This window comes from Diceros bicornis, chromosome 24, assembly GCF_020826845.1.
Source record: "Diceros bicornis minor isolate mBicDic1 chromosome 24, mDicBic1.mat.cur, whole genome shotgun sequence".
Taxonomy (NCBI): Eukaryota; Metazoa; Chordata; class Mammalia; order Perissodactyla; family Rhinocerotidae; genus Diceros; species Diceros bicornis.
The window spans coordinates 3385650-3674007 of record NC_080763.1 but is presented as its reverse complement, the minus strand read 5'-3'; the positions used below and the strand labels follow the sequence as shown (position 1 = coordinate 3674007).

Below are 288358 nucleotides of genomic sequence, written 5' to 3'. Positions count from 1 at the left end.
GAAAGATGTAGGTTCTTCTCATTAAAAAGAATCTTGAGAAGAAAAAGTATTGCTGAGTAAAATCATGAATATTCCTACCCTGAAAAACATTTTAAGAACAGGGCTGTGTTTCTAATGGCTTTCTGGGACATTTTAGGTATGGCTCACCATAACAGCACAAAGATGTGGTTATGTTTTTAAAGGCTCCTTTCCGCTGCCCGCTCTGCTAGTGGAGGGCGCCTCCTCGACTGGGGCATGCGCATTTCCCCGCGGCCCTCTCCCCGCCGCGCTGGCCCCCGGGCACTGGCAGGCCGGGCAGGGGGTGCATGGCAGGCTGAGAGCATCTCCTCCCTCGTCTCTGAACAGCACCCCCAGTTTGAAAGTCCTGGCGCTTAGCAAGCTTCCTGCTGAGGTGTAAAGTCATTCCAGACCAATCCTGGTGTTTACAGAGATTCCGGAGCAGCGGGGAACATCTCAGAACTCGGGCTGGACTGAAAATGCGTGCATCTGCGCTAAGCCGCTCTGCACACCTGCCCTGCCCTCAGCTCCCTTCCTTCCACACCCCTCCTCCGCTTTGTTCTCTGCATCTGCTGCGGCTTCCTTCACACCGAGTCATTCTGGGGTGTTCATAGTAAAGTCCTTTAAAAATCAAGTTAAGCGAGAGGGAATGACGTGGAGCTATTATTGGAGGAATAATTGAAATAGAGGGGGCAAAGAAGACAAAGAGCAAGTGGGAAAAAGAAAAGAAGTTTGGGTAGGAACTCCGGCCTAGATCCTTCTCTTGGTGTCTTAAGAAGACAGAGTCAGAAATGACCTATTACAATAAACTGGCAGTTCCAGAGACCGTGTAGGCAGTCAGGCGGGTTACCTGGTCTTGATCCACCTATACCCTTAACTTGAACTCACACATTTTTTAACCAGACATAGAGGATTGAATTTAGAGCCAAGAGACAGGTCAGGGACCTGACTTCACTGCTTTCCACCCACTTAACTTCTCTGGACTCCAGTTTTCCAAATCCTTAAAGTGGGAATAGTAGCACCTGCTCTATATAATTCCAGGGCTGATATGAGGATAAAATGAGGTAGTGTATGTGAAAATGCCTTTTAGCTTATCCAAACATAAGGCATTTTTGTTGAATTCAGTAAACAGCAAGTGTTTCTTATTCGTTGTTCTTTCTGGTTTCCAACTCCTGGAAAATCTTTCGCAAAAACACTGCCTTCCAGGCAGCATAACTGGGTTACTTTTAAAACTCATACAAAAGCTCTAAAATGGAAAAGAAAAGCTGAAAAGTGCCATTGGGTAGGGTTTCCAAGACAGCCTTCAGCAATCCAAAGTCACTTTCAGAGCTTTGTGCAGATGTATCGGCATTAGCCTATCTCTTTAGAGTCGGGGCATGTGTAATTCAAAAGTGGCAGCCAGCCTTGCTAATACTTTCTAATACTTCTTGTTTAGAGAGATCAGGAGAAAACTCCACCACACTTACTGTTACCCATATCTCAGCCAGTTCTCCTTAGTCACAACTTTTCCTCCCTAGATTCTAATGTAAGTGTGTAAACTGTTCTTAATGAACTTTAAACAACATGTTCAGTGAATTCTTACATAACCAGGTAAACCCAGGATGAGGCTCGACTCCCAGGTTCCAGAAACGTCATGGGACGAAGCTGAGAAGCAGCTGCTGGGACTGTCGGCATCCCACACGTGGTGTTAGTTAAGACCAGACAGCCTGGACTTCGGGGAACGCATTATGTCAAACTATTATATGTCAGACCACGCCCCTGTGGATGGGGTGGAGCGTCCCCTAAAGGGAGTGGATGTTCCCGCTGTCAGTCATCCTGGAGAAGGGTCAATACTGGGTCAGGAGATGAGGGCTTTGACAAGCAGTCCTAAGAATAAAGTCAGGGAAAAACTTACTTCTCTCTGTGCATCCAGCAGTTGGTTTGATCAGGATTCTGGGTCAGGGAGCTGCCCGGTGCTGTTCCAGTGACAGGCACTGAGCCATTCCAGGCCATGGCAAAGGGAGACCAAGAGAGGGGCCGTAAGGTTCGATGATATTCTAACATCCCCAAATCAACAGTTAGGTTTTGATGAAGGTCACCATTTGGACTCTACCGAGCTCCGTTCCACCGGTGGAATGACTTGGGTTAGGGAGAGGTGTGGCAAGATCCCAGATTTTCATCCGGACGGTGATGCAGCAGTCCCCATCAGGAGTCAGCTGTGGTGCCTGGAGCAGAGATCCCTGGAGCTAATGGTGGCAGTAACAACACCAGCTTGAACCACCTTCCAGATCAACCAGCATCTAGGCCTGGATGTGACATAAGATTCACCTGGGGATCTTATTAAATAACAGGTTCTGAGTAGGTCTTAGGGTAGCATCCAAGATTCTGCATTCTTAGGAAACTCCCAGAGGATGCCAATGCTGCTAGTCCTCACACCACACCTGTAAGTAACACAGGTCTAGCCTTTGCACTTTGAGATGCAACTCTGAGAACCTGCTCCATCAGCAAGCAGAAAAGACAGCCAGAGCTGAAGGTAAGATCCCAGTAAGCACACCTAGAGCTCTTATTCATGTCCAGGGAGGAGGGCCCCTGGAGAAGATAGCTAGGGTCCTTATTGATTAGAGAAATATTAACTCTAACTTGCTGTACTTTGAAGAATAAACATAAGGTGAGGTGTTTGCAACCCCAAGCTGGTGAACAATGGGCATAGCTACACTTGCAAATATCTAACCATCTCAAAAGCAGAGAAGAGGGTGAAAATGATCATCTTTTAAGGCTTAATTGCTAGATTGTGGCAAGGCTTGCCTAGGAAAAACTCACTGTTTACTCTCACAGTACTACCACACTCACAACGCTTCTCACAACAGATGTGAGGGTTTTCCACACTAAGTAATCCTGACACTAACTGCCTGGAGTTAGTGCAGACCCCTTGGGTTAAGGACTCAGTCCCACAAGAATGGACCTTTAAATGCATTCCAGGCAAAGGATGCAGCAAGTATAAAAGTCCTGAGGAAGGGGAGACTCGGATGTATTTGAGGAAGAGAGGCAAGGGTGGTTGAAGAAGGAGGCAGAAGCCAGATCATTCATGGCCTGGAAGCTTTTGAGTTGTGCGTGGAAGAGATGATAATGGGTTAGACCAGGGGTCGGCAAACATTTTCTGTAAAGGACCAAGAGGCAAAATCGAGGATATTATGTAGGTACTTACATAACAAAAGAGGGAAAAGTTTCAGAAATTTTTTATTGATGAAAGTCTAAATATAATAATAATTGAGAATAATTTTTGTAATACAGGTCTAATGAGAGGAATAGAATTATTTGAAGGAGGATAAAATTTTGCTTAATTGGGTTCAGAATTTGTGTTCCTTATCAAAATCAGTTGTAATGTTCATGTTAATGCTGATCTGTAATAAGATCTTATGTATTTCATCTTTGAGAATGTCTTTCACAAAGATAGATACTGACAAATACTGATATCCATCCATGAACATATGATTTTTATTGAACATATCATCACTTGGAAGGCATTTATGGAATTCTATTAGATTTTTCTCTTGATCTTTCCTTCGGGCGAGTCATTGCATTGCAGATTAATTACTTTCAATTGAAGGTTAGTGGAGGATCCTCAACTGCACAGTTAAATGGATTTCAGAGTATGGAAACTTCCTTCACACTTACACTGAGGTCTAAAAAGTGCTGTTAGAACTGCAGTTTGAGTTCTGAAAATGTATCTGCTACAAATTTGTGTGGGAATGGAGATGTTGCTTCTTGTCTTAGCTTCTGACAGCACAGAAGGTATATTTGAGCTTGACATTACTTTCTATTCAAAGTCAGTTGTCATCAAAATGACTTTCTGAGTATAAGTTTCATGTACACAGTGCTTTGTATTGTAATTTTAGGTTGAATTAACTAAGAAACATTGTGTCTGCAACAAAATTTTCAAAGCCATTCAATGTTCAGTAATAGTGGTTGAAGATGGTTCTTCTTATTCAGAAAAATTTCTATTGCAATTTGAAAAATCACAATGAAATGAAACTATGCCACTGCTAAGCCATCGAACTGCTGTGTGGTAGTGCAAGTCAGGATATTCAGCTTCTATTTCTAACAGAAATTCACAGAACCAACATCCAGGGTGGTACCCCAACGCACCCCAACATTTAGTCATCAGGTTGAGCAGGAGAAGCCAGCAAAAGAGACTTAGGGCAGCAGTCAGTGGTAGGAGGAAAACTAGAAGAGAGAAGACTGTTAAAGAAAGTTAAAAGTTGATGAAACATCAGGTGAGCTGACAAAAAGTATCTGCTGGTTTCAATGTCATTGGTAATGACATTGCAAGTGCAATTTGCATCTTGTGGTAGGAGAGAAACCAGATTAAAGTGAGTGAAACAGTGAGTGCAGAATAAGGAGGGCAGAAATCTCAGCGGAGATGTTTTTCTGTGAAGGGGGCAGAGAAATGGAGCCACAGGTAGAGAAGGTCATGCTGGCAAGGAAGAAGTTTCTTGTGTGTTTTTGTTTTTGTTTTTTTAAATCTCCATCCTTTAACAAGAAATCATAAAGCCTCATCACATATCAGACCACTTAAAATGTGAAAGCAACCACAACTAGGCTCAGTGACCAGGCATCCTTGAAGTGTGACGTATTCCACACACGTGGCTCTGCCAGACAACTAATTTATCCTATTAAGCATCAAATCTTTTTTTTAATTTTTATGCATTTTTGTGTAAATCTTACTAAAATATACTAACCGATTCTCTACCTGCTGAACCATATTATGGACAGCAATTACATTCTGGACTACACAGTCTAATGTCCTCTCAAGGACTATGGTAGTGAGTATGAATATTTGCTGCTACACAAGATGATCCCAAATGACTGGAGATTTTGAATTTGCTTCTCCCTCACCTTAAGGTTATCAGATGTTCCTCACAGTCATAAATGTGAGAGGACGCCTGGCCCCATGGATCTCAACATGACCGTATAAAAGAATTAACTGCAGGGGGAGGGGGGAGGCCAAGGAGCTTTTAAAAATACCAGTGCCAACACACCAGAGATTCCAATGCAATCAGTGTGGGGTGGGGCCTGGGCGTTACAGATTGTTAAGTTCTGCAGGTGATGCTAATGTGCAACCATGCTTGAAAACCTTTGACATGGCCCAAACTCTTCCTTTTAAGATGAGGAAACAGATATCCACAAGAGATTGGATGAACTAAGATCACTTAATTTCCAGTAGTCAGTGTACTGTGCCTCTTTAAAAGATCCCCGTCCCCAACTTTTGTACAGTCTGGGAAATTACTTCACTCACTAGAACACTTGTTGAGTTCTTGACATGTGCTAGAATCTGGTCAAGGCAACTCAGAGACAAAGGTAAATGAGACACAATGTTTAGTGGTGGGTAGTTCAGAATCTATCGGGTTAAAACTGCAAAAATAAAATCACAGGTCAATATATGAAAATAATCATTTATACAGTGGAGTACAGACTAGCAAGTGACTAAAGAATGTCTGAAAGAAAAGAAAATCAGTTCAAATTCAGGTGAGAGCCCGAATAAAGAGGATGAGCTTTAGTGGGAACACACAGTTCCTAGAGAAACCACAACGTAAGAGGCAGTCAGCCGCCTGTTCCGTGGCATACTCACCAATCCTGAAGTAGAATTCCTAAATCAACAGATCCTTTCTCCTTGTGAAATGTGGAGAGTTGAGCTTTTTCTAAACCCTGCCTTAGCCTTGTTCAAGGAGACAGCCTTCACAGGAGATATTCTGCCTGGTACATACCAGCAAATCCTCAGTGCTTTAAATGGTTGTCTCCGAGTTATTCTTTGACCCATTTATTTTATGTGCTTATGTGTTTCTCATTTCAAGGTCTTCACTTGTGTCCTATGCACTTACCGTCACTACATAAGTAACTTCTGGATAAGACGGCTACAGCTTTGGAAAGAACACTTAACTTGAAATTTATAGTGCACTGGATGTGCACCAGAAATGTTGTAAGTGCTTTGCATGTACTAATTCATTTATTTCTTAAGCAACTCTGGGAGGTAGGTACTATTAATATCATCCCCATTTTACAGAAAATAAAACTGAGGCAATCAACGCTAAGCAACTTTCCCAAAGTTTCATAGCTGGTAAGAGGAGCCAAGCTTCAAACCCAGGCATTTGACTTCAGAGCCCACATGCTTTACCATCTACTGTGCTACCTCTGTACTGAACACTTGGCAAGAAACGTGCAGATCCTCTAGGAAGGCAATACCGGAGCTTGATTGAGGGACATAAAAGGAGACTGATGACATTGAAAACCATACTATGTTCCTGGAAGGGAGTACTCAATACCCAATGCCAACTTTTCTTCCTTCCCATCTCTACCAAATTAATTTGTAAATTGAATGAAATTCCAATTAAGATGTCAGAGAGTTACCTAGAACTAAGCAAAAATTATTCTTTTTCAAGCTTCACTCAATGTTTAATTATATAAATTGACTGCCTGATAGATTTTTTTCTTTTGGAGTTTAACATTTGAAAATTGGCAGCTAAGTTTTTATGCTTATCTTAAAGATAATCATCATATAGATCCATATTATTGAATGCAATGATTTATTATAACATCATCAAATAAGTGGTATATTTAGTGTATGATCAACTTACATTTCTTGAAAAGTATAACTTTCAAAAATTGAGGTGTTCAGGGCCGGCCCCGTGGCTTAGCGGTTAAGTGCGTGCGCTCCGATGCAGGCTGCCTGGGTTCGGATCCCGGGCGCGCACAGACGCACTGCTTCTCCGGCCATGCTGAGGCCGCGTCCCACATACAGCAACTAGAAGAATGTGCAACTATGACATACAACTATCGCCTGGGGCTTTAGGGGAAAAATAAATAATAAAAAAAAAAAAAAATTAAAAAAAAAAAATTGAGGTGTTCAATTACACTAAAAATTTGAGTCTTTTTATATCTGTTAAACACAAAACTTAATGGTATTTATTTAAACTTAAAATACTTGTGGTTCTCATTTCTGTTTTTCTTTTGAACTTGATCTCATTTTTTTTTTCAATTATTGAGATCGTCATGGTTTATAACATTGTGTAATTTCAGGTGTACATTATTATTTATCAATTTCTGTATAGACTGCATCATGCTCACCACTGGTAGTCTAATTATTATCCGTCACCACACATATGTGCCCTTTTACCCCTTTCACTCAGCCCCCTTCCCCTCTGGTAACCACTAATCTGTTCTCTTATCCATGTGTTTATCTTCCACCTATGAGTGAAATCATGCAGTGTTTGTCTTTCTCTGTCTGGCTTATTTCACTTAACATAATACCCTCAAGGTCCATCCATGGTGTTGCAAATGGGACGATTTTGTCTTGTCTTGTGGCTGAGTAGTATTCCATTGTATATATATACCACATCTTCTTTATCCGTTCATCCGTAGAAGGGCACTTGGGTTGCTTCCCTGTCTTGGCTATTGTGAATAATGCTGCAATGAACATGGGGGTGCATAAGTCTCTTTGAATTGTTGATTTCAAGTTCTTTGGTTAAATACCCAGTAGTGGAATAGCTGGATCATATGGTATTTGTATGTTTAATTTTTTGAGAAATCTCCATACTGGTTTCCATAGTGGCTGCACCAGTTTGCATTCCCACCAGCAGTGTATGAAGGCTCCCTTTTCTCCACATCCTCTCCAACATTTCTTATTTTTTGTCTTAGTAATTATAGCCATTCTGACAGGTGTAAGGTGATATCTCATTGTAGTTTTTATTTGCGTTTCTCTAATAATTAGTGATTTTGAACATCTTTTCATGTGTCTGGTGGCCATTTGTATATCTTCTTTGGAAAAACATCTCTTCATATTCTCTGCCCATTTTTTGACCGGGTTGTTTGTTTTTTTGTTGTTGAGTTGTATGAGTTCTTCGTATATTTTGGAAATTAACCCCTTGTAGGATATATGATTTGCAAATATATTCTCCCAGTTGGTGGGTTGTCTTTTCTTTTTGTTCATGGTTTCATTTGCCTTGCAGAAGCATTGTGGTGTAGTCCCATTTGTTCACTTTTTCTTTGTTTCACTTGCCTGAGTAGACATGGTATTCGAAAAGATGCTGCTAAGACCAATGTCAAGGAGTGTACTACCTATATTTTCTCCTAGGAGTTTTATGGTTTCAGGTCTTACATTCAAGTCTTTAATCCATTTCGAGTTAATTTTTGTGTATGGAGCAAGATACTTTCATTCTTTTGCATGTGGCTGTCCAGTTTTTCCAGCACCATTTATTAAAGAGACTTTGCTGTCTCCATTGTTTGTTCTTAGTTCCTTTGTCAAAGATTAACTGTCCATAGATGTGTGGTTTTATTTCTGGGCTTTCAATTCTGTTCCATTGAAGTGCGTGTGTTTTTTACCAGTACCATGCTGTTTTGATTACTATCGCTTTGTGGTATATTTTGAAGTCCTGGATTGTGATGCCTCCAGCTTTGCTCTTTTTTCTCAGGATTGCTTTGGCTATTCGAGGTCTTTTGTTGTTCCATACAAATTTTAGGATTCTTTGTTCTATTTCCATGAAGAATGTCATTGGGATTCTGATTAGGATTGCATTCAATCTGCAGATTGCTTTAGGTAGTATGGACTTTTTAACTATGTTTATTCTTCCAGTCCATGAGCATGGAATATCTTTCCATTTCCTTATATCTTCTCCAATTTCTTTCAAGGAGTCTTTTAGTTTTCAGTGTATAGGTCTTTCACAACTCTTTGGTTAAATTTATTCCTAAATATTTTATTCTTTTCTTTGTGATTGTAAAAGAGACTGTATTCTTGAGTTCTCCTTCTTCTAGTTCATTATCAGTATATAGAAATGCAACTGATTTTTGTAAATTGATTTTGTACCTTGCAACTTTGCTATCATTATTGATTATAATAGTTTTCTGAGGGACTTTTTAGAGTTTTCTATATATAGAATCATGTCATCTGCAAACAGCGAGAGTTTCATTTTTTGCTTTCCAATTTGGATTCCTTTTATTTCTTTTTCTTGCCTAATTGCTCTGGCCAAAACCTCCAGTACTGCATTGAATAGGAGTGGTGAGAGTGGGCACCCTTGTCTTGTTCCCATTTTCAGAGGGATAGCTTTTAGCTCTTTACCCTTAAGCATGATGTTGCCTGTGGGTTTGTCATATATGGTCTTTATTATGTTGAGGTACTTTCCTTCTATACCCATTTTGTTCAGAGTTTTTATCATAAATGGATGTTGGATCTTGTCAAATGCTTTCTCTGCATCTATTGAGATGATCATGTGGTTTTTATTCCTTATTTTGTTAATGTGGTGTATCACATTGATTGATTTGCAGATGTTGAACCATCCCTGTATCCCTGGTATAAATCCTACTTGATCATGGTGTATGATCCTTTTAATGCATTGTTGTATTCGGTTTGCCAATATTTTGTTGAGCATTTTTGCATCTATGTTCATCAGCAATAATGGCCTGTAATTTTCCTTCTCTGTGCTGTCCTTACCTAGTTTTGGTATCAGGGTGATGTTGGCCTCATAGAATGAGTTAGGAAGCATTCCATCTTCTTCAGTTTTTTGGAATAGTTTGAGAAGGATAGGTATTAAATCTTCTTTGAATGTTTGGTAGATTCTCCAGAGAAGCTATCTGGTCCTAGATTTTTGTGTTTTGGGAGGTTTTTGATTACTGTTTCAATCTCTTTACTTGACTAGAGACCAATGTCTATTCAGATTCTCTATTTCTTCTTGATTCAGTTTTGGAAGCTTGTATAAGTCTAAGAATTTATCTATTTCTTCTAGATTATCCAATTTATGGGCATTAGGTTTTCATAGTGTTCTCTTATAATCCTTTGTATTTCTGCAGTACCCATTGTAATTCTCCTATTTCATTTCTAATTTTATTTATTTGAGCCTTCTCCTTTTTTCTTAGTGAGTCTGGCTAAGGGTTTGTCAATTTTATTTATCTTCTCCAAGAACCAGCTTTTAGTTTCATTCATCCTTTCTACAGTTTTTTTAGTTTCTATTTAGTTCTGCTCTAATTTTTATTATTTCCCTCCTTCTGCTGACTTTGGGCTTTGTTTGTTCTTCTTTTTCTAGTTCTGTTAGGTTTAGTTTAAATTACTTATAGGAGATTTTTCCTGTTTGTTGAAGTGGACCTGCATTGCTATGAATTTCCCTCTTATAACTACTTTTGCTGCATCCCATAAGAGTTGGTATGTTGTATTTTCATTTTCATTTGTCTCTAGGTGTTTTTCAATTTCTCCTTTGATTTCTTCATTGATCCAGTGGTTGTTCAGTAGCATGTTGTTTAGTCTCCACATATTTGTCACTTTCCCAGGTTTTTTCTTGTAGTTGATTTCTAGTTTCATAGCATTGTGGTCAGAAAAGATGATTGATATGATTTCAGTCTTCTTAAATTTGTTGAGGTTTGCCTTGTTTAGTAACATATGGTCTATCTTTGAGAATGTTCCGTGTGCACTTGATAAGAATGGGTATTCTGCTGTTTTTGGATGGAATGCTCTCTATCTATTAAGTCCATCTGATCAAGTGTTTCATTTGAATCCACTATTTCCTTGTTGACTTTCTGTCTGGATGATCTATTCATTGATGTAAGTGGAGTGTTGAGGTCCCCTACTATTATGGTGTTGCTGTTAATTTCTCCCTTTAGGTCTGTTAATAGTTGCTTTATATACTTTGGTACTCCTGTTTTAGGTGCATATATATTCATAAGTCTTATATCCTCTTGGTGGAAAGTCCTCTTATCATTATATACTGTCCCTCTTCGTGTCTAATTGTCTTTTTTATCTTGATGTCTGCTTTGTCTGATTAAGTATGGCAACACCTGCTTTCTTTTGTTTACCATTTTCTTGGAGTATCATCTTCCATCTCTTCACTCTGAGTCTATGTTTGTCTTTAGAGCTGAGATGTGTTTCCTGGAGGCAGCATGTTGTTGGGTCTTGTTTTTTAATCCATCCAGCCACTCTATTTCTTTTGATTGGAGAGTTCAATCCCTTTACATTTTGAATGATTATTTATATATGAGGGCTTAATACTTCCATTTTATCTCTTGTTTTCTAGTTGCTCTATATTTCCATTGTTTCTCTTCCATTGTATTTCTTAAATAATTTTATTTATTTTTTCCCCCAAAGCCCCAGTAGATAGTTGTATGTCACAGTTGCACATCCTTCTAGTTGCTGTATGTGGGACGTGGCCTCAGCATGGCCAGAGAAGCAGTGCGTCGGTGCGTGCCCGGGATCCGAACCCGGGCCGCCAGCAGCGGAGCGCATGCACTTAACCGCTAAGCCACGGGGCCGGCCCTCTTCCATTGTATTTCTAACTGCCTTTTCATTTTGGTGGTTTTCTCAGTTTTGTCTTTTTTATGAATTGTCACTCTGCTCTGATTTTTTGTTTAGTGGTTACCATGAGGTTTGTATAAAAGATGTCATTGATGAGATAGTCCATTTTCTGATAGCCTCTTATCTCCATTAGCCTAAGCAGATTCCATCCCTTTCCTCTTTTTCTTCTGAGTTGTTATTGTCACAAATTATTCTGTTTTATGTTGTGAGTTTTTGACTAAGTTGAAGTGTTTATAGTTACTTTTGATGTTTCCCTTCTCTTTATCTTTTGAGTTATAATTGAATATTTGCTTCCCTGTTCTGAAAGAGAGCTGTGGTTTTCTGATTTTGTCTGTCTATTTATCTCCTTGCTCAAAGCTTTGTAGACCTTTGCCTTTTTGTTTCAGATATGAGGGCATCCTTGACCGTTTCTTGTAGGGGAGGTCTAGTGGTGATGAACTCCCTTAACTCTTATTTATCTGAGAACGCTTTTGTTTCTCCATCATATCTGAAGGATAGTTTCACTGGATAGAGTATTCTTGGCTGAAAGTTTTTGTCTTTCAGTATTTTGAATATATCATTCCATTCGCTCCTAGCCTGTAAGGTTTCTCCTGAGAAATCTGCTGAAAGCCTGAAGGAGGTTCCTTTGTAGGTTGTTTTCTTCTGCCTTACTGCCCTTAATATTTTTTCTTTGTCATTGACTTTTGCCAGTTTTACTATTATATGCTTTGGAGGTCTTTTAGCATTGATGTAATTAGAAGTTCTATTGAATTCATGTATTTGTAGGTCCAGTTCCTTCCCCGGGTTTGGGAGGTTCTCAGCTATTATTTCTGTGAACAAGCTCTCAGCTCCTTTCTGCCTCTCTTCTTTTGGAATACCTATAATCCTTATGTTGCTTTTCCTAATTGAGTCAGATATTTCTTGAAGTATTCCTTCATTTTTTAAAAATTCTTAGTTCTCTCTCCTCCTCCGCCTGAAGCATTTCTATCCTTTAAATCACTAAGTCTTTCCTCCATAATGTCAGCTCTATTTTTTAAGGATTCCAGATTATTTTTTATCTCATTAATTGTGTTCTTCATATCCAGAATTTCTGCTTGGTTTTTTTAATAGTTTCAATCTCTTTAGTGAACTATTCCTTCTTCTCATTAATTTTATTCCTGAGCTCATTGAACTGTCTGTCTGAGTTTTCTTGTAACTCATTGAGTTTCTTTATGACAGCTATTTTGAATTCTCTATCATTTAGATTGTAAATTTCTGTGACTTCAGGGTTGGTTTCTGGAAATTTGTCATTTTCCTTCTGCTCTGAATTGTCACTGTCATTTTTCATGGTGTGTGATGAATTAATCCTTTGCTGGCACATCTGTGGTAGTATCAGGTTGCAGATTCTACCACTTGCTATCACTAGGGGGAAACAGGAGCTGTGTTTTTTATCTCACCCCGCCCACTGGAAGTTGTGGGTATGATGGGCACTCCCACTGGCTGGGAAAGCACTCACACGTGGGCTCAGGGCTGCCACTACCTCTTCTTACAGTCGCACCAAGGCGCATTCCCAATTATGGGGTTGCAGTGGCACTATGGGCACTCCTGCTAACCAGGAAAGTGTTCAGATGTGCAAACCAATCTGCTACCTCCTCTTACAGTTGCACCAGCTGCTGTGTTTGGTGGGCAGGGCTTCTTTGCAGGGTCTGAGCTGGAGCAACTTGTTGGGACTGCAGTGGCACGGTGGGCACTCCCACCGGCCAGGGAAGTGTTCACACACACACATAGGGCTGCCAGGGAAGGCTAGGGGAGTGCTCACTTATCTCCACTACTTCCTGGAGGTCTAGTCCATCCACCTTCAGATGTACAGCTCTGTGGGTCTCTCAGGTGTCCTGTTGTGCTATGTGGGTATCCTCCATTGGTCAATGAATGTCCATTTAGTTGTAATTCAAATGGGGAGAGATAAAGGGAACAGCTCACTCCACCATGTTGCTGATGTCACTCTCCCAAAATTATTCTTTTAAGTGTAAAAGTCAACATATGAAAAAATATTCAAAGAGAAGAGTAATGAGACAATCTGCTCTACCAGACAATGAACTGTGCTATATATAAAAGTATCACAGTTAGGAAGGAATGACAGCAGGAGAAGAATAGCAGCTTATCGAGGGAATAAAACACCAAGGAATAGACCCAGGTAGGTATGTGGTACATAATATAGGCTGTATTTCAAACCTGTGGCAAGATAGACATATTATTTAACAAACATTGCTAATATAATTGGTAAATTATTTGGGATAAGAACTTAGATGGATCCTTACCTTACACCTAATAAAAAAAAATTCTAGGTAGTCTTTTAAATGTGAAAAAACGAAACCATAACAAAGCTAGAAAAGAATATAAGTGAGTTTTGGGAGGTTGGTTTGCCTGCTTGCTTGTTTATTTTTGGAATCATGAGCTGGAAAAGGTCTTTCAAATCATGATACAAAAAGAGATGTTTGGTGGATTTGGATCTGTACATGTGGATAAACAGGTTTCCTCAAATAAAATGTTACCAGATGTCTAATTATAAAACAGATAAAAACAGACATATTTTGATTGACAACAAATAGACCCTGGAGCCCTCTCTGACTGCAGTGCCTGAAGCATCTCCATGGAACCCCTGTGGCAGAACAGAATCATAGTGGACACCTGAGTAAAAAACAGATTCCTGGACCCCATCTCGTACCTATTGAAGGAGAATCACTGGAGCCAGGACACTGAACTCTGCATTTAACAGGCCCCCAATTAATATTCATGCACACTGAAGTCGGAAGGTTACAATACTGCCCTGAGCTCTGGGGAGCACTGTTTGGAAAGGAGAACAGCAATCTAGAATCAGAGAACCATAGCTTCACGAGAAAGGGGGTCCTTACACTCCTTCCAAGTCCTCTCAGGACCATCTCCAGGGAGAGGAAAACCCAGAGCCTGGGAAGTGGAGGGCTTAGATGGAGATGGTCAGCACTAACTTGAGAGCACTTCTGTGGAGAATGAGTAGCCAAGGAGCCATGTATGGTATTTAACAGCTATATTCTAGAAACTGAGGGTAAACTGAAACAGAAAAGCTGATAATAAGCAATAAGAATTGCATGAGATAGCTGAAATACTGGAAACAGCAAACCAAGTGCTCAATGAGCTGACTTGAACTTGTCAGTAAAGAAAGAACACCCTATTTGTGCTTAATCACATTGTATACTTTACAAAATTTGCTTCAAATAGATTGTTTTGCATTTTTTATTTACTTTTTGATATTTATTTTTATAATTTCAAAAATAGTATCTTTTCATTGTAAAGACTCAATCATACTCAACTATTTTAATACAAAGTAGAAGTATGCCATAATGCCAGAGGGTATTATCAGGGTATATCAGAGAAAACCACCATGAAGTTTGTGTACTTTTCTTTTTTTATTTTTCTTAAATTTTTTGTTTGTTTATTGCAGTAACAGTGGTTTATAACATTGTATAAATTTCCGGTGTACATCATTATACTTCTGTTTCTGCATGGATTACATCATGTTCTCATGTTCACCACCCAAATACTAATTAGAGTCCATCACCACTGTGTACTGTTCTGATTGTTTTTCTACGTGCAAATAATATATTACACTTATTACAATTCCATAAAAATGGGAACATACTATAAAACTGTTCTGTAATTCACTTTTTAACTTAATACTTCATGACGTCTTTCCATGTCAATACATAGAAGTCACACCTTGAAGGGAATCAGAATATGCCATCCCAAAATATGCTACTTTGGAACAAGGATTATTTTTAGCTGAAGGCAATTAAGAAATAGCAGGGCCCTCTCTCTGGCTAAAAGCAGGGCATAAATTTCCCTTTGTGAAGGTGACATACATTTCCTTGTGAAGGTGTCCCCTTCTCCCATACCAAAAGGACAGAGATGGCACCAAGATGAGTCTGCATAAACAAACCTTACTAAATAATCCTTATCTACCATTAGTTTCCCCCATATATTTACCTTCACACAGTTTACTGCCCTTAGGAGCCCAAACCCCTTTTCCTTTGTCTAGTCACTTCTTCACGATGTATTACCCTTTGTTAAAATCGTACATAAATCTCCAGGTCTAACCGCCTCTTTGGGTTTTTATTTCTTTTCTGTGGAGATCCTGTGCATGTAAAATTAAAAATAATCTTTGTATACCTTTTCTCCTGTTAATCTGTCTTTTGTCAGTTTAATTTGCAGGCCTCCATTATTAAACCTAAGAGGGTAGAGGAAAAGATTTTTTTCCTCCCCTACAACTTCATTCCTTTAAATGGCCACATGATATCATGCATTTTACAATTTCAAAGTAGAAGATGAGGTTGATTTACACCCACTCAAGTTTTTGGATAAAACATGTAAGTGTGTTTATCCCCAGTTATATTCAAGTTTGCACATACTGGGCCGGCCAGGTGGCGCAGGCGGTTAATTGCGCATGCTCTGCTGCGGGAGCCCGGGGTTCACGGGTTCGGATCCCGGGTGTGCACCGACGCACTGCTTGGCAAGCCATGCTGTGGCGGCGTCCCATATAAAGTGGAGGAAGATGGGCACGGATGTTAGCCCAGGGCCAGTCTTCCTCAGCAAAAAAAGAGGTGTATTGGCAGATGTTAGCACAGGGCTGATCTCACAAAAAAAAAAAAGTTTGCACGTACTATCTATGCTTAAAATAATTTAATGAGGTATCACTAATCATCCAGTGGAAGCCTCTAGCAGTAAAGGCAAAGCGCCTAAGGGCAACTTAAAAGTTTTTGGAATACTTAGCCTTCCTTTGGATATTGGATTTGGATTTTGGATATTTATGTCTCAATGATAAGAGAAATTGTACTTTTTCATGGCGGAAATTGACCTGGTAAAACAGAAAGACTAAAGCACTCAAAGATAAATGTTTTCAAAATTTAAAGACTTTTGATCCCACAAGGAATAATAACCACCACCATGTATTAAATGCTAGGTGCATTACATGGGCTACCTCATTTAATCACCATGATAACCCTATGGACTACTCTTATTATCCCTAAAATGTGGAATTTCTTAACTTTGATACTTTTCCTGTTCAACATTCCACATTCTTAAAATACTAAAAGGTTGATCCACCCTGCTTTCCCTCATAGGATTTCTGCATACACAACAGAGGTCCGGAATTTATATGTAAATTCCCTCTGAAATCAACAAAGACCATCTTCAACTAAATTAAAGAACAACTTTTACAGACCTCTTACAGAAGTACATATAACTTTCAAGGCAGACTATTTTTTTATTTTTATTTTTTTTAAATCTAGATTTTTTTTTTTTTTTAAGGAAGAGTGGCCCTGAGATAACATCTGTTGCCAATCTTCCCCTTCTTCTTTTTTCTCCCCAGAGCCCCAGTAGAGAGTTACACATCCTAGTTGTAGGTCCTTCTAATTCTTCTATGCAGGATGCTGCCCCAGCCTGGCTTGATGAGTGGTGAGTAGGTCCACGCCCAGGATCCGAGCTGGTGAACGCTGGGCCGCTGAAGCAGAACGCGCGAACTTAATTGCTACTCCATCGGGCCGACTGCATAAAGCAGACTCTTTAATAAATAGTTTTCTCCATGGCACAATGGAATTTGATTTCCAAAAAATAAGAATGTCTTTCTATGGGAACTGCCCAACTTCCTCTTCTAAGCTCATACTGCCCTTCCTTTGGCCCGTGCTCTGGAAAAGGACAGGATGAGGGTAGGAGGGATCCTTGGCCAGGTGGTCACTGACCCACAGGTATTAACCCACGGGGGAGTTGGGGAATTTCCCCTGACTTAGCCTCGCACACAAAGATGAGCCAATTTCCCTCTTTCAAGATTTTGAACTTATTCAAATACTGCAAGATTTGGGTTGTTAGCAAGAGGAGACGAAGCTAGATATTCACGAGTAACAGAGAGCCCAGAGGATCAAGTAGGGTCATGAAAAGCCTAAGAAAGTAGCAGGATGAAGTTAAGAAGAGGGCTTTAGCACAAAGGACAAACCAAAGTCTTAAATGTAGCGTGAGACCTGGGCTCCCATGCATCGCCTGTCCCTGGGCTGTGAAGGAGATCAGAATATTCCACGCCAAAATGTACCATTTTGGCGTGGGGATTATTTTGAGCTGAGGGCAGCTGAGAAACAGCAGACACACACACAAACACAAAAAGCTCTCAGCCCTCCCCTTGTTTGCCTAAAAGCAGGGCATAAATTTCCCTCTGTGAAGGGGCTCCCCTCCCCTCTCTCGGATCAGGAAGAGCAGAGCTCCTAATCCCCGGAGACAGAGACTCGCATGAGCCCAGAGACAGCACTGCGAGGACTCTGCGTAACAGCCCTCCCTAAACAACCCTTATCACCATTAGTTTCCCCCGTGTATTTACTTTCCCATAGTGTGCCACTCCAGAGAGCCTAAACCCCTTTTCCTTTGTCTTATCACTTCTCTACAATTTTATTGCTGTTTGTTAAAATAGTATTTTAGCCCCTGGGTCTAACCACCCCTTTGAATTACTCCTCACTGAGTTTCTCCTGCATGTATACATACTGCATATGTAAATAAACTATGTTTTCTTCTCTCCTGTTAGTCTGTCCTTTGTCAATTTAACTTACACGGTTAACAATTTAACTTACAGTTAACTTCAGTAACCCAGTCACTGAACCTAAGAGGGAAGAGGAAAAAGGTTTTTTTCCACCCCTGCAGCTGAGTCGGAGGCATTCTGGGCCTTAGCACAGTGAAAGAGTAGTAGAGGCCTAACACTGAATTCTGAGAGGCACCAACAGCAGAGACAGCGGGGCAAATGAGCACTAGAGCAAACCTCTTGCTTTCATTAGCTTCATCCCACCCCCAACCAATTCTTTGAGCTCAAGAAGAGGTATAAATAGAGCTCTGTGTAATAGGAGGATGCTTATTACTTCCTAGTCTGGGTTTACGTGGCTATTTGAAATATCAGACACAACTATTTAACCAATGTGCACCGACCCCTCTACTCTAAGTTAGAGTCAATTACAAAATTATAGGCTACGAAAGCTTTAGCCAATTATCACCCACCAATAAATATTTTACATAAGTACCCAATGAATCTTTGACCAAAATGATACATTTTGACTGTACATTACAAAATCATACAATACATACATTACAAAATGGTCCATTAGGGCTACCTAATGTACCTACAACGTCTGCCTACAATATCACCTCCCTGTCTTAATACAGCTGAGTCTCTCAGAGTAATTTTAGGCTTCAAATACCCTTTTAAAATATATCTATTGAAAGCAAGTGGTGGAGATGTACCCAGCTGAGCTCTTACTTTTTCTTTACCTCTTGGACATGCACCAATGTGCTGAGCTTTATATCTCCACGGCCTGGGATATGTGGCCGACCTTCTGAGTTCTTAGGAGGAGCTGTTCACTTCGCAATTTTAAAAAAAAAGTTCCATAGCATCTAGTATACCTCCAACGCAGAAATTTCATTTAATCCTTCAAAAGGCGTTTACTGAGTTCCTGCTCCGTGCTTCCTGTATAGGGCAAGGTGCCATCAGTCTCATGCCCTATCCTAAGTTTTCGAAACACCTATCCAAAACAGATTCCATCCCAATGGATATTACAGTATCTGTAGAAGAGAGACCCAAGTGTGGGTTTTTGAAACAATTCTCTAGGGGATTCTAATATACTTACCCTCACTCTGAACCCCACTCTCTATTGCTGGTTTGAACTACTATGTAGACAATAGGGATTCAATCATAAAATTATGTGATTGATCTTGAGAGTGGAAATCAAAAATGTGATTAATGAAACTCATCACCAAAAATAATGTATCTTTTTATGGCCTTTATTATCATCATTTTATTACGCTAAAGATGTACACAGTTTAAGTACTGGTTTGGCTGATAAAACAGAGTTCCAAAACATAGTAATTTAAACAAGAAAAAAGTTTCTTTCCCACATAAAAGTCCTGAAAAGTGGCCCAGAGGTTGTATGGTGGCACCATAATCATCAGGAACCCAAGTTCCTTCTGTTTTGCTGCTTTGACATCCCCAGGGTGAGGCTTTCATGATGACTGCTCCAGCCTCCATCATATCTGCAGTCCAGCCGGGGGGAAGGGAAAAGAAAAGGGGAGAAAGTGATCTTTTTCCGTAAGGGCCCAACCCAGAGGTTGCACACATCAGAACCACTTGCCTCCCACTGGTCAGAACATGGTCACGTTATCAAGCCTAAGTAGCATGTAGGCAGCATATGTCCCATCAAAATTTTTATTATTATGTAAAAATGGGAGAAGAGACTTTGGATTCAACTAGCAATTTCTGTCACGTATCACTAATCGAAGTTGATAAGAGAAATGAAATCTGCCTCGATTGTGACAAGAAGCAAGAGGGTATGGCCTTCAGTCTGCCTCTGAGAATGGCTTTGTTACCCACTGTCTTAGTGTGAGCACCCTGGGAAACAGACTCTTTCTGTGCACAGGGCATTTGCTGGGAAGTGTTTCTCAGGAACAGCGCCTGTGGTGTGTCTCCATGCATTTGGACTGCTGTGACGGTGCCACAGACTGCAGCTTATGAACAAGAGAAACTTACTTCTCACAGCTTTGAGGCTGAGAAGCCCAAGATCAAGGCACTGGGTTCAGTGTCTGGTGAGAGCCCGCTTCCTGTTTCATAGAGGGCTGTCTTTTTGCTGTGTCCTCAGACAGCAAAATGGATTAAGGAGCTCTGGGACATTTCCTTTATAAGGGCATAATCCCATTCACAGGGGCTCCACCCTCATGACCTAAGCACCTCCCACAGGCCCCACCTCCTAATACCAGCACATTGGGCTCTAGGTTTCAGCATGTGAATCTGGGGTCGGGACACCAATATTCAGTCTATAGCATGAGGGAACGAGCAGGACTGAGCAGAGGGAGATGTTGAACTGTGATACAGTCAGCAGAGACCTCAGCCAATCCCATAGAGAGCTCTGGAACTGGGATGGCCTTTTCGTGTTGGCCCTAAATTGAAGCAAGAGGCCAGACCTTTGTACCCTGCCATAAACCTGTTATAGGACGCAGGCTGCCTCTGGGGAGGGGGTTTAATCTTTGGTGGCTCCCTTAAGGCAGTATTTCTCAACCTGAGCACTATTGACATTCTGGGCTAGGTGATTCTTTACTGTAGGAGGCTGTCCTGTGCATTGCAGGGTGTTTAGCAGCATCCCTAGCCTCTACCTACTTACTAGATTCCAGTAGCTGCCCACCCCTCAGTTGTGACAACCAAAAGTGTCTCCAGACATTGCCAAAATTTCTGGGGGGCAAAATCGCCCCCATCAAGAACCACTGCCGTAGGCCAAGGGCAATTCTGACAGATGGATTCAGCTATCAGCCATTAGCAGCCGATCCTTCCGGCAGTTGGGGGAATGGGGCCTCAGTCCTGAGGGTGATCTGAGTGATATACCACAGCTTCCACTACAGTGACCACAAGATCACACAGCTGAGGACGATGCCAGAGCTCCTGCCTCCCAGTCCAAAGCTCTCTCCTCTGGAATATTATTTATGATTTATACACTTGAAAAGCAAGAATAACTGATCTAGTCAGATCCTGATAATGAGCTTAGGAAGGAGCCAGAGGAAAGGCTCAGAGATTTTGAACTGCTATTAAAACGCATCAGCCAAGAGGAAGTTCAAAGAAAGCACAAGGACTTGCATATGCAGAAATAAATGCAGGAAAGGAATGGGGAGGAATAAGAGAAACCTGTCAGAATTCGGCTCCATTCCTGCAGAGAAAAGCCCCAGCACTGCCTCTGTACCGCCTTATCCTTACGCTCACCAGTCCCTTTCTGGAAGGAGCACTCTCTAGGCCCAAGAGGAGCCGAACGTTTCAGCCACCTCCCAGACAAAGCCCTGTGGCCCTATCACTCCCTTCCCTCCACCCTGCTTCTCACACCAGCCTTCTCAGCCTTGTCTGACCTACTGAGCCTGCCTTCAGCTTCTCAGGCCCCTTGAGCACCTCGTTTCCTGGAGGCTCTGATGGCTGGGAGACACATTCCTCTGGGGCAGTCACAGGATGAGACCACATAACTGGGAGGAGAGGGAAGTGGACACAGAGGCTTGTTCCCTCCTCCCTTTGCCTGGAGAAGCAGCTGGTTTCACATGATATTGAATATTGGATAGACTAGATATTGAATGGACGAGCCTGACACCCAAAAATCCCTGTGGTGAAATCAGAATGACCACAGTGGGATTTTTTTTTTAATTCTGAGCAGAAAAACATGAGAGTGAGAAGAAAGAAGAAAAGCAGGTTGGCGTGAAGCATTTCCCAAGAGCCACTGTCGGCTTTTTCCAAGGATGAGGGAAGAGTGGTCATAAGGACACTTTTAATGAGCTGTCCCATCCAAGGATCCCTCTGCTTCCCAGGAACTCTGAAGCCAAATTCTGCATCTTAGACTTGGACCCATTTCTTCAAAACCTTATTGCTGACTAGTTTCTTCAAACCACTGTTGCTAGGTCAAATTCAGTGTTAGCAGGCACTGGTGAAAACATGACTAGACAATACACAACAAACAAGAAGATTATGTTGCTCTTCTTTACTTAGACACTTCGTCCTTCAGACATTTTCTTCAATAACTATAGTAAATTCTACCAAGCACTTAGTATGAATCATTCCAAAGGCTACGCCCTTGACATGCATTACCTTGTCAATTCACATAAAGCAAAACCCTTATCCCCCATTACAATTGACTGAATGTTTGTGTCCCCCCAAAATTCATATGTTGAAATCCTGACCCCCAATGTGATGGTATTGGGAGGCAGGACCTTGAGGAGGTGATTAGGTCCTGAGAGTGGAGTCCACGTGACGGAATTAGTGCCCTTATAAAAGGGGCTCCTGAGAGCTCTCTTGCCCTCTTTCCGCCTTGTGACACAATGAGAAGATGGCAGTCTGCAACCTGGAAGAGGATCCTCACCAGCACCTGGCCGTGCGGGCACCCTGACCTTGCACTTGCAGCCTCCAGAACCGTGAGAGAGAAATTTCTGTTGTGTATAAGCTACCCAGTCTAAGGTACTTTGTTATAGCATCCCAAACTAAGACATCCATTTTACAGATGAGGAAACTAAGGTGTAGGTCACTTACCAGAGTGTGATAGAAATGGGACTTGAACCAAGGAAGTGTGCTCCGGAGCCCTTCTAGCCATTGTGTGGTCCAGCCGCCTTGGCTCCTCTCCTCCTGGCTGCACTTCCTGTCACGCCAAGGAGAATAGAGGCACACAGGTGATGGTCCAATATAAAAACTGGCTTTAACCTCCCAGCAAGGGTCAGACATAGATGCTTTCTTGCCAGTCAAACCTTGCCAAATACCAAGCAATCTTGTGCATCAGACTCAGAAGGCATCCAGCCCAGTGAGATAATCTACAAACTTTGCTTTTAAAAGGACTGGAGCAGGAGCAGAAGGGGTTTGCTCTCCCTGAATGTTCCACAGAGTGATCTAGCACCATGGGAATTTTCCCAATTCCAATGGTTCTGTTTGAAATAGGAATGTAAAACTACCTTCAGTTTGCTTTTTTACCCGCCAAAACTGCTTCCTTTCTATAAACACTCTAAAAATATGGACTGTCTGCCCCATAACCAAGTGAGTGTTTGCTTTAATTTATGGTATTCCAAGTTGAAAGAGTCCTGAAGTCAGAGTCAGAAAATCTGACTTGGACAAATCCCGGCAGTTGGGAGCTGAGCTGCTCGTTTCAACGGCGAGACGTTAGCAGCTCCGTCCACCAGCCATCACGATGCCAAAAGGCCACGTGTGTGGCGGCACCGGGTGAGGCTGCAGTTTGTCTCAGCTCTGGTTCCTGACTTTACTACTTACTAGGCTGTGACATTTAACTTGTTCTTTAACATCCCTAGGTCTCAGTTTTCTCATTTTTAAAATAGAGATAATTATAGTGACAATCTCTGGGGTGTTGTTGTCATAATTAATAAGATGTAGCTCTTAACACAGAGCCTGGAACACAGCACTCAAACACTTTCACTGTTATTTTTTATAAACATCGTTATTGCCATGTGACTCTCCAGAATTATTGTGAGAATTACATAAATTGAGGAACAGAAAAATGCTCTCAAATTATAAAGCACTAGGGAAATGAAAGTTATTATTTTTCTGTCCATCGGTTTTCACTCTCCAGATCTGCCAGTTGATACTACACTGCTTTTCTTTGAAATGATTAAATATTTAAATACTAGTTTTCCAAGAAAAAAGAAATGAAGGTTACTCTTGTTTTTCTTTGCTGTGATTTCTAAATTTTGCCTTATATTCATTTAAAAAAAAAGAACTCTTCCTAACTTGCCTCTTTCACAACAGAATTTTATGTTGTTTAGGAAACTAAAATAAACCATGGTAATTTCAACGGTGCAAGGTAGTCTTTCTAATTAGCATAACCTCCGCTGCTGTAAGAGGAAACCCAGAAATTTCAGTGGCTTAATACATTTTGTTTATTTATGTGAGTTTATTTCACGTGTAAAACAAAACATGTGCTTCTGTTCAGTGTGCAAGCATTCTGTATGGAGTGGGAGGGGTGGGCAGGGGGCTCCCTGCTCTACACAGTTTTTCAGGAACTTGGGCTGCAGAAGTTCTGCCATGTTCAACATGGGGCTCCAAAGTCACCCTGGGCATAAGATCCAGCTGACAGACAGGGACAGAGAGTGTAGAGAAAATATGTATGCTCTTTAACCTCATCAATCCAAAAGTGGCGCACGACTTCCACTCATGTTCCGTTGACACAGGGCCCAGCAGAGGCGCAGGGGTCTAGGAGATGCAGCTGCAGCCTAGCTGAGCAGCAGCTCCTCACAACTGTGCACAGCCAGCCATCTTGGCCCCGCCCGCCCAGGAGCCGTTGTGGTCATATATTCAGACGTTTCATTTCTTTGCCCTCTGTCAGATGACTGTACCACACAAATACGTAGTAAGCCCTAGAGTTCAAGTCTCTTAGGAAATAAAGTTGATAAACCTCAGACCTGAACAATTCAAGACGTGAAGTTTAATCTCATTGCTCACCCCATTTTCTTCATGTCCTAACCAGTGGAGAAGGGACACAATATGAATTCAAAGTTTGTCATCAATTACTGCTCAACATGTCCACATCGTAACAGCCTAATATCTTATTTGAGAAAAATGTGTAAAACACTCAGAACAGTGTCAGTTAGATGATAAACATTCAACAAGTAGTTATAACTTTTCTCCTAGTCCCCAGTGACAATAAGAGGTAGAAGAGGCTACGGGAGAGTGAAGAGGAGAAATTGCCGCCAGAATCCTCTGAGGGCACACTGTTTCAAACCCCAACTCTCCTGTAGATGAAGCTACCTCCTTCCAACTGCTGTGGGTTAGAGCACACCTGCCACTCCTCACAGACCTGGACACTGAGACACGGAAGTCCTTGCTTGTCTTTCCTTGATACCACACTGCTGTAGATTTCATGGTATGTAGTAAAATTCAGAATTTTTTCATACTTTCTGTATTTTTCCATTGAGCTATATAACAGATTCTGACCTTACTCCCTCTGCCTTTTAAGCTTTTCCAAGGGAAAACTGGCTGATTTTTTTTTTTAATTTTATGGTTTAATACACGACTACATGGGACAGCCTTTGTGGTACAAATCATTATTTGTCTTATTGCCATGGTGTTTATCATCCCTTCATAAAAACTCTGAATAACAGTGTCTGTTCCAAGGAAACGAAGTTTTTTCTCCTCCCTCTTAAAGCCTTCATCATCTTTTTTAATCCAATATTTCCTTTGTCTTCTTCAAGATGATTTCAACTATTAAAATTAAAACCTCTAAGGAAAATATCAAAAAGGAAAAATGGGCTTATATTCAGTGAAACTGGGTTGGTAAGAGGGCTTGTACTTGCCAAGAAACAGACATGACAGGAAGTTAACAAACCTATTTACCACTTTTTTTTTTTATTCTCACAAGTACAATTGAAGTTTCAGGTAATTCATCTACTAAGACCTCTTCCAATACCAGTGCCTACTTTATTAAGAGATTAAACCTACAGTATTTTAGCAGTTAATTCAAAAACAAATTCCTAAGAAGCACTTCCATTGTAGGTCCAGGAGAGAAAGGTCCCATGGTGATTTCCCCTTCAAATTTTCTACAGTTTCCATTTAGACTTAGGCAGCCAATTTGATGGGGCAGCAGAACTGAGTTTTCCTAAGTAGAGAGCAATATTCACCTCATTGCTATTGCTTATTGTTAGGCATTCCTAATGTGCTAGGGACTTTCTGCATCATGTTATTACAAAAGCCCTGCTCTCTGCAGTTTTTGGAATGATAAGGAAATGTCAGTAGAATTGACTTAGATACTCACAGTAAGGATAGCGTTCTTCCCAAACCACCACAAGATGTGGACACAGGCTTGAAGTACCACACCCAGAGGGATGGTTTCAGCTTTTGCTCATGGAAATTGCCATTGTAGGAGCAACTAGAAAGTTACCGAAACTTTCACGTACGTTAGGAAAAGTTCTCTGGTATGTAAAGCAGATTTACTTGTAATCCCAAGATGTCAAGTTCACCTTGAAAACTGTAAAGCAATATAGTACAAAGAACACACCAGCACCACAGGAATATGCGGCATGCTATTCGAATTCTATCCATTCTTTTGGATTCAAGAACCACACATCGTCATCACAGAGAACTGCAAGAAATTTTCTTAAATTGGAAAAAGATACAGAATCTTCATTACCACAGGTACCACAACAATCTGCAAATTGAGGGATGTGTTTGCCAGACATGCATTCCCTGCAAGAATCATCTCTTTGACAATGGATCATCCTCTCCTAAGTAATTTGCTGAATCAACAAAAGCCAGGCCAAAAGAATTCCAATTGGTGGGCTTCAGTGTGTGGTTCCAGCAGAGAACAACATGGTGTCCACACGGTGCTCACTACCCCAGGCAGGCGAGGGGGATGGGGCTGTCAGCAATGTGTTGGGGTCCAAATGTATACACTACAACTAAAGTGTATCTTCCTTTATTTTCCATCGCCAATCTCAAATTGCTCCTACAATTCCATTTCCTGATTCCTTGGAAATGGGGGCAGAATGGTGGCGGTGTTGAGGAAAGGAGATGGCAAAGAGTGAGATTTTTTATATTACCCGTTAAAGGTAACTTAATCTTTCATTTAAAAGACTATCTGATCAGCTCAATCCCTTTTGGCTCAAAAGCCTTTCCAAGCCTAAACCCCCTAACAGAGTGGTTCTCCCTGCCTTACGAGGATTTCCCTCACCCAGTCCCATCCACATCAAGATGATATCTTGGTGCAGGGCTAAGCTTCAATATCCTCATGGTGCTCGACAAAGAATTCCTGATGTACACACTGTCCTCTGCTCAAGGTGTCTTAGCCCAAATGTCTCTGGGCCTGCCTCTGTCTGCACTCTTGCTGCCATGCAGGTGGCCTTGGCTGGTGTGGTTTGGGGCTGGACTCTCATGGAGCACAGGCAGTAAGTGGAGAGTAATCATAGGTCCCCTCTCAGCTCTCCCTGGTGCCATGGCTTCCCTGAAGTGTGGCTACCACTCTCACTCAGTCCCCACCATGGGAAGGCTACCTGTTATCCTCACCTACAAAGTCCATTCTTCCTTTGCTTCAATCATCCAGTTGGCAGGGTTACCAGCAAGCACTTTCAGTTACTTCCCACGTGCCTCACAGAGGGGCAGGGGCACAATGGGAGAATATTAGAACATCTGTACCCCTCATGTGCCCACACATAAGCCAGAGAGAACAAGGGGCTCAGTCTCAAGTCTCCTTCTGCCCAAGCATGCCATACGACTATTACTGTCCTACTGCACTTGCCCGTGCAGATGCAGGGGGATCCCTAAAAAGCAGTCTCCTCTTAAAGTTACAAATGGGAAGCAGGGCACAGGTAACCTCTGCTACTGGCTAGTCCCTCAACTATCTGATGTTTCTGCTGCTATTCAACACCCCCACCCAGGCTGAGGCCTAAGGCAGCATCCTCCCCCCTTCCCCATCCTTTCGCAACTCCTCCCTCCCTATGGAGGAGGGCTTTCCACTTTCTCTCCCTGTTTGGTAGGAGCATCCGTTATACGACGTCAACTGTCTCCTCTACACTTTGACATAGTCCGCCAAGCTGAGCTCTTACTTTTTGAAGGGAGTATACGAAATTTAGAAAACACTGCTCTCTTGATAAAGCCAAGGTTTAAAGACTTGTTGTGTTGCTGTGGACTCAAAACCTCTTACGTTGAAAGTCAAAGGCTGCGTCTAGACTTGCTTTTCCTCTCTGTGTTCCTGTTTTAACAACCCGAGTTCTCGTGAAGGCAATGGATGCCTCTAGCTGAATATGGGTGATATCAAATGCAAGAAATGTGAAAAAGGAAAGAATTTTAAAATATTTCAAAATTAACATCTTTCCTTCCCTTCCCATCTTCTCTTCCCATTCCATCTTTCATTTCTTCTCCTTCTCTTCTGTGTGCAAAGATTTCAGCACCCAAGGAAGAGGCAGTAAGGAAAGCAGCGCCTTGCCCTGCAGCCAAGGAAGCAAGAAGTGAGGAGGAGAGGGCAACTGGAGGTAAATGGGATGTGTGAAGATTGGTTATATTAAGCAGATAAGTTAACTGATTGGGCAAATAAATATATTGAGGGTAATATGAGCCATATTTCTTACTGTCCAGGGAGGAATTTTAAAATATGAAAAAGAGGAAAGCTAAAATTGGAAGCGGAAGTATAGCTATGAACTAATAAATTTTGATAGAGAGAGAGATAGAATGATAGATTGGTAGATGGAGAAATTGTCATAGATGTATGTGTGTGATGATGTGTCAACTTGGCTAAGCTGAACTACAGTCCCAGAAGTCCCTTTCTGGTATGTTTCTGGTTAGGGTAGGCTACAAGGGGTAGTCTCTCATGAGAGTTGGAGGACAGAAGGGAAGCAGGGCCATTTTGTAGCCTGTACACATCTTTTCTAGTTCTTCATTCAAACACTAACATAAGTGCTGCTGTGAAGGAATTTTGTAAATGTGATTAAAGTCCGTAATCAGTTGACTCGAAGTTCATCAAAAAGGAGAATATCCTGGGAGGGCCTGACTTAATCACTTGGCAGTCTCTTAAAAGAGGGTTTAGGATATTACTAGGTAAAAGAAGCCAATCTGAAAAGGCTATACATACTATACATATACATACTATATGATTCCAACTGTATGACATTCTGGAAAAGGCAAAACTATGGAGATGGTAAAAGGATCAGTGATTGCCAGAGGTGAGGGTAGAGGGAGATGAAACGCAGAGCACAGAGGATTTTTAGGGCAGTGAAACTATTCTGTACAATATTACAATGGTAGACACATGTCATTATGCATTTGTCCAAATCCATAGAATCCTGCAACAGCAAGAGTGAAATCTAATGTAAACTGTGGACTCTGGATGATGATGACATGTGAATGTGGGTTCATTGATTGTTAACAAATGTACTGCTCTGGTGGGGGATGTTGATAGAGAGGGAGGTTGCGCATGTGTGGGGACAGGGGGTACAGGGGAACTCTGTACTTTCTGTTCAATTTAGCTGTGAACCTAAAAATGCTCTAAAAATTTAATTTTATTAATTAAAAGAAAAAAAGAGGGCTTAGGCCTGCCGTGATACAAACAGCATCTGGCCTGCGAGTGCTCTCCCTCTCCCCAGGCTCTTCCTTCCCGACTGCTGCCTGTGGACACAAAGCTGGTCCATGCCCCCCACTAGCCAGCCTGCTGTCATGTTCCCTTTCTGACGGGCTGCCCTTCAGACTTGCTTAGCCAGCTCCCAACAACTGCACACGGCAATTCCTTGTGTGTGTGTGTAGATATACACACAAGGAACATATGGAGATTGATATAGATATATACGGAAATATATTCCCAAATTATCTTTATAGTGAAGAATTAAATGAGAAGTGAAGACCTTTGGTGAGTTCTTTAGAGATAAACAAGATGTTATTCTCTTTTTAAAGAATATTTTCCTTTTTGTTATGTCACAAAGAGAGTATTGACAGTGAAATGACCCATAGCCCTATAAAAATAAAATGCTGATATTCCAGACTTAAAAAAGTATGCTGATAACAGAGTATATTAGCTTTCTATTGCTGCATAACAAATTACCACACACTTATTGGTGTAAAACAACACCCACTGATTATCTCCTGGTGTCCATGAGTCAGAAGTCTGGGCACAGCATCAGTGGCTCTCTGCTCAAGATTTCATAAGGCTGAATTCAAGGTGTGATGGGTCTCCATTCTCACCTGGAGCTCACAGTCCTCTTCCAGGCTCGTCCAGGTTCTTGGCAGGAAGTTCCCCACTTTCTTGCCAGCTATTGGCCAGAGGTCACTCTCAGCCACTAGAGGCTGCTCTCTGGGAGGTTCTCTAGGTCCTAACCAGGCGGCCCTCCATAGGTACTTCACAACCTGCTTCTTCCTCTCCATCAGGAGAAGCTCTCTGATGCTTTATTTTCTTTTAAGGGTGCACCTGGTTAGGTCAAACCCACACAGGATAATCTTCCTTTTGATTGACTCAAAGTAAACTGATTAGAAACCTAATCACAAGAGTGTATCTTATTCACAGGTCTCTCCTACACTCAAGGGGAGGGCATTATACAAAAGTGTGAGTCATGGGGCCAGCCCAGTGGTGTAGTGGTTAAGGCCACACACTCTGCTTCGGCAGCCCAGGGTTCGCAGGTTCTAATCCCCGGCATGGACCTATACACCACTCATCAAGCCATGTGTGGCGGCATCCCACATACAAAATAGAGGAAGACGGGCACAGATGTTAGCTCAGGGCTAATCTTCCTCAGCAAAAAGAGGAAGATTGGCAGCAGATGTTAGAGCCAATCTTCCTCACACACACAAAAAGTGTGAGTCATTAGGGGTCATCTTAGAATTCTGCCTTCCACACAGAATCAGCTACCTGCCAGGCTGTGAGTCTCATGCTGAGTCAATATGGCTTACCAGAGGGAAGAAATCAAAGCAGTACCATTTTGTTATTGTTGTTCAACCATGACACACGGCAGCATTTAAGTGTCTTGCACTTATGGTTAATTCCTGAATAGCCCCTGGTACTTTTTACCTTCTTCTTGGTCATGTAAATCAAGAGTTCGCAAATTATTTACTAAAAGAACTAAAAGGAGTTTTGTTCCTCGCCATCTCACTCACAGTCCATAAGTGAAAGCTGCATTAATAGTGACCTTGAGACAAGAAGATAAACGAGAGAAATGGGTTTAAAATGAGTTTTCTTCTACCAAGCACCTAAAATCGCTGGCCCCCAACTCCCAGCCCAGTTGAAGGTTCAGGTTCTGGTTGAGATTGTGGTGCAGGACTCGCAGCTCTGAAATAACACTTGCCTTCAGTTTGAATCAAATGATAGAACTGGCTTTTCTGACATTCATGCCTCAGTCTTGAGTCAGGGCCTCATAGGCCCACTTCCTGATTCTTTGATCTTCCAAGACCCTGACCACTGCTCTTGGGACACTCTGCCCCCTTCTCATTGACTAAGCTCAGACCCAGTTAGAGGGAGCCCATGTGCAGGATTCCCATACCATTGCTTTCCTCCAACCCAGCTCTATGACTTTGCCATTCAGACCAGCATCACACCAGCCCAAGGAGAGAACAAAAAGGCTGAGAAGATTTGCGGTAGATTGATGGGAAGATGAGGAACCAGTAACAATGGAGTCTGAAAACACTCCAGTCCTCCCAGCCATGCCACAATTCTTTGGCGTAGTTTCAGGTATTCCCTATCTTACCACTCACTCCCCACATCCTCGCCACCATTCCCCAAATGAAGGCTAGGGAACTCCACCCACTCCCACCTAGAGAACAATTTCAGTTTGTTATGCTACATAGATCAGACTACCCAAGAGGATAATTGGGCACTTGACTCGATGTAGTGGCCTCTACTTTTGGTGTTTTGGGGTTTTTTCTCAGAAAAGGATGAGGAGAGAACAGCTGTTACAAATAACAAGAGAGGAAAGAGCAATACTTACTTTGAATGGCTTGGTCTTCCCAGCCACTGAGTTTTCCTTGAAATAATCTGACCTGGCTAGATTCCAGATATGGAGTCTGCACACTCAACAGTTTTTAAAAGTTACTCAATTTTTGAGAGAACCTGAACTCTCAACAGAGTAGCAGAAAGACTTGCAGTGCCCCGGGATTAAACCAGGAAAGGAAGAGTACAAAAGTCAAAGTCCCCCTGCCATTAGTCACTAATGATGAATGTTCCAACACCCAAAGAAGTGGGCTTTCTCCTGCAGATGCCATGGCCTCTCCCACACTACCCTTTTCTGGAGTCTGTCTATAGTGACAGATTCACCAGAAAAATGTCCAATCAGCAGTTTTAGGACAAAATGTAAAGGAATTTCATGATGTGATGAGTAATTTAAAGTACACAGATCAGCTATAGTTTGTCTTTCAATCTGAGCCGCAACCCTTTTCTTTGTCATCCTGGTCACTGGTAAGGTAAGATTCTTCCTGGCTGGTTTCTCCAAGGCTTATTCTTGAGCTCAAACTTGACTAGGCTACTGCAATCCTGAACCACGATGATACTATTTGTGTTGTTCAGGTAACACACTATCTGTAATAGATAAACCCTGAAAGCTTTGTTCCACGCAATCATTCAGGAACCAGACTAACAAAGACTCTGCCGTCTTCACCTTATGGTTTCCAAGGTCATCCTGGCCACTGACATACAGCCAGCAAAGGGGGAAGGAGTGAGGGCAGATGACCCAGAAAGTGTTTATGGGCCAGGCCTGGAAGTGATGTACGTGACTTTACCTGGCATTCCATTGGCCAGAATTCAGTCACATGGTCCCACTTGAGTGCAAGAGTAGTGGAGAAATGTAGTCCCTGCTTGGACAGCCTCTTCCCAGAAACAGTTCTCTGTGGAAGGGGCACATGAATCATTTGTGGGCAGCAACTCAGCTCTGCTACAATGAAGATGATAGTGGTGGTGGTAGCAGCCACCATTTACTATGTACCAGGCCCCTGCTAAGTGCTTAACAAATAGTTTCTCATTGAATCCTCAGAATAATCCTATGAAATACATTTTATTCTCCTACTTTTAAGGATAAGAAAGCTGAGGCTCAGAAAAAATAAGTTACTTGCCCATAATCACATAACTAGCCAGGGAGAAACAAGGACTAAAATCCCAGAATATCTGAGCATAGAGTCCACGTTCTTAAGCACTGTCCCCAGACTGCTCTCTTCAGTTTGGCTATAGTTTTTGTAATTAGCACTTTCCTCTTTGAGTTTTTTATCTTATTGCCAGAGAAGTTCCTACTCACCACAGAACTTGGAACTCCTCATGAGTTAGGGAATTGTCTAGGCTCTATAAACTTCCTTTGTACTTTGAAGCTAATTCTTCCTCTCTATGTAACGATCCCTGGATCGACCACTCCCCACAATTTCCTTGACCTGGGCTATCCCACTTCTTGGATGCACAGCTGCAAGGAGCTGACCTGGGCCGTCCTCACACCCAAATCTTTCCTAATGAAGCTGCCTCAAGCCATTTGTTGCCCTTGGACATCTTCCAATAAGCTTCCTCCAAAAGTGTCCCATCACTTTTTGTACTCCTCTCCCCAGCTCTCAGATGTCACACTCTCTCCTCCTCACTGTTTCCCTGAAATTCTGTTTTTAGGCTTTGTTTTGTAACCTATTACTTTTGTTCCTCCCTTCAGAAATGACACCTTCAAAACCTAATACTTCATGTTTAAAGTGCTCTGGTCCAAGTTAGGGCCAGAGAGCTTCCATGTTGGAGAAGAGGCTAGGGTCAAATCAGGAGAAAAATTAACAACAGGGGCTGCGAATGCCTTCAGTTTGGCGGATTTGTTTTCTATTGTGGGGTAATTCAACCAGCCACTGTCAAGTATTTTCTGACATAAATTCAATGAAGGTTCCGTCTCACTTTTTGAAGTATTAAAAAAAAAAAAAAGACTAATTTCAGATCTTTGACTATTTATTATAATAACAAAAGTCTGATTCATTCTTTTCCTCTCAGAACTCTAACTCCCATTGCCAGAGAAGGTCTCAGATCCTCCCCTGGGAACTGGGAACTCTCCAGGTGACAGAGCTTGTGTTTTAAGCTTTTTCTCTGATTGAAAAATCCCACCTTACTTTGGTTCTCTGTTTTCCCCCTTCTTTTAATTGAGAATGACTTTTATTCTCTTCTATGGAAACATTTCATGTGCCATGTTACCCTCCTTTTTAGTGAGCTGACACTTGAATGGCAAGTGATCTTGACACTAGAAAGTCCCACCATACTGCTTTCTTCTTCAGGAATTTTCATGAACTTCCACAACTGCAAACACATAAGGGAGCATATGTGTCCTTTCTCCTCTTGACCACACGAGCCTCTTTCCCAGAGCCAGCCTGGTACGGTACATTCCCATAGTCATCGCACACGGGAATGTTCATGACCAGAATCAGAATCAGAGTTGGTCCCTGAATCAGCCCTACTCGGTTCCTGCCTTTTATGGAGGACCTCGGGCCAAAAACTATTATTTCTCTGTGCCCAAACCCAAAATCACCATTGTTATTCTAAGTAGTCCCAATAAAGCTTGTAGGAGACATTTGGTTAAATGTGGCAGATTCAACGTGTATATTTATCTCCACGGCCTGCCAAATGCCACAAACATGGTAGTAAAGAGGGAATAAAATATATAAACCCACAAGGAAGAGAACAATAAGACAGATTAGAGTAATTAAATTTTGGAAGCTGAAAAGTAAATGGACTAGTAACAACTGATTTAGCAGACCTGAGAAAAATAAAACCAGAGCTGGCAGTGCAGAAAGCCCGAAGCAAACTGCTTGGGACTACCGAACTGGAGACACTCGGCACCCCATAAAGAAGGAGTCTGCACAAGCATGAAAACAAGGATTTTATCAAAGTCTGTTAATGCAGTGTTTCTATTATCTATTGCTGCAATAACACCTGCCCCAAACTTAGTGGTTTAAAACGACCATTTTATTTTGCTCACAATTTTATGGGTCAGAAATTAAGGAAGGGCTCAGCTGGCCTGATCACCCCTGGTCCTCACAGCATCAGGCAGAGTGGCTGCAATAGGAGGATCCACTTCCAGACGGCTTCATCACTCACATTCTGGCACCTGAGTGATCCTTGGCCTCACTCTTCCTGTCTCTCTCACTCTTCTCTCTCTCTAATACTCTCTCTATTTCACCCTCACCCCACCCCACCCCACCCCCAGGGAGTGTCATGGTTTGGGCTTCTCACAGCAAGGTGGCCCCAGGACAGCTGTCCTTCTTACAGGGATAGTGGCTTCCAAGACACAGCAAGCAGAAGCTGCCAGACTAGTTCAAGACCAAGCCCAGAACTGGCACAGCATCACTTCCACTGCATTCTATTGGTCAAAGCAGCCCCGGGGTCCATCAGATGCGGTGGAGTGGAGAAATAGACTCGTCTCTTGATGAGAGAGGGCACAGTCACACTGGGAGAAGACCAGCCCAAGGTGAAAAACAGCCTACAGATACTGTCCTGAGAACCCCAATGGAGAAGCCCATTCCACTTACTCCACAGTGCAGGCTACCTTGCAATAATCCCTTCCCACATACACAGAGCTTGCAGTCAGCCTTTTTTTATTTCAATCAGCGTCACATGCTTTAATAGGAGCTAATAGCTGTAGAACACCACACGTTTGAGGAAACCTACTAATGTGAAAGGGCGAGATCCAAACGAACAAAAAGAAATTAGGACTTGGAGACCACAGACACAATCCATGGAGACAGAGCAAATTCTGCATCCATCAGAGGAAAAAAGGATGCTGTTTTTTTAAAAAGTTCATTTCCTTCAGTTATAAAGTTATAAGTTTAAAACCTAAAAGAATTGTACAAGACATTTAAAAATAACTCTTCAGAAGCAGACATTTTCAGCCCTTTTAGCTATTTTTTATGATAGTTGCCTCCACATTTCTAACTAATACGATTACAGTAATATTTCTTAGTATTTCAATTTTAGATCGCATGTGTTAACCTCCTTATGTAACAGAGAGGATTTAGCTCTCTCCCGTGGACAGGGCGTGCGCGTCGCGGGGAGCTGTGCTGCCGAGCGCTCGCGGTGCAGCCTGTTCCCTCCGTGCCGCGCGGCGCTGGGAAAACAGCGCGTGCTGATCCCGCTTAGAGGTGAAGGCGGCGGGGCAAGTTCAACCGGGCTGCGCCACCGGGGCTTCAGTGTGCGCCCAAGTATTTGGGTCAACATAGAGAGGCCTTTTGAAAGAGAAAAAAAAAAACACCACAGATTCCAATCCCTTCACTCTGAGATGTCATGTTGTTAAATGCTCTCTGGGGGATGAGGGTGGCCCCTTACTGAAGCTAGATGGCGGTAAAGGACACCAAGCTTCCTGAAAAAAATCCCTGTGGGAGGGGAGGTTACAGCAGCCTGAAGAAAGGCAGGCTCCCCTGCCCCCGGGGGTCTCCTCCCCGGCGGCCGGCGGCCGGGCGCTCGCCGTCTCCTGAGCCTCTCGGGACCCTGGAGCGCGGAGCCTCAGTAGAGCACACTGGGGGCAGCTGAGCGAGACGAGGGCAAGTTGACAGCAGTCCCAGATTTGGGGTAAGGGAGAAATATGAAAAAAAGGGGGGGGAGGGTAGGAGGAAAGTATCTCAGAGAAAGACTCCTGCTGCTTACCAGGGGCTCGGCATGCACAGCTGTGCTTTCCCAGAACTAGTTCTTTCTGTCCCAAACTCCAAGGGAGTGATAAAAGATAAACGGTCCCTCCAAGCATCCCGAGAGCAGAAAGGCGAGGAATCGTTGATGCCTTTGACCGTGAAACTCAAGGAGAGGGCAATGTGAGGAAAAGCCCAAGATCGGGATAAAGATCAGAGTTCTCTGTCTCTAACCAGCAGTAAGATTTTACCAGTCTTGAATGGAATGGGGCTTGGGATGGGTAATTAAATAAGAATATTCCTAACACTATAATTTGTTACAGTATACCTACGTATACTGTGCATGTCACTCATTGTAATTTGGTATCTTTTCAATAAGTTGAAACTTTTCACAATCCTTCTTAAAAGAATCCTTTCGAATGTTGCTAAAATGGAAACTCCTGTGGATAGGCAGGCTGACACGCCCATCTGAAACCATCTTCTTGTTGGTGAGTGGAGATAACTGCATGCCTCTTCAGTCTACCATTATCCAAATACCAAATGTGTAGGTGGCCTTGGGAACAGGCCTTGAATATTGCCACACGTATAAGCTGAAGACATTTTGTTACAAGCAACAGAAACCAAGTCTGGCTAACTTAAGACCAAAAGAGATTTGTGGGGAGGATGTGGCAGGAGCTCACAGAATCATAAGCACCTCTGAACAAGCAGACCTCAGGTAGAACAGGTGCCTGGGAGCTCCTGCAGGAGCTCATGGTCCCGTCTGAGGTACTTCCCACCAGTGACTGCTCCATTCACTCTCTGCCTGCAGGCAGACAGACGCAGGACTCCAGGGGGCACTGGGGGGCAGGAATCTGATCAGGCAGCTGAGCCACAGGGCCAAGGATAGGTGGTGCAGGGAGCAGGGTAGTGGGGATTGTGAGCAGAGAAGTGGGGAGAAGAGGTATTGGGCAGGAGGAAATGGGAGGCCTATCCCATGCAACCCAGGTCTCCTTCTTTCTCATATGCTGACTGGTTTGACTTTTAGGATTCTAGATTTAGTCTCCAAGCAGAGAGTAAACCAACATCAAATGGCTGACGTCTGAATTATATGATAGTTTTCTTGAAGAGAAGCAATAATGTAGCAGTTAGGAGCACGGGCTCTGGAGGTCGACGGCCCAGCCTCCAGTCCCAGTCTGCCCTCACCGGCCGTGTGACCGAGGGTGTGCTCTAAAGGATCAGCGTATCTAGCCATTCGCAACCCTTCTGAGCTTTAGTTTCTTCCTCGGTGAAATGGAGAGAATGTTTGTGTGTCAGTTAAGATGCCTTTGGTGATAAATCATAAAACCCAAATAAATGAGGAAATTTAACGTCTTCTATAACTGAAAAGTCCAGCGGTAGGGAAGGCTTCAGTGGCTCAACAATTTCATGAAATATCCAGCTTCTTTCCATTGTCAGCTCTGTTCTTTGGAGCATCCACATCATTCCAAGGCTGGCTGCACTGTGATAGCAAGATGGCCGTCAGAAGCTTCTGGAATTTCACGTTTTCTCATTTGTATTCAATAAACAGAGGTGTCTCTTGCCTAGGCAGCTAACAAAAGTCCTGGCTTTCCTCAAATTGAAGCATCTCTGTTCATATGTCACTATGGCAAGAGGGATAGCTCCAAGAGTCAGAGCAAAACATAATGGAAAAGGGGCAGAGTGGATTCTGAAGAAGCAACCACAGTCCCCAAATCCATCCTATTATTTCCTAAAGTTCATCTGAGGACTCAGTGTACATAAAGTGCTCAGTGGGTGCCAGGCAGGTAAGTGTCAAATAAATATGTGTGTGTGTGTGTGTAGCCAGAGATCTAGAGATAGACAGAACTCAAGACAGAGGTATAATCTCCAAATTAAGACCTATAGAAGCCCTAAAAACTAAAAAGTGACAGGACCACTACCTCCAATGTATACAATATTAACTCCTAAAATAAGTGTAAGGAAATCTAATAAAGCTGATTTTTCTCGGGATGATCATTTTGATCAGGTTTTTTCACATATCAAATTCTTTCTGAAACACTTTTGGTACCACTGCTCAAGAATGGCTTAATGTACCTACTTGATGACCCAACATGTGTGTATGTGTGGGTGGGTGGATGAATGGAAAGATAGATAAATGAAAGATAGATTCATAAATGGTAAAAGATATATTTTAACTGCTCACATAATATTTAAAAGTCTATTTAAATGTATATACAAGATTAATTTGTTAGGCTGTTATCTATGTGTTTTAAGTATCTCAAAAGTGACTCATCTTCCTCTGAAGGCAGATTATAGAATTTTCAACCTGGAAGAGACTCCCAAAATCTTTATGCCAACCGCTTTCCAGATGAGGGAATTTAACCTAAAGAGATCCCTTAGCCAGGACCAGGCAGTTGGTGAGTAGCAGAATAAAATCGGACCCCAAATGTCCTGACATCCAGCAAAGGACTTCTCCACAATACAACCCCACCTCTCTTGATAGTATTAAATTGCTTAGCAAACAAGATCTTCATCAACAGTGCAAAGACAAACTTCCTCTCGACCTGCCCCAAGCAAATAATCACACTTTTAGAGTTAGTAAACCACAGATAATGTAGGCATTGTCACCCCTTCAAGTTGTCCAGGGTAGGACAGTCAGCTTGGAAGAAAGTTTTGCTTAATGCAAGTTTCCCAGGTCTGAAAAACATGGTAGAAGTGGGATTTACTACTGTTGCGGTTGTTGTTTGTCAATAATAGTGAGAAATGGCATGTTAATTAGCAAGGGACAAATTACAGCTATCATTTCTTTTTTTCCCTAAAAGGTAAATAGTTAACATGTAAATCATGTCCACAAGAACTTAGTGTTTTTCCTGGTCCTACCCGTCAGTTTGCTCTCTAAGTGAGGACCCAGCTTTAAAATAGCCCTGGATGAAAGGTTACTCTAGGTATGAAATATTCCATGGAGCCACTTTTCTTTTTTTCTTTTGTATGAGGAAGATTAGCCCTGAGCTAACTTCTGTTACCAATCCTCTTTTTGCTGAGGAAGACTGGTCCTGGGCTAACATCCGTGCCCATCTTCCTCTACTTTATATGGGATGCCGCCACAGCATGGCTTGACAAGCAGTGCATTGGTGCGCGCTCAGGATCCGAACCCATGAACCCCGGGCCGCTGCAGCAGAGCATGTGCACTTAACCCCTGCCGGCCCCTCCCACTTTTCTTAGTGCTCTGTTATTCTCATGACAGGGATGGCCACAAATAGCTTTTTGAAACTGGACCAGGTACAGAACTAGTCAAAGAAAACAAGAGTAGAGGATAAAATTTGGAAAAGCCTGTCATAGATTTTAGCTTCCGAGAACACCACCAAAACTTGAACATTCAACAGGTTAAGCAGCCTTTTCAATGACTTAAGTTGACTTCAATGAATCCTGCTTCAGCTGACACATTGAAAAACAGTACACCAAGGGAGAGACCACAGAGAAGAGCCTCTCCTGTAGCCACACCCAACCAGCTTGGGTCTGAGGTCCTGGTACAACAAGCTAAGAAACAACAGAGAAGAGTTCATGTGCTCCTGGAGCCATCTTTCAGGGTGAGACGGTTCACTCCGACCCTAACAAAGTGGAGACTCCACGGAATGTTTCTTTTCCCTCCTTGTCATCAGCCTCTCCTTCTGTTACCGGACACATACTCAGGTGCTTTACCCACTACACAAGAGGGGTCAAATAAAACTGGAACACCAGGCTTATGGCAAGGAAAGGGTTTTTATTTCGGGTGACGTCAGCTGGGAGACGAGAGTGAGCCCTCAAATTCGTCCTGTCTCCCCGCAAGATGGGAGGCAAGGGGTTTTAAAGATTGTGAGAAATGCAGCTGCTTGTAGGGAGGGGGAGCCCGTGGCCTTGCTGGTCAGCGCTTTCCCATCAGCCTGCATTTGGCCTTGTGAGGCTGTTTGCAGGGAAGAAGAGGGCGAGATAAGGGAATCTACGGGTGGGTGTCCTTGGTTGCCTGCCTCCATGGTGGAGGGTAGATTCTGGCACCAGGAAGCCAAGGAGTTGATGTCTGGGAAGCTTTAGCTTCTTGATATTCTCTGGATATCAGTTTCCCTGTAATAAAACTTCAAAAGACCCATAACTAGCCAAAACTTCAGTGTGATCCCAGCATGAGGCCACCTGGGCTTTTAACAATTTGTAACTTCTATTTGCCTTGTGAAGTTCAGGGATACAAAGGTTTAAGAAAACCAATATTTACATATGAATGTAGCTTAGAGAAGCAGGGAAAGGGGATGAGTGCTTTTGGTTTTAACCCCATATATGTTGGGTTTAATGTAGGGGAACTGATATCAGGGCTGGCATCACTTTAACGGAACATTGAATGCCCTTTTTCTGCTATTAGACAGATAATGAATTGCCCCATTATACTCTCTGACCCTGCAGAGCCACGGTACAACATCAGAATGTCAAATTGGGTCTGAAAAGAGCTTTGTGTGGGATGAGACAAGACTCTAAAGATAGCAGAGCTGCTGAACCCCTTGGGGTATGATCACAAATTGTGCTGCACTCAGCTTGCTGGGTAAGCTGGTGCCAGAAGCCCCCAGTTAATCTATGAGCTAATTGTGGAGGGTGGGAGGGTGACCTTAGAAGGAAGTTGTACTTAACAAAAGATCAGAAGCCTAAGGGAAGAAACCCAAGTTGTAAACACTAATAAATAAAATTTAAAACTCACTGATTTAATAAAAGCATGCTATATGACAAAGTAGTTTTCCTTAGAAGCAGGTGCATTGCAATTTTTTAAAAAATATTAAATCTTCAATGAGTTACACGATAGATCGCAGCCTGGAAATACACTGATGTGTCCTGGCAGAATTTCAGACATAATGATTTTTTTCCATAAACCTCCATCAGTGGGAAGGCAATCCTGCCAACGCTGAGGAACCCGAGGTGGAGGCTGTGAGGCTTCACTACACAGAGGTGGCAATGTGCCCAGACTTCCAGGCCACATCGGACAACCACACTGAGTTCATTCAATCGACTGAATGATCAAAGGTGGGCAAGCCTACACAAAGGCAAAAATTAATCTGTTTAGTACTTGGCTGAATTCTCAACTGTTGAAGTAAATTTGAAACGAAATTCATCCAACTCCCCTCTTCCTGCGGAAAAATCCTTCGAGTTCCTCAGAGTGTCCAGGAGGTGGCAGAAGTGCTCTTTGCTTCAACTCCTGGGACACAGCTGCAGCTCCATGCATCCCAAAAGTTACTGTGAATAAGTGTACCTGGGTGTGACTATAAATAGAAATGTGAATATACGTTTCAGGATATCAGGAATTATATTCAAACATGGGTAGGCCAAGTCTCGCTTGACGATCACTATGTGAGGGAGAAAATGTCCCCAGGAAATGGTAAGAATCTTGGCCATCAATGAGAAGGCTGATGGGAGAACTACAGCCCAAGGACTCAGATTCTGTTTATGTACCTCTCGTGGCCTCCATGAGCCTCATTCTTCCACCACGCCAGCCCCCCCTTGCCCTTCCCTTCGTTACTCCTTCCAGACCTGTGCACACATTCCTGAGTTGTCAGTGACCCGTGGCCTCACCGCTAAGCTGAAGAGCTGGAAGCTGTACAGGGAAATTCCCTGCGGCCACCGCCCCCGACCTCCCTCAGCCTGCCCCCTCTGCGAGGTCAACCTCCACACCCAGAGGCTTATCCATGCCCCCAAGCGTGATGTGTAGTGATTCCTGTTGGACAAACTGAAGCTAGAATAGGATCTCAGAGTCCTCAATTTCCTGGGAGGACAACATGTAAAATATTCATACAGTCCATCATGAGAAACAAAACTCATTAAAAACTAGTAGAAATTCATGAAAACTCTTTCACTGTTTATTTCATGAAGTGAAAACATTTATTGCAACCAGATCAAGGGAGGGAAAAAAAAGTTTTCTACAGCTCCAGTTCTCACAGTCTAGTATGAAATGAATCCATAGTAGCTAGGAGGAGTGAAATCAAAGATTTCCTTTTCAACAGTAATAAATCCAGTCAAACTCTATTTGGTATGACACGACATGGCTTGTAAAATGTGAAGTTACTAAATCATGTGTTTCAATAGTAATCCCTTACAAAATTAATAGGAAGTGTTAAATTAGGACAAATGGTCTCCAATGGGATCCAGATGCTTAACCCTTGACTAGGTAGAACATGTGAAAACTTAAGACCTGAACTGATTTTTTCCATGAGTTTCATGAAGAAGCCAGAGTTCTTCAAGCACAGAATGTAAACACTTGGGAAGGTAGCCTAAGAGAAGCGTGTGTTATGTAGCAGTCTGAGTCCCAGCTGTGTTTATACTAGGATTCCCAAATATCTGGGACTGGAAGGAAACTGGTAGCGTGAAGAGGGATGGAGGAGCCTGTAGGGACACACTGATCCCAAGAGGAAGGAGAGAAGCTGCTCTAGGACAGGTGGGAGGTGTGGTTGTAGACAGAGCATGGTGCCTCTCACTCAGCTTCTCTTGTAGCCCCCTTCCCAGACTCACCTCTGACTCTCCGGGGATGGACAAAACTCTTGATGTGTGTCAACGTTATTGGTCCCCTTCATAGTGGTGGCTGTGTGGATGGTGGTGGCAACACCACTGCCCAAGGGCAGCAGTGGCCTTGGGCAGTGTCAGGGCTGACACCACCACCCTCAGTCTTGAGGATTGGCAGTACCTGCAGAGAAGCAGTGCCTTGGAGTGGGGAGGTGTCTGTGGCACCACTGCTGCTTTTGCCATCAACGGAAAAGTGAAGCCGTGTTACAGTGACCTGGTGTAGGAAGAAGAAAATACAGACCTCATATTGTGACCAAGAGAACCAGTTCTCCGAAAGCTGGTTGTGGCCGACCTAATAATGACCCCTAAAGATGCCCATGTCCTAATCCCTACTCACAGAATCTGCAAATACGTTACCTTGCACGGCAAAAGGGACTTTGCAGATGTGATTAAGGAGAGGATCTTGAGATGGGAAGATTATCCTGGATTATTTGGGCAGGCCAAGGTAATCAAAAAGATACTTACAAGAGGAAGGCCGGAGAGTCATTATCAGAGAAGGAAATGTGAGGACAGAAGCAGAGGTCACAGAGATTTGCAAGTGCTACACTGCTGCCTTTACAGGTAGAGAATGGGGCCCCCAAGCTGAGGGTTGCAAGTGGCCTTTAGAAGCTGTAAGGCAAGGACACAGGTTCTCCCCTAGAGCCTCTGGAGGGAGCATGGCTCTGTCAGCCCATTTTGGACTTCTGACCTCCAGGGCTGTAAGAAAATCAACGTTTGTGGTTTTAAGCCACTAAAAGTATGGTAATTTGTTACAGCAGCAGCAGGAGAATAACACACTAATGATCCACTCGTTTGAGAGCTTTCAGAATCATTTGTGAGGACGAGGAGGCTCATTTCCCACAGAACAGGGGCCGCAGAGCCAGAGGTTCAAGTCCTTATTCACAGTTTGTGAGAGGATGGCATACGGGTTAGAGTGGGGGAGACTAGATCCACAGGTCTGCTTTACACTCCAAGATTCCTTGGCAGAACACTTTATCTTAGATCTCACCTTGAATCTTCATTCAAATCATCAGCATCTGTTTTCTGCAACATTTTAAAATTCCAAACCAAAACATGTATCACTTAGCTCTCTCCCTTCCCTTCAAGAACCTCTGAGAGGCGAGTCGTGCCATGAGTGCCTCAGAGGGTACCACGTGTCTCCATGTGTGAGTTCCCAGGTCATCTGAGGCCTGAGACCAAAGCCCCTCTTTACCTTTTGGATACGAATAAGGTAGCATTTCTCAGTCACTTGCTCTAGATTTTGGTTCAGCCCTTAAAAGTACGCTGCTGATGAGACATTCTGGAAATGTCTTCAGAGATCTGCTGACTGACTAGAGAGGAAACCCAGCCCACCCACCAGGGGTGCGGACCCTCTTTCCAGCCAGGTCATCGTTACGGATGAAGGACTGGTTTTCAGGGCCCAGAAAAGCATTTGAATTGGCTGTAGTCATCCAGTACTTTTACCAAATGAATCAGTTGTTTCTTCCCAAAAATCAAATATGTCCTAGACCTGGAAACTATATACAGTCTTCCTATTAGTAGCCATTACAGTATTTTACTTATATCTAACTCTATTATCTCTGATAACAATAGAGAGCAGGGAACACACAAAAGATTGCAATTAACAAATTATTTCCAAACTTCATTTTATCTTTGATGTAATTTCTCTCAATCCTTATACAAGGGCTACCAACAAAAAGAAAAAAAAATGACAAGTTTGTTCAAATTCCTTTTATTATTTTCCCTGACTGCCTTTTGGCAAATTTGTCTGATAGTATAAAAATAAATAATGGTAGGGCAAAAACACAGTAAACACTTGAAAATGATACTCAAAGGCTGGCAACAACCTGCTCCAGGGTCCATTCCAATTGGACTTGTCCTCTGAACAAGTTAGACAACCTGAGACAAGTCACAACCTTTCCAGACTTCTGTCTCTTTAGCTCTTCTCCATAATACTTCCACATTTGTTTTAGTATTAAACATTTAATTTACCTGCCAGTTAAAACGTTTAACATTTCTTCTTCACATATTCAAGTTGAAATTGGCACTGGAGGAAATGCTTCCCAATTGTGCCGTGGGGTCAAGTATTCCCCCAGGGAGGTGAGTGCCCTAGTTTGAAAAGCACAGGCTTGTCTACTTGTTAACATCCCTGCTATCTGCAACACCACAGCACTCATATGCTGTGTATTCCCATCTTCATTGCTTTGATTCACTTTATTTTTTCATCTTCTATATCCTTCATTTAGAAGTGCCTTCCTCTTCCACCAATTTTCCCACCTTGGAAGGCCAATTTATGTCCTACCTTTTCCAAAGTGCCTTCATAGTTGTCCCAAACAAGCCCTCTCTCCTTCAAATTCATGACACTCATCTTATGTAGCACTCAATTGGAATAGAATTCTATCTTCCTTGTGATGCCTTTGACTGTCACTTAACTCATGTTATTTCTCTTGTTTTTCATGCCTCTGGTCTTCCAGCCATACCGTAAACTTCCTGAAGATCAGAGGCCGTGGAAGCTATTGTTTGGTGTTCCCCGTGGCACCTCAGCCTGTGCCCTGCGCATGAGAAGCACTCATTCATTTGTTATTTATCCATTCAACATTTGTTAATGCTGTGCCAATGCATAATTGTTGAGTGAAGGAGAAGCAAAGTGACTCATGTAATCTAAAAACTGAATAATTCAATTCTTACCTCAGAATCTCTCCCTGTCATTTCAGATTGACTCTTTGTTAACATTACAGAGTAATTTCCCCATTGGCAAATTTAAACTCCAAATATTCTAAACAGATTTCAAATATGGGATGGCTGTGCATGTTCTCGTAATTACAAGTGACACAAAGTGCTGTAGGTTAATTAAGTGCCGAGAAGAACAGATTTTGTAGGCTTATAAACTGCAGAAATTACCAAGACTGACAGAGCAAAAATAACACTCCCTACAAGTCTTAATTGGTAAACTGCATGTTCAATGGCAACCTATTTGTTTTTATTTAATCACACTTTCTCTTTACGGAACATAGGTGTGTATTTGTTCAATTCCTTCAGGGGCAATAAACTCGATGCCCTTGCTCCACTCTGTAACCCAGATTAATGGCTACCTGCCATTTCCACCACATAGCTCAAGTTTCAAGAATTACAACTAAGTACATGAAAATAACATTAAACTGAGTTACCATCAAAATTATTAAACCAGATGCTATTTTAACACATATCAAAGTGGATTACATTCATTAAATAGTGTGCCTATGGATAGAAGTCTCAAAATAGTCCAAAGGGTCATTCCCATATTTTTCCACATTAATTACATAAAATAGCCTCCATTTCAAAAATAAACGCATTTACTTCATTTTACAGACTGCTGCTTTTTGTTATTTCACCTACTTGGAACCTGGCAAATTGTCACCTTGCAATGGAACTGTGTGAGGGTTTCTGAGTGGTGAGTATAATTGCAGGACCTTGGTCAAGAGCCACCTGGTGGTCAAATAAATATTTTTCCTACCATAGAGTTTTGTTAAGAAGCTAGTCAAAGTATATTTTTGGTAATTACAAAAATAAATCATTATAATCAATGATACTTTATCAATTCTTAATCCTGTGGAATATTGAGCTACTGGAGGAAATATTCAAACCACATTGCTATTGATTCAAATCTCAGCTCCAGCTTTTTTTGTTACCAGTTTCTTTACCTTGGGCCAGTAATGTAAACTCTCTGGGCTCAGGATTCTCATCCACGACATAAAGTTGATTTAAGGATAAGTGAAACAAAGACACAAAGGGAATTAAATGATGCCTTGGATATAACAGGTATCAATAAGTGGTACTGAGAGTCACTATTCTTATTTTATCAGCAATACATGTGTGTGCATTGACTGCTTATTCTGTGCCGAAGCACACGTTCTCGACCTTCATTACCTCAGTTCTCACAAAAACCCCATCAAGTTGGCACTATGATCTATCAGTTAAAAAATTAGGAAGCTAACAACAAAGAAAGTTCAATGATTGTCTCGGGACCACACAGTCGGTACCAGCCAGGATTCAGACTCGACTGTGGGCGCCAAGTTCGTGGCCCTCATCACTATTCTTTTTTTTTTTTTCTTTAATTTTTTGTTTATTGCAGTAACATTGGTTTATAACATTGTAAAAATTTCACGTGTACATCATTATACTTCTATTTCTGCATAGATTACATCATGTTCACCACCAAAATACCAATTACAACCCATCACCACACACATGTACCGAATTATCCCTTTCACCCTCCTCCCTCCCCCCTTCCCCTCTGGTAACCACCAATCCAATCTCTGTCTCTATGTGTTTGTTTATTGTTGTTATTATCTACTACTTAATGAAGGAAATCATACGGTATTTGACCTTCTCCCTCTGACTTATTTCGCTTTGCATTATACCCTCAATGTCCATCCATGTTGTCACAAATGCCTGGATTTCATCATTTCTTATGGCCCTCATCACTATTCTTACCGCTGTTATTGTCACGATGATAGCGATGATGATGACAATAGTTCATGGGACTCCCCTAATAAAAACAGCTTTTCCTCTCACAAAGTTCATTTGAAATGTCGCGAGAACACTTCTCTGTCTTTTTTCCCCAGTGTACAAAAGGCACAGTGAAAAGTGACCCATTCCACCTTATATAGAGGATGCTAAGTCAATTTCTTTGCCAAACATTATTACCTTCCGATATTTCCTCCCACTGGGGATCTGAGATGCTTCATACACTTTTCTATAAGCGTTTTTTAAGAATAGAATTCATTTAGAGAAGCATCTGTTTTCAATCAGTCTGTTTCCAGGAACAACCCAGAGGGGCTCAGTGTTCTGCACTCTTGTTTGCCTCCTTGTAGTTAGAATAAAATATAAATATAATAAAAAAAAATTTAAAGATATTATATTTAACTTTTTATTACAAAATAACATGTCCATTGTTATACTTTTAGGAAACTATAAACAATCAGAAAGAAAAGGTAAACGTCAACATCATCATACCACGCAGGGGGCACTGCTGACGCTCCTGCCGTGTGTGCTTTAGTCCCTCTTTTCTCGGTGCAAATACATTGTTAAATGGGATCATGCTATACACCCTGTTTGAAACCTGACTTTTCATTTCATATCAACTGCTAAGGACTTGCTCTGCCATATTTGGTGCCAACCAGCCTCCTGTCTGTCAGTCTAGAAAACATTGTTATTCAGATGACTTAAAAGCCCCTCAAGCATTTTAAATTAGAAACTGAATAATTCTAAGTGAAGGCACAGACTGAAAACTTGTGAAATCCAACCTCAGCTTTGCTATAAACAACTTTCTTCCTTGTCTCTAACACATAACTTTGTTCCATCAAGTATTTATTCATTCAAATAAAACATAAATTAAACACCAATTATGCACAAGGTCACAAGGTCTTGTGCCAGGCACTTAGGGGGCACCAATAGGAATCAGATACATTGTTGCAGCATGTTTTGGGGAGCCAGGCCTATGCTAAGTACTTCACGACTGTCAGAGGCGTACTGTCTGGAGTGAGGCTGAGATGGAACTACGTTTCTGGTCTACAAAGGTTAATTCTCCTTCCCCATATCTACTGCATTCTCCAGTTTATATGGAGGCTAAGAGGCTTCCTTGGGGGAAAGTTGAAAACCATCAACTGATGGTTTCTGAAATACATAAATATGTGGGAACCAAGAAGTGGGGCAGGAAGATCCAACAGAATCAAATTGAAGAGTTCAATTTCAGGGCTTCTGAAAGAAAATCATCCCAAAGGATTCAGACTCCACCACAGGGCAAACATATGGAAGGGAGCGCTGGTTTCAAGATGCAGAAATGGCGTTGTAGTGTCTCTGGAACCTGCCCTCACAGCCCCATGGCTGAGTCAGGGGGTAGCTGGGGCTGTGAGACCACAGAGCTCTCATCAAACCATGCAGTGATCAGGGACCAGCCACCTTACTGCAAGACCTATTCAACAGCATGACACTGAAGGGAGAGAGAACGTGCACTGCAACAAAGTTAGAACCATCCCAGCACTGAGCAAATAGACAGCCCTAGTGGCCGGGGTCATTGGTAAAGATTTGCACCCCAGAGACCACCAGTAACAGCAGCTGTGGTGGCAGTACCTAGCTCAGAGTGGCAAAAACAAGGAGAGCCACAGTTTAGCAAATGTGAGATACAGTCCTGGGACTCAGGAAAACACAGGTGGACAGAGAACCTGCAGGCGTGCAGGTGGAGGCTGACAAGCCTGTTCAAGCATTCCCAACTTCAATGCCTATGGGCCAAACTAGTATCCTAAATGGTCAATGTGGACTGAGTGGTGCCAGAGGTGAGCCTGTGAGTGCATGCCCTGTCCAGCAAGGACCACTGCTCATCAGCCCCAGCTGATGGAGGCTGTGCTGTCCCATGGGGAACACTGGCCATATTGGCAACAGCATCCAGGTTGGAAGAACTTGGACAGCCTGAAATCAGAGAGGTGCTTACCTGGAAGCAATGTAGCCAGACCAGAAGACCACAATTACCACCATGATGAGCCAAAACCGTAGCCAAGGAAATGGGGTGAAGCACCAATTTTCAACAGAGACAAGAAACAGCAAATCAGCACAGCCACTTGGTGTGATGAGATATTCACCAATGTCTCTTCCACACCTCATTATTTTCTTGTGACCATTGCCCAGAGGAGTCACAGACCATGAGATCTCCAATGCGTTCCATGGGAAGTGGAGCTAAAGTGTAAAGATATCAACCTCCTGGTTTTTGAGTACAGAAGACAGAGCAAGTGGCAGATAGAGGGCAGGAGCAGGTGATCTGCACTGGAACAGTGACGAGCAGCGACTGAAGGCACACCCACCAGTGGAAAGGGGAGGTGGGCTTAAGGAAAAGCCTGGGCAACACATGACACTTCCCTTCACACGGTATAAAATGAGGGAACAACCAAACCCCACACTGCGACTGTGTCCCCGAGAAATCTGATACTGGGCCTGAAATTCCAAGCCTTCAACTCACTGATTAACATCTTAAATTGGGTATCTCTAAAACCGTAACTATGTAATGGGATATTGGCTTTAGTCCCCACCAAGAGCATAGTGGCACATGCTTTCTCTAATGAACCAGGAGTTGCCTATCAAGGTTCCGGGGCAAGGGGATAAGCGATGAGAGATGGGCAGGCCTCAGCCCAGACCACAACCACAGTACCCAGAGGGCAGCTCATTCTAGGGGGCTGTGTCTGGGTTCAAGGCCCGCCGGCTAAGCTAAAGAAGAGCAAGAGCAAAAATGACAGGAGTAGGTAAGACCCTCCAATGAAAGCCAGAGGAGGTCTGGGTAATTTGGCACATGAATTTATAGCTAATGGTGTTATAAGTTACCCAAACTCTCCTGGAAAGCAGCTGAGTAAATCATCAGTGCCTCCCTCGGTGCTCACGCGTGCTGCCCTCACGGGTTAGTGCAAGGGTCAGCAGCACAGGGTGGGCGCAGTGGGACAAAGATCACAAGAAGTCGTGTCGCTCCCCATTATCCATGCCTCTGTGTTCTGTTTTTCTGCCATTTAATCCAATTTTGTCCACTCAAGTTTTTTGAATCCTATCAAATGATTGTTTTCCAGAGGAATAAACAAACCTATGATTATTTCAAGAGTTAAAATGTACAGTGAACATTATAGCAGCTCAAGGAACATAAATCTCAGATGAATGTGGGGTCATGCACCAGACCTAGCCACATTGACCAATAGAACAAACATAGACAATGCCTAGAAGTTAAGACATTGGGCAAATCAACCTCTGATTAACATCAGTTGTAAGCAGTCACTTGCTACGTCAGGAGGATATCTCCATAGAGATCACACTGTGATGACCCCATACGGCTCGGAATAGTCAGCACTCCCATTTCTAAGTATGCATCAGATATTAAACAGTATCAGAAATCATAGAAATGATCGGCCCATTGGCCTAGTAATTTCCCCCCAAGGAATTTATCTTGAGAAAATAACCCATTTGAAAGAACAACAAATATGCATGAAAATGTTCTTTGAAAACAATAGAATGGGTAAATAAGTTATAACACATCTACTCAAATGATCATTAAGAAGATCTTATAGTATGGAAAATGCTTATGATATAATGCTAATCTTAAAAAAGAGAGACTAATTATATGTACACTAAAACTGCAACATGTAAAAGACAGCGGTAAGAACAAAGATGGGAATATGCGAAAATAATAAGAGATACATTACAGCATTTTTCCACCCTTTTAAGAATGTTTCCATATTAATAATTTTTTAAAAGGTGAGAGGAAAGATAACAAATGGATGAGCACACGTCCCGGGCCCAGGTCAGTGATTAAGAATTTCAGATTACAACATAGTGATTTCTATTGAAAACTCTCCTGACTTTTCTACAATGCTATGTAAATAATGTTCCCATAATAGACCTCTATCTCTTCTTCCTTTTGCAAATTAGAAAATGAAGGAATAAGCATGTAGTATTAATTATGAAGTAACAGAGAAACACGATATCATGCATTAAGTGGCTAAGAGCTTGGGAGCTGGGTTGTAACAGCCTGAGTTTGAATCCTGGCTAGTCACTCTGGGTAAGTATTTAATTTGTTTTAGGCTTTGGGTTCCTTAAGTGTACAGTGGAGATATTTATAGCACCTATCCCACAAGATTGTTATAAGAAATAAGTCAAATAATGCTTATAAAGTATGCTACACAGTGAAAATAGTAAGGGTTAGTTAATATTAGCTGCTATGATGTTGATGATTGATAATGATGAAGAGATCAGCATGTGTAGGAGGGGGACCAAGGGGGAAGAAAAGCAGTCATTCCTTCAAGATGCAGTTGCACAAAGAACTACAGTGGGAAACATATTTCCAAGTCTATAAGCGATGTCTTGCCCCAGATGATATTTAAATCTTACAACACTAGAGCAGGTCACAGTGGTCGTGGGTAGATGGATGTCCCACCACCATGAAGCCTCTTCCAGATGCTGATAATGTCTTTCAAATTAAATATACCATATCTTTAACACAGCAGCTCCCTTCCTAGGTATATACCCTAGTGAGAAACTCTTGCTCATTACATCAAAAAGACATGAACAAAAGTGTTTGCAGCAGCATTGTTTGTGATAACAAAAAATTATAAACAACCTGGATGTCTCAACAGGAGAATTTGTGGTGTATTTAAACAATGGAATACTACATAGCAGTGAAAATTAGTGAAGTAGAGCTACTTCTATCTGGATGGACAAATATCAGAAATATATATTTGAAGGGAAAAAAAGTTGCAGATAGATGTGAACATTACAATACCATTTACATTGTTTTTAAACATGCAAAAATAATACTATATTGTTTATGGATATGTACCAGCCATATTGTTTTGGGGTACACACATATGTATTAAAAGATGAAAAATATGCATAGAAATGGAGAAAATTAAGTTTAACATAGTGACTACCTCTGAGGAGAGAACAGAGGAAAGAGGAGTACACAAGGGCTTCCATTATTTCTGTAATGTTGTGTTTCCTCATAGTAAAAGCAATCTGAAGTAAATATGATAAAATGTTAAGATCTGACAAATCTAGGTGGTAGCAAGGCAGAGACTTGCTCATTATATTATCCTCTCTACTACTCTGTATCCCAATGGTGTGCCAAGGGTGAGGCCATGGTAGTGGTCTGTTGTGGGTACTGGCAAAAAGAGGGTGTATTTTCTGTAGAGAATTTTAAGACAATAATAAAACAAACTAGAAGTTGTTCTCCTTTATAATATCCCCTTGAGCTGGCAGTTTTAACAATATCAGTGATAAAAGGCTCATCCCAGCTAAGCAAACCACTTGCACCGCTCCCAGTCTCTGCCCTGCTAAACCACTTGCTATATCCTTGAACTATTTCCTAGTCTGTACAGATTCAGTTTGTTGATGTAAATATTTTTATCAATTGTAGTACATAATGATCATCTTAAAACATTTTAAGATCTCAAATTATCAAAGATAGTATCATTTTTGTTACAGTCTACTGAATAAATCAGGAGAAAAGATATATTTTAGGAAATTTTTCAACAATTATGGTTGACATTAAAAGCATGTTCAGTGCACTCCTCAGTTTAACTAGAAATATTTCAATGTACCAGAAAGCATTAAATCATGATGTTGCTATAATAATGATATAGCATGAGATCACAGATTAGATTAGGATTGGATTGCAAAGGCAACAGGGACGGCAAAAGTAATGAACCTTTGGAGAAAAACCTTGAAATTGCCCATAAAATGCCATAAGCATGGTTTCATGAATATCATCCTGTATTCATATTTATTCTTACGTTCACTCCAGTTTGAGACTCTGGAACAAGGGGAAAGGCTGGATGTCTGGGCCTGCAGACCAACTGGCCGTAAAGATCACCATCAAACTCTACTCGAGGTTGGGGGTGTGGACAGCACTGCAGACCCTAAATGTGAGCACACCTCAGGATCACCTGGAGAGCCCATCGGATCCCTGGGCCCACCGCCACAATCTGACGCCAGAGGCCAAGAGTTTGCGTTTCACGCGGCTCTTGCGTGACGCTGATGCTGCCTGTCTGCAGACCACATTTTGAGAACTGTTTTAAGGGATTGTTTTCCACCCCTTTTACTTTCGCCCTGCATGTTGCCTGTAGGATCTAATCCTGACATGACATTAGGTTCTAAAGCTGAAGCGTAAAGTGAGTGAGCAGGAGAGGCCAGGCCACAACAGGACCTTGTCATACGTTGGGGAATGAAATTAAATCATGTAATACATAACAACATAGAATCACATGTTATATTACCCTAAATATTTATATAGAAGTCCCTCTCTTTCAAAGAACTCAGGGTGCTTTCTGTGTCTTCTCTCTACTGGATATATGAGAACTATAAAAATTTATTTGATAAAGAAGGAATTTACAAACATAATTGATTTCCAATTCAATTGCTTGCGACTGCTTACACTACGAGGTTACCCGCCGTGCTTGTTATTAGCTGGTGCGCTGGAGTGGTTTCAGGGAAAAAGTTAACCGTGGCATTACATTTGATAGGATGCAAACACTTAAGGTTTACATTTGATAGGATATATGCACTTTATTATCAATTTATCAAAATAATTGCATCATGTTATTAAAATGAAAGAAAAAACTTACTTCAGGAAAGCAGAGTCATTTTGATCTTGAAACACAAAGACAGTGTTTGTCCACCATCTAGTGAAAGACAGCTATTGCTGTGGAATTTTATTGCCAAATCAGTGGCTTTTCTCCAAAAACAAGCACTGTAATTACACCATTAGAAATACACATTGTATATTCCATTAATTATGATGCTCAAGCTTGTGTGTGAGGAAGAAAATGTTATTTGGCCACAAGAGGCCACTCTGCAATTTTAGTTTAAAATGTAAGAGTCCAGGAAACTAATTCAGATACAATGTAAAGAAAACAGCGGAAGGAAACAACAAATTGCCTTAAAGGGAGGTTCCCATAACTGCAGTGTTTAACTTTTGATCTATTCTAAATTTAGGACACTCTCCCTAAGTGCAAGAACAGCCTTTCCCAAACTGTTTTCTGAAAATTCCACTTAAATATCTTGAATCTTTAAATCTTAAGGGTTTTCTATATTTATTTCATACAACTTAAATGTGTAAAAAAATTAGTAGATATTAAGGAATATAAATTCTGTTACATTGAATAAAAATTATAATCCATATTTTGTTTCATGTTGGATTTTTATACATCCAAGCAACATCACAAGGTAAATCTAATTTATAAACATTGAACTCTACTTACTGGCAGTTCAAATATTTTTCTGACCTTACATTAGTGGACAACTTTCATTGAATAAATATTTACTAGGTGTGTACTATATATAAGTGAACGATTATAAACATGTACACACACACACAGATGTAAACTCTCCCCTAAAGGAAAAAGCAAATTGCTTTAAAGGGAAGTTTTTGTAACTGTGGAGTTTAACATATGAACTACTCTTAATATAGGATAGTCTCCCTATGTGTAAAAGAGAGGGTCTAGTATAGTTTTCCGAAGTATTCTGAAAATTCCATGGCCAAATAAATTTTGGAAACACTGACTCTCCCTCACCAAGTCATAAGTAATTCTGATATACAAGAGGAAGTGCCAAGGGCCATAAAAACCAATTTACAGAATTGACTCCTTCATTTGCCTCACTCTTTACCACCCAGTCCATCACTCAATTTTACGGCTTCTACTTATAAGATATATCTCCAATCATGAAAAGATACCATGCAAAAATGACCAAAGGATTTACGCCATATAATAGATGTTCTCTCACTTCATTAAATTAAATTAGAACTGGGACCAACCCCATGGCTTAGCAGTTAAGTGCACACACTCCACTGCTGGCAGCCCAGGTTCAGATCCCAGGCACACACCAAACGCACCGCTTGTCCGGCCATGCTGAGGCAGCGTCCCACATACAGCAACTAGAAGGATGTGCAACTATGACATACAACTATCCACTGGGGCTTTGGGGAGAAAAAGGAGGAGGACTGACAATAGATATTAGCTCAGAGCCAGTCCTCCTCAGCAAAAACAGGAGGATTAGCATGGATGTTAGCTCAGGGCTGATCTTCCTCAAAAAAAAAAAAAAAAAGACCCTCTCCAAGGTATATGGTAGTAAAGCTGGCAAAAGTCAATGATAAAGAAAAAATGCTAAGGGCAGCAAGACAAAAAAAAAATAAAGTACAAAAGAATTCCTATCAGGCTCACAGCAGAAACCTCACAGGCTAGGAGAGAGTGGAATGATATATTCAAAAATAATACTCTATCCAGAGAAAATATCCTTCAGATATGATAGAGAAATAATAACTTCCTCAAATAAACAAAAGCTAAGGGAGTATGTTGCTGCAAGACCCCCACTACAAGAAATGCTCAAGGAGGCCCTCATGCTTGGAAAAAAAGCAGAGAAAGGGGATACAAAGCCTTGAGCAAGGAGAAAATAAGTAGACAAAATCAGAAAAATTGCAGCTCTCTATCAGAATAGGTTACCAAACACTTAAATATAACATCAAAGATAAAGGGAAGGAAAACACCAAAAATAAATATAACTTCATCACTTCAATCACAAACACAAGATGGAATAAGTTGTGACAATAATAAATTAGAAGGGGAAGCAGAAAGCAATGGAATCGACTTAGTCTAAGGAAATAAGAGACCACCATAAAAAGGACTATCTCATTGACATTTTTTATACAAACCTCATGGTAACCCCACTAAACAAATAATCAGAACAGAGAAATAAGTAAAGAGAAAACTAAGAAAACCATCATACAGAACTACTAAGCTGAACTGGTAGTCCAAAACACGCAGGACAAGAAACAAAGGAAACACAGAAGAACTGGAAAATGAGTGACAAAACAGCAACATTAAGCCCTCATTTATCAATAATCACTCTAAATGTAAATGGACTGAAATCTCCAAATAAAAGACACAGAGTGATGGGATGGATTAAAAAACAAGATCCAGGGGCAAGCCCGGTGGCGCAGTGGGTAAGTGCACGTGCTCCACTTCAGCTGCCCGGGGTTCACAGGTTCTGATCCCGGGTGCGCACTGACGCACCGCTTGTCAAGCCATGCCGTGGCAGCATCCCATATAAAGTAGAGGAAGATGGGCACAGATGTTAGCCCAGGATCAATCGTCCTTAGCAAAAAAAAGAGTAGGATTGGCATTGGATGTTAGCTTAGGGCTGATCTTCCTCACACACAAAAAAAACAAAACAAGATCCAACAATATGCTGCCTCCAAGAAACACATCTCAGCTCTAAAGACAAACACAGGCTCAGAGTGAAAGGATGGAAGACAATACTCCAAGCTAATGGCATACAAAAGAAAGCAAGTGTTGCCGTATTTAGACAAAGTTGACTTCAAGATAAAACAGGTAATGAGAGACAAAAAGGGGCAATATATAATGATAAAAAGGACACTCCACCGAGAAGACATATCCCTTTTAAATATATATGCACCCAACACAGGAGCACCAAGGTACATAAAGCAACTATTAACAAATCTAAAAGGAAATATTAACTACAACACACTAATAGTAGGAGATCTTTACACCCCACTTACATCAATGGATAGATCATCCAGACAGAAAGTCAATAAGGAAATAGTGGACTTAAACGAAAAACTAGACAAGATGGACTTAATAGATATATATAGAGCACCCCATCCAAACACGGCAGATTACACATTCTTCTCAAGCACAAATGGAACATTCTTAAGGATAGACCATATGTTGGGAAACAAGACAAGCTTCTATAAATTTAAGAAGATTGAAATCATAACAAGCATCTTTTCCAACCATAATGCTATGAAACTAGAAATCAACTACAAGAAAACAACTGGGAAGTGACAAAGCTGTGGAGCCTAAACAACATGCTACTGAACATCCAATGGGTCATTGAATAAAGTGAAGGAGAAATCAAAAAATATCTGGATACAAATGAAAATGAAAATATACCATACCAACTCATATGAGATGCAGCAAAAGCTGTTCTGAGAGGGAAACTCATAGCAATACAGGCCCACCCACCTTAACACCAAGAAAAATCCCAAATAAGCAATCTTAAACTACACCTAATAGAACTAGAAAAAGAGGGACAAACAAAGCCTAAAGTCAGCAGAAGGAAGGAAATAATAAAAATTAGAGCAGAAATAAATGAAATTGAAACAAAAAAAAAAACAGTAGAAAGGATCAATGAAACAAAGAGCTGGTTCTTGGAGAAGATAAACAAAATTGAAAACCCTTAGCCAGATTCACTAAGAAAAAAAGAGAGGAGGCCCAAATAAATAAAATTAAAAATGAAAGAGGAGAAATTACAACAGATACCACAGAAATACAAGGAACTATGAGAGAATAATATGAAAAACTATATGCCAACAACTTGGACAATCTAGAAGAAGTGGATAAATTCTTAGACTCATACAACTTCCCAAACTGAATCAAGAAGAAATAGAGAACCTGAATAGACCAATCACAAGTAAAGAGATTGAAACAGTAATCAAAAACCTCCCAAAAAATAAAAGTCCAGGACCAGATGGCTTCTCTGGAGAATCTTACCAAACATTCAAAGAATATTTAATACCTATCCTTCTCAAACTGTTCCAAAAAAAATGGAGGAAGATGGAACACTTCCCAACACATTCTACGAGGCCACATCACCCTGATACCAAAGCTAGACAAGGACAGTACAAAGAAGGAAAATTACAGGACAATATCACTGATGAACATAGATGCAAAAATCCTCAACAAAATATTGGCAAACCGAATACAGCAATACATTAAAAAAAGCATACACCATCATCAAGTGGGATTTAAACCAGGGACACAGGGATGGTTCAACATCCCCAAATCAATCAATGTGATGCACCACATTAAGAGAATGAGGACTAAAAACCACATGATCATCTCAATAGATGCAGAGAAAACATTTGACAAGGTCCAATATCTATTTATGATCAAAACTCTTAACAAAAATGTGTATAGAAGGAAAGTCCCTCAACATAATAAAGGCCATATATGAAAAACCCACAGCCAACATAATATTCAAAGGGGAAAAACTGAAAGCCATCCCTCTGAGAACAGGAACAAGACAAGTGTGCCCACTCTCGCCACTCTTGTTCAACATAGTACTGGAGGTTTTGGCCAGAGCAATTAGGCAAGAAAAAGGAATAAAAGGAATCCAAATAGGCAACAAAGAAGTTAAACTCTCACTGTTTGCAGACGACATAATTCTATACATAGAAAACTCTAAAGAATCCATCAGAAAACTATTATAAGTAATCAACAACTACAGCAAAGTTGCAGGGTACAAAATCAACTCGCAGAAATCAGTTTCATTTCTATACTGTAATAATGAACTAACAGAAAGAGAACTCAAGAATACAATCCCATTTACAATGGCAACAAAAGGAATAAAACATCTAGGAATAAATTTAACCAAGAAGGTGAAAGACCTATACAATGAAAACTGTAAGTCATTATTGAAAGAAATCCAGGATGACACAAAGAAATGGGAAGAAATGCACTTGGATTGTAAGGATAAACATAGTTAAAATGTCCATACCACCCAAAGCAATCTGCAGATTCAATGCAATCCCAATCAGAATCCCAATGACATTCTTCATGGAAATAGAACAAAGAATATTAAAATTCATATGCGGCAACAAAAGACCCCGAATAGCTAAAGCAATCCTGAGAAAAAGAACAAAGCTGGAGGCATCACAATCCATGACTTCAAAATATACTACAAAGCTATAATAATTAAAAGAGTATGGTACTGGTACAAAAAGAGACACAGAGATCAGTGGGACAGAATTGAAAGCCCAGAAATAAAACCACACATTTACAGATAGCTAATCTTCGACAAAGGAGCTAAGAACATACAATGGAGAAAAGAAAGTCTCTTCAATAAATGGTGCTGGGAAAACTGGACAGCTACATGCAAAGGAATGAAAGTAGACCATTTTCTTTCACCACACACAAAAATCAACTCAAAATGGATCAACGACTTGAAGGTGAGACCTGAAACTATAAAACTCTTGGAAGGAAACATAGGCAGTACACTATTTGACATCGGTCATAGAGGGATCTTTTTGAATTCCACGTCTACTCGGACAAGGGAAAGCAAAGAAAAAATAAACAAGTGGGACTTCATCAGACTAAAGAGCTTCTGTAAGGCAAATGAAACCAGGATCAAAATGAAAAGACAACCCACCAGCTGGGAGAAAATATTTGCAAATCATATATCTGACAAGGGATTAATCTCCATAATATATAAAGAACTCATGCAACTGAACAACAAAAAAGCAAACAACACGATCATAAAATGGGCAGAGGATATGAACAGTTTTCCAAGGAAGATATACAGATGGCCAATAGGGACATGAAAAGATGTTCAACATCACTAATCATCAGGGAAATGCAAATCAAAGGTATCGCCTTACACCTGTTAGAATGGCTATAATCACCAAGACAGAAAATAACAAATGTTGGAGAGGTTGTGAAGAAATGGGAACCCTCATTCACTGCTGGTGGGAATGCAAACTGGTGCAGCCATTATGGAAAACAGTATTTTATTTGACAGTATTTATATTTGAGATTCCTCAAATATTAAAAATAGAAATACCTTCTGTTCTAGCTATCCCACTACTTGGTATTTATCCAAAGAACCTGAAATCTACAATCCAAAGAGGTTTATGAACCCTTATGTTCATTGCAGCATTATTTACTATAGCCAAGCAGTGGTGGCAACCCAAGTGTCCCTCAAATGACGATTGGATAAAGAAGATGTGGTGTATATATATATACAATGGAATACTACTCAGTCATAAAAAAAGACAAAATCGTCCCATTTACAATAACATGAATGGACCTAGAGGCTATTATGTTAAGCAAAATAAGCCAGACAGAGAAAGGCAAACACCACATGATTTCACTCGTATGTGGAAGATAAACTAACACACGGACAGAGAGAACAGTTTGGTGGTTAGGGGGAAGGGATTAAGGGGTGGGCAAAAGGGTTGAAGGGACGCATTTATATGGTGACTGACAAACAATAATGCACAACTAAAATTTCATGTTATAAACTATGAGAACATCAATAAAAAAAAAAGACATCAAACTACAGATCAAGATGATCTGTAGAGAACCCCAGGGAGGACAAACACTAAGAAAAAAAAAAGCTTCTGGAAACCAAAAAGAAAGAGAAAATATTAAAGGTAACAAGAATAAAAAGACATATTATATACAAAGGCACAAAGACAGGCATTACAGCATACTTCTAGTCAGAAACTGTGCAAGCCAGAAGACAATGGAACAACATCTTTAGAGCACTGAAAGAAACTGTCATCTAGAATTCTACACTCAGCAAATAGTACTTTTTCAAAAATGAAGATGCAATAAAGACTTTTCAGTTAAACAAAAGCAGACTAAAATTCATTACTGAAACGTTAAGAAACATGTGCTACAAGAAATGCTAAAGGAAATTTCTCAGGTAGAAAGAACATAGTATCAGGGATTTGGATCTACACAAAGAAATGAAGAGTTCTAGAAATAGTTAAGATGAAGGTAATTGTAAGAGTTTCTGTATTATTTTTAATCATCTGAAAGATAACTACCTGTCTAAAGCAAAAATACACATGCAATGTGATTTATAATACAAGTAAAAAGTATGGCAATAGCACAAAAGATGGGAGGGAGAAATTTTCTCCTGCATTGGACTTGCCAAGGATACAAGGCAAAGTGTGAACACCACAGGAAAGAAAGACAGGATCACTAAGAAAGCCTTGCCTCTGAGGCTAGTCATTGGAGAAAAGGAAAAAATAATCTTATCAACAAATGATTCTGGAAGAAGTGTATATACATGTGGAAAAAAATAACTCAATCCATACTTCACACCATTTACAGAAACTAACTCCAAATGGGTCATAAACCTAAATCCAAAACCTGAAACAATAAAAAGTCTAATGGAAAAAATACAAGAAAATCTTTGTGACCTTAGATATTTAAATATGAGACAAGCCACAGATTGAGAGAAAGTATTTGTAAAAGACATATCTGATAAAGGACTTATATCTAGAAAATATAAACAACTCTCAATGTTCAACAAAAAGAAAACAAACCCAATTTTTTAAATGAGCAAAAGGTTCATATAGACACTTCGAACAAGATGTATAAATGTCAAATAAGCAAGTGAAAAAATACTCAATATCATTTGTCATTGGGGAAATGCAAATTAAAACATGAGATACCACTACAAACCTATTACAATGGCTAGACTTTTTTTAACTGACAATACCAAATGTTGATCAGGATGTGGAGCAACTGGAACTCATATATTGCTGATAGCAATGCAAAGTGGTAAAGCCACTTTAGAAAAAAGATTAGAAGTTTCTCATAAAGTTAAACATACACCTACCATATGACCCAGAAATACCACACCTCGGTATTTACCCAAGAGAAATAAAAACACATGTTCACATAAAAGCATGTACGTAAATGTTTATAGCAGTATTATTTACAACCACCAAAAACTGTAAATAACTCTTCTTCAACTCACGAATGGATAAGCAAATTGTGGTATAAGCAGGCAATGAAAAGGAACTAATTACTCATACACACAATGACAGCAATGAACTTCAAAATAATTATGCTGAGTGAAAGAAGCCAGCCTTGAAAGGCTACATACTGTATGCTTCAGTTCATAAGAATATTCTGGAAAATGCAAAATTATAGGGATAGAAAACAGATCAGTGCTTTCTAGGGGCAGAGGCTAGATGGAGGGTTGACGACAACGGCTAATGAACGAACCATTTCAGGTGATAGAAATGTTCTGTATCTTGATTGTGGTGGTGATGACATGACTGTATATGTTTGTCAAAACTTATAGAACTAGGAGTGACGTCAGCATCATGGCGGAGTGAGCTTTCCCGTGAATTCTTCCCCCACAAAATACAACAAAAGTAACAGCCACAGACAAACAACGGAATCCCAGACAGTCAAAAGCTGGAGCGGAGGGATCCACACTGCCGCACATCTGAGAGCGGAACGTGCTGGGCCCCCGGAGGAAGTGGGGAGAGGTAAGGAGAACTCCGCTCCCTCCCCATCAGATCAGCGATCCGGTCCGCGCGGCTCCCAGAGAGGGGGGAGGGGCGGCCCTCGGCGGGAAACTGCAGCTCTTCGGGCGCTCTCAACCAGTGGGAAACTCCCGCACAGAGGGCTCAGAGGAGCCACAGGGCTACCATCAACATCTGAGCAACCCAGAGAGCGGATAAAGAGGGGCAAACGAGAAGCCTCCCACGTCAGGGACCCAGAGGGCAAAAGAGAGAGCTCCCCCCTCCCCACAACCCGGAGTCTGCAGCTCGACCAGATCTAGCGGTCCGAGGCAGACCTGAATAAATTGGACTGGACCCGTGGATCGCAGTGGGGAAAAGAAACAAAACAAAACAAAACAAAACTGCGGATCGCAGCAGAAAAACTGGGGCAGAGCGCAGGGGGCTTAGACTACACAGCCCTTTACCACCACACAGTGGCGGCAGGTGGAAAGTGCAACCAGAGACTTCCAGGATGAGGAAAACCAAAACCAACACAGGAACCACAATGCAAAAATATATGAAATCACCAGACCAGAAACAAAATGACAAGCAACCAGAAATCAACCCCGAAGACACAGAAATCCATAAACTAAATGACAGAGATTTCAAAATAGCTATCATAAAAACACTCAACGAAATACGAGACAACACAGACAAACAATTCAATGAGATTAGGAGTTTCTTCACAAAAGAGATTGAAATCATAAAGAAAAACCTATCAGGGCTGATGGAGATGAAGAACACAATGGAGGAGATAAAGGAGAATCTGGAATCTTTAAAGAACAGAGCTGACAATATGGAGGAAAGAATTAGTACTTTAGAGGATAGGAATACAGATATACTCCAGATGGAAGAAGAGAGAGAACTAAGACTAAAAAGAAATGAAGAAAGACTCCGAGAAATATCGGACTCTATTAGAAAATGTAACATAAGAATTATAGGTATTCCTGAGGGAGAGGAGAGGGAAAGAGGAACAGAGAGCCTATTCAAGGAAATAATAGCTGAAAATTTCCCAAACCTGGGGAAGGAGCAGGAAATACCAGTAAGCGAAGCCAACAGGACTCCTATATATATTAACAGACAAAGGCCTTCACCACGACACCTAGTGGTAAGGCTAGCCAGGGTCAACGACAAAGAAACAATATTAAGGGCAGCTAGACAAAAACAAAAAATAACGTACAAAGGAACTCCCATCAGGCTCTCAGCGGATTTCTCAACAGAAACTTTTCAGGCTAGAAGAGACTGGAATGATATATTCAAAATACTAAAAGACAAAAACTTTCAGCCAAGAATACTCTATCCAGCAAAAATATCCTTCAAATATGATGGAGAAATAGTAACTCTCCCAGATAAACAAAAGCTAAGGGAGTTCATGGCCACGAGACCGCCACTACAAGAAATACTCAAGAAGGCCCTCAGGCCCGAAAACAAGAAGAGAAAGGGAACACAAAGCTTGGAGTAAGGAGAAAAGTAGGCAGACAAAATCAGAGAAATAGTAGATCTTTACCGGAATAGGTTAGCAACCACTTAAATACTAAACTCAAAGATCAAAGGAAGAAATTCACCAAAAATAAATTTAACCTCATCACTGTAAACACACAGCCACAACACAAGATAGAATAAGGTATAACAAGAGCAACTTAGAAGGGGAAGAGGAAAGTGACTGAATTGACTTAGTATAAGGAAATAGGAGGCTATCAGATAATGGACTATCTCATACAGAAGATTTTTTGCCCAAACCTCAAGGTAACCACTAAACAAATAATCAAATTAAAACCACATATGATAAACAAAGAGAAAACTAGAAGAATCATAAGACAGAACAACCAAACTGAATTGGCAGTCCAAAACAAATGGGACAAGAAACAAAGGAAATGCAAAAGAACCAGAAAATAAGTGACAAAACAGCAACATTCAACCCTCATATTTCAATAATTACCCTAAATGTAAATGGATTGAACTCTCCAATCAAAAGATACAGAGTGGCAGGATGGATTAAAAAGCAAGACCCAACAATATGCTGCCTTCAGGAAACACATCTTAGCACTAAAGACAAGCACAGGCTCAGAGTGAAAGGATGGAAGACAATACTCCAAGCTAATGGCAAACAAAAGAAAGCAGGTGTTGCCATACTCATATCAGACAAAGTAGACTTCAAGATAAAACAGGTTAAGAAAGACAAAGAAGGGAAATATATAATGATAAAAGGGACACTCCATCAAGAAGACATATCACTTATAAATATATATGCACCCAACATAGGAGCACCAATGTACATAAAACAACTATTAACAAACCTAAAAGGAGAAATCAACAACAACACAATAATAGTAGGGGATCTTAACACCCCACTTACAGCAATGGATAGATCATCCAGACAAAAAGTTAATAAAGAAATATTAGACTTAAATGAAAAACTGGACGAGATGGACCTAGTAGACATATACAGAGCACTCCACCCAAAAACAGCTGACTACACATTCTTCTCAAGCGCGCATGGAACATTCTCTAGGATAGACCATATGTTGGGAAACAAAGCAAGCCTCAATAAATTTAAGAGGATTGAAATCATAACAAGCATCTTTTCAGACCATAAGGCTATGAAACTGGAAATGAACCAGGAAAAAAAAACTGGGAAAGTGACAAAAATGTGGAGATTAAACAACATGCTACTGAACAACCAATGGATCATTGATGAAATTAAAGGAGAAATCAAAAACTATCTGGAAACAAACGAAAATGATAACATGCCATATCAAACCATATGGGATGCAGCAAAAGCGGTCCTGAGAGGGAAACTCATAGCGATACAAGCCCACCTTAACAAACAAGAAAAAGCCCTAATAGGCAACCTTAAATTACACCTAACAGAACTAGAAAAAGAAGAACAAACAAAGCCCAAAGCCAGCAGAAGGAGAGAAATAATAAAAATCAGAGCAGAAATAAATGATATTGAGACCAAAAAAACAGTAGAAAGGATTAATGAAACAAAGAGTTGGTTCTTCGAGAAGATAAACAAAATAGACAAACCCTTAGCCAGGCTAACTAAGAAAAAAAGAGAAAAGGCTCAAGTAAATAAAATTAGAAATGAAAGAGGAGAAATTACAACGGATACCATGGAAATACAGAGGATTATAAGAGAATACTATGAGAAATTATATGCCAACAAATCGGACAATCTAGAAGAAATGGATAAATTCTTAGACTTATACAACCTCCCAAAATTGAACCAAGAAGAAATGGAGAATCTGAATAGACCAATCACAAGTAAAGAGATTGAAATAGTAATCAAAAACCTCCCAAAAAATAAAAGTCCAGGACCAGATGGCTTCTCCAGTGAATTTTACCAAACATTCAAAGAAGATTTAATACCCATCCTCCTCAAACTATTCCAAAAAATAGAGGAAGATGGAACACTTCCTGAATCATTCTACGAGGCCAACATCACCCTGATACCGAAACCAGACAAAGACAATACAAAGAAAGAAAATTACAGGCCAATATCGCTGATGAACATTGATGCAAAAATCCTCAACAAAATATTGGCAAACCGAATACAACAATATATTAAAAAGATCATACACCATGATCAAGTGGGATTTATACCAGAGACGCAGGGATGGTTCAACATCCGCAAATCAATCAACGTGATACATCACATCAACAAAACAAAGAATAAAAACCACATGATCATCTCAATAGACGCAGAGAAGGCATTTGACAAGATACAACATCCATTTATGATAAAAACTCTCAATAAATTGGGAATAGAAGGAAAGTACCTCAACATAATAAAGGCCATATATGACAAACCCACAGCTAACATCATACTCAACGGGGAAAGACTGAAAGCCATTCCTCTGAGAACAGGAACGAGGCAGGGCTGCCCACTCTCACCACTCCTGTTCAACATAGTACTGGAGGTTTTGGCCAGAGCAATTAGGCAAGAAAAAGGAATAAAAGGAATCCAAATAGGTAACGAAGAAGTGAAACTCTCACTATTTGCAGATGACATGATTGTATATATAGAAAACCCTAAAGAATCTGTTGGAAAACTGTTAGAAACAATCAACAACTACAGCAAAGTTGCAGGGTACAAAATCAATCTACAAAAATCAGTTGCATTTCTATATGCTAATAATAAACTAACAGAAAGAGAGCTCAAAAAGATAATACCATTTACAATTGCATCAAAAAGAATAAAATACCTAGGAATAAATCTTACCAAGGAGGTGAAGGACCTATACAATGAGAACTACAAGACATTATTGAGGGAAATCAACGATGACATAAAGAAATGGAAAGATATCCCATGCACGTGGATTGGAAGAATAAACATAGTTAAAATGTCTATATTACCTAAAGCAATCTACAGATTCAATGCAATCCCAATCAGAATCCCAATGACATTCTTCACAGAAATAGAAAAAAGAATACTAAAATTTATATGGGGCAACAAAAGACCCCGAATAGCTAAAGAAATCCTAAAGAAAAAGAACAAAGCAGGAGGCATCACAATTCCTGACTTCAAAACATACTACAAAGCAATAGTAATCAAAACAGCATGGTACTGGTACAAAAACAGACACACAGATCAATGGAACAGAATTGAAAGCCCAGAAATAAAACCACACATATACGGACAGCTAATTTTCGACAAAGGTGCTAAGGACATGCAATGGAGAAAGGAAAGTCTCTTCAATAAATGGTGTTGGGAAAACTGGACATCCACATGCAAAAGAATGAAAGTGGACCATGTGCTATCGCCATACACAAAAATTAACTCAAAATGGATCAAAGACCTGAAGGTGAGACCTGAAACTATAAAACTCATAGAAGAAAATATAGGCAACACACTATTTGACATTGGGTTTAAAGGAATCTTTTCGGATGACATGCCTACCCAGACTAGGGAAACTAAAGAAAAAATAAACAAGTGGGACTTTATCAGACTAAAGAGCTTTTATAAGACAAATGAAATCAGAATCAAGATGAACAAACAACCAACCAGCTGGGAGAGAATATTTGCAAAACATACATCTGACAAGGGGTTGATCTCCATAATATATAAAGAACTCACACAATTGAACAACAAAAAAACAAACAACCCAATCAAAAAATGGGCAGAGGAAATGAACAGACACTTCTCCAAGGAAGATATACAGATGGCCAATAGGCACATGAAAAGATGCTCAACATCACTAATCATCAGGGAAATGCAAATCAAAACAACACTAAGATACCACCTCACGCCCGTTAGAATGGCTATAATCACCAAGACAAAAAACAACAAATGTTGGAGAGGATGTGGAGAAACAGGAACCCTCATACACAGCTGGTGGGAATGCAAATTGGTGCAGCCTCTATGGAAAACGGTATGGAGATTCCTCAAAGAATTAAAAATAGAGATGCCCTATGATCCAGCCATCCCACTACTGGGAATCTATCCAACGCACCTGAAATCAACAATCCAAAGAGGCTTATGCACCCCTATGTTCATTGCAGCATTATTCACCATAGCCAAGAAGTGGAAGCAACCTAAGTGTCCCTCGACTGACGATTGGATTAAGAAAATGTGGTATATATATACAATGGAATACTACTCAGCCATAAAAAAAGACAAAATCGTCCCATTTGCAACAACATGGATGGGCCTGGAGCGTATTATGTTAAGTGAAATAAGCCAGAAAGAGAAAGACAAACACTGTATGATCTCACTCATATGTGGAATATAAACCAACACATGGACAGAGAAAACTGGACTGTGGTTACCCGGGAAGTGGGGGTGGGGGGTGGGGGGTGGGCACAAGGGGTGAAGGGAGTCATATATGGGGTGAAGGACAAACAAAAATGTACAACCCAAAATCTCACAATGTTAGAAACCATTAAAATATCAATAAAAATGTAAAAAAAAAAAAAAAAAAAAAAAAAAAAAACTTATAGAACTATACACTAAAAAGGGCAAATTTTTCTGAATGCAAATTATTGCTCAGTAAGTCTGACTTTTAAAAATACCTTTTCAGGGAGTAGTTACAAGAAATCTGTTTGGAGGTGTTCAAAGGGAACTGAAGTTTGAGCTCTTGTTCAGATCCTACCTTCACAATTTTACCAGGATTATGCTGGTGACAAATAAGACATGAACCAGAAACACCTTCAGTAGTTTCCACGCTAACGTTGATCAAGTACAGTACCAAATTTATCCTTACTCTGCTGGGTAATTTCTCGTAAATTTTTGGAGGTCCCATTTGAGAACTTCTGGAGCTATTAAGAATCCAGAGTGCCAGAGACTATTCTCATGTGATTTGCATCCAGATTTCTCCCAGTTTCTTTTTCTGACTCTGAGGCCAATCACTTCCATTCTATAATAGCCTCTTTGAACCTCTGCAAAGATTTGGTCTCAGGATTTTGTGGGTGCTAGGATCTTAGAAGGGACTGCCTCTCAGATACAATGATCGTTTATTTTATCTTCCATGTTATCCCCCTTTGCATGAGCTCCTACCTTTATAGTAGCTACCTCCTTAGGAAGCATCAGAACACACAAAATTTCTTTAAGCTGCTGACCATTTTTAATAGAGTTTCCTAGGGTTAAAAACCTTTGTTGTATCCAAAGCATTCCAAAACCATGGACTTATCCAAAATCATATCTGCTATCAGTGTATATGTTAACTCTCTCATCACTAACTAATTGACAAGCTCTGATGAGTACAACAAGCTATGCCACTGGCACAGATTTTTGCCTCTGGCAAGGGGTCATATTTTGGAAGTGAAGTGAGATCTGTTACAGTGCATCCCACCTGATATTTTCCTGTTTTGATTTTAAGGTATGACCTGTCAACAAACAAGATTAAGTCTGAATTTTCTAAAGGGATTTTAATAAATCAGTTTGGGACACAATAGCTCACAAACAGAGGTTGAACAGAAATGAATTTCTCCTTCTTCAGATAGTGGAAGAATAGCACAATTTAAAGGACCATATGTTGAATGGGAGAACATAACTGAATTTCATAAGGGATAACTCTACTTGCTGAGAATGTTGCATATTTTCAGTGTGCAACAAAGATTATACAGTGTGAAGGACTATTAGGTTTAAAGGAGACCCTAAAACCAAGTCAGCAGAAGCCTCCATAGCTTAGCTGCTGCAGGGACTGCCCTTAGACAAGGACAGGAGGTTTGGCTACTGAGTCAAGAGAATGTAGTAAGCTATTGGTGTCTGATGAATTCCAAGAAGGTGGATCAGAACACCTCTCAAGTAAAAAAAGGTAGAAAGATTTATGATAATTAGGAAAGCCAGGCCTGTTAATGTTTAGGCTCACAGGGAACCGGTTTTGTCACCAACTCATTGAGGAACTCAGAGGGTTTTTGGAAGCATTTAACTGTTTCTCCAAATTGTTTTTTTTTTTCTTTTTTGTTATGTTAGGAGATGCAATCACCAACCACCCTGAACAAGACCAAGCCTCACCCAAGAGCAGCAACTGCACAGATGAGCCAAGAGATGACCTAAATTCATCCTTTACTTAACATGTGATGTATGTGAAAGCATGTTTTCCAACTGAGCCTGTGCAAGAAAATACCCACCTCTCACCTTTGAATATTCATTCCCCATCCAAAATAAAAGGCCCCTGCTGTCCTGTGCTTGGGGAGTGCCACAACTTTGGAAATGATTCCACATGGTTTCCTATTTGCTGTGAATAAACTCTACTTTGTGTGATAACTACTTCTGGTGGAGAGTCTGATTTTACCTCGCCAAGGAGGGAACCCAATTTGGTTTGGTAACCAAACTGGTTACGTATGACTTAGTTAAGTCATATGATGGCATGATAATATCAGTAGCCAGTGACATCCAGGAATCTCCTTAATTGTCTCTTATTACTACTCTGGGAAATTTTTTAATAGTCTGTAGTCTGTCAACAGTAAGGTATTTACCTCCAGACAAACCATGTCCTAGCTAATAACAGAATTGTAACTTCTCTTTGGAAATCTTACATCTTTCTGAGCTAAAACAGTAAATTGATGGAAGGGTTAGTCTTAGAGCTTACCTCATCTCTGGAACACAAAAAGGTCATCCATATATTGCATGAGAATAGAATTACAAGTCCTCATTGAGGACTTGTGAGACGTAGGAGGATACCGCAATAAACCCCCAGAACCTAACCATCAGGTGCATTATTGATTTTCCGCAGAGAAGCTAAACAAGTTCTGACTATTTTGATCTACAGGGACACTAGAGAAAAGAGAACACAGGTCTACAACTATAAAATATATAGCCTCAGAGTCACCAAAGACGAGCTAATATTTAGGTTTGCTACTATGGGTGTTATACAAAATTCAACTAGCCTTTGTATGCAGCTACATTGCCTAGTGATAACAATAGCCCACTAGTTCTGTCCCTGTGTAACCACACCCTACATGAGTGGGAGTGGACTGAAGGGGAGGCACTTGCTAGACTAATATTGCTGCTGATAATCTAGACTAGCACAGTGGCCTAACCTAACATCCCTTCCAAAGGTGGTAAAGTTCGGGCATAAATAGAGGGAAGGAAGATTCATAGCTGAGGGTAGAGGAATGAACAAATGGGTTACACAATGAGGGAAAGAAAATATTACTTCAGTATCAGTATTCGTATTATATTAGTATTAGTATCACTGATGAGTGCAAATACTATATTAACACTTCAAAAGAGGCTCAGACCAAGAGATGATATTGTCTCTTAGCTCAATCACACTAGATGCCCAAAGATGAAGCTGTTGGGAAAGAGGGAGAATCCCCCTCTGCCCTTTCCCTTAAGGTTTTTATGGCTGGCCAAATAATTAAAGGACAGGTTAGCAGGAGAAAAGAATACCAAGTTTAATAACATGTATACATTGGAGAAACCAGGAAACTGAGTTTCTCAAAAAATGGCCAAAGCCACCACCTTAAATACCATCTTCAGCTAAAGACAAAGGAGGATGTTGGGGGTGGGGGGAATCAGTTATGGGAGATTACCAGAAAAGCACAGTAAACAAGAGTAAGGTGATTATGCAGATTTAAGGCCTCACCTTCCACACTGATAAGTTTCTAGAGATGAGGTCATCCCCCCTCTTCCCAGTACAGAGAGGGAGATATCTTTACAAATGGAGATTTCCCTTATAAATGTAAATGTTTGTCTGGCAACTCTTTTCAGGGCCACCTAGAGAATGTGGCCTGGGAGAGACAGAATTTTGGATAAGAGGGGTTTGGTGCCTTTCCTATTATAATGTCTATTTTACATTAGATTACAGCCATCATATGATAGTGGCTCCTTCCTGGAACAAGTCTTCTATGTTAAATTCTTTAGGCAGTTTGGGAGAGGTCAAATGTCTGTCAGAGAAAATAATCAAGGTAAATAGATATATTTCAGGGTGGCTAATTTTGATCTCCCACAAAGCCATATACTGTTAAGACCACTCCTGCATTTGGAACCTCACAAGATCAAATGGAAGCCTGAAAACCTGAGTGCCCTCACCCTGGGAAACATTTTGGTCATATAATATGATGATGGACTGAGCTAATTATTAATGACTAAATGGGACTCTAGTCATGTGCCAATATCTTTTGACTTATTTTTCAGGTTACATCTACCATACTATACACTGACAATGCTGGTAAGATTATAATGCTAATTATAATACTGATATTGATACTCAAATTTATTAGGAGATTGAGTTAAAATTATCCTATCCCTACCTACTCCACACTGACTACTCCAAATGTTAGGCATATAAAAAGAATAATAGCCAAAGGCCACAAGGTGGCCTGTTGTATATATAATAAAGAATTTCACTGGCCTTAATCCCTGGTTCCTGTGAGGGAGATTCTAAATCCATGGAATTTCTGGAGTGATGGGAGTTTCTTTGTTATTTATGAGCCCCTTGAATCACACCTGTGTTTATGCTAAGGGTAAGATGGCTCAGGATGGGGGCTGGTCACCAGAAAGATCAGCCATGTGCTTCGGCAGTTGAGGATTTGAGCTAGCTTGACTTCTGGGGAGGGGAGGAGGACTAGAGATTGAGTTCAATCACATGGCCAATGATTAAATCAGTCATGCCTGTGTTATGAAACCCCAATAAAAGCTCTAGCTTCTTGGTTGGTGAACACATCACTGTGCCAGGAGGGTAAGGTACTCAAAATCCATAGGGAAAGGGCTTGGAAACTCTGCATTTGCAACCCTCCCAGACCTCGCCCTATGTGTCTTTTCATTTGGCTGTTCCCAGCGTGTATCTTTTATAATTGTCAACCAAGGAAAAGTCACTACAATTTAAATAGCAGATTTTTATTTGGACAATTAGAATTGCAATTCAGGAGACACAGATTCAGGTAGAAACCCAAAACATGTTTCGATTACAGGAGAGGGACTTTTTATGGGAAAAAGGGAGGATGTGGTAATTTGCATTAAAGGAGAGTTTATTGATGTTATATGAGGTAAGGCTAAGTTTGTGTTTCAGAGATTGGTTTGAGATTCAGTCATCAGGCAAAAGGCTAGATTTGTACTTCATTGATTGGTTAATGATTCAGTCATAAGCAAAGTCCAGCTTTACCAGTTCTTATAAACAAGATATTCTTGCCCTTACTAACTTCTTGGAATTGACACCAAACCTCTTATCTCAAATTCTTGTGCCTGATGTGCGATAAGCCAATCACTGAGACATCAAAAGGTGCTTGGAGATGGAGAAAGGTTTAACGAGTTGGCCAAAATGAGAAGGCTGGAGAACATGTTCTCTCAAATCCACCTTAACAAGGGAAGAAAGCAGGGGATTTTATAGAGCTAAGGAGATTGGGAGAAGAAGTTTCAGAGAAACAAAGGGGAAATCTGTTTCTTTCACTCCAGGTAAGCCCTAGGGCAATCAGACTTCTGGGCATCAACTGCAGCTGGGGGCTGGTTATCTGGTGATTGTAACTTCATTAAAGGCATTCCTTTTCTTTTGCCAAACAAGCTTATAAATCCTTGTGACCCTTGAGTCACCCCTGAGGTTAAACAATAAAACAGCAAATTAACAAGATTAACTTCTTTTCATCTGTGTCTGTGTTGGGAACAAGATTGAAGGGTTATCATGTTCTTACTGAATATTTACAGTAACCCTCAGGTGCTCAGCTTCACGATGTTGGTGGTTTGGTCCAGACTGGAAGATAAAGAAAACAAGATGTGCTAGGCAATTCCTCTGAAATGGCTACTCTGGCTATATTTTACTATGGCTCCACTTGTTATCTTTCACATAATAAAACTGTAATTGTAAGTATAACACTTTCCTGAAGTTCTGTGAGTCACCTTGGTGAATTATCAAAGCTGAGGGGGGTCATGGAAACCCTGTGGATTTATAGGCAGTTGGTCAGAAGTGCAGATGGTGTCTGAAGTGGGGCAGTTGCTGTGGACTGGGCCCTTAAATCTTGGGAGTTTGATGCAAATTCTGAGTGGTTAGTGTCAGAATTCAACTGTATTGCACTGTAGGGGAGCAGGATTTGCCACCTCATAATGTGTCTCTGCAGCTTGATTATTTTTAAGAACAAAAGACTCAGAAAGAAACTTTGACCTCCCTGCTTAACTGCCTAAAAGAATTTAAGATAGAAGGCCTGTTCCAGGAAAGAGCTATCACCATAGATAACTATAGTATAACGTGAACCAGATGTGGTAGACAGGGAGGAACCCAGCAAGGCCCATTTGATCAAAGTCCTCTCCATGTCCCAATGTCTTTGCAAGACAGGGCAAACATTTGTTTACCAAACATTTGCTTTTCCATCTCCATGAGAATTGCCTTCCTCCCCTTTGAAGTCCCAAACCACTACCCCCAACACGCTCTTTTGTCTTTAGTTGAAGATGGTATTTTAGGTTGTGGCTTTGGCCCTTTTGGTGAGTTACTCAGTTTTCCTGGGTTTCTCCTGTGTATACATGTTATTAAACTTTGTTTGATTTTCTCCTGTTAATCTGTCTCATGTTGATTTACTTCTTAGAGTAGCCAGAAGAACCTAGAGGGTAGAGGAAGATTTCTTCCTCCCCTACAGCAGCACAACAGTTGGTATCAAAATAACAGGATAGTGGGGAATGACTATCTTATTTATGGCCCTGAGGTCCTGAATGATTTTATATCCCTGCCCATTGAGTTTTCAAACTGAAAAGATAAGAGTATTACAAGGACAGGAACAAAGTATAATAACTCCTTTCTCTATTAGGCTCTCAGCTTTTGGTTTTAATCTTTATTTAGCTTCTGGTTTTAGAGGGCATTGTACAAGTTTTGGTAGAGGTTTAGATGAGTTAATCTGAACTTTGATGGGTTCAAAACCAACAAACCTGCCTATATTGTATAAATTTTTTTGCTGGCACTCTTTGATATCTTCAATTTTGGCTTGATTCAGGCTCAGGGATACCTGTAGGTCAATGGCCAAATTAGTTATGACTTCATTGTAAATAGGGGAGTCTCTAGAGATTTCAAGGTAGAGACCATGGGAGAACACGTAAAATGGCAATTTCATTTGCATAGTAAGTCTCTCTCTATTAAGTTAGTAGGTATAGTGTCACAAAGAAAGAAAGAATATTCTGCAGTTAAAGGTCCCATGGTCACAGTTAAGGTCTGGGCCGTGGAGAATATCTGAGAATTATTAGAGATACCCCAAACTGAGTAGTGTGCTGACCCCAGGGAAGTAGTAGTATAACAATGTAGAGTTTATGGGTGACATTGTAGGGCCTGTATTTAGAGTAATTTCTCCTTCTGAGCTTAAGGGTAAAACAAAAAATTGGGCCATTGATTCTCAGTCAGAGCACCTTCATTGACCACTTACTTTATTGTTTTCCCTTTTAGTTTCTTAGTTAACACAGACAACTGTTTTTCCAATGTCTTTTCTGTTTACAGAAACCACATGTGTCTTTATAAAGAGGCTCCTTCTTCCCGTGGTTAATGACTGGAGTGAGTGCATCTAGTTGTTTTACCTGTAAGGCTATCAATTTATTCTGAGTCTTATTCTGTTTTTATTTTAAGACTCTTTTCAGTATATTCAGCAAGGTGTTAGAGATCTGGCAATGGAGCTATTTCCCACACTGGTTCCCTCACCAAAGCCACTCAGCAAAGGTGGTCGATGGACCTTCCACACTTCCAACTGTGCACAGGAATGTGGTCCTCTTGAGCCTAGAACAACCTCCATAAAAACCAGCTCAGATAGACTCTGACTACCTTCCTCACCTCCTCCCGGTCACTGAATTCAGCTGTCTCCAGAAAGCGATCATCATCTTTCAGCTGCTTCCTGGGTAATGACCAGGATGAAAGGGGTATGGGTTTATATAAACCTATTCTGAAAATCTAGGATTCAACACTGACCTCTGGGCATACTTCTTTCTTTTCCTAACAGCAACCCCAGGCTGGCCTGGTTTGCACATCTTCCAGGTGGCAGCCTAGCCAAAAGGGAGCCCAGGGCACTCAAACTTATTCTAGTTCAGTCTCCTGGATTGTCTTGTTGGATCAACATATTCCTATATCATAAGGATAATAACCACTTTGTTGAATACACTGCTCATCAACTCCTTCTACAGTGGCCCAAGTGAGCCAAAGTAGGGGATATAGCGGGTATCTGTGATTTTTATAAAAATCCTGTGCCTGTCTTGTAACTGACAGGACAAAATCTTTCCAGACAAAATGTCTGGGTGCAGTAGGGGATGACTGGGGGGACAGGGGTGAAATTATAGCTACTGGAATGGATCACACTGATTTTGTGGTGGTGAAGGGACAGCAACACCTTGGCCCTTAGGAGGGACCACCTCAGATTCCAAAGATATGGAGGACGAGGGACATTAATGATCTTTGTCTTTTAGAATCAGCGTAATGCCTTCCTCACAAAGAAAAATGCCCTAATTACAAGCAGGAAAAAGTACCTGGTTAGAAATAATTACAAGCACTTTAAATTTAACTTACTGCTGGCTTTGTCTTCCCCCATTAGATGACTCTGACATGATTTGATTGCCATTTCCCTTAAGCTTATCCAGAGTCTATCAGAAAAAACAGAGGATAACCCCAGATTTTGCACCGCCCATGCAAAACCCCAGTCATTATCTCTGACGTCTTCCCCACTATGTTCTCCATCATTTTGTGAGGCAGAAAAATGTCACCTGGCTGATGGCATGGACAAACAGGACAGGTTGGACTGGGTACCTTCAGATAGTTACTCCAAAAACAAGGATTAGACTCAATTTTTGGAACTAAACTGGGAAGCCTAAGGCAGGCCAGCCGACAGGGACTCTACATGGAGCCACTGCCAACCTGTGCCCTCAGACTCATGTAAGTCCCACTTGGAGGAACCTAATAATCATAAACAACATTTTCCTTCCAGGGGCACCATGTGAGCCTCTGGGACTACACTTGTGTGGAAGCCAGGCATTAAATTCTCTCCCTCCCAAAATCAGGGTGACTTACACCTGAGGGGTGGTCACAAGAGACCTTCAAGTTTTTGAGGAAACACCACCAAGAGATCACGTAGCCTTCAGATGACTGTGAAGATCTGTCCAAAATGAGGCTGCCCTCGCTTACTGGGAGGCGTTCCCAGAGGGATAACTGATTCATTATTTATGTGCATCCTTGTAGGAATTATCCCTATGATGAGAGTCATCAAATTAGAAAAGGCGGTGTAAATTTTGTCCCTGACTTTAGTTGACATGATCAATGACAGGTCAGGGTTGAGGCTGAGCTACAGGTGGCAGGTGGAACCCTCTGTCCTGTGCTTTTTCCGTACAGGCTGGTGCTGCTGACCTTACTGGCATAAGGAGTCCAGAAGTTCTGTGCTAGGAGGTCTGACCTCCTTATGGCAGGTTCAGGATAAAGTCACAATAGGTAATACTTAAGAAGCAAGGTGCACACAGAAGGAGGGAGCTGGAAGTACAAGTCCATGAAGTTGGCCAACTAGTAATGGGTCCAGAAATCTTTCTTCCAGCTTGTAGCAAAGCCAAGCACAATGAATGTGTTGAAACCTTGCCCTCCGCCTGGCTGTCCTTCTACAGAGTGTGTTTATATGCTAAGGCTGAAGAGTTCTCCCAAGCATGCCTATAGGTATTTGCAAGCATGTAGCTCGTCAAGGTACTGGCCAGTGGCTGAATACTTGAGAGAAGAGGCTAGAAGAAAAGATTGCAATCCATAGTTTTAGTAAAAGGATTTGTTCTAGGTAAATGTGTAGAGAGAATCAAAGATGGGTACTGGGTGATTCAGTTGGCCAGGAAGTAAGGTCTAGTACAGAGGCACTCCTCGAGTATATGGTTAAACCCATTTTCTCTGGCCACTGGCTTGGGGGTAATTGTGGTAGAGTTGTGGATGTGTACTTGGAAAGCTTTGAAAGTGCTCTCCAAAACACAACTACAAATTAGAGATCCTGGTCTTAGATAATGGAGTTGGGGAAACCACTGAGTGGAGAGACCTTTCATAGGATCTAGCTGTGATGTCCAAGAGCTATAGGGATATCAAGCAACAAATGTGGCCATTTTGATTGAGTAGTCAACACAGACCAGGTTGGCATGGGGCCCTGACCTGCGTGAAGTGCACAGAGAATGTTCGTTCTCCTCTTCTCCTCCGGAAGTCTGTTGGAAGGTCCCCTCAGAGAACTCTCCCCACCAACAGAATCATCACAGTAGAAATTTGCAGTGGAAGAGCATATCCAGGCAGACAGAGGACCTAAGATAATACTCCCTGACAATCCTATCCTACTCCCTTGAGGGGAATGAAAGAAATCCTAAAGTTTATTATTTCCAAGTAGGGAACAGAAAGGAGCTGAAAGTGAGAGCTAGTAGGCCTGCCAAGGGCTATGTGATGCATGGTGAGGGGGCCCTATAGCCAAGGCTGCGAGAGGATGGACAAAACCCAAGACCAAGCTGGAGTATGACCTGGGCCAGGACTGCCAATTCAACAGGGGAAGGCTGCCAGGCTCGCCTCAAACAGTCTTGATGCATTGTCAAGGCTGAAGATACATCAGCAGTGGGTATCAGCAAAAGGAGCAGCCACAAACCAGACACACACACGCACACACGCATGCACGCACGCACACAGACACAGCCAGGATAAGCACCTGGAGCTTAAAGTAACCCCTGAAAAGTCAGGAAGAAGGGAGAGCGAGGGAGGCCTGAACATGCCTGGGTCCCGAGACTGAGTTTTAAACCAGAAATGACTGGATAAATTTAAATGGACACAGTCAGGTTTTAATCATCAGTGGAAGCAGGGATAGGAGAGTAAAAGCCAAAGTCTCAGTTGTTTCTTGAACCACCAGGCCCCCTCCTGCCCCAGAGCTTTGCCCAGGCTGTTATCTCTGCTCTTTCCCCAGATACGTGCGCAAGACTAACTCACTGACGTCCCTCAGTCTTTGCTCAATGAGGCCTACCTCATTGAGTGCCCACCCTAGTTAAAACCAAAGTCCTCCCATTCCCTGAACTCCTGCTACCTGTCAGCCTGCTCCAGTTTCTCCACAGCACATTGCACCTTCCAACATACCATGTCATCTACTTCTGTATTGTGATGATTCTCATTCTCAATCTGCTCACTCCCCAACAGCAGGACACTTTTCTATTTTTTCACCGCTGTGTCCAAAACACCAAGAAGAGGACCTGGCACATCACAGGTGCTTTAAAAATATCTTTTGAACAAATAAATCACTTTAAAAATTACCTGACCTGTCTTAGTCCATTCAGGCTGCTATGACAATACCAGAGACTGAATAGATTATACAGAACTCTCTCTCCCAGTTCTGGGTCTGAAAGTCTGAGAACAGGGTGCCAGCCTTGGTCAGGTGAGGGCCCTCTTATGGTGACAGACTTCTTGTTGTCTCCTCACATGGCAGAAGGGACAAGGGAGTTCTCTCAGGCCTTTTTCATAAGGGTACTAATCTCATTCATGAGGGCTTTGCCCTCATGACCTAATCACCTCCCAAAGGCCCCACCACTTTCAGGGTTAGGATTTCACCATATGAATTTTGGAGGGATGCAAACATTCAGACTATAACACGGCCCGTAGTCAGTGCTATGTAAGTGTTAATTCTCGAGGAGGAATATCTAGATCAAAAGGAAGAAGAAAGAATTTTTGAGTATAAAAATAAAATTCTCAGAGTTGTTAAATTAGCAAAGCTAAACCTCCCTTAATTCACTTTAACTTAGAAAAAGCCAGTTGGTAAAGTTACATTTGCACGATAATTTAAAAGAGTTTTGTTATTTATAATCATGAATAGCAATTCTTTTAACAGAATGTCCAGGCAGCATTTCCTTTGGGTCTACCTTAACGACATATTTTAATCAGGAGATATTGGCATATAAACAAGAACAGAGTCAAAGCGCTTAATACCACTCCTTTTTAGATACAGGTGAAAAGTTGGTACCTAAAAACATCCTCTCTATAGCAACACTAATTATATTAATCTGCTAGGGCTGCCGTAAGAAAGCACCACAGGCTGGGTGACCTGAACAACAGATGCTTCCTCTCTCACAGTTCTGGAGGCTGGAAGTCTGAGACGGAGGTGTCGGCAGGCCTGGTTTCTTCCGAGCCTCTCTCTCCTTGGCTTGCCGGTGGCTGTCCTTTCCCTGCATCCTCACGTGGTCTTTCCTCTGTACATGTCTTTGTCCAAATCTCTTCTTATGAGGATACCAGTCATATGGAATTAGGGCCCACCCTAATTTTAACTTAACCACCTCTTTAAGGATGCTATCTCTGAGTCACATTCTGAGGTACTGAGGGTTCGGATTTCAACATATGAATTCTGGGAGAACACAACTCAGCCCATAACATTAAGAAAATTAAAAGAGAAAGATATTTGTATTGACAACGGATAAAATTAAGCTAGATCTTTCCTTAGCTAAGCCTAATATGACAAGGTATATAAGGTACAACACAGGTCTCTTTTGAAATCTTTTCAAACTGGTTAACTTTAAAGTACACACTCAGAACAAATTTGAAATTCTTTTCGATATTTTTGGCCTATAATTGTACTTTGTACCTAGACAATGGTACTCTTTAGGAGTATTACTTGATCAGTTTCTGAAACTTTGAAGAAGGGACTGTTATTTGAGGAAAGGAGTGCTTTTTGTAAATGCCATCCATTTCGTTCTCTATTAAAAATAAAGAAAATGGATGGTTTTTAAATCTCAATGTCTTCCCTGAGTTTATACAGTTTCATAAGAAATCAGGCATTTTTAAATCACTTTTTGATCCAAGAAGCGTGTTGTCTTTTAAAAAATAACTATTAGTGAGTAACATATCTTTGGCCCTCTAAGCGTTAGAGAGCTATAATCGCTAGAGTAGTTGTGCATCCCTCCCTATAATGAAAGGAAATGACATCGTAACTATGTAATTGTAGTGATTCCCTATTTGACTTTCTGCTCCTCCCAGCCCCCTTTCTGGGAATCATCCTTTCCCTCACTTCACATGCTACACAGGGAGCCATTGCCAGTGTTTCCCCATCAGCAGAGAAGAGGAGCCCTGTGCAAATGAGTCAGTAAGAATCTGGCATCAGGATCAAAAGTCTATTCAGCCATCAAGAAATAAAAAGACAACCCCAAAATGGGAGAAAATATTTGCAAATCATATATCTGATGAGGGACTTGTCTCCAAAATATATAAAGAACTCTTACACTCAACAAATATCCCAATTTTTTAAATGGGAAAAGGATTTGAATAGATATTTCTCCAAAGAAGACATAAAAATGGACAATAAGTACATGAAAAGATATTAAACATCATTCTTCATCAAGGAAATGCAAGTCAATACCACAAAGAAATACCATTTCACACTACTAGAGCGGCTATAATCAAAAAGACAGCAAATGTTGGCAAAGATGTGGAGAAATTGGAACCCTTATACATTGCTGGTAAGATTGAAAAATGGTGCAGCCACTTTAGAAAACATGGATGAACCTTGAAAACATTTTGCTGAGGGAAAGAACAGAGACATAAAGGCCACATACTGTATGATTCTATTTCCATGATATGTCCAGAATAGGCAAATCCATAGAAACAGAAAATAAATTAGTGATTTCACGCAGCTTGGAGTAGAGGGGAAATGGAGAATGACTGCTGACAGGTATGGGATTTCTTTGGGGGACGATGGGGGGAATAAAAATCTTCTGGAATTAGATAGTAGTGATTGAGGCATAACTTTCTGAATATACAATCAATTGTCATTTTTCACGGTAATTGTGTTCTATAAAGTTGCCGCAACACTGAATTAATAAGCCCTGCACCGTTGCTTCTAAGGGAAATATAGGATTAGGTTCCCATAAGCTTTTGGTCATAACATTTTCATCTACCAATCAGTACGCGACCTTGTTTTATGTGTGTTCAGACACCTTGTTCAGTATATATTTTTTATGCAGTATTTCATTATACTAAAACACTGGACAAGAAGAGTTGAACATTTTCTTCACCGTGAGTAATGTGACAGCAAATTTCTTTGGCTTTCACCCTCACAGCAATGCTATCCACTATATGCTTTTTTAAAGTTGGTTATCATCTCTTGAATCTACAAATTTAGCTGCTTGTCCATCTTCTGCAGAGCTTCATCACATGCTATAGATGTTATTTTAGCACTTTCCAGAGTAGCCTCATGGACAGATTGCAAATTTCCTCTTCCTTTTTCTGGATATACTGCATTGTTGATTCATTAACATTGAACTCACAGCCAACAGCACTATACTCACGCCTGAATGAAGCTTTTCTAACACATCTATTTTCTCTGTGAGGCACATCACAGCCTTCTAGTGCTTAGGAACACTAACCAGCGCTTCAGCACTACACTTGGGGGCCACTTTAAATAGTAACATCACCAACAAAAAGCACAAAAATGCAAAAAACGTGGCAGTAAATAGAACACAAAAAGGGGATTTGTCTTTAGTATGAGTGTTGTTCAACCTCAGGTGAAAACGTGTGCATCCAGCAATTCAAATTTTTCACCACTCTGCACATGTCCATGAATGATTCACTATGAAAAACTACTGAGCTCTACACTTTATTTTTTTTTTTCCTGGTATATCTTCAAGTTTTTATTGATGTTAATATTCTATACATAACAACTCAGGAAGAAAAAGGGTTTGTTTTTTTTTTTCACATCATTATACTTCTATTTCTGCATAGATTACATCATGTTCACCACCCAAATACTAATTACAACCCATCACCACACACATGTGCCGAATTATCCCTTTCGCCCTCCTCCCTCCCCCCTTCCCCTCTGGTAACCACCAATCCAATCTCTGTCCCTATGTGTTTGTTTATTGTTGTTATTATCTACTACTTAATGAAGGAAATCATATGGTATTTGACCTTCTCCCTCTGACTTATTTCACTTTGCATAATACCCTCAATGTCCATCCATGTTGTCACAAATGGCTGGATTTCATCGTTTCTTATGGCTGAGGAGTATTCCATTGTGTATATATACCACATCTTCTTTATCCATTCGTCCCTTGACGGGCACTTAGGTTGCTTCCAAGCCTTGGCTATTGTGAATAATGCTGCAATGAACACAGGGGTGCATGTATCTTTATGCATTGGTGTTTTCAAGTTGTTTGGATACATACCCAGCAGTGGAATAGCTGGATCATATGGTAGTTCTATCCTTGATTTTTTAAGGAATCTCCATACTGTTTTCCATAGTGGCTGCACCAGTTTGCACTCCCACCAGCAGTGTATGAGAGTTCCCTTCTCTCCACATCCTCTCCAACACTTGTTGTTTCCTGTCTTGTTAATTATAGCCATTCTGATGGGCGTGAGGTGATATCTCATTGTAGTTTTGATTTGCATTTCCCTGATAGTTAATGATGTTGAACATCTTTTCATGTGTCTGTTGGCCATCTGTATATCTTCTTTGGAGAAATATCTGTTCAGGTCTTTTGCCCATTTTTTAATTGGGTTGTTAGTTTTTTTGTTGTTGAGATGCATGAGTTCTTTATATATTTTGGAGAGTAAGCCCTTATCAGATGTATGGTTTGCAAATACCTTCTCCCAATTGTTAGGTTGTCTTTTCGTTTTGTTGATGGTTTCCTTTGCTGTGCAGAAGCTTTTTAGTTTGATGTAGTCCCATTTGTTTATTTTTTCTATTGTTTCTCTTGCCCGGTCAGACATGGTGCTTGAAAATATGTTGCTAAGGCCGATGTCGAAGAGCGTACTGCCTATGTTTTCTTCTAGAAGTTTCATAGTTTCAGGTCTTACATTCAAGTCTTTAATCCATTTGGAGTTAATTTTTGTGTATGGTGTAAGGTAAGGGTCTACTTTCATTTTTTTGCATGTGGCTGTCCAGTTTTCCCAACACCATTTGTTGAAGAGACTTTCTTTTCCCCATTGTATGTTCTTGGCTCCTTTGTCAAAGATTAGCTGTCCATAGATGTGTGGGTTTATTTCTGGGCTTTCGATTCTATTCCATTGATCTGTGTGTCTGTTTTTGTGCCAGTACCATGCTGTTTTGGTTACTATAGCTTTGTAGTATATTTTGAAATCAGGGTGTGTGATACTTCCAGCTTTGTTCTTTTTTTCTCAGGATTCCTTTACCTATTCGGTGTCTTTTGTTGTTCCATATAAATTTTAGGATTCTTTGTTCTATTTCTGTGAAAAATGTTGTTGGAACTTTGATAGGGATTGCATTGAATCTATAGATGGCTTTAGGAAGTATGGACATCTTAACTATGTTAATTCTTCCAATCCAAGAGCATGGAATATCTTTCCATTTCTTTGTGTCTTCTTCAATTTCTTTCAGCAATGTTTTCTAGTTTTCCATGTACAGCTCTTTCACCTCTTTGGTTAAGTTTATTCCTAGGTATTTTATTCTTTTTGTTGCAATTGTAAATGGGATGGTATTCTTAACTTCTCTTTCTGCTACTTCATTGTTAGTGTATAGAAATGCAACTGATTTTTGTATGTTGATTTTGTATCCTGCAAGTTTACCATATTCGTTTATTACTTCCAAAAGTTTTCTGGTGGATTCTTTAGGGTTTTCTATATATAAAATCATGTCATCTGCAAATAGTAACAGTTACACTTCTTCCTTTCCAATTTGGATCCCTTTTATTTCTTTCACTTGCCTGATTGCTCTGGCTAGGACTTCCAGTACTATGTTACATAGGAGTGGTGACAGTGGGCATCCTTGTCTGGTTCCTGTTCTTAGAGGGATAGCTTTCAGTTTTTCACCATTGAGGATGATATTAGCTGTGGGTTTGTCATATATGGTCTTTATTATGTTGAGGTACTTTCCTTCTATATCCATTTTATTCAGAGTTTTTATCATAAATGGATGCTGTATCTTGTCAAATGCTGTCTCTGCATCTATTGAGATGATCATGTGATTTTTATTCTTCATTTTATTAATGTGGTGTATCACGTTGATTGAATTGCGAATGTTAAACCATCCCTGCATACCTGGAATAAATCCCACTTGATCATGGTGTATAATCTTTTTAACGTATTGTTGTATGCCATTTGTTAGTATTTTGTTGAGGATTTTTGCATCGATGTTCATCAGTGATATTGGCCTGTAATTTTCTTCTTTTCTGTTGTCCTTGTCTGGTTTTGGTATCAGGGTAATGTCGGCTTCGTAGAATGAGTTAGGGAGCTTCCCCCCCTCCTCAATTTTTTGGAAGAGTTTGAGAAGGCTAGGTATTAAGTCTTCTTTGAATGTTTGGTAGAATTCACCAGGAAGCCGTCTTGTCCTGGACTTTTATTTTTGGGGAGGTTTTTGATTACTGTTTCAATCTCCTTACTGGTGATTGGTCTATTCAAATTCTCTACTTCTTCTTGATCCAGTTTTGGAAGGTTGTATGATTCTAAGAATTTATCCATTTCTTCCAGATTGTCAAATTGGTTGGCATGTAGCTTTTCATAGCATTCTCTTATAATCTTTTGTATTTCTGAGGTGTCTGTTGTAATTTCTCCTCTTTCATTTCTGACTTTACTTATTTGTGCCTTCTCTTTTTTTTTTCTTGGTGAGTCTAGCTAAAGGTTTATCAATTTTGTTTATCTTTTCAAAGAACCAACTCTTGGTTTTATTAATTTTTTCTGTTGTTTTTTAGTCTCTATTTCATTTATTTCTGCTCTGATTTTTATTATTTCCCTTCTTCTACTGATTTTGGGCTTTGTTTGTTCTTCTTTTTCCAGTTCCTTTAGGTGCATTGTTACATTGTTTATTTGAGATTTTTCTTGTTTGTTGAGATAGCCCTGTATTGCTATAAACTTCCCTCTTAGAACCACTTTTGCTGTATCCCATAAATTCTGGCATGCCGTATTTTCATTTTCATTTGTCTCCAGGTATTTCTTGATTTCTTCTTTGATTTCTTCATTGACCCAGTCGTTGTTCAGTAGCATTTTGTTTAATCTCCACATATTTGTGGCTTTTCTGATTTTCGTCCTATAGTTGATTTCTAGTTTCATACTGTTGTGGTCAGAAAAGATGCTTGGTATTATTTCAATCTTCTTAAATTTATGAAGACTTGTTTTGTGGCCTAATATGTGATCAATCCTGGAGAATGTTCCATGTGCATTTGAAGAGAACGTGTATTCTTCGGTTTTTGGATGGAATGCTCTGTATATATCTACTAGATCCATCTGTTCTAGTGTATCATTTAAGGCCAATGTTTCCTTATTGATCTTCTGTTTAGATGATCTATCTGTTGGTGTAAGTGGAGTGTTAAAGTCCCCTACTATTATTGTGTTACTGTCTATTTCTGTTTTTATGTCTGTTAATAATTGCTTTATATATTTCAGTGCACCTACATTGGGTGCGTAGATATTTACAAGTGTTATATCCTCTTGTTGGATTGTTCCCTTAATCATTATGTAATGCCCTTCTTTGTCTGTTTTTGTTTTAAACTCTATTTTGTCTGATATGAGTACTGCTACCCCAGCTTTCTTTTCATTGCCATTTGCATGGAGTATCTTCTTCCATCCCTTCACTTTCAGTTTGTGAGTGTCTTTAGGTCTGAAGTGTGTCTCTTGTATGCAGCATATATATGGGTCTTGTTTTTTTATCCAATCAGCCACCCTATGCCTTTTAATTGGAGAATTTAGTCCATTGATGTTTAAAGTAGCTATTGATAAGTATGTACTTACTGCCGTTTTTTAACTTTTTTATTCCCTCAGTGTTTTAGTAGTCCTTCTCTATTCCTTTCTTCTTCTATATAGAATTCATGGTCTCTTTAGTTTGACCGCTGTCTGAAAGCTGTACTCTTTAACTCCCCTCCTCCCTCCTTTTATGTTTTTGATATCATATCTAACCTCTTTTTTGTGCATTTGTATCCATTACCCTCTTCTCATGGAAATAGATCATTTTTCCTATTTGTGGTCTTCTCTTTTCCCCTTAAATCAGTCCCTTTAACATTTCTTGTAGCACTGGTTTCTTGGTGACAAACTCCTTTAATTTTTGCTTGTCTGGGAAATTTTTAATCTCTCCTTCCATTTTGAATGATAACCTTACTGGATAGAGTATTCTTAGCTGTAAGTTTTTTCCTTTTAGCACTTTAAATATATCATGACATTCTCTTCTAGCCTGTAAGGTTTCTGCTGAGAAGTCAGCTGATAGCCTTATGAGGTTTCCTTTGTATGTGACTTGACTTTCTCTTGCGGCTTTTAGAATTCTCTCTTTATCTTTAATTCTGGACATTTTGATTATGATGTGTCTTGGTGTGGGCCTCTTTGGGTGTATCTTGTTTGGGGCTCTCTGTGCTTCCTGTACTTGGATGTCTGTTCCTCCCTTAGGTTAGGGAAGTTTTCATCTATTATTTCTTGAAATAGATTCTCTGCCCCTTTGTCTCGCTCTTCTCCTTCCGGGACACCTATATCATGGATGTTAGTGCACTTGATGTTGTCCCAGAGGTCCCTTAGACTGTCCTCACTCTTTTTAATTCTTTTCTCTTTTACCTGTTCAGCCTGGGTAATTTCTTCTAGTCTTTCGTCCAGCTCACATATCCGTTCTTCTGTATCCTCTACTCTGCTTTTGAGTCCTTCTAGTGAATTTTTCATTTCCAGCATTGTATTCTTCATTTCTGATTGGTTCTTTTTTATATCTTCCATTTCTTTGTTGACATTCTCACTGAGTTCATCTATTCTTCTCCCCAGACCAGTGAGCATCCTTAACACTCTTTGTTTGAACTATTTGTCAGATAGGTTGCTCATTTCTGTTTCACTTAGTTCCTTTTCTGGGATTTTGTCCTGTTCCCTTACTTGGAATGTATTCCTTTGCCTCCTCATTTTGCCTCTTTCCCTGTGCTTGTGTCTACGTATTAGGTAGGTCAGCTATGTCTCCTGCTCTTGGATAGGTGACCTTATGTAAGTGATGGCTTAGGAGACCTGCAGTGTGCTTCCCTCAGTTCTCAATGTTCCAGGGGTGACCCCTATGTGGGCTACGTGTGTCCTTATGTTGTGGCCTGTTTGCTCTCCCTATAGGCGCCCAGAGAGGCCGAGTTATGCTTCTGGCCAGCTGTTGTAATGCTCAGCTGCTTGTAATTGTTGTGGGCCCTTCAGTCTCTTTATCAGGTGTGGGGAGCCCCAGCACAGTTGGCTGTAAGTTCTAATACCACATTTGTGCTGCAGTATTTCTTTTAAGTCAGTAGGCCCCCAGCATGGCAGGTTGTTAGGCTCAGGGCCTTACAATTGCTATAAGCCTCCAGCCTTTAGGTCTCTTGTCAGCTCTCTGAGGATTGCAGCTGGGTGGGGCTGGCCTCAGGCACGGGAGCACCCAATTGTTTCAAGCTTTGGAAGGTGGGGCAAACCCCCTATGTGGGTCTTTGAGAAGCACAAGTCTTCTGCAGCTGACAAGCCCTGCCACCCACAGGTCCACACACACAGTCAACACAGTCCTGCCCCGTGTGCGTGCCCTGACCACCCGAAGTGGACTCAGTCTCTCCATGGCGGGAGCCCCACACTTTCCACCCGCTCCTTGTGCCCACCCTGACCCACTGAAGTCGGCTCAGTTGCCAGGCTGCAGAGAATCCAGTCACCAATCTATGCAGGCCCACAAGTTGCCTGAGGGCTTGTTGTTGGGTGGGGCCAGTCTCTAGGGTGGGCTGCCTGCCTTGGCTAAGCTGGATTAAATCTGTGCTCTAGCGGGTGGGGCAGACCCTGGGCTAGCAGGCCCCAGGGAGAACTCCAATGGCGTCTGTGTCAGCACGCCCACACCAGGCCACAACAATGGCCGCCGCCAATGTCCCAGTCCCTGGAGAGGTTCACCTCTCACCGAGATGCACACAGGGCCTATTAGGTGAGTCTCTTTTCACCAAAGCACTGTGCACCTTTCTTTCTGGTGATTTTAGGTTGCTTTCTGAAACGGGTGAGTTTGTGCATGGGCGCTTTAAGAGCCAGTTTTAATTTCTTTGTGAACCAGCTTTTCTGGGGGTGCTCCCCAATGTTTTAGTAGCAGGCAAAGTCAGATATTATGCCACTCGTCTCGATTGTGCTGGGTCCACAAAATGCCCACAGCAGGGGTGCTCCCCGGCTCAGGGCCCCGCACCTCCAGGGAGGCTGCTGTACCTGTGGGTTGCTCCTGGGCAGCCGTGAGGCACAGTGGCTCGTGAAGGCGGCGTTTTTCCTCTCCAGAAGGGAGTTTCTGCCTCTTCCACCTCAGTTAGGATTGTCCGTTGTTGCAGGAGTTCCTCTTATCCAGTTTTCAGTTCTGTCTCAGGGGTCATTTTTCCAAGAGTAGTTGTAAATTGGCGTGTCCATGGGAGGAGGTGAGTCCAGAGTCTGCCTACGCCGCCTTCTTGACTTCCTCTCGCTGAGCTGTACACTTTAAAAGTGAACTTTATAGATGTTAATTTTTAAATTATATCTAAATAAAGCTGTTATTTTTCAAAAACTTTAAAAAAAGAAAAATATTGAGTATTTCAGTAGGCATTTCTGCATGCAACATATAATGTAACATGAAAAACACCATTCTGTTCCCTGAGACAAGAATAAGACTGACTAACAGAAGCAGATGAAGCAGAAACCCAGAAAGAGGACTTTCTGGGCTCCCTCCAGTGCTCCCGACCTCAACTCTTTCTTCAACTCTACTGTACTCAATGCCCCCTTTTGGCTTAGCTGGCTCAAGTAGATTTCCAGTTCTTGCAACCAAAATGATTCTAATTACTACAATAGATTTCTAGAAAACTTTTTGAAATCTTTTGATAAAACAATGAATGAGTATAATTAGGTCTTCAACTAGAACTTGAATAGATATTAAGATGGCTGTGAACTATCAGACTGAATTCCTTGAGGGCAAGACATTGTCTTGGTTGTGGGTCTACCCAGAATTTAGGACTGCCGTCCATTCCACATAAGGAAAAGGTTGAAATGTGAGTGTTGAGTAGTCTAAAGTGTTCCTGGCATGATAGACCATATATTAGAATCCCTAGAAAAAATAGTCCTTCAGGAATGGTGACAACTTGGTTTGTGGTCCTGATTCTATCACTAACCAGCCATGAGACCTCTATAAAATGAGGAGATCATAAAAATAATCAGTTCCTAAGACCTCCTGCAGCACAAATATTTTTTGTTATGTAAATTAAACATACTTCTTAAAATAGTTCGTACACTATTGATTATCTTACTAAACCCCTCCTTCGTGGCCATCACAGAAGATAAATATCAACTCAGCCCAGAGCATCCAGATCAAGTTAGTGTCCAACTAAGCATTATTCCAGCTCTCAGCTGAATTAGCACATCCTTATTAAGATTAGAATTGATAATTAAGGTGCTATTTTAGTGGAGAGACCTTTGGGGTATTTTTATTTTAATAAGACAAAAAAGGAGAGTAAGCCTGATTCCCACCACCTCCCCAAAAATATTCATTTTCTCCACACTTCAAGAGCCCAAGAGAGCCCAAAGCCCAAGGGAGCTTTCCTTCCCCGTGATCTGAGCTGGGGGTACACAGCAGTCAGGAGGGTCAGGGTGGGCAGCGTTCTCAGACGTTAGCCTGCAGTACGATCACCTGTTGGGCTTGTTAAGAAACCAGATTGCTGAGCTCCACAAAGAGTTCCTGATCCAGTAGGTCCTGAGAGGGTCAGAAATTTTACATTTCTAGTCAGCTCCCAAACAACGCGAACTGTTAGTTGTGGGTTTGGAACTCACTTTGAGAACCAGGGAGGTAGAGCTTCTCAAGGAGTCAATACCTGGGGCCAAGTTGTATTGTCCCCGAAAGGTGGTCACGTGAGGAGTTACTATATCAGAGATCGCAGATGAAGAGGGCCTCTGTAAAGGCTTTCACTCTGGCCTTCGCCTTGCCTATTTTGAGCTTTCCTGGTGAGGTAGGGAGCTTCTCTTAAGAGCTTTCTAAGGCATGTGTATCTTCTTTCAAAGCCTCATTACATTACATACCAATTGAGAGAAACCTGTTTCCTCTTGAAGCATCTGTCTGATTGCTACCTAGTGTGAGAACAGTTCTTTAATGCAATTGGTACATTCAAGCCTTACATTAATGTTTTATGCCACATTCTTTGTCAAATAGTGACTCCCCCCCGCTTAGGTTAATCTTAGAGACGCAATCTCCTGGTATGAGTGCCTATTATGCACAAGGTACCAGATTAGGGGCAATGGGAGATGCGGATACCTCAGTGTACCGGCCACCACGCAGTTATAGTGCACTGTAGAATTAAGGGTACAAAGTAGAAGATGGCACGTGGCATTAGAAGGCAAGAGCAAAATTCTCTCAGAGTCTAGAAGGAGTCACATTTTGGGGAGGAAATCATGGATAGCTTCAGAGCATGGATTTTTTTTTTTTTTCAAGGTTTTGACCTTCTAGAAATTTGGCCCTTTGTCACTTGGTGTTTACGGTTTTTGATGGTATTACAAATAATTAATCTAGCATTACTGGTATAACGTTGTCTCTCTAAGAAATAAAAAAAGAGATAGCTGCATAGGACAGAAGAAAGTAAAGGGCTATTTACCAAACGGGCCCCTGGAAGTGATAGCAAGGAAACTGGTTACCAACAGTGGTTCAGCGGAACACTCTTCTCTTTCTTCCATCACACACACACACACCCCTCCACCCACACTGCCCCTTTTCAGCTTATTCATGGCTTAGCTAGCTGTGCAATTTGCAATTTTAGAAAGAGCAGAGAAGACAAGCCCAAAAACAGGTTGTTTGCCTTATAATTTAGAGTTGTTAGAACAAACATATTTGCAATTCCACTGGGACTTGCATTCATATTTAGCATTAGAATAAATAGCATCATGCTTACTAATCTCTTCAGTATTTCAAAACAGATATAAGTGAGAATGTTTGTGAAACCCAAACTGACACAACTTTCCACTCAAGATATACTTCATTGGTTAGTACAAGTTTCTGATCATACTTAAAATTGAGATGGAGGGAAAAGTATCTTAAATTTTTAGCAGCAGCTTGGGGAAAAAAAGTATCTATATCCAAATTATTACATTATAAGGAAAATTTTAAATGTGCTCTCAATACACAATACTATGTTTTTCTATTTTATTTAACTAATCTATTTCCTTTCAAAAGTCAGAGTAGAACAATAGAGACTATATTATAATAAATATACTTCTTTTTCTTAAATCGAGTAAATTATTTTTCAGTTCCCTTTTAATTCCAAATCCTGGGATACCAGATCAGTGTACCCCTATCTTTCAGTTAAATGATCGTTTAAGGCATTTATGATCATAGTCCCTAAGTGCTGCTGGGGATTAGGCCTACTGGTCCATTCAGAGCTAAGCTTCACTCTGATACAACATCCAAGAAAAAAAAATGTTTTAATTATTTATACAGCAAAGGCTGTGTCAGTGGAATTGAGGGTATAGTAACATAGCAGAAATATGGAAATCTATGTGACATAATAGAAAGCACAATATTAAGTTCTGTCACTAGCTTTGAGACTATGAATAGCTCACTTCAAACCTCTGGGTCTTAGTTTCTCCTTCCATAAAATAGAGTGATTGGACTTGATCAGTGGCTCTGAACTAGAATTGGCATCAGAATCATGTGGAGAGCTTCCTAAAAGCATTCATGCCCAGTCCCCCGAACCAGACCACCCATCTGAGGCCCAGCAGATATGTTTCTAAAAATGCTCTCTAGGTAATTCTGGGTGGTCTTCTGGATCCTCTCCTCCCTCTCAACTCTGAGATTCTCTACGGCTATGAAATATATCTTTATTTTCTCTCATTTTCTCTAAAACTGGAGCCAAGTAAGAGAAGCACTTAAAGCACTTCAATGAAAACTCGGATATTTATTAAACAAAGATGACTTCTTATCTTATTCTGGTTGAAATCTTAGAATTTCAAGCTCTCAGAGGCCATCATAAAAGTGGACTACCCCCAGAGCTTCAAAAATGAGACAAGATTCTATACTCTTTTAAAATTTTCACAACTTTACTGGCCTCAACTCTTGGCCTGTTTTCATACTGGAGTGTACATCACTTTTTTTTAACTTCGTTCAGAAAACAAAATGTATCCTTTCTGGCTTGCATGGAGTTATTTAATCATAATCAAAATAACATTTGTTGAAAGCCTTTTTGTGCCTGATACAATGCTAGAAGTTTCATAAAATGAGTGAAAAATAAATAATTGCTGCTTCCTGAATACATGTTCCAAAATCAGTAGCAAAAATAGCAAACCTTGAAGGTTTTGGTTTCATAATTTAAGGTATAGAATTTTCTCTTGACCCATCATGGATTCTTTATTTTCCAAAGCACTTGAATATTCATTATCTATTCTTATCCACAGATCAGCCTTTTGAAATACACTCAGAGATGTTTTCATTCTGATTCAATAAACAAAATAAAAACAGATTGGATCTCCTGTCTTCTGTGAGCAACTTGAGTTCAGGAAATGTGGGTGATCCTGGAGGCTCTGCTGCCCAGCACGGCACCTGGCACAAGGAGGTGCTCAAGAGAGGTGTGAGTGAGTGAAGAGATGGATGCGTTGCCTCCTCCTCTGGCCAGCTCTCTGAATCAAGGGTAGGGAGAGCCAGCCAAGCCGCAGGTGCTCGACAGTTCTGAGTCCTCACACGGGTACCAGGCACCAGCACCAGGAGAATGAGCATTCACCCTTTCTAGTTCTGGGTTCCTGATTTCTGGGGTTTCCTTCCAAGTGGTGATGCAGTGGAAAGACTAGGTGATTCTCTATGGATACACAGCCACATGATTTATTATTTTCATTGAGTTTGACTTCAAGGATTTTTAATTGCCTCCTGGGGCTGCTTCACCCTTGCTTGCCTTTCGTAGCAGCTGCAGAAGCTACAACTTCTGAATAGTTCACAGCTGCTAACAGCTGTTCACACTTACTCATCTTTGTATGCAGGGCATCTAACACAGTGCCTGGATTTAGGGTCAGTAGGGATTCAACAAGTGTTTGTTAAATAGAATTGCAGAGGCTGTCGTGTCTAAGAAATACAAATGCTTGGCTTCCACATCTAGAGATTCTGATTTAATTGGTCTTGAGTGTGGCTTTGCATCATAATGTTTAAAAGTTTTTCAGGTGATCCTAAGGCACTGAGAATTATTGAACAGATTTCACACACAGTGCTCCTTAAGAGAGAGATGAGCAGTTCATCAAAAACTTCAAGGTGTTAAAGAGATTAGCACCCAATAGGAATTTTCTCTCTGCTGTAGTCAGAATTCAAAGCTTAGAAACAGTGGATACTACAGACAGAAATGGGCACAATTGTCATTCCCTTTATTTACACCTTTCAGTGGCATCACATTTCTCCTGAGATAAGATCCAAAATCCTTAGCATGGCCTGCAATGCCTCTATCACAACCCCAACCTGGCCTTCCAACCTCATCTGGTGCTACCTCTTCCCTCATCTTCTTTGCAGCGGTCTACTTTCAGCTCCATGGACTCATGCCCTTCTCACTTGAGACCTCCCAGCCGTGGTACCTTCTTCCTGGAATACTGCCCGCTTCTCATCCTGACTCCCATCCCACCCATCCACCGCCCACCCCTTTGCCTTGCTAACTCCCACGCACTGTTGGGGCTCATGATTGAACGTCACTTTGTCAGGGAAGAATGTTTTCCTTGACCTTTCAGAATAGAGGTTGTATGTTCTTAGCATCTGGCAGGGCACTCATCATAGCTGTCATCAATTATTCATTTGTTTAATTATTCAATGCCTGTCTTCTCCATATAGAGCTGAATGGCATCTATCTTGTTCACCCCTCAATGGGGCCCTGTTGCTGAATCATTCTGTAATTTGGGGCATACTACTTAACCTCTCTAAGCTTGAATTTTCTAATTAGTAAAATGGTGATGGCAATAGTGCGCATCTCATAGGGTTGCTATAAGAATTAAATGATATCATTCATGCAGAAGGCTTGTGGTCCAGCACCTTTCCTACAGTCAGTCCTGAGGAAAATGTTAAGGGTGATTATTCTGTAGAAGTCTTTAACTTAGATGTGGTTCCAGATGACCTCTTAAGGTCCCGTCCAAACTCCATCTACGATGCTATATAGTTTTGGAGTTTAGGGACTAAATAAATAACAGTTCCTTTCTTCCCCTCCAAAATCTGCAAACAAATAAAAAATAAAACACAAGAGAGAAGTGACATCAGCAGCTTGGTGGAGTGAACTGTTCCCTTTATCTCTCCCCCTTTGAACTACAACTAAATGGACATTCATTGACCAACAGATGATACCCACACAGCACAACAGGACACATGAGAGACCCACACAGCTATACATCTGAAGGTGAATGGACTTTCTCCCCAGGAAGTAGTGGAGATAGGTGAGCACTCCCCTAGCCTTCCCCAACAGCCCTGTGTGCCCAACCAAACACTTCCTTGGCCAGCACAAGCCCCCATAGTACCACTGTGACCCCAGAGGTGGGAACATGCCTTGGTGCAGCTGTGGAAGGGGTGGCAGCAGCCCTGGGTCCATGCACGAATGTTTTCCCAGCCAGTGTACTGCTGCAGTCCCAACAAGTGGCCCAGGATAGGACCCAGTGAAGGAGCCTCACCCACCAAGAACAGTGACTGGCACAAAGGTAAGAAGAGGCAACGGCAGATGCTCGTGCACATGTGGACATTTTCCTGGCCAGCACAAGTGCCCATGGTACTGCTGCAGCCCCACAAGTGGGAGCGCACCTCAGCCGGGCAGCAGCCCTAAGCCCACATGTGAATGCTTTCCCGGCCTGTGGGTGCACCCACCGTACCTGTACAACTTCCAGCAGATGGAGTTGGATCAGAAACACAGTTCCTGCTTCTCCCCAGTGGTAGCAGGTGGAATCTGCAAGCTGATACTACCACAAATGTGCCAGCAAATAATTGGTTCATCAAACACCATAAGAAACTACAGCAACAACTCAGAGCAGAAGGAAAATGACAAATCTCCAGAAACCAACCCTGGAGTCACAGAAACTTACAATCTAAACGACAGAGAATTTAAAATAGCTATCATAAAGGAACTCAATGAATTACAAGAAAACTCAGAAAGGCAGTTCAATGAGCTCAGGAATAAAATTAATGAGAAGAAGGAATAGTTCACCAAAGAGATTAGAACTATATTTAAAAACATCATAAATTCTGGATATGAAGAACACAATTAATGAGATAAAAAATAATCTATAACCCTTAAAAAAAATAGAGCTGACGTTATGGAGAAAAGAATTAGTGATTTAGAGGGTAGAAATATAGAAGTGCGTCAGGTAGAGGAGGAGAGAGAACTAAGACTTTTTTAAAAATGAAGGAATACTTCAAGAAATATCTGACTCAATTAGGAAAAGCAATGTAAGGATTATAGGTATTCCAGAGGGAGAAGAGAGGAAGAAAGGAGCAGAGACTTGTTCAAAGAAATAATGCTGAGTAGTTCCCAAACCTGGGGAAGGAACTGGACCTACAAATACATGAAGCCAATAAAACTCCTAATTACATCAATGCTAAAAGACCTTCTCCAAGGCATATAATAGTAAAACTGGCAAAAGTCAATGACAAAGAAAAAATATTAAGGGCAGTAAGGCAGAAGACAATAACCTACAATGGAACCCCCATCAGGCTTTCAGCAGATTTCTCAGCAGAAACCTTACAGGCTAGGAGAGAATGGAATTATATATTCAAAATACTGAAAGACAAAAACTTTCAGCCAAGAATACTCTACCCAGCGAAACTATCCTTCAGATACTATGGACAAATAAAAGCTTTCCCAGATAAACAAAAACTGAAGGAGATCATTGCCACTAGACCCCCCCCTACAAGAAATGATCAAGGATGCCTTCATACCTGAAACAAAAGAGCAAAGGTCTACAAAGCTTTGAGCAAGGAGATAAATAGACAGACAAAATCAGAAAACTGCAGCTCTCTTTCAGAGCAGGGTAGTGAATACTTAATTATAATTCAAAAGATAAAGGAAAGGAAAGCATCAAAAGTAACTATAAACACTTCACCTTAGTCTCAAACTCAACACAAAACGGAATAGTTTGTGACAACAATAACTCAGAAGAGGAAAAGGAAAAGGATGGAACCTGCTTAGGCTAATGGAGATAAGAAGCTATCAGAAAATGCACTATCTCATCAATGAGATCTTTTATACAAACCTCATGGTAACCATTAAACAAAAAATCAGAGCAGAGCCACAATTCATAAAAAAAGACAAAACTGAGAAAACTACCACAGGAAACCACCAAAATGAAATGGCAGTCAGAAATACAAAGGAAGAGAAACAATGGAAATATAAAACAACTAGAAAAAAAGAGATAAAATGGCAGTATTAAGCCCTCATATATCAATAATCAGTCTAAACATAAATAGATTGAACTCTCCAAAATCAAAAGACACAGAGTAGCTGAATGGATTAGAAAACAAGACCCAACAACATGCTGCCTCCAGGAAACACATCTCAGCTCTAAAGACTAACACAGACTCAGAGTGAAGGGATGGAATACGATACTCCAAGCAAATGGTAACAAAACAAATCAGGTGTTGCCATACTTAGACAGAACAGAATTCAAGATTAAAAAAGACAATGAGGGAAAAAGAGAGGCAATATATAGTGATAAAAGGGACTTTCCACCAAGCGGATATCACACTTATGAATATAAATGCACTTAACACAGAAGCACCAAAGTATACAAAGCAACTGTTAACAGACCTAAAGGGAGAAATTAACAGCAACACAATAGTAGTAGGTGACCTCAACACCTGACTTACATCAATGAATAGATCATCCAGACAGAAAGTCAACACGGAAATAGTGGATTTAAATGAAACACTTGATCAGATGGACTTAATAGATAGATAGAGAACATTCCATCCAAAAACAGCAGAATACACATTCTTCTCAATTGTACATGGAACATTCTCAAAGATAGACCATATGATGGGAAACAAGGCAAGCCTCAATAAATTTATGAAGATTGAAATCATATCAAGTATCTTTTCTGACCACAGTGTTATGAAACTAGAAATCCACTATAAGAAAAAAGCTGGGAAAGTCACAAATATGTGGAAACTAAACAACATGCTACTGAACACCATTAGATCAATGAAGAAATCAAAGGAAAAATTTAAAAATACCTGGAGACAAGTGAAAATGATAATACAACATACCAACTCATATGGGATGCAGCAAAAGCAGTTCCAAGAGGGAAATTCATAGCAATACAGACCCACATCAACAAACAAGAAAAATCTTCTATAAGTAATTTAAACTAAACCTAACAGAACTAGGAAAAGAAGAACAAACAAAGCCCAAAGTCAGGAGCAGGGAAATAATAAAAATTAAAGCAGAAATAAATGAAATAGAGACTAAAAAAAAAAATCAGTAGAAAGGATCAATGAAACAAAGAGCTGGTTCTTTGAGAACACAAACAAAATTGACAAACGCTTAGCCAAACTCACTAATAAAAAAAGAGAAGTCTCAAATAAATAAAATTAGAAATGAAAGAGGAGAAATTACAACATATACCACAGAAATACAAAGGATTATAAGAGAATACTATAAAAACCCATATGCCCACAAATTGGATAACCTAGAAAAAATTTCAAATTCTTAGACTCGTACAACCTCCCAAAACTGAACCAAGAAGAAATAGAGAATCTAAATAGACCAATCACAAGTAAAAAGATCAAAACAGTAATCAAAAACCTCCCAAAAAACAGAACCCTCATACACTGCTGCTAGGAATGCAAACTGATGCAGCCAGTATGGAAAACAGTATGGAGAATTCTCAAAAAATTAAAAATACAAATACCATATCACCCAGTTATCCCACTACTGAGTATTTATCCAAAGAACTTTAAATCAACTATTCAAAAAGACTTATGCTCCCCCCGCCATGTTCATTGCAGCATTATTCACTATAGCCAAGACATGGAAGCAACCCCAGTGTCCCTGAACTGATGATTGGATAAGGAAGAGGTGGTATATATATACACAATGGAATACTACTCAGCCATAAAAAAGACAAAATCATCCCATTTGCAACAACATGGAAGGGCCTTGAGGGTATTATGTTAAGTGAAATAAGCCAGACAAAGACAAACACCATATGATTTCACTCATATGTGGAGGATAAACAAAAACATGGATGAAGAGGACAGATTAGAGGTTACCAGAAGAGAATAGGGTTGGGGAGTGGGCATAACCGGTAAAGGGGAACATATATACGGTGACGGACAAATAATAGCTTACAACTGAAATTTCACAATGTTATAAACTATTATGACCTCAATAAAATTTTTAAAAAATCAAATATACTCCATTAAAATTAAAAAAAAAAAAAAAACTCCCAGAAAACAAAAGTCCAGGACCAGATGCCTTCTCTGGAGTATTTTACCAAACATTCAAAGAAGATTTAATACCCGTACTTCTCAAACTGTTCCAGAAAATTGAAGATCATGGAATGTGTCCTAACTCATCCTATGAGGCCAACATCACCCTAAATACCAAAGCCAGACAAGGACAATACAAAGAAGGAAAATTAAAGGCCATTATTGCTTATGAACATAGATGCAAAAATCCTCAACAAAATATTGGCAAACCGAATACAGCAATACATTAAAAAGATCGTACACCATGATCAAGTGGGCTTTACACCAGGGACACAGGGATGGTTCAAAATCTGCAAATCAATGTGGTACACCACGTTAACAGAATGAGTAATAAAACCACATGATCATCTCAATAGATGCAGAGAAAGCATTTCACAAGATCCAACATCCATTTATGATAAAAACTCTCAACAAAATGGGTATAGAAGGAAAGTACCTCAACATAATAAAAGCTATATGACAAACCCACAGCCACCATCATATCCAACAGGGAAAAACTGAAAGCCATCCCTTTGAAAACAGGAACAAAACAAGGGTGCCCACTCTGACCTCTCTTATTCAACATAGTAATGGAGGTTTTGGCCAGAGCAATTAGGCAAGAAAAAGGAATAAAGGGAATCCAAATAGGCAATGAAGAAGTGAAACTCTCACTGTTTGCAGATGACATGATTCTATATATAGAAAACCCAAAAGAATCCATAGAAAACTATTAGAAATAATCAACAACTACAGCAAAGTTGCAGGGTACAAAATCAACTTACAAAAATCAGTTGCATATCTATACTCTAATAATGAACTAACAGAAAGAGAACTCAAGAATACAATCTCACCTACAATTGCAACAAAAAGAATAAAATATCTAGGAATAAATTTAACCAAGGAGGTGGAAGACTTATACAATGAAAACTATAAGACATTGTTCAAAGAAATCAATGATGACATACAGAAGTGGAGAGATATCCCATGCTCATGGATTGTAAGAATAAACATAGTTAAAATGTCTATACTACCTAAAGCAATCTACAGATTCAATGCAATCCCAATCAGAATCCCAACGACAGTCTTCACAGAAACAGAACACAGAATATTAAAATTCATGTGTGGCAACAAAAGACCCTGAACAAATAAAGCAATCCTGAAAAAAAGAACAAAGCTGGATGCATCACAATCCCTGACTTCAAAATATACTACAAAGCTAAAATAATTAAGAGAGCTTGGTACTGCTCTCTTACACAGATCAATGGGACAGAATTCAAAACCCAGAAATAAAACCACACACCTACAGACAGCTAATCTTCAACAAAGGAGCTAAGAACATACAATGGAGAAAGGAAAGTCTCTTCAACAAATGGTGCTGGGAAAACTGGACAGCCACATGCAAAAGAACGAAAGTAGACCATTTTCTTTCACCACACACAAAAATCAACTCAAAATGGACCAAAGACTTGAAGGTAAGACCTGAAACTATAAAACTCTTGGAAGAGGGCCCGGCCTGGTGGCGCAAGGGGTTAAGTGCGGGCACTCTGCTGTGGCGGCCAGGGGTTCACCGGTTCAGATCCTGGGTGCACACCGACGCACCGCTTGTCAAGCCATGCTGTGGCGGCGTCCCATATAAAGTGGAGAAAGATGGGCATGGATGTTAGCCCAAGGCCAGTCTTCCTCAGAAAAAATAGGAGGATTGGCAGATGTTAGCTCAGGGCTAATCTCCTCACAAAAAAAAAAAAAAAAAAAAAAACTCTTGGAAGAAAACATAGGCAGTACACTCTTTGATATCGGTCATAGAGGGATCTTTTTGAATTCCATGTCTACTCAGACAAGGGAAACAAAAGAAAAAATAAACAAGTGGGACTTCAAGAGACTAAAGAACTTCTGCAAAGCAAATGAAACCAGGATCAAAATGAAAAGACAACCCACCAGCTGGGAGAAAATATCTGCAAATCATATATCTGACAAGGGATCAATCTCCATAATACATAAAGAACTCATCCAACTGAACGACAAAAAAACAAACAACCCAATCAAATAATGGGCAGAGGATATGAACAGACAGTTTTCCAAGGAAGATATACAGATGGCCAATAAGCACATGAAAAGATGTTCAACATCACTAAGCATCAGGGAAATGCAAATCAAAACTACACTTATGTATCACCTTACACCTGTTAGAATGGCTATAATCACCAAGACAAAAAACAACAAATGTTGGAGAGGTTGTGGAGAAATGGAAACCCCCATTCACTGCTGGTGGGAATGTAAACTGCTGCAGCCCCTATGGAAAACAGTATGGAGATTCCTCAAAAAAATTAAAAATAGAAATACCTTATGATCCAGCTATCCCAGTACTGGGAATCTATCCAAAGAACCTGAACTCAACAATCCAAAGCGGCTTATGCACCCCTATGTTCACTGCAGCATTATTCACCATAGCCAAGAAGTAGAGGCTAACCAATCATCAGTCCCTCAACTGATGATTGGATAGAGAAGATGTGGTATATATGTACAATGGAATACTACTCAGCCATAAAAAAAGACAAAATCGTCCCATTTGCAACAACATGGATAGATCTGGAGAGTATTATGTTAAGCAAAATAAGCCAGACAGAGAAAGACAAACACCATGTGATTTCACTCATACATGGAAGATAAACTAACACAGGGACAGAGACAACATTTTGGTGGTTACCAGGGAGAAGGGGATTAAGGACACAAGGGGTGAAGAGATGCTTTTATATGGTGACTGATAAACAATAATCCACACTAAAATTTCGCAATGTTATAAACTGTTATGACATCAATTAAAAAAAAAGACTACAATGAGATGTCACCTTACACCTGTGAGAATGGCTACAATTACCAAGACAAAAAACCACAAATGTTGGAGAGGATATGGAGAAAAAAGAACCCTCATACATTGCTGGTGGGAATGCAAACTGGTGCAGCCACTGTGGAAAACAATACAGAGATTTCTCAAAAAATTAAAAATAGAAATACCATACGACCCAGCTATCCCACTACTGGATATTTATCCAAAGAACTTTAAATCAACAATCCAAAGAGATTTATGCACCCTATGTTCATTGCAGCATTATTCACAACAGCCAAGACATGGAAGCAGCCAAGTGCCCTGCTACAGATGATTGGATAAAGAAGATGTGGTACAAATATACAATGGAATACTACTAGCCATAAAAAAAAGACAAAATTGTCCCATTTTGGACAGACCTTGAGGATATGATGTTAAGCGAAATAAGCCAGTCAGAGAAAGACAAACACCATATGATTTCACTCATATGTGGAAGATAAACAAACACATGGATAAAGAGAACAGATTAGTGGTTACCAGAAGGGAAGGGGGTGTGGGTGGGTGCAAAGGGTAAGGGAGCACATGTATATGGTGATGGATAAAAATTAGACTACTAGTGTTGAGCATGATGCAGTCTATACAGAAATAATACAGATCAATAATATGATCTGTACAGATCAATAATAATGCACACTCGAAATTACACAGTTATAAACCTTTATGATTTCAATAAAATAGTTGGAAAAAAAACACAAGAGAGAGAAAAATAAATATCTGTTAACTTTATAACAGATACAGCCAATTGGATAATGTGACTCTAGATAAGAAGTCAAAGGGGCTGATAACGCCCTGCGAAACTGACTTCCCTCCAACTCCGCACTAGCTGGCCTCCACATAGGGGCAGAGCTGCCTCCTAGGCAAACCACAAGGGAAGAGCAGGGAAGTGGGCATCCTGGAGACAGCCTGGCTCTGAAAGATCAGCCCAAAAGGCACAGAGCCAAGCCAGTTCACCAACCAGTTAAGATATTCCATCTCCTTGGAGGAGGAGAGAGGGAGGGGCAGAAGATACAAGGGGTCCTGGTATGCCTATCCTTCTGGGAAGGAGACGGATCGTCCATCCCTCTATGGAAGCAATGAGGAGCAGGAAATAAGTTCTTGGTCCCTCACAATATAGTTTCAATGCCAGTCGAATCATGTTTTTCACAAGATAATTACAAAATTTACTTTGAAAAAAATCAATTCATAGTGCACTATGGGTGATATGTCTGATAATAGTATGAAAGTAAAAAGAAGTTTGGTGAGTGACTTCCTCGAGTTGTCTTTTAAAATGGTGTCTCTTTGTGTCTATATGCATAACAATATTTGAAGATAACATCAAAAGTCTAAATTCAAGGCCCTCATGAAACTGAGGCCCAAGCCTACTCCAGCCTCCCCCTCTCACGCCCCTCCTTGGAGAGACGCCCTGATTTTCAGGCTAGTGCCGGTCTATGACCATGTTTTTACCTGTTGATGTGAAAATTAGAAACAAAAAGTTACGTATCCATTTTTTAAATGAAGCTAAATGTATGTAAGGCCTTATTAAGCTCATCACATAGTTTTTAAAGCCATAGACTCTGGAGAAATGAATCCAAACTCTACCATTACTAACTGTGTTACTTTAGACACGTTACCTCTTTATACCTCAGTGTTCTCTCTGTAAAATGGAAATAATAAGTGTTCATCTCACAAGTTTGTATGAGTAAAATAGTAGATTCAAATGGCTTAGACTAGCAGTTTGCATATAAGTGTTTAATAAATGTTAGCCACTATTATTCAATTTGAAAGACTATTCTTTATTCTGAAATTATATCCACTCTTTTATTTTGGTGTTCAAATGTCTTTCTTCGTGAAATTATAGCAATAGTTTATAGGAAATCTCTTTTTTAATTTCCATACTTGACAAAATTTTCAAAAAAGTTGGCACCCTATATTGGTCCGTCCAATTTTTGTTTTTAAACTTAACTGATTCATGAAAAACAAGTATCTAGAAATCACTGAACTATAGTACACTACCTCCAACCTTCCTTTTCTGAAGACCTTAAAGGCAAGGAGATAGCGATATATATTTTGTAATTAAATAACCTTTAGAATATTACCAACTCTCCTGCCCTTTTATCCACATAATTTGTCTTTGTAGCAAAGACAAGGTCCTGTTAGGATATTTGCACAGGGGTCTGGGGGATTCTGTGAAATGATCTCTGTGTTAAACAGTCTTCACTCATGGGCAATTCTTCTGCCCATCTGCCTGGCCTTGGCATCGTGCAATGGTGAATTTATGATAAGTACTACTCGGTGACGATAACGGCTATGGTGATAGTGATTCTGATATTCTCTGTCGCTTGACCTGAGGCAGTAGAGGCACTGAATGAGCGAACTATTCGCACATGATTGAAAGACCATGGAAGACACAGAGTGAAAACAAACCTCACCTCCGTCCCCAGGCCTGACCTCATGAAATTGCCGTCACTCTGATGGTCACTGCTGGGAGGTAAACTCATATTTTGAAATAAGCTGGTAATTAAATACGGAAATGAGAACCCATGTGTAAGGAAGTCAGAATCCATGTCAGCAATAACACCGGGAGTTCCACAAATCCTACTGAGATGAATTTTAAAAGTTCAGAATGTTTTCCCAGGACTCCCTATTTGCTTATACTGCAACATTGCAGATTAAAACAGTGATTAATTCTGGCCATAACCACACTTAAGAGGTAATACTTATCATACAAACATATAAGCCTTTGCTTCAAACTAATGTGTGAAAGTATCTTTATCTATTAAAATATCTGGGCTAGTCCAGCCTGTTCTTCCAAACTAGCTCTGAGCAGCTGGCACATCACTATGAGTGGGCAAAGGAGTGATGCCAAAACAACAGGCCCTCGTCTGAACTCTTGATGTGCCTTCTCTGACAGCCCTGCTTGGAGAGGCACAGAGATTAGCGAGATGCCTGGCTTCTGGGAATGTGACAAGCGACAGTTTCCATCAGCATTAATCTCTACTTGGCAAAAATAAGGGAAGTCTGGAAACAGGCCTCTGTGGAACATGTTGGCAATCACAGAGCATCCTGAGCAAGGTCTTCCAATCCAGGAACACATGTATAGTATCCATCGTAACCAGATAAAGAGCCTGTCAACTGTGAGAGTTACTAGAATTTGACTGCCCTTCACTGAAATAAGAGCAATCATTTAATGACCAAGAGATTTATACGCATTATCTCTAATCATCACAATAACCTTTCTGTTTTACTATCTGTTTCACTATCTCTGTTTTAGGGTTGAAGAAAACCAAAGCTGAGAAAGATTTGGTCATCTCGCACAAGAGCACACAGCTGGTAAATGGTGGGGCCAGGATTCCAACTTGGACCCATCTGGCTCCAAAGCTCAGGCTCTGGCCACTGTGCTAATCGACCTCTTGCTCTCTGAGTGAGACGGGGCAAGGTAAGACTGCTCTCTGCAAGACTGGGCCATGTTTGTGCAACTGTCCTTCTAATTAACCTCTGTCCTGAAGTGTTTCTCAGAAAGGACCACCCCATCAGGCATTCTTAAGTGTTTGGCTGGCTTGTTTATTCCCGCCATTTTTCCAAAACCCAAAGCTAGGAATCGCTTGTGTATGTGTTTCAGTGCATCCATTTCCTCCTTGGTCTGAAGTTGACTCATCTTCACTCTCACTTCACCTCAGGAGACTCTCCCAAACAAGCTTTGTTAACCTTCACCCAACAATCCCTTTTGCTAATAATTCTTAAGAAGCATCTGATTCTAAAAGTGTGTTCTGCTGGCTTGTCACCTCGAAAAATGGAAGCATAGAAAATTGTTATTTGTTTTATTTTAATTAACTAACCATCAGTAATGGTAGGACTACAAACAAGCTATTAAAAAGAAGTTTTTATACAGTTAACATTTAGTATCCAAAATATGGTATCCTTGTCAATAAATGAAGACAAGTAGGGAAAATTAGATTATAGCTTAAATGTCTTTATTTGGGTTCTACTCCCAATCCTGACCCCATCACCCTAAAAACGCTAACCAAGGTCTTCATGTTTGGGCGATAATATGCCAAGGGGAGTCCTACGGCTTGGTACGTGCATCCAGAATCTGGCCAAGAGCAAAGACCTGTGGTCGGGAAGGCAGGAGAATGGTGCCAAAGTCCGGAATCACAACCAACTAATCAATTGAAGAGTTGACTAACCAGACACGGGCACAATGAGATAAGTTAAGTCTAGTAAGGAGACATTGAACCAGGTGTGGGCAGGTCAGGCAGGACAGTGGGAGCCTGAGAATATTCTAGGTGATTCCTTTTGCACTGACCCTGGCCCACTTTGCTGGGCCAACGGTGGAATGAAAGAATCCAATTATGTTGGAAGATATTAGAGGTGAGACTGTGTTATGGACCTAATGTTTATATCCCCCTAAAACTCATATGTTGAGATCCTAACCCCCATGTGACGGTAGTAGGAGGTGGAGCCTTTGGTGCGTGATTAGGTCATGAAGGTAGAGCCCTCATGAATGGAATTCATGCCCTTATAAAAGAATCCCAAGAGAGCTCCACCATGTGAGGACACAGCAAGAGGATAGCTGTCCATGAACAAGGAGGCAGACCCTCACCAGACAGTGAATCTGCTAGTGCCTTGATCTCGGACTTCCCAGATTCCAGAACTGTGAGAAATAAATTTCTGTCATTTATAAGCCGCCCAATCTGTGCTATTTTTGTTTATAGCAGCCCAAATGGACTAAGACATATCTTTTTATAACTTTTGCACTGAGAATATAGGTAATGAGAACATATATCTGAAAGCCATTATATTAAGACAAATTTTACTTAGTACTTAAGGAATATGCCAAAAAACAACTCTTGAAAATAGATTCTGACTGTATTTCAAAAAGCAGGAAACAGCCCACTTGCACGGTAGGGATTTTCCAAGAACACTGAAGAGAGTCCACTTTCCTCATCATATCGTCACGAGCCTCTAACCAGTCTGGCTCAGTATCTTTAAGCCCACAGCACACACCAAGCACCACACAAAGCAAATCTCCTTTCCCATTCCCTGTTGTGAACCTCACCTAGGAAACCCTCAGCCCCTCCATATTTCTCAACCTGTCCTGACAGTCCAGGGTACCAGCCAGGTTCCGTGCGTGTCTCTAATTGGCTCCTTCTGACAGGAGCTCTGTAACTCTGCCCCTCACATCCTTGCAGATACTGTCTCACAGCAGCTCACTCTGCCTCAGGGGCCACTCCTTCATCTGAGTTATTCCTCCCTTCCTGATTTGTCCCAGCCTTTTAGGGAATGGGGAGAGCATGCCAATTTCTTTACCCTGAACCATGGAGTGGTTACTCCTGTAGTGAGAAAACAATGAAAATCTCTCCCCTACAATTATCTTAAATTCTACCAATAATGATCCATTCCTTTGTGTTAAACTTTGACCCTCTATCCTCTTTTAAAGTTTAAATACTCCTATAGCACAGAGACTTTTGGCATGAATGAATTTATCTCATTTTTATCCCTGGGACAGAAGAAACCAGGATAACAGAAGCAACACAGGGAAGAGAAAGTGCTGAAAGACAGAAAAAGAGAGCAGAAAAGGAAAACAGAAGCACCAGGCGACATCACCCCTTTGCAATTTCACTATTGCCATGAATAGCGTTGGACTTTTGAAAACAATATCCTATCTTAGCTACATCTTTAGAATAAAAAAGTCAAAATAGTCTACAGGTTTATTGTTTCTTGTGCCAAAAATCAAGGATTAAATATAGACTCATTAATATTGGGGTAGTGGGATAATATTTTAGGATATTAACCTAGAGTTCTCCTCCCTACTTCTACTCCTCTATCCTCTCCTCCCTACCCCCCACCCAATGCCCTAGCCCAGTGGTTCCTAGTACCCCTAGGCCCTTCCCTGGCCCCACAGCTAAGACCTTCCACATTCTCTGTCTCGGGTAGAGTGTAGGAAGCTTGCTAGGTCCTTCATCTCTGCCCACTTGGCCTACTGTGAGAGAGTAGAGATGGCTGCACAATGTTTCCCCCTGCCCAGAGGGCCTGAGACAGCTTCACAGAGTTTTCCATGTGCCATTGTGGCACTCAAGCTGTATAGTGTTCAACGTACAGCTGAGAAAGAGCTAGCAGGCCTCAAGAGGCCTTGACGTTGGAACCAGGGAGACACCATAGTGACCCACCGATCAGCCATCGAAGATCCAACAGGGAAGCTGACCATCTTGGCAGATGCCAAGATGGATAAATGAAGACAACATAAAACGATGCTCCCGACTCCCCACCTCCAGTCTGATTCCTTGGACAGGTGAGCACCCGAGAACTCGGACCCTGAGGTTAGTTTTCGACTACCTGACAGAACAGAGGAAAAAGAGAGTACATTTCTTGTGAAACTGCATACGCAGCCTGAAATGTATACCCGCTACATTGATTAATAGAACAAGTTGCAATTTGACCAAATAGAAAAACATTTTTCAGAAACAAGAAGATAGGGCACAAGGTGGACGTGGACAGACTCAAATCGAGAGCCTCTGCCTCACACCATGTGAGTCACACGACCCTTGTACCTGGATGACATGTATAAGGACCCTCTCCCTGGGACCCCAGTGCCAGCAATTCCTGCGGGGGCAGCGCCACCCCACTCATACTCCAGAGGCTTTGTCCAGTGTGAACTGATACATGAAGTTGGCTAGGGTTATATTTCAGTTAGCAAGGGCTACAATATGACATTTCTTTCAGACCCTGAATTCTAGAAATTCCTTTGCAAGAACACTGAAGCCTGAACACTGTGTAAAGGAAAGAAAAAGTCAGGGTTGGAAGAGGAATATAAAACAACGTAAAATACAAAAATAAGATAAGACAAGAATGGGCCAGCCCGGTGGCACAAGCGGTTAGGTGTGTGCGCTCCGCTGTGGTGGCCTGGCGTTCGCTGGTTCGGATCCCAGGCGTGCACCAACGCACTGCTTGGCAAGCCATGCTGTGGCGGCGTCCCATATAAAGTAGAGGAAGATGGGCACAGATGTTAGCTCAGGGCCAGTCTTCCTCAGCCAAAAAAAAAAGGGGGGGAGGATTGGCAGATGTTAGCACAGAGCTGATCTCCTCACCAAAAAAAAAAAAAAAGATAAGACAAGAATGAAAAAGGAGAGAAGTGTAGAAAAGAGAGATAACGCATAATACTACATAAGCAGTCTCTAAGCCACATCCAATATCTTCCCAACTCCCGGACACTCCCACTATTTCAATAGCTTTAGTTTCCTCTGGCTCAACATGACATATCAGTTCAATTGCTTGCATCTTGTTTAGTGCTAATAATGGCATGCCAGATGCCCCATTCAGCAAAAGGGCCAAAAATCTTATGCAGTCATAGAGGCAAACAAATTTGGGAGTAGGAAAAATAACCATAAAAGGCCATAGCTAGAAATGACCTTAGCTCAATTTCCTCATACTACAAATGAGAAAAGTCAGACCCTGTGAGGATAAAAGTGTTGCCAGAGGTCACATGTCTGGCAGTGGCAGATCTGAGTCTAAAATCCAGGTTTCCTCATTTCCTGGCCCATCCTTACTCCACTCCTTTATTCCCACGTGCTGCTATTCACTACACAGTTGGAAACACACATGCCTTCCCTGACCTCTCGCAAGAGTACCAACTTTTTTTTTCCTTCTGTTTCTGTGAAGGACACTGCTAAGGACAGCTGGGATCAGCAAGGCCTACCATACCCACATACAAAAAGAAAGAAAAAATTGCTATAGCCAAATATTCTGTTTTTCCATACCTAGAGCTCTACTTGGAAAAGTTCTGAAAAATACTTCCATGTGATAGTAATAAATAATTAAAAAACACAAATAATTATAGTCAGTTGAGCACAGCTGATGGTCTGGATGACAGCAAGCCTCAGTTGGGGAGAGGGTTAACCATCACTGCATCACCACGTCCTGAGTGAGCTCCAGGGAACACGGTGAAACACAGGAAGTAAACAGAAGAAATCTGGGCAGGAAAAATGAGGTTTTGCTCAATGTTATTGCCAACTAAACAGAACTGTTATTCAGTTATTTCTTTGAAAGAAGGAAACAATATTTATGTTCATTTAGGGAAAGGCATCTTCTATGAAGTTTGCAATATTTTTTAAGGTATGTGTCAGAAAAACTCTTTGTTTTTGGAGTAAAACCAAACTTAAGGAAGCGTTAGTACAGTAGGCTATCTTTGCAATGAAACAGGACCATTAAAAATGGATGGCATGTCCATTTTAAGGAGGCTGAGAAAATTGTTCCTCACACGTCATGGACATTGAGAAGAAGAAGGAAAAAAGCACTTCCTGAAAATGGAAATCCTCTCATTTTTATGCTGATGCCTCCTAATTTTTGTGGAAAGACAAAATTTCTTTAAAAGGACACCTCTGTTCAATTTGAAAAATGAGTTCTGGGCTGTTCTTGTGTGATCAATTTATACAGAGTCTCGTACATTAGCATCACTTATCAGGCAGCAAGGTCTACCAAGAGATAATATAATGGATGGAAGCAGTCACTGCATAATTCAGTCCTTTCTCATGGGTTTTTCCAAAGCTAGATCCTTAACAACATGCCTGCACACACCATTTCTGGAACTGTTCCCTCATCTTTACAATTATGGCAGGCAATCTCATCTTCTTTAATCCACCCTATACCCCATTGACTAATTAATCTTCCTTTTAGAAAGAGGAAGTGGGATGAGATGATGTTACTCTCCTGTTAACAAAATCTGTCAATGTCTTCCTATCATGTACAGAATAAATTCTAGCCTCATGAGCTTGGCATTCAGGGACCTCTGTGGTCTGGCACAAACAGACTTTGCTCAGTACGAAATGGCATGCAATTATTGTTTTACTTATATATTTTTTTGTTAATGTGCCAGATGAACCTCATATCCTATTCTTTTAATCAAGTTCTCATTTCCTCTTTTGCTAATATTCTGTTCATAACTTCTGCCCAGTTTTCTGATGGAGGCTTATTTGTTTTTTCAATCTACAACTAGGAACTCTTTATCTATGAAGGCTTGTAATCTTATGTCAGTCACATTTATGACATCTTTTTCAGAGTTTGTTGATGATATTAACTTACGGGTGAATTTAGAAAGTCAAAACATTTACAGCTTTGTAGACAGGGCCAGAGTTTGCCTTCCACATAATTCACGTATAGACTCTCTTTTTGGAAGGTTTCCCTCTCACCTTCTGCCCTTCCTGTTTTCTACCATATTCACATGGAACTACCCAGAGTTTTCTGGTTCCAGCTATTTCACACATTGACATTGACTGGTCTTAAGAGTTTTGACCCTTTGTGCCTTTACCAATGTGATAAACTATTGGGAATTTACAGGGCTGGTGGAAAAGAGCTATATTTTTCCTTCTGGGTGGCAAAGCTTCCTTTGTGCCCAAAGTGCCCTAGCTGGGCTTGGGTCTTAAGATTTATTAGTGAGGAAGTTGTCATTTGAGAGTTGCATGTTCTTTTGTACCCAGAAGTGGAGACATCTTTCTTCACCTTTGGAGGAAACTAGTAACTGTTCTTGAGAAAAACTGTTAAGGTGCTTGACCTTGTTAGTCTGTTAACTTGACCACAGGTGCTAGATGTTCCAATCTGATCATGTACTGTTCTGTGCTGGTTGACCTCACGCTTTATCTCTGAGGCTTTTTTGGTTTTATTTTGGGAAGGAGGGAGGACAGGAAGAAGAGGAAGGGGAGCTGAGAGTTGTTCCTAGGGATTGGAAATCGAAGGGAAAGGTAAGTTTTATGACTCTGGGCAGAGCTGTAGGCTCCTGGTGAAAGGTGTAGCTCAGAGCTGGAAGGAGGTCTGGTCTCTCCTCCTCCCAGCTCAGCCTCGCACTATTCTGGCACCTGGATGGTGGAGGTTTAAGGGGAGTCAGAGACAGCACCTTGGCAAGGCCACCGCCAATATCAAGAGGGGATGGCACCATTAACAGGGCAACAGCAAGGTTCCTTCAAGCTACTTGGAGGCCAGAAAGGGCATGTGGATAGACACAGTGTTACCAGAGTGGGAGAAGAGGAACGTAGTGGGCTAGGATGATTACTGTAGTGGATGGAATAGATTGTGAGCAGATGTAAGCCATCCTTTTGGGGACAATAGGAAATATTTGGGAAATATTTGACTAGCAATCAAGTCAGTGGGGGCTCAAGTTATAATTTGGGCATAAAATACTTAATATGACCTCATTTATATTTAGTGAAAAGCCTGGCCATACCAGGTGCACACATGTTGAGGATATACATATGAAGACAATGCTCCTACTTTTATTATGTAACTCAAGAAAGTGCCTCAAATTATGTGTGTATGTCAGACCTGGTATGAAGGAAGGACTCACCATGGCAGGCCTATTGAGGAAATATTTTAAAGAAGGTTGAGCTTTGCAATGCCAAAACTGAACAATGACTTACAGAGGATGAGCCCCTGGTGGTACAATATGAGAATGATGATAATATCAGTACAGGTCATGGAATGAAACAAACACCTGGAAGTGCCCTGGCTCAGCAACATAGACTAACTGACAATTATGTGCAAGGCCCTGTGCTAGATGATACAGGAGCTATCAAAGTGCTTATAGTCAGATTGATTTAAGGAAGGCCGTGTCTCTGATCATTGCTAGAGACTTAAGGCCACTATTTAAATTCAACATGGTATGATCCTCTCAAAGAAACTCACAGAAAATAACTTCTAATTTTTTTCAAAATACATTATACATCTGCAGTATCTAGATGATTATGCTTTTATATTATTTGGCTTTTCTAATAATCTATATTTGCTCATGTCTCCTGCCCTACTCTCTATCTTGCAGTTCTTCACACCCTTTCTTGACTCTGGCTCAGCAGGTGCATGATTCTTTCTGCCTGGAATATTCTTCTGCACCCCACTTCTACTCCCCTTTTCAGTTACCTTTTATTCATCTTTCAGGTTCTGCTTTAGGCATCTCCTTTTCTGGGAAGACTTCTGTGACTGAATGTCCCCGTCTTTGCCCTCACAGACGGGTTGACCATCCTCTAAGTGCTGCACAGCACACTTCAAGGCCCTTCTCAAGGCTCCTTTCAACTGTAGGACCGCAGATTTAATTGTCCATCTTTCCCACGAGACTGTAAGATCTGTCCCTAATACAGTGCTTGGCTCATACTTAACAGGCATTTGATATGTATTTGTTCATTTGAGTTGATCTTTTGTCAGTTTTCCCTAATAACTCATCCCCCTTGAGAGAGGTCATTTCAATTGTCCTTCATTTTACAAGTAGGAAAATATTGCCTGACCCTTATTTACAGGAGCTGAAAGATGCCACTGAAAATAAAATTCTATCTGCATCTTTTTCCTCTCTAAGAATTATAAAATGAATTCATGTTTTCATCTCTAACTCAGACTACTAAGTCTTCAAACCAGAAAACTCTGAGCAAGTTTCACTTACCTTAAAATTCATTTAGCTCTAAATGGGTTCTCATAGTTTTCATGATCTTTGAAGGAGATCAGAAACTTGCAGGCACCAAAGAATCTCATAGGTCCCTGGACTTCTCTAAAGATTTCAAAGCACACTGGATGGTGTGTTAGACTTTAGTTCTCACCACCATGGGCTGAGCCACTGGTACTGAGAAGGCAGCAGTGGTAAGTAGGGGAGAGAGCAGAGTTGCAACAAGGACTTCATGTGACCTAAAATCCAGCTCTGTGGCCTCTCCAAGGAGTTACACTAAGGCAGAGGAGCCAAAAAGGGTTTATGAAAGCTCTGGGGAAAAGGATACGGGTAATTTGAGGCCTTTGGAGGACTGAGAGGTGAGTCCCTTTCCCTGACCTCTGCATGGACTGGTCGAGAGTTCTGAGAAGAACAAGGTTAGATAACTAAGGAATCACAGGACTCGTTGAAATGTAAGATGCTTAATAGCACTGGTTCTACTTCATAAGATTTATAGAAAAGCGAAAAGAAAGCAAAGGGAAAAAAAAAAAGGAAACCTTTTGAAATATAGGAAGGTCTTCCGTTACATAGGTGTTTGCTGCCAGCTATGGTAGGTGACAATGTGGGGGCTCCACAAGGGCTTTCATATCTATTATCTCATTTTGCCTTGAATCCTCACCACAATGAAGTGAGGCAAATATTGTCATTATTTTTGTGTAACTGATGATGAATCAGAGACATAGCTTGTCTCTGACAGCACCAAGAACTGAACCTAGGTCTGTCTGCAATTCATGTGTGATTTCCGTGACACCTGTAGATACTGATTTTATTCAAATATGTTAATCAAGGAGATTGATGTGGTCATACGAGGAGAAGGCTACTTGAGAAGGGAAACCTCTAATGCAGTAGGGTGGTCAATACTGAACGATATTATTCTCCATTGTATTTTGTTTTAAAAGTTATTTTTTAATTATACAAGTAACATACAAATGTATGCTCATCATGCAGAGTTCAAATAATATAGAACTTAAGGTCCAACTTCATTTCCTCCCCACCACCCGGAAGTAACTATGCGGGTGATTTGTAGCTTATCCTTTCAGACTTGTACCAACAATTTACATATATGTAGGTGAATATACACAAATACATGTATATACACACATGTAAAGTGTGGGTTTGTATTTTTAATGTAAAAATAAGATCAAACCATAGATCATTTTTTTGTAACTTGCTATTTTCACTTAATAATATGACTTGGAGATCTTCCCGTGCCAGGACTTTTTTTGTGTGTGTGTGTGTGAAGAAGATCAACCCTGAGCTAACATCCATGCCAATCCTCCTCGTTTTTTCCTGAGGAATACTGACCCTGGGCTAACATCACTGCCCATCTTCCTCCAGCCAGGACATTCTTTTTAACTGCTCTTTACAGAGTGTTCCATAGTCAAAGACCTACAATAGACTATTTAACCATTCTGGTATTTTCATGCCAATGTCAAGATATTTCCTACTATGAGTTGGTTTTTTGTTTTATTGGTTGTTATTGTTGTTTTGTTTTCAAAACAGAGATAATACACTTCAAATTATATTTTCTAGTACTATGTCTCTGTCAGTAAGGATTTAGGAAAGATATTTGTTCTTCCACTGCCCCCCAAAAAATGTTTTGTAGAAAATCTGTGACTTATCTGAGAAATTTCAGAAAGGAATATCCATAGTAAAGTACTACAATAACATATTTATCATCTAAAATTAAATTATCATCTAAAATAAAGATAAAAATAAGTAATTCCTTTTGCTGAATAATGCTTTATTTCCTTGTTTACATATAAATAAAAAATATCAATAACCAACTGTTTCATCTTATTGAAACTATGGATCACATACCTGATCTAGTGGAAAGCTCAGAGCCAAATTGTGGCACATCTCCATTTCACAAATACATGACACTTTACCCGGTATGTTTTATTCCCTGACTTCTTATTGTTCTAACTTCACTTTTCCCCTTTCTCTAATTTTCTCACTTATATTCATTGTTTTGAATGTATTTCTGGAAATCACCTTAAATTCTTTTTGAATAGGTGAGAGAATGAATAGATAATTGGATGGATGGATGAATCGAAATGGTTGAATGAGTCAAAAGGCACCTTTTCCTGAGCTACCTCTGTCAAATATTATTTGGTTTTGTAATGAATCACTGCCTTTACTGTAGTAAACATATTAAAAAATCCCCTTTGTACCATATCCTTTTCTGTATTTGAAACGGTGAACTCCTGCATCCGTGTTTATGATTTTACATTTACCATTTTCATTTAAATAGCATGTAAAATTTCTCCAAGAAAAAAATTAATCTAGTCATTGTTTATATGTTCAACTAAGTTGTTTAAACACTTATGCTTGCATATTTACATTTACTGTCCATAGTGGGTTGAATAGTGTCCCCTCAAAATTCTTGTCCACCTGGAACCTTAGAATGTGACCTTTTTTGGAAATAGAGTCTTTGCAGATGTAGTTAAGATGAGGTCATACTGGATTAGAGTGGGCCTTAGGTCCAAAGACTAGTGTCCATTTAAGAAGAGGAGAAGACACACGGAGACACAGACATACCAGGAAGAAGGCCACATGATGACAGAGGCAGAGATTGGAGTGATGCAGCTATAAACCAAGAAATGCCAAGGATTACCAGCAACCATCAGAAGCTAGGAAAGAGGCATGGAACAATTCCTCCCTCTAGGCTTCCAGAAGGAACCAACCGTGACAATACCTTGATTTCTGACTTCTAGCATTCAGAACTGTGAAAGAATAAGTTTATGTTATTTGTGGAAATTTATTATGGCAGCCCTAGGAAACTAATACACTGTCCCTCTATAAGTTCACTAAATTCATCTCAAGAGCACCTATGCCCACACATCTATGAACAGCTAATCTTCGACAAAGGAGCCAAGAATATACAATGGAGAAAAGAAAGTCTCTTCAACAAATGGTGTTGGGAAAACTGGATAGCCACATGCAAACAATGAAAGTAGACCCTTACCTTACACCATACACAAAAATTAACTCCAAATGGATTAAAGACTTGAATGTAAGACCTGAAACTATGAAACTTCTAGAAGAAAACATAGGCAGTACACTCTTCGACATCGGCCTTAGCAACATATTTTCAAGCACCATGTCTGACCGGGCAAGAGAAACAATAGAAAAAATAAACAAATGGGACTACATCAAACTAAAAAGCTTCTGCACAGCAAAGGAAACCATCAACAAAACGAAAAGACAACCTAACAATTGGGAGAAGATATTTGCAAACCATACATCTGATAAGGGCTTACTCTCCAAAATATATAAAGAACTCATGCATCTCAACAACAAAAAAACTAACAACCCAATTAAAAAATGGGCAAAAGACCTGAACAGATATTTCTCCAAAGAAGATATACAGATGGCCAACAGACACATGAAAAGATGTTCAAAATCATTAACTATCAGGGAAATGCAAATCAAAACTACAATGAGATATCACCTCACGCCTGTCAGAATGGCTATAATTAACAAGACAGGAAACAACATGTGTTGGAGACGATGAGAGAAGGGAACTCTCATACACGGCTGGTGGGAGTGCAAACTGGTGCAGCCACTATGGAAAACAGTATGGAGATTCCTCAAGAAATTAAGGATAGAACTACCACATGATCCAGCTATTCCACTGCTGGCTATTTATCTAAAGAACTTGAAAACACCAATGTGTAAAGATACAGGCACCCCTGTGTTCATTGCAGCATTATTCACAATAGCCAAGACTTGGAAGCAACCTAAGTGCCCATCAAGGGACGAATGGATAAAGAAGATGTAGTACATATACACGATGGAATACTACTCAGCCATAAGAAACGATGAAATCCAGCCATTTGTGACAACATGGATGGACATTGAAGGTGTTATGCAAAGTGAAATAAGTCAGAGGGAGAAGGTCAAATACCATATGATTTCACTCATTAAGTAGTAGATAATAGCAACAACAAACAAACACATAGAGACAGAGATTGGATTGGTGGTTACCAGAGAGGAAGAGGGGATGGAGGAGGGCAAAAGGGATAATTCGGCACAAGTGTGTGGTGATGGGTTGTAGTTAGTATTTGGGTGGTGAACGTGATGTAATCTATGCAGAAATAGAAGTATAATGATGTACACCTGAAATTTATACAATGTTATAAACCAATGTTACTGCAATAAACAAAAAATTTTAAATAAATAAAAATAAATGGAGACGTAAAAAAAAAAAGAGCACCTATGGATTATGGTGTCTAACCTGGAAGGACAGTTATATGAGATCAAGGTTTATAATTTCTAACTTGAGAAGTATAGTAATATGAATAATCAAATGAAGGACTGTTTGAAGGCTCTCATTGATGATTAAGCATTAGTTTGAATCTGAAGTTTTAAACTTAAGAAGTAAAGAAAGAATGAGTTGTAAATGCAAGGCCATTGTTACTTATCTCTTATATTTAAAATACAGGTTGTTTAATCTTAAAGAAGATTAAATTTCTGAAGAACTTTGCTTTCCTAGAATCCCATTTTAATTTATTAATGCCATTACCCTAATGGCTGTGTAGTATGGTTCAAAAAGCCGGTGGGAGAGCTGTGGAAGGGATCTGTGGACTTGTGAGTCTAGAATCATACCTTGTTCAAGCTGAAACCTGACATTTGAAACGCTGACTGATGATGTAAGGATAAACACACTTTCTTAAGCAGCACTTGCAAAAACAGTGACTCCATCCTGCCATTCAGTCCTTTAAAAACTCAGCAAATTACCCAGAGTTGCACTAGTGGAAATCCCTGTTGAAACATAGCTTCTTTTTTCTTTCTTTTTTCACTTATAAGAAAATCACAATAAACTACACATATACAAGATGCTACTTCTAAGTCTTTCTCAGTACAATATTATGATTATCAATTACTTTTTGTTGAAGGCCCATATGAGTTATATACTATATACTTTGTGAGTAAATATGTACTTTCAGTTTACCTCCGGGGTGAGACAGGAAAAAATCCTGGAGCACAAGAGTCTTCAAACGCATCTACAATGGATGCATAATGTGGACCTCACAGCAACCTATGGTTATAGTCTAACTCACTTTTCTATAGCGAAATAGCCAAATCTTCTCTCTCTGATATAAACAAGTTCATGAGGATTTTGTGGCTGCCTCCATAAAGTATGCATCAATATTGTATTGATCTACATTTTCTCACATTTGAATATATACCTTCGATACCAATTGACCTTTATTTCTAGAAGGAATATAAAAAAAATTTTATGGGGTTTTGGTAAGCACAGTTTTGTGGGCAAACCTCTTACAAATCTTTAAGTAAATGCATTTTATAATTCTACATATTAAGTGACTTCAATTAAACATAAAAACAAAAACAAACTATCAGCAAAATAGCACTAGACAATAAATATTTGCTGAATGAATAAATAGAAGGATGAATGACTTTATCCATTATGTATTCCTATATTATTTCTGCTCACCTGGCTACCTTTTGATTGTAATTTGGCTTCCTCTATTGATCTATCTTTAGGGAAAGAATGACTCCTGCAGTCATTCTGGCATTACAAATATATTCCTCATAGAAGATAAAAAGCTGGTATTCTGGGTTTATTTAAAGATACCTCTAGACTGTGAATGCTTCACTGTAGGGCCTACATAGTGCCTGAAACTTAGTAGACGTCTAATACATGTTCAGTGAATGTTTCCTGTTTCATTTCAGGTTCTCATTCCATTTAGTCGGTGCACCAAAGAAGATACTCTCTGCTGTGCTCTAAATGTTTGTGTCCCCCAAAATTCATATGTTGAAATCTTAATCCCCAAGGTGATGGAGTTAGGAGGTGGGGCCTTTGGAAGCTGATTACGTCATGAGGGCCCTTATAAAAGGGGCCCCACAGAGCTCCCAGGCCCCTTCAGACATGTGAAGGCTCAGTGAAAAGAGGACTGTCTACAAACCAGGAAGATCTCACCAAACGCCAAATCGGTGAGCACCATGATCTTGCATTTCCCAGCCTCCAGAACTGTGAGAAATAAGTGTTTATTGTTTACAAGCCATCCAGTTTATGGTATTTTGTTATAGCAGCCCAAATGGATTAAGACACTCTCATTTCAAGAAACTAGATAAATAGTAATCCTAAAAATAAAAAGTAAAAAGAAAATTTAAATATAGTAGATGGCTTATCCAACAGGAAATACAGCAGATAGGGGGATGGTTATACGACTGCTCTCTTTCTTCATTCTTAATATTCCATCATATACTGTGGACAAAGCCATTTCAAGTGCGAGTGTGAGTTTACTGGCTCAGAATAAATTACATGGCATAAGGCTGCCGCTATTTTTACGCAGGTGAAAATGGGTTAAAATAAACAAGAACAACCTTTAAAAGAGAAGAAAAGGGAAAGGTGGTGCAAAATTGCACCACGCAACTTTTGAGAGATGTGGAAGGGAAGATGGCCCTTGTTGCTAGACCGCCTCTGCTATATGCTTGATGGGGAAGGGAGGACGGTAGATGCGCAGACAAGCTGCTTCAGTCCTCTACTGCACAGACCAGCTGGCTTTGCCTCTTTTTCTCTCCCACATCAACAAGCACTCCCTCAGGCTTGCTTCCACATCCACGTGGTTATTGCAGCAGCACAGGTCCACAAATGCCAGAAGTCTGAATCAATCACACAGGCTTATGTGAAGGAGGCTCAGTCTTAGGTAATTATTAAAATACAATATAACGCTTTACATACAACAAGGGAAGTTCACATACTGCTGTGTCAATTGCATACGATAATGATGTAGAGTGGTGAGGAACCACCTGACACCTGTTCCAGCAGGTGAGGACCAGAATAGAGGAACTCTTCCCCCACTTCTCAGGATATCATGACCTGAAAAGACGCTCTAGAAAACAAAAGTAGGAGGGTAGTAGCAGGAAGAATCAGATAAAGGACTTTTTAAAGAGAAAACAAAGTTCATGGCCTTTGCCTTGACACGGCTAAGAATAACAAGGAAACACATACAGTCATGTGAAATTAGATATCACACTTTCAAATATCTTTACTCACTGGCAGCCTGGGGCCTGCTACAGGGGTCTGTCCTTCTAGTTCCAGCTCACTTCCAAGGGACAGAAGCAAGCTCAACCCCTACAGATACTGAGTGGTATCTCCCCTCACGAAGGACTAAACCAAGACAGCAAGGTCAGGAGAGAATCTGGGCTTCCCTTCTGCCAACTGGATTGTGGTTTTTTTTCATCATCTATGAGGACCGACACCTTCTTCAAGAAAGATCATGCTACCTAAAAGAGTGTGGGCTTACGCAACGGACCACAAGAGGATAATCTTCTCAATATAACCTAATAAGCACAACATTTAAACAATAAAAACATTCATTCAATACAGGGCAAGGAGTAATTTTTTTTTCTTTTACAGAGGATAATATTCATTAATGGGAATTGAACTGTCCTTAAGAGTTAACATTTAGCTAAAATAATCTGACCAGATAACTTCCATCAAGAAACCTAAAGGAAAAGAGATATTTTAAATGTTATGATATCCCTTATTTTAAATCCCCTTTATGGTACTTTTCACACTGTACTATAATGTATCTGTTTACTTGTCTGTATCCCCCACTAGGCAATAAGGTTCTTCAAGAAGGAACTGAGTCTCTCCCATTCGCTTCTGTATTGGAACTAAGCACAGAGGCCTGGCCCGTAGGTGCCCATCAAAGCACTGTGGAATGAATGGTTTCATGCGTAGTAAATAGAGCAAAGGTCATATCCAATTTCTGCACGTGGTCAATAGAAAGACTGGAGAAGAAATTGAAAAGGAGGTACTCAGAAAGCAGTATAAATAGAAATGGAGGCTCTCATCTTAGATGCTTTGAACCAGGGCTGCAGTGTCCAGTTGGGCAAGTTGTTCACTACACAGGATTATCACCAGGGCAAGGGCACAAATTGGGGCAGAAATCCAGCCTATGCTCTACTTACCAAGCCTTGAACCCTAACACTGCTTTGTATCTGCCGACAGAAAGCAATACCCTTTTTAAAAACTCGTATAAAGGCACTGTACAAGATAGAGACAGTCCTGCTTTAAATAGTGACAATCTCTGACAGGTTAGATCCCAAGAGCAAGAGAAACTGCCCTACCAATCTGATTCCACCACAAAGGGAGTAAAGGAAACCGCGAAGATTGTCTGATCTTGAATTGAGAACACTGAGGTTGGAGATCGTTTTTCTCTGGATTCTCAACATAGAGTGATGGGCTTATAAAACAAAACTTTTTTCTAATATAAAAGAACCACATCATGGAGCCTCAGCGTTGAACCTGATCCCAGAAAGTGAGCTACAGAATCAGAGATGAGTGAAGAACAGGAAAAAACCTTGAAGGTCACAGAATTTCATTACTGGAATAGACTTGAGAGAGAGGGTATCCGGTCCAATAATCACTTCATCTTACAGATGAGGAAACCAAAAAGATCAATGAGATCAAGCGGCTCCCCTGCGGTTATGAGGAAAGCTAAGTCTAGAACCTAGTTATTTTCTGGCTTTCAACCTAACAATCTATCACAACTGGCTGGACTTGCCATCACTATAATCAACATTGATTGTGCACTCACTGTGTGGGAGAGGTTGAGACATATAGACTTGGTCTCCATCAAGGCCCTTACAATGAGGGTGAGAAAACAGGAAATAAGTATGAAAGATAAGCCATAATGAGCTGGCATATGAGGGAAGTTTAGACTTGGGTTTCTGAGTGGGAGTGGTGACGCCAACGTTAGGAATCGGCAGCATGGGGTGGAGCGCGCTCGTGTGGGCCGGCAATTCTGGAGGGACCAGAACTAGGTGAGTGAGAAGGTCCAGCTTAGGCCGCAGGAGGGCCTGAGGTCACAGAAGGAACGCCAGGGGTACCCGACTTCCGGGTCCCCCTCGACTTGCGGCTCAAGCCTTTGGGCTCACGCCAGGATGCGCGAGACAGCGCCTCTCCCTCTGCGCTCTGAACCCAGACCGGCGGGACCCAAGCGGCCGCACAGGCGGAAGCGAGAGAGGCGGCAGAGCCGCAGGCACCGGGGACATCCGCGCGTCGGCGCCGACCCGCACGCCGGCCGGAGGGGCGAGGCGGCGGGGCCGGGCTTCCGGGGCGGGGCCGCCCACTGCGGGCCGCGTGACAATAGGGGGCGGGGCGCCGCCGGGCCGGGGTTGGCGATGAGAACTCCCGGCGGAGCGGGCGCGGCGTGCGTGTGGCGGAAGCGCTGGGGTCCCCGGCGCGCGCGGGGCCGGGCGGCCGGCCGGCGGGTCTGCACGCCATGAACTACCCGGGCCGCGGGTCCCCGCGGAGGCCCGAGCATAACGGCCGGGGCGGCGGCGGCGCCTGGGCGCGGGGCGCGGACGCGGAGCCGGCGTTCGGCGGCGGCGTCTGCTGCTTCGACCGCCTGCCCGGCGGGGACCCGGGCGACGGCGAGGTGCCGCTGGCCCTGCTGCGCGGGGACCCCGGCCTTGGCGACGACGACTACGACTTCAGCCCGGCCGAGTCGGGCTCCTCGCTGAGCTTCTACAGCGAGGGCGAGAGCGGCGGCCCCTCGTCGCTGCACCCGCCGCCGCTGGCGCCGTCGAGCCCGGGGGACGGCGGGGCGGCGGGCGGGGGGCCTGCGGAGAGGCGGCGGCCGCGGCCCGGCGGCGCGGCCGCCCGGCACCGCTACGAGGTGGTGACGGAGCTGGGCCCGGAGGAGGTGCGCTGGTTCTTCAGGGAGGACAAGAAGACCTGGAAGCCCTTCATCGGCTACGACTCGCTCCGCATCGAGCTCGCCTTCCGGACGCTGCTGCAGGCCACGGGCGGCCGGCCCCAGGCCGAGGAGCCGCGCGGCGCCCGCGCGTGCGGCCGGGCCTCCAGCCCCGGGGAGGACGGCGGCGAGGAGCGCGGCTGCGGCTTCTGCCCGCGCGCGGCGGGGCGCGAGCCCGCGCGGGAGGAGCTGGTCCACGTCGAGCGGGTGTGCGTGCGCGGCGGCCTCTACGAGGTGGATGTGACCCAAGGAGAGTGCTACCCGGTGTACTGGAACCGTGAGTAGCCCGGCGGGGGCGGGGGCGGGCGGACACGCGCCGGGGCTCTGGGAGACGATGAGGCCCGCGTTGGCTCGCGGCGGGACGCAGATTGTGCGGGCAGCGCCGGCAGGTGAAGGATGAATGAGCAGATGGCAGAACCCAAGCTACCTGGGGGCAGGAGGAGCGGATACAGCGCCTCCTGGTGAGGCGGGTGCTGCTGCCATTCCTGGAGGTGATCCAGGAGCGAGGGCCAGTCCAAAAGGTTTAATTTCGTGGTCCTACCCCAGCCGCGTCCTCCCGGGGATCTGATTCGGTCTCGTTTATCCTGAACGGCCTCTGATCTAAGTAACAGCCTGTCCTCCGGAGTGAGAGTGTCGGAGAGGATCTGCACGAGAATCAACAGTTCAGTTACGGACTCGGGAAAAGAAAATTAATCCCTGGCGGGAAAGGAAAGGAGATAGGTTGTTCCCACCGGATGCGTTCCGGAGAGGTGGAAAGCACTGCGTGAAACGGTTCTGGCGAGTGGGTCCGCGCACCCTCTCTGTGGAGTACGCGTTTCGTCCCTTAGGTCCTTGTTTACATCTTCGCATTTTTGCCTGTTAACCTTACAAGGCTTATGCCTTGGTTTCTCATCTGTAAAACAGGGATAATTGTATCTCATTTGTTCGGTTGTTGTGGAGATTAAATGAGATAATATACCTGAAGGGTTGGAACTGTCTTTGGCACATATGTGTGATGTAAGTGTTAACAATGGGTCCTTATTCATTAGACAACAACACAGTTAGGTTTGCAATTAAGTTAGATTAAGGAGGAAGGCGGTCAGATATCTGCCATTGCATGCAAGAAGTGTTATTATATGTAATGTATAGTAGATATTCTATATATAATAGATTCTATATATTGTATGTGTAATGGATTCTATATATGTAATAGATATTGTATGGTAACAGAAGCTATTGGCCACCAATAATTTGTAATATACAGTTTTAATTTTTATGGGCCCAGTGTCCTAAATCAAATGTCTTCATTGATTGTCACTAGCCTTAGGTCTTCCATACATCTTACAACATTCTGTCTTGTATTAATTATATGTATTAATGACTTTCTATATGTTTAGCATCTTATGGGCAAAGTCCATCATCTTTATCTTCCATCTCTCATAGGAACTAATGCAGTAAATATTCAATAAATAGGTGTTGAATTGCATGTGACGCTGATAATGTTAAAACATTCATGTGTTAAGCATGAGTCACTGAGATAGCAATTACAACGTGTATCAAACCACCAAGTAAGCATAGCAGGAAATTTAATTTCTTACTACACTTTAAGATGACATTGAAGGCGTTTGTTACCATTTTCACAAGGCCAGATTCATATAGGATCTGTCACATCACTCCTTTTAATTATAAGCTCACTAAGAACAGAATATGCTTGTATTCATTCACTCATTCGTCTATTCATTCATCTCTTTCATTTTTACTGGGTATTTGTATGTGCATAACACGGTACTCTTGTGAAGGCATTAGGAAAGGTGGAAAAAAGGACGATCCCTACCCTTCGGGAGCTTCTCACTTAGTCTTCAGATGACCTAGACATCACTATAGATTTTTTTTTCCTTTGAAGATAGAAGCAAAAGGATTTAGTGGAGCCAGAAAGTTGGATAAAATGCAGGGCGTTCTTGGAGAGGGGCCTGGAAACCCAGAGATAAATCTTACTGTTAGATCAGCCGAAGTATGTTCACCTAGAATATTGTGTGCTTTTCTGGTTTATGATGCTTGCACAGCGCTTAACTGTTTACAAAGTGATTTTTTACATCCATTATGTCATAGTGATATCAAATTAATGCTGACATTCTGTGTATGAAGAAACAGGCTCAGTGAGATTAATGAACTTGTTCAAGGTCACTCAGAAAGTGGTGAAGCAGTCCATGGTCTAGTGGGGGAAGACAGTGCAGTGTCCAGAGAGCGCCTGACCCACCCAAGGACAAGGGTGTCAGGAAAGCTTTCCACATCATGTAAGACTGAATTCTAAAGGATGAGTTTACTCAGCCTTAAGAAATGGGGAGATGGAGGGAAAGGCATTCCAGCCAGGTGGGGTAACATATATGCAAGGACACAGAAGCATGAAACTGCATGGCATTTTGAGGAAATTAGGGCTGCATCTGCAGGGGCCAAGACACACAGGGCAGGTTTGGGTTTTGAACACCACAGAGACAGAGGTGTTTGGTCAGGAATAGGAGGAGATTGTGAAGGGAGCACCTGCCTGTGAATGGTGCGTTTGGGAGAGTAGCTAGAAAAGGAACAAAGGTGGAGATGCAGTGCTAAGGATTTAGACTTTATCCTCCGATTGTCGGAGAGCCATGATTAGTGACAACACAAAGCTTGAATTAGAGAGTTGGAGAATATTATTAGAATGCTAGTGTGATAAATCAAGTGAGAAACAGTGAGGGCCTACAGAAGTTAACCTGAAAGGAAATGAGAACTTGGTCTTCTTGAATCTTCTTTTTCCTAAAGCAGATAGCCAATAGACCAATTATAGCTTATAAATTAATTTGCATTAACTATCGCAAGAGCAACACCTATTTTGATTCCATTTTAGCATTTTCTAAATAGTTTTCTACAAGATACAATCCTGTGGGTGTCCCAGGCCCTCATATGAGCTACAATGAAAATGCACTACAGTCATGCACCGCTTAATGACGTTTTGGTCAGTGACAGACTATATGATGGACCGCCTATACGACGGATGTCCCATAAGATTAGTACTATGTAGCCTAGGTGTGTAGTAGGCTACACCATCTAGGTGTGTGTAAGTACTCTATGATGTTCACACAAGGACGAAATCACCTAACAACGCATTTCTCAGGACGCGTCCCCATTGTTAAGTGATGCCTGACTGTGCTGCTTTTTGTCCATAATTTACCACTTCTCACAAAATCCCATGTGACTTTGCTCTAATTGGTTCTTCAGGTCTCTGTGTGTTATATAAGTTTTCACACCTTCTCAGGAGGGTTCAGTCCTGGTATATGCTCTTCAGCCTTTCTTCAAATGGGAGGACTCTTACGATACTTTGGAGATTTTGACCTTCTTTCCATTTTACTTTTCTTTTTTTAACCTTTCTGGAAACTTTCTGAATAGTGGTAATGAAAGGTTAAAAAAAAAAAAGCCTCAACAAATTCCTACATAGAATGGTGGTACAGTTCCAGTGGCCATTTAGACTTTTGTGACCTCATTGAGCCCACTGCATCTGAGTGTCGCAGCCAACTAGTTAGGTATGCTTAGTCTAAAAGAAAGATGTTAATTTAAATTTACTCTTCTTTTTGAACTCTTACTGGCAGATAAAATTTGAACCAATTTGGGGTACATGAACCAGAAGGGGAACAGAATTTATCCTCTATAGATAGGAAGCCAATATTATTACATATGAAAAAAGTGTTAATTATAGGAAATTTGTTTTTGTTTTATTGTTTTTTAGATATTGTTCTGACTGCATGTAGACATTTTGGATAAAAACATCATTGCTGAGTAATGGCTAAGTGAACTCCCTCGCTCCCTGTGTTCTTCCTAAGCTGCTTGTAGCCTCATAGGCTTGTTTGGAGAATTAATATATAACATCCTTAGAGCAATGGTTGGCACGAAGTACGAGGTGTCAACTATATCTGTGTGAACCTCAGAAGACAGTATACTTACTCATAGAACTCATGTGAAGGTTAATAAGGCTGGCCAGTGCAAAATTGTCTAGTACCCAGGGTTTGTTGTTATTGGCCTGTACCTCATCACAGGTAAAAGAATGTGTGTAAAGAATAATAGCAAGAAAGTGGCCAAAGCATGTAGTAATAGCTATAGGAAGGCATATGGAACACTACAGAGATATTGGATGACTTTAGAATAGTCTCATAGCAGTTCTGATGGTAGTGGTGTGTGCAGTATGAACTAGAGAGTATGTAATTTCCATTCATTGACTAAATTAGTAAACTTATTTAATTGACCAAATATTTATATGAGTGTGTAGTTTCCAGAAGCAGTCATTAACTATAAGCCACAGCTTTCTTCCCCTTCCTTCCCCCTATCTGATGTACTTATAAGGTCTACTTGCATTAGTATAATTCCAAACCATTTGCAGTGTCAGACACTGTAGAAATTAACCAGTCTTCATGATATATTGAAGAGAAAATAATATTCCCAATAAAATGAGGTAGAAAAATTAGGGCTGCTTCTGCAAGTACCCCAATTATGTGATTATTAACTTGGTGTAGCTGTAACCATCTGTTACATCTTTTTCATCCAGGGGTTAATAACCTTAATAGTTAATAATCCTTTATGAGGCATAGGGCATCATGGGAAAGTAATGGAGTCCAAGCTGGTAGAAGACATTCTTTCTTGATCAGTTTCTGCCTCCAATAAAGGAGAACTATAGGGAATAGAGACCAGGCATTGACATGACTGACTGAAAAAGCATTGGAGACTTTTATTTTTTACTCTCTTTAACTGCATTATCTCTCACTAGCCCAGCCTGGAAAGCAGTCTTGGGCTGCATTGGAACCCTGGCTGCTCAGGTTTGCATAATTCTGGCAGAAGTCTTCTGAGAAGCCTGTTCTAAATCAAGCTTGCTTTAGACTGTATTTTTCAGTGACCTACTGAAACAGCACAGAGATATGAATGACTAGTGAGTGGTATGTATGGCGAGCAGGGCTTGGCACTACTTGACCAAGGGGTTCAGGACTTTTCTTTCCCTTTGCATTGTACTCTTAGTTTAAAAACTGATCTAATATCAACTATTGATCCACTTTGTTTCTGTATGGCTCAAATGTGAGAATGCGTGTTGTGCAGGTGCTTTATATAAATGTTCAGAGTGATTGGTACATTTTTCTTTCCTCCATCTGTCACTCCCTCTTCTTTTCTTTCTTCCTTTACTATTTTGTCATAAAAGAGACCTTTTGTATTCTTCCCTCTTCCAAATTTTATTTCCTGGGTCTTTTATCTCCACATCATGCCCTATAGTTTCTACTTTACTAAGATCTTTGATGCCTGGAACCCTAGGGCTGATCCTCTTCTGTAGAGAGCAAGAAAAAAGCTGCATGTGCTGGTCGTGGAATCCTGAGAGTTATGGACGCTTGGTGAGGAGAGCAGGAGGTAGAAAGGAAAGAGGGAAATAGGCAGTGTATTCACAGGAAGCCCAAGATGAAGATTATTGGCGGAAGAGACGGGGAAGTAGGCAGTTCTAGAATCCCTGATTGTTGGGGAATCTGGTCAAAGACCTTGATCTTTTCATGAGTGTGATGAGATTTAAACTGTGGGTGTTGTCAAGAGAAGCTTCAATACTGATAAAAGATATAGACAGTCTCTTCTTTTTTGCCACAATACATTTCTAAATTAAATATTGAGGAAATTTACTAAATTTAATTCCTCAATTAAAAAAATAAAACAAGAGGGCCTGGCCCCGTGGCCAAGTAGTTAAAGTTCCACACACTCCACTTAAGCTTTGTGGGTTCAGATCCCAGGCATGGACCTACTTCACTCACCAGCTATGCTGTGGTGGCATCCCACGTACAAAATGGAGGAGGATTGGTGCAGATGTTAGCTCAGGGCTAATCTTCCTCAAGTGAAAAAAGAGGAAGATTGGTAACAGATGTTAGCTCAGGGTGAGTCTTCCTCAGCTAAAAAAAATAAAACAAGGAAAAACATTGTTTATAGCCACTATGTATTGCCTACAGTTCTGCTCTTTTGCACCTGCCTTGGTAAAGGGAAATTGTGCCCACAGAAGATGTTGAATCACTGGCAAGTGAGTGGGTTAATGGGATGAAAAGCATAGTACAGATACTTTTTGATACCCCTCGTTTAGGGACAAGTGAAATTCAAGGTGGTGCAAAGTCGGAATTGCCTGTGCCAGAGAACTAAAGAAAAACGGTAGAAATATTGGTATGATTATATAAAAGTAATTCTGCTTTATGTACGGCTTTCTAATTTTGCCAGATTGCCATACAACAAGAATAAGCTATATACTCATTAATATTTGTTCTAATATCTTATTACATTAAGCTATATCTAGATAATCTTTATAATCATTAACACTGTTTTTTCAAATAAATTCTGTTGAATGATTGTTGGGGGCGAAGCCAGGCTTTGGAAATTACATTGTTATTGGTATTTCTATACCCCAAAACCTCAGATATATGGAAACCTTAGAGAAATATAAATTCCATCTGAATAGATGGCTCTTCCAAATAGTTGAGAGTTAAACTTTTATTTGCTAGAGTATAATTTTAACTATATGAATGGAAATCTCTCTTACTTTACTAACTCCTCCTTTAGCTGCTTCTCAGTGAACCATCATTCTGAACAGTGATGCAGGGTAGCCCTTGAGACACGTGGCAGGGACCAAGAACTGGATGAGTATGCTAAAACGTAAGACTTCTAAATCCTATGCCATGGAATGTACTGCTCAGTAACTTTTGATGGTGTCCAGGGAGCAGAGTTGGAATTACTTCTGAGCCTTGATATACATAGTTAGAGCAATCCCACCTTGTATTTTACTATTTATTACAAATAATCAACTTTTAGTTAGTGTTTTATTGAGTGAATACATTGTTTTCTTCCCATTTGATAGAATTGCTTCTAGATAGGCCCAGGGTGTCTCATGTCCACCTGATTCACCCACCTAGACCTTCAGTAAAACTTGCATTTTAACCTCTGGTATATATTTTACCATTAAGTACCCCCAAGTTTGTTTATACTTTGGGAAACAAAATCTTTGCCGTGAGTCAAAAGACGGTCATTGGAGAGAGGGAGTCTACCTGAAAGAGATTGTGGGGACCACTCAGATGAAGAAAGCACTTTCAGTGGTGGCACTCCCTCGTCCATGCTGGCTGTCCGCTGCTGAAATGAACCCTTAGGACATGGCCAGTACTAGATGAGACAGGCGTGCACGTCTGCAAGGCTCGTGAGCAGATACTCGCCTTGCTGGACGTTTTCCTTTTGTAGCTAACCACACTCACTCTTCTTATTTAAAGATTAGCACCACTACCTATGGTTCTGCTCTTTGCCTTTCCAGAAAAATTGAGACCTTATATGTTAGAATATGTTTTTGGATATAGTTGCAGTTTGTTCTTTAACCTGTTTATTATTTAGCTTGTTACATTATTTGGTGTAAACTGCATTATCTATTACACTTTTTTGGTGGGGGAGAAGAGTGTAGCTGTACCTCGTGTATAGTGAATGTTCCTAATCCTGGAATACTGGATTGAGTTGTTTGGAATTCTGATTGCCTGACAGGATTCTGTCTTTTATGGTCAGACCTAGAACCTGTCAAAGTGTATGGTAGGGCACAACATAAAGGATGGACCTGGTTTACAGCATTTGTTTTCACGTCAACTCTTACCCTGCTTCAGCTCATCAGTTTCATCTCTGCTGCCTCCATTTCAGTTCATACCATTTTTTCTAGAGAGGCAGCATTGTGTAGTGTCTATGAATATAAATAACCACTGGAGGCAGACTGGGCCCAAACCCCAGGTCTGCCATATACTATCTGTGACTTTGGGCAACTTAAATTCTCTGTGCCTCAGTTTCTTCTTCTGTAAAATATGCATAATAGTGCCTACCTCCTGGGATTGTTGTAATAAATGAGTTAAAATATTTAAAGATCTTGAAACATCCCATGATGTATAGTAAGTTCTATATAACAGTTAGCTGCTACTATTTCTCCATTTTCCTGCATCTTCTCTGTCCTTTCAAATTTATAATCCACTTGACATTCTTGGCTTTCAGCTCTCCTATTTCGATTTGTAGTCTCTATGCTGACAGCATTTTCTTGGCTGCTATCTTGGTAATTGACTCTCAGTTAGGCACAGCCCTAGAACCCCTATAACTGTTGCCTGCTCTTGTGAGAAACAGTGACTGATTTTTGCCTAGTGTTTCAGACCCCAGAAAGAGCTGTACTGTCGTGAGTCTTCCGGGCTTGGACCCCAGAGGGGTGCACCCATCAGTCTCTGATACATCTACCTGTGGGAAAGGAGGAATTCTTTCCCATACAAGCATTCTGAATTCCTCAGCATCTTCTTGTTTTGGTATGCAGATCCTATCTCCAGATGTGGGAGGTGCTAACTCCACCGTAGAAGCTCGTTTAGAACATCTTTACCAGCTACCAGGATTTTTGATACGACAGAGAACTGTACAGCTTTCTAAAAGACTGCTCAATTTTCAGTTGAGGCAGAGCCAGTAATGTTCTTGGTTTTCTGCCGTGTTGGCAAGAAAGAAATGGCCCCTAATTTCTCTTACAGTGGAGACCTCAGCATGAAAACTTTGCGGGGGTTCCTCTTAATAGACCAGCAGTTGAACTAACAGTGGTAGGGATGGCAGCTAGGTTGTGGCACCTAGCGTGAGATCTGGCTTCAAATATGAATCTACCCTTAGTCCAGGGATTTGAAGCAGCCATTCCTTATCCAGCATTGGCAATAAAAGCCAAGTGGGCTCAGAGAACAGATCTTTGTTGTCAAATTCGCTTAGTTGGAATCCTTGATTTACCATAGCTGTATGACTGGGCAAGTTATAATCTCTCTTTGGCCCAGTTTCTCCTTTGTAAATGGGGATAATAATTTCTGCTTCACAGAGTTATTATGAAGATTCCGTTGAAATACACATATGTAGAGTGCTTAGCACAGTACCTGGTTCAATAAGTGTTAGCTATTATATTTAAGTCAAACTGGTATATTGGCTCTTGAGCTAGAAGCCTAGCTTCTGGAAATTAGAAAGTGTGTGGTTGACCTGTTTTATTTGTGAAAAAAAAGAGTAGGAGGCTATGCTCTACCCAAATTACTTCAGCCTAAGTTTGATAACCGTATATACACATAATGCGCACATATTCTCCCCCTCCCCCTGCCCCATATACACATCTATGTGCTCATCTTAAACCTGCTTAATCACGCCCTGAGAGTTCTGGGAATCACAGTGAAGTATCACACTGCAGGGACCTTAATTCCTCCTGAAAACTTTAAGGTTGAACAAAATGAAGACTTTCCAGGTGAAGTGAGGATGGTGGAATACTGCTTAGCCTCTGAAAAGCCTCTGCTGGGTTCCCTTGCCTGTGGAATGGCATCCTGTCTTAGACCAGTAGTTTGCAGATTTCATTGAGCCTAACAGAGATTAAAGAGATCTGAGCCTGGGGCCTCAGAATCTACATTTTTAATAGTATCCCAAATAATTCTGATTGCAAGGGTTTTATAGACCTCATGTTGATAATAGTTAGTTCATTAATTCCTCCAGTCTAAATGGCTTAAAGCTACCTCATCTTGAGGTGTCTTCACTTAGACTCAGAGAATTACCAGTTCAGCCAGTACAAAGTTGCATTTCAAGGGGTTCTAGAGGAACTAGCCTTCAGCCCACAAATTGGTGTCTTATTTCATCTCTGTTTTTCTTTCACCTATTTCTGCTCTGTACTTCCAATTTAAAACTTCTATATCTAACTTATTAATTTTCTGTCTACTCATTCTAGCAATTATTGAGAAGGAAGATATAGTCCCCCACTACATGGGGGGATTTATTTATTTATTCTTTTAGTTCTGTTGGTTTTTGTTCATGTGTTTTGAAGCTCTGTTATTAGGTATGTACACATTTGGGATTGGTATAGCCTTTTGATGAAATAGTGCTTTTATCATTTTGAAATGTCCCCCTTTGTCTCTGGTTTATTGTATTGAAGTCTATTTTGATACAGTTTAGCTACTTCCAACTTTCTTTCGATTCGTATTTGCATGATATATCTTTTCCTGTCTTTTTACTCTTAAACCTGTATGTGTCATTATCTATCTATTGGATGTTGTTTTTTAAAATCCATTCTGACAATTTCTGTATTTTATTTGGTGTTTTAGGCCATTCACATTTAATATGATTAATGCTGTTTGAGTTTAAATTGACCATCCATCCTGCTGTTTGTTTTGTATTTGTCCCATTTATTCTTTGTTCCTTTTTTCCCCTCTTTTCCTTCCTTCTTTAAGATTATTTGGCATGATTCTCTTTTATTTCCGTTATTAGCTTTTAGGGATACTTTTTTCATATTTATCCTCGTTAGTGTTCTCTGGGCTTTTTGGATTCCAATTTTATATATATATATATATATATATATATATATATATATATATATATATATAAAAGATCATTTGATATTGTCCACCAGCTCTTGGATGCTCTGTTCTGTTTTTTAATTTTTCTACCACTCTTTTTTTTTCCTTTGTGTTTCAGTTTGGGTGATTTCTATTGATTTATCTTCAGGTTCACTGATTCTTTCCACAGCTGTGTTGAGTCTACTGATGAACCCATCAAAGGTATTATCTCTTTTTCTGTGTTTTTAATTTCTAGCATTTTTTATTCTTTCTTATAGTTTCCACCTCTGTGCTGAAATTATCCATCTGATGATACATGTTGCCCACCTTTTTTACTAGAACCTTTAGCATGTTAATCATAGTTATTTTAAATTCTCTAATAGTTCCAACATCTGGAACATGATCTGGTTCTGTTGATTGTTTTGCCTGTTGACAGTATAGTTTGTTCTTTTTTTTCTTGGTTTTTGTATGTCTCAATTTTTTGTTGAAAACTGTATATCTTATGTAGGACAGTAGAGTATTTATGCCTAGACATAGGCACAGCTTGTCTTTTGCTAGGTCTTTAGTGTGGGAGGTTGATCAGTCTAGTTGGGAGTTGAGCTGGGGTTTGTGTTTTAATAGTTACTATCAGTGCACCACAGCCTTCAAATTCCCCTAGCGTTACCTTGTGTTTAGATGGGGCTTGGTTTGCTAGAGGGATTTTCTCCATGCTCTTCCCACCCCCCTGCAGTGGATTAAATGCTTGCTATATTGGTGACGATAGTGGGAATAGGAATGGAGAAGGGACATTTCTATTGTTCTGATCCATCTTCATTCTTAGGCATGGTGTCTCTGAGTCTTAAGAGTGGGGCCTTCTCAGTGATTCTCCTACCCCAGCTATAGGAGGCCTCATGGTCTAGACCCAGGACAGTGTCCTGCCCCTACACCAAGGGCAGTTTGTTTTTTTCTATTGCCTTTTCCCAGCTGATATGAGTCTTCATCTGTGCCCTGAACACAGGAGCATTTGCTGCCCTTCTAGCAGCAGCTTAAGGCTTTTGTTCCATAGGTGAGGTAGGAAGGTTCCAGGCAAGGCTTCACTCATTTCCTACAGCTGGTGCTATGCCTCTTCCCTAGCCCTGCACCACGGAGGGATATTTCTTCAGGTTTCTCACCCTTCCCCTGTTTTTCTCATGAGTTCCTGGTGAAATCTTTGGAGAAGAATGTGCAGAGGGGTGCAATTTTCCTTTGTATCTGAAGACCCAGGGCCTCTATACTTTCACTGTAGCCCACATTTGACCTTTAACAATTTGTTAAAAATTTTAGCTGAGATCTTTTTACTGGCTTATGTGACATCTGGTGTCTACCCTCAGTAAGCAAGTGCTCACATCTTGTTTCTTCCTGTCTGTTCTTAAATATCGTATTAGTTAGTTGCTCTGTGACCTCAGATCTCTGAAAGATTTAAGAAAAATCATAATTTTGCAAATTAAATGTGTTTTTGTTTTAAGGGTAGGAGCAACAGTCTTTCAGCTTTCTACATCCTAAGCAAAGGCTGAAATTCAGTTATACTTTTTTGTATGTGTGATTGCTCTAGGATTTTCAGTATACATCTTTAACTTGTCAGTCTAGCTTCAAAAATTATTTTGTCATTTCATGTAGAGTGAAAGAATCTTATTAGTGTACTTCCATTTACCCCCTCACGGCCTTTTTGCTATTATTTTATACATTGTACTTCTACATGTGTTATAACCTTCAAAATATTTTTAAGTAGTCGGTTTTGAAAAGAGATTTCTTTAAGTGAGGGAAAAAGGTCTTATATTTACCAGATATTTGTCATTTGTTGTTCTTCATTCCTTTATGTAGATTCAAATTTCCATCTAGTATGGAAATTTCCATCGAGTTCTTCTGCTTGAAGAACTTTAATGTTTCTCATACTGCAGATCTACTGGTGATAAATTCTCTTAGCTTTTGTCTAAAAAAGTATTCCTCTCTCATTTTTGAAAGATATTTTTGCTGGATGTAGAATCCTAGGTTGGCATTTTTTTTTCTTTCAGAACTTTAAACTTGTCACTCCATTATCTTTCACTTGTATAGTTTTTGGTGAGAAGTTTGCTGTTACTTTTGTCTTTCTTCTTGTACATGTCATCTGTTTTTCTGGCAGCTCTGCCCCACCCCCTGGCTTTATTGATAATTTTCTGCAATTTGATTGTGGTGTGTCTTGGTGTGGTTTTCTTCATATTTCTTCTGCATAGGATTCGTTCAGATTGTAGAAACTGTGAGTTTATAGTTTTCATCAAATTTGAAAACTGTTTGGCTCTTACTTCTCTGAATTTTTTTTCTGTTCACCCTACCCCTTTTCTGGAATCCCTACTACATGTATGTTAGTCTGCTTGATATTGTCACACAGCTCTGTTCCCTTTCTTTTCAGTTTTTTCCTCTGTGTTTCATTTGGTTTCTCTTGTTAGGTTTCTATTGCTATGTTATTGAATATGTTCTATTGCTATGTTATAAACTTTAAGAAGTTCATTGATCTTTTCTTCTGCAATGTCTAATCTGCCACGGATCTCATTTGGTATATTTTTCATTTCTGATATTGTGTTTTCCATCTCTAGAAGTTCAGTTTAGGTATTTTTTTTGTATCTTCCATTTCCTTTCTCATCATGTTTGTGTTTTCCTTCTGTTGTACGCTGGATTTGTAGGATTCCTTTGCTATTGTTGGGCTTTGTTCTAGTGCACAGTGAAGTTACTTCAGATTAGTTTGATCCTAATCAAGGCTTTCTTCTGAGCTTTATTCGAGTGGTCAGAGCAGCCTTTAATTTGGGGATACTTTATCCCCACTACTGAGGCAATAGCTTTCTGAGGACATCACTCAGTGCCCCATGGATTAGGTCTTTTTCACTCTGGATGATTGGAACTTGAACTATTCCAGCCCTATATGAGCTCTGGAGATTGTTCCGTCTACTCCTTTCCAGTGGTCCTTTTCCCTGGCCTCAGATAGTTTTCTCCCATATGCATGCATAGATAAGTATTCAACCAAAGACTCAAGGGAGCTCCTCTAGAGAACCCCAGCACTGTCTTTCTGTATAGGCCTCTACTTTCCAATATTTCGCTCCACAGATTCTAGCTACCTTGGCATTTTGCAACTGAGCAAGACTGCTAGGCTCTGTTTGGCTTACCTCTTCCTGCACTGTAGGCTGGAAGCTTGAGGCACTAAGCTTGGGCAGTTGTAGGAGTCCTCTCAGCAATCCTTGTCCTCCTCTACCTATTGTGCAATATCTGAAAATCAGTGTTCCATGTATTTTGTCTGATTTTCTGGTTGTTTAAGGCGGGGTGGTAAATCTATTATGTGTTACTCCATCACAGCTAGACGGAGAAGTCTGTCTTTCCAATTTAGCAAAACTGATTTACCCTCTTCATTTTTGGTGGTCTTTCTGTAGTAGGTAGTAGGCACAACCTACTACTCTCATATCCTACATGCCTTCCTGCCCAGGAATGTTAGAATGCACAACGATAACACCTTTAGTGAGCTAATGTGGATCAAATGGCTATTTGCCACACAGACTGGAACTGAGCGTCTTCCGCAGGGCTGTAGGGTAGAAGTGATTGTCAGACTTGTACGTCAGAACTCTTTGCTGCTGCCTCTTTTTGCTGGCATAATACCTGCAGCCTGCCAAACCAATTGCTGCATTTAATTTCTCATGTTTCCTAGTCTCTACTTTTCTTTTTCTTATTTCTTATAACTCGATGTAGAACGGACTCTTGAGGATCTCTGTTTTCATATCGAAGGACCCACCTTATACTGATATCGCCAGGAAGTAAATGAGAGCCCTGGATTAACTTGCCAGTCACAGTGTATCTGCAGTGATCTCATCTGTGAGTCTTAGCTTATATTTAGTTCTTGGTCTTCTGAGCCTGCTTCTCCAGTTGTCATGGCATGAGATTTTATTTTGGAAGAGATTGTAGGGGAAAAGGGAGTTGAGTTAAGTCAAATGGCTGAGGATACTAGAAGGCTAGTCTTGATATAGCTAGATTTTAACCACTGCCTGTGGTTTTAGAAACTTTGAAAGATATTATGTGAACTAGAATAACACCATAATTTGGAATGAGATTTTATAGTTTACAGGGTGCTTTCACGTAAGTTATTTTGTTAATCCCTATTATAACCCTGTAGTGAGACAGAACATCCTCAGGTTGCAGATGATAAACTGAGGCTCAGAGAGGTTAAGGGTGGGACCGAAATTGGAGCCTAGGCCTTCTGAGCCCCTAACCACCTCCCTGTCTGCTGTGCACTGTCTACAGCTTCACAGCTTGTGCCATCTGAGCAGGTGTGAAGATTAGATGCCAATAGTACCTAATATCCTGGATTATTTGGTAACTATTTACATAAAAATTACTTATCCACTTTTACTGCTATACTTATTCCTTCTATTTGATGATTTTCTAAATATTTTCCTCAAATAAGTTTCTTATGTTTTGAGTCTTAGGAACTTCTTCAGTGTTTTCCTCAGCTTCTTTTTATGTATTCAAGTTTTTGCTTTTCTACTTGTTAGCATTCTGAATTTTGACTACACAAATCTTCCTTTTCTCCTTTTTCTCCCCTATTCCTCTTTTTTACAGGTTTTAGTTTTTCTTTTGATTTTGACATTTGTTTACCATCTTCCTAAACTTTGTAATGTGGATTATGTCCACATTTTGTGAACGCGAGCTGTTTGCTTTCATACATTTTTTTGCAACTCAGCAGGTCACATTTTGTTCCACAGATATTCATCTATGTCTATCTTCTAGGTAAAAGAAGAGTGATCACCTCTACCTCAGGTTTACAAAAAACTTTCCAGAGAAATTCATGCTTGACTTGGGTCTTAAAGAAGGGCGTTATTGACAGAGGCAATAACATGTTAAAGGCCTAGAGTTATGAAGGAGAAAAGACAAAGAAGGGAAATATATAATGATAAAAGGGACACTCCATCAAGAAGACATATCACTTATAAATATATATGCACCCAACATAGGAGCACCAATGTACATAAAACAACTATTAACAAACCTAAAAGGAGAAATCAACAACAACACAATAATAGTAGGGGATCTTAACACCCCACTTGCAGCAATGGATAGATCATCCAGACAAAAAGTTAATAAAGAAATATTAGACTTAAATGAAAAACTGGACGAGATGGACCTAGTAGACATATACAGAGCACTCCACCCAAAAACAGCTGACTACACATTCTTCTCAAGCGTGCATGGAACATTCTCTAGGATAGACCATATGTTGGGAAACAAAGCAAGCCTCAATAAATTTAAGAAGATTGAAATCATAACAAGCATCTTTTCAGACCATAAGGCTATGAAACTGGAAATGAACCAGGAAAAAAACACTGGGAAAGTGACAAAAATGTGGAGATTAAACAACATGCTACTGAACAACCAATGGATCATTGATGAAATTAAAGGAGAAATCAAAAACTATCTGGAAACAAACGAAAATGATAACATGCCATATCAAACCATATGGGACGCAGCAAAAGTGGTCCTGAGAGGGAAACTCATAGCGATACAAGCCCACCTTAACAAACAAGAAAAAGCCCTAATAGGCAGCCTTAAATTACACCTAACAGAACTAGAAAAAGAAGAACAAACAAAGCCCAAAGCCAGCAGAAGGAGAGAAATAATAAAAATCAGAACAGAAATAAAAGAAATTGAGACCAAAAAAACAGTAGAAAGGATTAATGAAACAAAGAGTTGGTTCTTCGAGAAGATAAACAAAATAGACAAACCCTTAGCCAGGCTAACTAAGAAAAAAAGAGAAAAGGCTCAAGTAAATAAAATTAGAAATGAAAGAGGAGAAATTACAACGGATACCATGGAAATACAGAGGATTATAAGAGAATACTATGAGAAATTATATGCCAACGAATTGGACAATCTAGAAGAAATGGATAAATTCTTAGACTTATACAACCTCCCAAAATTGAACCAAGAAGAAATGGAGAATCTGAATAGACCAATCACAAGTAAAGAGATTGAAATAGTAATCAAAAACCTCCCCAAAAATAAAAGTCCAGGACCAGATGGCTTCTCCAGTGAATTTTACCAAACATTCAAAGAAGATTTAATACCCATCCTCCTCAAACTATTCCAAAAAATAGAGGAAGATGGAACACTTCCTGAATCATTCTATGAGGCCAACATCACCCTGATACCAAAACCAGACAAAGACAATACAAAGAAAGAAAATTACAGGCCAATATCGCTGATGAACATTGATGCAAAAATCCTCAACAAAATATTGGCAAACCGAATACAACAATATATTAAAAAGATCATACACCATGATCAAGTGGGATTTATACCAGAGACGCAGGGATGGTTCAACATCCGCAAATCAATCAACGTGATACATCACATCAACAAAACAAAGAAGAAAAACCACATGATCATCTCAATAGACGCAGAGAAGGCATTTGACAAGATACAACATCCATTTATGATAAAAACTCTCAATAAAATGGGAATAGAAGGAAAGTACCTCAACATAATAAAGGCCATATATGACAAACCCACAGCTAACATCATACTCAACGGGGAAAGACTGAAAGCCATTCCTCTGAGAACAGGAACGAGGCAGGGCTGCCCACTCTCACCACTCCTGTTCAACATAGTACTGGAGGTTTTGGCCAGAGCAATTAGGCAAGAAAAAGGAATAAAAGGAATCCAAATAGGTAACGAAGAAGTGAAACTCTCACTATTTGCACATGACATGATTGTATATATAGAAAACCCTAAAGAATCTGTTGGAAAACTGTTAGAAACAATCAACAACTACAGCAAAGTTGCAGGGTACAAAATCAATCTACAAAAATCAGTTGCATTTCTATATGCTAATAATGAACTAACAGAAAGAGAGCTCAAAAAGATAGAGTTATGAAGGAGAATAATACACTCAGAGCACTTACGTTACCTTTGGCAGGGGCATTGGGAATAAGGCAGAAAAGAGTAGAAGAAGGGAACTGCATAGGTGGGCAGAGACTGGGTCAGGACATGCCTTTTCATACTGGAAACTTAAATTTTATCCTATGAGAATGAAATATTGGAAGGTATAAAATGGGGAAATTGCTTCGTCAGATTTGCATTTAAGATTATCACTCTGGCAGCCATGTAGAAGATAAATAGAAAACTGGAAAAGTGATATCATAATTAGGGAGACTAGTTAAGGAGTTATTGCAGTATAACAAGTGAGGATCAGTGAGGGTCCAGGACGACCCTCTTGGAATGGTTATTGGAAGGATAGAGGAAGACGTTAAGGAAGTAGAATGTACGCTATTAATGCAGTATGAGTAAGAGGAAGGTAGTCCAGGTTATCTCTGATGTTTTTAACTTGGGTGGATTGTGGAGGAGGAACAGGTTTCCCACCCACATCCACGTTGGGGTGGCAGAGGGAATCTAAATAATAGTTTATTTTGACATATTGCATTTAAGGTGCCTGTTGCACACCCAGGTGGAATCATCCAGTGGGCAGTAGGATATATAGGTGTGGAGCTCAGAAAAAAATAGTGCTGCAATTAAAGATGCAAAGATCCTTGTAATTTAAACCAGTGGTCTCTAAAGTGGTGTATGCAAACACACTATTGGGGTGTTACAATGACAATATTTGAATTTATATTTACTTTCTATTTCATCCTTTCAAATTTTCTATTTTTGTATGTTTTATAATGTATAAAACATTTTAGAACCGTAATACATGGCATAATTTATAAATTTGTATGTATGAGAATGTGCTCAAAATATTTTTGGAGGGCTGGCCCCGTGGCTTAGCGGTTGAGTGCGTGCGCTCCGCTGCTGGCGGCCTGGGTTGGGATCCCGGGCGCGCACCAACGCACCGCTTCTCCGGCCATGCTGAGGCCGCGTCCCACATACAGCAACTAGAAGGATGTGCAGCTATGACGTACAACAATCTACTGGGGCTTTGGGGCGGGGGGGGCGGGGGGGGAATAAATAAATAAATAAAATCTTTAAAAAATATATTGTTGGAGATTACTAATTTAAACTGATTGGGAACTAGTGGTCACTTCTGAGCATTTTGCTTCACCATAATAACCTGAACTTTTTAAAAAATACATATTTCTGGACCCTATTTCCAGAGACTGTGGTTTATTAAGTGTGTAGGAAGAAATCTGAAAAATCTATCTTTTAATTTAATTCCTCAAATGATTCTGATAATTGACCAAGTCTGAGAACCACAGGTTAAAACCATGGAAAACATGTATAGAAAGAGAAGATAAGTAGAAGATAAGCTACACAGGTTTAAATGACACTCTGCTGATTCTAAAAGTTCCAACTATGTTATTTCATATTCTTTTGTTTTTAATAATCTGTTAGAATGACTATAGTCAATATTGAATTGATTGTCTTCACTAAGCTAAAATTCACATTAAAAGTTCAAAAGTCTGGGGGCCAGCCCAGTGGCGTAGTGGTTAAGTTTGCACACTGCACTTCAGTGGTCCAGGGTTCACAGGTTCAGATCCCGGGCACAGATCTATGCATTGCTCATCAGACCATGCTGTGGTGGCATCCCATATGCAAAGTAGAGGAAGATGGGCACAGATGTTGGCTCTGGGATAATCTTCCTCGCAGAAAGAGGAGGATTGTCAGTGGATATCAGCTCATGGCCAATCTCCCTGACCAAAAAAAGAAAAAAAAAATCAAAAGCCTGTTTTAATGTTATATATTCCATTTTGGGCACAGATTTCTCTCTCATATGTATACAGATTATAGGGAACTTTTTTTTTGTCTTTTTGTTTTGTTTTGTTTTTTGTGTGTGTGAGGAGGACCAGCCCTGAGCTAACATCCAATGCCAATCTTCCTCTCTTGTTTTGCTGAGGAAGACTGGCCCTGGGCTAACATCCGTGCCCATCTTCCTCCACTTTATATGGGACGCTGCCACAGCATGGCTTAACAAGCGATGCATCGGTGCGCGCCCGGGATGCAAACCTGCGAACCGCAGGCCGCCACAGCGGAGCGCGCGCACTTAACCGCTTGCGCAACCGGGCCGGCCTATAGGGAACATTTTTTGACTAACAAAGAGAAAACCTTTTTCCCTAAGCATGTAAAATTCTGCATTGCCCAGATCCACCAAAATATTAACCTTGGAAGACTAAAGACAAAAATGGCGTATGATTTAAAGCCTGTTCTCCATTTTGAAATGAAGAGATTGCCAACAACATCTAAAATCTGCCTTCTGTGAATCAAAATTTGAAAAAAGGATGAAAATGTAATGTGAATGCCTGAAAGGATCATGTAATAAAAACTTTTGAGGACTGTTATGGGCTGAATTGTGTCCCCGTACAAACTCAGCTGTTAAAGCCCTAACCATCACTACCTCAGAATGTGGTGGGATTTGGAGATAGGGCTTTAAAGAGATGGTTAAGTTAAAATGAAGTATTAAGGGTGGGCCCTAATCCAGTCTGACTGGTGTTATGAAGAGGAGGAAATTTGGACACACAGACTGCAGGGATGCTTGCACAGAGAAAAGGCCCTGTGAGGACACAGCTCAAGGAGGCAGCCAGCCCTCTGCAAGCCACGGAGAGAGGCTCAGGAGAAACCAGCCCTGCTGCCACCTTGATCTTGGACTTCTAGCCTCCAAAGCTGTGAGAAAATAAGTTTCTCTTATTTAAACCACCCAGAATGTGGTATTTTGTTGGTATGGCAGCCCTGGCAAACTAATACAAGGACAGTAAACCACTTATTCAACTTTACAGTTACACTAATGAAGGACTAAGAAGTACATGCAGGTTTTAAAACCCTTCTGGCCTTGTTTTTTGAATCAAAAGAAGCAAACAGTACTTAGGGTATAATTGTATTGTCTAGAGTTTCTTACCTCTATGAAATTGGGTTAAACTTGGTGAGTGGTAAATTTTATTGACAGGAGCTCTCGCCTAAATGTAATTTAGTGTTCTTGGTGTAATTGTTACTTTCAGATGTGATCCCAGGTATAATTTGACGTCTGTGTATTTTATAAGGTAGAATTTTGTATGATTGCTAACTACTAACCCAAATTTGCAATTATAACATTGTAACCAAGCTAAATGAAGATTAGAATAATGATTAGTTACTCACGTCCTACATTATTCCTCTAGATTATAGTTCCTATCTAGTGAATGAGCAAGTGTTCAGGTATTCAAATGAAAGGTAACATTTTGATGACTAGTTCCTGATTTATTGCCTTTCCTTCCGTTTACCAATTAAACATTATTATTTTTATACTAACTGTGATTTTATTTTATCACCCACCTTCTGAGAACTGTCAGTTTATTATTTTTGATTGATTTTATTATGAAATATCTCAAGTATATGCAAAAGTCTAGGTAACATAATCAGTACTCTCCCTCACTTAGCTTAAGAAATTAAACGTTCCAGATATAATCAAAATCTCTTCTTTGACTCCTGTCATTCCCCTTTCTTCAATCCAAAAGTAACTACCCTCCTAAACTTGCTGTTTATTCCCATGCATTTTTTAGATTATTAGGTTATTGTTCCCGTTGGCTTTTTTTTTTTTTTTTTTTTTTTGGCTTTTTTAACTTGATATAAATAGTGCCGTTCTGTTTGTATCCTCCTGCGATTTGCTTTCTGGTTCAGGGTAGGTTTCGACATTTATCTACATGGATACCTGCAACTCCACACTCTCTCTTCACTGTGTGTAGTAGTACTTCGTTGTATGCATATACCACAGTTTGTTCTCCTCTTTGGACACTTAGATTGTTTGCGATGTTTTGCTATTATAAAGAGTGCTGTAATAAAAATTTTTAAATATATTTCCTTGTGCAAATGTGCCAGAATTTCTCTCGCGTATGTATCTAGGAATAGAACTGTTTCAAATTCCATCTCTCTGATTACCAGTAAATCTGAGCGTATTTCATGGCATAGGTTTACTGACTATTTGTGTTTCCTCTTCTGTGCAGATCTTGTTATATCAGGTAGAGTCCAGTCAGGAGACAGAAACCACACAGTGATTTCAACAGAGAAAGCATAAGATAAAGAATTATTAACAGAGAAATGAAGTCGCAGGGCAAGAAGACCTCTATGAAGAAGACAGAAATAGCAGGTGCAGGTAGCAGCCACCACCCCTCGGACGAGATAGAGCACCCAAGGAAAAGGTCATTTCCTCACAGGGCTGAGAGTCTGACCTTATTGGAGAGTGTGGCAGTGGTCATTAAGCTGCTGCCCTCTGGAGTGCTGGGGGAGCCTTCCACAGGCAGCTGCCTGCCCTGGGAACACACCTCAGCTCCTGAGGGGTGTGGGAGAAGTAGTCCAAGGGGAGGTGCCCAGCAGGTGACTTTCCACTGTGAAACTGCCTCAGAGGTCGTGTGCAGGAAGCTGCCCACAGGAGAGCGGCACTGCTGAGAAATACAGTGCACACCCTGCAGGAGCCCAAAAAGGGAGCACCTTGGACTAGAGAGAGAACCCTTCCTCCTCCTGTTTACAGGGTAGTTGGTAGGAATAGTTCCACAGTACATTAGGCACAGAATGATGTAAATAGGCCTTTGTGGGGCTGATCTGGGACCCTAGCCACCATTTATGGCATTCATTCTATGACGGGTATATTCAGGGTTCCCAGACAGGAAGTTTACAACAAACCTTAAGAATGAATGACAAAGTATTTTTCTTAACCTTCCACCTTTTTCTTTTCCATCCTCATCTCTCATATCTCCTTCACCTTTTCTTGTGTCTTATACTTTTCTTATATCTAATCCTTGCTTATTTCTTCCCCTGAATACCAGTATCCCACCATTCCTGTTGTCCCTTACTCTGTGACTTACTATCTCTTTAAGTCCTGGGTGATCAGATTTGTTCTGTAAGTTTCTAGAGCAGTGAATTATAGGCATGCCTTGGTCCCCAAGTGGGGAAAGCAGTAGGAGCGTAGCTAAGCTGGAGGAAAAGGGTCCAGACTGCCTCTCTGCACATCCCATAGCCCTGTGAAAAGTTTGTCTCTGATCCCTGTCTGCAGTCTGTTGTGTAACAGTGGGGCCAGATCTCACCATTCTATTAACTACAAAGTGAAGTGACATTTTAAATATATATCTATGTAAGTCCATGTCAGTTAGCCTGAGATTCTGCTACATATGATAAAAAGCCAAAATAACTGTGGCTTAAACACAAAGGGGCATATGTCTCTCCACGTAAAAGAAGTGTAGCTGTCTAGAGTTCGGGGCTATGTGGTAGCTCCACTGAAACCAGAGACAGAGGCTCCTTCTGTTAATTCAGCTTTCCGTCCTTTGTAAGAGAGCTTCAGGAGCTCGAGACAGAGAAGTAGCAGAGACAAGGGGGAAAGGTCAAAGGGGTTTACCACTGGTGATCCTGCTGGATCCTCTCACCCAAATTCAATCACATGACCAAACCTAGCTGTACAAGGAGACTAAAGATAGTCTTTTAACTGAGCATATTGCTTCCCTGAATAAGTTGGTATTCTGTTATAAGGAATAGGGAGAGAATAGATATAGGATAGGCATCTAGCAGTTTCCAAAATGTGTAATCTTTATTTTTCCTGAATGTATTAGGGTTCTCCAGAGAATAAAAGAGATTATAAGAAATTGGCTCATGCAGTTATGGAGGCTGGCAAGTCCAAAATCTGCAGAGGTGATGTCCCAGTTCAAGTTTGAAGGCCAGTAGGCTGCTGTTAAAACTAACAGAGCCAGTGTCTCTGTTCAGAGGCCATCAGACAGGAAGAGCTGTCTGTTTCAGTTTGAAGGCCATCAGGCAGAGTTCCCTCTTATTTGAGGGAGGGTCAGCCTTTTGTTCTGTTCAGACCTTCAACTGACTGGATGAGGCCCACCCATATAGTGGAGGATGGAGAGCAATCTGCTTTACTCAGTCTACTGATTTAAATGTTAGTGTCATCCAAAAACACCCTCACGGAAACACCCAGAATGTTTGAGCAAATGTCTGGATACACTGTGGCCCAGTCAAGTTGATACATAAGATTAACCATCACACTGAATGTAAAACTAAAACGTGTAGTGTAAACATACCAAACCATTTATAATGTAGAAACAGAAAATTCCCTATGTCCTCATCTCCTAGAGGTATCTGTTAATAACAGCTTTTTCTCCACTTATTTTCAGGACATATACCAATGTATATATTTTACAAAAACAGGACTATACTGTTTATACATATATATGCACATGCACATATATGTATACATGTAGTGCTGTGATTTAATCTTTTCATTTTTATTCTAGACATTATTCCTTGTCAGTAAATACAGACCCCTACTTCTTCTGAACATTACTTCACTATCAATGTGTTATCCATTCATGTTTTAATTTATTTAATGAATATTTTTAACACCTAGTATGTGCCAAACAACATTTGTATGTCCAGTCCCCTATTGGTAGAAATTTAGGTCATTTTGTTTGTTTTTATTCTTTTGTTTTCTGTCATAACAATGCTGAGGTAAACATCTTTGTACTATATTTTTAGACATTTTTGCAAGAGTTTCTATAGAGTATATTTCTAGAATTGCTCTGTAAAAAGATACCAGTGTTTTAGGTTTTAAAAGGTAGTGCTAGCCCAGAGTTTCTCAACCTTAGCACTGTTGACATTTTGAGCCAGATAATTAATTCATTGTTGCTGGGCAGGAGGAGTGGAGTGGGGGAGCTGTTCTGAGCATTGTAGGAGGTTTAGCAGCATCCCTGGCCCATGCCAGTAGCACCATTACTACCCCCCCAGTTATGACAATCAAAATTGTCTTCAGACATTGCCAGATGTCCCTTGGAGGAGCAGAAGCGCTACACTAGCCCTTCTCTCTTTTCCTCCTCCCACGAAATATAGACAGCCTGGCATTGTGATGTCAGAGCCCAAGCTGAGTGAAGAGGTATCCACCTGAGAAGCAGCCTACTATGGGATATTGGAGGCCAAGTGGGGTGAGGAGGGATGATGACCTGTTGTCGGAAGTCAGAGCTCAAACGGGGTTCGGAGGGTGTCCAGGCGTGAGGGCAGCCTGGCATGGGGTATTCTGAGCCTGAGCCAGGATGAAAAGGATGTCCATTTTGGTGAGGCAGGGACAATCCTCTCCAGTCCAAAAAAGAGAGTTCTTCATTTATATGACTAAAAGCGCATTTAGGGTGGTTTCCCAGCATGAGAGCTTAGTCTCGGTGGAGATCCATTACTGGCTTGATGGTTTAATAACTCACAGCATATAATTAGGGTTTGTTGGCTGATGTCTCTATATTATTCAGAATTGTTTTAATGGTAGGAGTAGCCATGCCAAGAACATGGGTCACAGCTATCTGATGTTAATCTGTCAAGTACTTTAAGCATAAAAATAATCCCATCTTTGTAACTGATTCTTAGAAACATAATACTGAGCCAAAGAAGGCAAATAAAAAGTACACATTACATGATTCCATTATGTAAGTTATTAAAAATCAAAACTAGTCTGTGGTGCTAAAGGTTAGGATTATGTTTACCCCTGGTGAGGGTGAGGCGTAGCACCTGGCAGGGAGATGTGAGAAGGGGCTTCTGACGTGCTGACAGTGTTCTCTTTCTTCACCTGGGCGTAGTTAACGTGTAAAAAGCCATTGAGCTGTGTGCTTATGATTTGTGCACTTTTCTGTATGTCATCCTTCAACAAAATGTTCACCCAAAAATATCCCTTATTCTTTTGTTCTTGGAAAATAATCAGGCTCTTTCCTCTGAATCAGATAATTTTGAGAAAACAGAATGTTTATGGCTGACAGACCCTGCAGCATAAACCAACTAAACAGATTGGCAAGTACCACTCAAACTGAGGAAGGCCCAGTTAGGAGCACTAATGAAAGTGCTCAGTCTACCAAACTTGCCAACCAGTGGGGTAATGCTGCATGAGTGCTTGTTCAGCAACATTCAGCGTACCGTTGTTGAAATCACACTTTATGACAGATACTCTTATCTTTTAGATTCTAGAGACACGTGGCCGTAGTGCCTATGTCCAGGGATCCCATAGAAGTGAGGAAGACTAAGCAGTTAGAATACAGTAAGATAAACACTGATAGTTGTGCGCAGAGCTAATTCAAGGGCATCACAGAGAAGGGAAGGTGACAATAGGCTTCCTGAAGGAATAAGTATAAAAGCTAAATAAAGGGAACAGGGACAAGCATCCTAAATAGAAGGAACAGCACACACAGGATACAGAAGTAAGACTCAGCACAACACATTCAGGGAACTGTCGTTGTTGGCGTGGAAAGCACGGGGACCGTCAGCATTAATTATCTTATGTGTCCCCAGACCCTACGCTACTGGCTGGTTCGTGGTAGACATTCAGACATTAGTTAGATGAGTAAATACCTAAAATAACATCAGGTCTTTGAAGAGGTAGTCTAAGGAAAGATCACAAAGAGTTTATAAGCCATCCTGAGAAGCTCAAAGTTTATGTGGAGGGCAGTGAAGAGCCGTAAAAGAATTTAAGTATTAGAATAACATGATTGGTGGTATTTTAGAAAGGTTTTCTGGCAACTCTATGAAAGATGGATTGAGTTTCTAAAGAGGAGAGAGAAAGTTAAGGGAATTGTGTGTGTGTTTGTGCATCTACTTATACATATGCTTGTGAGCAGGCATTTGGTAGTGGTGGTGAGAGTGTCATAGAGTTAAAGCTAGGGATACTAAGTTTAGATAGGAAGTTTCTGAAATAAAACAGGTAGGAATGATAAGAGTGTGAATTAAGACGTGGACTGTAGGCCTGATGAGTGAGGGATGAATTTGAGGGTGATTTATGAGATACAATAAACAGTACTTAGCGTGTCTAGTTAGAGTTGCAAGAAGCATGTGAGGAGGAGCTATCGTGGATGACTCCCCGATTTCTGTCTTGGGTGACCAGCTGAATCCTGTCAGCACACCATTCACTCTGATAGGGAATACAGGCAGAGTGACAGGTTTGTGTTCTGTTTTTTGGATTTTTCCAGAAATCTGGTGTGTTCCATGGCTGTTAGTGATTCTGGTAACTGTTGATCTATCTACTAGGAGATGGTTAGTTGGCTGTTCAATATTTGGATCTAGAGTTCAAGACAGAGGCCTGAACCAGAAAGATGTAGTACTTGACAGCATTACTCATGGAATTTAAAGCTGAGGTAGAGCAAAGTAACATAATATTATATGTCAACTACATGTCAGTAAAAAAAAAATAGTAAAAAATAAAAATAAATAAAGCTTAGGTAAAGCTCCCAAAACATCTATCCAAAGAATACATGTTTAGATTTATTAGGCTCAAGAGAGGAAAAGATGTGGGAGTACAGATGTGTGCTATAAACTTGTTTTACTCTTTTTAACTCTGCTTTTTATTTCCGTGATTTTTATGGGGAAACATGGTTGGCGCTAGTTTGTAAGTCTCATAATAGACTGGCAATATAAAATTTCCCAAATTATTTATTTTAAAATTACCAACACAACTAAATTGCTTATATTTCTTGGGGAGAGAGCTAAAAAGGGACTTTTCCTATTTGAGAACATAGGTTGCACTGTGTAGTAGAAAGAGTTTGAATGAACTTTGAAGTCAAACTTTGGCTAGAATCTTGGTTCTCGTATTAGCTACATGCCTTTGGGCGAGTTACTTAGTTTCACTAGGACTGAGCTTACTCATTTGTAAAACTGGGATAATTATAGCTGTCTTTTAAGCTTCCTGTTAAGATTAAATGAGATGAGCTTTTGGGTCTGGAGAATAATGGCAACTGTCCAAATCTAAATCCCCACACATCCTCCCAAAAAGCCTTAACACCAAAAAGGACCACACGCACACATACACACACCACACATCACTAACACCTGCAGCATTACTACAAGGAAGACAACACTACAAATTTTAAATTATTCGTATATAAAGAAAGAGCAAATTACAACAGCTCCTGTTGCTGCTACAAACCTCTGAGTCTGCAGAGTGGGGCAAGAAGAGGCTTAGGAGACAGTGAATAAAGAGGAGATCAGAGGTTAAAATGAAGCACAAAATCACCCTCAGAAAGAAAACGTCACCACACAAGTGGCAAAATACGAACCCAGGCCTAGGACTTAGGATTTCATAGCACTAGCCATAGAGAAGGTGTGTGACAGTGACAGGGATGAGAAGTGGCAGCATCAGAGAAACACTGCTCCTGGGAGAGGAGATAAGAGAAAGGAAGGTGCCCCTTGGAGACATGGCAGCGAGAGGGAAGAAGGAAGTAAGGAAAAAATTAAAGGTCCTGGAGAAATGAAAGAGAAACAAGGCACACCAATCCAGTCCCCACCCACCACCATCCTACCACCACCCATCACCACCGCCACTCATCACCATCACCCGCATCTCCACCACCCCCCATCACCACCATTCAGTGCCACTACCACCCATCACCACCACTCAGCACCACCACCACCCGTCACCTCCACTATACCATCATCCATTTAAGGAGCTGCTCTTAGTAATCTGAAGAAGTAGACACTCTTGAACTAAGAACTCTATCCATAAAATGCTCAAGAATAGAATTAAATAAGATACCATACAAAGCTGCTTTAGGAGGAATACAGAAAATGTGAATCAATACATTTCCACTAATAAAAATTCTCCCCCCAAAAGCAAACACAAAACAAAGGGAAACTGTATTGTAACACTCCAGCTGAATAAAATATCCTCAAATAAACTTGTGGACATACTGACAGGGGCATTGACGTAAAGAAGGAAAACAACCAAAACAAGATGCAGAACGAAGTAAAAAGCTTCAGAGAGAAAGTGGTTGACGTGGAATACAGGCAAAGGAAGACCTAACATACTTATAATTGGAGACCCTGAAGAGGAAAAATCAATGGAACAGAACTAATTATTAACTTGTAATCCAAGGAAACTTTTCAGAAATAAGAGAAAAACCAAAATCTACATATTGAAAGGGCCCACCTTGGACAAATTGATCAAGAACTCTTAAGTCATAAACTATTTGATTTTAAAGACTAGTGAAACTATTAGATTTTAAAGACAAATATTTTTGTGGGACTCCTGGGGGAAAAAATCACATTACTAATAAAAAAAACAGGCTCACGTCAGACTTCTCAAGAACAATATACAAAGGAAGGCTACAATAGAGCGGCATTTTTAAAAACTCAAGGAAACAAAATTCAAGCTAGCTAACCTGTCCTTCAAGTGTCAGGGCTATAGATAAACAGCTTTGAACATGAAAGAATTTAGGAAATACTTAGAGTTTAATTGTAGATCCACGACCAAAACAGTGGTGAGGACATGGGTATAATTGTGACATGTTCTGACAAAGTAGAAAGAACAAAACTAAAAATAAGTGAGTGGAGAGAGAAAGGGAAAAATAGAATAAGATCATTCCCTATTGCGTAAGTAATAAGTGGGAGTTATAGGGTACCACTGAAAATGGGCAAACCAGATAGTTAAGGTTAATAAGCAAAAAAGAGATTTAGGACACTCTTAAATACATTCACACATACCTGTGCTCATCTGCCTCTGTAATGCCAAAGTAATTCTTACTTTTATGTTTAATACAAGTAAAATTATATGCTGTAAAAAATTATGTACTGTGGCTTGAAATCTGAAATTTAAAACTTTAAATGATTCTCTTGGGTCATGAAAGTCTGTTTTTGGCACAGCAGTAGCAAAGTATAAAACTGTAGTTACTATGTCTCTTTCTGGGAGGTTGGATCCTAAAATGTGTAATTCTGTGATTTTTCTTTTCAGAGGCTGATAAAATACCAGTAATGCGTGGACAGTGGTTTATTGATGGTACTTGGCAGCCTCTAGAAGAAGAAGAAAGTAATTTAATTGAGCAAGAACATCTCAGCCGTTTTAGAGGTCAGCAGATGCAGGAAAATTTTGATACTGAAGTGTCAAAATCCATAGATGGAAAAGATGGTAAGACCACTTAATACATTTAATATGTTCTGTAAACCAAGTAAATTATTTATAAAGTTTAGAATAGTTCCTAAATTTGACATAGTAATTCAGGAGGGTTAGAATTTATAAAGTTTCTGATTATTTTAAACATTTGATTATTATTTTAGAATTTAAAACTACTATGAATTTCTGAACTATCTTAATCTTTATTTTATTTAATATGTATGTTCACTGGCATGATACTAACATGATTTACTATAAATGTATAAATTGTTCTAATGTGCTCTCTGAATTAGTCCTTTTAATAGTTTTTTAGTTATCAAATAAAATTGAACTTATAAAAAAATCCCTTGTCATTATATCAAAAGAGCAGTTCTGTTAATATTTTAATGTTGGTTCTTTTCCTGAAGTTTAAAAAAACTTTAATTTCCTTTGTGTAAGTACCTCTTAACTGTCTCCATATTGATAACCATATCAGTTTTTTAATTTGAAATAATCTGTTCCTTATATTTCCTTATTCAGCATTTGGATATTTTGTAAAAGTTTAAAATATTTATGTAATAGCCAAGATTGCCATGTTTTGTTATGTCTGATCTTGAGTAAAATTCGAATTGTGTGGTAAAGTTAAAAATACTTCTATTGTTCCATTTACTGCAGGCAGTGGGATCAGCTATTCTGGTGAGTATATAAGTACAGGTAGATTAGAATTTGTAGATTTCTCTATAGTTTTTTTTCTAAAAACACTTCTTCATCCACGTTTGCTTTTGTTTGGGAGGTTTCTTGGCAAGCCCTGCTGAATCTAATGAATCAAACTACGAATTAAGTGATTTTTTTTCCTTCCCCTTGTAAAACATCTCTAGAGCAGAAACACTCAATATTGATCAGGTAATTCACAGAATGTAGCTTGGAAAAAATGAATTATGTGGTTGAAAGTAACTGTGTTTATATAACATAATGTCAAAACAGTAAGCTTTGGCTTATTTTTTTTTCCTTATTGTTAGTGACATCCAAGTTTCTTCTCCTACTCTTTACTCTCTTTTATCTCTCTCCGAACATACACACACACACACACACACACACACACACACACACACACACACACCCATAACTTGTCACAGGCAAGGAAACTGTATAGTTTAGCTTATACCAAATTAAAATATCTTTTGTATCTAGTTCATAAAAGTCTACATAACTGTGGAAAGTGTGGCTTCTGAATAAATTGGCAGTTAAATCTAACAAATTTATGTAGTAATAGTTGTCCATTGTGTGCCAGATACTGTACTCTAGAAGTTTTAAATATCTCATTTTTCTAATTTGTAGAGTCAAATATGTCCTTATTTCACTGTAAAATTCAAGCTCAAGATTCTTACTTATCACTATAGAAAGAGCAGTTCAGGATCTGCAGAGCAGAATTGTGTCTGCATTCCTGCAGATTGCCATAGAGGCAGTACTTGGTCTGGTTATAGCACCAATAGCAAATTTTATGTATGTGTAATCTTTTATTAGTGACTGAAGTATTTTGTAACCTCTCATCACCACTAACAAAATAATCCCAAAAACCTACTTCATAGTATTTGAAGGACTGAGCCTTCGTAATTTCATTGCTGTTGGAGAAGGCTGAATTCTGAATTTTTTCCTTTCTATTAATTTTCCTAAGTCTTGCCTCAGAAGTGCAAGTTCACCTTAACAACCCAGTTTAGCCACCCGAGTTCTTTACTGTTAATGCATGAAGAGCTTGGAGATGAAAAAAGATGAGTATGAAAAATAAAAATAAGTAGATTGTTTCCCTTTCTCATACTGTCTGCAAAACAGTTTTTTTTCCACTTGCTAATTCATCCTATGGAGATCAGTCATCAGTGTGGTCTCATCTCTGGACCCATCTACTTGGAATCTTGTTTCTCTTACAATGAAAGTTAGAATTTCGTGTGTCCTTACTACTACACTCTAATGAAATGTTAAACGTAGCAGGATATTTCAGTTTTCTTCAAAGTGCCCTAATTTTATGAGTCAGTCATTTAAATAAGTCTGATAAAAAGAACATGGTTTATTTGTATGAGTAGATTTCTGTTATGGTTTTGAGTGTGTGCTGATTCTGGAGTAGCAGTCTGGGATAATATAGTAACATTTGTTTGCTAGCTTTAAGGACATACATTGAGTGGTAAAATTCTAAATAGAAACAACAGAAAATTGTTAATCTTTTAAAACACTTTTGCATCATAATCTTTCAAAATGATTCTTTGAGGTTCATTAGAAGAAAAATTGATTTTCTAAAATATACTATGGCGTATTAACAAAGATTCTAAGTTCAATTCAGTATATAGACTATTGTCATAAATTTCCAGCCTTTTTATTTGTTATTCAGTATTATGTGAAAGATACATTTGTCTGCTAAGATGTGACATGTGACTTTGAGGATTATGGGAAATTTTGTAGTACATTTGAAAATTATCACTGATCTTAAGGAAAGAACATTTGCCTTCAAGAAAGCCTTCATTGTTAGAAAAATAACTCAAATTTACCACAACTACAAAGATAAAAAAATATTGTAATCTTTTATTTTGCTTCTTACCTCCAAGTTTCTGAAATTCCATATTTCATTAATTTGAGGGAGAAAAAATACCTTTTCCACCTAGATTTTCTCATGTACATATAATAAAGCCTTGAGTCTTCATATTATCAGATTTTGAATGCTTCCATGTACAGATAGTACTATGCTAGGCACTTGTGTGAGGAGATAGACGGGGTTTCGACCCTCGAGGAGTTGTAAACCTATTGGTGAAGCAGAGCCTACAGAAGAGAACAGTCACAGAAAGGAAGTTCAGATAACACAATGCCTAGCACACATTCTGAGAAGAGGTTTGGAGTATAGAGAGATGGTGATCACAGTGCAGTGGAGTTACTCAAATGGGGCTTTCTGGAAAAATCCCATTTAAAAACTAAAAACGTTTTAAAATATTATATTCAGGAACTCTTATTAACTGCTCTACAAGAATTTCAGAAACGAAAGAAAACTAAACAGTGTTCTTACTGTTCTTGCCTTGAAGGACATTAAAATAAAACACTAATTCCTTTTCTTTCAGACGTTATCTGTGCTTTGGTTAGGGTAGCTGTTGCCACAAATACATTGTATATATTTAATATTTTCTCCTCATTAATTTTCCTACTAATCTCAAAGTAAGCATTGAATTAAATAGATTGATGAAATTTAGCATAACTTGTTTAGCATACAAATAAAGATAACCCCCCAAAACATAACCACTATTTGTGATTTAGATACTTTTCATCTAAATTTCATTTCCTCTGAGAATTAAAATGAAAATTGATTCTCTTCCCACGCCACCTCTTAGGCTAGGAAACATTTATCTAGCAGGCTAACAAGAGCCTAGAGTTTCACTGGGGATGAATCGTACAAATAAAATGAGGCCTTCAAATAAGTAATACTGTAAATACTTAAACTTAGTACTAGATTAGCGTTTCATCATTTTGTAATTTAATATCGAAGCAGCAATCAGTAAAAAACAGGTGAACTAAATGGGTTAGTCCTGTACCTCACTCTGGCCAAAAAATGCATAACCTCAGTTCAATCATGAGAAAACATCACATAAACTCAAATTGAGGGACATTCTACAAAATAACTGACCAGTACTCTTCAAAAGTGTCAAGGTAGTAATTAACTAGACAGGGGGAATCCTTTCACAATGTGTAAGTATATCAAATCAGCACAGTGTACACTTTAAATATCTTATAATTTTATTTGTCATATTTGTCAATTATACCTCAATAAAGCTGAAATTTTTTTTAAGTGTCAAGGTCATTACAGACACGGAAAGATTGAGGAATTTGTCACACTTTAGAGGAGACTAGGGAAACATGACAGTAAAATGCAACATGGTACCCTGGATTGGATCCTAGAACAGAAAAGGACATTAGTAGAAAAACTAGAGAAATCTGAATAAAGTCTACATTTTAGTTGATAGTATTGTACCAGTGTTCAGTTCTTAGTTTTGATAATTGTATTATAGTTATGCTAACATTAGGGGAAGCTGGGTGAAGGATATATGGTAACTCTCTGTCCTATTTTTGTAACTTTTCTGTAAGTCTAAACTTATTCAATGATAAAAAGATTTTTTTTAAAAAGGCCATGGATGGGCCAGCCCCGTGGCTTAGTGGTTAAGTGCGCGCACTCCGCCACTGGCGGCCTGGGTTCGGATCCCGGGTGTGCACCGACGCACCGCTTCTCTGGCCATGCTGAGGCCGCGTCCCACATACAGCAACTAAAAGGATGTGCAGCTATGACGTACAACTATCTACTGGGGCTTTGGGGGGGAAATAAATAAATAAATAAAATTATTTTAAAAGGCCATGGAGGAATTAAAATAAAATAATAAAAAATATTTAATTAACCCAAAAGAAACCAGGAGAAGAGAAACAAGAAACAAAATACAGATGGAACAAAGAGAAAATAAATGGGAAATGGTAGACCTAGATTCACCCATGTTAGTAACTGCAGTAAAAGTAAGTGAACTAAGACTCTAATTAAAAGGCAGAGAGTCCAAGACCCAACTATATACTGCCTGTAAGAGTCATGCTATCAATATCAGGTCACAGGTTGAAAGTACAAAAATGGACTTTTTACTGTTTAATTTGGGGTGCTATGACAGCATAAGTATTGGTGGATCTGTGAGGATTTATAACATTTAACAATTTGGCGTGTAAATGTGTGTTCCTATCACTGTTGCTGGATAAGGCTGTCCTACACTGTGATTACAGAATTTCAGAAGTCAAAAAGGTGTGGAGCAGAGGAGACGAGAGAGGAGGAGTGCTGACCCCTTCTAACCGGCTTTCCTTTTCCCTCTCTGTGGTGACTAAGAGGATTCCCACCTTCTAGCTTTTAGTTACTACTTAATTTTTATAAATGTGTCTAACTAAATTGTCTGAGATACAAGAAGATGGCCAGTTTTCTCACAGTTGGCAGGTGTGAGATACGCAAGCCTGCTTCCTCTGAAGCTGTGTTGCTCCAGGTTGCCAGCTATTACGCAGGGAAAAGTTAGGAGTTGTTCTGTTCTAGAGATTAGTATGTCATCAGCTACCCCTTTTTTGGGGTAGGGACATACTCTGTTGCTTTCAGAATTATATAATAAAGAAAACTTCTTTGAGATGAATTATAGTAAGGAAATTTATTGGAAATACTTTTAGTGCTTTAAATCTTTTTCAGTGCTTTGTAAGACTTTACAAAAGAATTTTTATTAAATGTTAGCATTTAATAAGTTAGCATTTTCAGTTGTATTTTGAGTTTTTGTATACTTGCTAGCACCACTTAAGAATTCCTAACTAAATCTTTATTTTAGAAAAGGAAAAAATTAAGGAATGCTTTCTGGCACTTGAATCTCCTTTCACAGTGATCCCCGTTTGGGTTGACGGTAAACCGTTTTTGCCTCTACTGTACTTATGGTGATACCCCTAATTCTGTGCCCTGGGTTGAAAAAAATTAAGCTCTCTATGCTACAGGTTGTTGTAACAAATAAAGCAAATGGCTTTCAAGTGAAAATAAGAATTGAATTTGAGAAGAAGGTAAAGAATCATATCTATTTAATTTTGTGAAAATGTTTTAAATAAATATACTTCCCTGTTTTTAGTATATTGAGGTGTTTGTCTTTTTTTAATTCTTTAATACTATTCCTTTAGAAAGAAAAGCCTTTCATTTTTGAATCTTGACTAGCTTTCTGAAAGTGTTTGCGTAATTTTAAAGTGTGTTCAGATAGTCCATATGTTTCCCATTAGTTCTCTTTTAGTGAAAGGGAATTGGTTCATGTTACTTTTACTAGTAGATTTATAAAATCTAGGTTTTGTTTCTTTGAGTAGTCAAGTCTCACATGTATGCCAGTTTGATCTACTTGGATATGTTAGCTTTTTCCTAATGAATTTTTTGTTTGGAAATGTTTCCTGCAAATGGTACATCTGCTCCTCAATAACTGACCTGAAGGCACACGAAAGAAGAAACATTTTCAGCGAAGAAAATTGCTTCAGTTGTCATTTTCCACCGCTTTGTGACAATGAAATGTTTTATAATCCTGATGTTACAACCCAGCTTTTAATCCTAGTCTATAGTTTTTTATAGCCATCAAATTAGTACATATAGTTAAGTGCCTTGTAAGCATTTCTCAATTAGTTTTATTGCACAAATCTTTAAATATATTTCATCTGTATATACAATATATTTTTAAAATAGTTCTAGTACTATACAACAGGAATTAAAATTTTTGTATTGGAGCAGTATTTAACCTTTGAATGTCACATTAATGTAGAAGGGAGTGAGGATGAAAATCAAATGTATAGAACATAAATTTGAACTAAATCATAAAGGTTCTGTGGTTCATTAACTGAACTGTTAAGAAACTGATTTGTAAGGTTCAATTTCAAGTGGATTTTTAAATAATTGCTTATTTAAAACATAAATGTATTGATGTATAACTTAGCAATATTTGACAGGGAAAATGTTGACTTTAAGGTTATCTACTGATTTGCCAAATATCAGGTCTGTGTCTGGCTGTACACTATGTTGTCTGTTTCATGCTTACAGGATGTCACAGCATACATTTTTACTAATGACTTTTTTTCATTATTCTATCCTTAATAAATCTTTCATTGTTTTATCACTAATAAATCAGTTAAAAGTAGAGTTTCCAATATGGTTTTTTGGGGAAAAGTTTCATTTTTAAAAATCTTTAACAACTTGAACAAAGTTGCAGAAAGAATTTTTGTTTCTGTGGGAAGGCTCCATTTCCACTTCAGTAATAGAAGGCATCCAGTGGGATGTATACTGTGGTATCTTTTCAGGAAAGCTGCATTAGATGTTTAAAATGTTATTTATTACATTCTCAGTTTGCACGTCAGCTGTTGGCTATGTCATAGTCACAAATTTGGTGAAAGTAAATAACCTTAGTATTGTAAAGATGAGATTTGTAAGTCTCTTCACATACAAAAATGCCATGTTCTGTTTTTATTCTATCTTTGTAAAGATATTAAAAATGGTGCTTGCATAGTTGTCTTTAATTGATAAATTTAGATATCATTTGCCTTTTTCCTTTCAGTAAAAGTAGAGCATATATTTGATAAACATTATTAAACTAATGTTTTGCTTCACTGATTTTTGATGAGAAATTATATAAATAAAGCATTTAGAATAATGTTTGTCAAATACAACTCATTTTTCAAAGTTAATACGACAAAAAGGCAAAATAGCAGACCTCATTTAAAATTTACTTTGAAGCTCAGTGTTTTTGCTTTCTTAGTTGTCTACCACCTCCCTCCCTTCTCCCTCCCTTCCCTGTTCAAATGGAGAGGATATAAGGAGAGTACAGATGCGGCAGGTCTTAAACGAAAGCGTTCCCAAGGTACAGTAATTGTAGTTTTATTTCTCCATGTAGTTATGTTCCTGGCTTATAGCATTCAGTTGTATTTAAAGCATAGAAGTTATTAGTTTTTTAGAAATGTATCCATTGTGCTATTTTGCGTAGTGTTACTTAATTATAAGAGGTATAAACATTTGTAAACAACGTGTATAGTCCAGTAATGGGATGTTGCCAGTATTAAGATGTTTTACCTTAAGAGACAATATGTGATGATTTAAGGAGGAATGAAATTTTATTGACTTAACACTATTCTCTTAATATCTTGATCTTGTAGTTTCAGTGTTTTAAGCATATGGTGCTCAAAACTGTTTTAACAAAAATGTGGTTTAGAAACATTAGATTAAAAGGCTTAAAATAGTGACTTGGATCAGACGTAGAATTAGAAAAGTAAATTGTTAAACACTTGGAAAAGGTTTTTTTTAATTTATGAAAAGTTCTTTTATTTAAAAAGCTGAGTTTGTGCATTGTATTCTTTGGAACTGAAGATATTATTAATGTTTGTTACATTAATTGTATTTGGTCTTGCGTTCAATGTTAGTAATGTTGGCAGGTAAGTAAAATATAAATTGATTTTTCATAAACGTTTGAAATGATATTTGTGACATAACTAAGAAGTACATTTTCCTGAAAAAGATTTAATGTTTTATATATTCCAGTAGAGAATAGGTTTTCATAAAAATATCCTGTGGTCTTGCATCTTGACCAGGGCTGTGTCCTTTCATATTTAGCTTGAGGTTATTTTCAACCCATCCTCAGATCAGAAGAGTTAGACTCTACCAGTAACCAGCTGTTAATCTCTTTGTACCCCCATGTCTTTCCATATAAATGGGAGATAATATTTTGCTTAAGGGTGATTTTAAGAAAATAAATTAGGCATAGTGATTTGAAGGTGCCTGGTTTTCTGAAGATGAGTATATGAATTTTTCTTACCTTTATACCAGAGGAAAAGTTTAAGTCCTTCAAATAGAAAAATTATCAGATTTCAAATTTGGTGGACGTGCTATGACAATTTTCTTATTCCGTTGCTTCCGCAGACATTTCTGAATTCATGATACGTGTCAGGCACTGTGCTAGGTATACTGTGTTTGGTTCTGGTGATACAAAATGACCAAGACCTAGTCCCTGCCTTACAGAGCTTACGTATTTCTGGAACACATAGGTTTGTTTTTTGGGGTTTTTTTTCGTTTTTTTTTTTTTTAGAGCTCATTTTCACTAAGCGTACCTCAGTTACAGAATTGCAGTAATCATACTGATTTGAACATTATAGTAGAAAAAAATTTCTTTGATTTCTTATTAAAACTTTGGATCTTTCAACTTTGGATTTCTGTTATGGTGAGCAATACTCAGTGATAATTGGCTTTAATATCCATTCCAAGAATACCTTACATTCTAATAAATTAGATTATTCTCTTCCCAGTTTAAGGTAATTTTTTTTCCTCTGAGTCTTGTTTTGCCTTGCCTGGAGTGAAATTTTCACAGATCCAAAAATAAAATCAACAGAAGGAATGGAACTTAAGTTTCTGTGTAAAAGTTATTGAGGGCTTTCAGTAGCTTTCAGTAGCTATTGAGGACTTTGAAGGTGTATGTCCCTTAGACCTAAGGAATGGTCATATCACCTGGGAAAGCAGTTCTTTAATAATTGAAACATATTAACTACATGTTAGAGTTTAAAATTATGGTAGTTAAGCCAGTATTTCCGTATTGTTCTGAAAGTTGCCATTCCCTGTAACACGGTTAATCATTTATAAAATAAAGTCCGTATCCATTACTTCATTCACATCAATATGTATTTCTGTGAAATATGTTTTTATTGGACTAAGTTCAAATATTGATTCCAAAATCTGTGTATTATAATTTTTCACACAAATGAAGTTTGTATTGGAGAACCTTCAAATTAGTTTTTCTTTTCTGCAACAGCCATTCATAGTTTCAAGTTGAGTCGAAACCATGTGGACTGGCACAGTGTGGATGAAGTATATCTTTATAGTGATGCAACAACATCTAAAATAGCAAGAACAGTTACCCAGAAACTGGGATTTTCTAAAGGTAATTGTTATAATATTACTATAGTTCGTCACATTTTTGGGAATCTGACTTTTCTCTTATATTCAAAATAGACTATTCAAATTCTATTTTTAGTGTATTTTAAATATGTATTAAATTCAGTGACAGTTACTGCCCTGATAAATGAAATTTTATTAAGATAAAAGTGTTGAAATGTATTCATCAATGAATAATTATACATTTAGAATGATCAGACAAGGTTAATAAATATCTTTTATACTTCTAAAAAGCACAAATGCAGTCAAAACTGAGGCAGTCATGTGAAAATAAAACATAGCAATTGAAACATACTGTCAAGGAAGATGAAGACTGAAAATTCTCCATTGGATTTAGTGAAATGGAGGTCATTGGTGACTTAGATGGATTGATGGGGTAGAAGCCAGGTTGGCATGGTTTGAAGCTTACGTAGAAGGTGAAGAAATGGAAGCAGTGAGAATAGACAACTCTTTAAAGAAGTTTGACTAAAAGAAAGAAAAGAGGGAATGGTACCTGCAGAAGATGTGAGAGCATTATCAAAAAATAAATTCTTTCAGAAATTTTGAAGTCTGATATAATTGTTTTACTATCCCATTTTTTGTTTTAATTTCTTTGCTAACAGATGTGCTAAGATATCTTTTTATAGATTCATTAGTCCATTTTATTAGTTTTGTGAATTATCTTATATGTTTAGCCCATTTTGCTATTTGAATGGTTGTCTTTTCACTTTTTGGTTAGTAAACTCTCTTTCTATACTTTGGTAATTAACTTATTGTGCATCGTATTTTGCAAAATTTTTCCCAGTTTGTCATTTGTCTTTTATCTTTGCTTCATGGCATTGTTTTTAATAGAAAAGGTTTTAATTTTTATGTGTTCGGTTTGTTTTTTCTCCTGTCCTTTTCTTTCTCCTTATGGTTTCTGGCTTTGGTGTCATGTCCATTTCAGCAGTTTATATCAGAGCCAATCAATATACCTCATCTTACAAATCTTATCCCCTACAACCCAGTGAAATTTTTTCAAAATCTTCCTTTTACTTCTTTATTTCTTTTAATGTATTGTGAAAATGCTATTTCTGTAATAAATAGTAAACTTAGAATCATAATTTTTCTACAGCATCAAGTAGTGGGACCAGACTTCATAGAGGTTATGTAGAAGAAGCCACATTAGAAGACAAGCCATCACAGACTACCCATATTGTATTTGTTGTGCATGGTATTGGGCAGAAAATGGACCAAGGAAGAATTATCAAAAATACAGCCATGTGAGTTCTTTGATGAATACATTCTCCATCTAGTCTAGAATCCACACTTTTGTCCAGGGTATAATAGAGTTTAATCATTCCCACCACACGTTTCTCCAGTGCCAGCTGTTCTAATATCTCTTAAGTTGTAGATGAAGTTTCTGGACCAAATTTTGAGAGTGATTATGTCTAGATGATGATGGTACTTGTTCGATTTTTCCCCCTACAACATGCAGAAGAGGAGAGATAAGAAAGTCATTTTAACTTAATATATTGTTAATTTACATTAAACTAAAGTTGAAAGCAAGAAAAAAGTAGTTTTAAGTTTGTGTCTTACTCTCTGAACTGCAGAAACTGAGAATACCGCAGAGTTGCTAATTCTGAAAAAGCTAAGAATTGTTTAAATTGTTAGCAGCTTAACCTGTCCAGTTAATTACTGCTAGAGGAAACTGAACTCTGCGTGTTACACAGAGAGCAGTGGATGCTTTACCAACACACCAGGCAGGTTATTTACGTCACTAATTTATTTCTATTCAGCTTTATTCTAAAAACTCTTTAGGATATTATTGGGAGGAGGGCTGACTGTATTTGTGTGTTTCAAAAATGTTAAGGACTGTGTTAAAAGGAAATGTTAGTGTTAAGCGTTCCACCACAGATTTGTCTCTGAACTAGTAGCCAATATAAAGAAAAATCTGATCAGATTTATGATGTGATGAGAACAAATCAGTTGTTGGTGAGAACACAGTTTGTCTGGATCTGAGGCTTCAAGTAAATGTATTTCTTGAGTTCTTATAAAGCAAATACTTTGTGATCTCAGGAACTGTGTCTTCAGCAACATCTCCATAATAGTACAATGTTGAGTGTTGTTTCACTTTTTGTTGTAACACCTCTTAATACCACCTGACGAATTAAAGTAAAAGTACAGTTCAACTTAAAAAAAAAAACTTCAGGGGTCGGCCCAAGGCATAGTGGTTAAGTAGGCCCATTCCACTTTGGCTGCCTGGGTTTACAGATTCAGATCCTGGGTGCGGACCTACACCACTCGTCACCCAGGCAGTGGTGGCAATCCACATATAAAGTAGAGGAAGATTGGCATAGATGTTAGCTCAGGATTAATCTTCCTCAAGCTAAAAACGAGGAAGATTGGCAACAGATGTTAGCTCAGGGTGAATCTTTCTTAGCAAAAAAAAAAAAAAAGAAAACTTTCTCAGGTACTGCCAGGCCACCCTGATCCTTGTCAGTCTCCATAGCTTGTATTACAGAAATCTCTTCCCTCTGATTCTGATCTTATTTTCTGATGAGTTGCACATTACTTTCAGTAGTATTTTATTCTGTGTCAAGATGCTAATCTTTTGCTTGGATATCTAGGAACCTAAGAAGTAGGTTTAATAGCATGTTCTCTTGGAGCTTTTGCTAAATGGGAAGATACTAGCTTGATTTCTTTGGGTGCAAGAGAGGGAAAACCTAACCCAAACAGGCTTAAGCCAAAAGGAGGAGTTAGTAGCTCATAAAACTGAAAAGTCTAAGATTTGCCAAACAAGTCATCAAAATCCAGAAACCAGTTTTTATCTGCTCTGCCCTCCTTCATTTTTGAGCTATTCTTAGACATCTCCTGTGGTTCCAGGTGTTTTATATCTTGTGTTCATGTTCAATGAGAAAGAATAGGTCTTTTTTTTCCAAAAGTCCTATCTAGTCTATGCACTTCAGTGACTGATGATGTCAGTCCAACTGTCTAAATCTACACATGTGGCCAAGCAGGGTCTGATCTGTCAAACTTGTCATCTTCTCATCCTAGAATCAGATTGAAGTTGGCTTTAATCATAGCCATAGGGAGAGCTAGAGCCACAGATAAAAATCAAGAGCTGTTATTGGAAGTAGGATGAATGAATCCAAGGGTACTCAAAAAAAACAAGGGTCCACTAGAGAGAAGATTGCCATCATTCCTTCAGGGACAGGTTAATTTGATGGGAAACTCCCCACATAAATTAGTAATTGAAGGAAAATATTCAGACAAAAAGAGATTCTGTTTAATAATAAATGGGGAAATCCAGAGGCTTTCTTACCCTTTCCCTGCTTTCTTCCATTCCTAGGTTAGTCGTCCAGGACTTTAAAGAAAGTAAAATTAACTTCATCCTTGTCAGTGCCATTCTTTTTTTTTTTTTTTTTAAGAGAAAAACATTTATTTATTTTTTATTTTTTTATTATTCTTTTTTTTAATTTTTTTGTTTATTGCAGTAACATTGGTTTATAACATTGTATAAATTTCAGGTGTACATCATTATACTTCTATTTCTGCATAGATTACATCATGTTCACCACCCAAATACTAATTACAACCCATCACCACACACATGTGCCGAATTATCCCTTTCGCCCTCCTCCCTCCCCCCTTCCCCTCTGGTAACCACCAATCCAATCTCTGTCTCTATGTGTTTGTTTACTGATAACCTCAATGACAGAGAATCCAAAATAGCTATCATAAAAAAGCTCAATGAACTACAAGAAAATACAGTGAAATCAGGAACTTCTTCACAAAAGACATTGAAACCATAAAGAAAAACCGATCAGAAATGTTGGAGATGAAAAACACAGTGGAGGAGATAAAGAAAAATCTGGAATTTTTAAAAACAGAGCTGACAAGGACAAGAGGAAAGAATTAGCAATGTTGAGGATAAAAATGCAGAAATGCTGCAGATGGAGGAGGAGGGAGAACTAAGACTAAAAAAAAATGAAGAAATTCTCTGAGAAATATCCGGCTCAATGAGGAAATGCAACATAAAGATTATAGATATTCCAGAGGGAGAATAAAGGGAAAAAGAGACAGATAGCTTGTTCAAAGAATTGATAGTGGAGAACATCCCAAACCTGGGGAAGGAGCTGGAAATACAAGTGAATGAAATCAATAGATCTCCTAACTAGATCAACATGAGAAGGCCCTCTCCAAGGCATATAGTAGTAAAGCTGGCAAAAGTCAATGAAAAAGAAATAATATTAAGAAGAAGAAGACAAAAATAATGTACAAGGGAGGGAAATAATAATAATTAGAGCAGAAATAAATGAAATTGAAACAAAAAAAAAAACAGTACAAAGGATCAATAAAACAAAGAGCTGGTTCTTTGAGAAGATAAACAAAATTGACAAACCCTTAGCCAGACTCACTAAGAAAAAAAGAGAGAAGGTTCGAATAAATAAAATTAGAAATGAAAGAGGAGAAATTACAACAGATACCACAGAAATACAAGGGAATATAAGAGAATACTGTGAAAAACTATATGCCAGCAAATTGGACAATCTAGAAGAAATGGATAAATTCTTAGACTCATACAGCTTCCCCAAAACTGAATCAAGAAGAAATTGAGACCCTAATAGACCAATCACAAGTAAAGAGATTGAAACAGTAATCCAAAACGTCCCAAATAATAAAAGTCCAGGACCAGATGGCCTTTCTGGAGAATTTTACCAAATATTCAAAGAAGACTTAATACCTATCCTTCTCAAACTACTCCAAAAAATAGAGGAAGATGGAACACTTCCTAACACATTCTACGAGGCCACATCACCCTGATGCCAAAGTCAAACGAGGACAATACAAAGAAGAAAAATTACCAGGCCAGTATCCCTGATGAACATAGCTGCAAAAATCCTCAACAAAATATTGGCAAACCAAATACAGCAATACATTAAAAAGGTCATACACCATGATCAAGTGGAATTTATACCAGGGACACAGGGATGGTTCAACATTCGCAAATCAATCAGTGTGATATACCACATTAACAAAATGAGGAATAAAAACCACATGATCATCTCAATAGATGTAGAGAAAGCATTTGACAAGATACAACATCCATTTATGATAAAAAAAAAAATCTTTCAACAAAATGGGTATAGAAGGAAACTACCTCAACATAATAAAGGCCATATATGACAAACCCACAACCAATATCATACTCAGTGGGAAGAAACTGAAAGCCATTCCTCTGAGAACAAGAACAAGACAAATGTGCCCACTCTCGCCACTCTTATTCAACATAGTAATGGAAGTGTTGGCCAGAGCAATTAGGCAAGAAAAAGGGATAAAAGGAATCGAAATAGGCAATGAAGAAGTGAAACTCTTGCTGTTTGCAGATGACATGATCTTATATATAGAAAATCCTAAATAATCCATTGTAAAACTATATCAACAACCACAGCAAAGTTGCAGGGTACAAAATCAACTGAGAAAAATCAGTTGCATTTCTATATGCTAATAACGAACCAACAGAAAGACAATTCAAGAATACAATCCCATTTACAGTCACAACAAAAAGCATAAAATATCTAGGAATAAATTTAATCAAGGAGGTGAAAGACTTATACAATAAAAACTGTAAGACATTGAAAGAAATCCATGATGACATAAAGAAATGGAAAGATATCCCAGGCACATGCATTGGAGGAATAAACATAGTAAAAGTCCATTCTACCTAAAGCAACCTACAGATTCAGTACAATCCCAATCAGAATCCCAATTACAGTCTTCATGGAAATAGAACAAAGAATACTAAAATTCGTATGGGGCAACAAAAGACCCAGAATAAATAAAGCAATCCTGAGAAAAAAGAACAAAGCTGGAGACATCACAATCCCTCCCTTCAAATATACTGCAAAGCTGTAGTAATCAAAACAGCATGGTACTGGTACAAAAACAGGCACACAGATCAATGGAACAGAATTGAAAGCCCAGAAATAAAACCTCACATCTACGGATAGCTAATCTTCAACAAAAGAGCTAAGAATATACAATGGAGAAAGGAAAGTCTCTGCCGTAAGTGCTGCTGGGAAAACTGGACAGCCACATGCAAAAGAATGAAAGTAGACTGGTTTCCTTCACCATACACAAAAATTAACTCGAAATGGATCAAAGACTTGAAAGTAAGACCTGAAGCTATAAAACTCCTGTAAGACAACATCGGCAGTACACTCTTTGGCGTCAGTCATAGAGGGATCTTTTCGAATTCCATGGCTACGCGGACAAGGGAAAGAAAAGAAAAAATAAACAAGTGGGACTTCTTCAGACTAAAGAGCTTCTGCAAGGCAAATGAAACCAGGATCAAAATGAAAAGACAGTGCACAAGCTGGGAGAAGATATTTGCAAAACATGTATGTGACAAGAGGTTAATCTTCATAATATATAAAGAACTCACACAACTGAACAAGAAAAAAACAAACAACTTGATCAAAACATGGACAGAGGATATGAACAGTTTTCCAAGGAAGATATACAGATGGCCAATAGGCACATGAAAAGATGTTCAACATCACTAATCATCAGGGAAATACAAATCAAAACTACATTAAGATATCACCTTACACCGATGGAAGACAATACTCCAAGCTAATGGCAAACAAAAGAAAGCAGGTGTTGCCATACTCATATCAGACAAAGTAGACTTCAAGATAAAACAGGTTAAGAAAGACAAAGAAGGGAAATATATAATGATAAAAGGGACACTCCATCAAGAAGACATATCACTTATAAATATATATGCACCCAACATAGGAGCACCAATGTACATAAAGCAACTATTAACAAACCTGAAAGGAGAAATCAACAACAACACAATAGTAGTAGGGGATCTTAACACCCCACTTACAGCAGTGGATAGATCATCCAGACAAAAAGTCAATAAAGAAATAGTAGACTTAAATGAAAAACTGGACGAGATGGACCTAGTAGACATATACAGAGCACTCCATCCAAAAACAGCTGACTACACATTCTTCTCAAGCGCGCATGGAACATTCTCTAGGATAGACCATATGTTGGGAAACAAAGCAAGCCTCAATAAATTTAAGAAGATTGAAATCATAACAAGCATCTTTTCAGACCATAAGGCTATGAAACTGGAAATGAACCAGGAAAAAAACACTGGGAAAGTGACAAAAATGTGGAGATTAAACAACATGCTACTGAACAACCAATGGATCATTGATGAAATTAAAGGAGAAATCAAAAACTATCTGGAAACAAACGAAAATGATAATATGCCATATCAAACCATATGGGATACAGCAAAAGCGGTCCTGAGAGGGAAACTCATAGCGATACAAGCCCACCTTAACAAACAAGAAAAAGCCCTAATAGGCAACCTTAAATTACACCTAACAGAACTAGAAAAAGAAGAACAAACAAAGCCCAAAGCCAGCATAAGGAGAGAAATAATACAAATCAGAACAGAAATAAAAGAAATTGAGACCAAAAAAACAGTAGAAAGGATTAATGAAACAAAGAGTTGGTTCTTCGAGAAGATAAACAAAATCGACAAACCGTTAGCCAGGCTTACTAAGAAAAAAAGAGAAAAGGCTCAAGTAAATAAAATTAGAAATGAAAGAGGAGAAATTACAACGGATACCATGGAAATACAGAGGATTATAAGAGAATACTATGAGAAATTATATGCCAACGAATTGGACAATCTAGAAGAAATGGATAAATTCTTAGACTTATACAACCTCCCAAAATTGAACCAAGAAGAAATGGAGAATCTGAATAGACCAATAACAAGTAAAGAGATTGAAATAGTAATCAAAAACCTCCCCAAAAATAAAAGTCCAGGACCAGATGGCTTCTCCAGTGAATTTTACCAAACATTCAAAGAAGATTTAATACCCATCCTTCTCAAACTATTCCAAAAAATAGAGAAAGATAGAACACTTCCTAAATCATTCTACGAGGCCAACATCACCCTGATACCAAAACCAGACGAAGACAATACAAAGAAAGAAAATTACAGGCCAATATCGCTGATGAACATTGATGCAAAAATCCTCAACAAAATATTGGCAAACCGAATACAACAATACATTAAAAAGATCATACACCATGATCAAGTGAGATTTATACCAGGGACGCAGGGATGGTTCAACATCCGCAAATCAATCAACGTGGTACATCACATCAACAAAACAAAGAAGAAAAACCACATGATCATCTCAATAGACGCAGAGAAGGCATTTGACAAGATACAACATCCATTTATGATAAAAACTCTCAATAAAATGGGAATAGAAGGAAAGTACCTCAACATAATAAAGGCCATATATGACAAACCCACAGCCAACATCATACTCAACGGGGAAAGACTGAAAGCCATTCCTCTGAGAACAGGAACGAGGCAGGGCTGCCCACTCTCACCACTCCTGTTCAACATAGTACTGGAGGTTTTGGCCAGAGCAATTAGGCAAGAAAAAGGAATAAAAGGAATCCAAATAGGTAACGAAGAAGTGAAACTCTCACTATTTGCACATGACATGATTGTATATATAGAAAACCCTAAAGAATCTGTTGGAAAACTATTAGAAACAATCAACAACTACAGCAAAGTTGCAGGGTACAAAATCAATCTACAAAAATCAGTTGCATTTCTATATGCTAATAATGAACTAACAGAAAGAGAGCTCAAAAAGATAATACCATTTACAATTGCATCAAAAAGAATAAAATACCTAGGAATAAATCTTACCAAGGAGGTGAAGGACCTATACAATGAGAACTACAAGACATTATTGAAAGAAATCCATGATGACATAAAGAAATGGAAAGATATCCCATGCACGTGGATTGGAAGAATAAACATAGTTAAAATGTCTATATTACCTAAAGCAATCTACAGATTCAATGCAATCCCAATCAGAATCCCAATGACATTCTTCACAGAAATAGAAACAAGAATACTAAAATTTATATGGGGCAACAAAAGACCCCAAATAGCTAAAGAAATCCTAAAAAAAAAAAGAACAAAGCAGGAGGCATCACAATCCCTGACTTCAAAACATACTACAAAGCAATAGTAATCAAAACAGCATGGTACTGGTACAAAAACAGACACACAGATCAATGGAACAGAATTGAAAGCCCAGAAATAAAACCACACATATACGGACAGCTAATTTTCGACAAAGGTGCTAAGGACATGCAATGGAGAAAGGAAAGTCTCTTCAACAAATGGTGTTGGGAAAACTGGACATCCACATGCAAAAGAATGAAAGTGGACCATGTGCTATCGCCATACACAAAAATTAACTCAAAATGGATCAAAGACCTGAAGGTGAGACCTGAAACTATAAAACTCATAGAAGAAAATATAGGCAACACACTATTTGACATTGGGTTTAAAGGAATCTTTTCGGATGACATGCCTACCCAGACTAGGGAAACTAAAGAAAAAATAAACAAGTGGGACTTTATCAGACTAAAGAGCTTTTATAAGACAAATGAAATCAGAATCAAGATGAACAAACAACCAACCAGCTGGGAGAGAATATTTGCAAAACATACATCTGACAAGGGGTTGATCTCCATAATATATAAAGAACTCACACAATTGAACAACAAAAAAACAAACAACCCGATCAAAAAATGGGCAGAGGAAATGAACAGACACTTCTCCAAGGAAGATATACAGATGGCCAATAGGCACATGAAAAGATGCTCAACATCACTAATCATCAGGGAAATGCAAATCAAAACAACACTAAGATACCACCTCACGCCCGTTAGAATGGCTATAATCACCAAGACAAAAAACAACAAATGTTGGAGAGGATGTGGAGAAACAGGAACCCTCATACACAGCTGGTGGGAATGCAAATTGGTGCAGCCTCTATGGAAAACGGTATGGAGATTCCTCAAAGAATTAAAAATAGAGATGCCCTATGATCCAGCCATCCCACTACTGGGAATCTATCCAACGCACCTGAAATCAACAATCCAAAGAGGCTTATGCACCCCTATGTTCATTGCAGCATTATTCACCATAGCCAAGAAGTGGAAGCAACCTAAGTGTCCCTCGACTGACGATTGGATTAAGAAAATGTGGTATATATATACAATGGAATACTACTCAGCCATAAAAAAAGACAAAATCGTCCCATTTGCAACAACATGGATGGGCCTGGAGCGTATTATGTTAAGTGAAATAAGCCAGAAAGAGAAAGACAAACACTGTATGATCTCACTCATATGCGGAATATAAACCAACACATGGACAGAGAAAACTGGACTGTGGTTACCCGGGAAGTGGGGGTGGGGGGTGGGGGGTGGGCACAAGGGGTGAAGGGAGTCATATATGGGGTGAAGGACAAACAAAAATGTACAACCCAAAATCTCACAATGTTAGAAACCATTAAAATATCAATAAAAATGTAAAAAAAAAAAAAAAAAAAAAAAATGGGCAGAGGAAATGAACACACACTTCTCCAAGGAAGATATACAGATGGCCAATAGGCACATGAAAAGATGCTCAACATCACTAATCATCAGGGAAATGCAAATCAAAACAACACTAAGATACCACCTCACGCCCGTTAGAATGGCTATAATCACCAAGACAAAAAACAACAAATGTTGGAGAGGATGTGGAGAAACAGGAACCCTCATACACAGCTGGTGGGAATGCAAACTGGTGCAGCCTCTATGGAAAACGGTATGGAGATTCCTCAAAGAATTAAAAATAGAGATGCCCTATGATCCAGCCATCCCACTACTGGGAATCTATCCAACGCACCTGAAATCAACAATCCAAAGAGGCTTATGCACCCCTATGTTCATTGCAGCATTATTCACCATAGCCAAGAAGTGGAAGCAACCTAAGTGTCCCTCGACTGACGATTGGATTAAGAAAATGTGGTATATATATACAATGGAATACTACTCAGCCATAAAAAAAGACAAAATCGTCCCATTTGCAACAACATGGATGGGCCTGGAGCGTATTATGTTAAGTGAAATAAGCCAGAAAGAGAAAGACAAACACTGTATGATCTCACTCATATGCGGAATATAAACCAACACATGGACAGAGAAAACTGGACTGTGGTTACCAGGGGCAGTGAGGGTGGGGGGAGGGGGGTGGGGGATGTGCACAAGGGATGAAGGGAGTCATATATATGGTGATGGACAAACAAAAATGTACAACCCAAAATTTCACAATGTTAGAAACCATTAAAACATCAATAAAAAAAAAATGAAAAAAAGAAAAGATATCACCTTACACCCGTTAGAATGGCTATAATCACCAAGACAAAAAACAACAAATGTTGGAGAGGTTGTGGAGAAATGGGAACCCTCATTCGCTGCTGGTGGGAATGCAAACTGGTGCAGCTTCTATGGAAAACAGTATGGAGAGTCCTCAAAAAATTAAAAATAGAAATACCTTAAGTTCCAGCTATCCTACTACTGGGAATCTATCCAAAGAACCTGAAATCAACAATCCAAAGAGGCTTATGCACCCCTATGTTCATTGCAGCATTATTCAGTATAGCCAATAAATGACTTAACTGGCGATTGGATAAAGATGTGGTATATATATACAATGGAATACTTCTCAGCCATAAAAAAAGACAGAATCATCCCATTTGCAACAACATGGGTAGACCCGGAGGGTATTATGTTAAGCGAAATAAGCCAGAAAGAGAAAGACGAACACCATATGATTTCACTCATATGTGGAAGATAAACTAACACTCGGACAGAGAGAACATTTTGGTGGTTACCAGGGGGAAGAGGGTTGGGAGGTGGGCACAAGGGGTGAAGGGACGCATTAATATGTGACTGACAAACAATAACGTACAACAAAAATTTCACAATGTTATAAACTATTATAACACCAATAGAAAAAAGAAGTTATACACACACAAAATAAATATCTTGGAGACTATTTTCATGATTTTGTGTTTCTCTCTTTTCCTATATATATCTTCTTAAAACCAGTTCGTTTATCAATTGATTTTTTTTCTAATTGAAAAGGATTATAATAAAGACTTACTTTTTCAGAGCTATTTAATGATCCTTAATTGGACAGTAATTCTCAGGTACTATTAATCTCTTCCTTCCTTTTCAAAATATGAACTAAATATTCACTGCCTAGCAGGAGAACATAGAAGTTTAATAAGCTTATAAAAGAACTGAAACCATGAGTTTTGTGCATGGTATTACAGCTGCACAGTAATGGATTGTGGTCTAAACTGTAGTATATTTTTAAATCATTCCTTTTTCTCATTTCCTCCATCCCTCGTTGGTCTCAGTGTTTCTCATGTAGTCAAGACTTATATATTTAAGAAATAGGTCTTACCATTTTTTGAAAATTGTACCAAATTTGGGGACATAGCCAATCTCTCTCTCTGTCTCTCTCCTTCCTCACTTCCCTGCTGCATCTCCCACTATCTTCTTTCATCCTTCTTTCCCTTTCTTGCTTTTTTTTTTTTTTGAGTCACTCTGGTTAATTACAACCATGTGATTCAGTAGACATATCTGCTTGCCTAATCAGTACCTACATATGTGACCATTTGAGAACTGTGATAGTGATCTTGTAGAATGGAAGATTATGTAAGTTTACTGTAGAAGAGGACAGTATTTTAAACAAATGTAATGTTTCTGAGTTTATAACTCAAAATCAGGGTTCCTCACCCTCATCACTATTGACATTTTTGACTAGCTCATGCATGGTTGTGGGTGGCTAGCCTAGGCATTGTAAGATATTTAGCAGCGTCCCTGACCTCTACCCACTGGATGTAAAGAGAGCCCCTAGTTGTGACAACCAAAAATGTCTCCAGACGTTGCCAGGTATCCCCTGGAGGAAAAAATTGGCCATAGTTGAGAACCACTAGTCTAAATGAATTATTTTTTCTTTTGTAAATTCAGACAGCAGCACACATACTGCTTCCTAATTATTGTATCATAATTAGATATATATATAAGAAATGTAGAGCCATCAGAAATGAATAAGTGGGTAGAGTAATATCAGAAATCTTAAAATATGCTCTTTCATGTATATATTCATACTTGTTAAAACTGAACATTTTAAAAGATGACAAAGAAACTTTAAAAATGTATCTGTAACCATTACTTGAGTGTCTGCTGTGAAAAAAGGAACTTTTAGACTCTTTGGGTAATAAAAGAGAATCCTGCCTTCAAGTCTGAAGTTTTGGCTATCATCTTTATTTTCAGTGATGTTAAGGGAAGCAGATTGTCTTTATAGCAACCTAGAATCTATTTAGATTTTTTTTAATGGCAACTTTGGGGATATAGTCAATAAAACATAATTATAATGTAAATAACGCCTTTTAAAATATACTAGAAATGGAGAAAGATGTACTTCTTAACAAATAGTGTTGGGATAACTAGATAGCCATACGGAAAGAAATAAAATTGAATCTGTTTCTCACACTAAGATAAATTCCAATTGGATCACATTCAAATGTAGGAAATGAAACCACACAAATACTGTGGATTTAAAAGGTAGAACTGAGGGAAGTTTGAATTCTTCTACACCTTAATGATGGATAAACCTATCCTAACTATGATTTGATCCAGAAGCAATAAGGAAAAATACTGATAAATATTATATCATCCAAAAAAATAAAATAAGACAAACTGAGGGAAAACATGTGCAAATTATACCACAGATGAACGATTAATTCCCCTGATATATACAGTCTGCCCTCCATATCCATAGATATGGAGGGCCAACTGAGGGACTTGAGCATCTGCAGATTTTGGTATCCGTGAGGGATCCTGGTGCCAAACCCCCGCAGATATCAGGGACGACTGGAAAGAACTTCTAAAAATAGAGAAAAAAATGTCTGACCACCTTGTAGAAAAATGAACTGAAGATGTGAACAGCTAATTCCCAGAAAGGAATTGCTCAACCTTGCTCATTAAATGTAAATTAAAATTACACTAAGATGCTATTTCTTGACTATTAGGTAATAAGAATCCAGAGTTTGACATACACACCTTTGGCCAGGCTGTAGGTCACAGGCATTCTAGTACTGCTGAAAGCAGTGAAGGAGAGAGTCTGTGGCACTGTCAAAATTATGTATGCTTTTGTCGTTTAACCCAGCAAATTTACCTCAAAACAATACAGAAAGATATATATGCACAAGGCTATTCATTGCAGCATTGCTTATTAACAGGAAACTACTGAAATGTTCATCAGTAAGACACTGGTGGATAAACTATGGCTATTTATATGATTGAAAACTATGCAGTTGTAAAACACAATGAGGAAGATTTCCATATATTATTATAGTTCTTTGAAAAGATCCTCAAAAGTGAGAAACCTTGAGCTAAACTGACTAAGAAAAAAAAGAGAAGAGTCAAATTACTAAAATCAGGAATGAAAGAGGGGATATTACTACGACCTTACAGAAATCAAAAGGATTATAAGGGAATACTATGCACAATTCTATGTCAACAAATTAGATAACCTAGATGAAATGGACAAATTCCTAGAAAGACACAACTACCATCTGATTCAGTGATCAGTAAGAAATAGAAAATCTGAAATGACCTTTAACAAGTAAAGCATTCGAATTAATTATTTGCCACATAACAATGTTACAGTCAGCAAGAGACCGCAAATACAGTGGTGGTCCCGTAAGATTATAATGGAGCTGAAAAAGTCCTATCGCATAGTGACCTCGTGGCCATCGCAACATCGTAGCGCAACACATTACTCACGTGTTTGTGGTGAGGCTGTGTAAACAAACCTACTGTGCTGCCAGTCAGTACTGTACATTATGTACAGTACATAATGCTTGACAATGATGATAAACCACTATGTTACTGGCTTATGTAATTACTATTCTATTTATCATTATTTTAGAGCGTACTCTCTCTGCTTACAAAAAATAAGTTTACTGTAAAACAGTATGCCATGTTACACCGGCGGCAGCCTCATACATCTCTGTTTACCGTGTCTCTTGATTGCATCATTTTCTCTTGTGTCTGATTTAATCTCGTGTTGTTTTGTTCGTTGTGGCCCCTAAGCACACAAAATCCACTGCTAATGTTGCCAGTAAGAGGCCACATGGAGTGATTGACCTGGAAACGAAGTTAAAAGTGATTAAGGACTACAAAGGTGGAAAATCAGTGATGGTTATTGCTTGCCAGTCAGGCATGTCCCATTCCACCACAGCTACAATCTCGAAGAACAAGAACAAAGTGATGGAAGCTGTTAAAGGATCTGCTTCATTAAAGGCAACGAAACCAACAAAAATTCAAGAAGGGCTTATATCAGACTTGAAGAAACTTCTGATGACCTGGATTGAAGACCAGACACACGTGTCTCTCTCGACAGCGTGAGATCACAGCCAAAGCAAAGAGTTTGCTTGCGATGTCAAAGAAAAGGCTGGGCCCAACTATGATGTTGAATTTACTGCTAGCTCTGGGTGATTTAAAGGATTCAAGAATCGTTATTGATTACATAATGTGAAAGTGAGTGGTGAGTCTGCAAGTGCTGATGTGAAGGCAGCTGAAGAATTTTGAGAAACTCTAGATAAGCTGATTGTGGGGGAACATTACTTGCCAGAGCAAATATTCATTATGGGTAAAACCTCCCTATTCTGGAAACAGATGCAGGAAAGGACTTTCATCCTTAAGGAGGCCAAGTCAATGCCAGGCGTCAAGGCTTTTAAGGACAGGATAACAGTCCTGCTTGGGGGCAATGTTGCAGGTTACAAATTGAAACCCTTTGTGATCTGGCACAGGGAGAACCCCAGGGCCCTCAAGCATATCAATGGGCACACACTGCCAGTGTCTACAGGAGCAATAAGAAGTCACGGATGACCCAGCTCCTCTTCCAAGATGCCCTCCTGAATTGCTGTGCCAGCAAATTGGAGAACTAGTGTTTGGAGAATAACATACCTTCAAGATTTTGCTTATTGTTGACAATGCTACCAGACATTTTCCTTTTATTGGTGATTTTCCTCCCACTATCCAAACAGTGTTTCTCCCTCCCAACACCACCTCTTTGATCCAACTCATGGATCCAAAGGTTACAGCAGCTTTTAAGGCCTGCTACCTGAGGGGGACCTTTGCCAGGATATTGCTGCAACTGAGGAGACACTGATCCAATTCTGGAAGGATTGCAACATCTACGACTGCATCAAGAACCTTGCTTGGGCTAGAAGTGGTGTCACCAAGGACTGTGTGAATGGCATCTGGAAGAAGACGCTCAAGAGGTTCATCCATGACTTGGGTGGATTTGCCAAGGATGAGAAGGTTGCAAAAATCATCAGGGCTGTGGTTGAGATGGCAAACAACTTTAGCTTGGGTGTGGGTGAGGATGACACTGAGGAGCTCCTAGAGGTGGTTCATGAGGAACTGACTAATGAGGAGTTGTTGGAACTGGAACAGGAACGCATAGCTGAAGAAGAGGCAAGAGAAAAGGAAACTGCAGGAGAAGAAAAAGAAGAAGAACTCCCAAGAAAATTCACAGTGAAGGGTTTAGCAGAAGCCTTTGTAGACCTCAACAAGCTCCTTAAAAAGTTTGAAAACATGGACCCTGATACCAAAAGATTTTCATTAACAGACGGGAATGTTCGTGGTACATTATCTGCTTACAAGCAAATCTATGATGGAAAAAAGAAATAAACCAAAGAAACCACCATCGACATATTTCTGAAAAGAGTGACACCTCCTCAAGAAGAACCTCAGGCAAGTCCTTCAGAAGATAATCCAGAAGAAGGCATGGCTGTCTTAGGAGATGACAGCTCCATGCGTGTTACTGCCCCTGAAGACCTTCCAGTGGGACAAGATGTGGAGGTGGAAGACAGTGATGATCCTGACCCTGTGTAGGCCTAGGCTAATGTGTGTGTTTGTGTCTTAGTTTTTAACAAAAAAATTTTAGAAGTAAAAACCTTTGTTTTACTTTTAAAAATAGAAAAAAGCTTATAGAATAAGGATATAAAGAAAGGAAAGTTTTTATAGAGCTGTACAATGTGTTTGTGTTTTAAGCTAAGTCTTACAACAAAAGAGTCAGAGTTTATAAAGTAAAAAAGTTACAGTAAGCTAAGGTTAATTTATTATTGAAAAAAGAAAAACTTTTTATAAATTTAGTGTAGCCTAAGTGTACAGTGTTTATAAAGTCTACAGCAGTGTGCAGTAATGTCCTAAACCTTCGCATTCAGTCACTCACTCACTCACCCAGAGCCACTTCATCAGTCCTGCAAGTTCCATTCATGCTAAGTGCCCTATACAGGTGTACCATTTTTTATCTTTTATACCATATTTTTACTGTACCTTTTCTATGTTTAGATACGCAAATACTTAACATTCTGTTACAGTTGCCTACAGTAAAGTAACATGCTCTACAGGTTTGTAGCCTAGGAGCAATAGGCTATACCGTATAGCCTGGATGTGTAGTAGGCTATGCCATCTAGGTTTGTGTAAGTACAGTCTATGATGTTTGCACAACGATGAAATCACCTAACGATGCATTTCTCAGAATGTATCCCCATTGTTAAATGAAGCATGGCTGTAATAATCAAAAAACTTCCTTCCAAGATGAGCACAGATGTTAGCCCAGGGCCAATCCTCCTCAGCAAAAAGAGGATTTAATCTTCTTCACCAAAAAAAAAAAACTTTCTTCAAAAAAACAAGCCCAACACCAGATGCCTTCACTGATGAATTCTACAAAACATTGAAAGAAGAATTAACACCAATTCTTCACAAACTGTCCAAAAAATAGAACAGGAAGGAAGACTTACCAACTTATTCTATGAGGCCAATATTACCCTGATACCAAAACCAGATAAAGACATCGCAAGGAAAAAAACTGTAGACCAGTATCCCTTATGAATACAAATCAATATCCCATAGGGACACAAAAATCCTCACCAAAATATCAGCAAGCTGAATCCAGCAACATGTAAAAAGGATTATACACCATGACCAGGTGGGATTTATCCCAGGAATGCAAGGTCGGTTCAGCATTTAAAAAAACCAATCAAGGGTAATCAAACAAAGGGAAAAAACCATGTCATGTGGTTTTTGATGCAGAAAAGGCATTTGGCAAAATCTAATACCCTTGCATAATGAAAACACTCAGGAAACTAAAAATAGAAGGGAATTTCCTTAACCTGATAAAGGGCATCTACATGTTCACAGCTAAAATTGTACTTTAACAATGAAAGACTGAAATCTTTCCTCCAAGATCAGTAGCAAAACAAGGGTATCCCTGCCTACCACTTCTGTTCAACATTGTACTGTAGGTTTCAGCTAGGACTATTAGATAAGAAAAAGAAAGAAAAGACATCCAGTTTAGAAAGGAAGAAATAAAACCATCTCTGTTTGCAGATGGCATGGTCTTATATATAGAAAATCCTGAGGAATACACACACACACACACACACACACAAACTACTAGGGCTAATAAATGAACTCCCCAAAGTTACAAGATACAAGATCAGTATATAAAAATCAATTCCACTTCCTAAAGTAACAAAAGGAGTAAAATACTTGGGAATAAGTTTAACAAAAGAAATTCAAGATTTGTACGCTGAAAACTACAATACACCATTGAAAGAAATTAAAGAAGACTTAAATAAATGGGAAAAACAACCCATGTTCATGGATTAGAAGACTTAATGTTGTTGAGGGCAGTACTTCCCAAATTGATCTCTAAATTCACCACAATCCCTATTAAAATCACCAACCTGTGTTTTTTGGAGAAATTGACAAGCTGATCCTAAAATTCACATGGAAATGCAGGGGACCAGAATAGTCAAAACAATCTTGAAAAAGAAGAAAGATGGAGGGCTTATACTTTCGGATTTCATAACTTGCTACAAAGCTACAGTAATCAAGACATTGTGCTGCTCGCTGGGATAAAGATAGACAAAGGTGAATGGAATAGAATTGAGAATTCAATTGATTTTCAACAAGAATGCCAAAACAATTGAATGAGGAAAGAATGGCCTTTTAACTGATGGTGCTGGGACACCTGGATATCGACATGCAAAAGAATGAACTTAAACTGCTACCTCACACCATATAGAAAAATTAATTTCAAATGAATCAAAGACCTGAATATAAGAGCTAAAACTATAAAACTCGTAAAACGTAGGAGTAAATCTTTGTGGCCTTGGGTTAGGTCATGGTTTCTCAGATATGACATCAAAAATAGAAGCCAGAAAAGAAAGAACAGATATATCAGACTTTGTCAAAATTAAAACTTTTGTTCTTCAAAGGACGCTATCGAGAAAGTTGAAGACAACTCACAGAATGGAAGAGAATATTTGCAAATCATATATCTGATAAGGGTCTAGTATCTAGGATATATAAAGGACTCTTACAATTCAACAATAAAAAAAGAAATACCCTAATTTTTAAAATGGGTAAAGGATTTGAATAAGCATTTGTCCAAATAAAACATATAAATGGCCCACAAGCACATGAAAAGATGCTCAACATCATTAGTCATTGGAGAGATGCAATTTAAAACCACAAAGAGATACTACTTCACACCCACTAGGATGACTCTTACCAAAAGATGGAAAATAAGTGTTAGCAAGAATGTGGAAAAATTAGAACCCTCATATGTTGCTGATGGGATTGTAAAATAGTACAGCTGCTTTGGAAAACAGTTTGGCACTTCCTCAAAAATGTTAAATGTAGAGATAGCACGTGAGCTAGCACTTCCACTCCTAGGTATATACCCAAGAGAATTGAAAACATATCCACACAAAAACTTGTTCAAGAATATTCATAGCAGCCTTTATTCATAATAGCCCAAAAAATGGAAACAATCCAAATGTCCATCAGCTGATGAATGGATAAACAAAAGTGGTACAATAGAATATTATTCAACCATAAAAAGCAATGAAGTACTGATTCATGATACAACATGGGTGAACCTTGAAACATTATGCTAAATGAAAGAAGTCAGACACAAAAGTCCACGTATTGCATGATTCCGTTTCTATGAAATAACTAGAATAGGCAAATCCATAGAGACAGGAAGTGAGTAGAGTCATGGTTTCCAGGGCCTGGAGGGAGGAAGCGTGGAGAGTGACTGCTGTGGGTATAGTGTTTCTTTTGGTGGTGATGCAAGTGTTCTAAAATTAGATAGTGGTGATGGTTGTACAACTCTGAATATACTAAAAGCCACTGAATTGTTTTAAAAAAACAAGAGTAGTGAGGTTATGTCAAAAGGACACATAAGGGGACCAGCCCCGTGGCTTAGTGATAAAGTGCACACACTCCACTACTGGCAGCTCAGGTTCGGATCCAGGCACGCACCACTTGTCCAGCCATGCTGAGGCGGCGTCCCACATAGAGCAACTAGAAGGATGTGCAACTGTGATGTACAACTATCTACTGGGGCTTTGGGGAGAAAATGGGAAAAAAAGGGAGGAGGATTGGCAATAGATATTAGCTCAGGGCCGGTCTTCCTCAGCAAAAAGAGGAGGATTGGCATGGATGTTAGCTAAGGGCTGATCTTCCTCACAAAAAAAAAAAAAAAAGAACACATAAGCCAACTAGAAGAGACTCTGACCGAAAAAGGAGACAATGTGAGCATCAGTAAGGATAATAACTACAGTGTATTGAAGCACTTCAGATATGTTTAAATCGATGAGTTAGTAACGTCAAAAAATATAAAACTAGCACGTCGGTATTTTGAAAATTATTAATAAGGAAGAATTAACCATTTATCCTACCTTTTCTCAGTTCATACAGAAACTGTTGGTGGCACCACAAGGCAGCCAAATATTTGATGTGAGGAAATTTCTCTTTCTAGTGTAAGGAGTGATGGAAGTTAAAAAGCACCTTTTTGCAACTCTGATAAATTAATGGATCTAAGCAATGATTGTCGTAACTGCTAGCATCACCAAAAAGAGAGAAACCCAGAAGTATGTACCTGTGGAGTAGTGGTCTTGCCAAAACAGTAGAACTTAAATCTGATTAAGCCCCTATATCTCACTGCCAAATTATAGGAAGTGGGGGACAAAGAACATGTTAAATAACACCACGGTAATGCAGTCATTAAAAATCAGACTCTGAGAAACTCTACAGGACAAAAACAAAAAAAAATTACAGGGCAAAAAAAAAAGAAGAGGAACTTGTAGATTAAAAGACACTTGAGACACATCTACCATTTACAATGCATGAACTGTGTTTGGAGCTCAATTCAAACAAGTGTAAAAACTATTTTTAATATTATATTACTATACATTAATATTATATAAAAATTATATGTTAATATTATAGTCTGGGAAAATGGGACCACTGAACTACACATTTGCTGAAATTGAGGAATTATTAATTTTTTTGGTATGATAATAGTGCTGAATAGGTTATGTTTTCCTTACATTTTATAAATATGTGCTAAACTTTTTATGGATGAAATGATGTGTGTCTGGGATTTGCTTTAAAATATGGCAGAGGAGTGCTACTATAAAGGGATAGGATGGGGGGGGTGGTTTCTGGGATGATGGAACTATTCTGTATATTGATGGTGGTGCTAACCACAAATCTATACAACTGACACCAAAAGGGGAAAAAATCAATTTCGATGTATCTTAATTTTAAAAATAAAATTGAAAAACCCAAATTATGGGATGAACAACTAGAGGAATAGATGAAATAACAGACTGTGACTTGCTACTTTTTGGAGCTGGGTGATGGCACAGGGGTATTCATTATACTATTCTCTCTTCTAAAGATTTATTCCTATAATTATTTAGCATATAATGTGAAAGCTTGGAATATTTGAAATCGTAGATGGCAAATTTAGGAAAATAGCTTTGAAATGAAGATGCCCTAGGGCCGGCCCCATGGCTTAGCGGTTAAGTGCTCGTGCTCCGCTGCTGGCGGCCCGGGTTTGGATCCCGGGCGCGCACCAATGCAGCGCTTCTCCGGCCATGCTGAGGCCGCATCCTGCATACAGCAACTAGAAGGATGTGCAGCTATGACATACAACTATCTACTGGGGCTTTGGGGGAAAAAATAAATAAATAAAATTATAAAAAAAAAAAAAGATGCCCTAGTGTTGCAAATTATTGCATAGTGTAGCAGTAATTCAAACATAATTGGGCGAAGTTATAAGCAAGTAGGAGTGTTATGATTAAAGATATTTTATACCATATAAATACATATGTGAAGTTACTCTGATAAAATTTTGTTTTATGTTTTTATTTTGTTTTTTTTAAGGATGAGAGAAGCTGCAAGAAAAATAGAAGAAAGACATTTTTCCAACCATGCAACACATGTTGAATTTCTGCCTGTTGAGTGGCGGTCAAAACTTACTCTTGATGGAGGTACATTTTGTTTAAAAATTAAACAGTTTAGCCAGTGGCAAGGAATTGTTTCTCATTGGGGGAACAAAGGGTCTTTAATTTAGTTGTCTTAAGGTATACTTACTCTTTCTTCTAGATTATTTAAGAAAATAAAATCCACTGATTTTTAAAATAATTATATTGACATGTTTTGGATCCCCATCTGAATTTCACAGATAGCACAGGTTTCGTGCATGCCCTCTGTGGATTAGGAGAGCAGTGGGGGACATGTGGAGGACAAATGTTTTCTAAACTTTTTGACAGAAAAGTGACTTGTCAATACTTTTAAAACATTTCTTGGGGCTGTCCCCATGGCTTAGCAGTTAAGTATGCACGCTCCGCTGCTGGCGGCCTGGATTCAGATCCCGGGCGCGCACTGACACACCTCTTGTTCAGCCATGCTGAGGCAGCGTCCCACATACAGCAACTAGAAAGATGTACAACTATGACATACAACTATCTACTGGGGCTTTGGGGAGAAAAAGGGGGAAAAAAGGAGGAGGATTGGCAATAGATGTTAGCTCAGGGCCACTCTTCCTCAGCAAAAAGAGGAGGATTCGCATGGATGTTAGCTCAGGGCTGATCTTCCTCACAATAAATAAATAAACAAACAAATAAATAAATAAAATATAAATAAATAAATAAATAAATAAATAAAAATAAAATAAAACATTTCTTGTCCACAATTCCATAGGAGTTTATTTTTGGAAGATAAAATCTTAGATTTCTGTTTTCTGTTACTGTTGTTCCTGTGATCGCTCAGCTTGTGAATTATAATCTACCATAGAGAAATTGTACAGTATATTTGTTTAAATAAAGTCATTTTTGTTTCCTTCCTTAAAAAGCCATGAGCCAAAATATGCATCTTTCTTTACACAAAGTTATGTCCTTTGAATGTTAAAACTATTAAAATAGAATCAACATTAAAATAGAATGTTTAGGTTGATTATTTACGTAATCTGGAATATGGGAGAGTTGTGCTGGACATAATCGCAGCTGCCATTTGTGGAGCTTTACTATGTGCCTGACTCTCTACAGTTCATTTTACATGGAGTATCTCAGTTAATTTTCTCACAAATCTGTAAAGTTCCTACTTTATTTTCTCTATTTTACTGATAAGGAAACAAACTTAGTAGAAAGTGAACGTAAGAATGGCAGGCGAAATCTGGGTCTGAGTGATGACAGGGTCCTTTTCATCACACTGCTAACCTGCCTCCCTGGATGATTTCCAAGGATTCTTCCAAGTCAGTTAGGAATGTCAGTTATAGCTTATAAACCAAAATGGCATCAAAAGTTGTAATGAGTTTAAAAAAAAATGCAAGTGACCAAAGAGATAGCAACAGCTCATATGTAAAGTTCTAGTGTAACAACACTATCTTTTAGGCTTTTCCCATTCACCCAGATAAATTTCTTAGCCTACTCAGGAATGTAGACAACATGGATAAACCAACCTTTAATAAAACCCCTATGTTTGTAATTTTCTGTTAGGTTTAAACTACTGTGATAGAATCTAGAAGGCATTATGCTGAGTGAAAGCAGCTAAAGAAAACCACCGCTCTCTATTCTTAACACTTCTGACACTAAATGTTTGGGGGATTTTCCCCACACCAATCAATTCTCCAATTGTTGATGGATACCAAGTGGGTGTCCTATGACTTAATTCTGACACTTAACTGCCCAGAGATGGTACAGACAGGTTAAGAGCTCAGTCTCACAGGACTGCCCTCCACTTCAGATGCCAATCACAAGTCCAAGATTGTCATGTGTACTTCTGACTGACCAGCTGTAAATTGGGGGGGGGGGGGTCGCATGACCCCATCCTGAGGTTCAGTAATTTACTAGAATGACAAAATTCAGGGAAATATTTACGTACATTCACTGGTTTAAAGGCTATTACAAAGGATACAGATGAAGAGCTATATAGGGCAAGTTACGGGGAAGAGGTGCAGAGATTTCATGTCCTCCCCAAGTCCACCACCCTTCCAATACCTCCATGTGTTCACCTACCCAGAAGCTCTCCAAACCCTGTTGTTTAGGGTTTTTATGGAGGTCCCATTACGTAGACATAATTGAATGAATCAGTGGCCATTGGTGATTGAGCTCAGTCTCCAGCTCCTCTCCCCTTCCCAGAAGTCAGGGAATGGAGCAGAAAGTTCCACCCTCTGATCACATGATTGGTTCCTCTGGCAACCAGCCCCCATCCTCTAAGAGTCAGCTTATTAGCATAAACTCAAGTATGGTTGAAAGAGGCTTATTATGAATAATAAAATACATTCCTGTGACTCGTGAAATTTCAAGAGTTTTAGGAACCCTGTGCCAGGAACCAGGGACAAAGGCCAAATATCTGTTTCTTATTATATCACAGTATCAGTAATAGCCAATCTCAAAGGTTACATAATTTGTGCTTCCTTTTATGTAACATACTGGAAAAGGCAAAACCATAGGGACAGAGAACAAATTAGTGGTTACCAGAGTTTAGGGAAGGCAGAGGGTTTTAATTCAAAGGGCCAGCATGTGGGAGTTTTTTATGGTGATGGAGTAGTTCTGTATCCTGATTGTGGTGGTAGTTATGCAAAACTATATATGCATTAAAACTGAGGTCAATTTTACTGTTTGCAAATTTTAAAATAATGATAAAGGTATTTACCTACTGTAAACATCATTGCACTCGTATTAAAAGGCTAAAAACGTTTCTTTTAAATCAGAAACAAGCTAAAGATGTCCACCTAAAAATATATTCTTATATTTTTATATATTCTTATATATATATTCTTATAACAAATATTCTACCTAAAATCTTAGCCAGTGCAATAAGATAAGAAAAAGAAATAATAGTTTTAAGGAATGGAGAAAATCTGTTTTTGTTTGCTGGTCATATGATTGTCTACACAGAATATACAAAAGAATCTGTAAAAAAATTATTAGAACAAGACAGTTTATCAAGGTTGTGAAATAGAAAATGTATATATAAAAATAATTGCATTTCTATATACCAGCACAATTAGAAATAACATAAAAGATATAAGGTTCCTAGAAGTAAATCTAATATGTATATTTACATTAAAAATGAAAAAACTGTTAAAAGGTATTAAATACAACTTAAATACAAAGATCGACAATTTTCTTAGATTGGGTGATTCAGTATCTTAGATATGTTAATTCTCCCAAAGTGATCCATAATTCATGCAGTTCCAATCAAAATCCCAGTAGAGTTTTTCATGAAACTTGACAAGCTGATTCTGAAATTATTATAGAAGAGCAAAGGCCCAAAAATAGCCAAGATAACAGAACAAGAGGTTGGAGGTGGGGAGCAAGTTGTGTCCTAGTAGATAGCTGGACCTACTTTTTAACGTTTGTGATTAAGACAGTTTGTATTGTTGCAAGGATAGGCAAATTGACCAGTGCACCAGTATTAGGAAAAAAGTATTAGAAAGTTTAGAAAAAGTATTGGAAAAGTTTTAGAAAAAAATATAGGAGAGTATCTTAAGACACAGAAACACAACTATTAAAAAACATGGATAGATTTGTTTAGATTAAAGTTAAGAACTTCTGTTTCTCAATAGACATCAAAAAGAGTGAATTAGAAGCCACAGACTGGGGGGAAATGTTGCAACAGAGCAACAGATATAACCACAAAAGGTTTAATATCCAGAATAAAGAATGGGAAACTTAAATGGAGATAGATAGGTAGATAGATATACACACACATGTATATGTGCACACACACACATATTTTAAATATTTATTTATATAATACGTGTGAAATGTACATCTCACTAGTAATCAAGGAGATGCAAATTAAAACCACAAATATCATTCACACCCATCAGGCAAAAATTTAAGAAAGTGATAATGCCGTGCATTGATGAGGATGTGCAGCAATGAGGATTCTCATTCACTGTTGGCGGGAATGTAAATTGGTATGATCACTTTGGAAGACAGTTGGACATTATCTTGTAAAGTTGAGTATGCACGTGTCCTATGACACAGGAGTTTCACCCCTAGGTATATATACCCTAAAGAAACTCTTACACATGTGCAGGGGGCATGGAGTGTTATTAGGAGCATAGTTTATATTAGCAAAAAACTAGAAACAACCCAAATGTCTTTCAAAGGAAAATGGATAAATTGTAAGATATGTATAGAGTAGAATACTATACAGCAGGGAAAATGAATGAATTATAGCTATATGCATCAACACTGATGAATCTCAGAAACATATATTGAGAGTGAAACAAACCATGGGCAATAACTCAATTTACGTAGTGTTTAGAAACAGGCAAAATGATGGGGCCAGCCCGGTGGCATAGCAGTTAAGTTCATGTGCTCTGCTTATGTGGCCTGGGGTTCACAGGTTCAGATCCTGGGTACAGACAGACACACCGCTTATCAAGCCATGCTGTGGCGGTGTCCCATGCACAGTAGAGGAAGATGGGCACGGATGTTAGCCCAGGGCCAATCTTCCTCAGCAAAGAGAGGAGGATTGACAACAGATGTTAGCTCAGGGCTAATCTTTCTCACCAAAAAAAAAAAAAGAGAGACATGGGCCAGCCCCGTGGCTTAGCGGTTAAGTGCGCCCGCTCTGCTGCTGGCGGCCCGAGTTCGGATCCCGGGCGCACACCGATGCATCACTTCTCCGGCCATGCTGAGGCCGCGTCCCACATGCAGCAACTAGAAGGATGTGCAGCTATGACATACAACTATCTACTGGGGCTTTGGGGGAAAAATCAATAAATAAATAAAAATTATCAAAAAAAAAAAGACAAAATCAAATATTTAGGCTCTGACACATAGTAAATGTTATAGAATTGGCTAAAATTATTAATGGACATATAGGAGATCTATAAAGGAAAGCAAGAGGGGGCCGGCCCCGTGGCTTAGTAGTTAAGTGCTCATGCTCCGCTGCTGGTGGCCCGGGTTCGGATCTGGGCATGCACCGACGCACCGCTTGTCTGGCCATGCTGAGGCGGCGTCCCACATACAGCAACTAGAAGGATGTGCAACTATGACATAACAACTATCTACTGCGGCTTTGGGGAGAAAAAGGGGGAAAAAAGGAGGAGGATTGGTGATAGATGTTAGCTCAGGGCCGCTCTTCCTCAGCAAAAAGAGGAGGATTCGCATGGATGCTAGCTCAGGGCTGATCTTCCTCACAAAAAAAAAAAGAAAAAACTGTGTGATAAACACAAACCTTGTATTGGTGGTTACTTCTGGCAGAGAAGGAGGAGCATGTGATCATTTAGGGATACACAGTCATGTTACTTAACAATGGAGATACATTCTGAGAAATGCATCGTTGGGTGATTTCATTGTCGGGTGAACATCACAGAGTGTACTTACACAAACCTGCATGGTATAGCCTGCTACATACCTAGAGGACACGGTGCTAATCATGTGGGACCAACGTCCTATATGCAGTCCATTGAGTGAAACCTCATTATAAGTGCACGACCGTGCTGTGACTTTCAAAGATGCTGGCAGCTAGGTGGTAAGAACGTGTTTTCCTTTTCATAAATTATTCTTTCAGCTCCACATATATATTCAATACCTTCTTTTGCATGTATGTTTATTTCACAGTAAAAACTTATTTTAGAAATGCACTAAAATGACAGCTAAACTTTCTGTACCAGCGTAGTGGTCACACCTTTCACTTTTACAGTTTAAAAATAGGTGCAGGCTATAAGTATGTTGTGCTACCCATGAAAAGCCACACTGGTCCCTTTACATCTTTGAAACACCTTTAGGTTTTCCTTGAATCGTTGCCTTCCAGTCTTTATTTGATTGTACTAAAGTGGGGAGTAAATAAAAATAAAATAATTTAAACCAATGCAGTAAAAAAACTGCAAGGTAAAAGGAATTACACTAGACTAAAAATATAAGCCTTCTGCCCACCTTGTCCTTTCAGATCATGATATTCATCTAAGTATTGGACTTCTTTGTATTGCTATAAGAAGTGCAAAATTTTCTCTCTCTGTAGTCATTGTATTAAGCATTTAATAGAATAATCTTCCCAAGGTAGAATTTCTATAGGTTAGCTGTAACTCATGGAAGGCTGAACGTACCTGCAATGCAGTTTATGTGACAGTCTTTTTCCAAAGGTAAGTTACAGCAGCTCTATCTTGTTTACTGGAGAGGCCCCTGCTGATGCGCCTCTGTGCATGTTTGTGATTTGACAGCTCTTGACCTTAGGATCTTTGGTTCACTACAGATAGGTCCGTGTAAAGTACAGGGAAACTTTTAATTTGTTGCTGATTTGCCACCAAGTGGCTCTAGGCATTTCACACGGGTATTGCCAGGCCCAAGGGGTGTAGGCTGAAGAAGAAGAGAAAGAAAACAGAAAAGGAGGTACAGAAAGAGTGAGATTGCGTCCCTTGACACTTGTTCCAGGAACAGAGATGGTCTGGTTTTGCTCTGGGTACCTCTGAATGTCATACAAAAGTTAGTACGTACAGAAAATGGTGAGGCTTTATGAATTTGGTAATGGCCTTCATCTTTTAATATTCCTTTTCTTCTCATGTCCCCTTTTGTCTTTTACTTTTTTTGCTTGCAATATTTTTCAGGAAGGGAAGGTTCACTAGATTCAAAGTTAGTCTTGAAGATTTTAGTTAACTTAAAGAGCTGTTATTTCAGGGAATGTAATTTTTTTCACAATTTATTTTTTCTCTAAAACAGAGACCTGTAAGTTTAGTTTTTTTGTTTTTGATTTGTAGACACTGTTGACTCCATTACTCCTGACAAAGTCCGAGGTTTAAGGGATATGCTGAACAGCAGTGCGATGGACATCATGTACTACACTAGCCCACTCTACAGAGATGAAGTAAGTGGCATGACTCTCTTGTTGCTATTGGGTACTTTTAGGGTGATAACATGTGTCCTGAATTTTAACATTTTATGATCTTTTTTTACAAACGAGAAATTATAGGAATCCATTAATTTATAAATAGCCTATATTCAATAGTGAATTTGATAGTCTTCAAACTGCACGTTGGGACCCTTAATAAAATGGATAATCTTGGAAGTGGGAGATTGGTTAGAAAATAGGTCTTTGAAAAATAACGGTTTTGGGCCGGCCCCGTGGCTTAGTAGTTAAGTGCGCGCGCTCCGCTACTGGCGACCCAGGTTCGGATCCTGGGCACGCACCGACCCACCGCTTGTCCGGCCATGCTGAGGCCACGTCCCACATACAGCAACTGGAAGGATGTGCAGCTATGACATACAACTATGTACTGGGGCTTTGGGGGAAAAAATAAATAAATAAAATTATTTTAAAAAAAAAGAACAGTTTTCATAAATCTGATTAATTATATTTATGATTATTATCTTCACAAAAGAGTTTTAGACATTTAGAAATTTCCTTCAAATTTTTTGTATATAGTAGGCTTGCTTTTATTGCATCATTTCTATAGTGGATTTGTATACAGTAGGCCCCCCTTGTCCTTGGGGTATAGGTTCCAAGACCGCCAAATGGATGCCTGAAACTGCGGATAGTACCGAACCCTGTATATACTATATTTTTTTCTATACATACGTACCTATGATAAAGTTTTATTTCTAAATTAGACACAGTAAGAGATTAACAATAATAACTTAATAAAACAATGATAAGCAATATACTGTAATAAAAGTTACTGTAGATCTCAGCAACGTCAGCATATGATTTTGTTTCTTTTCTTATTAAGTCGAGAACTTTCACATTTTCACTTAAAAGCACTTTACGGCTTCTCTGTGGCATATCTGAATTGCCAGCATCACTACTCTTGGGCTTTGGGGCCATTATTAAGTAAAGTAAGGGTGACTTGGACATAAGCACTGCACTCCTGTGACAGTTGATCTGATAACTGAGATGCCTACTAAGTGGCTAATGAGCAGGGAGCATACACAGTGTAGATATGCTGGACAAAGGGCTGATTCACCTCCCGGGTGAGATGGCATGAGATTTCGTCATGCTACTCAGAATGGCATGAAATTTAAAACTTATGAATTGTTTATTCCTGGAACTTTCTATTTAATATTTTTGGACCACTTGTAACTAAAACTACAGAAAGTGAAGCTGCAGATAAAGGAGGACTACTGTCGTTCTCAAATGGTAATGTTGCTGATGTATCACAAAGTTAACCCTAAAGGAGGTGAGAGGTGGAAGTTTATTCTGAGAGATGAGAGAATCTCTACCAAATGCATTTTGTCACTATTGGTAAGAGAAAAAGAATTGTGTTTCATAGGAATAACTTTGTTAATTACCTAACATGTGTTAACTTGTTTAATCCTCATAAAAACCCTATACAGTAGATATGGGTTAGTATTCTCATTTGAAAGATGAAGAAACTGGTGCAGGAAGTAATTACCAGCAGAGCCTGCTCTGTACTGCTCCAAGCCAGTCCGCTTCTGATTTTGTTCATTTGGAGTTCTTCCCTGACTTCATTCGGGGTATCCTTTCTTACATATCTACAGAAATGTGTTTGGTTAGTTGTCACAGAAACTTCCTTCTCTTCCAGCGGCCATCCCCTTAAGATTTTTCTCCATTCCTCTTTCTGTATCCCCTCATTGCCATATACCATTGCAGTATACCAGAGTCTGCCTTGATCTGATTGACAGCAGTAAAAGAAGCTACAAGGAGAACTGCTATTCTGGACCTAAGTCTAACCAACAAAAAGGCCTAGTTGGTGAAGTAGAATACTAGTAATTTGTAGTCCTTTATAGTGCACAATGGGCTTTGTTAGTTATGTTCTGAAGGTTAGGAAATGGGACAATAGTCTTACAAGTGAAACCAGTGAGGGGAAGAATGGAAAGAGAATGACTGAGAGCATATTACTATACACACGCACACCATGTATGCATACCTTACACACACACACACACACACACACACACACACGTGTATATGTGGTTGGTAGTACTCCTAAGAAGGTATCCTGAATGTTCAAGGCTAACGTGCTGAGGCATGTCCCCCAGAAGTAATGAAAAGGACTTTTTTAAAAGTTTAAGTTGAGGGCCGGCCCTGTGGCTTAGCGGTTAAGTGTGCGCGCTCCGCTACTGGCGGCCCGGGTTCGGATCCGGGCGTGCACCGATGCACCGCTTGTCGGGCCGTGCTGAGGCTGCGTCCCACGTACAGCAACTAGCAGGATGTGCAACTATGACATACAACTATCTACTGGGGCTTTGGGGAAAAAAAGGAGGATTGGCAATAGATGTTAGCTCAGAGCCGGTCTTCCTCAGCAAAAAAAAGAGGCGGATTGGCATGGATGTTAGCTCAGGGCTGATCTTCCTCACAAAAAAATAAAAAAACTTAAAAAAAAAAGTTTAAGTTGACATTAATAGCAAGAAAAACTAGAAAGAGGCAAGTGTCAGACTCAAAGTCTGGCTATTAGCTAGTGATGACTGAGAAAGTGGTCACTTTCTATTTTGTTCTTCTATCTTCAAAGATAATTTTCCTCAGAATGGAATTGAATAAAACAGATATTCAGTAGAAAGAAGGAACTGATAGCTAAGATAAATGAAATGGAAAGAGAACACCCAGTGTTTTAAATGAGTTCCTTTTTTGATCCAGTTGAATTTCATGGAAAAGCACTGAGAACTTGTGACCGAGATTCATCAGTAATCTTTAGCAGTGTTTCCCAAACATCCCTAATTAGAACAGTCACTTTGGGTGCTCACTAAAAATGCAGGCAAAAAAAGAACCATGTGGGGGACATTGGACCATGTGAGGGGCATTGGAATTGAGGGTATTCATGTGAATTTATGATTTTGAAAATATGTGCTTGTGTATAGATATTATCTGTATATTTAATTGTATATATGTATATCCATGCATATATTTACTACCTACGTCCACTGAAAGGGCCAAGAAACAAAGACACACCAATCTAATGAGCACACGTGGCACACAGATCTGCCTCGAGTACTCTTATTTTCCACTAAGAAGAACTAGAGTTCTTTGGAACAGTGGCTGGTGCAGGGCTAGGGCAGGATAGGTGCAAGTCAGAGCTGAAGCAACTTGTCATGACAGAAAGTAGAAAAGCGCTCAGAAGAGTGATGGGGCAGGGCACAAGGACACGGGAGTCAGATTAAAGAAGCAGATTCCACTGGCCAAATCTGGAACAATTTGAGCATCAAAATACTTAAGTAATTATTATTACTTAACGAATTATTAGTAGTTTATTATTATTATTTATTATCAAAATGCTCAACAATTTGAGCATCAAAATAAGTAATTATAATTACTTAACAAATACATTATTTAATATATAATTAAAAGAATAATGTAATAAGCAATTCTGAATCCTTGAAAAGTTAAAAGTCCATATCGATGATAAATACATAAACAAAAGAGGGAGAAGGGAGGTCCTTTGCTTAGAGTAGGTGCCGAAGGCTTACTGGTAAACACGGAGGGAATGCTGGCATTGGAAAGGCCTCTTTTTGCAGTTGTCATGGTAGGATCAGGTGAGAGAGGACTGGGCAAGTATCACTGGATGCTAAATTGAGGGCAGAATTTTGATGAGGAATAGGATATTTGCATGGTCTTAAAGTGTATCCTTACAGACTGTTTATTAGTTAAATGAGAAAAGGTATACAGTGAAGAAATCAGGAGATGTGTTACTGAGGGACACCCAGAGAAGGACACCACCTCATTTATGCAGTATTTCAATCATGAGGAAACATCAGACAGACACAAAATGAGGGAGTTCCAATAAAAAAGTAGGAATGGGACTGTGTTCTTTTAAAATATGAATATCATAAAAGACAAAGAATGGCTGTGGAAAATGTTCCAGATTAAAGGAGGCTGAAGAGACATGACAGCTCAATACAGCGTCTCATCCCAGGCTGTGTCCTGTGCTGGATGGAGAGAACACTACAAAGGATGTGTTAGAGCAACTGACAAAGTTAAAATGTGGATGGTAGATTAGATTAGATGAAATATTATATCAAAGTAAATTTATGAAGTTAGCTACACTGTGATTATGGAAGAGAATATTCCTAGTCTTAGGAAATATACACTGGAGTATTTAGGGGTAAAGGACCATAAATTACGTAACATGTAATATCTCCTCAGATGGTTCACACGAAAGTTGTCTGTCTGTTAGAGTAACAGAACAAATGATAAAGCAAATAGGATAAAATGCTAACAATTTTGGGTAACAAGTAATGGATGATCTTTGTACTATTTCTGTTTTGCAACGTTTTATAAATTTGGAATTATTTCCAAATAGAAAGTTAAGAAAAGGAAACTAAGGAAAAGAGTTTCCCAGGTCTCGTCCCTGGAGATTCCAATTCAGTGGGTCTGAGGTAGAGACTGTGAATTTGTGTTTTTAACAGTTCCCTAGGTGATACCATCCGAGAAGCTTGGGAAGCATTGCTTAAGGCATTTGAAGAACAAAGGAAAAACTTAGTGCAAAGTGTGCAAGAATTATTCTTATTTTTTAAAAAAGAAATCTGATTCTGTAAATCAAAGTCCATTTAGCACAAGGTTGGTGTTAGGCAATGTTCTAGAATAAATACTTTTTGAACAGTATATATTTCCTCAGAGAAGTGGTGATAGATAACAGGCAGCAGGGGTCCTTTAGGATTAACTCATGCCTGGTGAATGAACCTTGTTTGGTTTATTTGATAGGCGTAAAAAAGAGCCTTTTTTTCCTTTCCTTTTAGTCTTTGGAGTCAAAGAGATGCAGATTCAAAACCTACCACTTCGGGCGTGGGCCTACACCACTTCTCTGTCAGTGCCTATGCTCTGGCGGCAGCTCACATACAAAAAGGGGAAGATTGGCACAGATGTTAGCTCAGGGCGAATCTGCCTCAGCAAAAAAAAAACCTACCACTTAACTAGCTATGTGACCTTACATCAAATGTCTTACTTTCTCAGCTTCCTCACTTATAAACTGGACGTAAAATATCTATCTGATAAAGGTTGTCCTGAGGATTAAAGATAGAATGTATGTAAAGTTCCCAGTACAGTTCCTCATCCTTAGATTCTCAAGTTGTGATTAGGTATTTTCCATTTTTTTTAATACCATTTTTAAGAAAAAAAGCAATAGACTTACTCTGTTAATTCTAGAAAGTAAAATAAGGATCAATGAAGAGAAAATGTGGAAAGGAACATGTTTGTTTACTAGTGAAGAACTTTGTAGTAACTAAAACTGCCTTAAAAAATAGAAATGTTACAAGGAAAAAAATTTGTAAATAATGTGAGGTGATGGATTTTAACTTACTGTAATAATCATTTCACAATATACACGTACATGAAATCACTATGTTGTGTACCTTAAACTTATACAGTGTTATATGTCAATTACATCTCAATAAAACTGGAAAAAATAATCAAAACAATAAAAGTGTGACCACTTTAGAATGGCATGACCGCTGAGGTAAACGCTGGGCAACTCAATCAGGGTTGCACTGAAGACACTCCTCCCTTCACAGCAGTTTCAACTAGATCATCTGAGGGCCCTTTTCCCTCGGGATTGTGAGATGCTCATGGGAGGACCCTCATTAGGATTGTGCCGATAGTCACTGAAAAGCCATGGTTAGGGAAAAAGTTTTGTATATCAATCAGTACTTACGTCACATTTTCTCAGGACCAGTTTAAAAAGAGAAACTAATTCCAGACTATGAAGACATCATCAGAGAGCCTTTGGCCCTTACTTTAACCGTAAATAAAGTAACATGGAAAATCCAGAGGGAATTGTACGTCTGGTGTACATCTGAACTCTCTTTTGAGTGGCTTTTTAAAATGAAGAATTATAAAGAGAATTGTCATGGCTGCATCTTGCCATTGTTATTTGAAAACTGTTCAACTGATATATATAACTAAAACTCTAAATTACTTTTTCTCATTAAAATTTCCTGAAGCAGGAAGAAGGACAAAGGACTAATTATATTCTTCAGCTGTATTTTGTGTGTTTGTATTCTCTCTTAAAACTGCTTGGTTTCTTTTCCTTTTGGGTTGATTTTCTTCATAAATTTTAACTTCTGAGTAGCGGTTATGAGAATTAGAAACTCTTCTAAGCTTTTGAAAAGCCATCCAATGCCTTCTGTGCAGGAGGTTAGCTGACTTGATTAGATAATATTGTAGGGATAATAAAATTATGATTATTTTTGTATATCATTAATCTTGGTTCAGATATCCCAAATGAACATACATGGTCACAAAGAATTCTAGCTAGGAGAATATAATTGGATCAGAGGAAAAGGTGGGGGTGGAGGGAACCCTAATTAGAATAGACTTGGATACAACATAGAGGTGGATTTCTCCTTTTCCTGCTGAGTGTGTGATTTATAAAAGCATTTAGAGGTGCTGCAAAGTTGTTTTAAAGGTTGGCTTTCAAAATCATAATGTGTTGGCCACAAATGTCTCTGTATATGTAAGCTATAGGCAGAGATTCTAAATGCTGCCATATCTAGATATCTTCTAATAAGGAAACACAGAGACCATTTCTATTCAAGTATGTGATTATTAAAACAGATGAAAGCACCAGCTCTTCAGAAACCATCCATTCTGTGTTTCCTTCCGTGGTGAAATATTTTAATGTCATCCGTATTTTCTCTGTCTTGGATATTTACCCTTGTTTTGGTATCCATATATGATTGCTGGACTGAGGAGGTATTGGGTATAGTGACAGGTGCTTTGAGTTCTTTTAATAGGTTAATCACTGGTAGAGATACTGGTGCATCTTTTCCTTTATTTTTTAATTTTTAAATTTTAATTTGAGGGGTTGGTATTTAAAAAACAAAAAGATTGGGTACCTTTGCCAGAGTACTTAAGTATTTATCTTTTAGTGTTTCTAGATTTACATGGTATAAGTCTTAAAATCAACACCTTCAAATGTAAAAACTATTAACATGTTACTTTTAAAGGAATTTATTTTATCTAAACATTAGCTTTTTCTACACCTCCCTTAATGTAGATTGTAAATCACGAAAATTACAAAATTTTAAGGGTTAGTTGATACTCTTATCAAAATCAAGATCAAAGCATTACATTATAGCTCCCTTTAAACAGAGCATGTAATTTCATATCACACTGCCTACTCCTTAAACTATATTGACTATAATTACCTACAACCCATGTCTTAGAAGGTTTTTATGTACATTTACCACTAAAGCAGTAGTTCCTAAGATGTGGTGGTCCCCAGAACTGCCAAATCAGAAACTCTGGGGTGGAACCTAGCAATCTGTGTTTAACAAGCTCTCCACGTGATTCTGATGCACATTGAAAGCTGGAGAACCATTACACTAAAGCGTGGAATTCTTTTGTTTTTCCTGGGGAAAAAATTGAAATGTCAAATTAAAGTAAAACTGTTGCATTCCTCCCTAGAGAAAAGGCAGCTTATCATCCTTCCACATGCTACCAGCTTGTCTTTCCTTCTCTTCCTTCATTGGCTGAATATATTTTATTAGACCCAGTACATGGTTAGAGTGGCTTTAACCAGACCTCAGCATCACATGACATCACATGAGATGTCAGCAGTCAGAGGGAACACGAGGCCTTCATTCCTGCCCCTGCTAACCCTGCCAAGCATGAGTGCTCAAGTGATTTTCAGTTTATATCAGCAGGTAGAGAATGTTCAGTAAAATCTGGTGGAGGCTAGTTGTCTCCTGAGACAAAATAACAGGATTGAAAATGGAAGCAACAACATAACTAGTGTTTATATGTTAGAGTAACGGCTGGCATATTAAGTACTGAAATGAGATATTGAATATCAAGCAGGAAATTTATAATCAAATAGTAGTAAGCAATGGTAGAAAGAGGAGAGACTGCCTTAAAACTCAGGTTGGGGCCCAGTATGAGTTTGAGTAAGAAAAGAATCTTATTCTTCTGACTATATGGAATATTTTAGTAATATTTGTTAAAGCTAAATTTCAAAGCAGTTTTACAAAGAAAAATGACTAACATACTTCCCACATTATTAACCTCTAAACCTTACAAAGCCCTGCTTTCCAGCCATATAAAACTTTTTACTCAACTCTCTATTGCCAACTTAATGGGAATTTTGGAATATCAAGTAGAGCAACAATAGCTTTTTCTTCAGTCATACGATGGCCTTTCATTACATTACTCATATCTAAATGCAGAATATAATAATACATATAATATGGTAGTACACCTGTTATCACAGACTCAGATATTCTTTTTCTAAAATTTACTAAAGCTTAAAAACTACAAGATACAAAAATTTAGAATTACATGTGTATAAGTTGCAGTGAAGAAGAAATTTCCAGGCGCTCTTTGAAAATTTTATTGGAATCTACATAGAACTTTTTTTTTTTTAGTCTGTGGAACTGCTGACTCATATAGTTGGTTTAAGGACTATGAAAGGGTCTATGTGGGTAATATTTGCTTTTATTCTTAGTGATGATGTGGATTATAATATCATGTATACCTTACTTAATTTTCTGCAAGGTTTTGAAGCACCTGAGTTAATTTTAATAACCTAGGGATATTTGGCCAGGATTGTGTTTTTCTTTCTCAATGTATTTGAGTTTGGAAATAAAGTTTTTAGCAGTCAGTGATTACTCTAATATGATGTTTTCTTATTTCAAACAGCTAGTTAAAGGCCTTCAGCAAGAGCTGAATCGATTATATTCCCTTTTCTGTTCTCGGAATCCAGACTTTGAAGAAAAAGGGGGTAAGGTCTCAATAGTGTCCCATTCCTTGGGATGTGTGATCACTTACGACATAATGACTGGCTGGAATCCAGTTCGCCTCTATGAACAGTTGCTGCAGAAGGAAGAAGAGTTGCCTGATGAACGATGGATGAGCTACGAAGAGCGACATCTCCTTGATGAACTCTATATAACAAAACGACGGTAAAACACCCTAGTCTCTTAAGAGAATTTAAAATGACTGCATGGAATTACTGGACTTCTTAGGAGAAAACTTTAAGATTTTCATGATAAAGAAAAAATACATTGTTCGGGATACAAAGATTATTAGATAACATGCCTAGTCAAGCTAGAGACTATTAATTTTCACGCTAATTACATGTGTTTTCCTACAGCATAAAATAAATTGTCTTGTCATCTTCCTCTTTTCCCTTCTGTCTTATCTTCACAATTTATTTAGAGTGAAATGTAAAATTTATTCCAGGCTGAGTCACTGCATAAAATCTTTATTGAAAATGTTTGCCAGTGTGTAGTCCTTTGTAGTTTTACTAATCTTAGAGATGGGCCTTTACCTTTCTGATTATTCTGAAAATCATTTAAAGCCCTTTTTTTCTTGACAAATATATTTTTGACAGATTTTATAATTATCTGATCACTTGTGGCCTTCCTGATACTATCTTTTAATTCTTTGCTACATTCCTATCTTCATGTGTAGTTACATACTGTATCTTCTTTGTCCTCTTAGCGACCATCCAATCAATTCTAACAGAACATGAAGAGTTAGCATTTTGCTAACTAGCATTTTGAGAGTTAGCATTGTATAAAAACAACCAATTTAGTTGACTAAAATTTTTACTCAGGAAGCCTAGGATTTATTTTGGTGTTATAGAAGTTGTCTAAGAATTTCATTTAGAACCTTATTAAGTGCAATAGGCTAGATACATAAATTCTATAGTGTCAAAATAATTGATAGTTTTGAAAGAAAATACGTTGGCAAGCCTTAGAGCAGCATTTTAGATATAAAATCCAGTAAAAAAATTTTTTAACAGGTTTATAAAATGAACTGCACCTATTTTTTTTTAACTTAGCTTCCTTGTTGATTAAATGTAAGTAAATACAGAACATTGTAATGGGAAAAAATTGAAATAACCCAAGTGTTCATCGGCAGAGAAGGTTAAATAAACTGTGGTTCATCCCTATGGTGGACAATTACACAGCTGTTATAGAGACTGAAGTAGATCAAGAGGCAATGAAATGAAAAGATCTCTAAGATTCATTGTGTAGAAAAAAGGACACAGAACTAATATGGTATAAACATCATGTTGATGATAAACATTTGATTTTTAAAGGTGTATATATGCTTGTATTTGCCTCATATTTTACTAAAGGATCCCCCCAAAAAGCTGTTAAGAGCAGGTATTATGAAGAGTAGGGGTGCTTTTACTAATCATTTCATAAACTTTTATAGATTTTTCTGTACTACAGCAGGTGCATTTATTAAATACTGTCCATAGGGATTAATTTGAGGGATTAGATAATGGGGCATCCTTTTCTTTATACTTTAGTGAACTAGTGAGCATCTAGTATTTATGGGATTGTGAATATGAATGTGTACATAACCTCACTGCTTCCTAGGCTGAGAGAAATAGAAGAACGGCTCTGTGGACTGAAGGCATCATCTGTGACACAAATGCCTGCCTTAAAGTTTAAGGTGAGGAGAGACAGATGAGATTTTCATTATTCATCTCAGTTTTTTCTCAAACATCGTTTGAAGCATGACATTAGGATTCAAATGAAATCTTAATTATTGTTCTTTCAAATGAATATTTATTGAACACCTACTCTGTGTTGGACACTGCTGGTTTCTCGGTTCTACAAAGTGAAGAATGGTCAAGATGGGTCCCCGGCCCTCAGGATATGTAACAGTGTCATTGGTGCTGTTAGCAGTATGCAGAATGATACATGCATGAGAGAGGAGTTTTAGTTTTGCCTGGGAAGGTTTACAAAGGAATGACATTTGTACTTGATCTCACTAAGTTGGATATTGCCAAGTGGAGGAAAGGAGACTGCTATTCTGCATAAAAGAAACAGCATCAACAAAGGCGTGAAGGGTATAACTACACCATACCTCCGAGAAACACCAGAAAACCTGAGTAGTGGGAAGAGAAAAATAGAGACAGATCTGGGAAATACTTAGTATTTAGAATTAACAGACTTAGTGACCAACTAGTTGTGGGTGGTAAGAAAAATCAGTATATCAGTGACGGTTCCAGGGATGGAAAGGGGGCATCTCCATCAGTGAGAGGTGTGTGACAGAAGCGCAAGAGACCGTGCACGTGGTGAGTGGAGCAGGGCGAGCAAGCCGGGAATGTACAGAACTCAGAGCAAGGGAGCCGTGGGAGAGCAAGAGCTGGAAATAAAGAACTCGTATTTGGTAGAGGCAGTGGAAGCTTCTCAAGGTTTTTGAGCATCAGAATGGAGCCGTCAAAAGCAGTGGTTTAGAAGGAAGTGGCAGAAAGATGTCAACATTGACCTGGCTGTTGGAAAGAACACAGCCTATAGCTGAATAACAAATAATTTGTTTGCAGTGTTAAATGAAGTATAGCATAAGTTTCCTAATATTCATTTCTTATTGAATATATGCCCATGTCTAGTGTGCTATATTATAAATCTTGAAATCTGTTTCTTTATCACAGGAACTTAACATACAGGTTAAGTTGTGGAATGATGCAGAACTTTTTTTTTAAACAGTTAAGAATTTTCTTGTTGAATCTATCTCCATGACTTATAAAGTTGTCTTTTTTTTTTTTTAACCTATACATTTAAAAACCTTAACGTAAAGTTGTAATATACATTTGAAAACCATAAGAGCGTATAGTCTTTGGGGTCATCTCCACCTGGAATTTGAGTTACATCTCTACCACCGTTATTATATATAATCGATGTTCAATATGTAGAATTGGTTTGGTAGAAAAAGTAAACTCTTCTATTCCATATCTTGAGTTTTTTACTGGAGAGTTGAGTATGATCCACTAAGTGTATTAGGATCTCCAAATTCAATATCACATTACTAGAACTTATGCACCATAATTGTGTATCCTTTTAATACATAGTCATATGTAGTCTAATAATATGATTTTTAATTTTTTTAATTGTATTTAATTACTCATTGAGAAAAAATATAGAAATATGAAATTTAAAAAGGATTATCTCATGAATTGGCAAATTAATATTTAGGACTCCAGAGTTCTAAAAGAAATAGAAGTTTTTCTTGGCTTGTTAACCAGCAGATGGATTTACTTTTAGAATACAGGTGTTAGATTTGTTACAGGTGACTGTTGAACTTAAAAAAAAAAAGAAAAAAAACATTGATAGACGTTGGTCTGGAGAGTGGGAAACTTTGGTTCTCGTCATGAGGCTTTGCCACTGACTAGTCATCTAACGTTAGCCAAATCATTTAACATCTCTGAATTTATCTGTTTTTTCTTTTTTGAGGAAGATTGGCCCTGAGCTAACATCTGTTGCCAATCTTCCCCCCTTTTTTTTTCTTCCCAAAGCTCTCAGTACATAGTTGTATATCCTAGTTGTAGGTCCTTCTAGTTCTTCTATGTGGGACGCCGCTTCAGCATGGCCTGATGAGCGGTGAGTAGGTCCACACCCAGGATCCCAACCTGCGAACCCCGGGCTCCCGAAGCAGAACTGGCGAACTTAACCACTGCACCACCAGGCCAGCCCCTGAATTTATCTGTTTATTTGTCTCTGGACAAGGAGATTAGACTAAATATCTAAAGCTATTTTTCACCTTCAAAATTCTTTAATGGGTGTAGATATCACTAAAGTAGTGATTATTCTTATCTGAGAGAGAATAACTCCTTTATGTGTTTGTCTGTCAGACTATAGACCAGTCATAAACAAAGAAAGAAAAGTTGTCAACTCCATGGATTTAACAAACATTTATGAAGTGCCTGACCGATGCATAAAGCATTTTACTAGGGTGTACGTGTCTGTATGTCTGTATGTACGTGTACGTCAAGCCAAAAGGATTTACATAGCTTTCTCTTCTGTCTTAGCTATTTCTTGTATCTTTCTCTATACTTTATTCTTTGACTTTACAGAAAAAGAAATGACCTTAATCAGAAATCAGTGTTTTCATCTGTCACTATTATTTCACCTGCTTTTTTCTTATATTTAATTTTCCTTAATACAAGTTAATTTTCTTCAGCCTTCAAACATTTTGAAGTTACCCAGTCCTTCAAAAAAAAAAAGTTTCTCAAACTTTGTTTAACATAAAAGTACCATTTCAAAATGCTTATTCATTCATACATATTTTTTAATTTGGAAAAAGAACAATCGCTCCAGTGGTCTTGTGGGGAAGGGATTAAAGGTGTTTAAATTGGAGGCAGGAACACTGTTACAATGTAGTGCAGAGGAGCGGTGATGAGGTGGAGTGTTAGGATCTGTTGGAGCGGTGTCTCAGATGCTGGGGTGAGAAGGAAGGAGGGATTCGGGATGTCTCACTCATCAAGATGTGGAACATATGAGAGAGGGAGGGTGGGTTTAGGAGAGAGAGGTATTACGTTCTGTATACAGTCCAGTTCTTTTGACACCCTGTTTTCCTGGAAGCCATCTCCTCTCCTGGCCTCCATGATACTGCTGTATCCTGGTTTCCTTTCTCCTTTCACTCTCCCTTTTGTAGTTTTACCTCCCTCACCTGCTAATCCAATGTAGACATTCCTCATAGTTCTATCTAAATCCCTTTTTAATTCTATGCACTTCCTAGGCAATCTTACCCATTCTCTTGATATTACACAACACTTCTATGATGGTGACACACAGACTTGGATGATGACATATCCAATTCTATATCTCTTGCCCTAAATTTTCAGCTACCTGTTAGATATGTTACAGATGCCTTAAACTGACTATCAACAAGAACGGGATTTACTTAGAGTTTCTGTTACAATTAATGGAACCACTGTCCCCCCTGTCAGCTAGAACCAAATCTTGTGAGTTGCCTCTGACTCACTCCTCATCCCCATCTCCATTCAATCAGGTTGATTCCACCCTATCCTCTCATATTTGGATTTCTGAATAGAACAGTTTGTCCTGCCCAGGTTCAAATTATCTTTTGCCTAAACTCTTTCAGTAGTTTCCTAACTTCTCTCTGAGCCACCAGCCTCTCAATTTTCAGCTTCATCCACAAGCTACTACCAGGTTTACTAGCCTCCTAAAACATGGGTCGAATCCTGTTCTCCTTCACTACCTATAAATTAAGTCCAGCTTGCATAGTCAAGCAGTCAAAGTTCTGTACATTCTCATTTCAAACTATATTTTCCCCACACCCAATTTTTCAGCCATATCAGACTACTAGTATTTTCTAAATTAAGCCAGGTTCTTTCTTGCCTCTGCTTTAGTACATGTGGTTCTATCAGTCTGGAATGTCCTTCTTTTCAGCCCCAGTGTTCCAACCCCAACCCTGGAAATCCTTTTCATCTTTTATGGTCAGTGCAAATGCTTCCTCCTTTGTAAAGCCCTGAGAGTTGGAATTGATTGTTCCTTTCTCTGCTCTCTTTCCTCTATTATGGACGTACTTTATCCTGCCACCCACAGGGTTGTGAACTGAATGCAGGAGCTCTGCCTTACTGGTCTTATGTCCTTAGCAGCACCTTGTGTACTGCTTCACACAAAACAGTAGCTTAGGGAGGGAGGGGGCGAAAGGGTTGACAGGGCACGTGTGTGCAGTGACGGGTGGTAATGAGTCTTTGGATGGTGAACTACACAGAAATCAAAATATGATATGCATCTGAAATTTATATAATGTTATAAACCAATGCTACCTTAATAAAAAGAATTTAATTTACAAAACAGTAGCTTAATAAATATGTGATTAGTGTATAGAAACACACCGTGAAATGCTCTTCCTTCTTATCCTCCTCTTGTCGTTCTTCGTTTTCTGTTAAAGATAATGAAGTTGTTCCTGGAAATAGATTGTTTAGAATAATTAATGGTTGGCATATAGTTAACAAATAATACAGATACCATCTAGGCAAAGCTCATTTAAAAAGACATACATTTGAAGATAATTTCATTATTTGTATTTTATTTTATCTTGTGCCCAAATTCTGTTGAAAAACGCTTCACCTGTTTTAAAATTTAGGGTGACTTTGTCATTTTAGGTTGAGAATTTCTTCTGCATGGGATCCCCACTGGCAGTTTTTTTGGCCTTGCGTGGCATCCGCCCAGGAAACGCTGGAAGTCAAGATCATATTTTACCCAGAGAGATTTGTAACCGGCTACTAAATATTTTTCATCCAACAGATCCAGTGGTGAGTTGCAAATATAGACATTTTTCTCTCGATACTAAATTGTTCCTGAAAGAATCCATAAGAAATCTTGCAAGGTACCACTGAATTAATGAGAAAGAATTCATTTATCTGATTATAGTTCCATAGGTTCATATTTTTAAGACTTGTGTTTTGGTTAATTTAGGGCTCAGGAAATAAAATACCTTAGAGTTGATCTGGTTATATTGTAACTTATAGTATAAGAGTAAAAATAGGATCTCTGGACAATTAATAGAAGGGACAGGAGTCATCTGGACTTTCAAACCTTAACCAATTGTAATACTAATAACCTAGCAACCATAAATTTTTTTTGTGAGGAAGACCAGCCCTGAGCTAGCATCCATGCTAATCCTCCTCTTTTTGCTGAGGAAGACTGGCTCTGAGCTAACATCTATTGCCAATCCCCCTCCTTTTTTTTTCCCCAAAGCCCCAGTAGATAGTTGTATGTCATAGCTGCACATCCTTCTAGTTGCTGTATGTGGGACGCAGCCTCAGCATGGCCGGACAAGCGGTGTGTTGGTGCGCACCCGGGTTCCAAACCCCGGGCCACCAGCAGCGGAGCGCGCATACTTAACTGCTAAGCCATGGGGCCAGCCCAAGCAACCATAAATTTTTAAAATCCCACTTTAAATACTTTTTTCTCTAAAGCATGCTACATTGTTGAAATGTGTTTGATAGATCCTCATAGAAATGAAAATATGTAAATATTATGTATTACACATGAAAAAGTGGAAGAGTTTAGTTTAGCCTGGTGGAATTATAAAATTTTGGATTTTTACATTCTTTGTTATGTTTGTACTGTAAATAATTTTTTTTAATGTGAACACTCCAAGGATCTTGCATCTAGATAAGCGGTTTAATGCCAAGTGTGATTTTTAGATGAGAAAGATGCTTCCTTAAATTCTTTTGGGGACGAGGCTAGATACAACTAAATTTAAAACAAACTACTCCATATAGCATTCCTTCTCTGAAAAATAGCTTTATAGAATTGTGTAAAGTTTTTTAAAAGATCTTTAGCTAGTAGCAAATAAATATAACATTGACTAAACACTAGACTTTTAGGAAATTTCCCATACGTTAAAGAATCAAAACTGCTATATTTAAGAAATAAATTTCAGTGAGCTGGAATCTAATGTTGGATTCGAATGCAGACTGCACATCTTGGCCAAGTCACTTCTGGGACCTGTTGCTTGTCTATATGATGAAGATGATATTTTACCTCATAGGGTTGTTAGGATTAAATAAAGCAGATGGGAGAATACCCAGCTAGACGTTAAGTATTTCATTAATATACATTCAATTTACTCATTCTGTTATAACTTGAGTTCATAGGTGAACTCTGAGCTTTCAGTGTATACCCTGTCCTTTGTATAATCTTAACTTTATGTTATAAAGGAGGGTTCCAAACTCATTTTATTATTATAAGTTATTTTTATTATTCATTTTATAGTTTTTCTGTGATTTTTTTTTTTTGTAAGTAATGCTTTTTTAATAGTTTATGTCAGAAGTGTGCTAGGCAGTTTTTACAAACATTATCTATTCTTCCTAGCATCTTTGTGAGGTAGGAAGTGTTATCTCGTTTCTATAGCTCGGGAAACTGAGGCTCTGAGACCTTGTGACTCGGTGAGTGTCATACAGTTAATCAGTAACAGAGGCCAGAATATGAACTCAGGGAATTCTGACGCCAAGGCCATTGCCTTTTCTGCCATATCATCCCTGCTTCACATTAGGCAAATGGTCTTATATCGCATCTAATTTGTGTTACTATACTGAGCTATTTGAAAATAGAGTTTAGTAAGAGCTCCTAAAAATTAAAAATCGACCTTATTTCCTGTGTTCTGGTTTACTGTTTACTACTTAGGCTTTTTTGTGAGACTAACATAAATCTAATTGTTAGATGATGTCAAAACATAATAAAAATGAATCTGTGTCTCTGAAAAACTAATTAATGGGCACTATTAGCCTGGACTAACTCTGTTTTTCTTTTCGTAGTCTCATCATTAAGGATATATGATTAGATCAACTACATATTGTTATTAGTGAAAAAATAGAAATACATGTTAGAAATACCAGGTTTTTAAAAATTCCCTAAAGTCTACTGAGCGTGCAATAGAATAAGAATAAACAGAGTTTATTAGAATCAAGCATTGTGCCTTAATGTTGTATTTCTTTGAATTTTTTTTAATCAAGGCTTATAGATTAGAACCGTTAATACTGAAACACTACAGCAACATTTCACCTGTCCAGATCCACTGGTATAATACTTCCAATCCTCTACCTTATGAGCATATGAAGCCAAGCTTTCTCCACCCAGCAAAAGAACCTACCTCAGTTTCAGAGAATGAAGGCGTGTCAACAGTACCAAGCCCTGTGACCTCACCAGTCTTGTCCCGCCGACACTATGGGGAATCTATAACAAATATAGGCAAAGCAAGCATATTAGGTAATTTCTCTTCAGTATTCCATATCAATGAATATAAGCTTTTTATATAGGCATTTAAGTTCTGGGCACTTGGAAATACTCTTTGTATTACAAAACATCCAACAGTTAATTCATGTATTTAGTATTAACTACCCTCTCACTGTTCATATTTGAGGGCCAAAAGCCCTGAAGTTCTCTGATTAGATCAGATCCTGTAGTTTGAGAATATGAAATAGCTGGATGCACTAGAAAAGGCCTAGGAATCAAGTCCCTCATTTAATCTTGGCCCTACCACGTTCTGTGAGATGTTGGGCAGGTCACGTAGTTTTTAATGCTCTGCTTCCTCCTAGTGAAATGAGGGAGTACTTGAGTTTTAAGGGTGCCCCAGCCAACCAGTTCTGTGATATGTGTCTTAAAAGTCTCTCAAACTGTGTCCTTCCTGAGGGCAGCAAGGAGAGTTAGTTTGCCTTGGAGTGACCTCCAGTACCAGCCACGATGTTTGGGGTAGCACTGGAGCTCAGCTCCAGGGTGTGAGACGAGTCTGTCCATTGCTTTTGGTTATAAGTTGCCTTCCTATAAAATGCCACAAGATGGCACTATAACTAGGCTTTATCTGCTGGACTCAGTGATATTTTACTTCATCATATCACAGATTGTTTATTGATAGCTTTTTATAACATAAACACATAATTTCAGTAGTAAGCATATCAACAGTAAATATATGCCCATGTCAATGGCGTGGTTTTTTTTTTTTGTTTTTAACCTTTCCAAATACTTTAATAAGCAATGATCACTTGAATAAAATACATAAAATCTTTATTCCTTTGTTTGTAAGCTATATTCCTAGAGTTTGTACAGCTCTCATTCTATTCAACACCAGTTTTATTTAGAAACCTACAATTTAAATTGTCATTTTCATATGTTCCCACCCTGGAAAAACATGACTAGGGCTTGGTCCCTCTGCCAGTTGGCTGTAATTATGGGTGGTGCTCTTGACCTTAGTGTGTGGTGTAATTCAGCAGAGTGACTGCCCTGTTTTGTGAAACACAGGGGCTGCCAGCATTGGAAAGGGACTTGGAGGAATGCTGTTCTCGAGATTTGGACGCTCATCTGCATCACAGCCGTCTGAGACATCCAAAGACTCGATGGAAGAAGAGAAGAAGCCAGCTGCCTCACCTCCTAGTACCGCTGTGGCAACACAGACCCTTCCACATAGCAGTTCTGGCTTTCTTGATTCTGCATGTTAGTTCATACACTTCTTTCCTTAAGTTTATACTGTATCTTTATAACACTTGACGAGGGCAGAGAGGATTAAGATATTAACACTATGGGGCTGGCCCAGTGGCGTAGTGGTTAAGTTCGAGCACTCCGCTTTGGCTGCCCGGGGTTCACGGCCCCGGGCGTGGACCTACACACCGCTCATCAAGCCATGCTATGGCGGCGTCCCATATAAAGTAGAGGAAGATGGGCATGGATGTTAGCCCAGGGCCAGGCTTCCTCAGCAAAAAGAAGAGAATTGGCAACAGATGTTAGCTCAGAGCTAATCTTCCTCAAAAAAAAAAAAAAAAGAGATTAACACTAGCAGTCTGCTCTAAAATCTAAAACATGCTTTAGCTTTTAAAGAAAAAATGCTTTTCCTCTGCTTGCATTTTTAAGAATAATCTCCAGGTAAATGCAGTTTTACTCTCTGCATAGGTGAATTAATAGATAAGAACATTAATAATCAGGGCCTTGTGTCACAGGGATTTTAAACACCAAGCATAAAACAAATCTGTTTGGGGTAAGCAACCCTAATTTTTACAAAGTAGATTTTTTTAAATGGTCTTCTCAGCCTTAAAAATTCATGTAATTGTTTCAAACCTATGCTGTATTTTCTCCTGGTACTTTTTTAAAACTGCTGAGCCGAAGCCATCCTGCAGCTAATGCCCTAGATCCCTTTATCCAACCGAATTATAAAACCTTCCTAGCTTAGATTGTATGAGATCCACTGCATGGCTTCCAGTCCTCACTCAGCTACCTAGGGTGAAGTAGATGCTCAAGAAATAAGGGAGTGAATGGATAGTTTTGCTGGACTTAGAATGGAATTTTACTTAATTTTTTCCAGTGGATTTTTATAAGGTTTAAAATCTCGCGTAGTAGTGAAACACTAATACACTTCATGTATATTTAATTCCAAGGGTCTAAACTTGAACCTTATTTTCAGTGTCCAGTAAAATAAGACTTACAAGTCAAGTCCTATTTTTCCATTGACTTACATGAGGAAATTTAGATTCTGAAACCAGCTACTTCCTTCTGTAACTATAGCAGAAGGAAAACTTTCTCTAAAAATTTTTAAACGGATTTCATTTTAGATACTTGTAGCTTTGTTTATTTAGTGAGTCTGCTACCCTAAATTTTAAAATGACCAGCGTCCATTGCCATCCATAAAACTTACTTAAAAAGGAGTGGTAGTCCTGAAGGCTGGGTCTTTCTCCATGGTCAACCACACTCCAGGGTGAATTATCCTGGACATTCCTATTTGGGCCAATAGCATTTTTTAACTTAATCCTATCTGTATCAGACTCTGACTACTGAAAATTTTATAATTGCAAGCCTTTTGAACACTGCCTAGAAAATTCTTTTTAGACTTTGATATTTGTACAAAATTCTTATTTTCATTTTAAGAGTTCCTATACTATTGCTCACTTAAGCTCTCACTTTACTTCGTATCAGAAATGTGATTGTGAACATAGAAAATTCTGTTATGACATGCAGAAGTCAAAAGAAAACTAAACTTCTGAAGAAAAATAATTTCAAAGAATTTTGTAAGCTGACAGAGAAAAAGTTCACAGTTCCTTGTAATGTTAATGCACAATGATGATGCTAGTAAATGTTAGGGTGAATGAGGGAACAAGAAGAGCAGTGTAGAGTTTGAGCCCCAGAGAAAAGGCAATGAAGACATACAGAGAGAATCTATAGGATCTGAGGGAAGAAAGCTATTTTTTAGTTTTTTTACTATTTAAGGTAGTTTCAGAGTCACCTATTTCTTTCAAGACAACAGTCAGTAGAAGTGCTTAGCTGTATTGCATCATTGTATTTTTTTTTCTTTTTTATTGTGGTAACATTGGTTTATAACATTGTATAAACTTCAAGTGTACATCATTATGCTTCTATTTTTGCATGGATTACATCATGTTCACCACCCAAAGACTAATTACAATCCATCACCTCACACATGCGCCTAGTGATACTTTTTGCCCTCCTACCTCCCTGCTTCCGCTCTGGTAACCACCAATCCCATCTCAGTCTCTATGTGATTGTTTTTATCTTCTACTTATGAGTGAAATCATACGGTATTTGACTTTCTCCCTCTGACTTGTTTCGCTTAGCATAATATCCTCAATGTTCATCCATGTTGTCACAAATGGCTGGATTTCTTCATTTCTAACAGCTGAATAGTGTTCCATTGTGTATATACACCACTTCTTCTTTATCCATTCGTCCATTCACTTAGGTTACTTTCACGTCTTGGCTATTGTGAATAACGCTGCAGTGAACACAGGGGTGCATGTATCTTACGCGTTCGTGTTTTCATGTTCTCTGGATAAATACCCAGCAGTGGAATAGCTGGATCGTATGGTAGTTCTATTCTTAATTTTTTGAGGAATCTCCATGCTGTTTTGCATAGTGGCTGCACCGGTTTGCATTCCCACCAGCAGTGTTTGAGAGTTCCTTCTCTCCACATCCTCTCCAACACTTGTTGTTTCCTGTCTTGTTAATTACAGTCATTCTGACAGGCGTGAGGCAATATCTCATTGTAATTTTGATTTGCATTTCCCTGATAGTTAATGATGTTGAACATCTTCTCATGTGCTTCTTGGCCATCTGTATATCTTCTTTGGAAAAATGTCTGTTCAGCTCTTTTGCCCATTTTTTAATTTGGTGGTTAGTTTTGTTGTTGTTGAGATATATGAGTTCTTTATATATTTTGGAGATTAACCCCCTATCAGATACATGGTTTACAGATATCTTCTCCCAATTGTTAGGTTGTCTTTTTGTTCTGTCGATTGTTTGCTTTGCTGTGCAGAAGCTTTTTAGTTTGATGTAGTCCCATTTCTTTATTTTTTCTGTTGTTTCCCTTGCCTGGTCACACATGGTACTTGAAAATGTGCTGCTAAGACCGATATCAAAGAGCATACTGCCTATGTTTTCTTCTAGAATTTTTATGGATTCGGGTCTTACATTCAAGTCTTTAATCCATTTTGAGTTAATTTTTGTGTGTGGTGTAAGATAATTCTTTTGCATGTCGCTGTCCAGTTTTCCCACCACCATTTATTGAAGAGACTTTCCTTTCTCCGTTGTATCTTCTTGGCTCCTTTGTCGAAAGTTAGCTGTCCATATGGGGCCGGCCCCGTGGCTTAGCGGTTAAGTGCGCGTGCTCCGCTGCTGGCGGCCCGGGTTCGGATCCCGGGCGCACCTACGCACTGCTTCTCCGGCCATACTGAGGCCGCGTCCCACATACAGCAACTAGAAGGATGTGCAGCTATGACATACAACTGTCTACTGGGGCTTTGGGGGGAAAAAAAATAAATAAATAAAATCTTTAAAAAAAAAAAAAAAGTTAGCTGTCCATAAATGTGTGGGTTTATTTCTGGGCTCTCGATTCTGTTCCATTGATCTGTGTGTCTGTTTTTGTGCCAGTACCCTGCTGTTTTGATTACTATAGCTTCGTAGTATATTTTGAAGTCAGAAAGTGTGATACCCCCAGCTTGGTTCTTTTTTCTCGAGATTCCTTTGGCTTTTTGGGGTCTTTTGTTGTTCCGTATAAATTTTAGGATTCTTTCTTCTATTTCTGTGAAAAATCCTGTTGGAACTTTGATAGGGCTTGCATTGAATCTGTAGATTGCTTTAGGAAGTATGGACATGTTAATTATGTTAATTCTTCCAATCCAAGAGCACAGAATTTCTTTCCATTTCTTTGTGTCTTTTTCAGTTTCTTTCAACAATGTTTTATAGTTTTCAGCGTACAGGTCTTTCACCTCTTTGGTTAAATTTATTCCTGGGTATTTTATTCTTTTTGTTGCAATTGTTAATGAGATTGTGTTCTTGACTTCTTTTTCTGCTACTTCACTGTTGGTGTATCAAAATGCAACTGATTTTTATATGTTGATTTTGTATCCTGCAACTTCACTGTATTCATTTATTATTGCTAAAAGTTTTTTGCTGGATTCTTTAGTTTTCTATCTATAAAATCATGTCGTCTCCAAATAGTGACAGTTTCACTTTTTCCTTTCCAATTTGGATCCCTTTTATTTCTTTTTCTTGCCTGATTGCTCTGGCTAGGACCTCCAGTACTATGTTAAATAGGAGTGGTGAGAGTGGGCATCCTTGTCTCGTTCCTATTCTTAGAGGGATAGCTTTCAGTTTTTCTTTGTTGAATATGATATTAGCTGTGGGTTTATCATATATGGCTTTTATTATGTTGAGTTACTTTGCTTCTATTCCCATTTTTATTTGGGGTTTTTATCATAAATGGATGTTGGAGCTTGTCAGATGCTTTCTCTGCATCTATTGAAATGATCATGTGGTTTTTACTCTTTATTTTGTTAATGTCATGTATCTAGTTATTGATTAACAGACATTGAGCCATCCCTGCATCCCTGGTATAAATCCCACTTGATCATGGTATATGATCTTTTTAATGTGTTGTTGTATTCAATTTGCTAGTATTTTGTTGAAGATTTTTGCATCAATGTTCATCAGTGATATTGGCCTGTAGTTTTCTTTTTCTGTATTGTCCTTGTCTGGTTTTGGTATCAGGGTAATGTTGGCCTCGTAGAATGAGTTAGGAAGCTTCTCCTCCTCCTCAATTTTCTGGAAGAATTAGAGAAGGATAGGTATTAAGTTTTCTTTGAATGTTTGGTAGAATTCACCAGGGAAGCCATCTGGTCTTGGACTTCATTTTTTGGGAGGTTTTTGATTGCTGTTTCGATCTCCTTACTGGTGATTGGTCTATTCAGATTCTCTAGTTCTTGATTCAGTTTTGGAAGGTTTTATGATTCTAAGAATTTATCCATTTCCTCTAGATTATCCAATTTGTTGGCCTATAGCTTATCATAGTAATCTCTTATAGTCTTTTGTATTTCTGAGGTGTTCATTGTAATTTCTCCTTTTTCATATCTGGGTTTATTTATTTGAGCTTTTTCTCTTTTTTTCTTGGTGAATCTAGCTAAAAGTTTGTCAATTTTGTTTATCTTTTCAAAGAACCAGCTCTTGGTCTCATTGATTTTTTTTTTTTCTATTGTTTTTTAGTCTCTATTTCGTTTATTTCTGCCCTGAGTTTTATTATTTCCCTCCTTCTACTGATTTGGGGCTTTGTTGGTTCTTCTTTTTCTAGCTCCTTGAGGTGCACTGTTAGATTGTTTATTTGAGATTTTTCTTATTTGTTGAGGTAGGCCTTTATTGCTATAAACTTCCCCCTTAGAACTGCTTTTGCTGTATCTCATAAATTTTGGCATGTTGTATTTTCATTTGTCTTCAGGTATTTTTGGATTTCTTCTTTGATTTCTTCCTTGACCCAATGGTTGTTCAGTAGAATTTTGTTTAATCTCCACATATTTGAGGCTTTTCTGATTTTCTTCCTGTAGTTGATTTCTAGTTTCATACCATTTTGGTCATAAAAGATGCTTGGTGTTATCTCAGTCTTCTTAAATTTATTGAGACTTGTTTTGTGGCCTAATATGTGATCTACCCTGGAGAAGGTTCCATGTGCATTCAAAAAGAATGTGCATTCTGTGGTTTTTGGATGGAATGTTCTGTATATATCTACTAAGTCCATCTGGTCTAATGTGTCATTTAAGGCTCATGTTTCTTTGTTGATCTGTTTGGATGATCTATCCATTGGTGTAAGTGGAGTGTTCAAGTCCCCTACTATTATTATTGTGTTCTTGTCTGTTTCACCTTTTATGTCTGTTAATTGTTGCTTTACATATTTAGGTGCTCCTATATTGGGTACATAGATATTTACAGTTGTTATATTCTCTTGTTGGATTATTCCCTTTATCATTATGTAGTGCCCTTTGTTTCTCATTACAGTTTCTGTTTTAAAGTCTATTTTGTCTGATATGAGTATTGCTGCCTCAGCTTTCTTTTCATTGCCATTTCCATGGAGTATTTTTTTCCATCTCTTCACTTTCAGTTTGTGAGTGTCTTTAGGTCTGTAGTATGTCCCTTGTATGCAACATATATATGGGTCTTATTTTTTTATCCAACAGCCACCCTATGTCTTTTAGTTGGAGCATTTAGTCCATTGACATTTGAAGTAGCTATTGACAAGTATGTACTTACTGCTCCTTTGTTACTTTTTTTCTGGGTGTTTTAGTAGTTCTTCTCTGTTCTTTCTTTTTCTCTTGCTCTCTTCCCTTGTGGTTTGATGGCTTTCTTTAGTATTATGTTTGGATTCCTTTCTCCTAATTTTTTGTGTATTTATTATAGGTTGCTGGTTTGTGATTACTATAAGGTTCATATATAATAACCTGCATATATAGTAATCTATATTACCTTGATAGTCTCTTAAGTTTGACCTCTTTTTAAAGGCTCTACCCTTTTAGTTCCCTCCTCCCACATTTTATATTTTTGACGTCATATTTAACCTGTTTTTTAGTGCATGTGTATCTGTTACCCTTTTATCATGGAAGTAGCGAATTTTAGTACTTTTGTTTTTTGATCTGCATAGTAACTTCATTGGCTGTTGATCTGCTACCTTTACTGTATATTTGCCTTCACCAGTGATTTTATTTTATTATTTATTTTTTATAATTTTTGTATTCCTATTTGTGGTCTTTTCCACATAAATAAGTCCCTTTAGCATTTCTTGTAAGGCTGGTTTCTTGGTGATAAACTCCTTTACTCTTTGCTTGTCTGGAAAACTCTTTATCTCTCCTTCCATTCTGAATGATAACCTTGCCGGGTGAGTATTCTTTGCTGTAAGTTTTCCTTGCAGCGCTTTAAATATGTCATGCCACTCCCTTCTAGCCTGGAAGATTTCTCCTGAGAAGTCAGCTGATAGCCTTATGGGATTTCCTTTGTATGTAACCTATTGCCTTTCTCTTGCAGCTTTTAGGATTCTCTCTTTATCTTTAATTCTTGACATTTTAGTTATAATGTGTCTTGGTGTGGGTTTCTTTGGGTTTATCTTGTTTGGTGCTCTCTGTGCTTCTATACCTGGATGTCTGTTTCCTTCCTTAGGTTAGGGAAGTTTTCATCCATTATTTGTTCAAATAGATCCTCTGCCGCTTTGTCTCTCTCTTCTCCTTCTGGGACACCTGTAATACAGATGTTAGTGGGCTTGATGTTGTCCCAGAGGTCCCTTCGACTGTCCTCATTCTTTTTAATTGTTTTTTCTTTTATCTGTTCAGCTTGGGTGATTTCCTCTAGTCTTTCGTCCAGCTCACTGATCTATTCTTCTGTATCATCTACTCTGCTATTGAGTTCCTCTAGCGAATTTTTTATTTCCATTTTCTATTGTTAAATTCTTCATTTTTGATTGGTTCTTTTTATATTTTCCAGTTCTTCGTTGAAGTTCTCACGGAATTCATCCATTCTTCTCCCAAGATCAGTGAGCATCCTTATGACTATTACTTTGTAGTCTTTATCAGGTAGATTTTTTATCTCTGTTTCATTTAGTTCTTTTTTTTTTTTTTTTTAATTTTTTTTTTTTATTTTATTTATTTTTCCCCCCAAAGCCCCAGTAGATAGTTGTATTTCATAGTTGCACAGCCTTCTAGTTGCTATATGTGGGACACAGCCTCAGCATGGCCGGAGAAGCGGTGCGTCAGTGCGCACCCGGGATCGAACCCAGGCTGCCAGCAGCGGAGCGCGTGCACTTAACCGCTAAGCCACAGGGCCGGCCCCTCATTTAGTTCTTTTTCTGAGGATATATCCTATTCCCTTATTTGGAACATATTCCTTTGTCTGCTCATTTTGCCTCTTTCTCTGTGCTTATATTTATGTGTTAGATAGATCAGCTATGCCTCTTGATCTTGGAGAGGTCGCCTTATGTAAGAGATGCTTTATCAGGCCCAGCAGTGTGCTTCCCTCTCCTCATCAGTTCCACATGTTCCCATAGTGTCCCCTGTGTGGGCTACATGTGTCCTTCTGTTATGGTTGGGTTGCTCATGCTGCAGGTGTCCAGGGAAGCTAGGCTGTCCCCCTGGCTGGCTGGTTGTAATGCTTAGCTGCCTTTCGCTGCTGTGGTCCCTTCAGTCACTTTATTAGGCATGGGGAGCCCCAGCACAGTTGGCTGCAAGGTGAAATAGCACATTCCTGTTGCAGTTTTTCTGTTAAGTGAGTAGGCCCCTAGTGTGGCTGTTGCTAGGCTCAGGGCCTCACAATTGCTGTAGGCCCTCGGCCTGCAAAGCTATTGTCAGGTCTTTCAGGAGTTCAGCTGGGTGGGACCACCTCCTGGTGTGGCAGCACACAATTCTTTCAGGCATTGGAAGATGGGGCTAATCCCCTATGTGGCTGTTTGAGAAGCTCAAATCTGCTGCAGCTGACAAACCCCACCACCCACAGGGTCACACACACCATCAACACAGTCCTTCCCTGTGTGCATGCCCCACCCCACTGAAGAGGACCCCCTCACCCCGCTGTGGAGGCCCCAGACACTCTGCCAATGTAGGCCTGTCCCTTGTGCACACCCTGCCTCGCAGAGGCAGATCCACTCACCCTGCTGCAGAGGTCCCACACACCCCACCTATGTGGGCCCACAAGTTGCCCAAGGGCTTGCTGTTGGGTGAGGCCAGTCCCTAGGGCAGGCTGCCTGCCCTGACTGAGCTAGATTAAATTGGTGCTCTAGTGGGTGGGGCAGAGCCATGAGCTGACAGGCCAGGCAAAGAACTCCAATGGTGTCTGCCAGCACATGTGTCAGCACACCTGTACTAGGTCACAATAATGGCTGCCGCCAATGTCTTAGTCCCTGGAGAGGTCTCACCTCTCACCAAGATGCACCCAGAGCCTATCAGGTGAGTCTCTTCACCAAAGGACTATGCACCTTTCTTTTTGGTGATTTTAGGTTGCTTTCTGAAACAGGTGAATTTGTTTGTGGGCCCTTTGAGAGCAGGCTTTTCTTTCCTCCTACGTCCAGTAGCTTTTCTGGGGGTATCCCCCGTTGTAGTTAATAGCCAGCAAAGCCAGATATTATGACACTTGTCTCGGTTCCCTTACTTGGGATGTATTCCTTTGTCTGCTCATTTTGCGTCTTTCTCTGTGCTTATATCTATGTATTAGGTAGATCAGCTATGTCTCCCGATCTGGGAGAGGTGACTTTATGTAAGTGATGCCTTATGAGATTTAGCAGTGTGCTTCCCTCTCATCACCAGTTCCAAATGTTCTGGGAGTGACCCCTGTGTGGGCTACATGTGTCCTTCTGTATGGCTGGGTTGCTCTTGCTGCAGGTGCCCAGGGAGGCTGGGCTGTCCCCCTGTCCAGCTGGTTGCAATGCTCAGCTGTGTGTAGTTGTTGTGGGCCCTCCAGTCTCTTTATTGGGTGTGGGGAGCCCCAGCAGTTGGCTGCAAGGTCTAATAGCACATTCCTGTTGCAGTTTTTCTATTAAGTGAGTAGGCCCCCTGCATGTTGTTAGGCTCAGGGGCTTACAATTGCTATAAGCCTCTGGCCTGTAAGGTTCTTGTCAGCTCTCGAAGGATTGTAGCTTGGTGGGGCTGGCCCCAGGCACGGGAGCACCCAGTTGTTTCAGGCTTTGGAAGGTGGGGCCAATCCCGTATGTGGCTGTTTGAGCAGCACAAGTCTTCTGCAGCTCACAAGCCCCACTCTCCACAGGGCGACACACAGTCAACCCAATCCTGTCCCGTGCGTGCGCCCCAACTCCCTAAAGTGGACCCAGTCACCCCATGGCAGAGGCCCCACACAGTCAACCAATGCCCCGCACACTCCACCCACTCCTCACGCATGCCCTGTCCCACAGAAGTGGACCCACTCGCCCAGCTGCAGAGAATCCAGGCATGTAGCCTATGCAGGCCCACAAGTTACCCAAGGGCTTGTTGTTGGATGGGGCCAGTCCCTAGGGCAGGCGGCTTTCCTTGGCTGAGCTGGATTAAATTGGTGCTGTAGTGGGTGGGGCAGACCCTGGGCTACCAGACCACAGGGAGAACTCCAATGGCTCTGCATGTCAGCACACCTGCACTAGGTCACAATAATGGCTGCCCCTAATGTCCCAGTCCCTGGAGAAGTCTCACCTCTCACCGAGATGCACCCAGAGCCTGTCAGGTGATTCTCTTTTCACCAAAGGACTGTGCACCTTTCTTTCTGGTGATTTTAGTTTGCTTTCCAAAATGGGCGAATTTGTGCATGGGCCCTTTAAGAGCTGGCTTTAATTTCCTTATGCCTCAGCTTTTCTGAGGGTATTCCCCAATGTTGTTAGTAGCCAGCAAAGCCAGATATTATGACACTCGTCTTGGTTGTGCTGGGTGCAAAAGATGCTTATAGCGGGAACACTCGTGGCTCAGGTCCCCCACTCCTCCAGGGAGGGCTGCGTACTTCTGGGTTGCTCCCAGGCGGTTGTGAAGCGCTGTGGCTTGTGAAGGTGGGGTTTTTTTTCTCTCCAGAAGGGAATTTCTGCCTCTTCCACCTCAGTCAGGACTGTCGTTTGTTGCAGGGGTTTGTCTTATCCAGTTTTCAGTTCTCTCTCAGGGGTAATTGTTCCACGAGTAGTTCTAAGTCGGCTGTGTCTGTGGGAGGAGGTGAGTTCAGAGTCCACCTCCGCCACCTTCTTGATTTGTCTTCCATCTTTGTATTTCGATAGCTTAACAAAATACATTTTTTGTCATTCTTGCATGTAAATTCTTTGTTGGTCCTAATGGTAAATTCCTTGTCAGCTACAGACTCAACTAAATGTGAACTAATCACAAGTCTTAGTTACATATATTTATCTCTAGACATATATTTATCTCTAGACGTAGATGTAACTGGTAAAATTGGACTAGTACTACAGTAGAATTCTGCCTTTTACATCAAATTCCCAGGGTTTGCCTTACTAATTCTTGGACTTGCTTCAATAATATACTCTTCTGTGTACTCCTGATTTAGACAAATTTCTTATGTCATAATTGCCATTTTGGCTATATCTTGCAAAGCATAATACCTTTCTTCCGTAAATCTTCTTCCTGGAATTTGGTCATCCTGATTAGGTGATTCTGGCTTCCTTCCGTCTTTCTGCTCACATTGAGTGCCTCAGTTCTTTTTGATAACCTTTATTCTGAAGCTACTAACTTTGCTTCTCTCGCTTTTTGAGGGTGAGATGGACACAGACTTTGACTTCCTGATTAATCCGGATTTCTCTCTTTGAAAGGTGTGTTGTCAGTTGAAACCATTTTATTATTCTTAGGTTGAAGCATCTTATATAACTATTCCTCATTTCTTTTGACAAAGTCTAGGCTTATTTCCAGTGGTTTCACTGTTTCGTTTCTTGGGCTCCCCTGTGTTTGTAACATATTATGCATTCTTCTAGCATTGTTTTGCCCCTATGTTAGAACTTAAATGAGCTATAAATTTTGGGGATATCTGAGTGTTAACAGATTATGACATTATATTTCAAAGTTAGTTATGCTTACATTTTCCATGTAAGAGCTTTTCACAAGAAACAGAATGTGTGCTTCTTTATGTATGCTGGGCTTAATCAGCATATTTGGGAATATTGTTCTGACTTTTGGCCACGGCATCTGAAGGCCATTTGTAACCATTAGGCAACACTTTACAGCATCTTGTGTTTTTTTTTTTCACAGATTTCAGACTTCAAGAATCGTTCTTTAATCTCCCACAACTTCTTTTTCCGGAAAATGTAATGCAGAATAAAGATAATGCCCTTGGTGTGGTATCTGTCAGGAATAGCATTCAGAGTACTATGAAAATGATCTGCCTAGAGTTCTTCTGCTCATTGAAAGATTGGATCAATTCTTCTATGAGATCAGCTTGAATGTTACCATTATAGACTATTTATGAGTATTCTCTTCCTGTATTTTCTAATCTTAAATTGTAGTGATCATGAAACCCGAGTATTGATGAGCCACTTAATGTGCTAGAATACATGATGCTCCTGTACATTCTTACCTTTGAGAGAGGGGAGAAGAGCATGAGGCTGCTTTCTTTCTTCTCTGTTGTCCTAAAGGCTTCAAAGAGATTCACTCTTCTTTTGATGTAATACACTTAGATGCAAAAGGGTTTCACAGCATAAAGAATTTAATCATTCCTAGTTATTTCAGGTATCAGTACCATTACCACTTAGGGCCGTAGGAATGCTGTAGCCGATATCTGGTTTCAACACAAATATTTAATGTTTTTTAGAGGGGTAGATTTGCTTAAAAAAATTAGTGTTATTGAATGCAAGAGATATTTTCAATCTCCTAATTTTCAGCAGATTCTAAATGTATCACTGAGGATTAATCCAGCAGTTTAAAAAAAATTTTTTTTTTTAATATTGGGTTTGATCTTTAACAAAAAATGTTACAGGTTTTTATTTGGATTTTTAACCACATATAATTTTATAATTTCTGTATTTAATTGCTAATTTTCACTAATTTTCTTTTCTATTTTTAAAAGAAACTCTTGCTTGATACAAGTTCAAAATAATGTTTTCATATAACAAGCTGATTTGGGGTTTTTTGCTCCATAGCAACAGTTTGTGTTGATCTAACTCAGTGAATTCCCCTTAAGAAATGATCTTACATGACTGTTCTCTCAGGTCCCTGCTCATGTCATAGTCACTTCCATAAAGAAATCATTGGATTTGTGCTTTTTGTATATTTATTTGGAGAAAGGAAAATTAATCCACTCATACATTTGTCCTGCATTCAAGTAGCCCTGATATGCACTTTTTTTTTTTAATTTTATTTATTTTTTTCCCCCAAAGCCCCAGTAGATAGTTGTACATCATAGTTGCACATCCTTCTAGTTGGTGTACGTGGGACGCGGCCTCAGCATGGCCAGAGAAACGGCGCATCAGTGCGCGCCCGAGATCCGAACCCCGGGCCGCCAGCAGCGCAATGCGCGCACTTAATCACTATGCCACGGGGCCGGCCCTGCACTGTCTTAAAGCCATCTCAACTACCCAAGCTATTAGACCACTAATTGTAACTACACCAAAGTGATTCAGATAATCATATGTATATGGTTTTTATTTTGTCTTCCCGTTTTTATTCATTCAACAATTTTAAGTGTTTACATGAGCCAAGATACCAGGGTAGTCAGTAAAAAAGGTACCCAGAAACATTTCAGTACTGCCCATAAAGATGTTAAATGCCACAGTGGAAATTCAAAACTTTCTAGAGGGCATATATTTTAGTAGGAAAGGTAGATAACTACATAAATAATTATAATATGTGGTAGAATGTGATGAATCACGTAACGGAGGTACAGGTAAAGGACTCTGTTGGTTCTAAGGAATGAAAAAATGCTTTCACCTGTAGAAGTCATGAAAGGCATTGTGGAAGTAGGATTTGGACATGCTCAGACAAAAAGACATTGCAGGGGAAGAAACAGCAGAAGCACAGAAGTGGGAAGCACAGGTGTGTGGAGAACCAGAAATTGGTTTTTTTGAGAAGAACCAAGGATGAGGGAAGGGAGTTCTGAATATGATTGGAAAAGTTTCTTAAACCAGATTGAAGAGAGTCCAACAAATCTGGCCATCTCCTGGAGTTTTTTTGTTTTGTTTTTTTTTGTGAGGAGATCAGCCCTGTGCTAACATCTGCCAATCCTCCTCTTTTTTTTTGCTGAGGAAGACGGCCCTGGGCTAACATCCGTGTCCATCTTCCTCCACTTTATATGGGACGCCGCCACAGCATGGCTTGCCAAGCGGTGTGTCAGTGCACCCGGGATCCAAACCGGCGAACCCCGGGCCGCTGCAGCGGAGCGCGCGCACTTGCGCCACTGGGCCGGCTCCTCCTGGAGTTTTTTTGTATGCAAAATTTACCCATAGAACCTTCATTTACCCACATAGCCCATCTGTTGTCAAATGTTAGGTATTTGAATATCTTTCAGGGTAGATTAGTGTTGGGAAATGTTTTTGGCAGATACAACTGATTGTAAAACTCATTTTAGAAATTTTAATTACTTTTTTCAAATAAAGGATAGCTGAAGAATACGCAGATGTGTTTAGAACTATGATAATTCACAAAATGTAAACATTCCTTGAATGTCAAACACCCACCCACATGAAATATATAGTCACTATCAGGCAGCACAAAAATAAGAAGACATAACTTGCCGACAAGAACTCTGAGCATAATCTTTCTCATTACAAATGAATCCTTCACCAGTCATTTGGAAACACAGAGTTTCCTTCACTAGTGCTTTTAAGTATTTTTCTTGGTGTCTACCTAGAGCCAAAAATCATGCAGTTATGACTATAATTATTACTTACAAATAAGATAACTTTTAAGATTTATTACATTTTTGAAAATTGTAGGGAAGTTAAAATGCTTGCATTAAATAGTAGAAACCTGTCCAGTTCGTACACATTATAATACTAAGATGCTTACTTTCTATTCACATGTTATTTTTTTAATACCACATTCATGTTGACAAGCCTTGTGCACAAAAGAGCCCTCTGTGAAAGCACAGTAGTGATGACACCATGTCGGTTGCAGGCAGTCGCTTTGGGGCATGGGGAGGGAATATGCGTATGTGTGTGAGTCCCCAGAAAAGCAAAGCATCGGCCCTCCATATGCACAGGTGCAGAGCCCGAAGGTACAGAGGGCCAGCTGAGGGACTTGAGTGTCCACGGATTTTGGTGTCTGCAGGGGGTTCTGGAACCAGTCCTCCGTGGATACCAAGGGACAACTTTAATCCATGTTTTAAAACAGTACAAGCAAACTGCTGCTAATTGTTCGAAGCCAACAGTCTTTTTCTCATGTTTACTTCTCTTCAACTGTGCAAGAAACTCATTCTTTTCTTTGTGGATAGAGGAACTCTAGTATTTAGGCACTCGAGAGAGAGAGGACAAAGGACGAAGTGATGGCTTTATGTTTCCCTTTCTCTTTGACCTAACTCAGCGAGATAAACCAGGAAAAAACTACCAACCTGTGTGGTGCCACCCATTCTTGAAATGGTAATAATGGGAGAGTAGATCCAAGGCAACTCCATGTAGATTTGGGCCTACTTTGGCCAAGAGCACATATAGAATGGTGCTGCCAAGTAGAACCTCACTCCCTTGGGAATACTGTGATCTCCATAAAAGGTAGAGAGAAGATAAGACATAAGCCTACCTACTTCCATCCATCCACCTGCAAAACCAACGCATCTGTGAGGTCTGGCACCTGCAGCCAGGCTGCCTGGGGTAAACCTTTTAAGGAAAATGAGACTAAAAAAACAGGTTCATCCAGGACAAGTTGGCTACCTCATTCCCATTTTGGTGGGGACAACCTACAGATAAATAGAAAGGGATAGGGAGGGCCGGCCCAGTGGCTTAGCGGTTAAGTGCGTGCGCTCCACTACTGGCGGCCGGATTCGGATCCCGGGTGCACACCGACGCACCGCTTCTCCGCCCAGACTGAGGCCGCATCCCACATACAGCAACTAGAAGGATGTGCAACTATGACATGCAGCTGTCTACTGGGGGGCTTTGGGGAAGAAAAAAAACGAGGAGGATTGGCAATGGATGTTAGCTCAGAGCCGGTCTTCCTCAGCAAAAAGAGGAGAATTAGCACAGATGTTAGCTCAGGGCTGATCTCCCTCACACAAAAAAAAGAAAAAAAAGGATAGGGAGGGCCAGTGTACTTAGCGACACTGATTCAAGTCCCTCTAGGTGGCAAAAATAACAAAGGCATATGATAGGAGAATAATTAAATTTAGTATCTGAGTGACTAGTGTACGAGAAGCAGTGTTGCATGACAGTAATAGCATATTAAGGGTGAATTTGGGGGACATAAAATCAAAATGGAGCCAGGTAACACTTGTTACAACAGGAAGAATCTCCGTTTCTTTACCTGTAAAACAATTCAAGACTGTTGGACTAGGAAGGCATTCTACAGTGGTATTTGAAAGTGAATTCCTAGAAATTATAGCTTGGTGATTCTCACCAATATTAATGCATATGTTTCCCATCTCTCCTGTTTTTCCTCTTTATTTCTCCTTTTTTCTTTATAACTAACTTCACCTTGACTCCTCTTCATTGTGCTTGAGAAGGAGAATTCCAGTTTCCTCTTTTTTCGTCTTCCTATCTGTTGTGCCAGGATGTACCTACAAATCTAACACAAATGTTCCATGGAATACAAAAGATAAAAGATTAAGCCGTTACTACTACCCCACAGTTTCCCGAGTGGATTCCAACTCTTTCTGACTTCTTATGGATTAGTTTATCGTAATTTAAATGAGAAAAATAGGGGTTAAAAAAAACTTTTTATAAAAAGTCTGTGTCAATATATTTTAGAAATGTTTTATAGCCTAATTGGTATTTATGCTGCTTAAGTATAAACCTTATCTGAAAATGTATAGATAGATCCATGGACATTCCTTATCAAAAAGCACAGTTGAATAGAAAAATAACAGCTGTATATGCATTTTTAAATCACTAAATGGTATTGTCGCAAAATACCTGTTTAAAGTAAGCATTAGCTAAACATTTATGTGAAATCATTCTTCAGAGTGACATGATTTCCTACATATGGTTACCAAATTCCCAGTGTAAAGCAAATCCAACTTTTTCTCCAACCTCCTCCTTAATTTTTGCCAGTAATCCTCTGGCACTCTGAACAAAGAAAAAAGTGAGTGTCTGAGTGGTAGTGATTTGAGTGTTTTTGTTTTTAAGATGGACCCTTCAAAATACGGTAGGGCTCATTGACAGTTTTAAGGAGTTCCTGAAGATCAAAATATTTTTCCAAGTGTTTTATCTCAGGATTTATTAAACGAATCAATTGCAAGTCTCTTAACAAAGCCCTGATTTGTTAAGGTGGTTTTTCTCTAATTGGTGTTGGAAGGACTTCTGTGGGTCTTAGACAAGACTTGATTGAGTTCACTGAGTTGTCTGAGGGCAGCACGGCCGTACATGACATCCTTCCTCCCAAGGACCCCCCGTTCCTCCGGTTGGACTCTACAGCCACCCAATGGATTGTTTTATTGAGCAAACATTTCACGAGCACTTGTGTGTCCCTGCGCGTGTTGGGCCCTACTGACCGGATAGAGGCTGGGGTGTATCGTGCTGCCTTTGAGGAATTCAGCCAAGTGGGGAAGAAAACATTCTATGACTGTAAAAAGATGATTATCTTCTAACACATCCCCACTAAGCCGGTTGACATATAGGGCCTCCCTATGAAGGAGCCTCCCAGTGACCTGTTGCACCCCCACAGGCGTCAGTGCTTGTAAGCCTGGCCCATGATTCTGCAAGAGGGCTGTTTTCCTTATTTTACTGATTAGGCACAAAGATTAAATGGGAAAGCCAGGATTTGAGCCGAGAATCTTTACTCCGAATATACTCTGTGATACCAAGTGAGTTTTTTTGTTTTCTTCCTTTATATTTCATATTGAGCTGAGCATGCAAAGGAAAGTACTCCAACTAATAGGATCCTGAGCTACTAAAGCTCTGAGTGTTTTTTCCCTTAAGATTATAGTGACAAGTCCCTTAAGAAAAATTAGGAGAATCACTTCTATTAGCTAAATTTTTATTCTCAACTCTAGTAAGTCTTTACAGAACCTATCTTATTGTAATACATATTCATTTGTCTGACTTCTTTTCTTTTTAGTGGAATTGGATCACAGAATTGATTTTGAACTCAGAGAAGGCCTTGTGGAGAGCCGCTATTGGTCAGCTGTCACGTCGCATACTGCCTATTGGTCATCCTTGGATGTTGCCCTCTTTCTTTTAACCTTCATGTACAAACATGAGCATGATAATAATGCAAAACCCAATTTAGATCCTATCTGAACTCTTGAAGGACATTAATGGCTCAAAACTCATTTTTTTTTTGTTAAAATATGTGTGTCAAGGTATGGAGATTTCAGGTTTAAGTATGTTTCAGTTTTGTTTAGAACAAGAAATATTTGAATTTAAAAGCACTTTATTTTATTTAAAAAACAAACATTTTTTCAGTCCGAAAGCAGTTATTTACAGTTTTCATCGTTTTAATTGTGAGTCTGACCAAACCGCCTGCAGAGAATCAAGCAAGACCTGGAAGTGAGGAAGGTTTGGGTGAACTGTAAGGTTATAAATCATTATCTAATCTCTCCCAAATATAAAGGCCTATTAATGGGTTGAATCTACTGTATTAACCAAAATATGTTATAAATCTAAAACAGTCAAGGCCCAGTGTATTCCATGTAAAGATGACAAGGTGGTGTCATTGTTTTGATTTCTATGAAAGCTTCCATTTCCACAATTACTTTGAAAGAAAAGTATAACAGATTTGAAGTGTTTTGAATTGAACTTGTTTAGAAAAACTAATGCTAAAAAAGAAACAAAGTATTTGAACTACTGTGTTTATAATTTATTACCTCTGACTAATTGCTTTAAGTGGATGAAACATTGCATTTTTTTAAATGTTTCCTTTGAACACTTTAAGAACCACATTTATTTTCTGTAGTGTTAAGACTTTTCTCAGAACTCCATCTTAGGTACTCTTCAGGTGAATATATAGACAGTATGGCATACTATCAGTATTTTTTTCATTAAAAACTTGTAGCGTCACACAAATAACACTAGTTCAATTGTTTTGGAAAAAACTGAACTTTATATTATGTCACATATACCTCAGAGAAAGCTAAGTTTTCTAAACTTGACACAAAGTACTCCGTAATGAGTACATTTCATTAAGTTTATTGGAAAATTAGTAAACTTCTTTGGAGTAGGGAGTATGACAGCTATTTTAAATGTATAAACATCGGTGTGCCAAACAATTAACATATATAAAGGGATGGAGTGCCACTAACAGATTTTATTTTCAAAGTGTTGAAGAAAACATGATTGAGACACAAGGCACAATAGGTCAGGGCTCCGAGGCCCTGGAGGGTTTCTCCTCCACTGCACGTGTTTCCACAGTGCTTTTCATCTGAGGAGCTCAAAGTGCTTTCAGATTCTGTCATCTGTGTAGTAGCTCCTTGAGGTAAGTAAATGAGCATTTTTCTCATGTTACTTGTTAATACACCAAGGCACCAAAACATTTAATGTGCCTTGAATTAGATTACAGAGCAAATCAGAAGAGCTCAGACTGAAGCCAGACCGTATTCTCTTATATGCTGTTCAGTAACTAGTAATTCACATGTGACCTCTTAGTAGTTTGCAAACAATAATAATAAGTTGCAATTCATAATTTGGAGAAATGATTGTGAAGCCAGTATTTTACCCTGCTTGTCTTATACATTCTTGGGTTCTCACCCACAGAGGAGGAGTTACTTAGAGGGGATCAGCAGCCATCTCTGCCACAACCAATCCTCGCTTCTGAGTGGCTTCCACCAGGTTTCACTTGAGGCGCTGTCTTTGCTTAGCTTGCAGGAATTTTGCTCAGCCTCCCCGGTAATCATTGTTAAACTGGGAGCGAAATTGGTCAGTTGCACATCTCACCTACTCCTTTCTTTAATAAGATAGTAAAATCTGTGGCTTACTTGTAGGTTTTACTCAGCACCATCAGTCCTCTTTTTTGGCCTTTCATTAAATTTACGCAACATAAAGCACTTCTTTGTAGTGTTTAAAAAGATCCCAAGGCTCCATGACCAAATATGTGACTCACTAAGAAATCCTTGCTATAAAAGGCTTTTGATGAGTTCTTAGCAGAGCTGAAGCAATCTCTGTCAAATTAGAGATTCCTGTGAGCTCAGGTCATTTTCATACCCTGTTTATTTCATAGGTCTGGTTTAGTTCTCGGAATGTTGCTCTCGTCTCCTATGACTGTATCATCAAAGGCACCTGAGCGTGTGTTGCTGCGGTGGTGTGACACCAGATGCCTCAGAGCTTTAGGAGCTGCATCCTCACCCCTGGAATGTGAAGAGCCTTTGCACCTGAGAAGAGTGACAGTCTGTCACACCTTCTCATTTGATACTGAGTAAAAAGAAACATATTCCCATAGCAAGAGAAATAAGTCTGCTTCTCTTTTTTCACGTTGAGAAAACAAGATCAAATTTAACCACGTGGAGTTTATTTGAATTCTCGGAGAACGTAGCATTCAAAACCACGTTTTCAGAATGAGATATTCTGGATTACTGGACAGGTGTTTTGTTTTCTATTTATTATTTCATCCATAGAGATGGTGATTTTGACTTACGGTACGCTTATTGTTTCCATGTCTCTGCATGTTATCCTGGAATGTACTTGTATATACTAACGTAATACACAGAGTATGTGTAATTCTGGCTTGATTTAGAAGCTAAGTCAGTTACTGAGTAACATTTTGCAGCCTTATTCCAGCAAATACTAAATTGACCATAAAGTTCTGTTTTTGATACCATTAAAATTTTATTCTCTATTTTGTGTACATGCTATGATGATGATTCTTCTGAGTACTGGTCAGATCGTTCAATTTTAATCCAGTTAGGTTCCCAAGAGTTATTTAAACTTAGAATAAGGAGAATGTTTTGGATTAAATCTTCTTTATTTTTACTTTGAAATTAGCCTTTCCTAAAGCCTTTTGTTGTTAGTTCATAGCTTTATTTTCAGCAGTAATTATGCTTATGTTATAATCCATTGTTACTGTATTTTAGAACATAATTACAAAATGTACTGGGTTTCCCAATAACTACTCCTTTATATGTGAAGCAGGCCTTAGGAATCTTACATTTTACTTCTGTTAAACAGCATCTGTCAACCTTTGGGAATTCTCACACTGAACGTGTTCTGCAGAAGTCCTCGGTGACGTGTCAGCAGTCATCTTCATTCTCCTTTTCTCTCTGTTGTTGCCTCTTTGGGCACTGAAGCATCCTGGTCCTTGTGGCATTTAACATACCGTATCCCATTTGCATTCTCCCGAAGAGTAGACAGAGGAAAGGGAATCAGCAGTGTAGCATCACAGCCAGTTCCACCGTTCAGTCCAGTGATGGCACTTGAGCCGCTTAAAGTGGAGTCAGACCAACCTGGAGATTTCACTGTTAGGCCTACAATAGAGGAGAAATGATTGAATTGTTTGTGATTAATTAGGTTGGTTAATACTTCTGTCTTCTCAGCTACTAATGAATAAGGCATTTGGATGATTGAGAAAACTAATTTGAGTGTATGTCTTAAAATTGTTTTTGAATAATCTTTTGTTAGCATGGAAATGGGACTAAAGAAGAAACATGATGTGAAAGAAGAGTCAAGGCAGAACTACAAAGAGGATGCAGCTATCATACACTGGAGATGACTCACCTGTCTGTGTGTTGGGTAGCTGACTTCTGTGGTTATTCACAAGTTGTCTCGAATCCGTATTCTGCTGCCATCCCTGGGCCTTAAGCTCTGCCAGGAATCGGATGGTGCTCTGGCTGAATTTGAAACACATACATTAAATATTTTTATGGTTAGGTATGGGCAATACATATAGTTTCCTCATGTTTTATAATAATTTATCTACATAAAAACCTTTTGCTGTACCTACAAAGAGCAGATTTGACAGAAAGCACTCCTTGAACTCCCTGTTGCCTCTAGGATGGGTCTGGGGAGCCAGTACAATCCACGCTGTCTCCCTGCATTCTCCTTTTGCATGAGTGAAGGGAAAAGGAAGTTGCCAAGGAAATGCAGTATAGAGCAGTGTATAGAAGTTCGTCTCAGAAGTCTCATTTAGGAAATGTTAGTGCTGTGGTGGGAACATCCTTGGTTATGTACATCCTGTTGCAGTCTTCAGTGGATGTTTGTGATGATTTTCAAAGAATCCTAAAATTTCAGGCTTTGTCCAGATTTTAGAGGTCATATAGTCCAACTCTGTTTTAGTTTCCTGTGAGCATTTAAATAGCATAAAGTTCATGAAGAGTAAAGTGAGCGACAGCCTGTTAGGTTCGGCCCAAAGACTCAGTGAAAGACTAAATACACAACAGCAGAGGAGGGGAGTGAGGAGTCTCTAAGGAAGAGAACCATTAATGACAGTAGGCTTCCAAAGCTGGAAAGGGTGTAGAGATCATCATTTTCCAAAGCATGTTCTGCAAATGGTAACAGATGTTGTCTCAGAAAGTAAGTTTGGGAAATGCCAAATTTAAAAGGTTCCTTTACAGCAGGACTTTGGGAGCCTTTGATATGCTCAGTGCAGTGTTATTCTATCTGGTGCTGGGGTGGGGGCAGTTTTTCCAAATTTAGTTAACCAGACTTACTTTTATTGGAATATACTTAGAGAAATGCTGATCACATTTAATTCCTTCATTTTACAGAGATTGATTCCTTTATTTGTGACAAGTGACTGCTCCCACCCTGTAAAATCACATGGCCAGCCAATGGCAGAGTCAGAATTAGAACCTGCTCCCCTGAGTCCCAGCTGTGCCTTACTCCATCCTGCCTGTCTCCTTCCCCTAATTGACAGAGAACTCCTCAAGAGCAGAAACTGCCTCTGCATCTTTTGTGCCTCTTCCCAACACCCCCACCCCCAACCCCAGCCCTCTGTGTAACCTGATGCTGTTCATTCTACAGGGTCTTGACAGATGGCTGTAAGCCTGAGTCGCCAGTGGTCGCCTTGTTTCCAGGCCCTCATGCAAGAGTGCCCTGCCAGGCCTGGACACACTTCCTTCCATGTCTCAGATCTGCAAGACCCTGGAGAAAGAAAAGCAAAAGAATGAGAAAATTAAGTAGATTAAGAAAAACACGAAATACCCAGGAAACATGTTATTAGTTTTCCATTCTGGTGACAAATGCAAATTTGGTAGGGAGACAAGTTGCACAATGTTAGATAATGTTTGGTATTCCTTTCATTTCTTTTCGTGGTGTTTATATGTTGCCCTTTTATCAATTCAGGACAAGTAGATCCCTTCCCAAACTGTTCCAGCATACGTTAACTAATAGAAATTTTAAAATTTAAATACTATACTTTTGGGCCGGCCCCGTGGCTTAGTGGTTAAGTGCGTGCGCTCCACTGCTGGCGGCTCCGGTTCGTATCCTGGGCACGCACCGATGCACCGCTTCTCCGGCCATGCTGAGGCTGCGTCCCACATGCGGTGGCTGGAAGGATGTGCACCTATGACATGCAACTATCCACTGGCACTTTGGGGAAAAAAAGGAGGAGGATTGGCAGTGGATGTTGGCTCAGGGCCAGTCTTCCTTAGCAAAAGGAGGATTGGCATGGATGTTAGCTTGGGGCTGATCTTCCTCACAAAAAAATAAATAAATAAATAAATACTATACTTTTTGGAGAATAGGAGAAGAGTTTTTGCTGTGTGTGTGTGTGTGTGTGTGTGTGTGTGTGTGTGTGTTTTCCCCAAGAATAGTCTCTTGGCAGAAAGTTAGCATGAACTCTTCCTCTGCCTTTGTATTTGCATGTGGAGAGGGAGCTCGGTATTGTCTGTTACCTTATGGTTTTTCATTTATACGTAATGGGGTGCAGTTGCTTCCTCCCCACCCTACAGTTGTCAGGATATGTTGGGATGTTATTTAGGAAGGTTACATCTGGTCTTCTGTTGGAGCAAGATGAAAAACAGGTGTATTAATACTTCGTCTCTAATGCTTTGTCCTGGGTGAGCATCATTCATACCTTTCCTTGGCTGCACCCACACCCATTACCATCTCTGCTTGATCTTTGGAAATATTTGACTCCCTGTGAGCTTTGTGATAGAAAAGTATAACCATTTTCTGGTCCTAAGGCTGTTGTAATAAATCCAAACTCTGCCAGAAAGAGTCTGGGGAGTGTGTGCTTTTTTGGTCTTGGGCACGTTTCTCAGAAGCAGCCAGCACCATGACTCTCCTGAGACCCGTGGGCTGCCTCCCCCTCCAGCTGCCGTGGCCTCTGGTCGTGTCCGTGCTCCCTGACACACCAGGAGCTGCCAGTGACTGCAGTCACAACTCTTAAAAGCTGGCCTTTGCCTTTCTCCTTGCCTTTGTTGCCTCTCATTTTCAATAGTTAAGGCAGGTTAATTTTCTTAGAATCTTCTGTTTTACTGCAGCAATGTTCCTGTTTTATCTCTGCCACGATCAGCTTGGATGGCAAAAAACACAACTTTCATTTTAGAATTGTCCAGTTTTTATTTTTAATCTTATTTGGAACTAGTGCGCTCACATTTAGTAATTTCAAGGAAGTAAGAAGTAAATGTTTTCTCCTGGATTGCACTGTGTCTCTAGTGGAATTGATCCATTATCTCATTCACCAGGAGCATGTAACTGCCCTATAGTAAACTACCTCGAAGAGTAGCCTGTTCTAGGCGTTCTTGGGAACATAAGTCTCCTGATCCTATACAGTTCATGCTAATCTTCCCAAAAAGTTGATGAAGAGGGAAAGGTATTAAAATCTACCTATTCATGAGCCATAGCCACCCACACTACCTCCTACCAGGAGGGTTGGTGACCACGGTGGCACACTGCTCCCTCAAGAACAGCAGAGGATAAAGTACATGTATGGGGAAAGATTGGCACATTCTGATCTTCTGGAGTATAATCCATTCACAACTTCTCAGTCCAGCGTTCCAGAGGTGACCATAGTTCCCAGGCTAGAAAATTAACCCCAAGAACCCCTGCAGATCGGGACCAACCACTACTGCATTTCCACTTAACTTCCCATTCCCACATCCTTTGGTTGGTGCCAGAGTGACTGAAAAGTAGGTTTTAGATGTACGTTGTTGTAAGAATCCAGGAATTTCAGTGCTGAACAAAAGTAATTCCCTGAAGTGATATTGACCTTAGGTTGCGAAATAAGTGGCCAGGATGTAGGACTACATGTAGAATTGAAGTGGGACAGTGTGTGGACTGGAGAAAGAAAAGGCAGACGTGGGGAAGGAAAGAGACTTGGTGCATGGTCCTGATAGTCTGACAGCTCAGACATTTCACAAAGGTTCGCCCTGGGCTGTGTGTCTGAGAAAGGGGGATAGGGTGACAGAGCTGATCACAGCGTTCCTTCAACTGAAGCCCTTTGATGGCTCCATTTTCATTGGAGGCTCCCCACAACCTAGCCCAACCTGACTCTTCTGCCTGATCTCCCACTGCCTGGCTTCAGCAGTCATATTTCTGTCACAGTAAACTGTGCACCATTTGCCTAAGAATGCGTGCATTTTAGTTATTGTAATGGTTACCTGTTGTTTTTGTCTGCCCCACATCCTATTTCTCCTCCTGTTGGGTCCTCTCCTCCCCATGTCTTTATGAGGTGCCACCCTAGCCCTGCCCACTCCCTTTCATAGGGCTGCCAATCCTATAAAAGTCTTGCAACCTTTGCCACCCCTGGTTATAAATTATGTTCTGCTTTGTATAAGTCCCTGTTAACACAGCTCAGTCATAGCAATGTCTGTACCATGGCCAGATGATGCATACATGACTCAGGTCAGACCATATTTCCCACCCCATGAGCCACAGTGATTAGCCCAGAGATAGGCACATGACCCAAACTAGACCAAGCAGAGGCCTTCCATGGGATTTTATTTGCTAGCCCCAAAATGCAGATAGCCTTACATGGCTATTAAATATAACCTGGTGGCACATGGTGTGATATGAGCGTGGAGCCATCTGTGGCCAAACCCCACCCTTCCTCCTGCAGCATGGATTATGTCTATGTGCTACAGGGGAGAAGGAAGCGCGCGCACGAGCAGGGCCAAGAGCTGGAGAGGTGAAGTGAATGCCACCCCCAGATTTCCCAGTTATACTTTCTTTTTATTTGCTTAAGCTATTTTGAGATGGCTTTCTGTCTCTTGGATCCAGAAGAGTTCAAATTAATTATCCTTCAACCAAAAATAACCTCCACAGCCCTGATGGAAATTGTCTTTGAGGAAAATGTCTTGTGAATTTTTCTTTCCTCAATCCTCTAGTTGAAATTAATAAGTGCTTGTGAGCCCCCTGTCATAGTCCATTCAGGCTGCTATAGCAAAAGTACCATCAACTGGGCAGCTTATAAACAATGTTTCTCACGGTTCTGGAGGCTGGGAAGTCTAAGATCATGGCACCAGTAGATTTGGTGTCTTGTGTGGGTCCGCTTCCTCATTGACTGCCATCTTCTCACTGCAACCTCACATGGCAGAAGGGACAAGGAAGTTCTCTGGGATCTCATTTGATAAGGGCACTAATCCCATTCATGAGGGCTTCACCTTCATGATCTAATCCCTCCCAAATGTCCCACCTCCAAATACCATCACATTGAGCGTTAGGTCTCAACATATGCATTTGGGGGAGGCATATTCAGTCCATAGCACCCCTATTAACAGTATGTACCTCAATACTTGTACTGGTTTCATTTTGCTTAATTTGGGGTTTGATTACATATCTCTCCCACTTGTTCGCAACCTCGTTAAAGTTAGGGGGCATACCTTAATCATCATTTGGCCCTCCACGGGGCATGGCGTCATAGGTGCTTAAATTTATTGAGCTGTATCTAGACTGGTAATATGTACCAGGCTCTATTCTAAGTGCTAGGAATAACTATGAATTAAGAAATATAAAAATTCTTGCTTTTATGAAGTTTACATTCTAGTAGGAAAATTATGTGATCAAAATTCATGGGAATTGCTGAACTGGGAGAAGCCTGGAGAAAAGGCGAATCCTATCTGGAACCAAGAGGCTCAGACATAAGCAGCTTTGCTTTTTCCACAACCAAAGAAAGCAAAATGAATAGCTCTTAGGATGTGGCGGAAGAGTGGGAAGTGTGTCGGGATGAACTTGAAAACAGAGCTTGGGTGTACTATTTTAAAAGACGGATCATTGCATTAACCTGTGCCCAAGGAAAATGCCTAGCTAGGTTCCTAATTACAGCACGCCCAGCCTGTGCCCCGCGGTGACTCAGCGGCAGTTTCCTGCAGAGCCCAGAAAGTGTGTCCTTCTTGCCGTGTGCTGCTCCCTGAAACCTAACAGTGCGTGTGCACATCTCTCCACCTTTGTGCTTGCTGTCCCCTCACCCTGGAATGTGTTCTATTTTTTTCCCATTTACTGAACTTTTACTTACTTTGAAGTCAGTAATCACTGCATTTATGATCGGGGAGGAAAAACTCCCAGTGCTTTCCCAATTCCAGCTGCAGACTGTTTCTTCTCTATACCAGACAGTAACTTATGGTTTACTCTCTCTGCAACGGAAACATAATGGAAGGGAAAACAAGCAAAGGAGGAAAGATGGGGTTCATGGGAGATGGTAGTTGGTCAATTAGTTTGCTTTTAGTGAGAGACACTATAACATTTTGTTGTTGTGTTTTGCTTATAGAGAAGGGAATGTATTCCAAATTTCAAATAAATAGCTATTAACTTTGGGACCGCAACGTTTTTGGAGGCTAAGGATCACCAGTTTGTAGATATATATAAATGTGCCTCAGGGTCAGTCCTGACACAGAACTTTCGCCTCTGACAATTGACTGACCATGAGTTGTACTAAAGATGACTTCTGTAGGGAAAGGATACCAAGCACAGCAAAGGGGAAGGACTAGTCTGGGGGAGAACTGCTCACAAAGGTAGTAACATGGAAAGTTACCCAGGCCATGGGAACAACTGGGGCGTCGTTTGGGAGCTGAGCTGCTGCCTCTTAGTAACGCCACATTGGAGAACTGGGAATTTTCCTCAGCTAGATCTGTGGTTGTCAAGATTTGCTACCACCACCTGTTTCAAAGGTGTCTCTGCTCATTTTTTCTTCTCTCAACTGTGAAAAGATTTAAGGGTACTTCTATATACATAGGGGTGGAAGCTTAGTAGCTTGCCAAATTTATGAAATCCTCAATCCTGTGGCTTTTATTGAACCATTGTTACCGTTTACCCGGCACTGTTCTAGATGCTTTACGCCTATTCCTTCACTTAATGTTCACTATACACCCGTGAGGTAAATGCCGTTGTTAGCCCTTAGTGTTCAATAAGGAAACCAAGACGCAGGTTTAGGTAACCAGACCCTGGTCACACAGCCACAGGATGAGGCGGAGCCGTGGTGTGTGAGTGCTTAACCCTGTGCTCTGCTCCTCTGCCAGCGTGCGTAATGTGTGGGGAGTCATTCTAGATGGGCTGGGACCAGGCTCCACATAAATACCTGTAGGTAGAGGCCTGAGAATTGTAATTCAGTCACGATTCCAGCTTACTCCTCTGCTTGTGGTCTCAATTGCTGGTAAAAATAACCACAGCGCTTGCAGGTGGAATAGAAATGAGCGTATTTCACAAGAAGAAAAAACCAAGGTGAACACATCCTCCTTTGCCTCCTTCAGGGCTGTGAACAGAACGGCTGATGTCTTGACAAGTGAGCTGCCCAATGAGTATAATCTTACCTGTATTCCTTTCAGTACATATGGCAACTAAATATTCTTACCCAGGAATAAAATAGTCCTGGGAATGGTCAATCCACATTTCCTAGGTTTAAGAAGGCTTAAAATATCCTGTATTGTAATCTGTTATAATCATCCTAGAACCACATTGTTAATGGTATGAAGTCTTTTCCAGAATTCAGACCCTGAAATCTTTCAGAGAATTCTCTAAAATAATTATTTGTGTGTGTGTGTGTGTGTGTGTCTATGTATATATAAAGGCACTCAGGTCCTCAGCTGTACAAAGGTCCCTAAGGAATCCATAAATTTTATTTTATTTATTTATTTATTTATTTATTTTTTGTGAGGAAGATCAGCCCTGAGCTAACATCCCTGCCAATCCTCCTGTTTTTTTTGCTGAGGAAGACTGGCCCTGAGCTAACATCCATGCCGATCTTCCTCCATTTTATGTGGGACACCACCAGAGCATGGCCCGACAAGCAGTGTGTAGGTGCGAGCCTGGGATCTGAACCCGGGCCGCCAGCAGCAGAGCTCGAGCACTTAACCGCTACGCCACAGGGCCGGCCCCTGGAATCCATAAATTTTAAATGAAAAATTCTCATCGGAAGGAACTAGAATTCCCTTTAGTTTAAATTATGTTTTACATTTCTCTGAGAGTCTTGTGAGACCCAGATTTCCACTTATCTGAGATTTGTTGAGTCCTGTAACTACAGAATTTAGTAATACTTAAGGCAAATTTCAAACTTGGGAGCACAGTCAGGTTTGTAAAAAGTATTCCTCATATGACTTGGTTGAAACAAATTCTATTAATATAGGGAGAATCATGAAATTTGTATGTCATTTTCCTAGACTTGAAAATGCTGTCCTAACTTTATATGCCGTATGCCTAGTTTACGGTAACAATTTCCCTCTGCTGCCCGTTTTGTCTCACCTTTCATTAATTTCTCGTGTCTGAATAGTTAATTATAGCCTAAAGTGTTGCCAGTATAGTGGGAGTAAAAGGCAAGTGATATATGACACCATCACACCATTGTCATTCTCTGTTCGGAGAGATCTAATTTCGTGATCTTGGCAACACTCTCCATGCTCTACAAACCAGTGAGATCATTGAATTAAACAGCTATCCTATTCACAGCTCATCTTTATACTTTGGCTAGCTAGATTTTACAACCTGATCTCTGCCTTGATACTGAAATATTTCATCAACCATATGCCTTTAACGTCATTGCTTTAAACTTGCCCCATGTTTTTGCTTTTAGCCTCTGTCCTACTTTCTGGTATGTCACTAAACAGGCAGAGCATTCAGTAAACTGTGTGCTATTCAGATTCTTGCATAACATTCTCGTTTAGAACACACTAGTCTTTTTGTTACGGAGGGACGAGTAAAGACTGTTCTCATTTATGTGGTGGCAAAAAACCTCAGACGTTACCTACGTATGTATATCACACTACTATACATTTTTTACAGGATTTTTGGCTTTGAGGAGAAAAGTGTTGACAAAACACAATGATGAAAACAATATTTGTTTTGGAAATGTAATCCAAAAACAGACTCAGATGTATGTCAACACATACATCTAAGTAGTTCAGCAACTAATGCAGGCGCCTTCTCAGCTCTCCCCATTTAACAGAACTAGAGCGATGGTAGGAAGTGCCCAGGTTGCTGTGAATAATCAACTGTTGATCAAGTCTTGGCTAACCTTTTGTAAGTGGCCATTTATCAAAGGCGGCATTAAAGATAGCTTTTAAATTCACTAGACATTTATTTAAAGACTTGAAGATCCTCCAGTTGGAATGCCAGTGTGCCCAGGTATGTAACTCAATATTGGCAATAGAACATTCTCTCAGAAGACCTTTGCCTTCTTTTTTTTTTTTTTCTGAGGAAGATCAGCCCTGAGCTAACATCTGCCAATCCTCCTCTTTTTGCTGAGGAAGACAGGCCCTGAGCTAACATCTGTGCCCATCTTCCTTCACTTTATATGGGACACCGCCACAGCATGGCCTGACAAGCGGTGCGTCGGTGCGCACCCAGGGTCCAAGCCCAGGCTGCCAGCAGCGGAGCGCGCACACTCAACGGCTACACGACGGGCCGGCCCCAAGACCTTTGCCTTCTGTGGTCAGTTCACCAGTTGCACTTCCTGTTTGCACCTCTGTTCCAGGGCTTCCTGAGCACAGGTCAGTAGAGAACTTATTTACCAATGCAGTATGTCTGAAAACTATAGTCCAAAACCCTTGGGCAGACAAATGCTATTGATCCCAATGTCACATTCAGAAAGTCAGTGACCCATGTACCATATTCAGCAAATCCCCAGGCATGATGAAACTTGCTACAAAACCAAAAAGGGAAAATCTGGGAAGTAGGCCAAGATCCTAGGTGTCATTGTACAGCATTTAAGCCAACTCTGGTTTCAGAATTCTTTTGAGATTGTGACTTCATGATTGGAATGCATTCCACAGTGCTTGGCCACAGGTCATCATGCAAGAAATACACTGTAGGAGCCAGCCCCGTGGCCCAAGCGGTTAAGTGCTCAAGCTCCGCTGCAGCCGCCCAGGGTTCACCGGTTCGGATCCCGGGCGCACACGGACACACCACTTGGCAGGCCATGCTGTGGCGGCGTCCCATATAAAGTGGAGGAAGATGGGCACGGATGTCAGCCCAGGGCCAGTCTTCCTCAGCAAAAAGAGGAGGATTGGCAGAAGTTAGCACAGGGCTGATCCTCCTCACAAAAAAAAAAAGGAAGAAATACACTGTAAAATTGTGCTTGGATATTGTTAGCTTTTTGCAATAGGAGAATTTAATCCTTGGTAGAAAAGTTTGTTTTGTTTTTGAATTTCCATAGAATCTACTAGTGAGGCCTTACCAAATAGAAGATAGAAACTGGATTAGGACTTTCTCTCAAATATAATCTTGGGCTAATCCCTTATCTTCTACCTTCCCTGCCTGTTTCCAAAAACGCTGTGAAGAATTAATAAGAACACATTTTATTTAAGACGACATTGTTATAAGCACAAGGAAGACACGAGTCAAAAGATATAGACAAGAAATGTTAAGCCTCTGATAATAAGCTTTAACAAGTAATAGTATCCCTAATCAATCTATTAATGTGATGCAATCTCAATAAAAATGCAACAGAATTTTTTCTTAAGCCAAACTATTTCTCAAAGTCATATAGAAAAAATAAAAATAGACAGGAATTGCCTTAGGGAAAAGAAGAGCCAGAAGGGTAATGAGACTGACTATAGAGTAAAACATAGTGTAAAGCCACTGCGTAATAGTGTAGGGAGAGACGAGAGACCAATTCCCAGAAATCCATCAGGCAGACAAATAGTATATGGTGAATTTGGCATTTCAAATCATTCAGTGAGAAGAATCTAAAAGTACAAGATGCCGCTTTTCACCTCTGACACTGACAAAGTTCAAAAAGCTTGATATGCTGTGTTGGTCAGGGTACTAGGAAACAGGAACTCGCAGATGCTGCTAGTGGAGACATGAATGGGTATAACTCCTTTCAAAGACAGTTTGGCAATAGCTATCAGAATTGAAAATGCCCATACCGTTTAACTCAGCAACTTGCTTCTACAAATTTGTCCTTCAAATATTATACACGCAAAATGACTTACATATAAAGTAATTCATTGTAGAATTGTTGGTGATAGCTAAAGATTAGAAGCAGTCTGGCGCCGGCCCGTGGCTTAGCGGTTAAGTGCGCGCGCTCTGCTGCTGGCGGCCCGGGTTCGGATCCTGGGCGCGCACCGACGCACCACTTCTCCGGCCATGCTGAGGCCGCGTCCCACATACAGCAACTAGAAGGATGTGCAGTTATGACAGACAACTATCTACTGGGGCTTTGGGGGGAAAATAAATAAATAAAATTATAAAGATAAAAAAAATTAAAGGTATCCTGTATGCACAGGTATGGAACAAATCCCCAAGCTCTCTGGTCAAGTGAAAACCAAACTGTAGAACAGTGTGTATAGAATGTAGAGTATATAGAATGTATACTGTAGGGGGAGGGAAGTATAAAATACCTCTGGAAGATAAGAAATTAGTCCTAGTGTTAATGAAGCAAAGTGGGTCCGCTTCTTGGTGAGCTGAAATCAAAGCCTTCACCAGAAGTAGTTGTCACACAAAGTGAGATTTATTTGCAGCAAATAACCAGACCACAGGGAATCATTTCCAAAGCAGCGGCTCTCTGAGCAAGGGAAAGCAGAGGGCTTTTCTTAATATGGGGAATGCATATTCAAAAAGGAAGTTTCATCATCACATGTAGAGGTGAGTATTCGCTCACGCAGGTGCACACGCTTCCACATACGTCACATGTTATGGGACTAAGGCCTGAGCTGCTCCTGGGGCAGAGATCTTAACATTAAAATGAAGCAAAGGTGACTCTTGGGTACTTCTCCACCCGTCTGCACAGGCGTCACTTGTGCGTGGGGTTTGGACAGGTTCAGGGTGGTTGGTAGTTGAATCTCGTAACATAACTAAAGGAGAAGCAGTTAGATGCTTCCGAAACCTCTTTTGAGTTACTAGGGGCAGCTATTCAGTGACAATAGTGGTTTCCCCCAAAAAAGAGAATTAGATAACTGAGGGACGGGAGTAGGAGGGAGACTCACTTTTAGCTGTAGAGTCTTTTGTGCCTTTTGAATTTTTAATTGTATGCATGAGTCACCTGTGTGAAAGTGAGTTTTTTTTAAGAAACAACGAACAATACAACACTGATAGCAGAAATAAAATAATATGAAGAATAATCTCAGATAAATTTACATACCATAGTGTCTAAATAGCGTGGAATGTAAATGTTCCTTATTCTTTTCAGAATATGGAGCAATATAAATATGATTATTATCCCAGAGGCAGACATTGGGAGATTGTAGAATGCAGGAAATAGAAATGTCTTACCCAACATTTAGAGGAATAAAGGATCAGCATCTTTAAAAGTAGGATGATCTGACTATCTGTCCCAGTATTTTGAAAGATATACTTCAGTAACTGACATGTTGACCCAGACATGGCTTTAAGTCAACCTAATGACCTAAATAACTTTTAAAGTCATAACACTAGCCCATGAATCCTAGCCTTTGAGTGGCGCAAACATTTTAGGAATAGTATTTAAATATGTTCAACAAGGGCCAGCCCCGTGGCTTAGCGGTTAAGTGCTCACTCTCGGCTGCTGGCGGCCGGGGTTCGGGTCCCGGGCGCGCACCGACGCACCGCTTCTCCGGCCATGCTGAGGCTGCGTCCCACATACAGCAACTAGAAGGATGTGCAACTATGACGTACAACTATCTACTGGGGCTTTGGAGGAAAAATAAATAAATAAATAAAATTTAAAAAAATAGTAATAATAATACTTTAAATATGTTCAACAGGATTTAGGTGGAGCACTTCCTCACAGACCTAGGAACTCCCTTCTGAGTTTGTTGTTTGGTTTTACCTTTGAATTGTTTCTTGTTTCTTTTATGGAGTGAATAATGTTAGGCAAGGGGAAAAATGTAACCCAGATGGCTATGAAATCTGGTCCTTTCTGTGATGGAGAAGAAGCAAATTATGTAAGACCAAAACTGTAGCCACTTCTGCCTTCTAAAGACAATGGAATAATGATTTCCAGCCAGTGGGGAAGTATTTTCTCCCTACTTCTCACAGAGGCAAAGGAAAGCCTGTGCCAGCACTTCTTGCAGGCTCAAGGGTCACCTTCCCTTAGGTGAGCCATAGTTTTCAAAACACGATAATGGGTTTGGGGATATGCAAAGGCAGGCCTGGAAAAGACCAAAAGAGTTCTGCATATAAGGAGAACTGAGCTGATGAGTAGAGAACCCTAGAGCCCCAGTAATTTAAGGTAGGAAGATGTGAAAAGGGTCTCGAAGGGAAAGGGAAACCGAGCAAAACTTCCATCAAGTTTGCTCTATACACAGCTGCCTTGTATGAGGGATAACTTAAGGGGGGAACGAAGGGGAAAGAGCTGATATTCCTCACCTGGGACAGAGCAGTGCAGAACAGTAACAGAACATGGTGAGGCAGAACAGTTGATAAATGAAATTAATTCTCCAAATCCTGAGGGGATTGGAAAATGCATAAATTACTCAGATTTCTCTGAGGAGGGACCCAAGAGCTCAAGCTAATTTCCTTTGAATTTCAAAGGAAAAGGTAATCCAGCTGACGTCTGGTTAAACCTGCCTCCGCTGCAGACCTGCACAGTGAGACTGTGGCGTGGGCAACACGCTGTGTGTCAGCAGCTTGAAGAGGCGCGAGGGGGGTGCCGGCACCCGCCCCTGTCCTCTGAGAGTGAGCTGGCGGGTGTGCAACACCTGCTCAGGAAACCAGACTTCTTAAGGCTTCGAACTTCTCCTGAGATTCTTTACTCACTTCCTCCAAAGAACTTTGTAAGTTCTCTCTCCAAAGAACTTCCTAACTATTTACTCATAAAAATCTTTCCATGTTTTCTTCTAGTACTTTCATGAATTAATTTGTTTACATTTAAATCTGTTGCTCTGTCTCAAATTTACTTTGGTATATAGAGTGAAGTATTTTTTTTCACGTGGTCACTCAGGTAACTGTCCGACCACTTTTTATTGAATAATCAATCCTTTCTCTATTTAATTAAAATGCCAGGGCCGGCCCGGGGCTTGGCGGTTAGGTGCCTGCGCTCCACTGCTGGTGGCCCGGGTTCGGATTTTGGGCGTGGGCTGACGCACCGCTTCTCCGGCCATGCTGAGGCCTCGTCCCACATACAGCATCTAGGAGGATGTGCAGCTATGACATACAACTATCTACTGGGGCTTTGGGGGGAAAAAATAAATAAAATTTTTACAAAAAAAAATAATTAGGGGCCGGCCTGGTGGCGCAAGCGGTTAAGTGCGCGCGCTCCGCTGCGGCGGCCCGGGGTTCGCGGGTTCGGATCCCGGGCGTGCACCGACGCACTGCTTGGTAAGCCATGCTGTGGCGGCGTCCCATGTAAAGTGGAGGAAGATGGGCACCGATGTTAGCCTAGGGCCGTCTTCCTCAGCAAAAAAGGAGGAGGATTGGCGGATGTTAGCTCAGGGCTGATCTCCTCACAAAAAAAAATAATAATAAAATAATTAAAATGCCAGTTTTATCATGCTAAAATTCTTCATGTATAGGTCTATTTCTGGATTCTGAAATCAATTTCCATTGACTTCGTTCACAAAGCACACTGTTTAGATGCAGTTTTATAATGTTACAGTATTGTTTAAAAAGAGACAACAGACCCAAAATAGAGTCCCTTGCGCTAAGCCCCTTGTCAGCAAACCAAGACTTAATACCTAACCTAATTGCAATTTCAGCCTGTCCCAGGAATGTGACCTTTAACTAGTCAATCTGGAATTCCCTGGTCCACGGGGAGGGGGTGGGGGGGAGATCATCACAATAGACCCTGCCTTCCCCTAAGGAAGGTGCCCGTGCCTGGCACAACCCACTCCTCTCCCTGCCCCACAGCCTCTGCCTGGGAAAGCCTTCCATTGTGGACAGCTCATCAGAGTTCCTTTCTCTTAGCTAGGTAGGACACTAGAAGCTAAAAGCCAATTCGATTTTTAAATTCACTCAGTTGAATTTTGTTTTTTAACACTATCTTGTAGGGCTGGTTTTCCCTCATTATTCTGTCTTTTTTTCAGGTAAAATTCTTGGCTATTACTTTGAGAGTTTTTTTGTTTTCCAATAAGAACTTTAAAATCCGTTTCTCGGGCCAGCCCAGTGCTGTAGCAGTTAGTGCGCACGCTCCGCTGCAACGGCCCGGGTTCGCAGGTTCTGATTCCAGCGCTCACCGATGCACCGCTTGTGAGGCCATGCTGTGGTGGCGTCCCATATAAAGTGGAGGAAGATGGGCACGGATGTTAGCCCAGGGCCAGTCTTCCTCAGCAAAAAGAGCAGGATTGGCAGATGTTAGCTCAGGGCTGATCTTCCTCACAAAAAAAAAGAAAATCGGTTTTTCTACTTCTAAAAAATTTCTCTTGGTGTTTTCATTGAGATTATGTTAAGTTTCTAGATTAGTTGGAAGGAAGCAGACATCTTTACTGACATTGAGGCCTCCTATCCAAAAGAAGTATATGCTTTTCCACTCAAGTTTTGTTGTGTGTCCCTTATAGTTTTTGAAAGTTTTTTTTTGTATGGATTGTGAACATTTCTTAATTTTATCCTGAAGTATTTTATCCTTTTTGTGACCATTATATATGGCCTCTTTTACCCATTGTTTTCTCAGTGGTTGTTATTTGTATATGTTAGGCTGACCCGTATGAAATTGCCATTTCTGTAAGTCAAAAAAGGTTAGTTCAATATTGGCAATTTCTTTTTTGTGTGTGTGTGTGTGAGGAAGATCAGCCCTGAGCTAACATCCATGCTAATCCTCCTCTTTTTGCTGAGGAAGACCGGCTCTGAGCTAACATCTATTGCCAATCCTCCTCCTTTTTTTTCCCCAAAACCCCAGTAGATAGTTGTATGTCATAGTTGCACATCCTTCTAGTTGCTGTATGTGGGACGCGGCCTCAGCATGGCCGGAGAAGTGGTCCAGCAGTGCACGCCCAGGATCTGAACCCGGGGCACCAGTAGCAGAGCGCGCGCACTTAAGCGCTAAGCCTTGAGGCGGGCCCCAGTATTGGCAATTTCACATAGTGTCCCTAATAGGAAGGCTAATCATTTTTTTATATTTACTTTGTTCATAATTACCTTAGTGAATTCTCATGATGTTTGTCATACTTTTTCAGGTGCTTTTCTTGAGTTTTTCAGGTGTGTAATTATACCATCTATAAACAATGATTAATCTTAACTCTATCTTTATAATCCAATTTTTATATCTCTTATTTATTTCTGTTGTCTAATTGTGTAGGCTATTACCTCCAGAATGGTGATAGTTGGTTATAATGGTGAGGGTAGACATCCTAGTATTTCCCTATACAGCATAGGCTTTCTGCTTATATCATATATGTATGATATAACATGATCATATAAGCATTTTAATCAAGAATGGTTGAGATTTTCAGCATTTTTGGAGATGATCATATGATTTTTCTCTTTTTAAACACTAATATGGTGAATTATGTAGATATATTTCCTAAGATGGAGTCATCTTTGCATTTCTTATATGAATCTTACTTTATTAAAATGTGCCACTCTTTTTTTTAAATGAAATACATTTGACATATTATGTTGGTTTCAGGTATACAACATCGTGATTCAACATTTGTATACGTCACACAATGGTCACCACAATAGGTCTAGTTACCCTCTGTCACCATACAAAGTTAATACAGTATTATTGACTGTAGTCTCCATGCTGTACATTACATCCCAGTGTCTTGTTTGTCTTATAACTGGAAGCTTGTACCTCTTGATCCCCTTCACCTTGTTTCACCCATTCCCCCCCAACCCCCCTCCCCTCTGGCATCCACCAGTCTGTTCTCTGTATCTATGAGTCTGTTTCTGTTTTGTTTTGTTAGTTCATTTGTTTTCTTTTTAGATTCCACGTGTAAGTGAAATCATACAGTATTTGTCTTTCTCTGTCTGGCTTATTTCACTTAGCATAATATCGCTAGGTCCATCCACGTTGTCACAAATGAGAGGATTTCATTCTTTTCTGTGGCTGAGTAGTATTCCATGGTATATACATATCACATCTTCTTGATCCGTTCGTCTGTTGATGGGCACTTAAATTGTTTCCATATCTTGGCTATTGTCAGTAATGCTGCAGTGAACCTAGGAATGCATATATCTTTTTGAGGTACATATATCTATTCTTTTTATATGATATATATTTTTTTAATTTTATTTATTTATTTACTTTTTCCCCCAAAGCCCCAGTACATAGTTGTGTGTCATAGGTGCACATCCTTCTAGTTGCTGTATGTGGGACACGGCCTCAGCATGGCCGGAGAAGGGGTGTGTCGGTGCGCACCCGGGATCCGAACCCGGGTCACCAGCAGCAGAGCGCATGCACTTAACCGCTAAGCCACGGGGCCAGCCCTCTTTTTATATGATATTGACTCTGTTTGCCAATATACTTTTTGGAGTCTGCACGTTGATATTCATAAGTACTTTTGGTCTGTGGTTTATGTTTTGTGTTACTTTTCTCAAGTTTTGGGATCATTTGTAGCCTGGCTTCATCATGAGGGTCTGGAGGGTCTAGAACATTTGGTGTCATCTCTTACTTAAAAGTTGGTAGAATTTACTAGTAAAATCATCTGTGATTAGGGCATTATTTATTTATTTTGGCTAGGGAGGTTGACAACTTTTCACATTTCTGTCATAGTAATTGCTATGTTTTGATTGTCTATCTCTTCTGGGGACAACATTGGTAATTAATGTTTTACTAGAAAATCATCCATTTTGTGCATTTAAAAATTTTTTATTTGCATAGAGCTGAACAAAATAAGATTTTAGAAGTCTTTTAATTGCCCCATGTCTGTGGTTATTAATCCATTTCCATTTCCTATTTTTAGTATTTGTGCTTTCTCCACTAAAAACAATTAATCAGGGCCGGCCCCGTGGCTTAGTGGTTAAGTGAGCGCGCTCCACTGCTGGCGACCCGGGTTCGGATCCCGGGCTCGCACCGACGCGCTGCTTCTCTGGCCATGCTGAGGCCGCATCCCACATACAGCAACTAGAAGGATATGCAGCTATGACACACAACTATCTACTGGGGCTTTGGGGGGAAAAAATAAATAAATAAAATCTTTAAAAAAAAAAACAATTAATCATTAATTTCATTGGTTTTTTCGATTTATTTATTAGTACTATCATTTTTCTGTTTTCTAATTCCTTAATATCTACTTTTATCTTTATGCATTCCTTCTTTTTGCTGTATTTGGTATAATAATGCCAGTTCATGCCTAATGTAGTATTTTGGAAATTATTTATATACATAAAAATTAATATGCCTTTTTTTAATGAGGTAACATATATAAATTTCAGGTGTACATCATTATATTTTGATTTCTGTGTAGACTACATCATGTTCACCACACAATGACTAATTATAATATGCCATTTCTATTGCCCCCCATATGAAGAATTTTAAAAAGAAAGAGAATTAAATTTTAGTGAGGAGAAAAGGAATGAAGTCTTTAATTCTTTTTCTTTCTTTTAGGTAAATATAAATTTAACTGTCTTGTGCTTTTTGATTTTGGAATTGTTGACAATTCATTTTTCTTAAGTAACAAACCTAATATGACAATAGGAGTAAAAAAAGATGCTGTTTTTATTGACTTTCTTTAAAATGGCCTTCCTCTGCTCCCTTATCTCTTAATAAATTACTATACAGTAGGTCAAGCTATAATATGAAGATCAAGGAAAAATACATCCCCAGTTTCTCTCCCTGCCACAAAGTTGCTTTATCTGTTAATTTAATTGTTTAGATACCTAGCAAGTATTCCTGTTGGTGTGTGGTTTTGATATTATGAGCCAGTTAGTTCCATTCCTTTTAGTTCACTTCAATTCAACAGTCCTTTACTGTGTGCCTGCGACTGTCCCGGATGCTGGAAAGAAAACCCCTGAAACCAACCTCTCCTCCCTCACCCCAAGGAGCTCACAGCCTGTTCTGTTGGTACGGATTGCTCTTCTAACCTCCATCAGAGTTTGCAGAAATGTGTGTCACAAGACAGGACAGGGAGAAGAGAAGATGGCTTCACCCAGATCATTTGCCATAACTGCAAAAACAAGGAACAAAAGTTGAGCTGGTTAATATGCATGCTCAGTAGTCGGAAGGATCCTGACTGCAATATCACTTGTAGCAACGCTCATGAGCCTGAATGAAGCTCTTGTTTGACTCTCTAAATCCTGCCAGTGTTGAATCCCCAGATTGTATTTCCCTGGAAAAAGCTTTGGTCCTGCATGCTCTGCCAAGGAGAGTTGAAGGTGAGGAGGCCTCCATTTCCCCACAGCTTCTCTCAGTTCTTGATGGCAGCAGATCCTGGGAGTGCTAGAAGCAGTTTACACACAAGCTAGTGAAAGAGTTTAATTACCTTCCAAGATTTTGATTTCTTGCAAATGCAAAATACCCTCAATTATTTCAATTCTTACATTCCACATAGAAGTTGGAAGGAATATGCATGTATAAGATATGTTTATTATTTCTTACTTGAAATAGTTAATTCAAAATAATCAGCATTATCCTCAGGGACACTCTGATGGTGGAAGTGGCCTTACATTTAACGTGAAATTGCTAGGAAAGCACAGGGTTTTGGGCCTATTACTTATTTGAACACATTAGAAACCAGAAGGCAAAGCAAGAATGTAGTCGTATACAATAGTATACCTTTGGAATATTTCAGTAAATTTGGATCTTATATTTCTTGTACAATGAAAAAGGTAAGCATCCGGAGTCTCTGGAATAACTAGTCAGTCAGTTTATAAACACTGTTGGGGAAGAAGATATCTGCACCCAATGAATAATGGCCCCCAAGAGGAAGGTGTTTGCTAGTTGGAGCTCAGGAAATGGTCCCTCTGGGCTCACTCTACTAGTGATAGAAATTAGTGTCCCAACAACACTCATTTCTCACCCGTATCCTATCTGGGAAGTCTCAGCTCTCACTGTCTCTCGCTTTTTGTAATATACACACAGAGCCTAGTTCTCGTGTGGGGGACATTGTTTTACTTTTAAGGCTATTTTGCATCTTTATACCATTATATTTTTATGAAATTGTCTCCGTGGTAACATAATTTAAAAGAATCGTAGAATATCTTCCTCATGGTTTTTGAAAGTTAAATTTCTCCTGTGCCTCCTGTAATGACTCATCAACTTCCTGGTCACTCTTCTGCTATTTTAGTTTGTCCGTGTCTGCCTTAAACTGTAACACTTTGCACAGGGAAGTATGCTCTAGTTGCAGTTAACAAGAGCAGAGGAGTGCAGTGGGTCTCGGGCCTTCTTTGTCCGGCCCACGGGAGCCCTCTGACAGCCAGGCCGCTTTATTGACGCCCATTACATCGCAGTGGACTAAACGTCCTACGCCTGTGTCATGTGAATTGCCAAGCGTCCAGGTGTTCTCAGTTGATTTTTGGATCCTGAGCTCAGATAAATTGTACTTGTGAAAGTTCTTGATTGTAAATAACAGAAACCACCTACGGTTCCTTAAGCAAAAATGGAATGCATTGGATGGGTGTCTTGTAGCTCCTGGAATCAAAAAAGATGTGGATGTATCAGATGGGACCCAAGGGAGGCAAGGTCTAGATGAGTTGTCACCTCAGTAACAGGCTACTCAGGACGTGCCACTTGCCAGCAGGTCACTCACCGCCCCAAGATTGGCATCACCACCACTGGATACCTAACAGCCCCGTGGGGGTTCTGCTGTCGGTGGACATGCACCCTGCCCTTCCAGGCTCACTGCCCCTGCAGAGCCACCCTGAAGCGTCTGTAATTGACCTGAGCCTTGTTGTCACTCCCTCAGGACATAGTCCAAGGTGGCAGCATTTGGTTGGCTGTGCTTAGGTCTTGTCTTTGCTTATGTCCCAGGGCAATAGCTGCCCTTCGGCTTCCATAGTGGAGGAAGAGCTGCTTCCCTATTATTATCTTAGGATTCCCCCCAAATTAGAAAAGCTTTTGGATGTTGGGCAACCCAAATTATAAATATCTACTATGTGTAAATTTTCACTTTATTGATTTGGGTTCATCACTTGAGAATAATATCTTTCAAGTAATGATTCTGTCATCCAGTTAGTTATCATTCCCAGGTTTCTGCAGCTACAGACTTTCTAAGCTAGTCTTTTGTGTTTCTCCAGACTCAGTCAAAGGATTGCACACAATAGTGTCAGGAGTGAGCATTGTGACCAGGCTTCCCTCTGGTTTGAGGACCACACATTAATCTTCAGAAAATGGATGTCCAACCAGCTATCGTTATCCTAGTTGCTAATCACACATCTCCATCCTGCCACTTAAATAACAGATATTAAGAAAGATTTTATTCGATGCCTTGCAAACATCTAGATACACTGGATCTCCACCAGTACCCTTATCTACCGTCAACCTACAAAAACAGAAACCAGTTTAAGGGGCAAAGCTTTTATTTGGGATCAAAGAAGGGGAGCACAAAAACCCAAATAGTGTCCCGATTACAGAAGAGGGGCTCAGGGTTTTTATGGGAAAAAGGGAGATGAAGTGAGTTGTATTAAAGAAGAGTTCATTGGTGCTAGATGAGGTAAGGCTAGACATGTATTTCATAGATTCGCTTGAGATTCGGTCATCAGGCAAAAGGCTAGACTTGTACTTCATTGATTGGTCAGCAATCCGGTTTCCATCAGTTCTTTTTTCTTTTTTTTTAAATAATTTTATTTATTTATTTATTTTTCCCCCCAAAGCCCCAGTAGATAGTTGTATGTCATAGCTGCACATCCTTCTAGTTGCTGTATGTGGGACGCGGAGCACGGCCAAAGAAGCGGTGAGCCGGTGTGCGCCCAGGATCCGAACCCAGGCTGCCAGCAGCGGAGCACATGCACTTAACCGAAAAGCCATGGGGCCAGCCCTTCCATCAGTTCTTTTTTTTTTTTTTTAATAATTTTATTTATTTTTCCCCCAAAGCCCCAGTAGATAGTTGTATGTCATAGTTGCACATCCTTCTAGTTGCTGTATGTGGGACGCAGCCTCAGCATGGCCGGAGAAGCAGCGCCTTGGTGTGGGCCCGGGATCCGAACCCGGGCCGCCAGCAGCGGGGTGCGTGCACTCAACCACTAAGCCACGGGGCCGGCCCCCCTTCCATCAGTTCTTAACAGACAGGATATCCCTGTCTTTACTGACTTCTTGGAATGTTGTTTCATATAGTCCAGCTTGGAAGATAAAGAAAACAAGACGTGTAAGGCAATTCCTCTGCCATGGCTGCTCTGGCTCTATTTTAATATGGCTCCACTCCTGTCATCTTTCAAACTACCAATCTATTAAACCTATCAATTTTGTTGACATGTTCTGTGCAGTAGCCACCAAAGATATGAAGATAATAAGGGCAGACAACAAGGATTTAAAATGTAAATTTTCTCTTCTTCATGTCCCAAAGATAATGGGAATTAAAAAGTAAACTATTGAACTTCGGGAAATAAATATTACCTTCACAGTATTATTTTTTCTAATTACATTTTTTTTAATTTACTTTTTACTATTCTCAACAGACGACATATAATTAAAGAAAAAAATCTGTTTCCTATCTCACTGGAGACAATTGTGTTTAAGGGGAATCTTCGTTATCACACCAGGGAAGTGAGGTCTAGAGCAGTTTGCTCTCACATGGCTTAGAGAGCTATTCTTGCAATTTTTCTGTAAGTTTGAAATTATTTAATATAAAAATTACCTTTAGCATTTAAAAAACAAGAGGCTATCAGAGACATCCAGGTAAAAAAGGATACGGTAATGGCCAATGAAATGAACACAGTTTTTTAAAATAGTAAGACAAATATTTACCTAGAGAAGTCAAACAAGGGGAGGGTCTTCACCAAATGCTGTGAATTCCAATAACTAATTGCTAAATAAGGCTCTTGAGCCATCCACATTCATATTCTTGAATCCCAGTTTAAATGATTAATCCTGATTGTTAAATAATCCTAAACACCAAAGTATTCCTCCCTCCACCCCCAAGAGGAGGACACAACCTCCAACTGCGTGAAAGAAAGCTGGTTCAGGATATTTTAACAAAACTTCAGAAAAGCAGAGCCTAAATATTCTAAGACTGCATATTGCCTAGTTGATGTCTATCTCCTTCGTTCCTTGCCATAACCTCAGGTCTCAGAAAAGTGGAAAGACACAAGATTTCCAGCCCTAAAACTGTGGTATAGAGAAGAAAACAAACTGGAACCCACTGGTTTCAGATAATTATAGAGGAAAAAGAATCCTGATTCAAAGCAAACAGAAAGTAGGAAATCTAGATAGAATGTGAGCAGAATGAGAAAAAATGCAAAGCTATTTTACAAATGACGAGATTTTCACATAATTGATGTATATGGGGTGACTTCTGGTTCAAAACTGATTCATTTTGAACTAAAGAGGCCTGACTTATGGCCTGTCAAGCTTACGTTGTACATCTGCTTTAGCCATTAAGGAACGCACTCTCTTAAGAATGCACACTTCCCCTCCTATGCCCTACTGGTAACACCCCCGCCCCATATTAGTCCCTTCCCCAGGACAACAGAGTCCTGTTGACCTGCTAATTTGCAACTGAATAACTGTGAAACTTTGATAACTATGTATCCTGGGCATGTTTAATGTATGTTCTTTGTTCTAAAAAGGTGTAAGACTGACTGAAAACCATGCTTCTCCAAAACACTCTCTTCCTTTGTGGAAAATGCCTTCCTGGGTTATAATCCTTACTCTGGCTCAAGTACAACTCCCCTTTTCTCTTCTACCTATAGAATAGTTATTGGTTATTTTGTGCCAACACAAATATACTTGCTTTTTTAACAATTCAAAGAAAGGAAAAGAGCATAAACTTGATAAAGGGCCCAACTTAGAGTAACCCTAGAAACAAGGGAATTGCCTACAAGTGCTTTATACCACAAAACAACATTTTAAGAACATGAGTTAAATAAAACATGAGCTCAAATATCCTGTAATAAAAAAATTAAAAAGCAGAATTAGTTGAAAGAAAATGAGGACAAAATAACATAATTATGAAACAAAATAAAAACAGCAAGGAACAGAGTAGAAAGAGCTAAAACTTGAGTTACTAATATGGGGCAAAGGTTTGAAGTAATCACAGTAAACACAGCTTAAAAAAAAAAAACCAAGAGATTAAAGTAAGTAGAAAAGAGGTAGTGTTACCTAGCCCCAAGGGACAGATGACCCACAAGTGGGTCCTTTTGCCCGGAGCCGCCCTCACCAATAGAACAAGACGGCTAGGAATAGCAGAGCAGAAATAGTATTCGTTGATCAATGAGTGGAGGAGGCAGAGCTCTGGAGGAGGCAGGGCTCATGCTCTAAAACACCTTGTCCCCGAAGGGAAGGTGGGCAGGGCTTTTATGGGATGTGAAGGGAGAGGGGTCTCCACATCATCGCTCGGGCAGCGACATTTGGGGCATGTGCAGATCTTCCCTTCTTTTTTTTTTTTTTTTTATAATTTTTTATTTATTTTTTCCCCCAAAGCCCCAGTAGATAGTTGTAGGTCATAGCTGCACATCCTTCTAGTTGCTGTATGTGGGACGCGGCCTCAGCATGTCTGGAGAAGTGGTGCGTCAGTGCACGCCCGGGATCTGAACCCGGGCCGCCAGCAGCGGAGCCCACGCACTTAACCGCTAAGCCACGGGGCCGGCCCAGATCTTCCCTTCTTGCACACAGCAGCTTTTGCACGTGTTTCCTTTTGCACATGGCACCCCAGTGCCATCTTGGACCTTTCTGGTTTGGACTGGTTCTGCGGTTTGGCCATCTGGCAATGTTCTGCCTTGGTTCCTATAAGCAAGCACAACTTAAAAAACAAAGCATTAGACATGGAAAATGTTTTAGGGACTTCCCTGGGTGACAGTAGGTAATAGGGACTAAATAAAGATTATCTGATATAATCACAAATGTGTCCCTGAAATAGTAAACGCATCAAATTAAACAAACATATTCAAGAGATATTCCTAAAACAAAGAAAAGTGAATCTGCAGAACTGAAGAACACGTATTTCAGGAAACTTCAACATGGAACATTCAACACTGAGATATCTCTTGGCCTAATGTTGAAATTCACAAGTCATGAAAGAATTCTTCAGGTGTTCAGACAAACACATCACATTATCTGCAGGGATGGACTGGCCTCAGAGTTCCGTGGCAGAAGTCAGGAGCGGTGACTAAATGTCTGTAAGCAAGAATGTCTGATCCAAATAGGTTATTACTCTGGTATACATGGAACTACAGGACCAGGAACAGAATTTGTCACCCAAAATATGCCTCTTAGGCATAAGGGCTATTTTGAGCTATGATTATTAAGACACAGGAAAATCTCTGACAACCTAGTAGGATTACTCTTTTGTAAGGGAAATTTGCATTTATCAGAGAAATCTCCATTTGTAAGGGTGCCTCCCACTCTGTGCCAGGAAGAGGAGGATGACTCTAAATCTCTAGAAACTCTTATCAATAGGGAAGGCAATGACTTAAATCCGCATAACAATTTTACTCTTGTTTACTGTGCTTTTCCCAGTCAGGCCATTTTTCAGGGGCAGTGAGCCAGCCAGGAGCATGTGCAGAAGAGAAAATTTTGATCTGCCAATCGAAACTCATCCTGCCAGGGCTTCCACATAACAGCTGGCCCTCCCTGCTCCCTGAATCCTTACCCCCTACCTTGGACGGGCGAGACAGATTTGGGAGCCTGGCCTCCTATGTCCTTGCCGGTCGACCTCGCAATAAAGCCTTTCTTTCCTCAAAAGCTGGCTTCTTTGGGCATCAGGTGGCACAGACGTTCCCAAACATGAAAGAAATCACGAGCCACACAGCACCCATGAGCCTCTCTCAAAACAACTACTTAATGATGGTATCTTGGTATTTAAAAGAAGAAATAAAATAAGAAAGTGATGAGATTTTCACATATTGAGGTATATGGGGTAACTATTCAGGTTCAAAACTGATTTGGCTTGAACTAACAAGCCTGGCTTATGGCCCATCAAACATACACTGTACCTCTGCTGAACCATTAAAAGAATGCACTCTCTTAAGAATGCATACTTCCCCTCCTACAGCCTATTGGTAATGCCCTATTGGTAACGCCTGGATTAGTCCCTTTCCTGACATCATGATCACGTTGACCTGTTAATTTGCAACTAAATACCTTTTGAAATTTTGATGAAAATGTATCCTGGGTGTCTTTAACGTACGTTCTTTGTTCTAAAAAGATATAAGACCGTACTGAAAACCATCCTTCTCCGGAACACTTTCTAAGGCCTTCCCGGGTTATAATCCTCACTCTGGCTCAAGTAAACTCACCTTATTTCTCTTATCTATAGTGTGGTTATTGGTTATTTTGCATCGACACAAGGAACAGAGAAGCCACACAAAAGGCTTTTGGGGAACACCAAATCCATGTGACTGTAGACCAGTGCAAACTGCCGGACTGTCACTGCAGAGAATGTTAATGTTACAAACTCATCAATGTAAAAATCATAATATGAAAGTTGGGGAGCGAGGATGTGAAGATGGGAGAAGGTATGAGAATGTTATTATGCCATCTTTCATAGATGGGGCCAGTCAATGGATGATATTGAAACATGTGGCTCAAATAATGATTGTCAAAATCTCTTCTTAATCTTAAAGAGATCTTTTAGGAGCTAATATTTCTTATAAAAAAGATAAATTTATTGGAAATTTAGCAATTGTTTTCATTTCACTTCAATTTTGTTTTCTATTAAATCCAAGTTGTTTTCTTCTGTGAAATTCAAGTAAAACTAAATTGAATATTATTATTTGTTTGATAGTAAAGGAGCCTTAACATGTGATGATGTCACACCCATGGGGTTAGGACAATATAGGTGCACGTTAAATAGTGTTATCCCCCCCTTAAAAAATGTACGTTTATTTGATTGTGCTCATATCTACTAAGCCAGTGGATTTCAAATTACGCTTTACATGGTATACACATTTGCCAAACTCATCAAATTGTACACTTAAAATGGATGTATCTTATTGGATGTAAACTTAACTTGATAAAGTTAATTTAAAATTTTTTTTTTTAATTACGCCCCATTGAAATCTGTATAGAGGAGCAGGGAAGAAATGGTGAAGGTGAGTGGGCAGGACTTTCCCCTCCCCCAACTCCCACCCATTTCTGTTTAATTAATCTCAGCATTTTGGTATTTGTTTCTTTTTTTTGTGAGATCAGCCTTGTGCTAACATCCGCCAATCCTCCTCTTTTTTTGCTGAGGAAGACGGCCCTGGGCTAACATCTGTACCCATCTTCCTCCACTTTATATGGGAGGCCGCCACGGCATGGCTTGCCAAGCAGTGCGTCGGTGCGCGCCCGGGATCCGAACCAGCGAACTCCGGGCCGCCGCAGCGCGCGCACTTAACCGCTTGCGCCACCGGGCCGGCCCCGGTATTTGTTTCTTTTACACAGACTTCAACATCAAGTTCCATAGCTTTAAGGAAGAAAAAAAACACTACCATTTTAAAAGTAGGTGTCAATTGGCCTGTGTAGGGGAAGAGGGAGAATATCCCCCTCTGCCCCTTCCCTTAAGGTTCTTATGGCTGGCCAAATAATTAACAAGACAGGTTAGCAGGGGAAAATAATACCAAGTTTAATAACATGTATACATGGGAGAAACCAGGGACACTGCGTTTCTCAACACAATAGCAGAAATTCTCGTCTTAAATACCATATTCAGCCAATGACAAAGGAGGATGTTGGGGGTGGGGGGAGTCAGTTACAGGAGATCATCACTAAAGCACTGTAAACAAGAGTAAGGTTATTATGCAGATTTAAGGCCTCACCTTCCACATTGATAAGTCTCTAGAAATGAGGCCATCCCCCCTCTTCCCAAAACAGAGAGGGAGATACCTTTACAAATGGAGATTTCCCTTATAAATGTAAATGTTTGCCTGGCAACTCCTCGCAGGGCCATCCAGAGAATGTGGCCAGAGAGACAGAACTTCTGATAAGATGGGCTTGTGGGTGCCTTTCCTATTGTAACATCTATTTTACATTATATTACAGCCATCAGATAGAAGATCTGTTCCAGGAAGGAGTTACTATGTCCAATTCTTTAGGCAGTTAGTGGGGGAGGTCAAATGTCCGTCAGAGAAAACAATCAAGGTAAAGAGATATATTTCAGGGTGGCCAAATCTTGATCTCCCACACTTGAATATAAACATAAATTGTGTACAGCTGTAGGTGGTGGGGAGGAGGAATAAGCTAACAAAATAATTCCAGTGAATTAAAGGTAACTTTTAAACAAACATTTCTGGAGAAGGCACACTTATCTGCTATCCAGAGTGGCTTCAATCCAGTTCTTCCTGAACAGATGGAGATGGTCTCCAGATGGTGTTTGGTGCTTCTGGATGTGTGAATGGGCCTCAGTGGGGCTTGGAAAACCCCAGGGCTCCACAGCAACCCTCAGCCCTGCTCAAGTTACCAGCAGGCCCAGGCTGGGGAGCAGCTGGCTGCGGTGCTACCGGCACAAAACCTTTCCACTGTCTCTAACAATTTTCCCCTCAATTTTGCCATGTTTTGGCGGCTGTGGGGCCTCTTTTTCTCCTCCCTTTTGATTTGCCTAATGCTTCAAGCCACAGGGGAGACCCAAAACCCTGCAGAACATCCCGGAATGCAAAGCATTTGCAATGAGTCACAGCTGCAGAGGGGCCAGCAAGGGCTGTTGCAGACTCAGAGAGGGAGTGAGGAGGGTCAGGCGCAGCAGCTGCAGAGCTTGAGACAAGGCTGGACCCAGGAAAGAGCGGGGCAGCACTGGCTGGAATGAGGAAGGAAAACAACGAGGACAGGCTGCACTGGGACTGCTCCTCTGAAACTTCCCCACCTGCTCTGCATGGAGCTCTTCTATGCCACAGTCTCTAAATCCTAAACATTTTCCCAGGAAAAACAACCTTCCAGAGCATAGAGGATTGCAAGTCGGCTTTTTTGTGTGTTTGTGAGGAAGATCATCCCTGAGCTAACATCCAAGGCCAATCCTCCTCTTTTTTGCCGAGGAAGACTGGCCCTGGGCTAACATCCGTGCCCATCTTCCTCCACTTTATATGGGACATGCATGGCCTGACAAGGGGTGCAATGGTGTGGGCCTGGGATCCGAACCTGGGGTTTGCGAACCCAAAGCGGAGCGCGCGTACTTAACCTCTGTGGCACCAGGCCAGCCCGGCAAGTCGGCCTTTGGAAAATGATCCCCGACAGTCCTCTCACCAACAATCAGATAGCTGAGCCCACAGAGCTGGGCAGTACGCTATGTTAAGGCGCACTTTAAAACCACAGAGGGCGTTCTCTGCCGTCACGCCAATAACAGGGCGTTCTCTGGCTCCACTTGAAGGCCCTCCTCCCTTTTAAGGCCTGGAGTGAGCATTCAGGTGTCAAAACATTACCCCTTTAAATCTTTTTATTAATAACTATGAATAGAGGATACATTCATAATATTCGTCCAAAATATTTGGAAAACTGCAGAATAAGAAGTGTTCCTCTCACATCTGCCCATCCAGCCACCTAGTTCTCCATCCAGAAGCAAGCTCTGTTACTCGTTTCTTGTGTATTTTTCCAGAAGTGTTCTTCGCATGTACAAGCATGTCTGATATATATAAAGCTTTGTACAAATAGCATGCATTGCCCAATGTTCCATTCTTTGTTAATAACTTTGGAAACTGTTTCATATCAGTACAAATAGAACTCTCGTGGGCCTGCCCGGTGGCATAGTGGGTAAGTTAAGCAGTAACCTACTCACCCCTCATCGAGCCACGTGGCGTCCCACACAGAAGAGCTACAGCTCTACAACTGGGATACACAACTATGTCCTGGGGCTTTGGGGAGAAAAAAGAAAAAGAGGAAGATTGGCAACAGATGTCAGCGCAGGGCCAATCTTCCTGAAAAAAAAAAACACTTGTGTTTATTTGTTCATTTTAACTAGATATTTAAACGGTACCCTGTTAATACGCATGCTGGTTATTTTCAATCTTTTCCCTGTTACAAACTGCACTTCAGTGAATATCTTTGATCATGTATCATATGCAGGTATACATAGAGGTCAAATTTCTAGAGGTGAGATTACTATGTCATATTTTGACATTTTGATAGATATTTTGTCAAATTACCATCCATAGAGATTATGCCAATTTATACTCGCATGCATGAGAGTGCCTGTTTCCCCTATTGCTCAACACAGGATTATCCAACTTTTTTACCTTTGCCAATTGATAGGTTAAAAAATGGTAGCTCATTGTAATTTTTTTTTCTTTTTTTGTGAGGAAGACCAGCCCTGTGCTAACATCTGCCAATCCTCCTCTTTTTCCTGAGGAAGACTGGCCCTGGGCTAACATCTGTGCCCATCTTCCTCTACTTTATATGGGACACCGCCACAGCATGGCCTGACAAGCAGTGCGTCAGGATCTGAACAGGCAAACCCTGGGCCACCACATTGGAGTGTGTGCACCTAACCGCTTGTGCCACTGGGCCGGGCCCGCTCATTGTAATTTTAATGTGGTTTCTTCTTATTGTAAATGAGGCTGAGCATCTTTACCTAGGTTTGAGAGCCACTAGTATTTTCTTTTCTGTGGACTGTGTTCTCTGCCCATTTTCTTTTTTGTGTGTGTGAGGAAGATCAGCCCTGAGCTAACATCTGATGCCAATCCTCCTCTTTTTTCGCTGAGGAACACTGGCCCTGGGCTAACATCCGTGCCCATCTTCCTCTACTTTATATGGGACGCCGCCACAGCATGGCTTGACAAGTGGTGCGTCAGTGCACACCCAGGATCCGAACCCACAAACCCCGGGCCGCCAGAGCAGAGCGCAGGCACTTAACCACTTTGCCACCGGGCCGGCCCCATCTGCCCATTTTCCATTGCATTGTTTGTTCTGACTTGTTGAACTCTACGTATTAAGGAAATCAGCCTTTTGTCAATGTATATACAGAAAATTTTTTTCCAGTTTGTTTTTTCTTCCCTCTTTTCCTTCCCTGTAGTATTTAGATAGTATTTCTCCTGAAGTTATGAAAATTTCCCCTCATATCTTCTACTATAAGATATATTATCTTGTATTTAGCATTTAAATCTGTGATCCAGTCAGAATTTATTGTAGTGGCAGGATAGATAAATAGGGCTCCATCTATATCTTTCTCCAGATGGCTATCCAGTTGCTCCAACACCATTTATCCAATAATCCAATCCTCCCCCCCATTAAGCTGAAATGCTACCTTTGTCAGAAACTAAGTTTCCATTGGGCCGGCCCCGTGGCTTAGCGGTTAAGTGCGCGCGCTCTGCTGCTGGCGGCCCAGGTTCGGATCCTGGGCGCGCACTGAGGCACTGCTTCTCCGGCCATGCTGAGGCTGCGTCCCACATACAGCAACTAGAAGGATGTGCAGCTGTGACATACAACTATGTACTGGGGCTTTGGGGGGAAAAATAAATAAAAAGAAACTAAGTTTCCAAATATATTTGTGTAGCAGTTGCTGCATAACAAATCACCACAAATTTAGTGACAAAATAACACACATTTATTACCTCACAGTTTCTGTGGCTCAGGAATCCAGGCTCAGGTTAGCTGGGTCCTCTGCTTGAGGGTCTGTCACAAAGCTGCAGTCAAAGTGTCAGCCAGGCCTTGAGTCTCATCTGAGGCTTTCCTGGAGAAGGATTTGCTTCTAAGCTCACATGGCTGTTGGCACGATTCAGTTCCTTGTAGATTGTCAGACTGAGGGCCTCAGCTCCTTGCTGGCTGTCTGCTGGGGGCTACTCTAAGTTCCTTGCCCTAGGGCCCTCTCCATATGGCAGCTCATTTCATCAAAGCCAGCAAGGGAGAGTCAATAGGGAGAGTCCGCTAGCAACATGGAAGTTACAATCTTATCCAATATACAGAAGGGCCATTCCATCATCTATGCCACAGTCTGTCATCTGTGCCATATTCATGGTTAGAAGCAGGTCACAGGTCCCACTCACACTCAGGGGGGGATTACACAAAGGAGTGAATACAGGAGGTGGAGATTCACTGGGGGCCATCCTAGAGTCTGTCTGCCTTCCGGCCCCCAATGCTTCATGTCCGTCCCACATGCAAAATGCACCCACCTCCTCTCAAGTTCTCTAAAAGTCTCATCCCATTACAGCATCACTTCGAGATGCAGAATCTTATCATCTAAATCAGGCCCAGGTGTGGCTGAGGTTCCTCAGGTCTAGGTCCAGCTCCTGGAACACGATTCTTCTCCATCCGTGAACCTGTGAAACTAATGTGACAAGTTCTCTGCCCACACACCCAACACACAATGGTGGACAGGCAAAGGACAGCAGCCAGAGACACTCCCATCAAAACGGAGGAAAGCAGGAGGCACAGACGGGTCACTGTCCGCAGCAGTTCCCAGGGTAGGCTTGTTCAAAGTTTCTGTAGCTCAAGAGCAATATCATTCTATTTTACCCATTTGTTTTCTCTTGCTCCTCTCTTTATATATACATATATAGTTCCTTTTTTGTTACTCCTCTCTTAATCACCACCACCATCATCACTTCCGTTGTGCCTACTAAGTTCCAAGTACTGTTCTAAGTGCTCTATGTATGTTAACTGATTTAACTCTCACAACAGCCCTGCGAGGGTAGGTGCTATTATCACCCTTATTTTACATTAGAGCGGAATGAAACACAGGGAAGTTAAACAGCTTTCCAAGAGCATGCAGGTAATAAGTGGCAGAGCCAGACAGGAGTATTCCTGGAAGAGCTCATAGGGGTTTGAGTGAAGGAGGAACTAAATTAGTGTTCTCAGTTGGCAAAAAGTCTCCCCCATTCCTTGTAACACGAAAGTGCGTGTGTGATGCGATAGCCCTTTCCGCTCCCCAGTCAGCAGTGATCAACTGCCAGGCTAGTCACAGTTCGCAGGTGGTATTTTTCCTACCCCACTTCACTGGCAGATCGCTTCCTGCAAAGATGGCAAGAGTGTGTGTTTCTTTATTTACCCCACCTCCTCTGCCACTCCTCAGTGCCACCTAGAGACTCCTGCAGCCAGCCTACGCATCCTGTTCCCACCGTTTCTAACAAGGGGGTGTTGAATTCTCCCTCCCAGCATACCACTCAGGGGGATGGGGCTGAGACCCACACTGCCAGTGTCCCTCCTGGTGTCTCCACCAGCTCGCCTGGATCTTTGCTGCAGCGGGCAGCCCTTCCAATTATTGTAGGTCAGGGCTTGCACTTGTCACTTTTTTTCTTTTCTTTTTTGATATTTTTTTTTATTGTGAAATTTTAGTTGTACATTATTGTTTGTCAGTTATCATGTAAGTGCATCCCTCCACCCCTTGTGCCCACCCCCCCCCACCCCCCAGCCCCTGGTAACCACCAAACAGTTCCATCTGTCCGTATGTTGGTTTATCTTTCACATATGAGTGAAATCATGCACTGTTTGTCTTTCTCTTTCTGGCTTATTTCGCTTAACACAATACCCTCCAGTCCATCCATGTTGTTGCAAATGGGACGATTCTGTCTTGCACTTGTCACTTTTGATTGCCCCCTCCATATCCATTCCCCTTTTCCCCCCTTCCTAACAGAACCCCCACTTTGTTCAGACATCCAACACCCCCACAGGCAGCCCAGGAGATTCAGGGGAAGATGGCTCATTCTCTCTATTCCTACTCAAGGAATGGGCTTTGATTGACCTAAACCAATTTCAGTAATTCCTTCTCTCCCTTTTCCCAATGTTTGGTTCGGTAACCAAAGTTTGAGCCAAACAGCACATGGCAGTCCCTTTGGTGACAGGGACTGACCCAGGGCCAGCCATGTGAACTAGGTGGCCCATCAGGACTTTTACTTGCTCTCTCACAAGAGCATGTGAACAAAGACTCACGCAGCCAGAGTTGCCCTGGACAGCCATATTAGCAACACAAGAACCCGCCTTCTCACTACTCCTCGACAACAGCGAAGAGAGGCAGGAAAACCCGGGTGACTGAGGATATTGCTGAGCCTGCCCCGGCTTTGGAATTCCTGTTATGTGACAACACGTTTCCTCATTTTTTAAGCTAGTCTGAGTCAGACTTTCTATTACCTGCAGTCAAGAGCTTTCTAAGTAGCACAGAATTAAAGTTGTTGTCTAGTTTGGTCAAAAATATATCTTGTCTTGGGGCCGGACCCATGACGCAGTGGTTAAGTGCACGCGCTCCGCTGCTGGCGGCCTGGGTTCGGCCGGGGTTCGGATCCTGGGCGCGCACCAATGCACCGCTTGTGAGGCCATGCTGTGGCAGCTTCCCATATAAAGTGGAGGAAGATGGGCACGGATGTTAGCCCAGGGCCAGTCTCCCTCAGCAAAAAGAGGAGGACCGGCATGGATGTTAGCTCAGGGCTGATCTTCCTCACAAAAAAGTATGTATATATCTATATCTATATCTATATCTATATCTATCTCTATATATATATCTTGTATTTTTATTATTTTAGCTTTTTTTGTAACTTCTACATTGGGTTGATTACCATCACTTATTTTTGAGGATGTTCACAACTCACTGTTAGTTCTAATTACCTCCGTGAACTCTACTAGTTCATTCAGGATTTTAAACTATCAAAAAGTGTGATTAGCTTCAAAACACAGAGCAACAGCATTGCCGAGGGAAGGCTGAGCCTTGTAGTAACTGTCATGCTCCGGGAAGCAGGGGCATCCACAATATCACGTTTGTACATGCCTCCCTAGACTTACCACTTCCGGCCACATCTGTCTCTTTACTCGTCAGTCATTCACCACTGGGGGTGCGGGGTGCTTCAGGCAGGGACTGAGTTCTCCTTCTCCAACGTCTTGGTATAGTTCCCGTAATCTAAGAGTGCGAGCCAGGCATGAAACACACCAATGCTCATGTCCAACACTCAGAGTCATTCCAAAGGCCCTTAGGATGCCGCCCTAGGTATAAAAACTGGAATCAGAATGGCACCCTGAATAAGTAAATGGGGAGCTGGGTGGAGTAAAGACTTCTCTGAATTTTCAATACCCATTACGATGGGAGGGCAGGAGGAAATGTTACATCAGGTTTTTTTCCTCAGTTACTTATTGTGTCACAGGTGCTAAATTTGTTGTATGTTGATTCTAAAAGTCCGAGTGGTCCTTACGACTCTTCTTCTCCCGGTGAAAAGTAAAGAGTTTTACACTTCAGGCCTAGCATGGGGATTGATTTAAGCAAGTCCAGAGGAGGATGGGATAGAGTTTGGGCTTGGAACAAGGCTTTTCTCCAAGCCTGGGTAGCTGGGAAGGAGCAGCTGTTACAGGTTTTCTTGAAGTGACAAAGATGGGACCTCCTTGGCACAGTGTCTCAGATAAGGGATTGGTAAGGGATGCCTGAGTCTCGGGGGTAAATTTACCCATGGGCAGAGTGGACCACTCTGAAGAGCTGCCCAGCTGGCCCAGATGAAACCGTCTGACATGGCTGACCGTGGAGGCCCCACACGCACAGCTGCAGCAGTGAGCAGAGAGGGCAACTTGACAACGTCGAGCAAATCTTGTTTCATCTCACAGTTTGGCCTTTTTGCATTTTAAGAAGTCTTTCCCCACACATAGGTCACAACAATCCATGTATTTTCTATTAGCTTCATGATAGCTTTGAATATAGATCTTTAACCCATTGGAGCCAACATTTGTTTATACAGCAGGTGGAGACTTTTATTTTTTTCAATATATATAGTGAACCAGTTTTCCCATCTACTGAACAGTCCATTTCTTCCCACACCTACGTGTGGGAACAACGTTCCAGTCTAAACATCTCTGTCTCTGAGCCGTGTGCTGCACTGTTCCCCTTGCCCATTGTGTCTATTCTTGAACCGGAACATCAAGTTTGAACAATCACGGCCTAGTAGTACGTCTTAAATATCCTCTCTTCGCCTTTTTTTCCAAACCAGATTTTTAGCAAAATCATGGACTTGTTTTTCCAAATAAATTTTAGAATAAGTTTTCAATGTTTGTCCAAAAACAAAAACAAACAAAAGCTGCCATTTTGATAGAGATTGAATTTAATTTATAGATTAATTTGAAGAGAATGTGTATTTTCATAATATTAAGCCATTCTGTTCATGAGCATGAAATATCTCTGCATTTATTCAGATCTTTCTTGTCCTTTAATAGAGTTTAGAATTTTTCCTTATAGAGCTCTAGTGTCTTCTTTGTTAATTCCTAGATACTCTAATGGTTTTTGTTGCTGCTATAAAAAATATCTTATTTTTCTATTATATATTTTCCAGTTGCATATCAGTAGTATAAAGAAATGCTACTGAATTTTGTCTCATCAACTATTTATACCTCACTGGGAACAAGTTTCATAGACTTGTCACTGGGAGGAGAATTTAGGAGGTAGAAAGAGGGAGAAGAAAAAGAACATGAAAATACACGTGTGAGGACAGGAGGCTCTCCAAGACGCCGAGGGACAGAGAAGAGAGCTGCCAGGTGCTTGAGAAACCAATTTTATTGCTTCATCTTTTTTCCTGAATTTTCATAGAATTATCATAATTCTAGCATACAGGCCAGCCTCTTCAGAAATGTGCCATTCTTTCCTCTCTGACTGGTTCCACCATCAGCATCTCTCTGGAGTCCAGTCACGGCTCAGCACCATCCCCACTTTCTTTCTGATCCAAGCAGCCTCCTTCCAGGTGGTCTCCCACATTCAACATGCCATCCCATCCAGTCTGTCCTTCTGTCATATCACTCCTCTACTCAGAACTCTGCAGTCTAGAGCCCCACCGTGTTCAGGTTGAAAGCCAGTCTTTACTGTTGCTCACAAAAGTCTACATGAAATGGTTGTCCATTTGTTCTCTGACCTCGTCCGTCACCTACCATGCTCCCTCCTGCCCACTTTGTTCCAGCCATATTGGGCCCCTTGCTATTCCTCCAAGGTGGCAAGCAAGTTGCAGCCTCAGGGCCTAAATAAAGTACTTATTGCTGCATAACAAATTATCCCAACACTTAGCTTAAAATAACAAAGCTTTATTATTTCTCACAGTTTTTGAGGGTCAGAAAGCTGGAAGTGGCTTAGCTGGGTGGTTTTGACTCCGGGTCTCTGACGAGGGTGCAGTCAAGATTTTGGCTGTGGCTACAGTCTCATCTGAAGGCTCAGCTGGGGGAGGATGCACTTCTAAGCTCACTCACCATGTTGTTGGCAGACCTCAGATCCTCATGGGTTTTTGGACTGAGGGCCTCATGTCCTCCCTGGCTCTGCCCTCAGTTCCTTACCACGTGGGCCTCTCTGCAGAGTGTAGAGCAGCTCTCCTGGCAGCTGTCTTCCGCCGGGGAGGGCGATCTGAGACAGATGAGCACCCAGAATGGAAGCTGTAACCTTTTTGAAACCTAATCTCAGAAGCAACGTACCATCAGTTCTGCCATATTCTATTTATTTCAAATCCAGCCCACACTCAAGGGCAGCAGGTTGAGCTCTACCTGTTGAAGGGTATCAGCATTCCTGGACGTATTTTTATAACCATCAAGAGCCCTTTGCACTTGTTCCCTCTGCTGGGATCACTGCATGGCTGGATCCTCATCTCACTCAGGTCTCTGCTCATCAGAGGGGCTTCTTGCGATCTTCCTGTCTAAAATAGCATCATTCTCTATCCTCTTCCTCTGTTTTTTTTTAATAGCCCTTATCATCTGACATATTAGGTTTTATTTGTTTATAATTTGTCTTCCCACTAGAATGTTAACTTGATAAAGGTAGAAACTTTGTTTTACTTACTGTTAAATCCCCATTACCCTAGAATTATGACTGGTGTATAGTGAGCAATCAATAAATACTTGTAGGGAGAGAGGAAGAGGGGGAAGAAATCCAGAATAGGGGCCCATGTCGTTAGCGTCTTCCAGATGGAGACCTGGTTCACATCAAGAGTAAACTATCCATCTGGCCCAGCCTCTTTGCTGTCTGGAGGAATCCTGGGGGCTTGATGCCAGGCCAGGGAGGAACCTGTGGCTTTTCTACACACAGGGATTTGTAGTGGGTTGAATTGTGTCACCAACAAAGATATGTCCAAGTCCTAACCCCTAGCACCCGTGAATGTGACCTTATTTGAAAATTAGGTCTTGGGGCCTGCCTGGTGGCACAAGCGGTTAAGTGCGCGAGCTCTGCTGCGGCCGCCAGGGGTTCGCCAGTTCGGAACACCGGGCACGCACTGACGCACCACTTGTTAAGCCATGCTGTGACGGCATCCCATGTAAAGTGGAGGAAGATGGGCACAGATGTTAGCCCAGGGCCAATCTTCCTCAGCAAAAAAAGAGGAGGATTGGTATTGGATGTCAGCTCAGGGCTGGTCTTCCTCACAAAAAAAATAAATAAATAAATAAAAAATAAAGCAGGTGAGCTCAAAAAAAAAATTATAAAAAAAAAAAAAGAAAATTAGGTCTTTATAGATGCAATTAAGTTAAGGATCTCAAGATGAGATCTTCCTGGATTTAGAAAGGCCCCGAATCCAATGGCTGGTGTCGTTAGAGGAGAGGGAGATTTGAAACGCAGAGACACAGAGAGAAGGCCAAGTGCAGACAGCGGCAGAGACTGGATTTATGCTGCCCCAGCCAAGGAACGCCTGAGGCCACCAGAAGCCAGAAGAGGAAAGGAAGGATTCTCCCCTTGGGCCTTCAGAAGTATTGTAGCCCTGCGGACACCTTGATTTCAGACTTCTAGCCTCCAGAATGTGAGAGAGTAAAGTTCTGTTGTTTTAAGCCCCCCAGTTTGTGGTAATTTGTTAACAGCAGCCCTAGGAAGCAATAATAGGATTTAAGCACGTCTCTGAGACACTGGCCCTTGGGTCTCTGATTATAAGTGATTAAGAAGGATCATCTCCATGACTGACATAAAAATTTATGACTCAGATCGTTTTTCATAATCCTACATGCCAAATAAAAAGTCTTTAAAATCATATTGCTAACTACATGTGTATCTTTTTAAAAACAACCTGCTTATGGGGCCGGCCTGGTGGCACAGCTGTTAAGTGCGCGTGCTCCACTGCGGTGGCCCGGGGTTCACAGGTTCGGATCCCGGGCACGCACCGACGCACTACTTGCTAGGCCATGCTGTGGCGGTGTCCCATATAAAGCAGGGGAGGATTGGCATCGGATGTTAGCTCAGGGCTAGTCCTCCTCACAAAAAAAAAAAAAGAAAGAAGAAAAAAACAACCTGCTTATATATGCTTAGAATTCTCTCTAAATTCAGGATACACAAGAAACAGTATCATTTGATGCCTCTGGTGAAGGGGACAAGGATGGAGGAACAAAGGTGAGAGAGAGACATTTTGAAATTTATTCCCTTTTGTGCTATTTGAGGTTTTATTTTATGCTTTTCTTTTCTTAAACATACACAAATACACAATGAAGAAAAAAACATGACATTCCTATTGTTTCTATAGAAAATGATCCAGTTTCCACCGAGTTACATAAAAGTATCTTTTAGCCAACAATTACTTATCAAAATCAAACATCTATCAAACCACTGATTTGTTTATACAGAGAACAGTGATAGAAGCAGAGAGGGACTGGTGGTTCCCAGGGGCTGCGGGGAGGGGAGTGCAGGGTGTTGGTCGAAAGGGACGGTGTCAGTGATACCTGGCGGGTAAGTCCCAGGGATGCGCGCTGCAGTGCAGCACGTGCAGTTAGCAGGACTGTGCTGCATAGGCCAGCCCTCGCTGAGCGGACAGATCTTCTCTTAGATGTTCTTATCACACACAAGAAAAAGAGGGAAGGAGGAAACCTTAGAGGTGGTGGTGAAGTTTGTGGCATTGTTTATGGTGATAGTTTCATGGGTGTATAATTACCTTCAAACTCATCAAGATGTATACGTTAAATATGTACAGCTTTTTTTGTTTGTCAATCATACCTCAATAAGAAAATACAAGGAAAAATAGAACAGTGATATTAGTAATAATAGTTTGGAAAACTGTTGTGAAATTTTGGTGCTTTGTTCTGTTTCCACTGCCTGAAATCTGTTTGCACATCAAATTTGTCTTCCTCTACTTCTTCAGTTTCTTTGCTGTGACTTTGTTTGGATTTTAGAGTGTGTGTGCACCTTCTGTAATGTGGTTGAGTGAGTGAAGACACGGCTAGAGTGACCGTTACAGCTAGATTCTCTTAAAAAAGAAAAAAGACAGTGACTCCAGAACTCAGGTAGGTTTTTCTGCTTTTTGTTTTTTTGAGGGGGGGGGTTGGAGTATTTCCCCCAAATAGGAAGCTGAGTCAGGCTTATGTGTGAATATTACATTTAAGGGTACTGAGTATTATATCTGTCAATAAGTGAGTATTTTCGGAGACCCAAAATCAGACTGCAGTCAGTGATGTTCGTTTATTCTTTCCCTCTTTCAGATGTATGGCCTGCATGTGCCTTGTACTGTCTCAGAGGCTCAGGATAAAGCAGTAAGGCAGCGTGCCCGCTCTCAGGATGTGACTGAGTGTAAGCGAGTATGTATGGCGCACTGTGAGGGCCCCGAGAACAGCACGCAGCAGCCACATGAAAGGATCAAAGTGCCCCTCGGGGACGCTGGGGAGCTTCAAGGGGAAGCTTACACAGTAAGAGTCACAGACATGACGAATTCTGGACTGTATAACGATACTGTAATATAGTACCAGGCCATCTAAACAGAATCATTGTTTTCTTCTTACATTATCAAATTCTGTGATTCTTGGCAGTGTCTATTCCTGGTGTGCTCTTAGCAACTTTCAAAGACTTGATTGGGCTCATTCACATATATTGTGGGAGGAGGATGACCATGGAACAAGAGATATAAATTGGAAGCAAAGAGAGGTTTCCCTGTAAAGAAAGTGAAATAAGGAGCTATAAATTTTGAAATTAAAATTTAACATTCTTGGCTAATTCAGATCGTTAGTGACTTAGTTCCTGCACTGCACTACACTTGGCGCTTTTCACTGTTAGGAGCTGGATGTAAACTGCCTAAAACCACTTAGAGGAGTGCGGCTCTATCAAGAGCTCCGTCTATCACTTAGGACAAACCGATTTTGCTAAAGGACGCTATTTCTGTACGATGGCAGACATGCCAGCTTCTTGCTTACCATGTTGTCCTCTTCTTCCTGGGCACAAGGCCACACCACGTGTCCCCACCCCTCTCACGAGAGGAGTGGGCGTGTGACTGAGTCCCAGCCAAGGCAAGGAGCTGAAGTGGGATGTGCACGGCCAGGCCTGGCCTGTTAGGACTCCCGTGCTGGATCCTTCTTGCCCTTCGCCCCTGCAGCTGCCGGAGTGGGGATGACCCCCAGGCAACCTTGGAGGCCACAGTTACAGAGAGCAGAGCCTCCATCAGCCTGGGGACTCAAAGGACCTCACGAGGAGACACCCCGCTGACCCGCGGTCTGGCCAGCACTGCCATGTGAACAGGAAATGCGCTCTAAGGGTAAGGTACTTGAGCCGTTATACGTTGCAGGGTCACTTTGGTACACTAGTCAGCCTTTTCTAGCTCATGTACTACCTGCCTAGCAAAGTTCTTCTCTTTCACTTTGTTTTGGGAAGGAGGAGACACACAAGAAAGGATAAGTTGAGGGAAACAATTATGTCTGTGCTGGGCGTCTATCATTTGCCCCTTTAGGCCCATGCTCCATCCGTCTGTGTCCTGCTTTCAGGCCCTGCAGACTGAGCTACAACCTGGGCCTCTCACCCTCTGAGTGCTGGGGAGATGAGAGCCTGGGAGGAGCGGGGGGGCAGGCTATTTCCTGTGTTGTTCACCCCTGGGAGACCCTGGCAGAAGTTCACTGCTCCTTTCACTCTAGCCTGTCCTACAGGACTGTCTCACCGCTTCCGGAGGCGAGCAGCCATTCAGTTCCCTGCCCTGGTCCGCATGGGCCTTGTCTTAGTCAGCACAGCTTAGTCAGCTCACGCTGCCATAGCAAAACACCACTGGGTATTCTGTGGGGGGCTTAAACAACAGAAATTTATTTCTCACAGTTCTGGAGGCTAGGAAGTCTGAGATCAGGGCCAGCGTGGTGGGGTTCTGATGAGGGCTCTCTTCCTGGTTTGCAGATGGCTGCCTTCTTGCTGTGTCCTCACAGGGCCGGGGGACAGAGAGACACCCAGAAAGAGGGAGAGAGAGCAAGCTCTCTGGTCGCTTCTCATAAGAGCACTAATCCCATCATGAAGACCCCACCTGCATAACTTCCTCTAAACCTAATCACCTCCCACAGGACCCACCTGCTAATACCATCACTTCAGGAGTGAGAGCTTCGACATAGGAATTTGGGGGGGACACAGACATTCATCCATAACAGCCTAGGCCTGGGCTGTTGGCACAGCTGCTGCGAGACCGAGGCTACTGCAGCATCCCTTGCCGTGCCTCCATGCCCACACCTCTGTGTTGTCCCTCTGTAAATAAACCCTCCTAGAATCATCTGAATTGGAGTGTTCCATCTAATTCCTATTAGCACTCTACTGAAACAATATTGCTTTGTCTTAACTCTCAAAAATAACAGTAGCAAATATTGCACATATCACCAGACCTAGTAAGGCAGTTGTACATTTTAGGACAGCATAATCACAAGCAGTAATTCACAGGCAAATCTTTACAACTCTCTCTCCCATGGTGCTTTGAACTTCTTGGCATCTCCAGGTTCAGCTCTCTCCGCAACCCAAACCTAACATGTAGATCTCCTTAGCCCGTAGGTCGGGATTTGAATCCTTAGCCCGGCATTCAAGGCCCTTCATAATCTGGCCTCTATCTCCTCTCCAGCATTATCATTGCCATTTCCTTCCCCCTCACCACACCCATGCCACAAGCCAGGAGAATCATGATTCTGTGACTTTGCACATCATAGGCCCTTTCTCTGAATCCCCTCCCATCTTCCTCTTCACTTACCTCCTGGTACTCTTTCCAAACTCAGCTCACCTCTCTCCCGCTGGGGGAATCCTTCCCTGACACCTACACCCAACGCATACCCCCTTCCCACCCAAACACAGACATACCATCCCAGAGGAGTAGGTGCTCCTCTATGGTCATGTCACACCACTTTACCACCTGTCCCCGGACTCCTGGATGGTGACTCTCTTAAGACCTGGAGTCAACTATTGTTAATGTCTGATAGTATCCTCATAGTAGGTACTTAATAAATGTTTGTTGAATGCATGTCTCCAGTGGTTTTAGGCTTTTGTTGAAAACTTGCATGTGCACTGAAATTCCTGTAGAGGACCTAGATAAAGCTGGGGTGAGGGCAGGGGCACGCCTCTCTTCTCTTCCCATTCACCTCTCTACAAGAGCTGGAGACTTGGGAGAAGAGTCCTGTTTCTCTCTCTGAGTCTTTGTACATCACTCCTGCCTTTAACATGTTGAACTCACCACAAATTCCCAATGAGTAGGACCTGAATCATTGAAGTTTTGCTGTTATACACATTTACTCTTTTTTTTTTAGTTTAGTTTTCTGAATAGGTAATACATTCTCATGGGTCAAAACCAAAATGTATAAAAAGTTACATAGTGAAATGTCTCCCCAACCCCAACCCATGTTTCCTGTAGCCCAGTTCCTACACTCCATATGTAACCACTCTTCTTAGTTATTTACATATGCTTAGTTCCAGAATTGTTTAATGCACATACAAGCAAATTGCAAATATATATTCTTATATTTCTGTCTTCTTTACCTAAACATGATATACTTTTTTGAACTTTGCTTTTTTCCTTAACATGTTTTGGAAACGTTTTCTTACCTGTTTGTAATGTGCTTCCTCATTCTTTTGTACAGCTGCATAGTATTCCAGTATGTGGCTTATCATAATTTATTTAACCAAACATTTATTGATAGACATTTGAGTTGCTTCTAATCTTTTTTTAATAAATAATGTTTATAATGATGCACATTTAATCTTGATATGATACTATATGATTCAATGTATAATTCTTTTAACATTTTGACTTTAAATTTTATTTCAAAAAACTTTTCTTTTACTCTGTGGACCAACAATACATGACATTTGCTATAGGATAAAATAAAGTTAGACTATATCAGTGACCTGAAAAAGTTATTTAACTTTATGAGTTCATTTCTGGGCATTTATCTACAAGAATGTTGGACAATATAGCAGAGTATGAGTTCATTTCAATGGAGCAGGCAGCGTACGTGTAAACTTTGCAGTTTCTGCCAAAGTCATTTGGACAAAGCAGTGTTCCCGGGTTCCCCTTGGGAAAAAGGTCAATCATTTTGGTACTTTTGATGATCAGTAATACTTTAATATTATTTGGGATTCTAATGCATTGTATTCAGCAGAGGTTTACAAAAGGGGGAAGGACTCGGCATGTCTATTTGCATCCAGAGCACACTGGGCCTTTGGAAGAAGACATAATGCATCAGCATCAAGACACTGCTTATTCCAGAGGCTGAGAGGTCAGTTGGGGGTTCCCTGAGTGCTCCTCAGTACAGAACAGACGTATGTGGGATTCCATATGTGTATCCTGTGCATACCTGCTGCTGGAGAGGCTGTGTTCCATTTGGCCAAAAGGGATGACATCCAGCTGTCCCCTGTAGGTGGTTGATGGGCAGCATTCCCAAGTGAAGACAGCCCTCAGGCATGGCATGTGCGGCATCTGCTGGAGGGCAGTGATGGGTTGGCAAGGGCCAATTAAATACCGCTGGAACTTACTAAAGCCTTGGAAGAGCTCATTTCCTCAAAGGGGTGCCCTGAGCGCCTTATGAAGCTACTCAGCCTAGTGTCTGGGCTTCAGATCAAAGCTGTAAGACCAGACGCACCTCCCTTCAGGAAGGCTGGACCTCCAGGTCTTCTGAGGCAGAACCACCGAGGACACTCAGTGAGGCCCAGCCATCCTCCACCAAACCTTGCTGGTGGGGCCTAGGGACCTAAACTCATTTAAAGGAGTGAGGGGCTCTATCTCCTTTATCTCTTTATTTATTTATTTGTTTTGTGAGGAAGATCAGCCCTGAGCTAACATCTGTCACCAATCCTCCTCTTTTTGCTGAGGAAGACTGGCCCTGGGCTAACATCGTGCCCATCTTCCTCCACTTTATGTGGGAGGCCGCTACAGCATGCCCTGCCAAGCAGTGCCTCAGTGCGCACCCGGGATCCGAAGCCGTGAACCCCGGGCCGCCGCAGTGGAGCACGCGCACCACCAGGCTGGCGCCTTCTTTATCTCTTTACACGTATATTTTATACTTTCCAATTTGAAGACCTTTTTCTGATTTAAGAAAGTAAAAGAAAAGAAAAAGATGGAGATAAAATGAAGAGGTCTAAATTAGAGGGAACTATTGCTGAAGAATATAGGTTTAAAGCCTTTTTATGAATAGCTTTCACAAACCTTGGCTTTATTTTGACCTTCAGCTTTCCTGACCCTGTCTGAGTTTCTGGTAATGGTATTATGTCTATTTTATAGGTTTCTGGAACTCTCCCCAGTTAATTCACTCCAGCTCTTCCCATGTCACCAGTCATCAATTTGGAAACCCTGAATTTGATGAACTACTCTATTACATATCTGATATTTATTAGGTTAAATTTTTAAAATTATATTGCGGTTTCCATGTGTGTTTGTTTATTTCCTGCCACAAGTTCTCAGTGAGCCTTTGGAGGCAGGCCCAGTTCCAGTCACTTGGGGATGCATCAGTGAGCAAAACCAGGAAGATCACATCCCTTCTAATTTCTACATGGAAGACTGGAGTAGTAGATGAATAATTTTGTGTGACTGATAGTTGAACATGGGTCAGATTAATAAACTTATTTCCAATGCTTCTTAAGTTCAAACATGGTCCTGAGAGACACATGAGCCTATCTGTTGACTGTTTTCCCTTTTCTTTTTTCTCCTCCTTCAGTTTTCCCAGATATCTCCTTGACCTTCCCCTAACACACAAACACACATGCACCTGCACATGCACAACTTATCTTTATCCTGTATTTAATCAAAATACAGTAATAATTATTCATATCTTTACTCCACAATTTTCTTCCATGGTCTGAATTTCTCGCTCTTGTTTGGGAGAGTTACATTTGCTACAGAGTAAGGCCCAGATGGGCAGAGACATATCTCACACACACACACACACACATACACACAACTGTCTTTGTAAACTTCCTGACTGAAACCACATGCAATTAAGTGCTTAATTTAAAATTTTTATTGTGACAATATTTGTATGTTCTAGTTATCTATTGCTGTGTAACCAACAACCCCAAAATTTAGTGGCTTAAAACAGCCATTTTATTTGTTCATGATTCTGTGGATGAGAAAGTGGGGCTGGGCTCAGCTGAGTGGTCCTTCTGCTTCTTACGACATTGCCTGGACGCACTCATGGGGCTGCATTCGGCTGGGAGCCGGGCAGGGCTGCAGTGTTCACAGTGTCTTCAGGCCTCTCTCCAGGGGGCTCTCTCCAGCAGAATGGTGGCACTTCTTACATGGCAGCTGGCTTCCATGGTGGAGACACTGCCTTGGAAATTACACATCACTTCTGTCAGATTTTATTGGTCAAAATAGGTCACAGAAACAGCGAGGATTCAAGGGTAGAGGAAACATACCCCACCTCTTGTTGAGGGAGTGGCAAGGTCACAACTCAGAAGGCCCGTGGGATGGGGCTATCATTGCAGCAGCCTTGGAAATATGAGCTAGCACACCGCACAGACCTGTTCTATGTTAGCTGCTAGTTCACTATAAATCCCAGTTCTGGGCAGTAGCAATGAATCTAATATTAGTTTCTTTGTCTTCTCCCTGTATGTCTGACTGCTTTTTACTAATCCGTATCTTAGCTGTAAAGGATGTTTTGAATTATAATTCTGAGTTCCACAGGTATCAGTCAGTATTTTCAGTTCCAAGGCACAAGAAGCAATTCTGGCTAACTTAAGCAGAAAGGGAATTTTCATTGGTTTATCAATTAGTTTACAGAAGACAGGAAGGTTGGAGAACTAGACTCAGGACATGGACAGAACCTAAGGAAGGCCGGGTGGGAAGGCATATCCACGGTGACACCACAAGGACACTCTGGGTGGGGCACTGCTGCTGGCCCTGCACATGCTGGAGAGTGGACACTGTCGCCACGGGGCTCCCCATGCCACTGTGCCTGCGCCGGTCTCGGATGCTTTCCCTTGTGGCTCCAAGTCCTGAGTGGGAGCAACCAGTTGTCCACTCTATGTGCTCCCTCATCGACCAGGAAGTGGGGACAGTGTCCTTCCCACTCGAAAGGTTGAGGCTGAGGGTATTCTGCCTCCTACCTAGACGGCGTGATGGACTCTCCCCTCAAATACAAAGAGCTGCCCAGTACCGAACACGCCGGAGTCACTGCTGAAAACAGTAAATTGTCCTGATCCGGCCCCTCTCTGACCTCAACTCCTACTCACTCCACTGCAGCTTCAGTGCAAAACACCAAGTGTGCTCCTGCCCCCGGGCCTTTGTCCATGCTATTTTCATATCTGAAGTGCTCTTCCCCAAATACCTGCATGACTCTTTCTCACCTTATTAGAGTCTTTACACGAACACCACCTTCTCATGAGGCCTTCCAACAGCCATTCTATCTAGATTTGTCACCGCCCCCCATACTTCGTATCCCCCTTCCCTGTTGTTTTTTTCTTCCTTTTTAACTCTTAATGTCCTCTAACATACCATTTGTATATATTCTCTTCCCCCTAGAATATAAGCTCCATGGGGCAAGGATTTTAGTCTGTTTTGGTCAATGTCATGTCCCCAGTGTCTAGAACAGTGCCTGGAAAATAGTAACTGTTCAATAGATATATTTTGCATGAATGTAGAGCCAGTGTCTACATGATCCCTTTGAGACATATTTGTTACACAGTTGACGGTGATTCTTCTTAGAGTTTAATCCTCCTACCAATATAACTGCCTAGAATATGTTTTTCTTATTTCAGGTTGTTATACAAGACAAAAAGAAAACTTTTGATACGTTAAAAAGTTGTTTAATTCATTGTTCTCTTTCCTTCAACCAGGCTTATCCCTCTGCCTAGAAGGAAATTAGATGAGTCAGACAAGGATCATTTAGTACAAAACATACTTTATGCTTTGTTCTCTTCTCAGCATTTCTAAATTGATATTTTGCTGATTTATTGCACTACTTTCCAGGGTATTACAAGCTTAATAATTTTCAAGGTCATCCTTTCCATCCTTCATTCAGAATGACATTACCTTGGCCTCTTTCCAGTTTTCAGGAATGTACTAGTCTTTGGGAGCTGCTATGAGCAAGGGGGCCCCACAGTGACTTAACTGATTCGTCTTCTAGCCAGAAGGACAGTGTTCAGATAGTCATTGGTGAGTCAAAAACATTTACTTAGTGTCTGCCAGATGCAAAGCCCGTGCTAGCTCTTCCCTTTCTGGGGTGCGATGTCCTGCCTTCTGGTAGCCGGGGTGTCACCGGAGGAGGGCATCAGCTCTGCCGAGTGCACAGCTTTGGCAGACAGGAGGCAGAGGGAGAGGATCCAGCTGGCCTTGACCAGCACTTCGCGGCAGGCCATCTTTGCGTCCCTGGCAGGTGGCCTGATGTCAGGGCCGTGTTTCAGATGATAGTATTTTTCCCTCTTTGCATAATAACTGGTGAAGATGATCTCTCATTCATTCATTCATTCATTCACCGAGCCCCTCTCTGCATCAGACACTGTGGTTATAACAGTGACCAAAGCAAAGTTCCAGATCTCAGGAGGCTTATGACTAATTGTACCACCTGGTTTTTACCATTTTTCCTTTAATAACCACAAATATACACAGAAGAGAGTGTGGATGCCTGGCACCTTTACCACCCCCCAAAAGCAAAAAGCCTTGAGCCAAAAATGAGCAAAAGGGATAAGGGGGGGTTGGACCGAATTCTTATCCCTATTCCTAACAAGAGTCATCCAGACATACTGGGAAGAGGTGAGTAGCTGTCACTGCACCTGCCCTCTCCCTGCAGGCCTCTGTCTCAGGTAACACTGCCTCGGTGTCACATGTCTTCCCCCAAACGGTGACCCCTGCTGTTCTGGTCCTGAACTGCTGGTGCTGGGATATCGCAGCGGGCGGGCACTCAAGGGCGGTAACTATTATAGCGTTTGCGCAACGTCACCTCATAAAATTCAAACTCTTAAATGTAAAACAGAAAATATTTGCAAACCACTTTCTTCCGTTTTTCCCGTCCTGTTCCGTCGGCGCGGCCCGTCGGGTTTCCAGAGCTTTAGAGCTCGCGTGTTTTCCATCTATTGTTTGCCCCCGAGAAGCCCCTCCGGCGAGCCGAGTTCCTCTCTTCCCCAGGACGGAGGAAGCACATCAACCCCAGGGTCTTTTAACGGAGCTGGCATTTAGTGAGCACCGAGCACACAGAGTGTGAGGCCAGGTATTTTCCAGCGTAGGTCGTTTGCGAAAATTCACGCAACCCCTGAGAACCTGGATAAAAAGGGATTAAAATTAGGATGAATGATGCACAGCCATTTGTTAGATCTTCGTTTCAGTGCAACACACACAGTCCTTGAACGCTTTCCGTCCTCGGCTGCCGCCCTCGCCTCTGGCTCTCCCCGCCTCTCTGGCTGCTGCGCGGTGTGGCTCGCGGCCGCTCCTCGCGTCCCCCCGCCGCTTGCAGGAGAGCCCGCGCTTCAGCCGTAGGCCGCCTCGCTTCTCCATCTACACTTTCTCCCTGGGTCATCTCACCACACTTTTGTCTTTAATTCCTACATACAATTTTAATTTAATTACTTTACATATTTATTATTTTAATTACTATATATACGGGGGGAGAGGAAGGAGGGAGAGAGCAAGGGAGGGGAGGAGTCAATTTAATTACTATACATATTACTTTAATTACTATGTAGAGAGAGCAGTAGAGGGAGAGAAGAGGGAGAGGGGCCGGGGCAGGGGCGGGAGGGGGGGAGGGAGAGAATCTATATGTATAGTACAGTGACTCACAAATGCATGGCTTCAGCCCAGCTCTCTCCTCTGAACTCCATGAACTCCAGATCCACAGATCCAATGCCTTCTTAACAACTCCACTTGGATGTTTCAAAGGCACCGCAGACTCAACATGTCAAAACTGAACTCATGTTCTGTCTCTCAAAACTTGGTCTTTCTTTGCTCCTGACATCAGTGAGTGGTGCTTCCCAAGCTGAAAACCCAGGAGTTATTTTGACACTTCTGTCTCTCTTATCTCACATCCAATCCATCACCAAGTTTTGACGTTTGCCTCCTAAATATCACTCAAATCTGTCCTCTTCTTTTCTACTCTCAGAGATCATAAATGCTCTGGTTTGAGTCCTGCTGGTCTACCCGCATCCATTTTGGTCTCCTACAATCTATTTTCCATAGAGCAGTCAAAGAGACCATTCAAAATGAAAGCTCCTCAATGGCACCTCTTCTGCTTTTAGGGTAAGTGCAGCCCTGCCTACCTACATCAGCCTTCATCTGGCCTATATTCCCCTCATTCTCTCCATCCAGCTCCCCAGCCTTCTTTCAAGTTCTCATTTCTACATATCCTCCTCGCATAGGGCCTTTGTCCTTCAACCTGGAAATCTGAACCGTATTTTCTTGGAGTTTACTCTGATTCATGCTTCAGATATTGACTGTCTTTTCTTCAGCACTTGCCACAAAAATATTTGGTAAATGAGGTTGGGGTTTGAAGGAGGAGACTCATAAGTAAGACTTCTCTTTTTCTTGCCTCGGTTTAGAGGCAGTTGAGGGATAAGATATGGAGGAAACAATTAGATAGAGATCAAAATATCACTTTTATGATCAATAAAGCCGTTGGAAAGTAAAGCCTAGGTACCCAGCAACGTGGTGCCCTCAGTAGTGGGCCGCAAATCAGGCAGCTTGATTTACCTAGTCTCTGCTGTACGGGAAGACTCCACACACACCCATGGGGAAGCCCCTCACAGAACTCGCCTCCTAGAGGAAGAACAGAATATGTGTCCCAGAGAGCAGAGAAGAAAGAGTCTAGGCTATGCCCCTACTCCACCCTTGAGAGCCTTTCCCAAACTCACCAGCCAGGTAACCACCTCCACCTCCGTGGGGTGGAGTAAGTTGCGCGGCAAGAGCCCAAATGTGTGGGGATTTGCCTTCCTCACAGAAGCCAGAGGAGTGGATAAGAAGCAATATACCCTAACCAGTCAATAAGTGGCCGCATATACGGCTGAATGAATGAGTGGGTGAACATTGACGAGACCTCTCTAAGTGTCAGGCCCAGTGCTAAGCATTGGGGATACAAAGATAATAAGAATATCTGACTTTTATTGAATACATAGTACATGCTTGGCTCTCTTTTAAGTGCTTTGTCTGTATTAGTTTATTTAATATATTAAATACATTAATATTTATACATTTATATTAAGATATTAATCATATTTTTATTTATTAATATAATTTATTTTATTTTGATATAATTAAATGTATTTGTTAGATGTTGTTTATTATCCTATATTTTATAATTATATATGATATTAAATATAAAAATAACTAAATAATTATTGATATTTGTGATACATTAATATATTTAATCCCCATATCAACTCTATGAGGCAGGAATTATTATTCCCCCATCTTTCTGCCCTCCAGGAGGAGGCCTGCCTGGCGGGCTGGTGGGTTTGGAGAGGGCGTTGTGCATGCCCCTGCAGCCACTTCTCTCTCTTCTTCTGTCTCTGCCTGCCCACAGAGAGGGTGTCCTCTCCTTTGCTCTGCCTGTGCATAAGCTCAAAAGGGTAAGCCTATAATTTTGTGGACTTCACTGGCTTTCTTGGTCAACAAATCTCAACAGATTAATCAAAGTCTCAGATTACACTCACACTGAATAAAAATCTCACTGAGCATTTGTTGAGCATGATTCTGCAAGGTTAGGCCATTAAATTAAAAATCAGCTGTGTCCTCTGCATTATTTAGATCTTTGATAAATAATATCATACTTAGTTTTGATATTATACTTTGAAAAATATACAGTGAATGTGCTTAAGGTTCTAAGAAAAGTGACAAAGATGACCAAATCAATAGATAATAAGTTATTGCAATGAAAGTTTAAATTAATTCAGGTAGTTAGCTTATAGAAGAAAAGGCTAAGAAATTATCTGATTACTATTTTCAATTAAATGAAATGTTTCAATAAGTAGGATGGTCCCTATGTCCACAAGAAGAAATAAATTTAAACAGATGAGTTTTTGGTTTTAGAAATTTTAATTTTTAAAACTACAGAAAATTGCAACCAATACAATAAAACCTGTATTCCTACAACACAGAATTAGCAACCATTTTGTCTTGTTTCCAGCCTTAAAAAAAAACCGGTTATACGGTGCATGACAGAAATTAGTATAATAGCAGAGGGTAAAAAGTAAGTCCCTGGCCCCCAGGCCCCTGATCTTCTCCCTGAGAGGCAACCGCTAATACAGGTTTCTTGCGTTTCCTTACAGAAATAGTCTCTGCACACAAAGGCAGATAGTAAATGTATTCTCCCACCTTTTTTTTCCACAAGTGGAAGCTCATGATATGCAACATTCTGTATCTTGCTTTTTTCAATTAATATATATTGGAGACTGTTGAAAAAGGAGTTTTAAGTCTAACATGAGAAAGTACTTTTAGTTGTCATGATGATAAAATTCTGGAATGAGGGGGCCAGCCCGGTGGTGCAAGCAGTTAGGTGCACGTGCTCCACTGCGGTGGCCCGGGTTTCACTGGTTCGGATCCCGGGCATGCACCGACGCACTGCTTGGCAAGCCATGCTGTGGCGGCATCCCAAATAAACTGGAGGAAGATGGGCATGGATATTAGCCCAGGGCCAGTCTTCCTCAGCAAAAAAAAAAAAAAAAAATAGTGGAGGATTGGCAGATGTTAGCACAGGGCTGATCTCCTCACACACACACACACACAAAATTCTGGAATGAGTCACTAAAACGGATAATATTAATTTCAGCTCTTTCAAGCTACTTCTGGCACCAAATGCACCCCAGGTTGGGGTTCCTGGGAAGCCAATTCTAAAATGGAGATTAGTGTACGGGAATTTTCTTAGGAAGTGCCTCTGGGATCAACATCTGTGGAAGAGAATGGAAGGGGGATAAAAGCAGAATTGGGCAGAGAGGAAGTTTGGGTTGCAATGCAGTCTCAACAAAGACTCCATGACCCCTAGGGGAGCTGGAGCTGGAATGGCCTTCCAAGTACCTCCGAGTCAGGAAGGAGTCCAGTCTTTATACCTCCACATCAATCAGTCATGGGACGCAGATAGCCCTAGGAGGGGTGTGACCTTGGGCTACTTGGACTCTTCCAAGAAAACAATTTCCAGAGAAGGCCAACAGCTAGGGGCTATCTGCCAGCGGCACTCCCAAGATATGATGCAATCAGTTCTTGACCCCTGAACAGGTATCTGGGCAAAGCACCACAGCATCTACTACAAAAAGATCTTTATTTTTAGGACTACACGCTATAGTATTTAGGAGTGAAATTTCAAGATATATATAGTTAACTTTCAAATGGTTCAGGAAAATATATTTGTGGGAGTGTGAGAGAGGGAAATAGATTAAGCAAATTTACAAAATGCTAACAATTAGTGAATCTAAGCAAAGGATATATGGGTATTCATAGTATTGTTCTTGCAATTTTCCTATGGCACTAGTGACATAGTAGGAAATTGTTCCTGGAACCCAAATGTTAGAACTAGATGCCATGGGGCTGCCCAGTGGCATAGTGGTAAAGTTTGCATGCTCCAATTTGGCAGCATGGGGTTCTTGTGTTCAGATCCCAGGCGCAGACCTGCACACCGCTCATCAAGCCATGCTGTGGCAGCATCCCACATACAAAATAGAGGAAGACTGGCATAGATGTTAGCTCAGGGACAATCTTCCTCAAGCAAAAAGGGGAAGACTGGGCAACAGATATTAGATCAGGGCCAATCTTCCTCACCAAAAAAAAAAAAAAAAGAACTAGATGCCATGACTTAAAGGCAGATTTTGTAACTATCTAGGGCCATTATGCTAGAATGGCAGGGTACAAAAAACTTGGTGAGCCCCCATTCAGGTCTTCTCCCAACCTTTTGCATCTCATTCTGGGCAAAAAGAATTTTCCATCAACCCAAACATGTCTTCAGTAAGGATAGTGGGGAGATTTGAGAAGCCATGCTGTCCGCACATAATTGTGAAGAAAACGTACTCAAAACCTACAAATAAAACAAGAAGTACTGTGTGCCTTTTTAATATTCTACTCGAGCATTATCTAACAAGACTGCCTAACCAGTCTGATTGTCTAGGAAGTGTAATTTTGTTTGATTTACCACTTACTGTTGATTAGAGCCTAGACTCCATAAAGTTAAATATCATCATAGAAAATTGATAATGATTTTTGTCCAGTCAATGAGGTAACCTCAGATGTTATGGTTCTACTGCTCTGAGGACATTTACTAGTTTTGTACTAATTTTGCCATCTTATTCCAGCATTCTTTTTTTCACCAATCCTATACATCAGCTTTCTAGATCCTCTTTGGATCAACTTTACCATCGTGCTATTTCCTTCATTAATGAGTTAAATAAATTTTTGACGTGCACTCACTATATATTTATATGAAAGTCATGTTTTTGAAAATTATACTGACCTCCCGCAGACTGCTAGCTCCTAGCATCTTTTGTAAAAATGTTTCCTTTTGCTTATCATTATAAATTCTCTTATTAGAATTTATAGATCAGCATCCTTTTTAAGCCAAACCTTCAGCCCTGTCTTGCGTGGAACAGCTTTGACAGAGTCTTCCGCGGCTTGCCACTGACAGCATTCTGCTTGAGACGCACAGCTTACTCCTGTCTCCCATGGACTTTAGGAGGCCTACAACTCCATTAGGCTTACAGAAAAATTCAGGGAGCCAATCAAATCAGCTGTACAATTATTACATGGAAATAAAATATCAGAAAATAATACAAGGCAAATTACAGTGAGTTACATAAGAGAGAAGGAGCTGCCGAGAAGCTGTGAGCACTGGCCGGGCTGTGCTGTTCTTTACGTCAGTCATCCACTCTCACTGGCCTGAGCTTTGTTCTGAGTGCCCAGTGCCCTGCCATGCCAGTTGTTAAATATTTTGAATATTACCCTTGAACTAATAAGGTTATTGTTATTTTTGTCATTACTTAAAATCACTGCATGTTAGAGTTCAGAGGTGTTAGTTCCTTTAAAAAACAAAAATGAACTTATATGAAGTGCCTAGAATAGTCAAATTCATAGAGATAGAAAATAAAATAGTGGTTACCAGAGACGGGCATTGGGGGAATGGGGAGTTAGTGTTTAATGGATACAGAGTTTCAGTTTGAGATGATAAAAAAGTTCTAGAGATGGATGGTGGTGATGGTATTTTATGTATGTGGTATATTTTACCACAAAAAAAAAGTCACTCTAAAAAAACAGTCAATTGAAAAAGAAGAATGAGGGCTAGCCCCGTGGCTTACCGGTTAAGTGCACGTGCTCCGCTGCTGGTGGCCCGGGTTCAGTTCCTGGGCGTGCACCGACGCACCGCATCTCCGGCCATGCTGAGGCCGCGTCCCACATACAGCAACTAGAAGGATGTGCAACTATGACATATGGCTATCTACTGGGGCTTTGGGGTTGGGGGGGAAGGAGGAGGATTGGCAATAGATGTTAGCTCAGAGCCGGTCTTCCTCAGCAAAAAGAAGGGGATTAGCATGGATGTTAGCTCAGGGCTGATCTTCCTCACAAAAAAAAAAGAAAGAAAGAAAAAGAAGAATGAGAATATAAGTAGAAAATAAGTTCATATAGATAATAAAAGGATAGAAAAATGATAGGTGTTCAGAAAAACAATGTAGCAAATGGTTGGGGGTATTAATTTCTTTGAAGAGACTAAAGAAATAGATTGCCTATGGGAAATTGTTGGCATATTAATACCATATTTGAAAATTTTAACTTTTCACAGAAAGGAAATACTTAATCTCTAAGAGAACAAGATGAAATTTTAAAATTTGGGTTGATTACTGGAAACACTCCCTGTCTGGGAGATAAATATTAAATCACAAAATGGTATCCTCAGGGAAATTGTGAAAGTCATCATCCAAAATAAAAAAAATAAATCAGATAAAACATTAGACAGGCCTAATGTAGGAAATGATCCTGTTCTGGTTTGGGGGAGACAGACTGGAAGACTTATTGGGGCTTTTCTATTATTTATTTTAAAGATTCTGCCAAGAAGAAAAACCCACATGCTCAATTTTAAGCATAAGCTCTGAAATTGCTATTCGGAGTTTTTGAAGAAACACGTGTTTTATTAGAGGTTAGAGGTAAGGTTTGGGTCTTATTTTGGGTGTATTAAACTAGAGACCCAGGAATGCCGGGATCCTGCACTGCCAAGTGTCCTTCATGCACAGTTGGCATGACTGCATGAAAAGAAAGAGCCAAATGCCAAGCAAAGTTCTACTTCATGAGCAGCTGAGCAAGTACCTCACACTCCCACAGAGAGGGAGTCTCCCGCTGGAATGAGATGTGGCTTCTGCTTAAGCTCTAGGTGAAGTCTTACTTTGTTCTCCCAAATAGGAAGGGCCTGAGTCTCTGGAATCCACATGGAATGAAAGCGAGGAAGGAGTTGAGCCTGCCCCAGGCTCAGGAAAAAAAAAACCTATATATAGGTGCAAACTTTAATGTACAATAACCTTGACTTAACAAAACTGTCCCAATTAATAATCTAGATTCTAAACAACAAAATTAACAACATCTCTCTTGGGGGATGCAGACAACAAAGATGAGGGGGAAGGGGCACTGTCCTCTTCCTCATTTTCTTACACAGAAAAATAATTTATAAGGGCTGATTAAATCTCAGAAATGCAAAATTATTTAATATGTTTTCATATGTTCACCTTCTTTAGAAGTGAGAAGGCCAATGGAAGCCTGCAATTAAAAGCCTTTATAGGGGGGCCAGCCCGGTGATGCAGCGGTTAAGTGTGCGCGCTTCACTGTGGTGGCCTGGGGTTCGAAGGTTCGGATGCTGCGCGCGCATCCACAGCCATGCTGTGGCGGCGTCCCACATAGAGGAAGATGGGCACGGATGTTAGCCCAGGGCCAGTCTTCCTCAGCAAAAAAGAGGAGGATTGGCATGGATGTTAGCTCAGGGCTGATCTTCCTCACACACACACAAAAAAGCCTTTATAGACTTTGAGGATGGACGTCAAGGAATACTGTGGTTTGAAAATAAAAAGTCCCATTACAAAAAGAGTGTTTTCTATAGTTAGAATAGGAGGACAAATGTTTTGGTTGGAAAGAATTTAAAAATTTAAAAAATAAAAACTTCTTTGAAAAATAAACTCAGATGAAATTAGAGTAGTAGTATTATGCAGAGAATGCCATTGTCCTAAACATGAAATAAAAAATTGAACTTTGTGAAAAGAAAGAGAAGACTAGGAGAAATGTGAAAGAAAAATATGTTGAAATGTGGATGACAGAAAACCCGAGAATTTCTGACATAGCCCTTCAGCAAGTTATGAATGAAAGGGTACTATCCATTCATTGTCATTCATTCAACAAACATCTATTGGGTGTCTAGTTTTGTGCCAGGCACTGGTAGGTGTTGAGGACATAACAAGAGTGGGATATACACTGTTCCTTCAAGGTGGGGATGGCATACATTAACCAAAGAATCACACAAATATCTAATGATAAACTGTGAAAAGTGCCGTGATGCAAAAGAAGAGGGGGGAAAAAGAGCATGTAACAGAGTGAACTGATGTAGATTGGGGGAGAGGGAAAGCTTCCTTTCCGTGGGATATTTGCCTTGTGTATCTTAGCCTGGGTTTCCCCAAATACAAGGATTTGGACACACGTGACTTATTCAAGAGTCAATCCCAGGAAGCTCTGTGAATGAGTAGGGAAGTGAGACGGGGAAGGGAAGAAAACCATGGATGAGCACGTTACCTTGTGGGTAACAGGGTCTCTCGGAGAGGCTTTGTGGACAACGCTAAGAATCTCTCACTAAGGGGTATGAGGCTGGGACATTGATCCACCAGCTCCCACCCCTCCTTAGTTAAGGGTCACTCCAGGGGTGTTAAATTCTCAGCCCTTGCAGCCTCCCCGTCAGGCAGAGGGCCATAGGAAGCTTTTATGGACACTATAAGCCACTGGTTCTCCTTTTTTTTTTTTTTTTTTGTGAGGAAGATCAGCCCTGAGCTAACATCCATGCCAATCCTCCTCTTTTTGCTGAGGAAGACCGGCCCTGGGCTAACATCTGTGCCCATCTTCCTCCACCTTACATGGGACGCCGCCACAGCAGACTTGATAAGCATTGGTGTGCATTGGTGTGCGCCCGAGATCCAAACCCCGGCCGCCAGCAGCGGAGTGCGCGCACTTAATCGCTATGCCACGGGGCCAGCCCCAAGCCAGTGGGTCTCAAATCATCAGAATCCTCTAGAGGGCTTGATAAAACACAGACACAGCAGGACCCCACCTGAGTTTCTGATTCAGTAGGTCTGGGTGGGGTCGGAAAATGCATTTCTAACAAATTCCTAGATGATGCTGATGCTGCTGGTTCAGGGACTACACTTTGAGAACCACGGCTCTAGACTAGCTATAGGCAGAGCATCAAAGTATCTGCCACATACTAATATCTAAAGGATAATACTCATTAAGTAGACAAAGGGTCA

At 40.3% G+C, this 288358-nt stretch overlaps 1 protein-coding gene and 1 long non-coding RNA gene across 10 annotated transcripts; one reads left to right on the top strand and one right to left on the bottom strand.

The window, feature by feature from the left end:
- Positions 1-122169: 122169 nt before the first annotated feature.
- On the top strand, positions 122170-229479 carry DDHD1 (DDHD domain containing 1). 9 transcript variants are annotated; one of them, XR_009223667.1, is made up of 15 exons: positions 122170-122984; positions 151724-151897; positions 152537-152557; positions 159172-159273; positions 161209-161337; positions 162445-162592; positions 183549-183655; positions 190384-190490; positions 199209-199471; positions 200903-200978; positions 205444-205593; positions 207802-208054; positions 209084-209275; positions 226759-227002; positions 228856-229479. XR_009223667.1 is itself a non-coding variant. In XM_058566938.1 (14 exons), exons 1-14 carry the CDS (start codon positions 122234-122236, stop codon positions 226938-226940), a joined length of 2655 nt encoding a protein of 884 aa, XP_058422921.1. In that variant the 5' UTR covers positions 122170-122233; the 3' UTR covers positions 226941-227079. The 9 variants fall into 9 exon arrangements, 8 of the variants coding, with proteins under 8 accessions (XP_058422921.1, XP_058422920.1, XP_058422927.1 ...); XM_058566938.1 differs by lacking the exon at positions 228856-229479 and having other exon boundaries at positions 226759-227079; XM_058566937.1 differs by lacking the exons at positions 226759-227002; positions 228856-229479 and adding an exon at positions 220810-221809.
- On the bottom strand, positions 229219-230456 carry LOC131420762 (uncharacterized). Its single transcript, XR_009223668.1, has 2 exons — positions 230346-230456; positions 229219-230095 (listed from the first exon to the last, which is right to left on the bottom strand). It is a non-coding gene; the product is annotated as an uncharacterized LOC131420762 (long non-coding RNA).
- Between the last annotated feature and the right edge of the window lie 57902 nt (positions 230457-288358).

Bases quoted from the DNA above. Each gene is read 5' to 3' on its own strand.
- DDHD1 (XM_058566937.1), top strand. From the start codon at position 122,234: ATGAACTACCCGGGCCGCGGGTCCCCGCGGAGGCCCGAGCATAACGGC. The intron at 152,558-159,171 runs GTGAGTATATAA...TTGCTTTCTTAG, and splicing joins CAGTGGGATCAGCTATTCTG to TTGTCTACCACCTCCCTCCC. The intron at 200,979-205,443 runs GTGAGGAGAGAC...TTGTCATTTTAG, and splicing joins TGCCTGCCTTAAAGTTTAAG to GTTGAGAATTTCTTCTGCAT.